This window comes from Seriola aureovittata, chromosome 6 (genome assembly GCF_021018895.1).
Source record: "Seriola aureovittata isolate HTS-2021-v1 ecotype China chromosome 6, ASM2101889v1, whole genome shotgun sequence".
Taxonomy (NCBI): Eukaryota; Metazoa; Chordata; class Actinopteri; order Carangiformes; family Carangidae; genus Seriola; species Seriola aureovittata.
This window is the reverse complement of record NC_079369.1, coordinates 13255731-13494486: the sequence shown is the minus strand read 5'-3', so window position 1 is coordinate 13494486 and position 238756 is coordinate 13255731. Positions and strand designations below refer to the sequence as shown.

General features: G+C 39.5%; 10 protein-coding genes across 23 annotated transcripts; 4 read left to right on the top strand and 6 right to left on the bottom strand.

Moving 5' to 3' along the window:
- Positions 1–295: 295 nt before the first annotated feature.
- Positions 296–4621, bottom strand: aldh7a1 (aldehyde dehydrogenase 7 family, member A1). Of its 6 annotated transcripts, none has more exons than XM_056377987.1 (3): positions 4545–4597; positions 3787–3811; positions 296–2596 (listed from the first exon to the last, which is right to left on the bottom strand). In XM_056377987.1, exons 2-3 carry the CDS (start codon positions 3800–3802, stop codon positions 963–965), a joined length of 1650 nt encoding a protein of 549 aa, XP_056233962.1. In that variant the 5' UTR covers positions 3803–3811; positions 4545–4597; the 3' UTR covers positions 296–962. The 6 variants fall into 6 exon arrangements, with proteins under 6 accessions (XP_056233962.1, XP_056233963.1, XP_056233961.1 ...); XM_056377988.1 differs by having other exon boundaries at positions 296–2593; positions 4545–4583; XM_056377986.1 differs by having other exon boundaries at positions 296–2593; positions 3739–3811; positions 4545–4560.
- Positions 4622–4659: 38 nt separating this feature from the next.
- actl6a (actin-like 6A) lies at positions 4660–14687 on the top strand. The gene is made up of 14 exons (XM_056377991.1): positions 4660–4820; positions 6264–6340; positions 7564–7738; positions 9867–9967; positions 10211–10308; positions 10423–10517; positions 11053–11159; positions 11573–11662; positions 11805–11866; positions 12282–12396; positions 12611–12691; positions 13078–13173; positions 13365–13451; positions 14030–14687. The coding sequence occupies exons 1-14, from the start codon at positions 4796–4798 to the stop codon at positions 14108–14110; spliced, it is 1290 nt and encodes a 429-aa protein (XP_056233966.1). The 5' UTR covers positions 4660–4795; the 3' UTR covers positions 14111–14687.
- A 232-nt stretch (positions 14688–14919) lies between these two features.
- mrpl47 (mitochondrial ribosomal protein L47) lies at positions 14920–17888 on the bottom strand. Its single transcript, XM_056377992.1, has 7 exons — positions 17730–17888; positions 16750–16898; positions 16446–16506; positions 16273–16369; positions 15951–16081; positions 15408–15503; positions 14920–15288 (listed from the first exon to the last, which is right to left on the bottom strand). The coding sequence occupies exons 1-7, from the start codon at positions 17861–17863 to the stop codon at positions 15177–15179; spliced, it is 780 nt and encodes a 259-aa protein (XP_056233967.1). The 5' UTR covers positions 17864–17888; the 3' UTR covers positions 14920–15176.
- Positions 17889–18383: 495 nt separating this feature from the next.
- On the top strand, positions 18384–21811 carry ndufb5 (NADH:ubiquinone oxidoreductase subunit B5). The gene is made up of 6 exons (XM_056377993.1): positions 18384–18542; positions 19336–19418; positions 19671–19737; positions 19850–19911; positions 20460–20566; positions 21595–21811. Exons 1-6 carry the CDS (start codon positions 18425–18427, stop codon positions 21713–21715), a joined length of 558 nt encoding a protein of 185 aa, XP_056233968.1. The 5' UTR covers positions 18384–18424; the 3' UTR covers positions 21716–21811.
- Positions 21812–23811: 2000 nt separating this feature from the next.
- On the top strand, positions 23812–56913 carry usp13 (ubiquitin specific peptidase 13). 5 transcript variants are annotated; one of them, XM_056377978.1, is made up of 21 exons: positions 23814–24243; positions 26464–26589; positions 28938–28998; positions 32278–32399; positions 33168–33310; positions 34336–34520; positions 35001–35098; positions 35240–35430; positions 36160–36231; positions 37627–37699; positions 39267–39392; positions 41082–41235; positions 41882–42056; positions 42178–42266; positions 42801–42923; positions 46071–46094; positions 46560–46703; positions 49424–49593; positions 51616–51805; positions 53506–53590; positions 53966–56913. In XM_056377978.1, exons 1-21 carry the CDS (start codon positions 24133–24135, stop codon positions 54060–54062), a joined length of 2559 nt encoding a protein of 852 aa, XP_056233953.1. In that variant the 5' UTR covers positions 23814–24132; the 3' UTR covers positions 54063–56913. The 5 variants fall into 5 exon arrangements, with proteins under 5 accessions (XP_056233954.1, XP_056233952.1, XP_056233953.1 ...); XM_056377976.1 differs by having other exon boundaries at positions 23815–24243; positions 37627–37720; XM_056377975.1 differs by having other exon boundaries at positions 23815–24243; positions 37627–37732.
- A 78-nt stretch (positions 56914–56991) lies between these two features.
- Positions 56992–150780, bottom strand: pex5la (peroxisomal biogenesis factor 5-like a). 4 transcript variants are annotated; one of them, XM_056377980.1, is made up of 16 exons: positions 150222–150780; positions 108437–108541; positions 105464–105487; positions 96366–96477; positions 91161–91370; positions 89889–90012; positions 89097–89187; positions 88056–88085; positions 85640–85735; positions 75337–75453; positions 73453–73596; positions 71632–71702; positions 69773–69991; positions 67366–67531; positions 64652–64809; positions 56992–62455 (listed from the first exon to the last, which is right to left on the bottom strand). In XM_056377980.1, the coding sequence occupies exons 1-16, from the start codon at positions 150306–150308 to the stop codon at positions 62254–62256; spliced, it is 1956 nt and encodes a 651-aa protein (XP_056233955.1). In that variant the 5' UTR covers positions 150309–150780; the 3' UTR covers positions 56992–62253. The 4 variants fall into 4 exon arrangements, with proteins under 4 accessions (XP_056233955.1, XP_056233957.1, XP_056233956.1 ...); XM_056377982.1 differs by lacking the exon at positions 88056–88085; XM_056377981.1 differs by lacking the exon at positions 105464–105487.
- Positions 150781–192681: 41901 nt separating this feature from the next.
- Positions 192682–197929, bottom strand: lrrc15 (leucine rich repeat containing 15). The gene is made up of 2 exons (XM_056379236.1): positions 197673–197929; positions 192682–194996 (listed from the first exon to the last, which is right to left on the bottom strand). The coding sequence occupies exon 2, from the start codon at positions 194987–194989 to the stop codon at positions 193277–193279; it is 1713 nt and encodes a 570-aa protein (XP_056235211.1). The 5' UTR covers positions 194990–194996; positions 197673–197929; the 3' UTR covers positions 192682–193276.
- Positions 197930–201554: 3625 nt separating this feature from the next.
- Positions 201555–204395, bottom strand: LOC130170908 (platelet glycoprotein V). Its single transcript, XM_056378611.1, has 2 exons — positions 204377–204395; positions 201555–204100 (listed from the first exon to the last, which is right to left on the bottom strand). The coding sequence occupies exons 1-2, from the start codon at positions 204393–204395 to the stop codon at positions 202140–202142; spliced, it is 1980 nt and encodes a 659-aa protein (XP_056234586.1). The 3' UTR covers positions 201555–202139.
- A 1869-nt stretch (positions 204396–206264) lies between these two features.
- On the bottom strand, positions 206265–208021 carry uts2d (urotensin 2 domain containing). Its single transcript, XM_056379279.1, has 5 exons — positions 207685–208021; positions 207331–207435; positions 207202–207239; positions 206824–206914; positions 206265–206727 (listed from the first exon to the last, which is right to left on the bottom strand). The coding sequence occupies exons 1-5, from the start codon at positions 207782–207784 to the stop codon at positions 206702–206704; spliced, it is 360 nt and encodes a 119-aa protein (XP_056235254.1). The 5' UTR covers positions 207785–208021; the 3' UTR covers positions 206265–206701.
- A 1949-nt stretch (positions 208022–209970) lies between these two features.
- ccdc50a (coiled-coil domain containing 50a) lies at positions 209971–229700 on the top strand. 2 transcript variants are annotated; one of them, XM_056378482.1, is made up of 12 exons: positions 209971–210275; positions 213701–213763; positions 216537–216666; positions 218955–219045; positions 219706–219808; positions 222878–223792; positions 224653–224804; positions 225403–225447; positions 225761–225904; positions 226037–226119; positions 226231–226340; positions 227242–229700. In XM_056378482.1, the coding sequence occupies exons 1-12, from the start codon at positions 210221–210223 to the stop codon at positions 227259–227261; spliced, it is 1911 nt and encodes a 636-aa protein (XP_056234457.1). In that variant the 5' UTR covers positions 209971–210220; the 3' UTR covers positions 227262–229700. The 2 variants fall into 2 exon arrangements, with proteins under 2 accessions (XP_056234457.1, XP_056234456.1); XM_056378481.1 differs by having other exon boundaries at positions 224653–224825.
- Positions 229701–238756: the final 9056 nt, after the last annotated feature.

Sequence of the window (238756 nt, the reverse complement as noted above, 5' to 3'; positions counted from 1 at the left end):
AAGTTATGTCGACAACACAATGTTCATGGTTAGGTGTACAGCCCTCATAATAAATAAATATCTCACACATTTAATCAGACATTAATTTTAAGGACCAAGGACTAATAATGATTAATTCTAAGGCATATTTTACCTTTTGTTTTCCTAAATCAGCAGCGTGTGTTATTTGAGTGAGGCTTGAGAAAACAGGATCAGCAGATATGATGTTCATGACTGATGATAGTTTTAGAAACAACTGCTGCTTCTTTTGATTGTAACTATAAAGATGGGAAAGAAAAGGCCGACCAAGTACACGTATCAACAAGAAGCTTTTATTTGTGGTTAGTCTGAAAAGCACATTGTGACCATTTCTTAAAGGGCGCTTTAGATGCAAAGCACAGTATATTAATGCTGTAGTAAAGATGCAAACAACAGTGTTTTAACACTTAACTCCTTTTCAAGCAGTCTGTGATGAAATGCTATTTACCATGTCAGAAATACTGTATCTCGCATTCTCAAGTGTCTTTCTGTTTATATAAAATCAACCATCAAAACAATGCAAATCTGCACCTTTATTGACCGTCATATTCTAATTTGACATGTTGATAATGTCAACATCACTTTTTTAATTTTTTATACCGTATAAAGTATCTGCTACAGTCATCTAGCTCTCAAACCCAGTTTCTAAGTGCTTGTAGAAAAGTGCACCCCAACCTTTGAGGAAACAGTATTTGACCTTAAACATAAAACTATTTGCAAACTTCAAATCCAGGATTAGTATCTAAAGCCACAACCACATACATAGATTTGATGCATGACTAATGAGACCCATCCAAAAGTATTTCAAATTCTGTCCAAATTAAACTGACCTTTCTGAATTCAAAAATGCAAAAACAAATGTCTTGCATTATTAAGCAACACTTGAAAACATGTAGTGTTGTCCTTTTGGGCTCATCGAAGCTTAATTAAACTACTTCAAGGCTTCACTCGAACTTGATTCCCTGGGCAAGAGGAAGATCCTTGCTGTAGTTTATTGTGCACGTTGAACGCCTCATATACTGCTTCCACGAGTCACTGCCAGACTCTCTTCCACCTCCAGTGTGTTTCTCCCCACCAAAGGCTCCTCCGATCTCAGCTCCGCTGGTAGGAATGTTGACATTCACGATGCCGCAGTCGGATCCTTTGGGTCCCAGCCAGCGGAAAACCCGGCCCATATCTTTGGTGAAGATGCTGCTGGACAGACCCTGCTTGACCTCGTTGTTCCACGCAAATGCCTCCTCTTCTGTCTTGAACTTGAGGACATAGAGGATGGGGACGAAGGTTTCTGTATGGACGATGGGAGCGTCGTGAGCCAGCCCTGTGATGATGGTGGGCTCCACGTAGTTTCCAGGACGGTCCATCACCTTTCCTCCACAGACCAGAGTGCCGCCCTGTTTCTTGGCCTGCTCAATAGCTGCCAGGTACTGATCCACCGCTTGTTTGGTGTGCAGAGGCCCATACAGGGTGCTGGGATCCCAGGGGTCTCCGATGCGGACTTGTTTGTAGGCTTTGGTGATCCTCTCGACCACTGTGTCGTGAACGCTCTCATGCAGCATCAGCCTCCTGGTTGTGGTGCAGCGCTGGCCAGCGGTTCCCACGGATGCGAAGACAGCAGAGGGCACCACAAGATTTAGGTCAGCGTCCTCAAACACAATGATAGCATTGTTTCCGCCGAGCTCCAGCAGTTTGCGACCGAACCTTTCCTGCACCATCATGGCCACCATCTTGCCAACATGGGTGCTGCCAGTGAACGACAGCAGATCCACACGCTCATCCTTCGCCATAGCGGTGCCGATATCAGCGCCTCCGCAGGTCATGGCGCAGATTGCGCCGGGCAGGTTGTTCTGCTCCAGCACCTCAGCCACAATCTTGGTAACTGCAACACTCGTGAGAGGTGTGGTTGGAGCTCCTTTCCAGAGGCAGACGTTGCCACAGGTCAGAGCGATGGCATTGTTCCAGCCGTACACAGCCACAGGGAAGTTAAAGGCAGTGATGATGCCGACCAGACCGACTGGGTTCCACTGTTCGATCAGAGCATGGCCTGGTCTTTCTGAAGGCAAGATGGGTCCGCCGATCATTCTCGACAGACCAACAGCATAATCACAGACATCAACGTATTCCTGAACCTCGCCCACTCCCTCAACATAGATCTTGCCCATTTCTAGGGACACCAGGCTCCCGAGGACTTTGATCTTCTTTCTTAGTGCATCACCTATCTGCCTCACAATCTCCCCTCTTTTTGGAGCTGGAATATCTGCCCACATCTTCCAAGCCTCCCTCGTCTTCTGGACAGTTTCTTCATACTCTGCCATAGTTGCCTGGGTAACTCTGGCGATCGGCTCATTGTTGGCGGGGCAGTAAGACGTGATGACCTCCCCGCTGCCTCCCCAGCTCCCGTTGTAAACACCAGGGTTGTCCTCAGACAGGCCAAGCTCTTTCAGCCAGGAGTATTTCGGCTGGTTGATGAGGAGACCTGACATGGCTGCTGACTGCTGGCAGTGGACAGATGCAAATTTATTTCTCAAGACGAGCCTGCTGTGCCGTGCAAGAGTCAGAGTGAGGCAGCGCTGCATGGCTGCTGGAAGTAAACAAAGTTAAAAATTAAAAAAAGTTAAAAATGAATTTAAGTTTAAAAGGTGTAGAGAACATTTATAAATAACTGTTGACAGAACAATCTCTGCACAAGGTTCAGACGAGATTGTTTTGTCTCAGGCTGCATCTGACAATTATTTTCATATTGGAAAACAGCAAATTATCACATTTGAATCAGAAAATGATTAAAATGTAATCAAAATGATATCCTATCAATATATTATATTATATTATGTATTATATATATTATGTCAATCAACTATTACACAACTAATCATTTCCACTCTAGTATCAACAGCTGTTTCCAAGGTCAAAAATGACCTTTCAATTTCAAAATTAATAAATAACTTTAACGTTGCGTCAGCTGTGTAAAACTCCGCTGCGGGAGAGAGAGCACATGCGCTAAAAGGAATGAGAGCAGTCGACAGGTGTTGGCCAGAGACAGCTAGTATAAAAATAGTTAGTGTTTTGTTATAACATCTTCTCTCAGAATGCGTGCACTTGCAACATGCGTTTTAAGACATTCTCTATAAAACTGAAACTATTAGTCAATTAATCAATTAGTTCATTGACCCAAGTTTAATCTGCAACTATTTTGATGATCATTTAATCACAATTTATTAAGACAAAAAAATTAAAAAATAAAAAATAAATCACTCAATGCGTGAGAATATTTGATGTTTTTCTTGGTTTTCCTACATTAAGAAACTGAGTTTTGGATTGGTCAAACAAACAAAAACAAAAAAAGCAGTTTGAAGAGGTCACCTTGGGCATTGAGAAATGTAGTTTCCCCTAAACTCTGACATTTAACAGACCAATTGTGAAAATTCTGATTAACTGATAAAGAAATGGTCTGTACTGGTTATAGTCCAATGCTGGATGTAGTAAACAAGTTACAGGAAATAAAAACATTCAATGTATACCGAAAAGGTAATAAGATAATAAAAAAAAAAGCTTTATGTAATGCCTTCTCAATGAATTAACATACGAATTTGAGAATAAGATTCTCATATTAATGTTATATAAAATCTACAGCCGTTTGCATAGGTTTTAGTTCCAAATTCATTCTTCAGCATAACAATGACACCAAACACACAGCCAGAGCCATAAAGAACTATCTTCAGAGACTAGAAGAACATGGAGTCCTGCAACAGATGGTCTGGCCCCCACAGAGACCTGATCTCAACATCATGGAGTCAGCCTGGGATTACATGAAGAGACAGAAGACACTGAGACAGCTTGAATCCACTGAAGAACTGTGGCAAGTTCTCCAAGATGCTTGAAACAACCCTCCTAATGAATACCTTGAAAAACTGTGTAAGTGTACATGTTTACTGCAATATTTTTGCAAGCATCTTCACTTTTGGTGAATAAAACTTTTGCACAGTACTGTAAACATAGCAGACACCCAATAAAACAGACGCCACTAGTTAAACACTATGTATTACAGATCGTAAACTGGCTCTAACTCAATTTTGGAATTGCTAGCATTTTATTTCAATTTTATTTTCATTTCAAAGGTTATATAACCATGGTCCATTTTTTAACTATTTGGCCTACAGGTTACTCGACCATATGCGCTTGCGCATGAATCAAACTTTGGACCACCACGAGGCTGTAGAACATTACATCTGACAGACAAGTAGTACAATTAACACCAACAATGTCAGTGAATATATACCTTTAGACTAATTCTGAACTTGCATTTGTTAAATCCCACATCTGTATGTCATTGTGTGAATGCAACAACTTTTGCAACATGAAGTGACATGGTCGCCGAGATCAGCTTCTAAACGACCGTGACTCAAGGTCCTGCAGTTTACACCCACTAACATCAGCGTGCAGTTGTGAAACTTGCACTTACACTACTTGCTTGTCTGCTTTTAAATGATCTAAATTGGCTTTCTGTCTCTTGTGAGCAGTTTTTAACTCACGTTGATGTCAATTCCACTGGGCCACGTCCGCTCCTCAGCATGGAAGAACTCGATGTGTACTCACAGCTCAAACGGAAGTACTACCTCTGTGCTGCGCCTTGATTGGACAGCGGCCTCGACGCAGTGTGGCGCCTGCTTTGCTAAACTGATCCATGCTAACTGAGCGCCTTTGTTGTGATTAACCGTTCAGCGGCTGTTTTTCTGCTGTAATCACTCATACAGACAAAGTTGCTGCTGTGATAATTTAGAGGATGAGTGGCGGAGTGTATGGAGGCGGTGAGTGAGATCTTATCATTAAAATAAACCCAAACTCTTGTCCACGTTGTCCCGTTCTGTAGCTTTAGCCAGCTTTGTGGTTAGCTAGCTACGCTAGCTGTACCAACGTTTAGCTCCACAGTAAACTATTTAAAATTGCATTGTGTGCATCACCACTATGCGTTTCGGAATATGTGAATTTATTGTCGCTTTAAGTGCGTTGTCTTGTGGCTTGAGCTTGGTTAGTTTGTGTAAACTTATGTTAATCAACCTCCGTGCCGCTAGCTAGCTAAGTTAGCAAGGAAATGAATGAAAGTGGGCTTGCCGATACAGCTTTCTTAGAAGTTGAGATACAGTAATTTACCTTTTAAAGATGGATCGTCATATTTAACGATACGTTTGCTACATCTTTACCTTCTCTTAACTTTAACTTCCCCAAGAGAGGACTATTAAGTAGATGTGCGGCAATTAAATACATACAATTCACTCTGTTGTAAATGGCCGTGATAACTACTCTAGCATTAAAATTCACATTAATGTCATAAATTTAGCAGTGGCACACCAGGTGAATTATATTGTAACATACAGTACTCAGGTTGTGGTGCTTTAGAGGATACTGAAAGTCTGATCTGACAGAGCGACCCGTGTGGTGAACTGGTCTCTCCAGTAAACATTTAGTTCATACAGCATCTTTCTTGAAATGTTAGGCTATCTGGTTGTTGGTGGCAGCTTTTCACCACATACTTATCTACTGCAGATGCTCAAGGAATATGTTAGTTACATAAAAGGAATTTAAAGTAGTAATCTGTAGCCCCAGAATATTCCCAATGCTTAACAATATGTTTTTTTTACTGTGTCAATATATTCATTATATTTTGATCAACTGATATGTTAATTTAATATATTAATTTCTCTGGAACAGTGTTTTCATGCTCAGTGAATCCACTTTGTATAACCAACTTAGAAAAGTACTCTCAACAACCAGATGCTGCCACAATACTGGCACAATAACAGTATAGTTCTCTATAACTAGTATCTGCTAATAAATTTACATGATGAAGATTTTTAGTGTTGTTTAGATGTAAATGTATCAGGTTTATGGTCTGTGTGTTGGTGTTAATGGTGGGAATGCAAATATTTTTAGGTGGTTGGGGGAAAGTTTGAGAAAAAAAAGGATTGGTTGAGCACCAACTCTTTATGGAACTTATGGAAAGTATACAGCAAGAAATAAATTAGTCGTTTTAGAGACCTAACTTTAACTCTTTAAAAATATGCATTTATTGAGAAAGCAAACTACTGAGCTTTCTCGAGGGGGTATTGGTTGATATGGGACGCATATGAGCCAACACACTAAATGCAGATATAACTGATGTAACTGAAGAACTGTTAACAATAATATGCTGATATACTGTAGATCATTGCACAGTTTAAATCATATTCATTGCACTTCTCTCATTTCTGCAGATGAGGTGGGAGCTTTGGTGTTCGACATCGGCTCTTATTCTGTGAGAGCTGGCTACGCAGGAGAAGACTGTCCCAAGGTAAGTGGATCACTCAAATGGCCTGATTAACTATGTGTCTTTTCTTCCTCTGAGCATCTTCATCTTCTTCTCTGGGGGTACGGCAATGTCAAGAAATGAGGGCTGTCACCCTGGAGACAGACGGCATAAATTGAGTTCAAATCATTCTAGAGTACATGCTTGGTTTTGGTGTATCTGTGCTTTAGGTGGAGATCTTGCATGTGTAAATATCTGTATCGTTTGTAATTGATGAGACAAGTGTCAGAGATGGATGCTCATTGGCCCTCTGTAGACTACTCTCATTGCCTATGTAATGATTATTTTAGGCAAATGCCACAGTATTAAAAATGAATTAATCTGCTGCTTTGTATGACAGTGCCCAGTTTTGTGCACACAGAAGCTATAAGACCATGTCATGGTAATCATGTTATTTCAGGTGTGGCAGTTGAAATCAATATCACAATATTAATAAAAGTATTTTTCAGTATCGATGTGGCAAGTTTGCAACACAATAATTGTCATGTCGATGTTTAATCCCATGCATATTGGTATTAAACATCCCTTGACCTCAGGGCTTGGTGTTTGCTTTGATTTGCATTGTCCGCTGTGAGACCTAATATAGATGGTTGTGTGTCTTTCCAAATCATGTCCAGTCAGCTGAATTGACCATAGGTGGGCTCCAATCAAGGTGTAGATAGATCTCAAAGATGATCAAGAGACACTTTCTGAATGTTCTTTGTTATTTTGTTGCTTTATTTATCGGTTGTAGTCAGACAATGCACCTTGTTTGTAGTATGGTTGTATGTGGGGTACTGTATTAGCTCACCATCTTTCCTCACCTCACCTCCTTCCATCCAGCTGATCTGAACATGTAATCGTCGTGGTATGATTCCTCCAAAAGCTGATACACAATTCAACCACATAATGTTATACTTTTCTCTGATAAAATGTCGGACTGTGATTGTTAATGTTTCCCTCTGTTTTTTTTAAAAATAGAAATCAGGTACTTTTTAGTATTTCCAAACAGTTGCATTCTTTGTCCTCATAAGTCAGAGGAGCATTGCTTCACATTTCTACACCTTTCACAAAAGTGGGAATTTATTTATTCACAGTTTGGGATGTGGGTGAACTTGTAATAGGTTTTGTCCAATTTGTGCTCATACATCAATATCAGGAATCTGATATTGGTAAAACAGGGCATGAGAGAATGTATCTGACTTGCATTGTGTGCTGGCTCGGCTCAGGCGGACTTCCCCACGGTGATAGGTGTGACCCTCGACCGAGAAGATGGCAGCACGCCCATGGAGACGGATGGTGACAAGGGCAAGCAGAGTGGCACCACCTACTACATTGATACCAACCAGCTGAGGGTACCCAGAGAGAACATGGAGGTCATGTCTCCACTCAAGAATGGCATGAGTGAGTGTTCAGTGATGTGCATTTTTATCACTAATTGAAATCCAAAGACAATTTCTTTGCTGCCATGTCCTCGGTTGTGTTAAATAATGAGTGGACAGAAATATCACATACAGACAGAACTTGTTTTTTCTCAAATACAATAGACTGACTGGGATGTTTCTATTTTTTTCTATTTATATGCAGTGCTGAGAAAGGGTTCATATTTTTTGGATTTTATTAATGAATATGAACATACATGGCTTGTTAGTAAGTGTATGACCCTGCTTCTTGTCATGGTCTGTGACGTAAACTCAGCTATGAATATTTATAATCTTTTCTGCTTGATCCATATCCATAATTAGACTGTTTAGGTCTCACAACCGATTTTGTAGATGAACTCATCACAACCCTGACTGACACTTAATTGACTGCTGCTCATCATGAATATTAATGAGATTATTTGAAGACCAAGGCAACTCATTATCATGAGCTCTCCCATCTAGTGGCCTCTTGATAGAAAGCAAGCCCCTTTCCATCTTGGGTTTAGTGCCATGTCTGGCTGCCAGTGTGAGTGTTCATATTCCCCTTTCCTAATTTGTACTTGTCTAAACCGTGGATGTGTTGCCAGATGTGGGTCACATGTTCAGAGCTGTCCTTGGTACTGAAGAGTTGGACTCTCTCTTAGCAGAGCTGTCATCCTAAAAAAAAAAAAAACAGTTACTCTATTCTAGTCTGAAGTTAATTTATTTTGAACAAGCTCATTTATTCATTGCAGTCTGAAATTTCCTGATTTGTTTTTCATTTTCTTGTCTTTTTTCTCAGCTAAATCAGTCTGTGTTTCTCTTTGACAATACTAGGGCTGCGGTTATTTACATTACTGATGACATCTTTTCTTCCCATTAATCAATTATTAATTTTGGGTAAAAAAAAAAAAAAAATGTGAAGAATGTCCGTAACGGTTTGTCCAACAGTCCACAATTCAAATAATTTCCGTGATTTACAAATCCTCACATTAGTGAAACTGGCACTGGTGAATGTTTGGCATTTTTGTTTGATAAATTACATTAATCAGTCTTCGAAGTTGTTGTGTAGAGTTGAAATGATCAATTAATTAATCAAGTAATGGATCAACGGGAAATTATTCTGCACCTATTTTTGATAATAATTCTTTCTTTCAAAAAAAAAAAAAATCTGAATATTCACTAGTTTGTGCTCATCCACAGGGATGATTTGCAACAGCGACAAATGTTACATTTTGCAGGTGTGTTTAATTTCTGTCACCTCAGAACTATCAGCGACAGCAGATGTGCAACAAGCGCTCCGGTGCCCTGACCTAGCTGATGATGCTCATCAGAATCTGGTCCAGTGGAGTTTGGTTGTGAGGCTATTTAGAGATTAATGTGACACCAATCTGAATTGCAGCAGAACAGCACCATGGGACCACAGGCTCCCTTAGAGTCTGACCTGGAACACTGGTGCCTGGTGCACAAATTATTATCTGTAAAAGCTCATCATCGCTCTATTTTCTCCACCATCTGACCCAGTGAAGATGATGATGAAAGATACGCGTTTTTTGTGACGCTGAGTTTTTTGTAGCCCTTTAACTACGAATAAAGTAAATAGATATGTATGTAGCTGCTATGTGCTCAAGGTTCAGTGTGTCTTTTAACTTATTTGTGCACAGGAATTATAGCAACTTTCCACATGTGAAGAAAATAGAACTGCATTGATCATTTAGTCACAGAAAATCAATGGGCAGTTATTTTTGATAATTGATCTTATTTTTCTAGCAAAAATGACAAATATTCACTGATTCCATCTTCTTGCTGCTTTAAAACAAGCCATTTGAATATGTCTCCATGAACTATATGAAATTATAATAAACGTTTTTCACTATTTTCTGACATGTTATAGAAGAAATGATTAATGATCGTCAGAATCATTAATTATTAGCAGATTAATCAATAATAAAGATAATCTGTGGCTGCAGCCCTGGAAGAATATTTTATGTAGGTGTTATCGCCGGTTACCAAAACTACACGTGGAATCTGACGAACTCTGGGTATCTCATGTTTGTTCTCTCCTCTGTTTTGGTCATTAAAAAAACAACTGAGCAGTAATTTCACAGTTGTTTCTGCTCTGTTTATAGTTGAAGACTGGGACAGTTTCCAGGCCATTTTGGATCACACCTACAAGATGCACTTCAAGTCTGAACCCAGTCTGCATCCAGTGCTCATGTCAGAAGCATCAGTGAGTTAGCTATTGTTCATTGTACAAAGGTTTTAATTTGAATATCAGATTGTCTAAAGGTTAGTATTTAAAGTCTGATTCTCTTTTAGTTAAATACTAACAGTAGCTGGTGATCTTTGTGTGGCGAGAGGAGGATTAGAAAGTCCACTCGCCCCATTTCCCCCATTTCGAGAAATGTATTCATTTATGTTGTGCTGACAGTGATATTTTGTGAGTGGCTTAACTTCTGTTCTGTGTCTGCAGTGGAACACAAGAGCGAAACGAGAGAAATTAACAGAGCTGATGTTTGAGCATTACAACATTCCTGCCTTCTTCCTCTGCAAATCAGCTGTGCTGTCTGCGTATCCTTCACTGTCTCACGTCATCCAGAAAACAATGATATGAGTTTGTTGAACTAATACTGGATCTGTTGCATGTTGAACCATATTACATTTCCTTTACTCTGAGTTTCGCAGCTTTGCAAATGGGCGGTCTACAGGCTTGGTCCTGGACAGCGGAGCCACACACACCACAGCCATTCCAGTACATGATGGCTACGTCCTGCAGCAAGGTAAAACATGAAGATAAATCATGCGTTGGTGAATAAGTTCTGGTCTACTTACAGGTTTTAATATAATATACGTAAATAAGGGAGGGAATACAACACTTAAAGAGGATGAATAGTCTTGCATCCTCCATTGATGCAGGTGCCTCTTACCTAGTGTTTATGTTGCCCCCTGCTGGTTTGAGTGAGCATTATCAAGCCAGCTATGACTAGAAATCTTCAGTTTTTACAAGCTCCTATTACCATTATTGGACAAGTGGGCTTTTTGTAAAGCGGCCAGGATGTAGAGCAGCAGTATAATGCTTTCTTATACAAAGCTCTGTGAGTTAGAGCTGCAACGAAACAAAAAGAGGGGAGTGATTTAGGAGTTTGCTAATCTGAAGAACTGCGAGTCATTAAAGGCATTATTATGGTCATTGTGATGCATCAAGCTTAGCAAGTTCAAACAGGGTGTCAAGTTACTGTATTATAAGTAAACATGATAGAGATTTACTGTGTTCCTTTGAGTCTGAGTCATGATGTTATTCATTCTCTCTGACAGGCATCGTCAAGTCGCCCCTGGCCGGAGACTTCATGAGCATGCAGTGTAGGGAGCTGTTCCAAGAGTTAAATGTTGAAATAATCCCTCCTTATATGATTGCATCGAAGGTGAGATCTGCTGAAATCCCCATTTCAGTGTATAGAGGTGGAATTATATATTTTTTTTGGTGGGAAGCTGATAATTAGTAATATTTGCCACATCACACTCAATTTTAAAAGTAATTATGTCAATTATTTGCAGACCTTTGACAAACAATAGCTGCAAATAAATGTTAGTGTTAATTTCAACGTATTTCGTATGCAGGACAGGTGTAGATGGTGTCAGGCAACTTTTCGTTGCATTCCCTGTTTTTATTTTATTGCCAGAAAATTAGATATCTGGCTGATGAAATAAATACAATTAGAGAATCATACAGCAAATAAAATCTGAAATAAAAGTATCTACACAATCTGCATCAGGCTTTAATGTCATTATCCTTCAGAACAGCCGGTGTCAACCACAGTGTGTTTTACCATTACAGGACGGAGTGCGGGAGGGAGCCCAAGCCAGCTGGAAGAAAAAGGAGAAACTACCTCAAGTCACCCGCTCATGGCACAACTACATGTGTAATGTAAGCACTGAACTCTTCTATGACTGCATTCCATATCATCAACTGATTAGTGTTAAGCTTGCGGTAGCAAGTGAGTTCTTTTTGTTGGTACATATTTTATTTTGATGAATGTGTGTCAACTAGTTTGTCGTACCATTTGCAGTGTGTGATCCAGGACTTCCAGGCATCTGTGCTGCAGGTGTCAGACTCTCCATATGATGAACAGTAAGAGAGTTATTTGCAATTTAATAGGAATGTTTCCATTACATAGATGTTTCTACCTTTGTTTGATAGTTGCCCGGTAAGTCTAGCCTTTTTCGGCACAATGAAAGAACTGGTGCAGTTTGCAGTCCCAAAATGTGAAGGTATTGGAGCCATAGTTTCCCACACAACAATACTTGTTCACATGGTTGTCAGCCTGTGCAGAAGATAAGGGAGCATGAAGTTCATTTAAACATAAACGTGTGGGTGTTTTATCAGAGTCATGGTTTGTTTTGCAGGAATGCCCAGCTTCATGTACAATACCACTCTCAACTTCTGTAGCTTTCATGCTAAAAAGCAATAATCTTATGAAACGTTTAAAGGTTAGGTTAACCCTAAAAGAACTGACTCACAGGTAACCTTCCCTCTCTTGTAACAGGGTGGCTGCACAGATGCCCACAGTGCACTATGAGCTGCCCAACGGCTACAACTGTGACTTTGGGGCAGAGAGACTGAAGATCCCTGAGGGGTTATTTGACCCCTCCAATGCCAAGGTATGTACTCGCCCACCCCGCTCCATTAGCCCGAGTTTGTTTAATAGTGGAGCTAACAGAGCAGCCACAACCATAATGTCTAACCATCACTGAATATCGCTCCAAATGAATACGGTGTTATGAAAAGTTGATGAATGTGTGGTTTTCTAATGGTTTATGAATCAGTTGTTTATAGGGTTTACTTTATTTTTTCTGTTTGTTCTCATCACTTCAGGGCCTGTCTGGAAACACCATGTTAGGAGTTGGCCATGTGGTGACGACCAGCGTGGGAATGTGTGACATCGACATTCGGCCGGTGAATATTAAGATGTTTTCATTTTTATGGTGGCTAAAATGTGTTTATTGTTCTTTTAGATTTTCATCTCTTTGTTTTAGCTAGTAGCTGAATGTAACATGCCTTCTTTGGGGAGTGTTGACAACAAATCACTATATAAGGTGTTTGTACACAGGGCTTATAGAGGCAAAGTGGGTAACCCCAAAATGTAAAATGTCAACTTTTGGTAATCTTATGACTCCAGGAGTGCATGCATTTGTCAGTTTGACGATGTTAGGATATCAGAGGGTGTTTCATAGCCTGAAGAGAGCCAGTCAATGTGTCAGTGTGTTGCGCTTCATATTTACTTTTCAATTTGGAAATTTCAGCACTGATTTAAAAACAAACTCTCATTTGCTGTGTTTTAGGGTTTGTATGGCAGTGTGGTGGTGACTGGAGGAAACACGCTCATTCAGGGCTTCACCGACCGACTGAACAGAGAACTCTCCCAGAAAACCCCTCCGGTGAGTTAATACCACTACTTCTCAATATATTCTGATTAATATTATTATCTTAATTTTTAATTAATATAATTCAAAATAATTTAAAATGCTGCTGGAAATTCATTTATGAGTAATTATGTAATCTGACCATCAAAGATGTCAGTGAACATTATGTCCTGCCAGAGTTGAAGGTGTTTGTCTGTGGATTGCAGAGCATGAGGCTGAAGCTGATAGCGAACAACACTACAGTGGAGCGCCGGTTCAGCGCCTGGATAGGAGGCTCCATCCTGGCGTCACTCGTAAGGACACATAGCACTTTAAACCGTATTATAAGAATGTATCAACATTTAAATTTTTTATGACAGTAGCTGTTGAAAGAAAGGAAACTTTTTCTCACACACTGATGGGATTTAACTCCAGAGCTGGTGACTTGGCTCTTAGACCATCAGGCTACCACTGGCTAATATTTCTAACATGGGAAAAGGTGCCTGGACAGGAGCGTCTGGCATTCATACCCCAAGATTTAATGGGAAATTTTCTATTTTATCTTTGTAGAAAATGACTTGATTCCTGTTTTCAGTGAGAAAAAAAATGCTTTTTTGTAGACTTAAAGAAAAGTTGTGATTTTCTTCTGATGTTATATGTTTAGTTACATTTAAAACACTTTGTTTTACACTTGGCCTCAGTTAAATGTAATTCGATAAAAGTGGTGGCAAAATGTGTGAGAGCTGTGTCACTTTTCTTGACAGCTTTGTCTTTAGTTATGTACATGATTTACAAACTAATTATATTCCTGCCTCTGTAATTTTCGTTCTGAAAGCAATTTTATTGTAATGAAGATTTGTTTAAACAAAACCATATTTTGTCGGTCTGCTAGGGAACCTTCCAGCAGATGTGGATCTCCAAACAGGAGTACGAGGAGGGAGGAAAGCAGTGTGTGGACAGGAAGTGCCCTTGATTTGATACCAAACCTTTCTCCCCAGTCACTGTCTTCACCTCAAGCTTCACCTCAAACCTTCACCTCTGACCCCAGACTCAGGAACACTTATGGAAGATCGCTTGTTTTGTATTTGTTTTTAATACCGAGTTTGTCCATATGCCTGTCTGGGATTTATTATAGAAATCAGACATAAACTTCTACAACATAAACTGTGTCCCTATGAAGAAATCGATTTAAGCTTTGTTTATGTCATAACAGTTGGTCTGTTACCTTATGTTTAGATAGTTTTGTGGAAACCTTGCAACTTCAGAAAGTCCGTTTTTTTTAATTAGCATGTACTGTAGGTCCTGAGGTCAAATCACACTGGGGAAAACACAACATAATAAACACAAAATTTTTTGTGCAAGGTTTCTACAGAACACTGACATGGTAAACATTGTGCTTTTAGAGGAACATAATTACAGTTTGAGGTGAATAATGTCTTTTGTTAATAAGCCTTTTTTTTCTGTGTAGTAAACTCATCATAGGCCAGTCAGTTTGTGCCTGTGCTTATCAGTGTGAGTGTCAACTCAAATAAATCTGTATTTAATTTTCACTTTTGCTCATCATTGGCTACATACGGTCTTTTAAAAAAATAAAGTCCTTTTTTGTTAAATGATTTCTTAAGTGAGTTTGTGATAAAATTGTAAAAGCTTACTTTTACAGTACTGTGTGTATATTTGTACAGAAGCAGGGTGTATGGTTGATATTGGTTGTTTTAAAGGTTATTCGGGGTCACATGATTCCCAAACCTTTACTATTGACACAAAATATTGTGAAAAAAAAAATTCAATATTAGAGGTATGTTTTAATAACAAGTATGAATACAGTGACAACAACATCAGGGTAAAGTAGCATAATTTATCTTGTAGGATCAAAAAACAGCTGGACCAATAAATCTTTACTCTGCACAGAGAACAGTTTCAGAGAACCTGCAGTTATTTTAATTGACCTGTATTAACTTGTCAACTAATGTGGAGAGTGGACAGATGTGAGGATCACAGCTGTCAAAAATTCAATATCTGCACAATGGGAGACCGAAATTTCATGATGAGGAAACTTTCATTCGAGGAAACTTGTCCATTAGTTTGGCCTGTGTGTTCTCCTTTAAGTTTGCTTTCCTGGCCTTATCTCGAAGGTGCTTCTCTATACGCAGCCTGCAAGACAAAAAAACAAAAATATTATATATCATGAAATTGTATGTGACATAACTCAGGGATTCTCCATACACTACAACTCGTATTTAAATGTGAATCTGTGCCGTACTGTATCTTACCTTATGTGTGGTTGGACAAACTTGGGTGTGAAGAACCTCTTTCGTTTGTATCTTTTATTCATGTACCAAGGAATTGCATACTCTTTGAATCGATACCTGGGGTAAAAAAAAAGAAAAAGAAGTCTTATGTGAATGATTCCACTAGCCACATTTCATTTTTTGAAGTTTTGCCATTTAAAAAGATACTACATTTAGATTATAAACCACCTGCTGAAGGTCTTAAAATCAGATTGGCCTACGCTGATGTAGTTCTGCCAAAATCCAAACGAGGTTTGAATGATAGTGGTTTTTGTGAATATGAATCAGACCTCGATTCATACATTTGCAAACAGTATTTTTCCAATATAATTCTCAGACTCAAAAAAAAAAAAAAAAAAGTCTGGGCCAAAGTATGTTTTCTTATCTGAATTCACAAGATGTACAAACGTCAAGGTCCACTCAGACCTTGATTGACCGATTGAATTAAAAGGTTAATTAAGAGTCTGACATTTCTCTCCATGTATGTGTGACATGATATGTACAGAGACTCAGAGAGACCCTCACCAGTAGACGTGTCCAAATATGTTCCTCCTCCAGGCTCCTGGTCTGCCTTTTTCCTGTCCTGTCTGCAGCAGACGCAGCGCCGTCTCTCTCTCATTCACCACCGTCTCCAGCCTGAACATGGACCGCTCAATCTGAGAAGAGGAAGACGGAGAGATTTACCTTAGCTGAGGCTCGTACTTCACCACCACTAGAACACACAATACTGCAAGGACAAACTCTGTGTCCCACTTAATTCTGTCAAAGGCTGAACCACAGTTGACGCATCAAATGTAATTCACTATTTCAACAGTGACGGTGGAGATCAGTTGAGGGTCATACCAACCTTCCTAATTCTTTCTGGACTCGGCATCTGAACCCTTTGCCTTTTTGCTTCCTGCTGAAGTGTCAGCAGCATGTTCTTTTCTTTCAACAGCACATACCTGAGATGTAAGGAGTCAGACAGCAGATAAATATTCATACAGTCTGAAGCAGTTGCTTGATTTCCACAGTCCTTACCACAGTTTGTGTAAATCCTCGTTGCTCTTTGTTCTCAGTTGTTTGGCTGTCCACGGTGCTCCTATAAAGGTTAAGACAAAAGGAAACAGTATGAAAAGCCATCATCATGACTATACTGCAACTATAACTGTGCTACAGCAAAAGATTTCTCAAAAAATTGGCACAATTGTTTCTCTCTGTCTATTTTGAAATTGATCCACATCCAGATGCAGATATACATTTTCAAACAGTGTTCAATCATTAAACCCACGACCCACAGTAGAGACATGAGCTCTCTGAATGCTACAATACTTGAATGTTTTACCAGACTTCACGTTGGTCTCTCCCCAGTTCTCAGGGAAGTCAAAGAACTCTTCCAGTCCTCTTCTGCTGATGGTTGTGTGCAGAGCTCGACACTGACCCACAGAGCTGATGGGACTGCACTGAGGCAGGGCAACGAGAGGAGACAATCCCCTGGAGATAAATCAAAAACATTCAAAGTCTTCTTTTATATTCAATCTAATTCAATACAACTTTATTCATCCCTGCAAGGGCAGGTGTATGCACCAGCTCCCCTCCCAAATCAATAGATAAACACACAGAGTAGGTAGGAAAATGGGAAGATCCAGTTGATCACAAAACTAAAAACAATCAAAGGTTATCAGCTTAAAATATATGTGGAATGGGCAATAAATACATTGATAAATCATTATAAATATAATAGCAATAACTGACACTAACAACAATCTGGAGGGATACTACAACTACACTACTACAACTACTACCACTACTACTACTAATAATAATAATTATTATTATTATTATGATAATGATAATAATACAATTAGAATGATTATAATACACTTAAACACAAAAAAACAAACTATCCCGCAAGTATTTAAAAACAATATATTGTTGGGCTTTCAGATTCAAGCTGTTCCTTCCTGTTTAGTCACATTCAGTAAATAATTGTACAGCTATTCTATTGTATATCCACTCTGTGACTGGAAACAGTAAATAAGCTAAGTCTGTGACACGATGTCAGTGGACAAACCCCACACGTCAGGAGATGAAATGGCCTCATTAAACAAACTCAGCTTCCTCTGATTTCTACTTTAAATGAGAGGGACTGCTGTAGGCTGAAGGACTTTAATGTTCACAATACCTGGAACAGATACGTGAGGAGAAGAGGAGTCCTGCGTGTTTCATTAATTTTATAATGAAGCCTGTCAGCGCGTTGACTTTACCGTCACTTCATTAACACACAACAACGTCCTGTTTTAAATCACTGCAACAGCCTCTTACCCGTAAACATGATTCTGGCCTTTGGTCACATTAACCGCACAGTGTTGCACAGTTATCGTTGAGGATATCCTACAGACATTTTGAAACTGTCTGCAAAGAGTCAAAACGCGTCCTGCCGCCGAGGACGCCGCCATCTTTGCCGTGAGCCTTCCCACAATACCCAAGATGCATTTCTCTTAAATATATTTATATATTTATTCCGAACAAATACAGATATTTATGTTTAATTTTACGTGATTAATAATTAGCCCATTTGTATTATTATATATCATATCATTACCGTTATCATACAATTAATCTAGAATAAAAAAAGTAACATCTGACGACACTGAAGTTAGCTTCCGATTCGGAGGTTAAGGAAGTTATGGAAAGGATAATTTGAGAATTTTGAGATCCTCTTATTGTTGTGAAAGGGTCTTAGCAGTTAAATTACCTTTTTTTGTTATCTCAAATGGCAGACACACTGTGGTCTCACATATTTAAACCTGTGTTTATAAAGGCTTCAGTTTTTCTAAGTCCAGATTCATTCGACAGATCTACATAAAGTGGTTTTTGATCGAGACCTTTTACGCCTCGAATCTGAAGCTAACTTCAGCGTCTTCCTCCTCTGCCCTCATTAAAGATGGCTGTTTCGGCTTCACTTCGTCATTGACAGATCACAGTCCGTGTGTTTGCACTGTTCTCCCACAGTAACGATGGTGGGTATGAGTGTACTCAGGTCTGCTGCTGCATTTGCAGCCAGACTGAGTCCTCTTAAATCTGGAAATACTGCGGCAAATTTACTCACTCGAGCAATCCCACGGACAGATAAAGGTAAGAGACACTATGGTTGTTTAAAAAGTGACCAGTTTGACCCCAAACGTGTCCGTCTCTTCTTATGACCTTGCGCCGGGGTTTGTTAGCTTGCTAACATGAGCTAGCTGGTAACATTTGCTCTGCTGTCAACAAAAAGTCAAAAACAATAACTTAATAGTTACAGATAGCTGTTCAGTCTTCATATCATTGGTATTAAACTGACACGTTTGTTGATTTTTTCAGCGTTTGAATGATTAATTGTCATCTCAGTAATATTACTATGTTAAAGTTTTTACTCAAAACACTGTTTTTTCTGTTCAAATGAATATATTTAATATCTACCAACTTCTGTAGCAAGTCGAAAACTAAAATACGTGAGGAAAGATGTATATGTGTTGTAGGATTTTACTTCAGGTAAACGTTAAAAGAAAAATTGACTCAATAGGATGCACATTAAACATCTTACCACATGATTCCCCAAAAATTTGTAAATATTGCAACATACTGATATCAAGATAAAGTTGCAATAATGATTCTAATAATAATTTTGCCCATCCCTGATTCATTAACAAGAAGAATCTGACGGATGATCAACAGTATTGTGAATATGAGGCATTGATACTACAGCCATATAAGTTCAGAACACTGACATTAACCTCTGAAATCAGGGAACATTCAATCTGAATGACATTACATCAACAACCAGAGCCCCATGTTGCCTAGTCTCATGTTATATCAGCATGTCAGTGTATCACCAAAATTTGCATGATAAGTACCTGGTCATCACAGCATCCCCTGTCTTTTTTTTCAGCTGTCGTCCGTTGGGGTCATGGAAAGAAAATGTTTATCATCAAACCCTCTGACTACTATGACAGGAGGTTTCTGCGCTTATTGGTGAGTGGTGGAACACCATCTAATTTATTAGTCATGATCATTGCAAATTAAGGGGTTGCATTGCAGGAGTTGCATTGAGCTCAGCAATAGAACAAGTTTACACATTTTGACTATGTACATTACATGTAGAAAGAAACAATAGCATCAAGCAACAGTTATTCCTGATAAGTTGGTTTGGTTAGACCTTCATACTTAGACATCGCAAAACAATTGCAGAGTTTAACATTTAATATTTTTCTTATTTTTTCTCAGCAATATTACATCCTGCTGACTGGCATTCCTGTGGCTGTCATTGTCACAACTGTGAATGTCTTCATCGGTAAGTAAGCATATTTCTTAAAAGTACATTTTTGTTTTTTAGTACTTTATTTGGATGAGTTGAAATATTATCAATATTTGGCGTTGAACTTGAGTATGATTGTGTTGTGAAGGTGAGGCAGAGCTGGCTGAAATTCCTGAGGGCTACGAACCTGAGCACTGGGAGCACTACAAGGTGTGTGTCTTTTTCTGTCATTCTCTTTCAGAGGGTTTTCTGAGTCACTGCTCTGTACCCTGTTTCAGGGAAGAATAGCTAGCTCACACCATAATTATCCTTACCATCAGAATGCCTTTGCAATACCAGCCTTAAAAACAGCAGTGATATTTTATGTGACTGCTGTCTGCAATTATTAGACCCCATATATTTAAAGTGTTATATTGTGCCTACCCAGTCTGCTGTTATTCATTTTATTTTTATTTTTTAAAATATAGATATAGTCATAGAAAAGGATCTCTTAAAACTTAGCAGTATGGTTGTGAGTATATCATGGTCTCAAAGATGTAACCGTGATTATAAGAATTAAGTAGTTATGACTGATCATTTATGATTAAAAAAAAAAAATACCCTTAAAACTACTAATGGCCTTAGTCAGCCCTGTAATCACAATAATATTGCACTGAAATACTGAAATTGTTGATAATCCTGTACTTTGTTTGCATCAAATACCTTTGCAGTTATTACAAATACTTTTGTCTTTTATGTTGTTTTCCCTGTGATTGCAGCATCCCATCACCAGATGGATTGCACGAAACTTCTACGATTCCCCAGTGAAGGACTATGAAAAGATGATGGCAGCAATCCAAATAGAGAAAGAGAAGGCAGACATGAGGTGAGTGTTATTACCGGGGTGGCATGTTGTCATCCTGCCATGTGTGAAGCCCAGAGGGCAGTTGCGCTGCAGTGACAAAAAGACATTTCTAACTCTTATGAAACTTCAGTAGTGACACACACACACACACACACACACACACACACACACACATACATATGTATCAAATTTATTTTGAGCAACAAGAGAACACATATTTCCTCAGTGAGGAAAAAATAAAATAACACAACAACCAATTATGTAACAGAGTTACATAATGCAGCATTACTGCACCATTGTATTATTATACTGTCCAGACATCTATTCAACAGGTTTTATGTTAACAAATGTTAGCAGATATCTCACAAAGTTTTATCTGGTTGAATGGCTGCAGTAGCCATTTGTCCAGTCATAAGGCTGTGATTCTTTGCTTCTCGTTATAAATCATAAGATATTTGTGTTATGATGCATTACTGTTAACAAATGACATGTTACACATCAAACATATTACATACATATATATTTATGAATAAAAAGAGTAGTTGGTCGGCTCTTTCTGTGGTATTTCACCGCAATGGCAACAGGGGCTACATTGAGTGTAGAGCTGCAGATTGAAAAATGATTCAGCGATCTGTAACTTCCAACATGATAAAATAAAATCACACAATAATCAGCAACTAGATTCTGTTCCTTTTCATTCAACCAGCTCTGGATGGACGTGTTCATCATGTAAGTGTGGCACCATCTTTGATGTTTTCGTTGGTCCAAAGGTGGGACTGTAACTCTGTGAAACATGCACTAAGCATAATGGTTAAAGGAAATGCTCAAATCCTGTCTATAAACACCTGAACACAAAGCGGGATTGACATAAAGGCACTAAGTCAAGTTTAATCACACAAGGATGTTAATGAGATTCAGCTTGCAAACAAAAAGGAAGCTTTGATTTTTCTCCTGGCTTTGTGAAAAGTGAGTGAAGGTGTTGAAGCACTGCTCTGGGATCCACAACACATGGCTTCATGGATTCACTGACTGTTTTTTGTTGTCCACAGAATGACACAGCTGGAGGTGCGTCGACACATGAGAAACAAGGGAGATGGCCCCTGGTTCCAGGTTGAGACGCTCAACAAGGAGCTAATTGACAACAGCCCCAAGTCAACACCTGACAACTAATCCAGATGTGGCTGCCATCAGTACATCATGCCGATGAATCTCACCGTTTGTACATTTTCCCCCCTTGCGTAAATAAAGTATCTGTATGTACTCTGATATTTGGTCTTACAATGTCTTTACTGGGTCCAAGCTGAAAAAATGCGTTCACTCTGTGTCGATACAGTTATTTAAGTTTTATTTAGCTTACGTCACATTGGGGAGCGGCACAGTGGCTCAGCATTCAGCATGTTGCCTTACACCAAGAAGGTCTTGGGCCCCTTCTGTGTGGAGTCTGCATATTTTCCCTGGGTAAGTTCTTGGTTGCTCCTAAAGGAGTTTTTTAAATCGAAAACAACTGGACTAGGTATATTAAAAAACTCCTTTAGGATACTATGACCTGGACAAATGAGAATATACACAGGCTTCTTGGTTGCTCCTGTTTCCACCTGTAGCACAAAGCCATGTAAAGTAAACAGCATAAATGAGTACACCCTCTATGATACCTAATCAATTAAATGATTTCTCTTAACAAAAAAGATATATTTCATATGGTGTAATGTTCCTGCAATTCTTTATTTATCAGTTACTGATGATACATGTGATTACTTACAGGAAAATACAGGAAAATATTATTTTCTCATCAAAATGGTAAAAGGCCATCTTGCAGAAATTAGAATATCCCCCTGAAATTTACAAAATAACACTCAATGGGTTTTTTTGGTGCTGGTTAAGGATAATTGATCACTGGAGGAGTCCCACTCAAACAGGTGTAATTATTTGACAATTAAAGTGGTACTTAGCCCATTGAATCACTCTGAGACTTAATGTGGGCAACAATGGCACCACATGGGGGTGAATTGTCTGGAGAAAAAAAAAAAACATTATTTCATTGCAAAGAAAAGTAAGTAAGACGCACCTGCAGAGAGGTGGATTACACAGTTGTCATCCATGGAGGAAGCCACTGCTGAAAACAAAGCAGAACAAAGTCCATGGACTTTGAAAATCTGTCAACCAACAGTTATTTACATGATCAAAATTGATTATTTTCACAAAATGTAATCATTTACAGTTATATACAACTAAAAAACAAGATTAATTAGATTAAACTAAGTGATTGGCAATTCAAAAGACGGTAGAGGCTCTGGATACTTGCAATATGATATTCACAAATAATTTAGATATAAATAATTTAATTATATAATATAATCAACCTTTGTAAACCTTTAAAATAAAACTTCATGGGAAATTCAAGTTTGTGCATGTGAAACAATTTTTGCATGTGTAGAAGAGATTTTCATTTGTTTAAAAAAAAAAAAAAAAGTTCCCACACTGACACTGAAGTTAGAGGCTGTTTTCACACCTGAATCTCATTGGACAGTGACAGTCCAATCACAGAGCAGAATCCAGCGAGAGGGAAGGTGGTTCTGTTGTTGAGAGTGTGTGTGGGAGTGTTTGTCAGACCGTGGGGGAGCTTAAAGGCTATGGGCACTGTGTCTCTGTGCGTGTGTGTGCGTGTGTGTGTGTGTGTGTGTGTGTGTGTGTGTGTGTGTGTGTGTGTGTGTGTGTGTGTGTGTGTGAGAGAGAGACAGACAGATTCTTGGGAAACACTGGTTGATGGGAATCTCCTCACACTGTCCCTAGCTTTGACAATTACGCACATACAGTCATGAAAGGCTGATGTCTCTTGATCACAGATGATGAATGCAGTTAAGGAGCGCGTCCACCTGGTGGCAGAGCTGTGCAGACAAGATGATTGCTGCCTGATGGACGAAGACCCTTTTGGCAGATGGGAGAGATGGGGGGTTATTAAATGTGGCTACTCGCTGTGTCTTTTTTTCTGCGACTTCCACCAGTTAATATAAACGCAATATCCTACTCAAATGTAAAATTAAATACACAATGACCCCCATCCCTTTTTTTTTTTTTTGACTGTTTACCACATAACACAAGCTGCTGCAGATTAACACAGAATAATGCAATCTTTTGATGTATGTAAGATACTGCATCCAGGAGTTATTAAATATCATAAACACGCTTTCCCTGAATCCTGGGGGGGCTTGTTGTAGTATGTGTGGGTGGCTTTATGAATCATCCTCTGAGGTGGGAGGGGCCCTTCTGGTAAAATATCCCTGTGTTCAGAGCGGCGTCACCACAGAAGCAATGTAATATCTGCGCAGGTCAAAGCTTTTTTTTTTTTTTTACAAGAAAAGAAACAACAACAACAAAAGAACGATGTTAGCCTTCGTGCCCTTAGCTCCACCGCCTGTGTAGCAGCTAGCCTCCACCCCTCTGTCATTTTATTTATATGTTTTTCAGCGTCACATCCCCCTGGCCGGAGGAATGTAGAGACGGGGTGCTTTAAAAATAGCATCCTCTCCTCTGACAGCGCTGCTCCGGTGGCTCCGCGGCACTGTGGTGCGAGAAGCAGGAATGCGAAGATGGCTGCAGACCTAGGAGAGCTGCTGGTCCCGTACATGCCCACCATCAGAGTCCCCAGGACAGGAGACAGGGTTTTCAAGAGCGAGTGTGCCTTTTCCTTCGACTCTCCCGTAAGTGTGCCTGTCCCCACACCACACCTCCTCCCACACAAACACACTAACACACACACACACACAAAAACACACACCGAGACATGAGCGGATTGTTGGGGAGGGAAATGTGCGTCGCAGGCGGACTGACAGCCTTCCTTGGCTTGCCTTAACAACACACGTGAATCTGCTGTAATGTCTGTGTGTGTGTGTGTGTGTGTGTGTGTGTGTGTGTGTGTGTGTGTGTTTGTGTGTGTGTGTCTCCATGGCCACCTTCCCCGTGAATTTGAAAGGAAATAAATAATTAAATGTTGTTTACATCTCCCCGAGAGAGGGTTGGAGGGGTTTCCCTTTGTGCGGGGAGACCAGTTCAGGCCACATTACCGCTTCAACCAAGCCAATTAAACAGGCAAGCTAACACACCTGCTCGAGGTTTGCATTTATTTAAAATGCTTTAGTTTACAACATCTGTGTGTGTGTGTGTGTGTGTGTGTGTGTGTGTGTGTGTGTGTGTCTGTGTCTGTGTGTGTGTGCGTGTGTGTTTCGTGAGTTTCCATCTTCGATATGGTCTCTTAAAAAGACACTTGCTGTGTGAGTGGTACTTGGCTGGATGTGTGTAATATTAGTTAAAACATTTCCATCATTATATGCTCCTAACAGTGAATTTATTGTCATGTTTTCCATATTAATGGTGTCGTTTAGCCTATGACGATCAATGGCGTGATGTACGGTTGGAAGTCAAAAATGTGTTCAGCAGAGTTAATAGTGACCTATCAAAAATGTATGCTCTCTATGTAATGTATTGCAATGGTAATATATTGACTTAAAATACGTTTTTATGCTCAGTATTGACTCTGTATTGAACTTTATAGTATGCTTTTATTTTGTTGTGTCACTCAGGGTTTGGATTATAGATATCATCATCAAGACCCAATCTTTTGACCCTTTTTTCCATTTATTTTGTCATTCTATCTTTTTCTGTGATTGAGACAACTGAGATAGTCGCAAAACATTTAGTGTTTTGATTTATATTGAATCTTAAAAACTTTTAAATGTCAGAATATACAGATTTGGTGCAGAGGTTACCCTTTCCTGCACTTATAAAGACTCGTGACAGTTATTTCATTGATTTATCTTTTGTTCTTTTTGTCTTAATGCTTTCGTACAATGAAAACCTACTTTCTCAACTGAAACCGTTTTTAAAGGTGACTCAGCTGTCTGGAGTTCATCATGTTGGCCCGAGGACTGGTTTATTTTTATCCTTGCTCTCTTGAAGCTCATATGTCACTCTGGGCCACTTAAAGGTTTATCACAGGGGTTTATAAGGCCTACACTGATTGCAGATGTCGGTTATTTTTGCGGGGGTATTCTTGATGTATTTTGTCTCTGAGAATCCACGTGTGAAAGTGCAGGAGGGCATTTCTCCCAGAAAAATTAAAAGTTTTTTAAATGTGATTTTGTAAATGATCAAACCTTGGTATCCTGTGACATGAGTGGGCCTCAGTCCACAGACACTCACCAGCAGTTTTATGAGAAATAAGGTGTGTTTTTTTTTTTTTTTATCTGGAGCAAAACCTACAGGTGCTCAGTGACCCAAAAAGCGAAAGAGAGAACCCACTTTATTGAGCTATGCTCTGGCTTGAATAATGTGTAGAGGGAACTATGATTTACAGTAAAAAATCTGGATCTTCAGTAGCAGGCATGCTCTCAATCACAGTGAGATTTTCTTCTCTGCAACAGTGCTGAAATACATTTTTGGCTCTTTGACAAGGTGCAAAAAAGACAGTTTGTTTGAGCAAGACAGCATTTTGGAATTGTGCTTGCAGAATCACTGGCACATCTCTCTTATAATTTAGTGTTACATTTTTACTCAGATGTTACATGCTTATTGTGATGACAATGCAGTGACTATTTTCACTGTAGCTACTCTCAATATAACTCAAATGTAGTATTTTCTCCATGTGTCAGATTAAAAAAATCATTGTAAAAATGTGTGTGTGTATGTGTGTGTGTGTGTGGATATATACACTGTAGTATAATTCTGCCGCCCAGCTGCTGTTGAATTTGCATAATTAGGCAGAACAGGATAGAAGATGATGATTCTAAAACACTGAACACAGTAAATTGTATCTATAATGTGCAATTTTCAAGGTTTTCAACATATTACATTTGCTGCTGTGTTAGTTTTTCTTCACCTCGTACTGCTGTTCATTGTAACTGTTTGTTTGTTTTGGTTTGCAGGAGTCTGAGGGTGGCCTGTATGTGTGTATGAACACATTCCTTGGCTTTGGACGAGAACATGTGGAGAGACACTACCGCAAAACAGGACAGAGTGTTTACATGCACCTCAAGCGACATGTCAAAGAGGTACGTTTTCCACTGTGGGCTGTATTTGTATTGGGTACTGATTTTTAACAGGACTTAGCAGTAGCAGTGGAATTGGAGGCAGTAGTAATAAGAGTGAGAATGATAATATTTGTTTACATAGTGATTGTCAAATCACATTTATACAGGCATTAGAGAGACATTAATATGATAGATATTAATCAAGAATAAAACAGAAAAGTCAATATAAATCTCACTTGCATCCAAACAGTATGAGAAAATGATCTATTTTAGCATGTAAAAACTGATTTAATTCATACTTTATATAGTTACGCACAAAACATTATCACATTATAAGGCTATCACAACATATAATGTGGAAAAGTAGCAAGCTGGAGTTGAGAACTAGGAAAGACTTTCCTTTAATCCCCTATTAAGCATTTATAAGCACTATATAAATGTGTAATTAATGGTTTATAACATACTATAACATAACTGTAAGCAGACATGAGTGTTTATTAGCTTATTAACACCACCTGTGGACAACCTCCATAAGTGGAGGCTGTTGTATAAACAAGTAATGAAAGATAATATCAGTAAAATACAGCTCTAATAATAAGCACTCAAATATGTCCTAATGTCTGCTTAAAACTATATTACAGGATTTTAGATAAAGAGTTACTAAGAGATCAGAATTGCTGACATCATGATTTTTATTGATTATTTTGAACGTTAGTGATTGAATTACATTGTATGGCCTGCAAATTGATGCACCAAGAATGCTTCGTCATCTCATATTTTATGTGAAATAGAGGTAAATATTTAATTTGTTTCAGCCTTTTCACCAGACCTGACCTTCATCCAGACTGAGGCCTGTCTGAGTGTTTGTGGCTAACACTTGATATGTTTTCAGCTCTGTATCGTAACTCTAACCTTTCACACTGTTCTGCTTGTAGCCATAGTGTAAAGGTAACGTTTAAAGTTTTCTGGAAAGACCCTGGTAATTTGGTACTAATTTTGTGCTAAATATAAACAGCGTTCAGTTGTTACACTTCTAATTCCTTAAGCATTGTGCTTTCCCAGAAACCTTGGAAATTATCACCAAATACTTCGATATTGCATGTCCCTAAAAATAAAATGTTATAATTACTTTTGATACCTTTATAAATAATAACTTTCCAAATCCTTTCAACTCCATTTTAATTATACTGAATAAAATGAACAACATAAGATTTAAAGTAACAGAGTCTGCTTATATTAGTACATGGAGTAGACAAAATGACAGGGACGTCTTATGATATATTGCAATCAACAATACATACACATACATATTCTTTGTGATGTTACATTTTGTTGAGGCTGAGCCAGAGAGCTATTAATTCACTTTTGAAGTTTGTGGTGGTGTTGCATTGGATTGCATTACATGGTGTTTCTGGTGTTTTTATCCGTTCTTGTATGTATGAAATAATGAACTCAACAGGGCATTCTTGCTTTTATGTCAACAAAAAACACATGTACCCGAACAAGCTTCTCTTTAAAAAAAAAAAAAAATTGATTGTGAACAACATAGGCCGTGGCTGCTGCCGCTGTGTTTTCTCACTGGCTCTAATTGCCCCCAGATAAGCTCTGCTTTGTAAAGAGCTGCTATTTCCATGCCTGAATCTGGCCAGAAACAGCTGCTCACATTCTGCAGGCTCCTGTGTCTGCTGTTTTTTCCCATGGGTCCACTTGGTCTCCAGTGTGTCAGCATTCTCTCTCTCTCTCTCTCTCTCTCTGTCTGTCTGCCCGCCCACTGTGTCCTCCTCCCCGCCGAGTTAACAGGAAGCAGTCACCTGAACTTGATCAGACTGGACGGACACTAGTCGGTGGTACTGGGTTGTTTTGCCGCCTGTCAGTTTTTGGAGACATGACTTATGTGAAGTCACTGACAAAGTGTTGAGTCTGTTAAAGATTGATTGTTGGGGTTTTACCACCCTGGAAAGTATGTAGTGAAGATAAAAGAGAAATATATTAAGGGCATAGAAAGACGATGACACGCACTAGAGGCAAAGACAGACCCAAACACGTGATATTAGATGTACTGTAAATGGTATCTGTCCAAGTCTACAAATCAAACTGTGCAACTCAAGCACTTCTAATTTATCATTCTTTAATTTTGACCCTGTCATGGTAGGGGTTTTCCCCTTGACTTGTAACCTGATCAGGCAACTGGAACATTCAGCATCTATTTCTAACAAAATGACAACCACCTGGATCTTCTGTCGAAGCAAAGCTTAAACGGTTTTCTCAGCATTTTACTATAATAGACTCATCAAAGGTGTTGGGGGTTTTTTAATGTGATGAAGGCTCTTTCATCCAATTTGATCCCTCTTCCTTCCTGTTTCCTACAGAAAGCCACAGGAGCCGCAGGAGGCGCCATCCCCAGACGAAGAAACGGAAAAGTGTTTCTAGGTAAGTGAGGCAGTTTGAGGCAGTGCTGAAACAAGTATTCACATGTTTTACTTAAAAGTACCAATAACACCAAGAATACTCCATCACAAGTAAAAGTCCTGCATTAAAGATGTTAGTTATATTGTCCAGAAAAACTACAGAAGAGTTATCAGCTCCAGGTTCTTAAGGTATCAAAAGTAGAAGTACAAATCTTTCAGAAAGATGGGCCCTGTGACTGACATGTTATCATGTACTCCAGTATTAGTTTGTTAATAGTGATGTATCGATGCAGAAGCAGCATTGAATGTTGTGGCTGGTTTTAACTACCAAACTAATATACAGTTAGGTAGATTAGTGTTCAGTGTAGTTAGTCCAGTGGCTCCCAACCAGAGGTCAGGCCTCTCTAGACAGAAATCTGAGGATTTGTGAGATGATTAATGGAGCACAAAAGAAGAAAAAAGTTCTACTATAGAAATATGCATTCATTTTTTTGACTTCTTTCTCTTATTTTTTCCTTTTTGAGGAAAACATTAACCATCAAACAGTAATATCAATGAAACTGATTGAGAAGTTTAGATGAGCAGTGTCTCTTTGATGAAACTGCTAACAACTCAAAGAAATGACACGGGGCCCCAACTAGACACTTATTTTGTAAAGGGAAGAGACTGGGAACCACTGGTTTAATCTTTAACAGTGCAATGTATTTAATATCTTGTGATAAGATTTTTATGTAAAATCTTGGAGAAGTAACTGTAGCTGTGAGATAAATGTATAATGGAAGAGAAAGGACAACATTTCATTCTGAAATGTAGTGGAGTACAAGTATAAAGTATACATCCACGCATTAGCTATACTGCTTATCCTTTGAGGGTTGCGGAGCGGCTGGAGCCAATTGTAGCTGACATTGGGTGAGAGGCAAAGTACGTATACATGTACACATACATAGAGAGACATACAACAATTCATGTGCACATTCACACCTATGGGCAATTTAGAGTTGCCAATTAACCTTCAAGTCTTTGGACTATGGGAGGAAGCTGGAGTACCTGGAGGAAACCCACGCAGGCATGAGGAGAACATGAAAACTCCTCATAGAATGGCCTCAGCCGAACCATGTTTTGAACCTTCTAGCTGTGAGGGTACAGTGCTAACCACGGCACCGCTGTGCCGCCTATAACGTATCTGTATACCTAAAAAAATAGAACTTACTCTCTACCACTGGTTAGACTGGTAGAATTAAATCCCTTGTTGCTAAACTATACCTATTAGCCACTGGTATTCTCATCATAGGCAAAAACAAAATGTAGCCTACTGATGACAGAAAAAAAGGTGCAGCTTACTTTCTTGCACTGAGTTAGTGTTTTAATATTAAACTAAATGTGTTGTGTGTGGTCAGAAACGCCCCTCTCTCCTAAGAGAACGACCTCCATTGCGAGCTAGTGTTATTGTTTGTTACACTGTGGTGACCTGCCAGCTGCCCTGCAGCCAGCCTCTACCCAAAAGCGTCAGATATTTCTCATGTTGAGACCTCTCCTCCTCCTCCCCACTCCTGTGCTCTAAATATAGGCCATTTATTTGTATATGTGGTTGGTAACTGCTCTAAATCAAAGCCTGGCCTACTCCCCTCCTCCTACTCCTCCTTGGTTTACAGTGGGGCCGCCTCCTGTCAGTCGCCGGCCTCTCAGCTGCCACCAACTGTCAACCTCCCGTCTAGGCTGACACACTTCCACTGCAGCTCTGACGCTGCTGGGAGAGGACCAGGTGTCTCTCTCCCTCCCTCTCACCCTCCGTCCCTCACTGCTGGAGGAATTCCTTCCACTCAAGCTCTTTGTAATTGACGTTCCTGTTTTCATTCAGAGTTTGATTGACTTTACTATCCGTTCCCTTTGATTTGACTGCTGTACATTAGGTCAACCCTTTCTAGCCAATGTCTGACTCTCTGACTGTCTGTCTGATATAAGTTTGTGAGAGTCTTTCTTAAGACGTCTTTCTCTGGACTGGATGACGATTCTTGTCGTCCATTTTGGACAGCGGGCATTAATGTATCTGCCGTCATCCCCATACCAGTCGAGTGATCTAATCAAGCTGCTACCTGCTAACGTCAGACCATGGTTACCATGAAACCAGTGGGCACAATCACAATGTCAGGGATAACCTATGATCCTGTTTGTAATGAGTCATTCCACGACTTTAGGCTGGGGTGGAGAACAGACAGCTCTATATAGAGAGATATTTAAGAGAGGAAGCTCTCTGAAGCTGTCCCTCCAGTTTGCAGGGTTAAGTTTGATATGATTTTGGTAAGAGCGGAAATGTAGAGGCAATTAATTAATTAGGTGAATGACAGAAAAATTATCGACATAATTTTCCCAGCAAAAAGTTGTTTGGTTTCCAGCTTCTTTCTTGTATAGATTTAATGCTTCTCTTTGTTTTACTAGACAGTAAAGTTGCTTTGAAACATAATAATTATCAATCCTTATAGATTAATCTGTCAATTATTTTCCAGATTAATCAATCCGTTATTTGGTCTAAAAATCAAAAAGATATAATGAAAAAATAATATGCTTTGTTTTGTACAACAAACAGCGCAAAAGTTTTTTTTTTCAAAGCAGATTAATGCAATTAATGGCTTATCAAAATAGATTTGATCTCTGTTAATCAACCCACTGATTAATTGGCATTGGATTAGTTTCAGCTCTATAGTTTAATGTTTTTGGTTTTGGACTGTTGGTCATACAAAACAAGATGTCACCTTGGGTTTTAGGAAAGTGTGATGGACACGTTCACTGTTTTCTGACATTTTATTGACCAAATGATTAATTGTGAAAATATCCAGCACTTCAGTCAATAAGGAAAATAATTTTTATTTGCTGGCCTAATTTTGATAATTTAGTTTTATTATGTGATCAACAATGAAATGAATGTTCCATAGCTGCACTAACAAACGTCACAGCCATGCTAAAATCCTAAATATAGCTCAAGATGAATTTTGTCTGAGTAAAAGAGACATCAGCCTTGTGTGAAGTCATCCTGTCACTGTTGTAAAAAAAGATGTCATTGATGGTTTTGTCGTTCTGTTTGATCTCTCTGCAACCTTAGACTATTATGGTATTGACTAAAGGAACAAATCAAAAACATAAAAACAGAACAGACCTCACACTCAAGAGCAGAAAAGAACAGAGCATAAAATAAAAATAACCACGAGCAAACTCCATCATGGCTTAATAATGAGCTAACGTCAGTCTGCAGTGACTGAAGCAGCAGTCACATTCTAACTGCAGCTGTTTGCTTCCTCCCTTTAAGATTTAGAGCTAAACCGTGATTTTAACGGAGAGGACTATGAATACGAAGACGAGGCCAAGCTCGTCATTTTTCCAGACCACTTCGAGATCCCCTTACCAAATATTGAGGAGTTGCCCGCTCTGGTTAGTGAGTTGGTGCTGCATGGGCTCTGTGTGTTTCCATGCATGTCGAGGTGGAGGGTGCATTCAGTGGTTCCCTTAACACTGGACCTGAATCTTCAGATTCATTTGAGACTTCCTTAATGTTTTACATTCAAGAATATAATATAATATCCCATTGAAAGAACAATGAGATTCTGTGATGCGTCACCTAACCTCTAGCTGTTACCCCTTCTAAAGGTTTTTCATTTGGATCGGTTTTGATCGGTTTCACAAGCTTTTTCTCTCTGCAAAAAAAGAAAAGGGGAAAAAACATCTGGGGGAACCACTAGGTGCACATGTGCCTTTTTAAGTTTGTGTTTTATTGCTTGCATAGAGAAAAAAAAGGAGAGATTTTACTCCTATCTTCAATGTATTTATTTATTTGCTTGGTTTTTAGAGCTTGGCTTTGACATGGTTGTAGGTTTCCAACCTGTGGATGTAGAAATTGTGGTGCTGCATATATTTTTGATTATTGGTGAACACCTTATTTTTAAGAGCTTTGCATGGTTTATTTTGGGCTGCCACCCTCTCCTCTTATGCTGCTCTAGTCACTTTTTTTGCATAAATCTTGCATGTCCACTTTTTTCCTATTCATGCACAGTTAATGCACGTTTTAAATGCTCCTACAGTTGTTAAAAGAAATTTGTAATCCTTGAATTTGTTTGTTTAGGTGATATAGTTTTGACACTGACCTCACCCACACCCATTTTTGCACTTGACAATGTCTTTGCTGTCTCACCTGATGTGAAGGTGACCATCGCCTGTGACGCAGTGCTCAATGCACCATCAGCTTACAAGAAGCAAGAGCCTGAATCCTGGGAGGAGGAGATCCAGGTATCCCGACATGCCAGGAGCCTCAGACAGCTGGATAATGGGGTCAGAATCCCACCCAGGTAAGACGGATATTATAAGTAGATATTTAAGAGTCTAAATGTTTTGGAAGCATTATATCCTCAGAAATGGTCTAACTAATGGTCAATACTGGGTCTAACTGCAGTAATCTTCTGGTGGCAGCATTACATTATTGTCATGATTGACATAAACAAGCAATATGTGTATCTTATATACATTTGTGCACAACTCCCTCTCCACCGTACCCTCATGATGGTAACAGTAACAGGTGTATTTTTGAGTCACTGGACAACTACTGACACTGTGACTATGTGTAGTCATTAATATGGCTAAATCTTAACCTACAGCCCTTAGATGCTGTCTCTAGTGCCGCAGACTCTCAGTGGGAATCCTTCTTATAGGATGATCCCACTCATCTGAGATGGATCCTGAAGAGGGTTTCTGGTTTTGTTTCAGCCTCATGTCCCAGTCTGCCTCAGCTCAGCAGACCGCCTGCCATACTCATGTGCCCTGCACTATGCAGCAATAGTTCAGAGCCAGTTAGGGCTTACAGATGATCCTGCAGACAGAAAACAAGCTCAGCACACCAAGCATTTCATTGTTTCATTGATCATTGCCGCTGTACATGTGTGGTCCCTAAATCTATCCCAGAGAACAAAGAAAGGGAGGTGGAGTAACATGTCTTCTACTAGCAGCAGCTACTACAGAGCAGCTTTCCAGATGGATAACTGAAGGTCTGGCAGTTCATCTAAATTCTGTTTTACTGATTACTCTACAGAGGATGAGCTGAAAAGTTATTTCAAACTATAGAATTGGCATCAGTGCTTAATTTCACACAGAACAAGTGTTACATTTAAATAAATATTGAAATCCAAAGATGTATTTTGCAAATTTAGTCAGGGTGTCTCAGACACCTGATATTGACCATATTTAAAAAAAAAAAATCTGTTTCTTATGCCTCTACTTTCTCTATATATTATTTAATCAATAAATTGATCATGTATTATTTGAATCCGGCATAAAAACAACACAACATTAACATAAGTCTCTGTGTCTCTGTTGTCAGTGGCTGGAAGTGTCAGAAGTGCGAGATGAGAGAAAACCTGTGGCTGAACCTGACGGATGGAGCAGTGCTCTGTGGGAAGTGGTTCTTTGACGGAAGCGGAGGTAACGGCCATGCTCTGGACCACTACAGAGAGACCAACTACCCACTGGCTGTCAAACTGGACACCATCACCCCAGATGGAGCAGGTCTGAGACACATGAGACTTTAACCTGAACTGTTAAATAGTTTTAAAACTACTCTGTTCCTAATATTGGAGGATGTTTAGTTCATAATAAACAGAACAGTATGTTAATACCCCAATGCAACAGCCTTGCAATTAAATCTTATCCTTGTGATAAAACAATGCTCAGTTTTTGTTGACATTGTGTCAGTGAGGCATTTTCCGGGATGACCAACGTTAGTTGTGTTGTTCCTTTGGATTACATTATATTGAAATGGGTTTCTGATATCCTGCTGCCCTCATGTAAATACAACACCACCACTGGATTGTATTGCATTGTACTGATGTATCTGATAAAATAGTGACTTAGTGTAAATGGAATACTCGAAGGGCTTTAATGGTAATGTGCAAATGGTTAATTTGACTTCAAATTCGATTTTGGAGCATGGTATGGAGAACCATGCCATAATATCTTCAGCTTGACTGACTGGTCTTTTGGTTTCAGATGTCTATTCGTTTGAAGAAGAAGAAGCCGTGTTGGACCCCCACATATCAGAACACTTGTCACACTTTGGAATAGACATGCTTCAGATGCAGAAAAGAGTGAGTTATCTTGACTGTGCAGAACAATGAAGCTTGTTTTACTATTAACACCACCTTCCCCAAAAGATCTGAAACCCTGCAACAAAATATCCACATATACCAAACTAAAATTAAAGCCAGCTCTCCTCTTCTCTCCTTCAGACAGAGAATGGGCACCACACAGACAACAACGCACGGCCGCGGGTCAGTGAATGGGAGGTGATCCAGGAGTCGGGCATGAAGCTGAAGGCGGTCTACGGTTCTGGTTACACAGGCATCAAAAACCTGGGCAACAGCTGCTACCTCGGCACAGTAATGCAGGTCCTCTTCAGCATCCCAGACTTCCAGAGGATGTGAGTACTGTACGCTGTGATGTGGATTTACTAGAAAGAAAACACAACATTGATTTTTTTTGTTTTGTTTGTTTGTTTTTAGTGTATGTTTCTAGGTCTTATCTGAATATAGTGATTGTGACATTGCAGGGAATTTTAAGGAGCCATAGTCTCTACAAGTGTAAAAATAATCAAATTGTTTTATTTCAGCAGTATACTGTGTCTCTGACTCTCAGTATGGTAACAACAATAGACAAAATACTGTAAACACATCATGGAAAAAGACTTAAACTTTAACGATGAAACAATTGTTTACAAAGTTTGATTAATCAATAGCAATCAGCACTGTGATTTATGAGTTTCTACACAACATTAAAAATAACATTTTTACTGTTAAATTGTGACCAACTCATGTGTACAGTATATGATATACATCCTACGCAGTGTTTTTAACAGAGGCTTAATGGTTACTTTATGATGAGACTCAATTTTCATGATGTATTTGGAACTCTGTATCTAGTCGCATGTAATTATTGATCGATTGTTGCTGTGGATTAGGTGTAGAGAAAAATACAGAATAACACAACATTAATACTTAAAGAGAAAACCCATAGTGCATTGAAGCATGATCTCCTGTAGAAGCAGTGTTGGTGTCTTCTCAGTACCAGCCCGTGTATTTCCTTGTGTCTGTGTGTCGCGTCCCATGTGCTCCATCTGAGGTGAGCTTGTGACATGTATTTTGATCTTTAGGTATGTGGGTAATCTTCAGAGGATATATGACTATTCACCCCTTGACCCCACCCAAGACTTTGCCACACAAATGTAAGTGACCTGTTACATAATGCAGTGTTATAATACACAAACAAGGGGTTTTCCAGCTGCTGCTGCTGTAGCTACTTCCAGTTCATATTGTTGTTATTAAAATGCTTGAAATAACAATATAATGAGTTTTGAGTTTTATAGTTTGACCAAGTCTGGTCTATAAATCCTAGTAAAGCCAATAAATGAAACATACAGTAATTTGTTGGGTAAAAGCTTGTTTTCTGACATTTTCTGGTAAATATTTTGTTTTGTAAGACGGTGTGTTGCAAGAGGTCAATCACATGCTGATGAAATGTAAGTGGAGTCATAGCAAGGCAGGTGATGAGTATCAGTTATGTTTGTTATTCATTCAGTTATGTTCATACTCTGAGGCACATTGACAGATAAACATGTTTAGACCTGTCACTATCCGTATTTGATAAATTCACAATGCAGGAATATCCTAAATTATATTATTACCTTGTATCCAATTAGGATGATGCCACAGTTTATAAATAAGGGATAAAGTGTAAAGTGGAAATAAAATCAAGATTTAGACTTACAATACTACAGTTATCTGTAAAGAGTGCTGGGCTGATGTGACTAAATGACAGCAGAGCTGTTTGACAATGGAAATGAATCATAATTGCAATAATTAATGAAATACCCAATGATGAAATTTTAGGTCAAAGATTGCAAACATTCCTTTGTCTTCCGAGAGGATATTTCAGCTTCAGTCAACTGAATTAAATATCAGTTAGTGTGAAATGAGATGAATCATACTTGATGGTTAAAAAAACAAAACAACGAAAGGCTTAAATTAATATAAAATTAATGTAAGGTTTTGAAGACGGTGATACTGATGAAACAGATTTTACTGACACGGGTTGAGTCACTGCCCTCTGCAGTTACTGTGTGGTATAGTATTTTTTTTTATAGACAGGCTGTTTGGAGGCTCCTGGAGTATATTGTATTATATAAAGGATGTAATTCACTAATAAATTCTTTACCACCAAAGATAAGTGATACCCCTTTGTTAGAGTGATCAATAAAAGAATGAGCTAATTATAAGAAAAGTATATTTCTGACTGTTGTGATTATTCTTATTTATTTCATAGTAAGGCTGAAAAAAATACCTGCAGATATTGTCTGTGGTGTTGGTAACCATGGCAACTGAGCTGAGTTTGAACTCGAGCCAGATTTGTGAGACTGAAAATCCAGGGGTTAACAAGTTAGCTGCTTTGTGAAACAGGCCCCAGGTGTCTCGTCTGAAGGTTTTCTTTTTTCTGACGAGTAAAGACACGTGCACTTCACCTTCAGGCTGTGTCATCCAACAAATAACCCCAACAAGACTAGAGCAAAAGTATAAGAGTAACTAAGAGTTGTAATGTTGACACTGTTGTTTTTGTCCAACAGGGCTAAACTGGGACACGGACTGCTCTCAGGCCAGTACTCCAAACCACCCATGAAATCTGAGCTCATTGAACAGGTGATGAAAGAAGAATACAAGGTATTAAACTGGGTATGTCCAGCTCCCAAACTGGGTCCATAACCAACAGAAGCATGTTGATACTGACTGATAGCAAAATTATTTTATTATGGTTGTCAATACAGTATAGTTTCATCCTGTCAGATTGCTATTTTCCCGATATAAACGTAAAGTTTTTACATAATGCAGCTCTTCTGTGTTCTTAATATACTTGAGCTTTTTTTGAGCTTTTCAGAGGAGTTGATAGAAACAAAAGGAAGACGTGATTTTCTGACATATTGTCAAATTTCTTCATGCTCTGACCTTTTTCCTTTGGTCTGAAACTAACTGGTGGCTGCAGTCACAAATTTTGCAACTCAAATAGTTTTTGAACACAGCAGCTCCAGGCATGATATGACATGAAATCATTGCCTTTTTATCCACATACTGTAGTACACAGCTGCCAGGAAATTAGAAGAGGAAAGCCATTAAAGCATGATGGGACCTAGTGCTAGGTCTGTAAGCTCCAGGTTTCTTTTCAGCCTCCCCAGCCGCAGTAATTGATAGGGCAGAGCCGTGATCCTGCACTTCCTACACATGTGATTGTGGAGTCAGGTTTGGACACATATTGACAGCTGGGAAGATATAGGGGGAGGGTTTGTGTTGGCACACTGTGCTCAGTTTGTACCCATTACAATTACATATGCTAATTAAAATGGCTTTTTAAATGTGTTCCTTGGGATACATGGTGTCCTGCTGGAGGTTGGCCTACACATTGTTTGTTTAGTGGTGTGGCAGGATGATGTAGAGACCCTTACACCGGATGACATATATTATAAAATATTTACTGACTTTGGTGAAAATAGTCAATTTAAAAGAATAGTTTGACATTATAGGAAGTAGGGCTATGCTAATTTACTCTCTGGCGAAGTGAAAAGATCAATACAGTACCCCATTACCTTTTATGTTAAACTGGTGTTAACATCTCTCTCCCCTGGTAGCCTGGCAACTGCTCCCAGTCAAGAAATAGTCTGGTGTACAATTCCTGGCAAAATAGCTAATGGATGTGTTGATGAGGATTGTTTGTGAAGAGTAACTTAATTTTATTGTCTCATTAATAGGCTTCTCCCCTCTTGGAAATTTTGAATAACTGGCACAGTAAAAACTGAAGGTTCTGTGTCCTTTTTATTGAGAAATACAGAAACTAGGAAGGATTTTGCAGTTTTTATGGTAGCATCTATATTCACTTAGGAATTCTAAATAGCCATTTTTATTGAGGATGCTGCACATGTTTACATAGTAAAATAGTTACAGCAATGCCATTCAGACTTATTAATGTTGCTTAGCAGCATGGACCAAACAAAAAAATATAATGTTAAACATTCTTTTTATGAAGAAGAATCTCAGTGTGTACAGAGCAGTGTGACGCATCTGTCTATAATAACACTCTGGTACCAGCTAGTCACTCGAAGCTAATGCTACCTTAATATTAACAGCTGTTCTGTTGTCTTACCTTGTAGTTCCCTCTGAGACAGGTGAGTGATCATGCACAGTCAGTGTGTGTGACGCCCAAATGTTTTCATTCCAGCACCAGCAGAAGGGCGTCTCCCCCCGGATGTTGAAGGCCCTGGTCAGCAGGGGACACCCAGAGTTTTCCTCAAACAGACAACAAGATGCCCAGGACCTCCTCCTGCACATCATCAACCTAGTGGAGGTGAGTGAAGCTAAACCTCTGTTAAAGTCAGACAATTTTAAATGGTGTATATATATATGGCCTACATTTCTTACCTTTGACAAGACATTTAAAAAATATTAGTATGTCGCCTTAATGTATAGTTCAGCAAAATATTCTAAATACAATGTCCACTTACTAACCTTTTCCTAGTGGTTTAAACACCATCTTATGGTCCTTATTATTGAATGGAGTTTGCTCAGTTGTCATGGCAATAAATCAATTGAAATCGGTTGTTATTATAATGTATTCACTTGCAGTATTTTTTGTATATTCTAGAAATGTGATTAACCATAACTCTGAAGAGAGCATTCACTATGACTTGTGTTATTAATATCAATTAACATCATTTTCATAAGGTTGATCTGTCAGGTTTAGAAATTGAATAGGTTTTTATACTACTGTATATGAGACACATCACCTTAAATGATGTCCACTGGCAGAAGGTGTCAGTCAACACTACAAACACAACAGAAAGCAACACTGCTTCTCACAAAACTCAAATGGCTGGGTTACGTCTGACCCCTGACACACATTGGGAGGTAGCTGATTGGGATGGGAGGGTCTGTTTTTGACTAAACACAGCACACTGTCTTCTTGGTTGGTACATACACATTGGGTTGCTCTTGATGTGTCTTTCTCAACCAGGATATATAAATAGCTCGGCGCTATCTGTTACACAGTGAGGCCAGATAATGCTTCCTATTCTGCCCCAGCCGCAGGAGACATGCTGTGACTCGGACTTGACTCTTCCTCCACCTCATGTGGAGGAGATCAACAAATCAAACCATCCAGATCCTCCCAGCCTCAGTTTCTCCATGTCTGCCACATTCTGTAGGTTTCCAGACATAGATTGAACCTGACTAAAGCCACCACCATCAGCAACATTTTCCACTGTCTGTGTCAGCCTGCATATTTGGCCTGAGTAAAATTATAACTTGTTTATTTCTGTAGCCTCTTAGAATAGAAGGGATGGGTTGCTAAGAAGTCGTCATCAAACTTGTGTGTTAAGTCGCGATGCCATTCCTCCATCACAGTCTTCAAATAAACACAGAGTAAACTTCACTGACCCCTGCTGTTCATCAGCAGTGAGAGGACACTGAGCCACTCGGTGATAATGATTAGTATGCCCTCAATTCTGAAAAGATGTAACACTCTGTAATGGAGGGTACACTTAATTGAGGCAGTTCCTAAATTAAAAGAGTTGCATTTACATAATGAATGACTGTATTTAGAGATCTGGGTCAAACAGCAGTTGTGTTGAAGTTGTGCCAAGAGACTGTAATGGGCCACAGCAAGAATAGCTTATAGATAGAGTTGCAGTTCAAACCATGGGCTGTTTGTGGTATGTGTGAAGCTTCTGTACAGTTCTTAAGCAGACATACAGTAGCTGTCTTTAAGATAAAATTGCTTGGGGTTTGATTGATTGATTAATACTTAAATTTTTGACTTGGAACTGCCAAAAAAAAACAACAACTGACGAGTATTCAGAAAACGCTAGAACCTCAATTTTATCTGTGTTATATCACATCACTGGTGTATATTCTATTTTTAAAAAGGACATTAGTATCAGGCTGAATATCAGTCTCAAACTGAGATATGTGCCAAATCTCATGGAGTGATTTTGCTGCTTATATTTAAACTCTTCCTCCCTATGTTTGGTGTCTGCAGAGGAACAGTGCAGGCTCAGAGAATCCAAGCGACGTCTTCCGCTTCCTGGTGGAGGAGCGAGTTCAGTGCTGCCAGACACGTCGGGTGCGATACACTCAGCGGGTGGACTACTGCATCCAACTGCCAGCCCCAATCGAGGCTGCCACCAATCGAGGTAGAGAAGCTCCCATACACACACTCACACACGTGTGTGCATCCACACACACACACACACACACACACACACACACACACACACACACACTGGGCAGCTGCAGTAGGAAGCACCAGCTGCCTCTGGTTGGTACAGCCTGTGTGATGCTGGGCTCAGGTGGAGCCAGCCACTGGGAGAATCAGCAGGTCTTGCTCAGGAAGGGCACAGAAGGTCCTCAGCTCTCAGACAGAGAAAATAAGTGACTGCTTATGGCTTTGTTATGTGTACTGTCATTACACACTCTTGGCTTGATGTAATACATTATATAACAAATCAGATGGACTAATTTAAAGAATAATTAAAGGTTGATAACACCAATATAACGTTGTCATATTAATTGTGCCGATGTTGGTATAATTACAATAAACAAATGTGACCTTGGTGAGTATGATAGTCTGTCTAATGCAATGTAGTTGCTAGTAGGGGTCTCCAGTGTTGTCAGCAGCAATCTTGAATGCTACATATACACCTTAAACAATTATCCCTATAGAAATGCATCTTATGCCACCCTTTTTCTTTTTAAAATGCTGAACATTATACATGACAATGGATGTTACCACTTATTCTGCATGGTATCAAGTCTTTGTCTTTGTTTTGATGCTACCAGAGGAGCTGCTGGCATACGAGGCCAAGCGGAAGGATGCTGAGGAGAACATGAGGGCTCCACCTCAACCTGTGAGAGCACGGATCCCCTTCACCGCCTGCCTGCAGGCCTTCACAGAGCCAGAGAACGTCCCAGACTTCTGGAGCTCAGCGCTGCAGGCCAAGTCAGCTGGAGTCAAGTAAGTAAGGCCCACATCCTCCTGGGCCTGGAATGACAACTCGACATCTCAGTTGTATCTATAAACTTTGCTTTCCTTTCTTTTGAATCCCCCTTTTCAAAATTCTAATTTTCCCTTGCAGAACTTCCCGTTTTGCCTCCTTCCCAGAGTATCTGCTCGTGCAGATCAAGAAATTCACATTTGGAGTTGATTGGGTGCCGAAGAAACTAGGTAACTTTCTGTCACACTTCACTGATTAATGGGTTTTAAATGTTTGTTATTGGCCTCCACCAATGTGGTGACTCAGTTTCAAGTATTTGTAGGGTTGCAGACGCCCAGCAGAGGGCAGCATCAAACTATGATTTACAAACCCCATCACAGGTGAAATTTCTGCCCGGGTTAGTTTTTGTTCAACTCATTCAGGCGTCACCTGCACTTTTTGGACACATGGTCACAAACCACCACATCTCTCATCCTGTCCTGTCATGTACTTGGGACACAGAGATTAAATAAATGAAAACAAGTATGTTGCTGCATCTTAAATTCCTATTGAGGTACAGTTACATGATAGGTAAATTGTGTAAATTGATATTTATAAATCACAGTCTTCAGTATGATATTTTGGGGTTTTACATGGCCGACAGTCACACTTATGTTTACACTTCGACAACCAGCTGCCAGGGTCTCAATGTTAAGTGGGAAGGATGTTAAGAATTAAAAGTCAACATATTCCTCTGAGTTTTTTTCATGTGTCTTCCTGTACAGACTTGGCCATAGATGTTCCAGACTTCCTCGATCTGAACCGGCTGCGGGCCACAGGGCTGCAGGCAAGTGAAGAGGAGCTGCCTGATCTCATGCCCCCAATCGTGCTACCTGAAGACACCAGAGGTATGAACAGATGTAGCTTATGCCAAGTTGTGGAAATGGAACCTATACATGTATGTGTGTTGGTGTGTATGCGTAAAGATATCAATATGGTTGGGACAACACGTTATTGTGCTACTTTTCACAACTAGGACAATGTAAGGAGCATTTTTTTTCCCTTTTTAATCTGACATTTTGTGTTTTATTCATTTCCACTAAATATTGGCAAATAAACATTGGTGCCAACATTTGGATCAGCTTCAGTTATATCGTGTAGTTTTCAGATCAGACAATGCTCCACTTTTCTCATCCAAAAGAATCCCCTGTTCATAGGCTTCAATAAATCACCTACTGTGACCCACAGGGACATTTGCACTCGTGTGAATTCTTGGAAAAAAAGCAAAATGGCACTCTTAACTACTGGGGGCATTTTTGGCTCCTTATTTTTAATTTCACAGTTCTGTTATTGCTTTCCCTGAGCCACCTGTGCTTTCTTATTTACCCAGTTAGCCAAAAATATCACTCTATTTATTTATATATTTATAAATAAATAAATATATATGTGAGACAGTATATATCTGATTTTACCTAACAAACAGGTAACTTATTGTTACTCTGACCACATATGTGTTCTAATGCTGCTACTCAACATCCTTTTCAGGAGATGTAGGGTATTTTTTAGACAGTCAAATGATCTATGAAATTGTCTTTAATATGATATTCTGCTCAAAGCCACCCAGTTTTTTTCTGAAGGGGATATTGAATGGAATCCCACAGGAAAGGCATGCTCAATCAATTACTGAAAAGTTGTTGTGTTCACAGTGTGGCTAAGCCTAATAAGTTCTAATGATTTTGTGAGATCCCCTTGTAATGTACTTCCCTTGGCTCTGGGAATAAGCTACTGGAAGCCATCAAGAGCATTTTAGAGCACAAGCAATATTGTTGTTACTTTTTTAGAAACTTCGTGGTGTCATTGTTTACTCAGTGATATTTCAAGTATTACATACATCCTCTCCTCCTAAAGGCCAATGCAAAACTTCTATCCTTTTGCTGCTTTGTCTCCGTCTCCTCTGTGATTGTAATTCCTTTTCCTCTGTTCCTCCTTCCGTTGTTTGCAAAGTTCGGCTACATCAAGTTAACAGTGTCCTCCTTAATATTTTAGCAGGCGTGAAGCACAAAATGTTCTGTACTGTCTCAAGCTCCAAACACAAACACAAAAAGCGGTTCAAAGAGCAGTGCAAAGACACAGTAACATCTGCGAGCAGCCTTTGCTGTGACTCACATGAGCTTCATGTCTTTACAGACCTGGGACCTTGCAAAATTGTTTCACTGGCTGCTTCAGTTTTGAACATGTTCGCCTTAATATTTCACCACTGAGCAGTCTGTGCTTTACCTGCTATCTCAGACCTCCAAACACACGGAACTGGCTTCTTGGAAGAATGCAGTATCCACTTAAAACTCTTCAAAATCTTGTGCATTGGAGCATCCATTGAGATGAAACTACCTTCGCTTAGACAACTCCTGAAGAGGCCATTGTAAAATTGATGCATTGCATGGAAATATGTATGAATGTTTTTTTTATATGTAGTGAGTTTTAGTTGGGAGAGCAATTTGAATCTCCATTTTGCACTCATCCCCTTTTGACCTCCATCAGTGCTTCCGTTTCTATAGACAGAAACATAAAGAAAAGTTCCAGGGTGTGAAACATGTGGTTTAAGCTACGAAATGAAAAGATGTCAGAGCGGTAACATGCTGTTTTCGAAACACTCGCCGATTTATTTATTTCACATTTATATGATGAGCTTTGTTGATTGCAAATTAACCACCGGTCCATTATCCCCCAGCTGGCATCAGCAGTGATTAATCATTGGTCAACCTTCTGTGTCCAAAAGGCTTCAGTGCTTCTCATTGATTACACAGAACTGCGCAAATGTGTTTTCCTGTACGCTGCTTGAACCACATAATTTCTCACTGGTCTGTGTATCACCCATTCACTCAATTATTCCAGGCCATTTAGAAAATGGATCATGGCTTTTCATGATTCCATTTTTCTGTTGTTTTAAACCACAAAACCAACACTGTATAGAAATTGATTTCTGCTTTTGGTTTCTTTGTTAATCAATTCATCCCCTTCAATATTAAAATGGAAAACCTCAGTCACATTTTATTTATCTAATACCGTGATCCAGTTTGTCATTTTATTAATTCAATGAAAATATGGAAGAGAGGGAAGAAGCACATGAGAGATTGGGTAAGTGAGACAGTGAACCTAAACTGTACCACTTCATTGCAAAAATTTAATGTGCCTGATTTGCTGAGCATTTTATCTTAAGCCATTTTTAGCAAAATATCAGTGAGACAAAAAACAGCACACTGCTGTCTTATTGCCTGTCCAAATGGTTTTCCTCAGGTGTTTGTAGTCACAATATTGTCAGGTCCATGTAGAATAAATGACGATTGACGCTTATAAAATGTATTTGTCCAAAATATCACAGCTGGGTAGGCTTTTCAAAATCTGAGCATGTTTCACATGAACAGGAGCCGCTGAAGTTGTGATTGCAGTGTTTGGGAACAGCGGGAGCCGATCAGTCTCCTCACTGTAGGAGGTGAAAAGGCCTCACCAAAGGGGTATTCTGACAATTTGACTTGAGCCTATCTCGCTGCTGACTTGAATCGTCCCTGTCTGGACAGGGATATCCTTTGTATGATTGATTGTGAGTGTCCAAATACGGCGCATATCACATTCCCACAACATGCTTGGTTTGATTCCAGCTGGGGACCTTTGTTTTATGTTATACTGTCTTTCTCATTTTGTTCCTGCTTCTATACTACAGTCTAACAAAAGGCCCGGTTTCACTGTCACTATTGGTTTGTACTAATTTGATTAATCATAGCTTTGTCTGGGAATATGGTAATATACATCACTAAATCTCAACTGATAGTGAACATACAAGAAAAATGGTACGAACAAAATCAGGTGACTATTATTTGTGTAGCACCTTGGTAGTTCACATGCTTAACATGATGAGATCATTTTAAAACAAAGTTTAAAAAACAGTCTAGCTGCATACATGCAGTTAACTGCCTAGTCATAAGCCTTAGAAAACATAGGTTTTTTTTTCTTAATCAAGTACATAAGTCAACTGAAATAGTTTTATTCTCCTCTTTCAGATAACTCAATGAGCTCCATAGACTGTGAGTATTTGAGTATTTTATTTCTCTTCTCAATAACTCTGTGCTACAGTATATGTATGCATATGTAACATTCATATAAGTTATAGCCATGGAAAATATATTTTGGGCACCAAGCAGTAGTGATGAATGCTGCAGAGCTAAACCTCTGACTATGTATACCTGAGCAGGTGCTGCAGCTGCCATCTACTTTACTTTACTCTACTCTACAAACAAACTTTACTTTTCCATGTGTCTCGGCTGATTTTAGCCAGACTCTTTTCTCTCCTTGATAAATCATCTCTCAATAAAGAAACCTCCCCAGGGCTGATTCTCCTCTGTTTTCTTTGTTTAACGAGGCCCAAAGAGAGGGCCCCGGGAAAATCTGTTTGGTTGTTTAAACTGGAGGGCTACCGGTTGTGTTGAATCAGCAACTGTATGTTTTTTTTGTATGTTCAGGTACTGATGTCGATTTTGTCGTGTCCATAGCTCCTGAAATAGACGAGGCAGCAGTAATGCAGCTGGCAGAGATGGGCTTCCCGCTGGAGGCCTGTAGGAAGGCGGTCTACTACACAGGCAACATGGGCCCCGAGATGGCATTCAACTGGATCATAGCCCACATGGAGGAGCCTGGTAAGGAGACATCACCGCGTTCATGAGAACATACTGTATGCATGACGAGATCAACAGACAGTAAATAGACAAGAAAGTAAAATATATGTGTTTGGAAAGAAAAAGAAAAAACATACATATTGTCTAATAACATTAACTATTACAACAACGATAATTATTATTTCTGTTATTATTACCATCATCAGCCCAACTGCTTTGTGAGTTATGAGATATTTTCCTCTTGGAGGAGATGGCCGGTTGCGTCCCTGTAAACAGATTTTGAAGTGTAAATTTGGCTCCTGTGGACATTTCCTGTTCAGTAAAATGAACCTACATGCCAGTAGTGTTAAAAAGGTTGTATATGGCTGTTACTCTCGTTATTTATCTATTCTCTCCTGAGATGTAAAGTATTGCACTCAGAGGATCTGATTGTATCAGCTGTCCAAAACATAGACATAGAAAAACAACACCCTGAAACCTGAAAATATGATGCTGACCTGCCTTCAAAGTACTGTGCAAGTCCAAAGGTGAAATGAGCTCTTGAAAACGTGACAAAATGAAATAGTCATGACAAGAAATAGGGGTTGGGGGTGAGTGTTGAGTGGGTGATCAAGGGTTAAAAAGGTAACTGTAAGCCAGAGAAACCAAAAATACTAGTGACAAATAATCAGAACAACAGCTGCACTTAAGGAGACACAGTTCTGAGTTCAAATGGAGAAGCTGCGCTTCAAAGCAAAAACAACCAGTTAAGTGATATTCGAGGCCTGATGCAGGCGGTTAGAGAATGAAAGGAAATTGACCATTTTTATTGAGCCGGTCAGCTCACATGTGAAGCCTGTGCTACACTTTTTTTTTTTTTTTTCGCAAATCTGCCAGAAAACATTTCTGCAGTAAACACACTACTCCCTTTACTCAAGAATGCTGACAGAATACATTACACAAAGAGGCAAGGCAAAGTTATTTGTATGGGACCTTTTCAACACAAAGGTAATTCAAAGTGAGCGACACATCACATCTCCAGTTCCTCCATTCATTGAAATCAGAGCTGTTTTTGCTAGTGTCGCACTTTGGATCCCTTTGTGTACCAGAGGTGTTTATCTGTGCATGTCTGTGTGCGAGATCATCACCAGAAACTTTGTCAGAGCTGACTTTGTCTCTTGTAGAGCCTCTCAGCAGTAGAGACGTTCCCCTGAGGCGTTAACTTGTGTCACTTTTATTTCCCTGGTCGGCTGTAAAGGGCCTCTACAGTGCAGGGAAATTATAGCAGCCCCCTGCCTGTTAGTTTTTAAATGAGCCTAATGCATCTGCAGAATGGGCTGCATTCAGGCTCAATAACATCAGTAAAACAGATTGTCCCTGCTGCACAAAGGCTACTACTTCTGCCTCCTCCACATTTGTTTGGTTTCATTACTTTCCCATTAGCATCTCTTCAGCTTATTTTTTTAACAACTAAACTTTTCACTTAATCATTTTTAGATGCAGTAGTAGTGCCTCATAACATTTCCTTTTCACTGAAGGGAACCCTGAGTGCTGCATTTACAAAATTAAACTAATGGCATCCCCTTAGAAGAGGTGCACTTCCAAAGCACTGAGCAGGCAAGGCGACTCACTTATATTTATTTATTATATTATTTCTCAGTGAATTTGATGAAAACTGAAATGAGCCATTTGAAACGGACCACAGTTCATATAAACTTCATAAATGTTTTAGTAAAGGCTGTTCTAAGGTCTAACCATAGTCAAAGTTTACATTAGAAGTTAACAGCCAGTTAAACAGTATCTAAAGGACACAAGACAAGCAGGCTGAGATAGAGACGGTAGTGGGGGATAAGTGGTACACATTTTCATTTATGGCAAGGACAGTAATGAAGGCTCTGTTAATGGCCAACAGTAGAGTAATTACCATAGGAGTGTCCTTGTTCCTGGGTTGAGGGTCACTTTGCTTTCATTTGAATCATTGAAAGTGCAGAGAGAACCACTTGAAATTAGAAAGACTTTGTTCTTACTTGTACTTCATGCAGGAGCTATAACATTTTACATGTTTCAGGTTATGGAAAGAATCTTCTACATATGAGTCGCTGTAAACCCACAGAGTCTTCCAGTCAGAAATATTGAGTTACGAACTTTCCAAAAATCAAAATAAAGCCTTTTATTCAAAATTCTTGTTTTTCTTCTTACTCAATGGACAACAAAGCCAAAGACAGAGAAGAAAATAGATGTGTTAATCATTCTGCATATGTGGTGGTGTATCCCACTATACTGATATATCTCATATATATCTGAGATGTGTGGGCTCGTAACACTAATCTTGACTTTGACATGGACATGCCACAGGGAGCTTTAGCATCAGATACTGTTTCCAGCACCAAAGAAGTATTCAGGGTGCCTCCCAGCACACACATGTTTGTATGATGTGTGTGTTTTATGCCTGTGGCTGAATTCTTAACAGAGACAGTTAGTTACAACAGTCGAGCCTCCTTCATTAAAGTGTTTCTATGTCTTTCAGATTTTTGAATACACTTAAAGTGCAACATATGTTGTTACACACTGACAGCTCTCTACCTCTTAAACATTTTGATGTCCAGGAGGCATCTGTCAGCTTTGTTCTGTCGCAATCCACAGCAAAACCGCAAATAAATATCTATGCTCAGCTAACTGTGAAAAATACATTTATTGATTTGGTTGAAAAATAAACGAGAGCCACAGCATCTCATTATTATTCTCTCTCTTTCTCTCCTCAGACTTTGCAGAACCTCTTACTCTGCCCTCCATGATAGATCCTGGTCCCTCCACCAGTGATAGCCCCATGGGTGCCACCCCACTGGCCAACTCGCCCCCTGAGGAAAGCATCGCCATCCTCACATCTATGGGCTTCCCCCGCAATCACAGTATCCAGGCACTTAAAGCCACGGTCAGTCTTCTGCCCACTCTGTTCATGTTTGTACTTTGTGTGCTAATAAATAGCTCTTTTTCTCATTAGCTGGCACCAGTACTTCATTTCCAGGCATCTTTTCTTTTAATCATTTCTGTCTGCCAGCTGATAATTCTTATTCCACAACATTTCTTATTAAGAGTAGCCTGTTTACTGCTTATCAACCTTTATGAGTTTCTACATTTGCTGCTGGGGCCAAATACACCTTTTCCTGTGTCTAAAATCCCCCACTGTACACAGGGTGTATTGTGTTAGTGGCAGTGATAACAGTGATTTGTTTTGAACAAATACAGGGAGAACTGGGCAGCCAGTGAGGACAGCGTTGGTCGCCATGTCTGAACTGATAAAGATAAAGAGTCTTCTGTAGGTGGTGTTCATGCCTTAGTCCATTTCTCATAAAAACACTTGATAGTTATATGGGGGAAAAAAAGTCAGACTTGAGCAAGAGAAAAACTGAAGGCAAAGAACCACCCACACAGGTTGATAATCGTCTATGAGAAGTGTAGCAGCACAGCAATGACTGCCGGGCACCACAAATGTTGTCAGATAAAACAAAAACAAAAAAGAAATTGCAACACAACATTGATTCATTATGGAAATAAATTACACAAGTAACAGAAGAAATACACCTCACGCCCCAAAAACCAGGAAGAAAACTGAACAGTGGAAAACGAAAGTGTCAAGAGTTCATGACAAAGCAGGTGGTGTTTGAAAAGAGGGAAAAGAAAGAGATGATGAAAACCAAGCTCTGTCAGTCATAGATGGGCTTTGGCTGGCCTACTTGTTTGCTTTCCAAACTGCAAATTTAATAGGTCCTGCGTGTCAGAGTGATTAAAGATGTCTGCTCTACATGGTGTTTACAAATAGTCCCAGCAGCATACGGACTCCTCCGCTGATGCAGCCTTTCAGGGTTAGGAACGGGATCTGCCTCAGTGACATGTCGAGCCATTTTATCATCACAGCTCGTAAATGTATGTAAAACGTTCAGCACAAGTAAATTATTGATATTTATTTATTTATTTATTTTTTGTAATGTGGACAAAAGGAATGCAGCTACAGCAAATTTGTGACCTCCCCTGTTTTAAAATGGCCCCTGATTCTCAGGTTTCATATTTCAAACTGCCCCCTCAGCAAAAATAGCTCAGCAGACTGTTAGTAAGACACGGAAATAGACACCAGGCTTCCTTGTTTATCAACCCTCACGCCACCAAACTCGCTGCCATCCACGATGCTGTTGAAGTGAATAAAAATGAACACATATTCCCCATGAGGGTGGATGGAGGTGTGAAGCAGAGAAGTCTCATGGCTGGTTTATTAATAGTCCAAAATTAGGAGGAGGAACTTTTTTTTTTTTAACCTCAGTGACCTGACAGGGAGAGACAGAAAAAGCTGACAGCGAGCCAAACCTCCTCCCTCAGCCAGATGTTCTCCAGCAATCACACCTCTACTTTGGACTAAAAGTAAACATCCTCAGGGGGGGAGTTGGCACAGATGGATGCCTGCCACCTCTTCAATAAGTGATTGCTCATTTTAACATGTTCAGCATAGGACTGTTTTTTATGAGGAGTTTGTTCAAGATACAACAGAGAGGGAGAAAACAAGATAGAAGATGAACATTTTTAATCCTCAACCCTTATTGTGTCCCCATATGCAATCTATTTGCAGACCATTTATCTTCTATGTGATAATATTTCCTGTTACTACAAGTATTTAGAGTATCTTATAGTATATTACATGTATATTTTTTGAACTGCAGCTATTATTATGCCTCAGTTACTGTGCAGCAAAGATGATGTTCTCCACTGAATGTGTTAAACATTTTAAAAATGTATGATTTATGATTCCAACAGTAAAAAAGTTGTGCATTACAATTTAAAATTGCACCACTGACAGATTTAAAAATGTTTGATAGAAAATTGTAACTTGGTGACATATTAAAGGTATTTTTGTGTGGAATGTCAGTGAACTTGTAACATTATGGGTGTTTTCAAAACCTTTCAGAACAATAACCTGGAACGAGCACTTGACTGGATCTTCACCCACCCGGAGGAGGAGGAGAGTGACGCCCTGTCAGACATGGCTGACACAGAGCCCAACGACAACACTTTCTCCAACGCCAACTCGCACAGCGACTCCACGCTGTCTCCAGACAGAGACACGTCAGGCCCACGTGTCAAAGACGGACCGGGACGTAAGTATTTACTTATTGATTACTCCATTTTATTTATAATTACTGTTAATTGCTGCTCCTCATGTGAGTACGTTAAATGTTGTTGCTTCATGCTGCTTGCATGGCTATATGTACCGAAATAGTGTCTGTTGTTGTATTATTGTCCCAATGTTTCCCTGCTTCCAGTTGCTTTGCATGTTTGTAATGATTCTCTTTGTTGTTGTTGTTGTTGTTGTTGTTGCGGTTTTCTGTGTCATCGCTGTAAATTTTATTGTGTTGATGATTCTTGAAACGTTGAAACATCTAAGGACTGCAGTTGAAAATTAGGCAGCTGGCTAACACTGGCACATTTACAGCACTGTAGATTAAAGTGCATTGTCCCTAAATAAGTAAATAAATGAAATGAGTGACTCTGCATGACTGATTTCACTGATTGTATCTGCCCCTCCTGTCTTGACCTCATTTATTACAGAACCTAATCTAAATGACCATGAAGTAATCAGGGGTTGACTTTAATTAGCCATTGTTGGTGACCAGTAGGATATAAACTGTAGTCAAGTCTTCACAGTTCAAGGTTATCTTGGTTACTCAGGACAGAGATCCAGCAGGAGCATCTAGCATATAGTGTATTATTTTCCAAGGCAGAGATCTGTATAACCAACATGGGTCAGAGTCCAAAAAAAGTGTCAGAGGGCGTTTTTTGTCCCCTAATTTGTTGTAATTTTTTACCTACATGTCATGCATGAACTTCCAAAGGCCAATTTAACCTCAGCCCCAATTAATACCTGAGGATGAAACACAGTAAACTCTGGTGCTGCCGGGCACTGACCTGCTCTGCTAGACCAGCTGAAGGCACAGTGGCATAAAGAAATAAGATTCACAAGCTTTTTAACTTAACTCCCCTCATAAAAGTGTAAACAGTGCATCTTCATGCAATAATTCATCTGCATAATGACAGACTAATGGGCTTTAGACAACTGTACTGTCCAGGTGCATTGAAACGCTAATATGAAGCTCTGGCATTTCTAACATTCTCAGTGTCTTCAGTCTCCTGTTTGTTTCCCTGGTCTTTCCATGCTGAGATAAGTTGGAGGGATAGTAACACAAAGAGGGAATTTCACACTAAAAAGACTTTGGAAGATAAACTCTTGAGTTGTCAGGCTGAAGCCTCATATAAGCTTCAGATCATCTTTGGAATATACTTGTTGCTCAGACCAAGGACTATGGATTTTGTTCGCCATAGCTTAGACTGAAATTGATTTGCGAGCTAAGTTCTTAATGGCCAGTATGAACAGGAGGAATAATAATAATAATAATAATAATACAGCAAGCAAAATCATAGAAGCCCGTTGGCAATGTAGACACACTGGCCTTTCAGCATTTTAAATTACTCAGCAAATCTGGCTGATCTTTTCTTCACCTTCAGCAGAAATGTATTCTGAGCTGTCCTTGCCAAAAGAGGGCTCTGATTCTGTTTACTATAAATCACCTGTAATAGTATCCTCTTAAAAAAAACAGTATTTTTGTGTACTTAAGAGCATTATTTGAGATGTTTCCAACAGCAAGTGCCTTTATATCTTGTTATTTTGAGGCTTGAAAGAGTGAATGCTCAAATATCTGTGGTTAAAATTTCTAATTACTGAAATAGTTGATTGTGTTTTCTCACTGTCCCTTATGTGCAGATTTAAACCACCCTCTTTGTTTCTTTGTCCTTTTTCAAGGTTATGAGCTCTTTGCCTTCATCAGCCACATGGGAGCATCCACAATGTCTGGGCATTATGTTTGTCACATCAAAAAGGAGGGAAGGTGAGTTGCACTCAGTTTCACTAAATTGTATTCATTCAATTTATTGTGGTACAAAGCTGATAGCATATTTTCAATTAAAACGAGGGACTTCCCTATTCAACAGAAAAAAATCTGTTATTAATGGACATGTTTTCTTTCATATCACTCATCCTAGGAAATGTATTTCTGCAAAATTTAATTATTATCAATAAGCTTTTACCACAGGAAGTCTGGAAATAAATTATTCAAAATCACAGTCATCTTATTTAGATTAAATGGGAAATAATAAATTGACCTATTTCCTCTTTCCTCATAGCAGTCAGTTTTTAAAAAGTAAAACTTTTCTCACAGCACTACAATAACGTGTACCTTCCTCATATGTCCCTCCTCCTGCAGGTGGGTGATCTACAACGACCACAAAGTGTGTTTGTCAGAAAGGCCTCCAAAAGACTTGGGCTACATCTACTTTTACCACCGACTGTCTAGCAGTTAAAGTTATCCCCCCTCCTCCACCTTGCAACCTTTTATAGAAGCGCAGTCTTTCACTCAGAAGACTAGCAGACAACTGTATTAACAGCCACAGTGGAAATGATGGAAATAACCTATCAGACCAGCTGCTCGCCTTACCGTGATGTCATTCAGGAGCAACCAGGAACACTGGTCAGAAAGGGAAAGCAATGTGCTCTTTGTGCATTTGTGTTACGTTATGCTTTAAATGTATATTTCAGTGTTTATGTTAAAAAACAAAAGACGTTTTCTTGACAGTGTAGGTACAGAGGGATGTGTGCAATTTCCACTTCTGGACTGCTCTGGACACAAAATAATGTGACATATCAAATCTCATTGTTCCTCCTCTATGCCTTCAGCTACTGTGCCAATATTTTTCAAAGGGGTACATTTTATAAATGTATTTTGAAATGGCGGTGCTACACTGCCAGCCCTGAAATGCTCTGAAAAGAAATTACTGTGCTGCTGGTGGCTATGCATTTTACTTTGAAAGAGAAAAGAATGTTTTTCATCCCCGGGAAATTGAAGGGACATCAAAAGTTTTAAACGTTTTGGTTGTGCACTGAGACTGAGGGAAATGACCAGCGTACTGTATGAAGGAGAGCACCAAGAAGGCAGTGAATAGGTGTTAAATGTGACTGTAGTTAAATATACAGTATTACTGGCTGAATAATGGCTCAGACCTGCCCCAGTTTTACTTGGAGATGATGTGCATGATTGTCACTTTTAATAAGAAACTTTCTGCACCATGGTTACACTGGCTGATTTATCGAGATAGAAGTATTATTTCCTTCCCTGAAAGCACTTTTTTGTGACTAAAACAAGTTCATATTTTGCACCTGATGCAGAAGTGGACTTTTTATTCAAGTGATACAAGCAATTGAATGTGATATCTTAAATTTCTACTTCAGTACAGATGAACCTGTTTATCCTTGAAGTGGCCACAAGTCAATGACGAGATTGAACATAATCGATGCCTAATATAAGAACGCTCGGCTGCAGTTGGCCCACTTTGGTTCTTTTATCACTTTGACAGATTCACTTTGACTATGACCCAAAAGTTCAAATGAATGTTTTCTTTGACCCTGTTGCCACTTTTTACAGGTCAGTTAATTCATTTATGCATCTGAACTTTTTCCGCGTCTAAAGCAATATGCACTACAACCAAATCTACTCTTGAACCTACTGAATGCTAAAGGCTGTACAGTGACATGTATCTCCTCTAAAATGTGCATTTTTGTATGGACACGGTGCAGTGCTGAATGTATAACTTCATGGTGCTCACTGCAACCAAAACCTCCTCTTCAGCTTTAACACTCCAAAAAACCACAGTGAAAATACAACTGGCCCTTTGCTGTTAAATCACCATAACCTCATGCTGGAATATCCACCAACTCTGTACTCTCCTCATTTATCTACTCAGTTCATAATCTGCAGAACAACGTATGTGCTTGTTTGTCAGACATTCATGAACCTCTGATCATCAACAACATCTCAATATTTGCAGTCATATCCTTTCTCTATTTTCTTGTATGCTACACAGAACAGTCTTGTTTGCTGCATCTCAAAAACTCAGTGTAATATTACACAAAGTACTAGTGTTTTGTCAGTGGCATGGACACAATTCCAGTTTGAAACTGTCTTTCACTCAGTAATGCACTTCAGGTGCATAATTTAATGGGGAGTTCTGCTGAGTGTTTATTCCGCTGTCTTAAAATTTCCAATTTTAACTGATTTTGGAGTCATTACCTTTTGATATTCAAGGAAAATGACAATAAACTAACATTTCTAAGAGGGTTGAAAGAAAAAAAATGGAGACATACATCTAAAACTCTAGTTAGTGGCTGGAATGTGATCCAATGTGGTCCTTAAAAATGTCTTTCAACAGTCTCAGGCAATGCTTTTCAAAGAAGTCATAGGAGTGTCTCTGCTTGAGGGACGATACAGGCAAAAGAAAATCTTTATGCAGACATTCAGATAAATAGCTACATTAGAGAATGAATCCATACCTCTGCAGTGCTCCCCTTAAACAACACTGTGCCTAGACTTCCCTAAGAGCTTCAGTTTTATTACATCCCGACCTCGTCCTCATCAGATACTACTTGATAGTCTGCTGCAGTGTTCATTGTCTATGCAGCAGCAAATTCTGAAAGGTCTTTCTATGCAAGTCTTGGGTTTCTGCCGTTCCTCCTAGAAAAAAAAAGAAAGATAAATTTTTTTTCAGAAACCAATTGTGTCCTCCTGTCAAACCCTGATCTGATCAGTAGATAGGTGATAAAGTTTCGTGCTTAGTGATGTTTGGTCATAAATGTCCTCAGATATTCTATGAAGTTCAATTTATCTCTCAGCACCTTTTGTTCTCCCGCTCATCCTCCTTATTACATTATTGTCTTTGTATTTTTGTCTTTTTGTTTCAGCTTTCCCTCCAGCTCGGTCTCTTCCATTCTTCTTCTATACGTTGTTAAAACGTAATGGTTCGGTTTGTCACAAAAAGGCTTTTTCACTGTCAGCATGTGCACTAGACGTTGACATTTAGTCATTTGGATTGTACCGTTGTACTTTTGTGAGTTTTGTTCTTTTTCATTTAACTAAGTGTCAAAAAGGTTCTTCACCTGTTTTTACTCTGTTGCCTTTTTGCAAACAAGTTTGTGCCAACGCTGTAGTTTTCATTACATAGTTTTCCTGAAGAGATTATTTTAAGTTGACTTTTGTAATGTATGCGTTTATCCAAATGTGGCTTAGGTATTTGTGAATAGAGTCATTACAGTACGGTATACACAGTGGCGCTGTTTACTTGCGATGTTTGGATAATTTAATAAACTACACCTTTGTTGAGACTTGAATTCTTTAAGGTTGAACAAGAAACTGCAGTTCAAGTGTTGACTTTTGTTTTAGAAAAATAAGACACAAGAGCATAGAATATATAACAACAGTTTATTTTAAAAGTTTACTTTCATATTGTATGTTTCAAAGGTGCTAATGCTTTCCTTGTGATTATACAGGGAGTAATATGCATTATAATAGGTATTTGAATAAATGACTTACTGTATATAAAGTATATAATTTCTAAGTTCATTCATCAAAATATCATTTTATTCATACATCTGATGCGATAAATAAACCAGAAGAAACTGTCTTTGTACACATGTTGAATTAAAGGAGTCAAAAAAGAAATGTACACAACATGTACTGATAACCTTCATGAACCCCAACCAACGAAGCCGTAATTAACATTTTATAAAGGCTTATATGTGTGTAAGAGGACTGAACACATCTGTAAATTGTCAATAGTAAAATGCAGAAAATTATACATATGGAATACCAAAGAGTTTAAATTTGAGTACATAAATACAGAGTATCTGCAGGTCTTGAAAAGTCTTAAAAAGCATTGAACTCAATCTCTGCAAATAAACAAAAAACAACTACTGCTAGTAATAAATAATTCTTGGCCATATTGTTCCTTATGATTTGCTATCATACTTTAACCAGCGTCATTTTAAAAAAGGGATTAAGTACTGTGTATAGTAAAAGTCTTAAATTTAACTTGATGAAATAAATAAGGAATAAATACAGACCAAATACATAAACATAAATAAATCAATATATTTTGAAAACTCAGCATCATTGAAATGAAAAATGTTTTTTCATTCTGCTTCTTTTCACAATAACATAACCTTTCTATTTAATTCCAGTAGTTTTATTTCAAAATATCACTTTTCCAAAAGAATAACCTGCAATAAAGTCTGTTTTTTTAAAGAAGCCAAATGAAATGATATATTATGATGAGATGAATTACAATGATCATAAGTATATAATTTTGAATGCTTTGGGTCTCCATATTTAACCATCATGAACAGGGCTGTGCAAAGTACTGAAAACATGAATTTCTTTGAATAAGTATTTGTGAATGTGAACAACATATCCTACAGTCTTTATATAAAGATGTTAAGCATGATAAAGTTTCGACACTAAAAAAACATTTGGTAAAAACAGCTTTATAGGTTGGGGTTATTGCAGTGGTTACCAGTGCGTTTATAATTTGTAGAAGTCATAATTACAAAATTTCTACAGAATATAACTATGATTAGCCAGTTGTAGCAATGTACCAGTATTTAAGCTCAAGTATGTTTGGAAGAGATTAAGTGCTTTCACCATTTCTCTCATTTCTCTGCTTGAGCCTTGCACACTCACTCGTTCTATGCAAGAAAAAGCATCTTGTGTAGAATATATACTGAATATATACATCGCTTTTTGTCAAGGTTGCAGGTTTTAAAAGTGTATTGTAGAAATATTGTAAGGAAACTTCATAATATATTTCATTTTTATACGTCAGTGGGGGGAGAAAGAAAGCACTTCCATGTATTTCATGCATACAAATGAGAACAGCATTCAAAAAAAAAAACAAAAAAACAAACAAACAAAAACATGTAGAGGATCTAGCATGCGATCAACCTCAGTCTGTTCCTCAGGAGCATGCGTTAAGCTAGGTCAGTTCACCTGAGAAGGTACAGTAGTAGGTTCTACAAAAACAAAACTGTCACCAGGCATCCTATCTCAATGCACTGCAGTATGACGTACACAGTAGAGGTTTAGAATTTAAGCCAGCAATTTAAGGTTTCTTTAAAAAAATACGTTTTTCATTTTCAACACAACTACAGTATCTTGAAATGCAAAAAAGCGAAGGCCTACAACCTCATAAGAAAACTAGGGTTGATTTGGAAATCACAATTTACCAGACATCATGATTTGAGTTTCTACAGTTCATTGTTGACACAGGAGACAGCTGGGAGGACCAGGGACAGAATATCTGTTCATATTTTTTATTTTCTATTTTTTAAATGGAACAATACTGGCCTGAAGAATAACTCCCGAAGTTTCTCAAAAATCTCTCAAGGAACCATTACAAGTAAATTGGGTTTATGATTTATGGAAAGAAAAGTTGACGGAGACTTGCTTTGGATGTGCTAAGACTCTGATCTGGTACAAATGAAGTTCCTGTGGGACAGTGTTCATCATCCGGCAGCATTAAGCACATACACCAGAAGTGACAGTGGTGGACGTCAACAGAAACACTTGGCTAAAGCAGATGTGGCTGTGCAGCTATAACATAGATACAAACAAGACTACAGTCTACTACAGCCATGCTAGTGGCTCTGTGACTCTGTACTTTGACACAGCGGTGCTAATGTAGGCATGCTAACATGCTCACCATGACAACGCTAACATGCTGATATTTAGCAGATATAATGTTTACCATTGTCACCATCTTAGTTCAGTGTGATAGTGTGCTAACAGTTGCTAATTAGCACTAAACACAAAGTACAGCTGAGGCAGGCATTTGGTTTTAACCAAAGACTGGACAGATTAAAATTTTGATGACAGTGCTGGACTAAAAGGTCAGGGACTCACCAACTGGGGGGCATGGCATGGCAATCCATTATGCCAAAATGGTGGACAGTCCACCATTGCTTTCCACGGAGCCATGCAGCTAGCACATCGGAAAATAACTTATTTAGAATTTAATGATAATGAAATATTCAACAGAATACCATTGATTGGCTACTGGATAACACCCATTTCATTTGAGTAAAAAGCTGCACTGTCAATTTCTGCTTTTATCATCATCCAATCTCTCACACAGTGAATAAACTTCCACCTCTGCTTTGGCCTCATTGCCTTTACTATTGTGCCACTGTCAGCCTCCCTCTGATGTAGATTGCCAGTGGCATGCACATATGTGCTGTGTCTCACTGGGCTCCTCCGCCTCCTTGATCTATTAAACATCATGGTTGGCCACAGAGACTCTGTGCCAACATTTTTTTTTAAGTATCTGACTACAGCAGCTACTCGTCTGTTTCAGCTTTAAATGTCATTACTGGTTATGTTTGAGTCTTAGTGGAATAACATTTTAACATAACTGGTTCAAAAACAGTTAAAAGTTTTCTAGTTGTACACATAAAAAGGAGATTTTTCTTCTCAAAGTGCATCTAAGGTGAATTTCAAAGAGAATATATGCAGTGGACAAGTGAAGTAAAACCTGTATCTGATAGCAAAGCTTGATGTATGGCAGTGGTTTCACTGGGTGCAACTGAGGTCAAAGACATATCGCTACACCACAGGGTTATAAAACATGAAGGCTACACTTTAGGTGGATGGTGTGTGTGTGCATCTCTTTTTTTTTTTCTTCCCAGAACCACTGACAATGTGTCTCTCTTGAAAAAGAACACTTGTTTTTGTTCTCCCCCAGTTTCCTAATGAAACACTTCCTCTTATACAGACCGTGACCATCAAAGTTGTACAGTTTAGTTGATGAATGGTTCTCATACTGGTCTCTGGTTCCCCCTGATAGTGTCCTTTCAAAGCACAGAATCACCACTTTCTTTTGGTCTACGGAGGCAGACGAGGACAAACTGACAATTTCCAAACGGCAACATAAAACACGACCTTTTGCATAGGATCTGAGGATAAAAACAGCTTTCTACAGCACACCCAGACTGTGGACACGCCTGTTAAACACCAAGGTGCTGAGCTATACAGTACAGCAGATTATCTATCATTTACTATATTGCACGGCGAAGAATGTGATGTTCACTTCACAGAGTGACTTTCAAACTACCAACAGTGACGAAATAGAAGCTGTCAGCTAAAAAGCATGTTTGAAGAAAAAAGCTCTGCCTCTGAGGCGGTGCAGAAGATTTATCTGGAACAGGAGAATCGCTGCATTTCATACAATCATGTTTTCTGTAGATGCATGATGATCTCATGTTTTGGATGATCAGTTTACAGGTGGTAAAATAAATAGTTTTTCAAATATGTGCGGCAGTCTGCCCAAAGATTACATAAATATTTAAATCATGCATGATGGCTGAGGCGAACTCATTTAATTAAATGTATGAGCTTCACTGCCCGTGGAGGTGCAGCAAAGATACAAAATGACTGCATTAGGAAATACCCTAAGCTGTAGTCGTGGGTCTTGGCTTGCAGCTTCACATCTTTTACCTGTAAAGTTATTATACTGTATTGAAATGAATACAGTTGGGAAAATTACAGTATGATGCTTACATCAAATGCGAGAGCTTCTAGAGTCATCCCACAAGTTAAAAGAGATATTTTCAGACCTCATATCGTTACGTTATAAAGTTTCCACACTAATGAAGGTTTTACAGATCATTGCTGCCCAGCTTTCGAGTGTATTTCTCCAACCACTCAGCATAAAGGGAACAAAGAGAAGCTCAGAGCCAAGACCAAAAAAAATAAACCTAAAAAAAATACAAACTAAAATTAATGGCTCAGAAAGCTTTCAAGTCCAGAAGACGGCAGTTATTTAAAGAAATTGAAACCAGTCTGAAAATGGCTTAGTGTTTTGTTGCCATAAAAATAGTATAAATAAATATTGTTGTTCGCATGCATTTGAGTAAGGCTTTACAACCTGGCTTGCACATTCCACTTGGGTTGAGGAGGTTATGTGTTTGTCTGAAGTGCAAAGGGACAATTTCTAAAAGTTATGTTAATTTTAAACAATAATAATCCATTCATGAAAATGCTTATTCATGCAGTATCATTATCTTCCATTGAAAGAGGATGAAAACAAGCCAGGGACAGAATTTCCAGGTCATATGTTGCAGTCTTTATCATTTGCTCACTAAATCCATCCTTCAGGAGAGTGAGACAGGTTTGAGTCGTTGAGAGTAATTGGATAGCGTCTTTTTTTTTTTTTTTCTTTCTCAAAACCTCTTTTTTTTTTCTCGGCAAACAGCATGTGAGAGTTCCTCTGTGAGATTCTCAAACTGTCTGTCTGCCCGTCTCTCCTGGCTCAGCTCTGTTCCACTGGATGAGTCAGTTTTTAATTGATGTGTTCTCTAAGGCATTGCTTGTACAATCTTTGCCTGTCCTTGTGCTCTTCAGGGAAATCACAAATTGCAGTGCAAATCCATCACAAAGAAGTCACTTCAAGCACTTGGAAGAACCTGTCTTCAGAACTGCTCCAAGGTACTTGGGCGAAAAAATATAACAACTTTGACGACTGCAGTTAATTTGGACGTGCATAAAAACCACACTATTGTCTCTAACATCAGATCCGACCTTTTCTGACGTGTGCACTTTGGGCTTTTGGCTGTTGGGTAGAAACTGAAGAGTAAGTGAAGGGGGGAGATGCTATCACCACTACCTCCCATTCCTCAAATGTCTAGGTTGAAGGCCCGCATGAGAAGATCCAGGTCGCCAATGTTTGCAGCCTGGAAGAGTTCAGGCTGGTCCATCATGGATAGAGCTATCCTCAGAGCAGCCCAGATGTTTCCGGACATCACCTCATGCGACTGTTGGCGGCTCCGGCTTTTCCTCTGAAGGCTTAAGGCGGTCAGGAAGTTACTGGCTGCCTCTCTGGGGAAGCAACAATAAGTGCAGTTTGGTTTAGAGGATGAACAGATCTATAGAGAATTATAAGAGTTTGAATAAGTCCCTTGAATAAACAGTGTAAACATGGTTCTGTGACAGAGTTAACACAACATCACCAAACTTCTAGCACGACCTATTTTGTAGGGATGCACAGATGAACTTTTCTGTACTGTGAGGGCCATTGAAGTAGTTCATGGTGGATCTTGAGGTCTGATCAGGATGATTGTCCTGTTGATGAAGCCAGCCACTTCTTACTTTCTTGACTGACTGCAGGGAATTGGCATATTTGGTGGAATCAATTATTCCTTCTATCAGTGCAATGCCTCCTGTGCCACTTGCTGCCACACAACCGCAAAGAGGAATATTTTCAACCCTCATGCTTCACAATTGGCAAAGAGGTTTAGGGAGGTCAAACGTTTGCTCATGCCACAATTAAATGTTTTAAGTTGACAAAATAAAAGTAGCAGTGAATTAACATTTGAAGAAATTCAAATCTTTTATATCTGTTTGCTGCAGGCCTTGCATTTACTTAAAAAAAATCAACAAAACATGTTAGTAATTCCTTAATAGCTAATTTCCAACACACGGTGCAGGCCATGGACACTTTGGCCTACGTACGGGAGCAGCGGGGGAACCGATCCGCCAACCCCGTGATTACCAGACCACCGGATGTCTTTTGCTAATGTTGTTGCTTCCGTGCAATTAACTCACCTCCTAATGGTCCTGTCGTGTCGATTTAGGGAAGCTTGAGAAGATGTAATCATGTTTTTGTCTCAACAGAGACACCAGTTCGTCGACTGTTAGCTTTAACCGTAACTTCAACTCGGTTTCACGGTATTTTCTTGTCCTTTCCGTCTCTATACTGGAAATAACTCTTCTAGGATGAGCTACTCTCCACTGGCATGCTGAGGTCCACCGCTTCTCGTCGACCAAGCTAAGTATTTGCTGTTTGTTGTGCTAATATGCTGAATAATACCTTCATACTATCTTCTGTTCAGTTTGTGAGCTTGGCTGCGTGATGGTTTTGTTGCTCGGGCCTGACTATGTCCTGGCTACCGGAATTACACACTATGCACTATTTGCATTGGCACCTACCACTAGTTTTACCAAATAATGTATCCACATTATATACTCAGTAAGGACACTTAAATTCAAATCTGGGACAGTCATGAGGAAGAGATACTACTGGGCTCTAAGTGAAATCTCAGTGGTCGGAATGTTGGCACATATGAATTGATTTCTTTTACTGGCCAAGCTTGTTGTTTTCTGGCAGATGCATAATGATTTTGTCATGCTGTTGACTTTGGTAGTTGTGGAATATGAATACTCATCATGAATGCTATTGGTTGAATTGGTTTTGCTTCATATTTCCTTATAGGTTTTTGCTAATAATAATTTCTATATAATATTGGCTTCCCGGGATGCTCAGCAGACTTTTGTTACATACATTAAACAGATTCACATTTTCTCTACACTTTTTTTTTTTTATATACAGTCAAGCAGTGGATTAATATTTCACTCAATATCAGCTCTGACATTACTCATTACTAAGCTTTTCTGTATGTGCTGATAGCCATCAGCTCATCACACTAGTTAACAATTACTAAGAAGAGATTGTTTGCTGCAGGTCACAGATTTTGTGATTTTTAGATTAGAGTGGAAAGAGTAGAGAGTGGAATGACAGAAAAATAATAATCAACAGTTTTATTAGTTTATGGTTTCCAAACAAATACTTGATTTTATTGAGAAAATAATAGGCAGATTTATTAATGAAAATATTTTTCTATCAGCCCTAATTTTGTATGTTTTGCTGCATAGTTGAGTTTAGATCTATGCATGCTCACTTCACTAGATTGTAAATTCTTTGGAAGTGTGTTGTTGGGAAGTAGACACATGGCAGCTGGTGCTGAGCCTGCAAAAAGAGATTCCACATTTAAGCTGATGTCTGGCTTGTACCTAATGTGGTGTTACTTTTTAATCATCTCTCCCCAGCCTGTGTTGTGCTGGGTTTGGTGTAGACTTGTGGGGCATGGCATAATCAGAGTGTATTGATTCCAAGTATCAACTCTGTACATAGTCTCACTTTATTTGTTCTTTTCACTCTCTGGGCTTTTCTTTTCAAGTGATTTTACTCCAGAGTAGAAACTTTGTCGCACTCTCCTACACCCCCAGGTCACTCACCTGTGTGCCCCCAGGTTAATACAGCTGATGCCCAGGTTGTAGCGGGACCTGATAAACCCCGGCTGCAGCTCTAGGGCTCGCGTGTAAGCCTCCACCGCCTCCTCGCTCCGGTCCCCATTTGCCAGCGTGGCTCCCAGGCGATTCCACAACAAGTAGTCCTGGATGGAGTTGGGGTGGTGGGTTGGAGGATTATGGAATGTCAGAGGGCGAGGATAAGAGATTTGTTTTTAGTGAGGTTAACTGTGATGTGTGTTGTCACATACTGTCAGCCCAAATAATGCGGCTTGTCTGTTTATTTCTGGATGTCTTTAATTAGTGAACACACTGGAGAGTTCCTAATTTAGCCTGAATTAAAACTCATCAGCAGCATCTCTTCAGTTATCTATTAGTGTTAAATGCTTCCCATGCTTCAAAGGCCTGCAGAAGTAACTGACAGTGTCTTTAACAGTCAAGTACAAGTGAAATAGAGCTGAATAATCTGAGCTGCTACACAACACTCAGCCTTGTATCTTCAGTGACAGCATGACAAAGCAGCGTTAGAGCAGAAAGCTATAATTCGCTTTGTTTTTTTTTGTTGAGGCACAGACAACAATAAAGTGTTTTAAATGCATGGCGCAGCTCCCTGCTATATAGTCACCTAACAAGGGTAATTTGAGGAGAGCTGAGTTACACCACACAGGGTGTCCTTGCCGTTGTTTCCCACCTGCAGGTAGACAGGCACATACAGAGGTCATGGTCTGCTACAGTATAGGGGTCCTTCATCTCTGGCTAAGCTTAGCAGCGGGATATAATTATCTCCCTTTGGGTTCGGAGCTATTTTTCAAGCAGGGGAGCAGATATTACCAAGTCAAATGTGGGAGGTTGGATTTAACAGTGAGTAATATTCGTGCCGACTTGGGACAGTGCTGGGAGGACAGGGACTGATTTGCATGAAGGAAAGATGAAGGATGGAAGGAAGGTTTGTGGTTGTATTTGTGTGCTTGCTTGTTTTGTTTGTTGCGTATGCGTGCACTCCAGTGTATGAAATATGTGTCTCAGTCTGTTTTTAGTTTTCTGTGTAAATGTGTGTGCATGTGTGTGGACTGGATCTTGCTCTGCTCTTGTGCTGCATCATGAGTGAGCATGTACCAGTTTAGAGTTCATGAGGCCAGATTTGGCAGCTCCTCGCTTCACATATTGGTGTGACAGTTTGATGTGCCTCAGTGCATCTGTTTGCATGAGCTCTCCCTCGGCATTTGTGGCTCCGTCGTCTCTAAGGATGTGTACTTGCTTAAGGGCTTCATGTCTGCCAAATGTGTTTGCATGGGAACATGTGGTGTGTGACAGATCATGGTTTTTATAGTATGTGTGCGCTCTATGTGGTGTTTGTATGTCTGTGTGTGAAGATGCTTTAGCAGATCATTGTATGCGTTTCTCAACATAAACAAAATGCAGCAGCAAACACCAGATAATGTGCTGACCTTCTAAGACACACATGGGATCATGGATCGGTATTCAAGGGAAAGTTACAAATTATTATACAGCTGTAACATTCATTTGAAAATATATTGACAATGCATTGTGTAGTTTCAGTATCTTACTATCATTGTTACAATAATTCACAGTTCGCATGGGCAAAAGGAAAGAAGTGAATAAGTTTGCCTCTAGAGTCACACAAAGATGAAGTTTTATTTCAGCAGTTATTGAGATAACACTATGAAATGTTCATATCTGCACATGCCTCCCTGTAAAATATAGCCGCCTATCAAGGGTCCCCAGCAATATTTAAACAACAAGCATCACTGGCTTCCTACAAGGTGACGATAAACCGGAACAATTTTGTTAAACGTATCTTCTTTGAATATCTGAATGAGCCTCTGATCAGCCACAACTACTGTTTAATGAAAGGCCCAGAGTTTATATTTTTGGCACAATGCAGTGCCAGCTGGAGTCAACCAGCTGTCAGACATGTTGTCTCTGAAAGGAAACCAGTGCATCCCATGTATTCACCAATCACAGCTTACTGCTGAACAATTAATCGAAAATATTATCGAAATGTGTAATTTCCAAAGTGCATTATCCAATTCACAGGAGCTGCTTTCGATAAAGGTAAAATGGGTCACAGCATACCATCATAAATGAAGCCCTATGGTGCTACAGAGATGCCCCGGCCTACATATCATGTTCCCCAGACATAAGGGAACATGCTTGTTTGGTACAGGCCCCAGCAAAAAATCATAGTTATATTTTATTTCAGTAAAAATGAAATGCAAAAATTACCTTTACCACTAAAATTGTGACTCATCACAATTGTAAAATCTCTCAAACTATAACAATATGATTTTTTTGAATATCGTTTGGCCTTAGCTTACAGTCAGCAGGGTAGTTGTCATTTCCATTTTGATTTAAGATGCAAGTAACTTAACTAAGTTTATTGCCTTTCATGTTTCTGGTCTTTCTTGGCTAAACCCACTGAGACTTGAGTTGACCAATAAGATTGTTTCTTCCACCAGAGCATCTATGCTCCTGACAAGCGTTTAACTACAGCTCCACTCTGTCTTATCTGCATGTTTCTGTCAAGGTGTGTGGGTGGGTGGATGGGTGTGTGTGTGTGTGTGTGTGTGGGGGTGTGTGTGTGTGTGTGTGTGTGTGTGTGTGTGTGTGTGTGTGTGTGTGTGTGTGTGTGTGTGTGTCAGTGTGTGTGTGTGTGTGTGTGGGTGGGTGGGTGTTTCTACCTCGGGCCGCACGGACAGGGCCGTATTAAAGGCCTCCACAGCTTTGTTGAACTCTCCGCTGAGGTTGTAAAGCACCCCGAGGCCCGTCTGCAAATCGGGGTCGATGATGTCTGAGTTGTGCTGAACTGCTTCCAGGAAGAGCTCCTTGGCCTCGGGTAACAGGGAGCTGTGGACACACACACACACACACACACACACACACACACACACACACACACACACACACACACACACACAGAGATAAGGATTAGTGTGACTTAAGGCTGCTGAGTGAGCGCTCTTAAGATTGCAGTGCTATGATGTGCACTGTACTGCATGTCAACTTTTACTCACAGTGTAAGAAAATGAGAGAGAGGGAGGGAGAAAGGAAGAGATTGACAAGAGTGTAAAGGAGTGATAAAGTGAGGGAAGAATAAATGGGAGAAATGAGAGTAAGGAAAAATGCAGAGAGAGTTGTGTGAAAGAAGGACCAGTGGTATTGAAGCAGTGGGTTACTGTCCCATTTACATAAATTAAGTCCTCTGAGTTGTTAGAAATAGTAGTTTAGTGTCTTGGATTATTGTAAACCATTGTACATTCAGTACAGACTTTGTATTTTATTCCTCTTTTTCATTAAGTATTTAATGACATGTATTTGTGCTTGAGTCACTTTGTTGTGTTATGGCCGTTATTTTCTTGATTTCCACTAAAGCAGTGTTTCTCAAACCTTTTTCTGTCAGGCCTCCTCAATTAATTTTTTTTCCCCCCAACTAACAACAAATAACTAACAATAAGCTGAAAATAACATTATGAACTAAATGGTTCTTGTTTATCATGAGGTTCTGATTCAGCACATACTGTAGCTGTGTTGACTGTGAGCTTGACAGGGACATACATTAGACTTCATCAGTTTTTGGTTTAGACTTGAGTGTTCGTCCGTCCGTCTTGTGCTTTACATGTTGGTCTGTTCAATCTGAATGAATGTCATTAACCTGAATGTCAGAAGCCTCGCATCAGAGTGCTCTTGCTTGTTCACTGGTCACACAGTGTTTGCATTCATCCAGCTGAAGTCCTACTAAACATTTCTCTTCACTGTCATGCCTGAGCTCCTGCGATCTCTACGTCCCTCTATAAAGGCTGAATTCTCACAGTTTGAGAACCTCTGCACAAAAGTGAAAGATTACAGACAGACTGCTACTTCTGCCTCAGTGGACATTTGGTCCTTAGCTTATGGGTAAAGATATGGATTGCCCTTTGTGTTATGTTCCCATTAGGGCGGCCACAACAGAGGGAGGGAAAGCAAATGATAAATGGAGGAGAGAAAAGTGCAGAGAAGAGTGTATAATGAGGCCAAAGAGAGAGGGATGGAGTGAGCAGTAGAAATTAAAAGATGGCTATCGCACCGATTAAATGGGAGATCACAGGTATTGGGATGTACCTTTATCCCTTCACATTGACCAGACGATTAATGATTTGATAAAGTGCTGCTTTACCTGGGGAGAGGAGTTAGGCCTTCTCAATCTGATATACCTAACAACCTCATTTTTATGGCTTAAGATATAACAGACGGTCTGCCACCTACAGCAGTAAGGGTTGTTACAAGATGGATACATGTATGCTGTCTAGCCTGTAAAATTAGACCAATACCAGCTGTGCTTGAGAGACCTTGAAATAAGTTTTTGGTCTCCCTGACAGTGTAATAGTAATTTAAGTAAAACAAATGAGTCTGCTGGTAGAGATCTTGTTTTTGAATGTGCAAGATGCAGCAAAGGATGTATCATATGCATCTTTGTCACGTAATCAGTAAGTCAGAGTTGTTAGAAAAAGCTGGAATTCAGTTTAAAATCCTCAGATGGCTCCTGCATCTAAATGTAACTGCTACAGATTATTGATCCTCTCTTTGATAGTTTTGACATTTATATCATCACCTTTTCTAGTATTAATACATGGACAACACAGATATTGTTTTAGATTTTACACTGATGACCTTAGAGTATCATTGACTCACTCTGTCAGTGCCTGAGGGTAAAGCCAGCTGTGCTACAGCTTTCAAGTAGAGGAGGTATATGAAATGTTATATCACAAAAATCAATTTCATGATATAATACCTATACACTGATTTAGATACCTGATCATAGTGGCATACTTAGTGTTTCAATAGAAATCTAATATTGCCATAGATCAGTCCCACTTATTGATTTGCAACGTTGCCCACTGGAGTTGAAAAGATTGTTTGATTAATCTTTGGTGGAATAATAATAAAAATCAGCAACTATTTTGATAATCGATTATCGTTTCAGCCATTTTTCAAGCAAAACTTGTGAAAAAAACCCAAACACTGATTTCAGCTTCTTAAATGAGAGGGTGGCTTCTGTGTTTCTATGTCTTGCATCATAGTAAACTGAGTAGTTCAGTCTAAATACCCTACCTTTCATGTCTGCCCATATTGGGAGCATGTGACATCCTGCGTTGGGAGTTTGGTGATCCCATCAGGTTGGTCTTGCCCTTCAGCAGGTGCTTGTACTTTGGATTGTGTCGCAACCAGCGGAGCAGGGCCTCACAGGCGTCATTGCGCATACCAGTGTTGGTCAGGCTCACTGCCAGAGCCATGAGGGCTGCGAGGTTGCTAGGGTGGAGCTCCAAACACCTGGATGGAGACGGGACCCGGGCATGGGAGAGGAGAGACGGTGTAAGGTGTGCACTTCAAAGGGAAATCTAGATTTGACAGGCATTAATTGGGACAGGCCAAAGCATAGGAACATCAGGCGGAGGCTAATGATTTCTGGATTAGGATGGATGAGCTGCTCATCTCCTGCTCTGCTGGACCAGGTTTGCATGTTGCCCTTAGCAGCAGGGTTCCATAATTTGCATTAGTTTCGCCTTTAGGAAAAAAATGCCCTTGGTGATTGAGTTATATCACCAGTTATATCATGTGGACGACTGCCACTAAGATCTACGCTGTCCTTTGTAATTGAAAAGGGCAGAAGAGCAGCACTGTGTTGGATGAACAACTTGGATTAGTTAAGGGAGGAGAGAGGCCAAAACAGGATTTAGCTTTCATCAAGATAATTTTCAAGACAGATTTGCTACAGCTGATGCGCCAACTTCCTTAAAACCCTTGTAATCTCAGACAAACCAAATTATTTCAGCCCCCCGCTGCAGTGTGCTGAAGGTGAAATTACATAAACACTGTTTTAGGCTACACAGATCCACTGTATGCATGCAAGGATGTGTTCTTTGTGCAAAATATTGAGAGTCAAGTAATCCATGTTTTTTTGCAGAGTGACCAGACAACCATGTTTTTCAGGGACTGTCTCAGAGTTGAGACTGTCCCTGGCTGCCAGTTTTAAAAAAACAACATAAAATAAACATAAATAACATTTTTGCTTTATATCTTCAATACTGTATAACGTTTTCTGTCAAATACTATGTGGCAAAAAAAAAAAACAGAATGCAGCAGTATTGTAACATGATGCTTGCCATCTGAAACGGTGCCAGTGAAACAACAACAACAGGACGAATGCCAGGTAAACTTCTAATATCTCACTTTCATATCCAAACACTCCCCTCACAGATGGAGCTATTACATAATAAGCAAGGTAAAATATAAATCATGCAAAGATCTGAATGGTATTTCAGAATATGCATAAATCTGTTGGTTTAAGTAAGATTCTTTCAGGGATTGAAAATAAATTATTTACATTCTTTGTAATCTCATTTATTTAGAACAGCGGTGAAATGTTTTATTTCACAAAATGGGTGGTTCATGTCACACGTAGAAAAGGAAGGATGTTTTCTCTGAATGGCTGTGTCTTGTGTTTGCAGTGTTCACACTCTTAGATAGGTGCAATTCCTGGCCTCAGCAGTGTTATGAATGAAAGTGGGCCACCTCCCATCATACCCTAGCTCTGTGCAATCACCATCCATGTGAAGTGCCTCTATTTTAGGAATAAAAATCGCAGAAGTTTTCCTTCCAATTTCTGGCTTATGAACTTTGGTAACACTGAAGGATGATGGTGGTGATGTTCTTCTCAGGGCTGTAGATATCATAAATCTTTACATCAAAATCAAGCTTTTCCTTTGTTTTTGTTCTTGCTTAATAGACTGCTGTCACAAGGCGTGAGGCAAATTTCATACACTGGGCTTCATGTTTTAACATGACATTTCCATTGAGTCCCACTTGTGCAAACATATGGTGTCCCCAAGCTGTAACAGCTGACAGCTCCTCTATGTCCGACAACGATTTTTGATTGTAAATGGGAATCTGATGCAGTTGTTTCTCCCTACCTCTGGAGGGAGACAATTGCTGCCTGCTCGTTCTCATTTTCAGCCTGGGTGGTCCCCAGCACTTGCCAAGCCTGCAGGGAAGCAAAACACAGGTAGCGGTAAACAGCGAAGTGGAAACCTAGACTCCGTACCGGGTATTCTCAAGGGGCTGAAACACAGTTACAGTGTCTCTATATCGTCTGTCAGGCGCAAAGAGTGGGATCCAACTCGGAGCCAGTGTTTCAGACAGATTGCAGCAGAGGAGCTACAGTGAATATAAACAGAACTCCACAGAATGTAAAACTTTCATTAGGTCAAACAAGAGAAAATGCAATTGTTATTAAAAATTGTGTCCTTTAGATACTCTCATATACTGCATTCAATCACCCAAACAATAGAAAGCCATTTATTTTTTTCAATTTCAGAGATGATTTACTTGCATATCGCTTTATCTCTTTAAAAAAAGCAAAGTGATAATTTTGGTTTGGAGTCCTCATTTATTTAGAGCTGAACGATTATTCCATCAACATAAATCAGGGGCTATTTTTTATAATTGATTTATCGTCTTTTTTTACACTGAAAAAATATTTGGGTTTTAGACTGTTGGTTGGACAAAGAAAGGCAGTGAAGATGACACCTTGGGACATTAGTTTTAGCTCTACACTTATTGAAAGACAATGAGTATGCTAAGCTTATCCGATTATAGTGTTCTCAGTCAGTTGCTTGGTTGTTTTGTCTATAAAATGTCAGAAAATGACAAACAAATGTTTCCTGAAGCTGAAGATGATGTGTTTTGTCAGTGCAGAACCCAAAGAGGTTCAATTTACAATGAGATAAAGGCAGAAAGGAGAATCTGGAAAAGGTAAATGTTTGGCACTTTTGCTTGGAACATGACTCCAATGTTAGCTGATCATCAGAACAGTTGATACCCACATCAGGGAAAAGCAAATTGAAAGTACCCTTGATCAGCACAGGAGGGCAGAAAATTATGTAACTAACCCAAAATCCAAAATGTGAGATTTTGAGATCCCTCCTTTGTATTTTGTGTCTGTAAGGGCATGGTTAATAACCTGTTCTGAAGCTAATCTCTATAGATGCTTCTTTGTTCCACTCTTTGAAATGAGGGGCGAAATTATTTCTGAATGATTCAGAGGTCTTCACAGTGGGGCAATAAGCCACTAAGCGCCCTAGGAGGAATTTTGGAATCGTATTAGTTCCATACACCGTGGGATAATCCTCTCCTCGGAATAACTGGCACATTTCTGTATATTCCAGGGGATTCCGAAAGTACTTTGTATGAAGGCTTTGCTCTTTCAGCCTGCAAAGAGGTCACTTCTTTTGAAATGGGGAGAATACAAAAAGGAGAAGGAACCTGCGGAATGAGCTATTTCTCAGCTCACTGGGCAAATGGAAATTCTCATCAAGAGTATGAGCAAGTGAGTTGAGTATTTTTGCTACAGTAAACAGCTCATCTAACAAGAAAAAAAAATGTCTTTGCCCTTTACAGGCAATCAGCGTCCAGCCTGTGGGTGCTACCTACTAAATCTGCTTCACACAGCCTGTGGTCAGTGAAGCATTCTTCCTCTGTAGCTTATCTCAACATGAGGTGGAGTAAGTGGACTCAGATGTAGCCACAAGTTTGTGCTGAAAGCCCAACTGCTCCAGTCTGGTTGAACGGTGCAGGACTGCAGTTTTATTGGCCGTCTGCGCTATAAAAGTGTGTATGGCTCTTTCCCTTTTGTAAATACACACACAGCTGTAAATGCAAGTGTCTCCACTGCTAACTTTGGTTGAATAAGGAAAAAAACACAATGTGAGTGTGTGCATGTGTGTATAATTCACCTCTGAATCATGAGGGTCCTGCAAGACAGCTGCTTCCAGCAAAAGCACAGCGTTTGGCAATTCTCCCTCTCGGGACTTCTTTAGTCCCTCTTCAAATGCGTTAGGCAAGTCCTTATAAGGATTATCTGTGTGGAAGTAGTAACCCTGTCAGCGAAAAAAATAACAAAAAACAGGGACAGTGGCAATGTCAGTTTCTCTCTTAAATATTCAAACGCAAACCAGGGCAACTGTCCTGTGCAGTTGTATATTTAAGCAACGCTCCAGCAGCAGGAATCGATCTTTTCTGCTTCACATCAAACCTGAGGCTGAGATCCCCGGGGTTTGTCTGTTCTCTTTAAATGTTAAACTTTGCATTTTCAAACTGTGATTACCCTGGTGTGTTGTTGCCTGCTTCTGAGCGTGATGACTTTGAAACAGCCTTTTCTTTAAGAACTAGTTCTGCACTGGGATCAATCCTGAAGCCTGATCTTGTACGGTTTCCTTATATAAGAAGGGCAGCAGACGGGTGAAGTATACAGCTCAGCCATATGCTCTCTGTCCTCTGAAACTCACAAACATTCCTTTTATATATTGTTAATGTTGATGCTACCTCTATGCTATATCACATACACATATTCAGTAATGTAAAACAGCACTTATCACAGAAATGATCATTCAGTACATTCAATGTAAAAAGTGTAAAGATTGTGTTATCCAAGCACTTCACTTTGGTGCATTTTTGTCTGAATGACTGAGAAGTCATGTTTTTCAGCCTGACTGCACTATGATTGCTTCAAATCAAAGGATACCATAAGGAAGACAGGTCTGTGTTTTATCGACATAGCATATTTCTGTTTAGAAGTTGGCTTATATTTCATATTTCTACTTCCAGTGGATGGTCAAGTGTTCATATCCAATAAATTGATTTAAAGTAATATTTGGACATCTTGAGAAGTATGTTCAGTGACTTTTTTGCTGTAAGTTAGATGAGAAGTTGATACCCCTCTCATGTCTGTGGGTTAAGTATGAAGCTACAGTCATGAGACAAATAGCTTAGCTTAGCATAGAGACTGGAAACTGGGGGAAACAGCTAGCTATCTCAGCTAGCTGTTTCCAAAGTTATAAAAATCTACCAACCAACGCCTCTAAAGCTCAGTAATTAACTCGTATCACATTAGTTTGGTCTGTACACAAATAGAAATATATAAATATGACAAGTTATGGTTTTATGCGGCGTTGCACGAGTTAGTTACCCACTCCACTTACTTGTCATTTTTACATTTCTACTTTTTGTCTACAGATCAAAAAAAATTAGATTTAACTCGTTACGTACTGAACTGAGCTGTCGGTGGATTTTTATGTCCTACCACTGTGGTACATTGTATACTGGACATTATGTCATCAGTCTGTGAATCTGTGGCTCTATAGACACATTCTTGTGAACATGATAACTCATGAACAATAAATAGTAGAAACTTCATAGAGGTACTCCATATGGAATTGACGATCTTATTAGATTTTAGCACTGTACTACATAAATTTGCATTGCATTGCATTTGTTATTGCTATAACTTCTGAACACTGTAAGCTTACAAGTTAAAGTTGATGACCAGATATGTAGCATGTTAAGGATGACTTGTTGGTATAAAAAAAGCTAATGAATTAGCTATTTAGCTTTATTAGGAGGAAACTGCACACTTATACCACAGGTAGCCCATATGGAGTAGATGATCTGATTGCAAACATGCTTAATATCACTTATTTTCAAATGTTGGGTAAGTGATTTTACAGTCTAGACAGGCATGCATTGTTTATGTTACATAAGCTGCCAATGCTGTATACCTCTCCATCAGTGTCAAGAGAAATTTCTGGACATGCTGATTGTAACATCTTAGTGATAGTGACCTTCTCATGTGGCGAGACAGTGGACGGAATCTGTGCCTGCTCGTTCTCTGTCAGCCAGTTCCGCCGAGCGAGCTCTTCCCACTCTGCCTGCATCTTATCCCAGAACTCGGTATCTGACTACAGACGTGAGAGGGAGAGAGAGAGAGAGAGAGAGAGAGACACACACACACACAGTGGGAGGAAGGAAGATGGATAGATTGGAGAAGGAGGGGAGGGTGAGAGGAGAGAATGAGTGATTAGTGCACAGTAGAACAACAGCCCTTGTAATTTCCCATCATGCTACAGTTGGAAATGTCACGTATGTCAGGCTCGGTGGCTGGCTGTAATGTATGGGCTCCACACATCTGATGACTCATCACATTTGCAAACCAAGGCAGAGCTTAAAGGAACAATCCGCGCTTCAAATGCAAACTGTGTGGCTCCACCATTAAAGATCAATACACAAGATTTTAACATGCTATCACTTTAAAATTGACTGGCAGATCTTTGCATGCTGAAGTATTAAGTATGAATTTAAGTATTAATGTTTTCTGATGCTGTTAAAGGCGTTTACATCAGTAATGCTCATAAGCGTATCCAGAAAACAACCTTTGACTTTCAAATATGCACAATACTCATATGTTGTCTGTAAGACAAAACAATTTAATCACGTATGTGAATAGACTTCTCATTAATGTGGTCAAGAAATGTTGTATTGTGGCTTTTAAGCATCTGTTAGCTTGACATTTGAACTGTTATTTTCTGGCATTTCAATTAGCTGACTAAATCCTTGAAGGTTATTGTGGATGGATAATGATTTAAATACGCCAATCCACCTCCTGGAATAGCTTCTCATTTTCTATCTGACAGGAAACCAAAGCCTGTACAGTGCATAAATTAGATGTAAGATCATTTGATACAAGCTTATATTGAATGGTAATTAAAAAACATGGAGAAACTGTCAGTGACAGTCAGTAAAAATGTCAAGAGAAGAGAGTGATGGTTGATAAAAAGAAAACAGTGCACATTCCCAACTTCCACACTAAACTGTTGCCAAAAGTTGTTGTGCAGCACAGCAATCAACAGTGCTGACAGTGTCTGACAAAAGCCTCCACTGTGCAGCTAACTCTTCTAATCACAGTAAATGTTGTTTAGATGATGAGTTTGCCTCATTTCATAAATTAATAACACTGAAGAAACTGCGTTGTCTTAAACCCCAGTGTTCAATTAACTCTAAGCGAGAGTTGCGTGTGTCATCTGTAAAACTTAGGTTAGGCAGAGACGAAGGCCTGGAAACACATGAGTAGTTTAAACTATTTATCTTCTGCCATCAGTGTAGGTGCTCTTTTTAGTTCATTCATTCATGCAAATGAAAAGTACTCACTGTTTTGTCAATGACACTCTGCTTAACCTCTTGCAATGAATATATCAATTTTCCTGTTTGCATATTTTTCAAATAGTATAAACCATGTGTGACATTAAGTATTGAATTATTGTACTCAGTATTTTTCCATTCAGATACAACAAAAGTCCTTGTTTTTTTTTTTTGTTTTTTTTTTTTATAGGCAGATTCAGTCTGTTAGTTAGCACAACACATATCCAGTCTGTTTGAGTCTGATGAGACTCAGGCTGTAAAGTCGTTTTGAAAGAGACGCTAAAAGCCTGTTCAGCCATGGTTTTTCCATCTCAGGAGCACTGCTAAAACTAGATCCATCATGAATTTCAGTGATACTGAGAGGATTATATGTGCCGTTCTCTTTTCTCACTTTGACTAGTGCAACACACTGTTTAACTGCCTGCGCAAAAAGGAGTTGAAACAGCTTCAGTGTGTTCAAAGAGCTGCATCAAGGGATTCAACTAAAACTATGAAATAGGACCTCACAGTATCTCTCCTGTTTTTGCATGTCTGCATTGCTTATCTGTTTATTTCAGAGGTGATTTAAAGCTCCATATCGTGGCTCTTTCACAGTAAATGATTAGCTTACTTTTTTATTCATAACTTTGAAATTTTTTAATTAAATCCACTGAAACACTACTAATTTGCATAATCTGATATGTGGTGCAGTGGATAAACACATATGTGATGTATTAGAGGTGCATTTTGGCCAGGCTAATAGTGTGGCACTAGGGATGGCAATGTCAGTCGATTAGTTCACCACTTGTGTCCAGACTAACTATTGGATGGATTTCCATGAAATGTGTCCATATAGGATGAACTGTAATCACTTTGATCTCCTGACTTTTAGTGCCACCATAAGGTCAAACTTTTGTCTTAAGTGGTAATTATGAAATGTTAGCATGCTAACACAATATACTTAGGTGGTGAAGAATGTGAACATTAACAACTTTACACCTTTTTAATGTCAGCAGTGTAATTTTTAGCATGTCAGCAAGCTGATGTCGGCTTGCTAAAAGCATCTCTGTGTCTACACAATCTCATGATGCCTTTAGCATGGCTGTAGGCTTTTAGTCTTGTTTGTTTTATAATGAAGTCAGTCTGTAAAAACAATGCTGTTGATGTTTTGCATGAGTTTCAGTCCACCATGATTTTCAGCCACCAGACAGCAGATGCTTGTTTATTGTCTAATCATGTGAACTGCAACAGACAGCAGTTAGAAATTCTCCAGGGAGATGTTTTTTTTTTTTTTTTTTTTTTTTTTTTTAAACCAAGGTATCATTTAAAGCTTTCTGTCCACACAAAGATTTTACTGAGATACTGATTTATTTCCCTGCTACAAAAGATGATTATTATTACTGCTGTACGGACTTGTACATATGCTGCAGTGCATTTCTGTAATAATTCAGAGTGGAATCTTTCCTGAGTTATCTTGGGCTGGAGATTGAAGTCTTGGATTCACAGCTGCATGACGTGTTGAGAGATACAGCTCCTTTTTCTGTCCTCTTCATTTCTGCCTATGGTGTTAAAAAATTTACACACAGTTCATCCTGAGCAGTGCCTTTGCGCCTAGTGTACAGCATTACTACAGTCGCAGTTAACATCATGCCTGTTTTGCTTGTAAAACTTGTCTCTGTCCAGTTGCCACAGTGGAGTTTTTTTTCCCAGTTGAGTCCATGATTCTTGGCTGTCTTCCTGTTAGAAGCACAGCAAACTGGAAAGTATAATGTCAAGCAGAGCAGAACCTCCTGTGACTTCTTCAGTCCTCTATAGCCAGAAGCTTATGAGTAGCCTACATGACAGCACTGTGTACAGTAAGCATGTTGTGTCCTGTGTGTGTGTGTCTGTTTGTGCGTAGTGACACTGCAGAGGGGAGCAGGGTCAGAAAGATGTTCTGTGTGTGTGTGTGTGTGTGTGTGTGTGTGTGTGTGTGTGTGTGTGTGTGTGTGTGTGTGTGTGTGTGTGTGTGTGTGTGTGTGTCTGTGTTTCAAAGGGATTCTAATTTTCACATAGAAGCTTGTGATTGACATGGAGGCCATAGTGTGGCCCCTGATGGTGAGAGATGGCAGGTAATTGCAGGCTGCTGACTCCCACACAAATTGCCTGAAGGTGAGTCTCCACTGTTGGCTCTGTCAGGAAGTGCACTATCAGATCTCCTGAGGTGGAGAAAATATATGGATAGTGGTGTCGCTGGAAAATCCATAGTTGTCATAAGAATTTGGATTTAGAGTGAGAAGTGTTTACATATAGAAACGGCGCCAGTGCTCTTGATGGGGCCCTATTAGAAGTTCATTTTGTAATTATTTATTTAGATACATATTTGATAATGATGTGTATGTAGGTCATCAGTCACCTAATATAGTTAGATAAAAAATAAATTTAGTAGAGTACAATGTTTCCTTTTTTAAAATGGAGTAGAAGTAAGTAGTAACATTAAATAGAAATCCCTGAGTAAAGTACAACTACACAAACGTGTATTTACTGTCAGTACAACACTTGAGTAAATGTACGCAGTTACTTTCCACCATTGTTCATTTATAATGCGGCAAAAAGTGTCATGAAAAGTGTTGTGACCAGTCTTCAGCTTCCTCTGCATGCGACTGGTTCTCATGCTACAGCCCTTGTTCTCACCATGCTGTACACATGCCTGTATTTGCACTGTGACCTCGTCCATCATCTCTTTATTTGCGTCTTATAGACAAGTCAATTGTTTGCTCTCTGAAATCCCTTTTGGTGTATAACTTGCCTGCCCCTTAGCTGCACCACAGGTGACGAAAAATTGCGGACGAGTTTTTAATTTACAAGAAATCTAGTCATAATTCTTTATAACGCTGTGAAGGGCGTTTTTCAACACTGGCATTGGCAGTTTAATTATGTGGAACAAGACAAAGATACAGCGAGGTAATTTATATCCTGTGTATCAGTGGAGTGAACCCGTAGCTGTGATTCTAATTTCAGCTGCTCTGATGAAGTGTTACGTGAAATGGATTGAATCCAGAGAGCTTCCTGCCACCAAACGTGTCACCGCTTCTTGGAAATAAACTGGGGGTTGGAGGTGAGGTGGGGATTCATTAGTTACTTCATGAATACATTATTTACAATGTTGATAATCATTGCAGCACTTACATAGGTTACACATACCCATGGCTGTTGTTGTCACCCTATTCAGAAAAAGTATATTTATAATTTGCCTCCAGAATCCAATTAGTGTTTCTGAGTCAGCTGAACTGAGGTTATTTATAAACAGTACAGTGAAAATAAATGTATTCTGCAGAAATGTAATTTGTAGAACTTGATAATTCATACTAGGTCAGCTTAAACATAGAAATGGATGCTAGTATAAAAGAAAGAAAAAAGAAAAGCTACCGTATTTTTGCCTTAGTCTTGATTTAACAGTGATAGTAAAATATGTCCTGATTGGGAAAACAAAGCTAACTTCAGTTCTCAAAAACAGTATTACTCTATTCGCTGTCCCTAAAGCTAATATCACAGCCTAAAAATAGACATATAGCCTTAACAAAGAATTAATAATAATCAACAGCACTCAGAAAATCTGTTTGTGCCAGTTCATCCATATGAAGAAACATATTCAGTTGCTCCCAAGCAAACAATATTTAAACTGCAACTCAAGCTTTATCCTGTGTTTTATTTTATGTGTATATAGCACAAATATGTACCACAACCCTGCCTAGATTTATGATGAACAAATGATTTCCTGTTTTGAAAATCTGTAGACCATTTTGCACATGAATAAAGGTATAAAGGGAAATGTAGGTGTATGGGCTTTGATGCGTTTGGCAACCATTAAACAGGCTATTTCAGGCAAGTAAAGTGACTAATTTCTTATGAGCCGCTTACTCAGTGTTTGAACTGCTGGAATGAATATTGTTAATGCCCCATAAATGAATACAGCTCCTCTTTGTTTGAAATGGTAAATTGTTAAGGATTTTTGAATTTGCATCAATTTGTTGCTTAAGCAAGATTTTAAAACCCTGGAATTTGAAAACTGCATCTGTTAAGTTGCCAGAATCAGATATTGTAGGAAGAAATTAAATGTTGACAGTATTAAAATTTGTATGTTACATGTTTGATCATTCATTGAATGATTGACTTTACCTTATAAAGATTTAGTGTGTATGATTTTGGGCTATATGAATGCTAGTGACTTGACTTGGGTTGAGCATCAAACACAATTTCTATATTTGTGTGAGCTCTTCTCAGGTGGACTCTAACCTTATCTGTTTATGTCAGTGTGAGGTGTGTTAACTTGAGATGCAGCCTTTGGAGGAAACCAAGCACATGAATAGGGGTTACTTATCCACTTTGCCCAGGGGGCTTACATTACAAAAAGTCTCATTATTTACCAGTGACACAGAACGGCCTCCAGAAAAAAAGGCTCCCTCATCTCTAGAGCATGGCTGGCTTGGCCTTTTGATGTTAATGAGCCAACCACTGCTCTGCTGTGCGGGCCAAGTCCTTGGTCAGTGAGACAAAAATAGGAAGCTGGAGTCCTGATAATGTCACTCAGAGAAGAATAAAATACATTTCAGTGGACAAGTGCTACGAATGCATTTTGGCAGGCAATGCAATTACCCCCTATATGGATGTCTGAGATAACAACACATTAGAGCTACTGTGGCCAGGACATCACTTGCACTCTTGTGCAGTTGATAACCACAAAATTTGCACTGAAGTGTGCATTAATGACACATGTATAATGTTCTGACATGTGTTTTTACCTGGTAATTGATTGTGTTAAATTAAAAGAGCTTTCACATATTCTTATCAGCATTCACCTGCAGCAAACCTGTCTCCTACATATTACATTTGGATTAAAGTTTTATTATTAAATTGCTCACGCCAAATATCTTTTGAGGGAAATGTAAATGCTGGATTATGTTCATGCAAACGTTTTTCCCAGTCTGTTCTTATATGAGTGGCAGGACTTTGACACCAGAGACTGTCGATGGCGTCTTGTGTCCTGCCCATGGAAAGTTTGTGTTTTCACCTGTATGAATGGTTGGCTAATGTAGCCTTCAACTTTTACTATAAGTATAGCTGATTACAGACTTCAAACACACCGCAGCATGTCCAGTAAGAGACAGAGATGAAGTTGAAGTTCAGAACTTTATGGTCTAACTTCTTCACCACCATACAGTAAGTCCACACACACCCCACTAGTGATTTCTATAATGCATTAGTGGGCGATTGTAAAATGAAATGATAAACATTGAGGAATCTGGATATATTACACACATAATTGCGTACATACTGTATACAAATTGATATGCAAACCATTCTAGATTCTCTCACATCTAAATTAAGGTACTGCTAATACAGGATGAGAATGTACAAAATAGGAAATCTCACTCTTCCTGGTTTCAAATATCAACTGCACATGCATGGATGTATTGCAGTAGATATGTTTAAAAGCTTCCACAGAACTCAGTGGGACTACAACAACCTCACAAGAATGAACTAGACAGTGCTAGCAACATTAACAGCTAACATTACAGGATTCAATAGAGCTAACATCAACAGTAAGCTAGCACAATTTATCATTAACAGAAACCCTGTATTTTACACAACCTGCAGCTGCAATCGTACGACACAGAAAAAGTTCCAATCTCTGCTTCTCCTGTTTCTCTATGACTGAGAGAAGTTACGCCAGTGGGCAGGGACAAACTGCTAGGTGTACATAACGTAATTGGGTAACCATGGTAATTGACTGACAGGTGTGATAACCAACAGAAACCTGATAAATGTAAATGAAAGATAGTCGGAGGAAAGTTCTCGTGCTTCAAGTCACCAATGACATTTTCAATATTTAAAGCAGCTGTAATTTATATACTTAAATAATGTTTTCAATTACAATGAATGTGTAAAAATAATGTGACAATGTGAAAGGGGTTGGTCATAGTGAGGAACCTATGAGGATTATCTTTACTGTTTTGGTTCACTCTCCCTGCTCTCATAGCATAGTTTTCAGCTGCAGCAGGCAGCTATTTTCAGCAAAAGGGTTTTAAAAACCCACTGTACACTACCTGCTAAGCACCAGCAGCAGACAGACACAGTAAATTAGACAAATTTTCTAAACACAATGTTGTGGGAGATTCGGTTGCCTGCATGGTTGTTGGTCGGGGCCTTCTGCACTCTTATAAACATGCTGAAATTTTGCAGCTCCACTGGAAAAGTCTGCTGCCGAGTGGTCTGCTTGAGGGCACACTGATGGAAGTTGTTGAGGGAGGTGAAAGCATTACTCATTGACTTTCCCCATCCGCATTTTCCCAGCAGATCTGTGGATTAAAACCACTGACCTTTCGGTCACAAGCCTCCCTCTCTAACTTCTAGGCAACTGCACTGGCTCTGCAAACTCTCACTAAACCAAGACCGCCTCAGACCAGTATTCTGCAAGATGAAGATGCAAATGAAGCTGTCCTGCTACTGTTTTAATGAAACAAGAGGCCACACCTTCAGCTCATCTTTATCACCACTGTGGAGCTGCGTTCTCATGCCCCACAGTCAAAACACAGTACCCTTAAGTAACAATTTACCCTGCAGCTGTTCCAGTGGTTCTATTAAACTGTCGTCAGCTCAGAGTAATTGATGCTGTCCTCATGTGACATGGATTGTCACTTAACTACTCAGAAAATATCTCTCTATCAGGCTCTTTGTAAATGAATTCAAAGCCGTTCTCCTTCTCTTGGGTCGCTGCCATTTTATTCTCTCCTTTTTAAGGTTTTTTTTATGTGTAAAATCATAAAACCTACAGATTCTCATCAGTGTCAGCTTTGTAAAATGGATTATATTTGGGAGCCTAATTCCTTGTCTGCTCCCTCTGAGGGCCCTAATTTTTTTTACATCAATTGAATGAATTGGCAGAAAGGCGATGTGCAAATTTAATGTTCTCTCTGCCTTCTGAGCTGTCTCTACCTCCATGCCTTTATAAGTATGAAAGAGCATGCATATGCACAGCTACTTAAATGGAAGTTATCTGATTGTGGGCTTTGATATCGGCAGTTGAGGCCGAAATGGCTGACCACTTGCATCAGAGCTCCTCTAGAGTGGAGGCCAGCACTCAGGCTGCTCGATCGAAGCTGCGAGATACTGTTACCAATCGATGCTCCATGCTCTGACGCTTGTCCAGGAGCATCTCAGAATCTCATCACTTACCTGCCCTCCAGTTGACGTGAGTGTACACAAACTGTGCAGTTCTTTGGGAGGATGCAGCTTACGGCTTGACATCATCACAAAGTTTGAGAGGGATCCCCAAGTGGGTTGGTCCACTCCTCTGCAGCTACTCCTCTCACTTTCTCCCCGTCCTGCTGTCCCTGCTCTATTATTTATTGGCCATTACACATAGCTCAGTGTGCAAAAGTCGACTGTAGACCTCAGTAAAGCTGAAGTTAACTCAAAAGTGAAGGGTTCACTCCCATTTCCCAGGAAGGGACATGTCCTTTGAATGGTAGAGTGGTTTTATTGAAAGTAAAAAGCAAGATTTCCTGGCCATGTCTGTTATTTAAACTCCTGTCCAATACAGAAACTCTGTTTTTAGTCACTCAGGTAGTTGCTGTTTGGCCAGTGTGATGTAACTTTTCGAAAATATCTTCAGCTAAGAGAGAGCCTATGAAAGTGTCCAGACCCATTGCAAAAGAGAAAAGCAACTCATCTAAGTTTGGCTGGATCACATAGTAACGCAATGCACAATGAGACTGAAGTGTGAAAGGTGAGGAAAGTGCTTTGAGCTTCAAACACAAGAGTATTGTTCCTCAGAGGTTTAGGACGTTGTCACGTAATTTGTCATTGACTTCTATCATGAGCCTGAAGTCACAAGAACGTGAGGCATACCTGACAACTCAACTAAGCAGTGCCTTGATACACAGTCCTATAATGACTGAAGCCATATCTAATTACTGTGACTTTGCCATCCCCTGTGATATCTGATATGTCTGGCCGTAAAATGACTGACCTATTTACCTTCCTATTGTTAGCCAGCTGAGAGTCGTGCATATTTTTCTGGGTCAAACACCCTGTGAACTTGAGTATGTGAATTTAACATAGACTATTAAACTGTCAGCTAGCACCACAGGCTCGAATACATTGTGAGAAGCACAATAGTGATCATTTGACAGAGAGATAAAAAAGGGCTGAAGGAGTCAAATGGAAATCAGCTTCACAGGGCTTCAGGTAGATATTTCAATTGCAGGAGCGATTTATGAGGCTACATGGGCAATGGTGGGAATGTGATATTGAAGAAAGTTTTCTGGAATAAAGTTCAGAGAAATGTCTCTTTTTTTCATCTCTTTATTTAGATATTTCTACAAGGATTTGATTTTAATATTTTTCTCATAAAGTGGGGGGCAAGTGGCAGAGTTGGAGATACACCACTTTCTATTCAGGAAAATATGCCATTTACTGATTAAGATGAGGCAAAATAAATGCTATATCACTAATCTGTTTCTGTGAATTTTTCATGACCAACATAAAGAAATTCATATCTTGCTTGAACAAAAGTCAGAGTAAGCTATAGAAGACTTTGCTTTGTCAAAACTAATAACACTGGTCACACTGGTTTTTTTTGTACCTCTGAGCCATCAGTTCCTACAATTTCCAACAATCAGTTATTACAAGTTCTCAATACTTTGGTGACTACAATGTTATCACATCCAATAGAACCAATGAGCAAAGCTACAAAAATAAAACCTGGACTGCACTTTTTCTTGGATGAAAAGGCTTGGATCCCAGTCATCTGTTGTAAGCAATCTCTCTAACCTGATACATCCTCTGAAAACCCAGAGGTTCTGCTGTTTGAAACCCAAGTTATGCTGTTTGCTCTCCCCTGTTAAGTCTTATTAAAAGTCAGCGGTGGAGATGGCTCTTTGATGACAGGTGATAGATATAAGGTGTACTAAGCAGCACTCTGCTTACCTCAACAGCAGCCTTGGCTCGCTCAAACTCCTCCTCCAGGGACTGGTGTCTGGACAGGAGGGCGCTGCCCCACCGCTGCTCCTTCGTTAGTCGAGCCTGACACACACACACACACACACACACACACACACACACACACACACACACACACACACACACACACACACATTTCATAATATATACATTTATGCACATCAAAATCCATTAAATATACAGGCACTCGGCGCACATCACAGACACCCACGCGCACACACCCTTGCACAACACATCACACTTCCACAACATACATACGCGATCAGCCAGAGGGAGAGACAGGCAAGGAGAGTGTGCAGGGTCAGCCGTCTCTGCTTTCTCAGGGACGAGTAAATATCCCTGCCTCGACAAAGCCTCTGACATGCTTAGGAAGGCCAGCTGAATCCTTACTGTCAGCATCCCCACACCCAACCCCACCCCCCTCCCTCTCTCTGTTACAAACTTGAATATGAAACCTCGCTCTGCTGCGAAAATGAAAATCGACCAATTACACACACATGGTCTTTGCACTATGCGAGTGCGGTGTGGCTTACACCTACACATTTAACTGCGAGAGGTGAATGATTTTGAGATGCCCTTTCATGCTCACATGTGATATGACACTAGATTTACAGTAAATAACAATGACTGTATGTATCCCAGGGATAGCAAATCTATTACAGAGACCGGGGAATCGACTGCTCCTTGTGTGCTGAGTCAGTGGCTTCCCTCAGGTCAGCCAGGACCTGTAACAATTCCCATCTCTTCAGACTGCTATTATGCAAGATTAATTGAGGTTACTTAATCTCAGTATTAATTGACTCAGAAGAAATTGCCTCATCCATTTATTGCAGATAACCACATTTTTATTTACAAGATCAAAATGCATGCAGTGTTAAAAGACAATCTCTGCTGTGTGAAGAAACTGCAGTATACTGTAGCAGTGTTTTTAAAGGAAAAATCCACCCAAAAACATTAACACCATTTATAAAACACTGTTTTGTTGCACTTTCTGGATTTATTAATTTATTTGAATTCCAGCTGAAACGTGGCAAGAGATTTCCAGTCCAGCTATAGTTCAATACCAGAAAATCTTTCAACTAATTACAGGCAAATATCAACAGTTAATGTTAGGCTCTGATGCCAGACTCACAACTTTTCATTTTCACTAAAATACAGGAAGAAATTTAGCGTGCCTCTCTTTCTCACTCTGCCAGAATCCCATGGCCAAAACAAGACTCAATAGACCAGAATGCAGTGCAGTTGGTGATCCATGTAGGTATAAGACATGGAAATAAAGACACAGTATTGTAGTAAAGTGTAGAGCCAGTTGGTCCTATGATAAGATAAAATGTACAATCAGACTATTATTTTTCTCGGTAGTTGCTTATTTTACCTATTGGTTCATATTTCAGACAGCATGGTTTCACTTTTAACGGTACAAAATGTGCCTGGCAAATGTAACGCTATCTTAGGTAAGCTATGATTGGCTGTTAAGAGGAGGGGTTTAGTGAACAGTCGATTGGATTTGCTAAAAATTATACACGGTTCCGTTTCCACTGGTTCCCTTCACTTCACCATTGAAGACAAATATGTGGACCTTCAGAAGAAGTAGACCTTTAGATGAGATTACCATGTCACAGAATGAGCACAAGATCAAGAAGGAACTTCCCTGCTCATGTAACAATAAACACTTCATCACTCCTGTAGTGTGCTGGGCATTTCAAGCTTTTAATGTCTAACACAAAAATCTGAGGGTGGATTTTTCCTTGAAGCTCAAATTTTTTGAGCCATTTAATTGTGTTTTATAAATGTGTGTATGTAAATCTCATGCAACACACGTTTCCCTTCTTTGCATGCGTTTTTTTGTTTGTGTGGGGTACCGGCCAAGTAGGAAACTAAAACCACTCTTTACAGTATCCCTGTCATTGAGCTACTATGTAACTCCTGAGCGAAACAACTTTAGCGTGTTTGTTTGCCAATAACTTCCCTCCATCTTGGATAGCTATCTTTAATCCTAAATCTATTATTTATCAGAGCGCTGAAAAGGTGATGTATGCTTAGCTGGCTTGGTGAGATCAACACTAATGGGCTCAGAGTAAGGCTGCTGAATAATTCATAGACTATTAATCTAATAATGGCGTCTGGAAACAAGACCCCTTATGCAGGCCTACACAGAGACATCAACTCAGGAGGAAAGCGCTTGACATTTGGACCTCGTAGCACCACAAAGAAACAATCTCAGGGCCAACAGTATATCTAGATTTCCTCAAAGGTGCTGTTTTGGCTGTAATACAATCACCTGTATTTGGTCTTTTTTAAGTCAAATTTTGTGATGCTGTTTTCCCGGTGCAAATGTAAAAGTCTTTCAATATTATATGAAAGGATGCATAGGGAGGCTTACATGTCTTCCACTAATATACTGCCTGTTGAGCTGAAATGGAAGAATTGTAGGTGTTAGGACAAAATGATGGGTAAACAATCACACAACAGGGTCAGGGTTTTCCCTGTCATTGCAAGACTTAGGTGCAGCGCCTAAGCATTTTTGCAAGGGGCCTAAGCCGACTGAAGTTATGTTAGTAAAAGATATTTCTCTTTCACCCTGAGAGGATACCTTATTGGCCCGAATATAATATGATGTTTTTTTTCTGGAAATAAGGTTTGAAAAATTACATCAGACATTCTTTTTGAATGGCGACAGTATGTGTTACAAGAGTGTTGCAGTATGAGTTTTGGCAGGCTTAATATTGCTAGGCTAGTGAGACGTTTCAAGTCCGTCTAGAGTTAGTCAGCCCTAACCTGCAGGAGGTTGATAGAGTCCCACAACATCTTTACCGCAGAAATAACCCAGGGAGAAAATCTGTCCAACAGCCAGAAATTACAGCTGTCACAGATGATGAGTTTATGAAGGCAGTCTGAAAAATGCTAACTGCCAGAGAAAATGATTCTGAGAGAGGAATGAGAGTGAGACGGGAATCAACTTGCTACAGTTACTCAGTCAGCTGGCTAGTGACTACACCCACTCAGAAGGTGACCAGCCTACAGACGTCCGACTGAATACAAATTTTGGTAAATTTCCAAGTGCTGTTAAATAGTCAAATGGCTATGGGAGAATGAGTGCAGTTCAAATCCATGCACTATAAGCCTTGTTTTACCTATCTGCGCCTAAGCCCTTCAGAAACCAAGGGAAAACCCTGAGGGTGTCTTATTAGATACAAACTTTAATATTAGAGCTACATTATCATGCATTAGCATGCAGTTGCTAAATACACAAGTTAAATACTTCGTTTCATGAAATTATTATGAAGGCTTAACCATCATCTGTCAGAACAATATGTTTGTGAAGTTTGAAGCTTTTCCATTTCAAAAGGATGTTGATTTCAAGTGTACACAGTACATACAATAATGATGATTACTGCTTGCTCCTGTCATACTGAGCACTTACTTGAGATGCTAGGGCAGACTCTGGCTCAACTTTGGTATTCGCTTCCAAGTTCTTATTCAATGGCTCTAATTGGGTTTTACAGTCTATGGACCTAAAGGAGAAGACGGAAAGGTGGGATTAGTGATACAGATACATGGCACTTGACTTGATACAAATAGTACGCTACACATGCATTTCACATTGACTGTCAAGCATTAGCATTTATCTTCTTTGAAATCATTGCCACCTTGGCAGATTTGGCACTTTTGTACAACTCAAAGCCATTTTTTCAAGAGCTCTTTACAAACTTTTGAGGCTGTTTCTGGCCAAAGATCCAGGAACTTCCATAAACTACAAAATTGCCAAAAAATTAGATGATTTTGCAAAGTCCATATTGTGTTCAATAGCAGTGTTTTGTTACCATTGACTGCCAATGTTTTTAAAGTTAAACTATATCTCCACATGGCTGCTTCGATTGTGGTTATGGCAAATAAACAATCATTAACGTAAAGTTAGGGTGAGGCGACTCAAACTATTTTAAGTTAGGAAAAGATTATGGTTTTGATTGTATGTTATGTCTTGTGCTTCAAGTCACTTTTTCAATACTTTACTTAAAGCCACAACCTTTCTCTAGCTTTAATCCTTGACTTGAGTGCTAGCCATAACCTTAAAGATAGTTAATCAAGTGGACATTATATTGCAAGAGATGTTGCAGATATGTTTATTCTAATTAGAGACAGGGTTGTTCCTATGGACAGTGGGCTGATGTAAATTACCAATATGTTGCTGATGCCTGGTGAAGATGGTACCTACCACAGAAACTCGTTGGATGAATTTTTAGATGAACGTCGTCTCTCCAACTTCCATTTTCTGTTGCCATTTCTCTCAGGGTTGGGGTTCAACTCTTCCCATTTATCCAACGGTGAACCAATGGTAACTGGTGACAGTAATAAAATAATAATAAATCATAAAATCACAACAAAGACTAAATTGAGAGGAGTCCAGTTATGTTGATTTACTGGACATCAAAAACATCCTCTCCTTTGATCGAATCAATTACATCTAAATCTAAAATTCATCTGTAAAATATAGCTAACCAGAGAACAGTCTGCTGGACAAATACTAATGTTTTTAGCTTTCTGAAAAAAAAGGAAAAAAAAGCTAATTTCAATTTTGCAGTGTCATGAAGCAATGGCACTAATTTAATAGTATGTAGTTATGTTTTCCATTGGTTGATAAACAAACCTTTTATAACTGTGTTTCAGTCACTACTCTAATCTGTCTGACGGACAAACAGTGTGCTAAAAACAGGCAGACAATTAGTTCTGTGGGTGTCTGAAACAAAAAAACATCTGTTCACATTTCTAACAGGACAAAAAGTTTTGCTTGTAAGTGATGCCAGGGTTATAGTCAATCTCACTGGCATGAATTATTCACCACACTGTAGTTTTACTCACTCTGCATAATTAGTTCTCATTGAAGACTTTAACCTTTTCAACTGGCAAATACGAAAGTAATTGGCTGTTTTCTCGTAATGTCTTTTAAGATGATCCCTTTCATTACAGTAAATTGGCTTGATCCGTCTTTGGCCTATCTCGAACATGTGGGAAGTCAGTTTCAAAGGGGGTGATGGGAGTCAGAGTTGTAGGTGGTTGGGGGACTTGCGGCTTTTCAGAAACTGGGTGGGGTGGTTGATAGAAAGATGCAGCAGGACAGAGAATTTGAATGTTCAGATTTTATAGATGCATATGATATTTTAATAACATTACAAAATAGATCACTATCCTTTTTTGTAGGTGAAAACACCATGTAAGATACAAAGAATACTGTATGTTAAGATACGATTTTATAGGTTTTTGTGTGGATTTGCATTGTCTGGTAAACTGTAACTAGGGCCGTAGCTACCCTTAGATAACACTCAGGTAATTTCCTAAAAATGTACTTGGAAAAAATTGGCAGTTATTACATACAGAAAAATAATATTTGTGTATCTATGTGCATAGCAAGTAACAGTGAGTTACGAGTTCCCCAACTTGAAGTTGCTCAATGATTTCTGTGGTTTTGATAGAAGCAGTCCTCATCTACCTGAGTCAAGTGATGCTCTCTCTGGGGTTCTCATGTTTGGTCCTGTCTGTTCAACTTCCACCTGGATCAACTCCGTCTCATCCGTTTTCTTCCTGTGTGGGTTGTTCTTCTGGCTGTCACCCCTGGTTGTTAGGGGACTCCTCTTGTCCTTACTGTTCCTCCTCTCACCAGGTTCACTGAGGTCCAGCAGGTCCAGTGTTGAAGACAGAACTGGGAGGAAATAACGATTGGTTAGCACCCCTCCTTCATAAATGTAGATTTAGTTTATGTCGAATATTTCTGAGCACAGTTGTTTTTCTGAGAGCGAACACTCAACAGACTCGCATCTTCCTCATGCATTCAGGACAATAACTTTCAAATGAAGTGTAGATTGTACCAGCATTATTTCAGTGTTGCTTAACTCTACCTGATATTTTGTATATGCTTTGAGAGGTTTTGGATGCCAATAAAAGCCTGAAGCAGGGAAAGTCAGTAGATACTTTCTTCAATATCCCTGGAGTGTCCTAGAAAACCCCTATTTCACTCTGTACTAGATTGTTCACTCTACTAACTGGTCTCTCAGATTTCTTCAAGCATCTATCATATTTTGAGAAGTTTCCTTTGTCTTTGTAATAAGATAGAATGACAGGTTTCACTTATTGTACTCCATGAAGCTTTGATTTTGATGTACATGTTTTCTGACACGGCGAGTCGAGCTGTCAAAGGTGCTTAAGCTGTCACCGTATTGCCGCCTGGGTGGACATCTAAAAAATTTGCTGCTGCTCTTTTCAGAGAATCCAAATATACTTCAGGCCACTGCACACTCTGATAAGAAAGAGGCAGCCCCTTTAGGAGCTCCCGTTTGCTCAATTAAGTAATTCAGTCTCAGGTTGGTAGACCAGCAAAGAAGGACAGAGCCATCTGTCACAGGGTTCAGCTTTCGTCTGTGCTGTTGTCCGGCTTCATGGCTACAGAGTCCGTTAAATGTAATAGTCAGATTTCATTAAAAGGATGATAAATTGTGTAATTTGAGTAATTTGAAGCTTGCTTTTGCACCTCTCTTCTTGTAAATCATGCTGCTTATTTTTTCTTCTCAGAGATGATTTTCTCCTCTTTGTTAACAGTCATGTTTCTTTCACATCTTGTTTATTATATATTTTCTGTGTTCATGGTTTGATCTGTTGTGGTTTGAGTCCAGTCAGTATCATGTTCTGCCGCTGGCTGTGTATTGCCAAGTGTATCCTGTTATTTTCAGGCTGAATCTATGAATATTTTCTGGAAAAAATATTTACGGTACTGCATTGTCATGTTAAAAACAGACAATGAATAAATACATAAAAAGCATATGGGTGAAATGCACACACAGGGTTTCTGATTTGGTTTTCCCTCTTAAAATCGTTGTAATGAAAAAATTAAGCAATTTTCAGTGAAATGCATTTTGGCACTGGCTGTCGTTAAGGTGAACATTATCATATCCCCTAAATCCATTATATGGGTAGCATCACTTGACATTGTCAGTGTAATGTGCATGCTGTACATGAATGACATCTGGCTGCTGGAATCGAATTACTCTCTGAGTTAACCTGCAGTAATTAGGGAGTTTCTATTGATCTTTGACATATGTTCATACAAGTCAGGTGGCAATGACAGAGGAAAACAGTGTGAAACAAACACATTGGGTGGCAGTTGTTGCCTGAAAGTCAAGTTCAGGTAAGATAAGAGATCCTTGTAAAACAGCTTTTTTATACATTGGTTATTTGGGGACCTGCAAAGCTGTCTGGTTCATTTCCGAGGCCCCCTGACTGTGTCTTTTTTGCAATGCGAGCTCCAAACTACACACATATGACTGCATAATTGGCGTGCTGCTGTTTCATGACAACCAACTGAGATCATTTGTTGACTGAAATCTCTGCATAATTAGAGAGTATGCTGGTCTCCCATGCCTTGTGCTCTTTCAATGACAAGTACAATTACAAATCAAAGGAGACACACTCGTGAGGAAGTTGCCTGAAGAGTTTTCAGCATCAAAAAAGAAACGCAAGCTGCTCATGAAAAGGCAATGATGTCAAAACTGTTTTGGCACCCTTGAGTCTACTTGAAATGATGAGACTGGGAAGACAATTGCACAGAGTTTTCACATCAACTGGATATTATAACTGCATGCTTGTATACTGTGTATTTATAACGGATGATGAGTTGCCATGTGGGGGCCCCTGGACTCAAAAAGGGAGCAAATAAATGTGACACAAGGTTTTCAGGTTTATAACACAATGATAACTGAGAGAGAGAGAGAGAGAGAGAGAGAGAGAGAGAGAGAGAGAGAGAGAGAGAGAGAGAGAGAGAGAGAGAGAGAGAGAGAGAGAGAGAGAGAGAGAGAGAGAGAGAGAGAGAGAGAGAGAGAGAGAGAGAGAGAGAGAGAGAGAGAGAGAGAGAGAGAGAGAGAGAGAGAGAGAGAGAGAGAGAGAGAGAGAGAGAGAGAGAGAGAGAGAGAGAGAGAGAGAGAGAGAGAGAGAGAGAGAGAGAGAGAGAGAGAGAAACCTTTGAGAGCTTGTGTGGTGTAGCTAACGATCACTTGGACATGTTTCCTTGTAAGACAACCTTTTAGATTTGCCATTCCACATTAGGCAAACAATGAGTTTCAAGAGAGGAAAGATTGATCTTAAATCGACCACAAGCAATCAACTGTCAAGAGTTCAAAGGTGAGAACCAAGTTGTCTTTACGGTGTTCCTGTGAATATTGAACCAGCGTGTTAGAGCAAAGTGCTGACAAAAGGAAAAAAGAAAAAGAAAAAAGAAAAGATTTTTGAGTGTGGATCCCTAGGAGAGTGGATTTTATCCATCCAGTGAGGGGGTGGTGATGAGAGCCGCTTCTTGAATAAATGAGTTTTAGCCTACATTGGTAAATGACTAGTGATGGATATCTTAACCAGAGTGGGAGGGATGCTGCACTGTTGAGGAGTGTTGTCTCAGTGATGTTTCTTGTCATCAGGGGCATCGAGCTGATGAGGTTAAGTTTATAACTTGAGACTTGTTTCCATTTTCTTACTTAAATTGAAAATGTAAAAATACATTTATTGCTAGTGTGTTTCTAAACCCCAGATACTCATGAAACCAATTTATAATTTATAATAAAGTTTTTAAAATTCCATTAGTGGGCAAAAATAGTCATCAGCCTCAAAATCACAGTAATACTGCATGCTAGAGAGAGGACAACATGATGTAGGTCTCATGTGGATTAGCATATTTGAGCTTGTAATTATCATTCATTATTGATTTTCTTTCGCTGGCTAAGTCAGTAACTGTAACTTCAGTGTTATTCAGTGCTGGACACCCTGCCAGTCCATCACAGTGTGAAAACAGACTGACAGACATTCAAACCTAAAACTACATACAAACAGCTTTGCTATTATATGGCACATACTATACCTTAAAAACATTGCACATACTAACATACTTGCACAGACTAAATTCTAGACAGGGTTTGACCGTTTTGAGAATTTTGAGACTGACATGATCAATCATATCAGGCCTACGTCACTGACAGCAGGAGCAGCAGGAGGCTTTAGGGAGACAGAAGGTCGAGAGTTTCCCCACAACATTCCTCCATACTTTACCCAGCTAAATCAGCACGTCAGCGGCCAGTTTGGAGACGACACATTTCAGCTGTGCAATCTGTTTGAGCAAATCATAATTCAAAAGATGGTACAGCTCAGTGATCAAGGTGCCATCCATGTGGAAACCAAGATGGCACTTGGCATCTGTTTAAGGCAGAACGTTAATTTTCTCAACATGTACTTTGACCCGGTTGATTTTCATTTATTTGCAGAATTACATGCTGACAATTAATATACACAGTACAGTACACATTTGTACTAAGGTAGACGCATTAAATTTCACATGTGCTCCACTCATGTCAAGTTGTTGCCCTATTTTGTAGGTGAATTTAATCATTAATGATCAGAGAGATGAAGCTATTTTCCAAGTAAAATCTGAACTCTTACCATTCTGGGCTGATGCTTTGAGTAGTACGTGGGGTGTGGTGCTCTGTAAGCTATTATTATCAGTCATGCATTTTGTAATCATTCTCCCAATGGAAAATGTGGTCTCAGACTTTTGGACCCCGCTGTGTGTGTATTTTTCCATTTGCACATTTCAACAAAATAAAAAAGGAGTGCAAATACTGGCAGGTCTGTCTCTCAAATACTGAAAAAGCATTTTTCACTTGACTGAGGTGGGAAAATTGGTCTATTGATAAAAATAAATTGTGACAAACTGCAACGGAAACAGGCTTAGCAAATAAATCATGATGTACACAAAGCATGTGACTTGTTTGTCACTTACGCTTCTGCTCCACTGAAGATACAAAAGATAATAGCAGATGATCAGATATGTGTGGACAGGAGAGGAGACTGTAACCTTCCTCAAATTAATACATGAAACAAAATGGAAATGCCATATTTTTGCCATGGTTTTCCACTGTTTGAGGTTTGACTGGCACAGTTTGTAGCGCCCTCTTCTTCTGCAGTGGTTTAATGGCACCAACTGGAGATTAGATCCACCCACTGTTTGTTTCAATGCGCCCAACTGTTGAATTCACATAACAGTGGATGGGAATGCACCTTAATTAGCATTTTATTTTGTACATTTTCTGTACATTCTGTTAAACTTTGTGCTACATATGGCTAGAAACCTGACAGTTGTTAAGCTGTAATAAGTAGTTGTAATAATAAGCTGCTTGTATTATTGGTTGCAAATCAAACTCATGGTTACTTGAGAGCTTTGTATTGTTGTCTTTTTCTGCATGTAAACCTCTGTTAACAACATCAGATAATATACTCTTTGTTGCTACTAACAGAGATGATGAATATGATGTGGACACATGACATAGCCGAATAAAACCACCCTTTGCAGTATTGTTGCCATGGTTGATAAAAAACATGTTTTTAACAGGAGGCAGCATCTAATGTGTCATTCAAGTCCCTCTCATGTTAACAGCCACAGTATAGTACCAGAGAGCTTTTCCTCCATATACTCCTGTGCGATTGTACTTTTGTGTTCCACATTTTGACAAAGAGCTTTTTCATAAGATATAAAGGGCATCTTAAACAACAAATATGATGAATACAGTAACATACAGATGAAAATAGTACTTGAAGTGCTTGGTGGTCAGTTATGTATTATTTGCATATCATCAGTTTTTTTTTTTTTTCCAAGACTGTACAATACCAGCTGTGTTGGAAGTCACTGGGCGGGAAACCCCATCACACTTGGTCTCGCAGAGGAAATCGTCGATGGAAGGGCTAAGAAGCGGGCGGCTCTCTTGTTGCTCACTCACCAGCTGTAAGGGCAAACAGACAAGACAACTCAGGCTCTCACGCAGCATGTTTCCGTGAAGCTCCCCCATCATAACCTCTGCAAAAGTCCCTGCTATGTTAACATAAAGTGAAGTTCACCCCCTCTGCTCCTGCCTCAGTGTTAGTGTCCCAATACTGACAAATCTCTGCGTTAGACAAGGGTTTTAACATCTGTGTATATTTTTAGGAGGATAACACACACGTGCAGCACATCATTCATTCACAGCATCTTGACATAGATACACTGAAGTGATACCAATGTGTGTTGATCCACTCAGATGTTGCTGCCTTTTTAACAGTTTTAAAAGTTTGTGCTTGGGTTGACGTTTATGTGAGGAACACAGAGAAACCTACAGTATTTGAACCTTATTTTAATCAAATATTTTGCAGGTAATGGATAACCTACACTCTCTTGACCACAATCAATCATTTACTGCTCATTTTGAGTCCTAGTAGAGCCCACTGACTGCTCTTTGCTAACTGATCCCTATTTATTCGTGCCACTGATGTTTGACAACTGGCATGTGGTTGTATTGCTGAATTAGTCGTAGCTAATGTTGGACAAATGTATGGCTGTTCTGTTCTGACACATCTGACGTTTAGGTTGATGGACATCTTCATCACACAATCACATCAATACATTAGCATGCACACACAAAACACTGAAACTGAAAAAAGTCATTGTGAGGCAGGAAATTGGAGAATGTTTTGACATGCACTGTAATGACCTGGCTAGTGTAAAACCAGCCTGCACATGCAGCTGGTCCATAATGAGATTTCTCCCCAAACATCTCCATCTTTTTGAACCAGAACAGACATATATATTTTAAATGTATGAGTGATGACTCTGCAGCCTAAAGAGTTTTTTTTTTTTTTTTTTTTAAATGTTTTATCAGCGCATTAGGCAATTTTGGATTGATGGTGCACTGAGAGGACAGGCTCTGTAGTGAAAGTGAGCGCAGTTTCTCTTGTGTGTGGATGCAAATGTATATGGACTTATTGACACTCAGTGGCCACTTGGAAAAATCAAATGCAATTCAGTACAACAGCTTAGTCATGAATTCTACCTTTGCAAATATAATAATTTTCAGTTATGATTGACACTGTCAGAGTGTTTAATATAACTGTTTATTATTGAGGTGGCACAGTAGTGGTGGTGTTGTACTGAACTGGATTATAGTGAAGTGTGTTTCTAATATTCTATCTTCATTTTTGTAAATATAGTGAGCAAAACAAGAACACATTGATGTATAATGCAGTATATAATATATAATTCAGTAAGTATATAATTCAATTAAATGCAGCCCATTTCAACACCACTGCAAACTACGACCTCAATAATAAACATATAGTTAAATTTATGCCTGTTAAGTGACAAGTAATGCCTTCCCAGCCTGAAGACTTTGTCATGAAGATGTACTCATAAAATCCTCTTTCTTTACTGCGGTGTATATTACCTAAATGAGTGCTAGTCACCATTGAGAAGAGCTGGGCGGAGAGAAACCCAATGGATGTGTCCCAAAAAATAATTGCTTAACAATTATTGCTTATCTCGCCTTCCAAACCATGAAAATGCTAATCACCTTTCCCACGATGCACCAATTTGTTGGCCAGTGCAGGTGCAGAATAGGTTACATCCAATTCATTATTGGTACCCTGAAGCCTCGATACTCCAGGTGCAGCTGGCCACAATCTGCCAACCAATGCTTCATAATTTGGAGGTGAAAACCAGTGTTGTCCCACAGAAAGGGTGGGCCACTGCTGTTGTCAGCCTGTGTAGTGTGTATATAATGCTGGCAGCAAGGAAACATGACATTTGCTATTGTTGCTCACAAGCAGAATTTTAATGAAGGTGGTAAAAGTTTAATTACCAAGCATGGAGTGGACTGCACACAACCTGCCATATGCTTGATATTAAAGATGTCAAATGGGGGTTTCATAGCACATCTATCCTGTATAGTACGTGCCCTTACAATTAGAGATGTATAATATATCCATCCTGAATTATATTGTGGCATTATAGTACCCCTTTACTTTCTCATTGTGAACATGCATTAAACACCCCTGCTATATGTTTAGAGATGATAATTGCAAAAGTCTTTCCAATTTTTTTTTTCTTTTAATTCAATATGTAGAGATGTAGTGGTAACCCTTCCCTTGGATGTACATTTGATAAAGGCGTCAGAAATGAAAGTTATATGGCCTGTGTTGTCAGTTTATTAGGTCCACCTATCTAGAATGAATTAATTCTAACCCAACAGTCCCATAATAAATCCTCTCTTCATGAAGGTTATAATTGTTAAGTTTTTGTTGAAACCGTTTTAGAAAGTTATTAGTTCAACTGTTTGATGATTTTTGTAGATGTATTTTGTGCTTTTGAACTGTACTGCATTATACAGTGAGGTGTTTCTGTAATTTTGCCTGCCTTTATTAATATAAATGAGGTGGACAAAATAATAGAAGCACTTCATAGTCATAGTATCTATTACTTTAGTTCTTTAGTATCTTATCCCACATGGTGACTTACTTATGTTTGAGGTTAATTAGACACAAGTGATCTGACTTCATGTTCGACCTCTTATGAACAAAATACAAAAATAAACCAAATCCAAATGGTGAGCTGTGTCTGAAATCACTCCCTCATTTACTTTCCATTACTCTCTATGTAATAGACACTAAATACTTAACTCAATAGGGATCAGTAAACTGAGACCTACTAATCATTGTCATTCCACATCATCAATGTCAGGTGTAGAAATACATCCATGGCTGCACAACAGATTGTGGGATTGTTTGCAGAAACTAACATGGACACTAGTTTTTTGTTCCATTGTGGAATTTTTGAGGGCGCTATATAGTGGATAAATTTACACACTCAGTAAACAATAAATTTAATACTATATTATAAATAGGGAGTGATTTATGACACAGTGGGATTTAGGAATCATAGTACTAAGTGCATAGTGTAAACTCCACCATCGACACACTAATCACAGATTATACAGTATGTGAAAATCCATAGTATGTAACAATGTTTTAGCTTTCTGAGATTCCCAAAGAGAAGTAAAGGGTCGTTTTCTGTATTGGTCATCTGAAACATGTCATCAGTTCACGCTCAGTGTTTATAAGCAATTTTCATAAAATTAGCAGAGGTTAATGATGTAGTATTTTGAAGATATAACATTGTTAAATAATTTTTAAAGGTGTTAATGGGGTCCCTTTTTCTCCAGGGACCCAAACAGAACATTAGGGTCAATCTAAAAGAAAAAACTATTAATAATTTACGATGAGGTGGATTTTATGAATTTATGAAGTTTCATGCTCAACCCTGCTTTATGCATATTTGAACAACAGAAATATTTCTTTACATTGCAGTTAATAAGAATGCTCAACAAAAGAAATGTAGAAGATGATGACATTTAATTTGGAACCAGATTAAAGAAAGAGACACAAACCTAACTTTTACCGCAGACGGAGAACATTTGAAAAAGTATATAAATAATATCTGGAGAAGGGTCATTACTTTGTTGAGTGGGAGTTTGTGCTGCTCTGCAAGAACGCTGACCCAGCACAGGTAATTAGAGTTTGTGCTGTTCAGGTGTCAAAATAAAGCTTTGGTTCACGGGAAGTCTCCTAGTGTGAAGTAACCTGATTTCACCCTCTGTTGCTGCCTGCCCATGCATTTCCCCCCAATTTTGAGTATAGCGACAAATCATAGGTTGAAGAATACACTGGGTAAGACTTGTTTTTAAAGGTCAAATTTATTGAGTGTTTTACAGTGTGTGCTTGTTTGGGAAAAGTGTTGCTGAGTCTGACTGGAGGCTGCACTACAGTTTACTCAGTCACAGTCAGTGCTGTGAAAGAAATGGGAACTTCATTTCATCTCTGCTTCAAAACTTCCTAAAACCTGAATAATAACCACACAACTGCTAGCCTTTAGTGGAAGAAATTAATAATCTCAAATGGCTTCTGCTGCTTTAATTAGATGATTTTTTACCCATATTAAGCTCAAACACTACCTCATTAAAATCCCACCTAAAACAGAGGTAGAAATGATTAAACTGACAGACCCAGCTCTGGCAGGGAGAGGAGAGAAGCAGCATTCATCCACCCTGCTATTATTATTCACCACATCAAAACACTTTCCCTTTTAGTGCGTGTGTGTGTAAAAATTGGCTTCCTTTTTATAAAATAGGCTTTAAGAATACTTTAGCTGTCATACCTATCAAAATACAGATCTGGTTTACCCAAACATTCAAACATTTTAAATGGCATTAAAAATGATTCATAATGATTCATAACCTATTTTGTTTATTTTCAGCTTTACTACTGACAACAGCTGTCAATTAGCTGAAACAAGTCGATTAATTGATTAGTAGGACTGACAGAGAATTAATCTGCAACAATTTTGAGAATCAGTTAATTGTCGTTTATAATACAAAGATTCAAAACATTATCTGGTACCAGCTTCTCCAATATGACATTTTTTTAAATCATTGTAATGTTTAATATTTTTAGATCTTGGTCTGTTAGTCAAACAAAACAAGTAATTTGAAGATGTCCCCTGTGGCTCTGGTAATTGTCATCTTTCATGATTTTTGACATTTCATAATCATTTTAGATAATTAATGCATTTATTGAAAAAGAAAGATCTCTAAATTAAATGGTTATGAAAATAACCTTTATTGGAGCTCTATAGATGAATAATACTAAACAGTTCTTTGTGTCTTCTACATTGTAGTCTTGGAATAATGATTGAATAACGGCTAACAAGGTATTATTTTATTAGTGCTTTGGCACATATCAGTAATCTATAATTCAGATTTCCCCACAAGCAAGCATTATAAATCTGCATGTAAATAAAAAAGTTATACTTGGCTTAACAATCTTTTTTTTTTTTTTAAAAAGCTTGCACAGAGGATGATTTTCTGTATCCTTAAATCAGCTCTTGTATATGATTTCAGGCACTGCCTCAGGCACAAAATGAAGTGTGTATTACATTAGTTTGTCATGAAAATCCAGTGCAACTAATACGCAATGTCACTGCTCAGAGATAATGTCATGAAAAGCTGCAGAATGATACCTTATAGCTACATAATAGATGATAGGAAAAATATAATATTTCCTTCTGTCTTGTCTCATTTTTCTGTTTCTCATATTCATAAGTCAAATAGCTCCATCCAAACATCTTCCTGGCTGACTGATCCATTCAACATAAATGCCAGCTGAGCTGTATAAATATAGTGTACTCTATAAAAACTCAGCGGAGATTGGGGACCTGAGGACTGGACGGGGAGAATCTCTTAACAATGTAAATGACATTCATAAATGCACATGCTCACAGTGGCTGAGTGGATGATAACAAGAGAGACATCTGTCGGTGAATAACAATTTTTGTGATGCTTGCAAAATGTCTGTTGAGACATTGGATTGTTAGTGTCTGCGTTAAACAGAGGAGGATTGTAAAATTCCCTGTACTCTTTGTGAAAATGCCCCAAACGATAGATGACCTTGGATTCTTCACTCTTTATTTTTGAAAATGAAAATGTTTTCTGGATGCAGGTTGAAGCATCCCCTGCAGAGTCCAGGTTTTTGATGTGACTGATTGACTGAAGGTCAGCACTGTCAAAACAGCTGAATGCTGAACATTTATAGCATACCATATAATCTTCAAGTAATACATTTAACCCATTAAATAATCTTGAGGTTTTAAGTTTTTGGAAAACACTGAGAGATATTGACAGAATCTTGGCTTAGAGCCCTGAGTCATGTCCACTGCTGAAAACTGGCAGCTTTAGCATATTCTCAGTAAATACTACATGATGTTTAGCTGTGAAACAAAAACATTGTGATAACCAGCTTGGTGCTAAAAAAAACAGGATCTCTGGTAAACAGTAAAAATTCACAAAGTTTAAGTCAGTGATATAACTCTTGGATTGTATAGTCTTGGTTCACGTTTTGAGCCTCTAGCAACTCTAGAGGTGGGAATTTCACTCAGTTTGTTGGTCAGTCAATCAGTCCACCATTTTGCATCAACACTATTTAATTATAACGCAGTACCTGCAAGGGTTGTTAAACGATAAACAGTTAATCGCCAATAAGAATTTTGAGCAATTAATACTATCAGTTAAACAGTTAAAATACCATGGGACATCAATACCATCTGAGTGGCAACTCTCTTCCACAGGCCTCACAGTTAACAGACTGCTCACCAAACTAACCCCACAGCATGTTGAAATGTTGCTGCTTCTAAATAAAAACCTATTAGACAAACTGTCCACTATGCTGAGGACTGAGGTAGGCCTCTTTTATATTGAGATGTAATGCCAGTCCAACGCTTTATTGTGCGAGCAGTAGCCTGGCTGTTCACACCAGAAGCGCACTTCTCTGCAGCAGTCAACAAGCGATTCTGCTTCTCTGCTCTTTTTTTTTTAAGGCTCATGTAGAGCTGATCTTTATAATTAACCTCATGAATTTATAACATAAAGCTTTTTATGTGTTCCTGAATAAGCAGGGCATCTTCTGCAACAATGAAGATAAAAGCACAATCGTCTTGTGATATGATGTGACAGCAGCGGCTTCTCTCCTGCCTCTGTCTGTTCTTGTCTGTCTCGCTCTCTGTTTAGACACTCACGATCCTTCCAGTCCACTTTAACCCCTGTGTATTGGTATTTTAAATAGGTTACAGACACTTGTCTATTCTAAAAAGTACGGTGTAATCTAGTCAGTTAATAGTCAGTTAATGAGCACTGGCTATTGGTCTGCCAAAAAATTCAACCTGTACATAGTACCTGCAAAACTAATGACATATCCCAATTCCCTAACGATAGCCTCAGCCTCACTATAAATTTGTGCTAATTAACAGATGTTAGCATGGCAAAATGTAAAATAAGATACTTGTTAAACATTAGCATGTTAGCATTGTCATTGTGATAATGTTAGCATAATGATGTAAGCATTTAGCATCAATTGCTGCTGTGCCAAATTACAGCCTCACAGAGCTGGTATTGTTGCTGTTGAGTCTTTCAGGAAAATTGACTTATAATCTATGTCAGTCACATCCAATAATTTCACTGTCAGTCTGATGTGTTCGTTTCAGCTGCTTTTAAAGCTACTTTAAAGCTCACATTTCACTGTCAGTTTTGAGCACATACGCCAGTCATGACTGTGAGGATCAAGGTTGTGTCTGTGCGTCACTGCTGATAGGGAACACTGTGCTATCTGCAGTGAACACTAAATGATCGTTGTTGATGTTCTTCATTGCACTCCCTGTGATTGCCTTGGGTGCCAATTTTAAATAATGGTTATGAAACGATGATACCTCTGCATTTTCCTCTTCCAATCATCCAGAAAATGGGGACAGTGGATCCACCGCATTCATCTGGGGAGATGCGTCAGGCTCTTTGGTAGCAGGTAGCATGCAAACGCCAATTATAGGTTCACTCAAGAGAGCAGCTTTCTGAGCTATTTGCCCACTCTGCTCTCTACAAGCATGTTACAATTGTCCCTTGCTTCCCTTTTTTTCCTCCTTTGCTCCTCTCTCGTTATACCTTTCTGCTCCTCTCCTATGCAAAGCATTTTGTTTACAAGTGCTTTAAGGAGTAATCTAGAAAATTATGTAATGGAAAACTTCGGCTAATTGTGCCGCTTGGGCATGACTCCAGGAGATCTCTCAGATGTTGCTGTCAAGGGAACTGTGTACCAGTTAAACTTGTCAGAGCCTTGAAGGCGGGGAGGTTGAGGTGAGGACAGGAGGAGGTGGAGAGCATGGAAAACACTACATAAAGGGAAACATGGCAACAAAATATCGCAGCAGAGAATTTACACCAGTGGTTAGATAAAACCTGGAGGGTGTGTGAGGGATGATTACAAAATGATTATAGCCAAGGTCTTACAGAATATGAATTTCACATGAGTGTGTTGTGATCAGGGATTATATCACACCTAACTCTTCAGCAATGGTGTTTTTATTTTTCCTGATTATTGTAAATCTTTGTGAAGCTTCTCTGTAATTTATCAGGTTGTTTACTCATTACAGTTGTGATGAAGATGTTATAGTGGGTGGCAATGAGCTGTTCCATGCACTCCCACGATACTCCATACTGGAGTTCAGTTGTTCAGTTAGTCGGGTATTTTATGAGTCATCATAGTGGCTTTACATTTGTCCTTAGGCTGCAAAGTTGGAAATGAAATTGTGAAAAAGTAGTACTCTTGTGTATTTTACTTTTTAAAGGATATGACTGCTGTTATGATCTTATATTCAACTATCCCCAAAACCAACAAAACAGTTGTCCATCTCTCAGTACTTTCCAATTTGCCTGACCTGTGTGCGTCTCAGCCCAAGCCCCTTTATTCCTTCTGAAGACATAAACTTTAAAAAACGGGTCACAAATATTTACTTTAATTTTTAAAAAAGCCACATTAATTTCCAAAAAGTTGGGTGCTGTAGTTTTGAATAAAACCTACTCAAACAAGAGTTAACTGCATTTGCAGGACACTATTTTCAGCTGCAGAGTAATACACATTTAGTACTTTTATAATGTATGACACCAGAATGATGTTGTATTGACTCAAAATAAACTACAGAACCCATGTTTATTGTAATGAAGGAACATGTCATCAGCTCATTCACGCGTTCTCAATAGTGGTTGGACAACAACTGACATCTATGGCTGAGAGCTACGGGAAATCAGGCTTTGGCTATACAGTTGATACTGTTAGTCAGTTCATTGTTGGTTTTGGTCTCATGGGATTTGTTGGCATTAAGAAAAATATAGAATTTCACCAGCCTCATCCTTTAAGCAGCAAATCAATTTCACATGCAGTGATGCAATATCCTTAAGTTCCCGGTAAAGTGTGGTTTGGTTTTGTACAGTTTTGTTTCACACTTTGCAGCTCCTTTACTCTTTGGAATTTAGGATATCTGTGGTTGCAAATTAAAGGCCACATTCACAAACTATTTGATCTTACCAGTAGGAGTCCTCCTCGATGGCACTAAGGAATGGGGAGAACTATTAAATACTAATTGTGGGTTTTCACCTTGGTGTTGCTATGGAGACATAAATAGATGTTTGTGACATTGTGTTTCATGCTGCTTCCATTTTTCGCTTCCTTGGAAGTTTTCCTTATCGTCTCAGAGAGCCTGGGCTTGGCTGAGACCCCTGACTCTGTGAAGCCCATTGAGACACTGTTTGTGATATTGCACTTTACAAATAGAATTGACTTGACTTGACATGTGGCGTGAGGAGCCACAGCCTGTCACTTAGCCTCTGTCACTTGTTAAGTGACATCAAACTGGGACGTGGTGCCCCTCGGACTGCAGCCTCGGCCACCGGAGAGTATTCCAATCATAAGTTGTGTCTGGCCACGTGGAAACAACATCAAGTGGTCGGTTTGACACTGCAGTTATTTCAAATTTGAGTTTATTTTCCTGAAAATGGTTCTGAGCCAAATAACGTGCAAAACAGTCAAGTGAGTCATGACTTACAGTCGTGAAAATTGAGAGATTAAAATTAAGTTCTTTACATAAGAAAGAAAAACAGCAACCTAATCTGTTTTTTTTCCCTGATGCTTGCTTTACTCAGTTCAGGAATTAAATATTAACCAACTGCTCTTACTAAAACAATGCTGACTTGCAACAGCTGCTTAGTCTTCTGTGTGTGATTGCATATGAGAGATTTGGTGTGGTGCATACAACAAGCAGGTCTGAATAAAGTCTTGGTTTTTGGTGGCATGCTCAGTTTGTTGCTGAGTTGTTCTGCACTGCAGTTCTGAGCAGTTACTTGACAGCGATGTTGCAAGTACTTACTGTAGATGTGACAAGACTGACAGCAGCAGTTTACTGTCACGTTTTCAGGTTGAGTTTTCAGTATTAATGTAATTCTACAGCCTCTTCGGCTAATAAAACCCTTTAGACAGCTATTTAAACAATGTCAAATATACATCATCATCGTCTTCAGTCGTAAAACAGGGCTGAAGGCTGAATTTTAGAGAAACAATGTTTTTAAATGGGCTGTGCTGTTCTCTTGTAATATCTAGTAGTACATAATCTACAAGAAAAAAAACACTGGATCCAAAAATAGTAACTACCACATGGTTAGGGCCGGGGTGTGACCAAGATAAATGAACAGATTTACTCTGATAATGATGAATGTCACAATGATAATTTCATACATTAGTTCATATATTTCCTTTATCATGTTGGCTCAAGTCTGATGTGTTTGTCCTGTTAAATTACAGTATGACTCTACAGTTGGCTTGGGAGTTGGTTCTGCTTACATATAATTGGCTGTTGTAGCTATTGTCCTTTGATAGACAATTATTGAAAATTGCAATATGAATAAATGTAGTTGGGTATGAGACCCATGATGATAGTAATTTGATAAATTTGGTTTATGACAGTAGTCATGGTAGTATGCCTCATAAAACGGTGTAATATGCTTGGTGGTGTTGTTATTGCACAATATCTGTTATTCAGTACATTATGTAGCTAAGACGTGGTAGATAAAATCTTGACTTGGCAGCTATTGGTGTGTGAGCAGGTCCTTGTGTGTTTATTTCGAATGAACTGTAGTTTGATAACGGAAACATGAAACTCATTACTCTAATTCCTCTGAGCCAGAAGGTTCTTCTGACACTCGATGAAAAAAACTAATTGAACTGCAAAACGGTTCAAACCCTGATATGCTGAAAAATCTGACAGAAGAGCAGTAAACTGGACATACGTGTTTGTGCTCTCAGTCGATGCCTTCTCTCTATTGATGCAAGTGGTAAAATGTTATAAAGAGGAAATTATTGACCTTTTGTCTCATTGATATTGATTTCTGTGGCACTGCCGCATCTTGCAGGGATTTTATCTATTATGTTTATTCAATAGATGCACCAGGATTACTTAAGCTGTTGTAGAGGGAAGTTATTCTTCATTGCATTGATACATAGTAATTTAAATGATGACGGATCATGATTTACACATTAGAAGAAGATAAATTAGGCTATGTGTTTTTAAAAAATATAAGTCGTAACTTTGTGCAAAGCATCTTCCTGTGTCAGCAAAGTTGCTGCTGAGCCATTATTAAATCTCTTCCACTTGAGTGGGAGCAATATCTTGTATGACTGTTTATCAATTAGGCATTGTATTATAAAATCAAACATGTAAAGCATGCTACAGGGTATTAAAGCACAGACAGATATAAGAGGACGCACGCACGCGCACACACACACACACACACACACACACACACACACACACACGCAGAAGCAATCAAGAACAGAACAAGAATCTCATAATGGCATCTGGAGCACCAACTCCATCCAGTTATTACACTTAACAAGCAAAAGAGAGGTGAAAAGCGGGCACATTATCATTTGCTGCACTTTTTTGTACACAGAGGGCTCAGTCAATAGCTCAATGCCATGTTGTGTGGCATAGCATTCTGGAAATGCATTCATACACTGTGCTGAGGATTAGCTGCTTATGAGGTGTAAAAAGTTCATGAGAGAGTTTTTTCTGATCTGATTAGAAATGGGTGAGGAAGTTTGTGTCAACCCTCTGGTTAATTACCACCACAAACATAAAAATAAATGTTAAGTGGAAAAACACTACAAATCTTTCAGAGGCTAATTTGGAAAAAAAAAAGTAACATCGATAATTGCAGCAATTTGAGGCTGCTTCTACAGATCACAAGATCATTATGCACTGTTTGTATAAATGTAGTGATGCTAGAGAAGGGTTTATACCCCATAGAGCAGCTGGAAATGAAATAATTGTTGCTTCTTTGTTAGATACAACAGTTATAAGGTTTAAGTAATGAGTTAGTAGACAGTGGAGGTCAGTTATAGGACACTCAAAGCTTTTCTGTTGTTTCAGTATAACCAGCACAGGAGGACGTTCCATTTGGAGGCAGGGAGGGAGGGCGGGGAGGTTTCTGAAATGGTTCTGCCCACCTTGGTAGTCACTGTGAGGAGGGGCTTCCCTTCAGATGACGCCTTACTTGGTATCTCCTTCAGGACCATGGCAACAGTCTTATCTGCAGCCCTAGAGTCTTTCCCCTACAACAGTGAAATCAACAATGACTTGTGTCAGGACAGTTGGACAACTTAGTGCTTTTTGCCCCTGTCCAGGGCATCTTACAGAACAGACTTTACCTTATGATGATGGAAATACTAAAGTGTGTGGGTCTGTCTAACAACAAAACATCGACTGAAGACATTTCCACAAGACTATGGCAATGAAAAGAGGGTCACTGCACAATGTAGAGGGTTGACAATGATGAGCATGGTCGTCCACAGACGTACTTGTCCACAGTGTGATGACAGAATATTGTACAGAGCTCATTACACAGACTCTATAATTTACTATATTACTGTACAGGATTGTATGGATATGGCAGATGAAGGCGCATGTCTACTAGCTTGTAATATATTGTGGTTGGTGGTGATGGTAAAGCTTGCAATAGGCAATACTTGATGTTTGCAACTCTGGAGCTTCAACAGTTAGAGTTAGTGAGTTAGAGTTAGTGCAGGTCCCAGCTTCTCAAAAGTGAATGTTATCTGGTTTTCTTCGTCTCATATGATAGCACTGTGTATATGGTTTGGTTTTATATATCTGTTGGTCAGACAGTTGATCAGGAAAATAATGAATAGATTAATTATTAGTTAATTACTTGCGTTTTCAAACCTTGCTGATCTGTGAGGATTTCTACCTAAGTGATGAGACGGCAGATTTCTCTGAATTGAGCATTCATCTGTTACTATTTAGGAGGTCTTTTTTTTTATAATCATCACTCCCTGTGGGCACAGAACAATTGCTCTTTTTTTTATTTGGTTGGGCATTTGGCCTGAGGTACCATATGATGTTGACCTTTGCATGTTATACTCTTCTCTCTTTATTTGTTCTTACCATTTCCAGTCTGTATCTCTACTGTAACTTGTCTAATGGCAAAATGCCAAAAAAATAAAAATAATAATGTTAAAAAACGATTACAGCTACACGTTGGGCTTTAGTCCAAGTTACTTGCACCAAACAGTTCTCTACAAAAATATGATTAATCTGTAGGTTGAATTCCTTAAATGTAATTTCCTGAAATATTTGATTGTCACATACGATATGTGGGTAATGATATGTTAAAAAAAAACTTCTATTTTTGTCATCACTCCCTTTATAAAGTCATTTTGGATCTATATGGGACATCAGCATTAGTCACTGTGCTTCTCTTCCTGACAGTCACAGAAAGGAAGCTGTTTGTGAACTGCTGCTAGATAAAAAATAAAATGATGAGAAATAAATGACACTTTTCAGTGTACTGCAGTCAGTGAAGCTGCTGTAATACTTGTTGTCATTTTCCTAAACAGTTGATTGTTACAGTGTTTTACTCAACAGTAGTGATATAATCAATGTAAACTTATAGACTAAGATTTTAGTATGACCTTCACTATACCAAGACTTACCCTCTGAGCATAAACTGTCCTGTCCTACATTTACCACCCACAGACCCTTCTTGGAAGAAAAGTGTGTCGAGCTTGTCCGATAATTGCCAAAGCCACGTTACATAACAGTAAAAATTGATTACATAAGAGGTCAGATCAATTTTTCCAGCCTATTGTCATCCTCTTCACCTCGACTTTATGGACTGCAGAAACTACCGGCTTTCTTTGTGACATTCGTTCACTTCGCAATTTACCCATAGCCAGGAGAAAGATTATATAGTACGCTATTAATCATTTTAAGGCACACAGATGTCGCAGAATTCCCTCTGTCACAGGAGACTACACATTTCATCTGTAAAAAAATAAAAAATAAAATAAAATCTTGTCCTTCTGCAATTAAATTTTCTGACCATAGAGAGATGAGAAAGAGAGTGAAAACCTCTGACTAGACTGTGAACCTGCCTGTTGAGACAGAACATGAAGCACACTGGAAGCCCTCTAGCTGGCTCTTATTAGGGCCTTTCACATTTCCACTTGCCAGAAAAATGAGTCAGGCATTTCTTCCACTGATTCCCTCAACCGATCATGTCACAAAATACATGTGCCTGGCTTTGAGAGGGAATTCCCTTGAAAGCCTAATCTTCCTAATAAAGTCCCAAAAGCTGCCTGTGCCCACTCCCTAGTGTAGACTCACTCTGTATAAATGAACAACATCCTTGGCTAAACTGCTGCCAGGAGCAAAGTAGCATTCACAAGGCCAGAGATGATTCAGAAAAGCCCTAAACAAGCCTAAACATTGTTTTTAGTTTTTTTTTTTTTATCTGAATGGCAGATGATGCAGTTTGAAGAGGGCTGAATGTTCCTTCTGTGCCATATGTGCAGGTATTTTGGGAGCCAACAGAGTCGAGGATATCTTCCACCAGGCACGCAGTCAGTGTGTGTGTGTGTGTGTGTGTGTGTGTGTGTGTGTGTGTGTGTGTGTGTTGTGTGTGTGTGTGTGTGTGTGTGTGTGTGTGTGGTGTGTGTGTGTGTGTGTGTGTGTGTGTGTGTGTGTGTGTGTGTGTGTGTGTGTGTGTGTGTGTGTTGGCTTACAGTTTTGGCCAGCCTGCCGTGTTGGTTTGGGTCAACTTTTGCTAAACTGGCTCTAATTTTTCTCGTTATTATTACAGATACTGTATGTTTGGCAGCACATTGCATAGTGAATAGCTGTTGAGAAACTTGACACCCTTTATCTTTTGTACAACTTTGTTTTCCCCACCAGCACAGCTGTTTGAAACATTCACAATAAGATAATTAGGTGTTGAAAGTAGGAAGAATGGAAGCTTTCATTTCATCGTTCAGGCTTCCAAAGGGGGAAATAATCAACATAATTTAAGACAGAAATGTGAATGAATAATTTTTTTGTTGAGGAACATCTGATTTCAGTGTCTTAGCTGAATAAAATAACTTAACATATTTATTAAATTGTTTATTTCCCTGACGAAAGATAAAATCAGAGAAACAAATTATCCACAGCAGATGAGTTTGATTGCAGCATTATACAAACAGTTTAATCAATTTCTTAGGCGCTGTTAGTTGCACGGGACCTAAATGTTGCTCAGAAATTCAATATAAATACAATCTCCCAGCCATGGTCATCTCTCCAAACTGATACTATTACATGAAAGTTGGTTTTATACACAGGTATTCTCAGAGGTAGGACTAAAAATTGATGAATTTCATTTCAATGGAGGATTCAGAGGTAATGACGTGTCTGTTGTTTTTTCCGTGTCTGCGTTTGTTCCAGATGCAGTAAGTTGTATCTATTTTGGGGAAAAGTATTATCACTTGAAAATGGTCTTTCAAGAAAAGAAATTCAAAAATTCTGCAGTTTTGCTTTCATGCTAAAGCAATGTCCTGAGAGAAACTTGAATTAGTTGTTGGGTGAAGGAGGCACCATGACTTGAGCCTGACTCAACACATCATCTGATTGACAGACTATTACTTTCCTCTTCCTGTCTTAGTTGCTTTTTTTAAACTCCCCATCTACACCCAGTTAGAGATAATGATGAATCCTTGAACTCAGATGTTAAAAATGTTCAAATAATATTTTTTAACATGTGCTGTCGAGCGGGGCTCGCTTTATCTATTTGCAAGCAGATTTAAAAGTGTTCTGGCATTTGGCACAGGTATTGGTGAACTTAGCTCAGGCCAACTTGATTCTCTGTAGACCGACTTCAAAACACAGAACTTTTTTTTGTTTTTCAATTTCTGTGGTGGGTTTTTTCCTGCCTTGTCTCTGCAAGATTGTAAAGTGAAGTCTAATGTGATCTGACCCAGGTTACAACTCCGCTCATGACCTGATTTAGCAAAGGTCTGGCATCAAAGACTGTGCTCAACCCCGTGTTTCCAGCATGGGACCAATTGAGAAAGGTTATATAACCTTACTAAACTAAAGATAACTAGAAACTAAAAGCTTAATGGAGATGTAATGTTATGTTTAATTTAGTCATGTTTTTCTTATGGATGTGTCTGTCTCGCCATTTAAATTGAAAGAGATACTGAAACAACATTAATAACCTTAACAGGTAATGCATCTCAGACAACACAGGCACGGTGGCTCAGACTAATGATCAGTAAAATTACATTTTTAATGCAGCGCTGCTCTATTATACCATCCTCTGTGGCATTCACAGGACAATGAAATAATCTATACTGAATTTCACGTATCATTGCTTCTACACAAGGAAATGATGTTTGTTACCAAACTTCTTCAGGTGATGAAATACTGTCAGGACATGGCCGCAGTACTGTAGCTATTAGATATCTAAACTCAAGGGTTCTTGTCAAAACGGGTCGTCGAACATGGGATCATCCTTTTTGGATGTTTACATATCAAGAGAGGGAGGGGGTTGTTCTGCAATGCTGCCCACCTTTGGTATGAAATGGTGAATACAGGTCCCTTTTCCTGTACTGTAGTTTACTATAGTGACAGCTGAAGGCAACATATAAGCATTTCTCCCCAGTAAATATTGTTCCCTTTCCCCTCCTCTCAGACTGTCAGTCATGTTGAATCTCTAGTGACTGTCATGACTGTTTTTAATGAGGTTGGAGTACCCTAGTATCATTTATATACAGTAGGTCCAGAGCTTTTGGCAAACACCCAGGATTTAACAATTGTTTTTATTGTATAAATTAGACAATTAAGCCCTTTATAAGGGAAGTTCTACTAGTGAATTTAGTTTTTTTGTCATTGAAATAGAGTCTAAAGCTCTTATTTAATAAAAGGTACACTACACAGTAGTCCTGTAAAAGATGGATTTCATGAGGGAATACCTACTGCTCAAAATCAGGGCACCTTTCTGCTGATCCGTTTCATCGTGTTAAAAGGGTGACATTTAAGTCCTGAATTATACAGCAGAGAGGAGGCTTCCCGACAAGATCCATTTCTGAGTCAGAAGGGAAAATGGCGACATATATAAAGCATGGCAGAAACATATTTGTTTATGTCATTTCACACACAGTATTCATATTCAGGTATGATGCTGAATAAAGGAACAACATCAATCTCCCCATCTATTGCAAAGAAAGGTCAGAACCAGGAGCACAATCTCCTGCCATGTTTGCCACATGCTACAGCATCAGCTGGCTGTAATAATACCGTGGGGTGGCAGACCTCTAGCCTCTCACCTCTCACATGATTCGCCATTTGCTTCAGAGAGAAGCTGCAAACAATAGCTGGGATGCCTCTCTGCAGATGGTAAATTGATCATAGTCAGGGATGAGCACATACTCTATGGACATGAGAGGAAAATACACTAAATACGCTACAGTGAGACTCTATACAGTGGTGAATAGTGAGTGGATCGGTGCAGCGTCCTGACACTAACTCACTGAGCTTGTCTAAATAAACTCCTCTTAATAAGCCCCTCAATAGAGGCCAAAGTTCAGGCTGCCAAGAAAGGCTTCACTCAGCCTTCTGGTCCTCAGTCAGTGATCAGCTGGCGGTGCTGCATTGAAGTCGCACTCCAGCCTCCAAATGCCTGAAACTGGGTGTGATCACCAGCGCATTTGGGGTGCGATGAATCTTTGCAATTTGGATGGTCAGAGTTGCAAAAATCCGTGGTGGAGAGCAAAGTGGAAAACACACTGGATAAGGATGATGAGGTCCTGTATTAGCAGGGAGGATGAGATAATGTATTCAATAATGTATCTTTTCACAACACGGTCAAATGCCCCGGTTATTATTTCATACATATATTATTTACACCAAGGAGTACAGTGTCCCTCTCTACTTGATAAGGATGACATATGGACTAACGTTCTTTCATTCAATAGATATAAGAATTAAATAATAAAGGAGTGTAATCTGTGTTGTCTTAGACGTGGTTGTGTTTCTATCACCATTTGTTAAAAGCAGAAGTGTGGATGTGACCACCACAAGCGGTTGCAAGTTCAATTTCAGAGCTTGTGAATGTGAGATGATTAACTAGGAGAATAGAAACAGACATTCCTCCTACACTCTCCTCCAATCTTTGTCTTTTCAAATGTGAATTACTGGATAATTTTAGGCATTCCAGGCCTTTTTAAAAATGAATCTGACCAAACAAGGGGAACAAAAGTCTTTGGGTGGACTGGTCACAACTTGTAAACACATAGGTGGCAGGGGGTACTTTAAGCACTTAGTAGCTGAAAATGTCAGAAACCACTGGTTAAGAGCTGCAGTAATGGTCATTCAATGAGCAGGCACAAATGTCAGTGCAATTTCATGCCAAATCAAGTACCAAAATGGCAGTGTACCTCAAGATCTCCTGAACTACAACCTCAGCTTTGCCGCTCTTTTTCACTTTGAGGCAGGCAGGTTTGTTTACAGTCACAAACAGGCACAAAAATGGCATTGCATTAGTACAAAATTAAAGGCCATTGTTATCACACCACCATATTCATGTGGTAACTTTAACAGGAAAAGAGAGTTATGGAGACACACACACACACACGCACACGCACACGCTTTGTGTATTATAAGATCCTTAACACTCCAGATATTAAAGCCAATAACTGTCATCCAATAGTGCTAATACTCCGAATAAGCTAGGCTAATACCTATAAATGTTGCCATGGGTCTTCAATTTTATTGCTGCCATTTCAGCTGAGCCAGCTCATGAGGAGGGTTTCTATCAGTATGACATTTTCTGCCACTGTTTATTGGCTTTCATACGCTTTATGGGGATTGCTTCTTATAATGAATGGGGAATAGTGGCAGCCACACATAATATGTCACTGAAAACTGCTACGTGATATGGTCTTGAAAAGTAATTTGAAGAATTTACTGTGCTTGCAGCTGCTCATACATCACTATCCCAAACTATTGGCCTGTACTGTAAGAGTCTTTGCAGCAGTGTCATGTCAAAGACGACAGATTTTTTTTGTCGATGATGGCTAATACAAATCATGTCCAGAATTAGAGCCTGCAGCTCAGGAAAATTTACATTCCAGCACAAATAACTACCCTCTAGGCCAAGTCTTGTCTCCTGAGGATACATTTATTATCCACTCATCTTCCCAGAGTGGTTTATAAAGACTTAAAAAATGTGACATTAAGTCATTGTTAGCCTAATAAACATGCCTGAGCACAAGACATGATCTAACGCTCAACTGTTTAAAGGCACATTCAGATTCAGGGTACTTTTTGGTTTGTGAGGCAATGTTCTTTTGTGCTTGTGGCAAAATTGAATTGTATAATTGCAATTATTCAGATGGGCACATAATTATAACCCTGAAATGCAGCATGGTGGATTTATTTCTCATCTCTAATCAGTATTTGATTCCTTAGTTACCTTATTTCCTCCGTAACAAAAGTGCAATTCAGGCCACTGAACTAATTAAAGGCATCGGAAGCTGCAGAAAAGTCCTCTGTTTTTAATTGTTTCTTGTGTGCATATAATAACATCTAATGCAGCATTGAAATATATTTATCATGGTTCTAGAGATAAAGTTTCAAAGTTGGGAAATTGTTTTTGTTAGGCTTGTTTTCTGGAAACAACAACTTTACTTCATTTTTGCACTGAGTTAAAGGAATATTTCAACATTTTGGGAAAAACGCTTATTTGCTATTGTGTCGAAAGATTGACACCACTCTCCTGTGTACAGTGAACATGTAGCTGGAGCTAGCGGCTAAGCAGTAAGACTGTTTTAGACAAATTTGTTTATTTTATTATTTAACATTATCTAACCAAATCTGTAAATCGAGAACCATCAAATAATGAATTCTGTGACACCATATTTGATGTTGTGGTAACTCACACTGCATTAAATGGCTGATTCACTCAAAATTTTATATTTTTGCCACTTTAATTCAAAGAAATAAGTCCAGAAATTGTACAGTAACTCCATGATGTGAAAATTTGACCAAAAGCTCTCTAATCACCTCAACTTCCTCTTTGTTTTCCACTCTTTGGCCACTTTAAAGTTAATCTGCTTATTTTATTTTCACAGATTTTCACCCACTGATTGCTTGGACAGCAGTGCTTAGCTGGTGATCTGTGTAAAAGTGTTTGCCTGTCAGGAATGCCTCCCATAGTACTGTGACAGACGAGTCTGAATGGATTTAAGCTTTGGTCACGATTTAAGTCCCTTGGTCAACAAAAGAGGTTTTAGGCGATTTGCTGAAAGCCACCCTCAGGCTGCATTGCTGCACCTGCAGCATTTGGCCCGTCAGGCTTCTGCTGTGAATCAGACCCAATGCAAATACGAATTTGCTTAAGCTTACTCAGGTGTCACAGAAGTGAGGTTGGCCTTGTAGCACCACATGACAGAGCAGAAGACAAGAGAGGCACGGTAACTATTGTTTGCCATATTTATCACCTTTACTTACATTTTGTTGCAGCTGTACCATTAACTCATTTGTTAGCCATGATTAAATGAATTCATTCAGGTAACTTATTAGATTAATGATTGAAGGGTTAAAGTCTTTATACCATAAATCACAACAGTTATTTCAGCATTTTTACAACTGACAGTAAATTCAGTATTGACTTATTAGACTCAGATGAGATGTGACTTCTGGATGTAATTTGAGTCTGGCAAGTTGTATCTTTGGTGTTTTTTGTGATTGATACCTAACACCATCTGAATTGTTCTCAGGGGATAACTTTCTGGTATCCCCTGCAGCATCTTAAACACCAGAGATTATGTTTGAAATACTATTCAACCTTGGTCTGCTGTGAATGTCAGCAGGATGTTTACCATCACTTAATAGAGCCCACAGGACCAGATATAAAACCAAAAGAAGCTGTTGTGTCCTTGCTGAATAGATATAGTAAAATATTATCTATAGCAAAAAACCTTTTCTTTTTATGGTACACCCTACAATGTTTATCTTGAATGCATTCCCTGATTTATTAACCAAGACTTAAAGGTAGAGTAAGTGATTGTAATCTAATACACTTTTCTTTCTTTTTTTTTTTTTTTTTTTTAAATCAAATTCAGTTATTACCTCCTCATGCATTCCTACACAGCCTTGGCTCTGTAAATGGGCAATAAACAAAGTGCCTCTCACCGAGCGACACAGTATTCCACCCAATCAGCAACAGATACCTCACCCCAACTGGTTAGTTACCAAGCAGATGCAGGTGTCACAATTTGTGTTTTCAGTGTTGTTAAATCATTTGCCCACGGTTTACTTTCTAGTCTGCCAAGTTATGCTGTTAGTGTGATGTTAGCTATAGTAGCAGGAGAGTTGTGACCACCGCTGTCTACAGCTGGTGTGTGCTGGCTGTGGGAAACCATCTCCTCCTCTCTGCCTGTTGTCTTTGTAGCAGCAACTGTAGCCACAGTTTGTAACGTGCAAAAGATTGCTAACAGCGGATTTATTTGGTTGGATACATAATTTGAAATGCTCTGCCAGGTAATGTTACCTTCCTTGTTAGCGTGGCTACAAACCAATTCTGTTCTGTCACTGTAGTTTCGTAAAAACAATCTATACAACTACTTTTCTCTGCTGTATCTGTGGTGCTGTTGATTGTGTGCATGTCATTTGTTTGATGCCATTTTATATTATAAGGCTTGTTTTGCTTCAGCTATGACAAAAGAGAATCCACTTCCACAGCATATAAGATGCTCTGGATTGCACCACTGTGTTGGTGCTTTGGCAATATGCGTCCATGAAAGGCAGAGCTTCTGAAGGAGCACTGAAGGGAGGGGTGTATTTGTTTTGTTGTTGAGTTCAGATATCAACAGTCTTTCTCCAGCACTGCTTACTCAAGCTTTAATTAACTGCAGTTTCATCAAACACAGGAGATCTAACTGTGCATTATTAAATTTATGTACAGGAAAATAATTATTCCACTTTGAATCTAATTTCAGCATGGCACAATTGAATATATTTCATTGCGGAGAGGATCTGCCATGACAGAGCTTTCACAAAAATGAAGTGACACTCCTGGGAAGGCAGAGGACCGTAATGCCTTATAATGGGGATAGATGGCGAAAAACTGTCTCTGAGGGTTTACAGGCTGCTGCTCCCCAGGACAGCTGAGCAAATATGGTCTAAATAGAAATCAGTGCAAAGGCATCAGGCCGTCTAGTGTGTGTCAGACTATTATGTCCCAAAATCCCCACAAACCTACCTCTGAGATCACACCAGTAAGAATCACTTTGCTGAGCTACTGGTCGCTGTAGCTGAACACACCACTGGCTGCAGCTGCACTGTTTTCACACTGACAACCTGGGAGAGCTCCATGGCCAGCTTTTGATTAGAGGGGTAGTTATGCATACATCTAGAGCTGCAAGTTACATGAAAAGAAGCATGCAGATATTGTATGTGACAAAAAGCATTAGTATTTCACCTGAAAATTTCAATTGATTTCCTTAATATTCTTCCATTAACATACACAAATATACATGTATGTTATGGCTGAGACTATGGACAGCTGTCATCAATATGCTACACCTGAAAAATCAACAATTAACTTTCCCTCTGAGAGAGTTAATAACTAAAAATCCAAATATCCAACCATGTTTCCAGTTCACCCACATTATTGAACCTGCGTGTCTGAAGAAATTCAAGATTTAAAAAAAACAACAAAAAAACAGATAAATAATTAAAAAAAAAACATATTATATAATTGACTTATCATTTTGGACCAATGAAAGAAAATACACACAGTTTACACAGCATTAGTTTTGTTGTTGTTGTTGTTATATTTATAATCATATAATATACTTTTAAGTTCATTTCCAGCATGATACAGATCTTAAATGCCAACACTTGACTGGTATAAATACTGTTTCTGCCCAACCATCACAATCTGAAATACCTGGAGACACTGCAGATGCAGTTTCGACCCAGAAAGTTGGGGCATTTCAAGAATATAAGGAAGAATAAATGGAAGACAGTGCTGGCCTGCAAATGTTTTCATCTCTTACAAAGAAGTTGTTTAAGGGAACAGCTGTGTTACAGCAGCTGATGTAAGGCTGCAGCATAAAGAGGTGGCCCTGAGCTTGAGCACGCTGATGTTGCCAGTTTGAGTACAATCATGTTCATATACTGCCCCATTGCACACAATGATTAATAATTAGTAACTTCTCAAACTACTTAATTGATATTTCACATGGTTACAAATATTTAAAATATTTAAAAAATAATAATGAAAAAAACCACCAGAAAAAGCAATCTGCTAATCTGCATATTCACTTGTGCAGCAGATAAGTACAGTTCTTACCTTTTTAAAAGCAGTTAAGTGTAAAAAAGTGTGAGTCTTTCCCAGCAGAGCTGATATTAGTGCAGTGTGCTGTGCAGTTCATTATGAGTCTGGTGCACAAAAACATCTGGACAGCTACTGTCACCGCTCTCAAATCTCACCACACACTGTTGTCTGGTGTTGAAAACCTCATAACTATTCATGCTTTTATTAGAACCAAAGTATTAAGTAATCCTCAAAGAGATTATTTCAGAAAAGGAAATGAGGGATTATTAGACCACTGTATAAAAATAAAATGTTCTTGCATATCAAAATACCTTGTTGTCAGTGTTATGTCTTTGCCATGTTACACAGAGTCAATAGGTCAGTATTGTTTTGTCTTGTTTGCTCATGTTTGTGATACCTAACCCCAACTGGTTAGTTAGCAAGCAGGCGCTGGTGTCACATTTGTGTGTTCAGTGATGTTAAATTACTTGCCCATGGTTTACTTTTAGTCTGCCAAGTTATGCTGTTAGTGTGATGTTATCTTTAGTAGCAGGAGAGTTGTGAGCACCGCGGTCTACAACTGGTGTGCTGGCTACAGGAAACCGTCTCCTCCTCTCTGCACGTTATCTTTGTAGCAGCAACTGTAGCCACAGTTTGCTGTCTCATTGTTTGTTGTCAGTGTTAGTTTTGGAGACAGATGGGATCACTTATTAGCAGAACTTGGGATTTTAAAACCACATGTGAGGAACTTTATTGGTTTCGGAACAAGAGCAAAATCAGCATAAAAGAAAATGATAAAATTGTTTATGAATATCAAGTGTCTGTTGTTCTGTAAGTCCTATTTAAGTTAAATCTGTTTTGCATTTTCTCAGAACCACTGAAGATTTGACACTTAAAGATGTAATGGGAACCAATAATACATGGTTCTCTACATGCTGATATTATAATTAATATAATTATGATATTGTCAGAAGGCATATGGCCGACTTGAACGTGACTTTTTCACAATCAAAAATGAATCACAATAATTAACAACTGATCTTTTTTCATAAACAACACAAACCAACAATCACATTTCTAATCACTTTGCCTTTTTTATGTCTTGGTTCAAATAGAATTTAGTTTTAAGTTTGCCAAGAAATTCAGCAGCATGCTCTGTAATAAAAATTCTGACCGTTTGATTGAATGCTGAGCTGCCGCTCAAAAAATGACAAATGAATGTACAGAATCACTCTCTGATTGTGAGACCCTCTTCCATTTGCCCTAAGTACAAAATAAAGACTTCAAATGCCATTGCTGTTTGACTACAATAATGTTTCCATCAATCACTTATCAATATTTATCGCTCTCTATTGATTATTCTCCATCAATTACATGATGTGTAGCATTTAACATTTTAATCCAGTAATGCAGAGTTGTGAGCCTGATATACAGTATGGGTTCTGAATGGAGAGCAACTCAGGCAAATAAGATTCATGTATTCACAATGTAACTGGATCATGTCTTTGCATCTGGTGGAGACATAAAAGCCTGTCAGCTAGTGTCACGAGTGATACACACACACACACACGCACACGCACACACACCTTTGAACTTCTGTTTCAGACATCGGGACTAAACACAGCACATCCATGAATTTTTCTAGGGATAAACAAGCTGACGTAAATGATTGTTACTTGACAACAAAATTCACATTATTTAACTTTTCAGCAGGCCTTCTAAACACTGCAGCTTCTGGCACATGAAAGGCAGAAATTGCAGGATTCAATATGTACACACTAATACAGGACATAATAAATGATATAAAGCTGTTGTAAGCTGTTATAAGGCAATGACGACGCAGTTTTGTGCATTTTAATTACAGTTTTGAAATCATGAATTTGGACAAGAGAGTTTTACAAGACATAATAAAGCTGCAGTCTTAACATAATATATTTCCACTAACATCATTGATTGACAGTGTTGTGCTCATGTCTGAACTGCACCAATCAATATGTTTGTTCATAGAAATGCCCATGTAACACCACCTGACATGCCACCTTTCCAACTGAGAGGACTGATTACTTACAATCTAACTAATACATAATGTGCATTGATATATGGGCCATGTACATTATTACTTGTGGAAACATTGCATAAAAACTTTATTTTTCAGTAATATATGTTGATCTTGACATTTCAATCCTGACCTTCAAAAAAGGAATTGGGAAAATCTCCACTCAACGATCAATTACTTGTTGTTGTGGAGCTTTCAGATGTGTAACACAGTCTTCACCAGGAGATGAAATGTGCTTTTCTCAAGTTTTCTCTTTCCTAAAAAAAAAAGTCCTAAAAGTGCCCAGAAGAGCAATGACAAGTTTCAACACAGACAGCTCTAGGACAACTGAGCAAAATTAATCTGCTCATGAAGCCCATGTGGTGTGGTCAAAAGCTCCAGAACAACAGAGCAAATGGTAAAATATTTGTTATTTATGGGCCAGATCTAGATGCATGATGTGATTTAAAGTCCACTTGTATAAAATGTACTAAGAAATCAAAAGATAACACAGCTTCTGATTGCTCTAAAACCTACAACTAGAGGTTAAATTTTCAAAGGGACAGTCACCTTTGGTCTTTGGCTGAGATATTACTGTAGGTCAAAGGTCAGGAGGACACTGTAAGAGGATCACTTATCCGGTGCAAAGCAAACTCCCACCTAGAGTCATGAACTGAAAAAAATGGGGTGCTTCTCATTAAAAACACAGCCGGCTGACGGACCACAACATGATACTCATACTAAAGCTTCAGCGTGGATGCGAGCGATGTGTATGTAATCCCTGTGGATACTGTAGGCTCATGTTGAAACATGAACATGAAACACAGGCTGCTGCTCATAAAATATTTACACTGGATCACAGAGCATGTAAAAAGCATGTCAACTTCAACTTAGGCTGCACAAGGACCCGACTCTGGGGCTGACAGCTGGCAACCTGCGCCAGAGGATGTATGTTTGACTCATTAACATGTGTGCACACTGGACACTGTATCCACTTGACTGAAATGAGTGTGAACTGGTGAGGGTGTCAGCATTGGTGTAAAAAGCGGCCCGCGGTATTCAGTACTGACAGCTTTGGGCTCCTCCCACTTGGAGTAGTCAAGTGAGATGTGTTTTGGCAGATGAACATTTCATTAAATAGAATCTGATTTGGCAAAGAAAAAGACAAGGATTTTTGCTGTTTCTAGTGTGCTCAGTTGAACACTCTGAGGATTGAATAATGCATTCCCATTTTTCATTATAACTGCATGTATTAACATTTTTTATATTGTGTTACTTGGGTTACTTAAAGTACATAGAGCATATACACAGATTAAGCAGTCTGGCTGGAGGTATAGTGCATGTGGGGCATGTATCAAGAAAATAATAGGATTTAAAAGTAATTAAACTGTCGATAAATGTACATTTTTGGCTCTTTTAAAGGGCAAACACTAGGAACTGAACTGTATTTTATAGTGTTTAATAATTATAACATCTCAGACATAAACCACATTTCAGGCCTCTATATGGCTTTAGCGCTGTGCTGGTGTTTGCTCTTATGTTACTAATTGCACCACTCGCATAACACACATTTACAAGCCCGTGTTCACACTCTCTAGCAGCCTCTCAGAGGACTGTAAGATGCACACTGCTGTGTTTACCGTTGTCTCAACATGCTCTTCTCGCCTCTCTTCCCCTTAAAGCTGTATATATCCTCTGGAGACGACTCCACCTTCAGGTACCACAGAACCAAATAATAGGCTTTGTTTTGACATTCACTCTTCTTAGCAGGAGAAGATTGATTTTTTTTTCTTTTCCTTTTGAATTCTTTAAATTATCCATCATGTCTGCTGACAGAGGAGCAAGATTGAATTGTAAAGCTTTAAAGTGAAGTCCATCCAGAGCTCCACTGATGGTTCTTTATGGTCGTGTCAGCTGCAAGGACAGGGAACCGGATTTCATTTGAGCGGCCATGACCATACAGTCGGCACATAAACAAATCAACCTTGTAAATGCTGCTGTCATCTGTTCAATCATTAAAGCTATAGGAGACTTAAAATCTTGACTTTACAAATATAGTGTGCAGGTGTTACTTGTGTTACTTGTGTCACTCTGTCATCAGCTCCAGAAACTCTCCAGCACCTTCTTGCTGTTCTTTTATTTCCTGCTACCAGGGGTGATTTTGAACATCTGAAAATGACGCATCAGAATCAGTATAGAATACTCCCAATATGGACTGCTGCTCCTTTTTGATTGACAAGTTCATTAATTTAGACCTGAGAGAATGACAGCTTGTCAATGGAGCTGTAATGTTGAGCATGCAATGAGAGGAATATTTTATTCCAGCAGATGCCAGACAAGACATGTGTTGTCCGCCAAACAAATTCCAGCCTCTTACAACATTTCTTATTATCTTGAGGGGAATGCAACCCTTTGATTAACCTCAGATCAGTCCTTGAGGAATCCTTCTTCTTTGTTGACATGACTTAAACAGATGTATAACATGAGACACAACTACTTGTACAGGTTTACTATCTGTGTATTACAAAACAAAGCTTTTTTATCCTCTGCTCTGCTGCCACATGGACCCTTCACTCTTATGTTCTTCAGCCTGACCTTACTCTGCAGCTAAACCACTGTAGCTTCATGTAGTGTGAATTACGCCATCAGCATGTTCATGGTTATGGTCTAGGCCAAAGACGCCTTCTTAGTGTAATTTGTAACACCCACAATAAGTGTCAGAATATAAACGGGGATCAGGAAAACATACCATTTAAAGTTAAAACTAGAATTGAAGGATGTGCAATTCAAAGTGCTCCTTTACTTGAACCCTGTGCAAATTTGATTAGATAAAATTTCAATGCTTAAGATTTCAGTGCTGACTGATTTGGCATCACCTGTTGTTACTGTGCTAATGGAAAGAGTGGTGTAATACTTCAGTGTGTTGTCAGTGCAATAAAAAGATTTCAGAAGTAATTCTAACGGTGATCTGACTTCATGCTGCACACTGTGCCAGTAGTTTTCCACACAACAGCAGGGCGCAGTAAAGCTGGTTACCTTGCTGAGGTGTGCAAACTGTCGCCTGCAACTCAACACCCGACAGCTCAATGTGGCTGCCCCTTCTTGTTCCATTATTCCTTTGCAAAAAAAAAATGCAGAAATTTATTGTTAACTTTTTTGTTCAAAGATAGATTTGCGCTCAGCAGCTCAATTGCAGATACATTGTGTTTCCTGTGACTGCTTCACAGTAAAAGCCACCCTGTATTTCACCAGGTGATGCTCTTAACATGAAGCAGCACCAGTCTAATGTTCCATCTGCATTAGCAGTAACTTAATACAGCGTCGACTCTTATAAAAAGAGAGCGGGTAAACACTGAGGCTGATATTAATGAGATAAGATTTCCTTGGATTACATGCTGTATTGTTTGCCTGTGACTCCCTCACATTCAGGTTGACAATCTGAATCCAGTTCAGGAATGGTGGACTCTGTTGCTACCAATAAAAACGACTGCATCAAGAGGCGATTACCTAATGAAAGTACGTTGAATGGCTATTGCTGGGCAAATGGCAACCACAAATTAAAATAAAAAATGGGGATTCGTTTAATGAAAATTTGAAGGGTTTTCTATGAATTTCAGGGAATTCTGGCAGAAAAAAAGACACCAGCCTAAATGAAATGTTTGAAGCCAACTGACAACAATAGGTTCACCCTACATGGCACACTGCGTCAACGATAACCAAGGTACGGAAAAAAATAATCATCAATGAAGTGGAGAGAGATTGGGAATGATAGAGGACAATCAGCTCTTAATGCTCAGCACTGAGACCTGCTGCCAGTTTAAGCAATGGATGGAGAAAGAATTTACTGCCATGAACTTACTATGAACTATTAAGTATATTTCTTTCCCTGCATGATGGCAATACTAAATGAAAATTGTCTATTGAGTGCATAAGCTTATACAGTACAGTGTTGTTATATTGAGTTTATTGTTCATTCCCCAGAAGCCCTAATGACCTGGCAGCAAGGCCTGGCATAACAGTCAGTGAAGCAGTGTGTCTATTTCAGCTGTGAAAGAAATAACAGTGAGTCAGTTCTCTCCTTAATCATTCTTTGGACTGTAGCTACAGACCAGAAACACATAAGCCATCTGTGAGCTCCTGGAGGAAGTGGCCAACTTGTGAAATACCCGCAATTCAGCAACTCTTCATGTGAATTTGCTCCTCAGTGCACTCTGTCATCTAAGACTAATGATATGCAGTGTTGGCTTGTTTTATTTTGAACAACACAGCAGCTCTGCGCGCCTCACAGAGCAGGTGTATGGTTTTCATGTATTTTATTGTGTGTTGAGCAACTGTTTACATCAGGATTGATGGTTTTTAGGATTCTTTATCAAGGAAAGAATTCTTAAAATATTAATTCTCAGTAATGCCCCACTTAGTTGTATAGTCGGCTAACTTCACAAGTCCACACTTTTCCTAAAGTTAACTTTGTTATACTTTTTAGTGGCATAGTTATGGGATGGAAATGTACTGTAATATCTCAACAACTGGATTGATTGCTGTGAAATTGAGCACTAACATTCATGATTCTTCAAGCATTAAGTCTCCTTACTTCTGACCCTTCCCCCAGTTCCACTATGAACATTCACATTTTTGTTTTTTAGTGACCTAACTTGACAAATTTCAAAGGGACCGCCATTAAATTTGGTGGAAACATCCATGGTGCCCAGAAGATGACTTTTCCTCACTTCTAGTGCCATCATCATGTACAGTACTGTGGTTTATCTAACAGTTTGGTTTTCTTTACAATGAGCATAACTGCATCACAGAAACAGAGACCGTCCTCCCAAGAAGAACAATGGCATCAGTTGTTTGAGCAAATGACAAAATAAAGGAGGGAGTTAGATAATGTTGCTGTAGAGCGATAAAGTACATGTGGGAGGAGGTCAGGGTGCATAGAAAGGACAGACAGAAAAACATCAGACTTTAACACTTGTTTCCAAGTTTGTTCCTGGCGTGAACATGATCGTCCTGTAACTTTAACCATGTTTGTGTTTGCATGTGCAAATGACGTATTTTGTTGTTAAATTTGGAGGACTTGCAGAAATAGTTAAAGACGGTCTAAAAGTGGACCGCTCAGAGTGGGAAAAGTTACTTTTCTGCTTTGTAAAATCAAAGTAATGAGGCTTCACTTTTTGGCCCCTATGTTCCAACATGCTATAAGTGGCACAGGTAGCATGGCTGTAGACTATTAGTCTTGTTCTTGTCTTCCCTTGACTTGGATTCAAAAATGAAAGAAACTCATCGTTCTGATTTATGAGAAGACACTGGCTAACAAAGGAAATGAATTCAGGTTGACATTAAACTACCTTTCACCCAGGTTACTGTCATTTTCTGTAATGTCTCCCTTCTTCTGTGGTTTTGAATGTAGGTCTCAGATTACATCTATCGTGACTCAGAAACCAAACAAAGGAAACTCATCTATCTGAGTCAGTAGTGAAGAGCTGGGTGGACAGACATTTCCTGAGGGGACAAAAGAAACCAATAAATACATTCAGTTCATCCTGACATTGGACCCCTCCCATGCTGGTCTAATCAAAGGGACACATTTTCAATCAGAAAACGTCACACTCTCTAATTGACCTCGTCCATTATAAACATAGCTGCTTGACCCTAAGTCCCATTACTTGACCCAAACCCATCCATTTCCCTCATCAGTGCTCAGTAAGAGCTGCAGGGTTTCTGTCAGTGCTGAACTTAAGGTTGTAATTCCTCCACCAGCAGCAGAGCCACCAGCTGGAGGGGAATAAAAGAAGCTGACATAGTCTTATAAGGGTACCTCATCCTCTCTGCTGCTGAAATGCTGCTTCAAATCTCGCTATAATTAACCTACGAGGGAGAAGAGTGGGGGTGGGGGGGGGGCCATGCTGAAAGATCAGTAACTTACAACAGAGAATCCAAATTTCAGCAGGTTTTCTACACTTTTAATTCTTTTTATTGCTCAATTATTTGCAAACCTGTCACTCAGAAATCACGTTTAAATAGACCTCCCAATAATTTGTCTCACACTGATTCCTGCTTGGATTATGTTCATTGGCAACATTTTTCACAAGAGTTAAGGAGGAGATTGGGATCGATGGTTGATGTAAGCACAAAATTTTGACACTGAAGACTGGGGCTTGCGGTCTGAGTCAGGTTTAGGTGACGAAGGCACTTTGGTTAAGTTTAGAGAAAGACTGTTTCAATTAAATGGTTAACACATCCTGCCTCAAGCTTTGAGTCAGTTTTGACTCTTTAAATATTTAACATGACCACTATTGCTCTCTGACCTCTAAACCCCCAAAAACATAGTTTCAATCTTAAGTAAGTTTCTCTGTAAAGTTAAATATTTATTACTAAATGTGCAACAATGATAGAAAAATGAAAAAAAATTGTATTCACCAAAAGGAAATGCGCTACTCTGCATCATTAAGACTGTGTGGGTAGTTTGATCAGATCAGATCAGATACTGATTCAAATGTAGCTAAATCCTGATTGGTGCCCAGAGACGCCAGATATCACATTTCCCCCCATTTTGAAAACAAGAGCACAGAGAAACAAACAAAGACGATCTCTTTTGCCAAAATAATCAAAAATGTTCAACCTTGTGTTCAAATAGGACCTTACTGTCCTCACTAAGAAGTAGTTGTGAAAATAGGTTTTCAGTCCCTTTATCCAAGAACTTGTTGGTGGATCAAGACGTTACCGACTGTTTAAGTCCAAACCATACTGAAAAACAACCAACACAAAATGGCATGACAAATTTGCTCCATATCTTCCGTTCCTCTAGATATCAGGCATACACATCTGAGAGTGACTTTGAGAGATAATAGGGGTGGTCACAATGGACGGAGAGAGCAGGATTGAAGGATGAAGGACAAAGTTTAATGGCGGCTGGGCGGTAAAGCTCACCCTCAGGCTCTCTCCCTCTGCCTCCACTTTAACTCTCTCTCCCCCTTTGATAACTCCTCATATCCTGGCAGAACAAAAGCCCTCTCTAGGCCCTAGTGGCCAATTTCCTCTTTCCCCATTACCTGCCCATTAAGAAAAACTGTGGAGAATGAGGACAGTGAGCCCCTCTTGCAGAGCCAGCCCAAGTCATTACTTACACTATAGCTGTGTCGCTACTTGCAGCTTGGCCTGCAGCTGCTAATGATGAGGGATGGCAGTAAAAGGAGGAGGATCCCCTCTGTGCATTGAGCAGGAGGGTACAGTAACCTGATTACTAGCGGCTGCCTGGAAAATGGCATTACTTTCTCGCTGCAGACCAGTCTCTCACTTCGAGGCTCTGACTGTCCTAGATCCGGGCGGCTGCACTGCCTTTCTCTCTGTAGATGAATTTAACATTGTGCTTTGTAAGAAGCTGTCATATGCAAGGCTGCCGTCTGTCCCTGAGTGCTTTGATTGCAAAACGTGGCTTTCTGTCTCCCTCATAGATTACTATTCCAGTCCATCAAGATGGGTTTTGATTTAATTATCTGCCCACAATAAGACATGCAGGTCCAGCTGCCTTTCAGATACACGATGAAGATGTTGTTGAGAACAGTATGCCACTGGGAGTTAAAGCTGAGATGTGGACAGCAGGAAAAAAACAGACCATATTGTGCAACTTCAAAGCTGAGAGCTATTCACAGCGCAACCTTTTAATGAGTTGACTTAAACAAGAAAATAAGCTTTTATCATACGGATACCTGCAATTCAATCCAGGACCACTCATTGGTCTGTTCTGTCTCAAGTATCTGTGGTACAGAAATAGACCCAGAGCTATTTATGGACAGAAAGAGAGAGAGAGAGGGAGAGAGAGAGGGAGAGAGAGACAAACAGAAAGAGAGAGAGAGAGATAAAAGAGACAGGGATGTTCGGTAAGAACAAGACTAAGGCTCTACATACACACTAGCCCACACTGACAATGCGAAATTGCTGCTCTTTAGCAGGTATAATGTTTACCATGTTCAACATCTCAGTTTAGCATATTGGCATGCTAACATTTGCTAGTTAGCATGACACACAATACAGCTTGTGACGATCCATCCAATAGTTGTTCAGACATTTCACAAAAACGCTGGTGCTAGAATCAGGGGGTCACTAAAGTCATTCAGATTCATCCTCAGACATTCATCCTGGGCAACATTTCATGGCAACCCATCCAATAGTTGTTGAAGTAATTTAGGGCCAAACTGGTGGACAGGCCAACCGACCAACTGACATTGCTATTCCTGGAGCGATACTGCTAGCATTGCTAAAAAATTGGTATTTGTACAAATATTTTAGCCTGGAACAAAATAGTGCACAAACCAGCTGACATTGCTGCTATGGTTTAAAACATTATCTTTCCACTGTTGGTCATCCAAGGACAACCCCCCCCCAAATAAACACATTGGCTATTCAAACTGTGTATTTTATCTTGTGCATTCTGACTAGGATTTTACCCAAGATCAGTTTTTTCACCAGAATTTTGGCAGTGATACTGGATTTTAATCAAAGCAAAGCGCTGGCATATTTAAGTCAACATGACAAGCAATTATATGTTATCCATCATGCCCTGTGGTGGTACCTTTAACCAACCGGTGTACACACACACACACACAGCAGCACAAGTACACACACACACACACACACACACACACACACACACACACACACAGAAGCACAGACACAGTAATCAGGTTGCCCAGACACAGGCCCATGAGGCCCTTGTTACCTTGAGTGACTTTGGCCAATTAAAGCCTTTGAAAACAGCAGCTGCAGGAATAGAGAAGTGTAGGGAGGAGGAGGAGGAGGAGGAGGAGGAGGGGACGGGCCATTATGTGCAAGCATCAGCACCCATACAACATCTCAGCCTGCTGATCATGACCAATTTTGAACCAAATCCTCATTTTTCAAACATTTTCTTTTATGCCAGTCAGCTCTTATTAAAATCTAAAATGATATCCTCATCACAGAGGAAGTTACTGCTTATTAGTATGTGTGGCTCACTGATTACAGTCCTAAAAGTCCAACAAGTAACCCAAAAAACTATCTCTCGAGCTGTAAAAGTTGTCAATAAAGATGTTTTGCATGTACGTCGCATGTGATTGGATTTGCTCCACATGATGGAGGAGGAAAACAGATGAATCCGAGGCGAGCTTTCGGTGATTATGCATTAACTAACAACCCTCGGTCAAGTGTAGGTCTCCTGAAGTGATGTTGCACATGCTCACCCCCACCCTGATTAGTGCGGTGTCACACTGCTTCCCTAAAGGCCCTGTCAACCCAACCCCACCTCCCTGCTGTCACCCAGGCTGCCTCTCGTTCACCGGTCCTTCACTGGAATGGATTGAGGTCCTGCTGCGCAAACAAGATAGGCTGCCAGTAATGGCTTATTGTTTGAAAATGCTCATCCATGCTGTGATAGGAAATGAATGCTCCTTAGATGCAGCCATTTACATATCATAAAAGGATCTGACGATGTGATAGTAAAGCAATCGTTCATTTGGTTGTACATGGAGGATATCTCCCATCATGATGTGCTTTTATTCAACAGTTAAATACGATAGGATTGTTTCATGATATTTATTGCAGAATTTCTATAATTCCTCAAAATAAGCAAGAAAAAAAATGGCAGGTCGTCCTTAATTTCGAGCAGTGATATTACATTATAAGAAATTGTACTCTCTAAAGTGAACTGACAGTTTGTTCCACTCAGGCATTTTGTCTAAAGAACACAATCTGGACCAGTGCCTATTTGAGTTGATACTGTTATCAGTAAAACTAAGCCAGGAAGCTTTTTGGACTTCCAGTGCACAGACAGATCCAAGTGATTAAGCAAACATTTTAAAAAGCTATTAGGTAAAACCACAGAAACACGAGGCAGAATTACACCCCGGACTGCCAGCATCAGCTTCTCTATCCCTCTCTTTTTTTTCAGCTTTTTTTTTTTTTTTTTTGGTCTTCCTTGCATTTTTCTCGAACACACATTCTCATCATACACAATCACATTGTCCTTTTAGAAATACACACCTAATACCTATGGAACTAATTTCCACCCAAAGAAAAAAAAAAAATCAGCCCTTTTAACTTCAGTAAAGTGATGAATTATAGGGTTATGAAAGCTGCTGTCAGACAAGGTTCTGTTTTAGCAGTGAATTAGTTATGTAGGCTGGAAGTTGATAATAGAAGAAAGGCCATTTAGTTTACACCTCACAGTAATATACTATAGAACTTCTTAGCTGATTTGTACCGAACTGAATATGATTTTTTATACGAGATGTTTACAATAAAACCAATGCGTGTTCAGAAAAGAACAACACTGCCGTCCATCAGCGTAGAAACTTTGACTTTTAGAATTACTAAAGTTGTAAGAAGAAAACGTTAATGTAAACCTTAATGCACAGGCACATCCAGAGGAGCCATTAAGAATCCATCATGCACTTATCCTTTATGGTTTCCGATGGTTTAAAAGCATTTACTGAACAAGTTCAGCAAGTTTGGTCAGTGGGAGTTGTACAGCTGAGTGAAGTGGATGACCTTGCATCCTCTTTAAAGTGGAAAATTCCAGGACTGTGACAATGAAGAGCAGCTTGTCACTTACAGTTTGTTTCTGTGGACACAATGAACTGAATGAAATTGTGCACTTTTCTTACAAAGTCAGTGTACCTGCAAGGCACGCCAAGTCATTTCATTTTAAGAAAGGGTGCAGTCAACCATCTAATGGCCCTATTGTGATCATCACATTGTAATAGTACAAATCTATCAAACCGAAGTATGACCCAAAGAGAGAAGTATGCCTTAAATGGGAACTGCCAGCTGTTATAGATGGTTCTCTATTGTGAGAATACTTCACAATGGGAAAGAATTGTTTCTTTTTCAACATGTCTGTGTGTGGATACTTGAGTGTGTGTGAGGGGTGGGGAGGTGTGCAGATTAGTGTTGGTACACCTGTGTATGTATGTGTGTGTGTGAGTGAGTGTGTGATAAAGAGAAACTGTGACAAAGACAGAAAGAGAGAGAGAGACGCCCACAGGCGGCTCATTACCCATCCACCACAATCACAAGGAACCCGTCAGAAGACAAATGCTCTCCCACAGTACCACTGATCTCAGTGGAGGCAGGGTGCCATCTAACTCAACACAGTAAGACATCATTTACAAACACGCAGAACAATACATGGCCATAAGTCTCCTGTCTTTCAGGTAGCTGAAAAGTAACGGTGATGTGTCATGGTTGAGTCTCTGTATCTTACTTTTCAGATTAAATGTTTTACTTAAACTCAACAGTAATCCCTTTTAAAATGACAGTAAATAAAACTCTGATCAAGGGTCAGTGTGGGTTAAGGCCATTTATTGCGAGTAAAAGAGGCATCAAAGAGCGGTGCCAGTGTTACGTCTTCTATCTTTTTGGCAAAACTCAGACCAGGCTGGATTTTCCTCCTGAGCTCTTTATCGGAAGACTGATGTCCTGATATGACTGCTATCACTAAGCTGAACATCGCAAAAAGAGATTTTTGGGAGGCCGTGACCATTCATGCAGAGCAGTGGTGCAAGGTGAGATACTGACAGCAACTTTATTGCCAGTTATTTCTAATTCTCTGCACGTTGGCTCACTGGGTTTCATTTGCTGTTGTCCTGATGGTTTATAAAGCAGATTTAGACACTGGGGGCCGTTTTATCTTTCCCTCGGGCCTTTCTCTTTGACGCTTACTCCCTTTAAAACTAAGCAGCAGCAAGTCACACCAGCAAGCCAAGACAGTGCTAGTTTCATTCATCATCAAACAATGAATCACCGCAAGGCAGCCCATTAGCATCACATGTAATTAGGCTAATCCATTATAATCTCACCCTTTGGCGAACAGGCATACAGTCCCGCTTCAACAGATGCCCTTCCATGCCAGAATATGCTGGTGCGTGCTTGTACAGTAAAATCCACAGAGTTCTTGACAAAAGCATCACATTGACACACTGTCTCATTGAGCTGCTTCACAGCCTCATGTAAAGGAACGATAACATCAACTTGCTATTCCAAGACCTTCCGCTTCAGTCGCTAGAACAGAGGAGGAGCATGACAGGAGAGGCATTGTTATTTTCAGTCAAAGGATGTCCTTTAACCAAACACATGGGTTCACTTGGTAATCTGTAATTATTAGGTGCTTGAATGGATGATATCAGACCGAGAGGGATGTTTTCTGCATGGAAACAGATATGCGCTGAGGCCGCAGCACAGGGATTCCTCATCACAACATCCACAAGTTTGGAGCAGAGGCTGGCTTTGTGCCCGACCATCGATCGGGAGATCTCAGATTTCACAATAACTTCTAGGTGTGTTGCCAATTTAGGTTCCTGTTTTTAAAGCTGAAGAACAAAGCGGCTCTTTTCAGTTTTTAATTTTCTGTCACTGAGTCATTGGTGCCATTAGTTCATCAGCCACAGTCATGAGACCTGCTCGATCTGGATTTAGAGCCTTAACCATGAAAGATTTTTGACAATAATAAGAGTGGAAACATCATATGACCAGCCAATCAGTGTAAAGAGCTGCCGTCATCAGCGCAGAGATGAAATTTGGTATGATTATTTTCTCATGTTGGGTCACTCAAGTAGATTCAAGCGGTTATTTTTGATGAGGGACGGACTCTGCTGTTGAAGCTTTCCTCATGTAAATGTCAGACTTCCAGCACAAATCAGCACATTGATGAGTTCATCATCAAAGGGCATTTTCTGTGTGTGTGTGTGTGTGTGTGTGCGCGTGTAATTCTTTCACTAAATTTGTGGGGTCCAAAAACTGGGAGCCCTGGGGCCGCCGCATCCGACCCACAGCCCTTAGCTGCATGTCATCCCCTCAGTCTCTCTCCCTGACCTTCCTGTCCATCTCTCACTGTACTATCAGAAGTAAATGCAAAAATGCCTAAAAATATATCTTAAAAAAAAAACTGGGAGCCCACTATACTTGTGGGGTCGGACCACTTTGTGGGGACCAAAATGCTGGACGTCTAGGGGCAGGGGATATGCATTTAGCTGTCATGGTTAAGGTTAGGGTAAAGGGCTACAGAATACATTATGTCAATGACAGGTCCCCACAAATATCATAAGACAAGGGTGTGTGTGTGTGTGTGTGTGTGTGTGTGTGTGTGTGTGTGTGTGTGTGTGTGTGTGTGTGTGTGTGTGTGTGTGTGTGTGTGTGTGTGTGTGTGTGTGTGTGTGTTCCTGGGTGGGGTGGGGAGGGTGCTCTTCACACAAGATTAGATGTGGGCAGCGGTGCTGATTACACAAGGGGCTGTGAGGCACACGTAATCACGTCATACAGCTTAGTTTGTCACCATCTCTTACCCTCTGCCAGACTGGAGAGTTTCCATCTCTCCGCTCTGTCTGGCTGCCTTTTGAAAACTTTGTGCAACAAATGAATGCAGAGAGGAACAAATTGTAATAATGAACATGCTGTGAAGAGGCAACCATTTCGTCTCTGATGGGTCCAATATATGATTTTTCTCTTACAGTCTGTTATTGGAATTAAAGCTGTTGGCCATAAAAGAGGCTGCCAACAGCGCAGTGAAAATACCACGCATTATCTTACTCTTCAAAGCACAAACATTTCCTCTGTTGTGCAAAACAAACTGATTTACATTTGTAGAAATATTATAATGCTCTAACAGGATTGATGGAGCTGGAACCTGCTGGTGTTTATGTTATGCATATCTTTCTGGATACCTCTGAGTTCCTAATTAGAATTCACAATATACATTTGCTGCTGTCTGTCATGGATATGAGGAGCAATATCTTAATATGGATTTTGTTATTAGGAGGATGAATTGGTGTTTATAAATCTGCGGGGGTTCATAGAATTTTTAGAAATGTCTTCAAAAACAAGTTACAAGAAGTGTGCACGAAAAGGAACAATTTTTGACTTAGAGATGTTGAAACAATTGCTTGATTAAGTGATTCGTTGAACAACAATTCTGATACTTCTTTGCATCGTTTTTAGCCCTCACTAATGGCATGGCTTTATGGAAGGCAGAGTCCGTCTGTCTGTTGCTCCACCAGTTTAGTCCAGACTGAAATATCTAAACTTTTGGATGGATTACCACAATAGTTTGTTCGGACTTTCATAATCGATGTAGCGTTGTATCCTAGCGACTTTGGCAATCCATTGACCTTTCCTCATGTGCCACCATAAGTTTGACATGTTTGGCTTTTAGTGTAATTTCTTGACAATTGTTGGATAGATTGTGGTGACAATTTGCTAAAGATGTTCATGTTCCATATGAACATGAATAATTACCCAGGTGATCTCCTTACTTTTTTTTATCAACAACTTGTTGCTACCCTCGGATACAACCCGTAGACACATACCAGTGCCTTTAATGTCATGGTTACGATAATAAACACACAGTTAAGGTTGTGGAACAGTCATGGTAAAAGAAACAATGCTGACTACCAATTCATCGGCCCATCCATCCACCCCAACCTCCTCCTAAAGTGGACTTTTGCTGTATTCTGTGTTTAGCATGCTAATATGCTAAATGTTTTTTTAAGCTAAATGCCAAAGATTTGCAGGTTTTAGCGTCTCAAATGATTATATGCTGTTTTTCATAATCTTTCTCTTTGGTAGCAAATTTGATAACTCTGAATTTTGAACCATTGGTTGGACCAAACAAAACTAGCAAAAAAAAACAAGCTCATGGGAAATTCTGACTTCACTCAGAACTTCACTGAAACCTTAAACAAATTTTCCCGGGTTTAATCAAGTTTAAGTAATCTATATTTAATTTTACTTGAAGTAGTTTGAAAATAATTTGTCCAATTTGTGTGTTGTCCCGTTAAAGGTAGGCAAACCCTAGTGCAAACATTCTTTGTGGTAATTTCTCAAACTTTTTTAAAACTGTAAATAACTTGACCTGCTGTTGTTCCATGTCAGTTCCTCCTGTCATTCCCAACAACAACAACTCTTCTCTTTTTTCTCTTTGTCTTCATCTCTTTGTGCACCATTGTTAAAGCTGTGACTGACCTTTTCTGTGGCAGCCTGTCTAACTACCCTGGGGTATATGATAGCTGGAGGATAGGCTTTAATTGACGTGATAGCATTCTTGAGGTTTGGCGAGGTGAGTGAGAGGAGCAGGTAGAGAAATGCTGAAAGTAGAAAGGTTATGCGCTTGCCAGGTTTTTGCTCAAGGTTGGAAATGTCTCTTGATGAGTGTAGATGACCATGATGTGATAGGAGACAGCTAGATTCCTCCCTTTTTTAAAGCATTTTTCTTTTTTCTTTTTTTCCAGCAGCATCACTACACGATGATGTGGTCATTGTTCTTACTAAGGTTTTTAAATGAGTTTGTGGATGACATTTTTTGAATAATATTCCTCTGTGAGATGCATTGCCTGCGGTTAAATACCACTTTGGAGTAGTTGTACAGTCGATTTTTAGGAGAGTCATTTTGTATTTCTTGAGGAGAACCACGTTTCACTGCCCGAGTGCACCCCATTGAGCCCAAGTCTTTTCTATGAACTTTACATTGGACTGTACAGATTTCTCTCTTGTTGAGCAGAAAACAAAACAACAGTGCCAAACTGGCTGCTGGTATCCTTTAACTACCACAGAGTTGCTCTTATCTCAAGAGCTCGCTTGTCTTTGTAAGCTGGAACAAGATAAATCATTTTTAGTAAGGTCTGAACTCTGAATGAACTTTGCTGAATGATTGTTGCTGTGCTTTGTTAAAAAAAAAAAAAAAAAAAACATTTAAAATGATTTCACAAATAAGCCAGTGATACAGTATTTTAATGTCTATATATTACTTTTCAGATATAATCATCCACAGAGATGAATCACAGTTTGAGTTCTCAGCTGACCAAAAATAGAAGTGACTGAAATTCAAGCAGGCCAGCTCAGCTGCTGTGTTAAAAACTGGATGGCCATGTTGTTCTAGACAATTCATTAAATTAACAACAGCTTGTAAACTCTAAATTCAAGGAATCAACGGAACATAAAATGCCCTTTAAAGTCTGCTTTGTGCAGAGTCTATACAAAAAGTTTTTGACTGATTCTGAAGCAATTGAACTCCTCAAGAATGCACTGGTTAAATAAGTTACAAAGGTTAACTTGTTAACAAAGTTGCAGTGGTTAACTCGTGTCAGTGTACTCATAATAAAATCGGGAAATGCGTTATTACACTTTTGAATTAACTGGAACATCCTCCTGCTTTTAATGCCACAATGAACTGAAGAATGAGGCAACAAATTAATATCTCAGTAAAATAGAAAAGTGTGTGTGTGTGTGTGTGTGTGTGGCACTGTGGTACTGTGGTCTACCAAATGATGCAGGCAATTTTGAATGTGAAAGTTAATAGGATTAAACACTCTGTAAATGCTAGGATCCACATGAGACTGCAAGCCTGTGCACACACACGCACACAAGCACGCACGCACGCACGCACACACACACACACACACACACACACACACACACACACACACATGCGCGCTTTTGGAAACATTAAACTCTTAATGGGGCATCTTGGTACTTAGACATCTGCTTCTCGTTCTGCAGAGTCAAGGACTGTTGACTGATTGTAGCAGTCTGATGATAAGTGTTAGAAGACCAGTTTTTTTTCTAACCTCTGGGCTGGATGAGAAAAAAGGAGAAAATTAACATGTTAGAGCGAAATGAAATTCTCCCCACCTCCAAACCCTGCCAGTAGTGTCCAACAATAGAGGACAGTGGGCGTATTGGGAATCTCTCAGATGGCGTTGTGTGCAGCAGATTTGGGAAATACTCTGGTTATTAAAATTCAGATTGAGCTATACACCTCAGCACATTTTGTCATCAGGACTGGACTGATATTGCCACCACAAGTAAAAATCTCTATCTGATTCGATGTATAAATGCTTCTTTGGTATGCATGCTATGGAAATCAATCCAGTTCATGCCACAAATGAGATGAAACCTCGCTGCAGGATACTTGCTTTTTCTCGCTGGCATACATTTATACCCCACTGTCCTGGTAATTTCTGTAATTGATCTAAAATGATTTTCCTTGCTTGTCTTTATCTGATTATGTGAACCTACATCAGACTGACACTCAGCTGTACTTTAAGTGTAGGTCAGTAATATTCTTTGACATAACACCAGATTCTGGATACTGATATAATGAAATTGTAACCATGAATTGGTTTGGCCATTTTCAGCTGTTGGTCAGAGGAGAGTGTTAGTAATGAAGTAAGAAGGCTCATAACCAAGGTAAAGGTTTCGATCGCAGAAAGCTGCACAGGAAATAAAACCTCATTCGTGTTAAACAGCTGGTGTTATGTGAGGTCAGGGTAAATATGTCTACAAGTGCAAAGTCCTTGCTACTGTGCTATTTCATTGTCACACTGCTTCCTTTTGCTTGTCCTGCCACTTTGCAGCGCAACATTTTAGCAGAGGGAAAGCTTAGTCTTGTCTATTCAACTGAGGTACCCGCATTTCACATTGATTACTGTATCCGGTACGTCTACATACTGTCACAGTGGAAACAGAGGCAAGGGGACTGTTCAACTTAATCAGTTAAATCACTTTCTGTAAGAGTGTGTGCTGATGTGACACAAACATACTGTACACTCAGGCAGCTTAAACAGCCCAGAATAGCAACTATGGTATCTATATGACTTGAAGAGGACATTCCCATAGTCAACAAGCCCCTAACCGACACACAGGCCTGTTTCCTTGGATACAGACACCGTCGCAGACACACAGAAACACTCTCATTGCCTCTGTCAGCGATGGATTACCCTGAGAGAGGAATGAATTGGAAGAAACAATGGAGCAACATTTGTCTTGCCACAAAACACGATGGCTGTAGAAATGAATTGGTACCTTTTTTAAACAGGGACATGAAGTGAGACGATCCTTTGTTTTGCTTTTACGTCTACATTGCTCTCTCAGCTCTCTTAGCATCCTCAACCTACATAGTCTGTCTCGCTCCGAAATAACAAGAACGTCACTTCATATTGAAATATATGTTTATCTTCAGCAAGGTATTAGCTCCCACTGGAAAAACATTGTTGGCTCCTTGTCTCTCCGCATGGGTGTGAAACTCTCACCCTAACAGTCCAGCAGCTAATTGCATGTTTTGGACAGAATTATTCAAATTGTGATAAAAACTACTTTGTCAGTAAAGGTAGATATTTCTGTAATTTTAACAAAGTCATTCTAACTTCCACATCAAATTGGCTCGGGCTCAAGTCAGGTGTATCCTAAGGGTCTTAAGGCTCTGGAACTGAGATATGAAGCTAATTATGTGAGGTCAAACAGCTTCTTCTAGTGGAAAATAAAAATCATATATATATATTTTTTTATATAGATATTGGAAAATATCCGGAGCTGACCCTATTCACACTTATAAGGAGCCTTTAGACTGGAATGAACTGCTGAACAAAGTTCAAACAAAAACCTTTTTACTTGCTGATATTTTTAATAAGACAGTTGAAAAATAAACCCATCACTACTCTCTGGTGGACATAATATAGAAGGGGTTCAAAACATATTTTTGCCATTTCTGTAATTCAGTTACTGTCTCATATATATGTGATAAACTGTATCTGCAATGTAATATTAACAGCCTGGCCCATTTATCACTCAGGGTCTAATGTTGTACTGTATATATGTAACTTGAATAACTTCTTGAATAAATAACTCTTAACTATAGTTAACATAATACATTAGTCCACAAAGATCTCCTTCAGCTCTGGTGATTCGATTTTGATAAATTCTCTTTTTTTTTTTTTTTTTATAATATTTCAAACTAATGCAACATATATGAATACAGAATTAGTTTAGAGCTTTCGCATGTGCAAAACCTATTGGTAAACCTATTAATCAACACCAGTGACTTCAGACAACTATATTGAAAGTGATGCAGGAGACATATTTAATCTTTTTCTGTCCATATGGAGCATGTAGGTGATTTTAGATGGTAAATTATGGCGATACTCCCTACAAGATGTGATGTTTGCATCATCCTATTAACATGTATGTATCATTGTTCAGTTGGCTGCCAAGCAGTGTTGTTCATTCTCTTGCATGTATGGAGAGAAGCCAGGGGAGCAGGACCTTCGACCTCTTCACTGGCACGCAGCTGCAGCCCCTGTCATGTGGAGAAATATGAATCACATGTCCATGCCTTGCCTTATTATCTGCACTTGTGTGAACATGCCTACATGCTCAGGGGCATACAGATGCACACATGCACACAATGGCATGCAGGTACTACAGAAAAACCAAACACATATTGTAAGCTTGTACACGCACACACACACACAAACACACACACACATACACATAAAAGCATGCAGTGAGATGATCACGCAGTCAGAATCAGATTTTGGCCTGTGGGGCTGCTCCAGGTGAGGAATCGGTCCTGCTCTGCTAACGAAAACCTTCCTGCCTTTTAGACCTCTCAGCTGGTGTACCCTTGAACTCTGTATACATCCCATCTGCATACCCAGCTCCCTCTGAGCTCCGCTCTGCAGCCCAGCCCTACACTCCTGCCAGGGAATTCATTAACTGCACATCTCGTAGGTATTTATAGAAATGAAAGGCAAATTCCTGCTCACTTGCTTCCAACAGACAAACTCCTACAGAAAGTTATAGAGCACCAAGACACTGAAAGACACATGGACTGTATTTGAGATTCAAATAGTGAACAACTGAAGGAAAGTGGTATAATTTGACCTTTCCTCTGGCTTCCCCTGCCTCACTTAGATCAGCACTTAGAGGAAGAACTGCTCCAAATTCATCTACCACAAAACACTAAACAAATTTCATATTCACTATTTTTATGCCTCAGCGCCAGTGACAGACGTGAGCAGAGGCATAACGTTTTTGGGTTGTCTGTCCATCTGTCCGTCCCATTCTCGTGAGTGCGATATCTCAGGAATGCTTTGAAGGAACGTCTTCAAATTTGGTACAAATGTTCACTTGGACTCGAGGATGAACTGATTAGAATCTGGTGGTCAAAGGTCAAAGTTCACTTTGGTTTCACAAAGCGTGTTTTTGAGCATAATTTAAGAATTTGAAACAATTTAACACAATTGTCTAACAAGATAAAATGATGAGTTGATGACATTTTATATCTAAATGGTCAAAGGGCAATGTCACTGTGACATCATAATGTTCTGCAAAAAAACAAAAGCCATTAGTCAATGCTGTATCTCTGCAAGGGGAGATTGTGATCATATTTCCTGCAACTTGACTGGTTGGCAGAGGCATACAACTGTGAGGTGGTAATTCTAGTTCTCTGTCGTCTTTGCAAAAAGTATTGGATTGCCACATTTATCAGTTACGCTGCCATTATCCTCCACACTTCATTCTTCGTTCAGCGTGCACAAATAACATCAAAGATTCCTATTTCCACTCCAGCCGTCCTCACGCTAGAGCGCTTTGGAGAGACGAATTATTGGTTCATGTGGCAAAAAGTCCTTGAAATTAATTTAAAGCTAGTTGGGGCAGCTTCCCTTTACGTTATATCATTTTGACTTCCCCACAAACAGCTTTTCTTCCCCTGCTGTAAAGTGCCGGGTCGCGCTCAGTTGTAAGTACAGGGCTGTGATGGAGAGTGTTGAAATTGTCATTAGTGGTGATCATGAGAGGGATGTAATTGGTATTTGTGGGTACAACATGCTAATTGCTGTGATAATATGCAGACCTTGGTTTTTGCAGAGCGTTCTCCTGCAATTATCTGACACCGATCACCGGCTCATAGAGGAAGAGCTGTTGTGCTGGGGTGAGGTGGAAGATAGAGCTGTTGCTGTAGGTTCAAGTCTAGAGGCAGGATGTCAGGAGTCTGCAAATCAAAATGAGTATCTCTTGCTTGAGGCATGAAAACAGATTCTCTCAGCAAAACAGCGATGTGAATGAGCCATGATGAAGATGAGAGCAGTGTTTCATGTGTTCCCCATGTAGCAACAGCCTTTGGATGTACCTCACTTCTAACGTGTGAATGTGTCCTCACTATCTATTCTTATTTGACTGTAGCTACTGTATCCTTTAAAGCACAAAGAGAGAGACAGACACAGCATGCAGGAGTGATTGTTTTCACTGTGTTCACTGTATATAAGCTTTTAAAAATTTAATGCAGAATTGTGTCCCAGAAATGGGGAGTGATCAGGCACCAGAAAACGACATGGATCAGACAGTTTTGTGAATATGATTCAGTTGAAAGGCTTTGTTGATAAATCGATAAGTTGTTAACTAGAAAAATAACTTATAAATAACAATTTTGATAATTTATTAATCATTTGAGTCATTTATTCAGCAAGAAGTCTGGCAGCTCTGTGAGGTTATACACAGGCTAGGCACAGAAGTGCTTTGAGCAAAATGCTAACATCAGCTTGCTAACATGCTGATGTTTGACGAGGTCAAATCTGCAACACTTGCAGAATAGAGAACAACTTTATCATCACACCAACGCTTTCGGGCTTGTTTCCTTCATCAGGGTCATAAAACACATTATAAATACCATTTAAATAACGTGGCTGAAGAAGTTGTTTCAGAAGTCCCTACTCTGCTTTAACATGCAGATACTTCACAGGTGTGTTGTTTAGCATGTTGTTGTTTAAACCAAGGACAGCTGAGGCTGATGGGAATACAGGGATTTGACAAAGTGAAATTTTGACCTGATATTGCCACCAGAGAAAAAGTGAAGAGGACACTAAAGGTATTAATCCAGATTGAAGGAAACTTCAATGTGTGTACAGAATTTTATGGCAGTCCATCCAATAGTTGCCAAGACATTTCACTGAATGCAAAAATGTCAACATCATGGTATCATTGCTATTAAGACTAGTGAAAGTAGCATAAAAATATGTTTCAAGAAGAAACATAATGATTTTTTTTTTTGTAGTATTAGCACCAGTGTCTGTGGAGTTACAGCTGTAGAGAACAATCTGTGTATTAAATTAAATATTAAATTTACAGAAGAGTGGCGGCACTAACTCAACACAGGGCAGCGCCTTTAAATATCCGGGTATAAATCCTGCTCACATCTGCCACAGTGAAGTGCATATTTGTTTATCAACAGCACTTGTCCATGATGGCTCATATCTCCCCAGAGGACTAAACACATGCTCTCTCCACTCCGCCGCTGAGACGCCTGATTTCTGGAGCAAATTAATTCCCAGTTGGAGAATGACTGTTATGAATGGGTTGGGCGAGAGAGATGGATGGGCTACCCATTCTTCTGCGAAGCCCTCTGCTCCCTGTAACAAAGATGCTGAGGCTTGTCCTACTTTTGTGGGAGAAAAAAATGTGGCTTTGTACAGTAGCTCAGGGGACTCTCCATGTGGGACTGCGAGGGCTGCCGTGTTAACAGACTTGGAGCAGAAAAACACTCAGAGGAAATGTACCAACAGAGAGAAAGATGTAGAGCTGTGAAGCTGTGAATTTGGGTGCTTCACATTGATTATATCCCTTCTCAGATACAGGCTTCTTGTTTGAGAAAGCCTGCTACACTGTGTTGACATTTGGTGTGTGCATGTGTGTGTGAGTCGGTGGTTCAGGCCAAGACGGTCCCATGGCATTCAGTCTGAGGCTTATAATATCATACAAAGCTCGTGAATTGCTTCTCTGCTGTGGTGTAGGCAGCGCTTATCCACTCTCACCTTGTCCATCAAAACTGAAAATCGCAGGTTTATTGAGCATAAAAGAGGCGAAACAAGTCTGAGCTATTAGGGAAGGTGAATGTGACATTCTCTCCTTTGTAGAACAGTGATTTATCTTTTTGCAAGTGAAAACAATTTAATTCAAAATGGGACACGTTTTTAAAATGTCGTACATTCTTTAAAAATAACTGGAGGTAAACCGGCTGTTAAAAAATAAGGTTGCATGAAAAAAAAACTAAAAACGTATGATGTGACCTTGTGTGGACATACTATTGGTTAGCCAGTATATCAAAACTGCATTTGCCAGCGTTTGAGATTGTAAAATCCCTTTCTCCACTTCATGCTTCACTTCAGTAGCACTATCAACAGCAGTGTTTGTGCCAGAGGTGTGAACTTGGCTGTTTTCCCCCAGCTGCTGTGGTTGTGGTTTAAGTGGTTTGTTTTTTACTTTTGAAGCCTCAACAATATTCATATATTCAGCCGGCCCAACTCCCTCCTGATATTATGCTCCATCCCAACATCTGATTTCACACAGAAACACATTGAAATGAAAATTACCATTAAAATTCCAAAGCCATTTCATGGGAAATCATTTAGTAGGTTTTTTATTTACAAAGCTTGAAGTTGTAGAGTGTAATAATATAGTATAATATCAGTTATTATCAAAATGATCTGATTTACAGACACTTAAGACACAGATAAAGCTGCTATTTCTTTCTAATTTTATGCAACAGAGACTGGTGTTAGAATATGTATATTCTCTGTTTGTGAGAGCCTCTGTCTGTTTGTTTGTCAGTCGAATTGACGAATGGCTGTCAGAGAAAATTTACAATCTGACCCAAACCATAATAATCAATAATCAATAATAGAACAGAGTTGCTCTGTCAAATATGTAAAAAGATCCTACCTCTTCAGTGAATTGTGGTGACCTTTAGCAGGGCTTAGTGATCAAACAATAGCCAGTGCAAGGTTATGCATAGGCAACTACTTTTATTTATTTGCGGCATGTCTCTTAAATTGTAGATTGATGTAGTGTATGGAATAATTAGGACAACAGCAGAAAACATGCCAATTAATACACAGTGGAGATTGGACATCGTAACATCAAAATCATGGTGAAAAATATTTAGTTTTCACAAATAATGCTTCACTTTGGGTTTATTAATCCTTGTAAAAAAAAAAAAGCTTATTTGAAGATGTAAACAAATCTATGTAATTAATCTAAAAAAACACAGCTTCATTGGTTCCTGACGAGTCAGCGGTTTTGTGAGGAACATAAATATACAGGAAGTGTGATCTCATCAATTCAATCCCGTCACAGCTCTGGATTCCCTGTCAGTACTAAATCAGGATATTAACCATGGATTAGTCGAAGTGAGTGACACTGGGTCACACATACCTGTAAACACCGACTCCAAATGTCAAACTCTGACTTTGATAAACTGTAGGACAATGTATGGCATGGACAGGGGAGACATGATTAAAACATAAGCAGAAAATGGCTTATTGTTGTCAAGCACCAAGACAGTATTACATTTCTTCACCTCACGTCATTCACACCCTCATCTGTCCCTCACGTTCACGGTTTTTCATTTTTGATTATCTTGTATTTATTGTGATGTGTGGGTGTTCAGAGAGCACTGATGACAGTGACTGGCAAAACGACCAAATTCCCATGCTCTGCGCGCAAGAACAAGCACCCCTGTCTCCTCAATCAGCTTATAGGACAACTGCTGCTGATGCATGCTTGAATACCTCTTACTCTCCCTCTAGTCCGCTTTACGAGCTCCACAAGCTGCTCAGGGCCTCTATACGGTCTTAACTACCCAACCAGGACAGTACTGTCTGTGGAGCTTTCGTTCCAGCCGGATACCACCTGATTTCACTCATTATCCCGGCTCCTGAAATAGTCGGGCCTATTAAATCGCTCTTATTCAAGACCATGGTTCATTGAATCAAGGAGACTTTAAAACAGTCTCTGTGGGGACCCCTTTGTCATGCCTGAGGCTGACCACCACGGCTGTGGGAAAAGTCGTGATGAAATCCTCGAAGAGCAATAGTAATAAAAAAAAAAAAAAAAAAAAAAAGGAGGCACTTCAGCAGACTTAAACATCCACAAGTGATTGTGCAGCTTTGATTAATGAATGCTTGTATTGTGTTGTGACGTGCATGCTTGCATAGACACCTGCTGGTGTTGTGATGCCTTGTCACCCCTGTGTGTCAACTGATTGGTTTGATTGATCGCTCTGCCCTGTTTGTACCGTCTCTGTTCGTTGATTATTCGGTAAGATCTCTTCAAGAGTTTTTGCTCCATGAAACGTTAGTTACTTTGCTTTTAGCATTGATTGGAATATTCAAAATCATTAGGGCTTGTAAAATTGTATTTTGCATCTCATAAAACACATCTGATTATGCTCATTAACTGCATTTTATTGTGTCAGTATCGAGCCTCTCTGTGAAGTCGAGTTAGACTGTCGTGCCGCTTGAGATAAAGTGGATTTTGGCTGCAATGAGGAGAAATCAAAAATACAAAAGGATGCTCCAGGTTGCCCACACCATGTAAACAGCAGAGGAAACAAGAAATGCAAATAGAGAAAACTGATTCTGAACAACTCAGCGATTTTTCTATTGTATCAGTGGCCTATTTACTCTGGCAGAGTGCTGGGTGATAACCTCTAAACAAATAATCTTTCATCCAATGAACCAAACTGTTGGAACAAAGCAGGAGCTTAATGAAAAGATGCTATGAACGACTGAGATCTTAAGAGACATGATCTACTTCTGATCAACGATAGCATCCATCCAAGATCTTCCCCAGGGGGACTTGGAATATGGTAATCAAATTATGTAATCGTGTTGTGCTTAACAGAGCAAATATCCAAAGGCCTTGAAGCATCACTTCCATTAAGCCAGGATGTCTTTTATACTCACAGTCCAGGCGCTCCCGCAATTAGGTTCAATGTAAACATGAATACCAAAGTAGGGAAACCACATCAACAATAAACTGCAATCTATAATGTCAAAATATCATGGGAAGGTGTCAACCAAGGAGTATGGATGGAGACAATCTCAAGGCCTTTCTTATATGTAGTACATCAAAGCTTAAATATACTGACTGAAACAATATCTCTTGTAGACTTTTGTTTAATAAAGATGAGCAGTCGTGCTGAATCAGCTCACCTCGCAGCATCTTCAGTTGCACCTTCACAGAAAGAGCAATGAGGCTGACATCCACACCTCCGAATTCCTTTTTCTTGAACCGCATCAATCCTTTCCAACACTTGATACAGTAAAGTGATCCTCTGCTGGCAAAAATGGAACAACGTGCCGTTTGTTTCATGCACAGCTACTACAGGATGCTGCCATCACCTTGATTTAAATTTGTTTACAATACATTTAAGACGAAAAACCATTGCTGGAGAAACTGAAGACATGAGTCTGGCATTGTATTTCTGCCAAGCAGCCATGGTCACGCCAAGCTCTTGCCATTACCCATGCAGAGCCCAATCGACACCGGCCAACCATGAGGACAAGAGTTGGCGTCTCTCATGAAACCCAGCACATGCCAAGATATTTGATCCACCCATTATTGTGTCTTAGTGTGCATATCCACAGCACGATTATGCTAAACATGTTAGTGTGTTTAAGGAGATACCTTACACTTCCACGTAAAGATGCATCAGGTCACGGATAAGCGAGAAAGTCAACAAATAAGAAATACTATGCAAAAAAAACAAAAAAAAAACAGACAGAACATCCTTATCTTGTTCCCACTGCCAACTGCTTCCTGAGCTGCAACACCCTTAAGCTGACAAATCTTGCTGACTGACAATTGTGTAATAAAGAAGGATTTACAAGTGTATCTACATTGAGGAAGGAAATGTGATGGCTCTGATTATGAGTGATTGACTGATGCTGCATCGGTGTTACATCAAGAAGTGTGGACAGTATGAGCTTCATTTAAAATTCCAGGCTATGGAGAGGCATGATTTATGCCCCAAGCCTCCGTTCAGAGGTCACATTGACACTGAAATATGTAAAAAAAAAAAAAAAAAAAGCATAATCAACATTCATGTAATGTTTTGCTGTGATTTAAAGCTACATGTTGTGTATCTTCAATACAATGTATGATAGATATGAAAATGATAGCATTTCTGGACTCTTGAAAATCTTTTCCTCTGCAAAAAAACATGCAGCCTCACCTACAGTAAATTCTTCTTATTAAAATCCCACAGTAAAATCTTTATGAAAAACTCATGAAGAATTACAGTACGGCCATATTTCTGAGCATTTCCTTTACCCTGTTCCATGTCCATCAATCACTGCCAGAAAGTTTTACAAATACTGTATGACTGTCTGTAGTTGTCATGATGCAACAAACCCCACCCATTCCCCACACAAGCAATGCATAAGGTTTCCAATCTCTATCTGACACACACACACACACACACACACACTCACACTCACACACACATACACATACACTCACACGCAGACTTGACTTCAAGGAGAAAGTGTTGTCAACATCGAGATAAACGCATCAGTTCTGCAAGTGAGCATCACAGCCTAAGATCCATTACCGACAGATAGAGCATCTGCTTTGCATTCACTGGACATTTGCTGCTAAATTAGCCTCATATAATGGCTGACAAAGAGCAGTATCATGTTATGATAACGAGGCACAGTGTAATGACTTGCATGCATGTGATGAGAAACATATAAAGTGTCAGGCAATTGAAACACCATGAGATGAAACATGGAAAACTGTGATTAAAAGACGATATACATGTGTTTACTCTTTGGTTATACGTCCTTTTTAAATATCATAAATAAATATCACAATGTTTTTCATTGACCGTTAACAAACACAACTGGGTTAATCCAGACAAGAACCGCAGACTGTTTTTCCATGCATTTTCGATGAAAACTGCTGCTTGAGTAAAACATCATGAAATATTAAATTTTGGTCTTTTAATGCTCCCCAGTTCTGACTCAGGAGTGGTCCGTCATTACATAATCGGCTGTCTGGGAACTGAAGTATATTTGTCAACCAACCAGTATAACTGTCAATCCATAGCCTATCTCTAAAATAGGTTATCATTAACCACTGAGGAGGGATTACTGCTTTGCACTGTATGAGCTTATACTGCTCAAATGAGAATGTGTGATATTCTAAAACATTTTTGCTAACTGTATGTTTTGGAAGCTCTGAGTGCAGTTAAATACAGCAGTCCTCTGATTCCTACAGGAGACAGAATGAAGCTCTTCATTATCCAGCTTTTCTGTCATCTTTTGAACATTTTGTGCCTTTTTATCCCAGTTTTTGGCGTCTGGGTTGAGTTTCAGCCTCGACTGGTGATGTAACACAAAGTGCATCGTTAGTACTGTAGTTTGATGTAATAAAAATTGACGTCAGATTGCATGACGTCACTTGTGCTTAAGCATGCATGTTAAGAAACTGACGAGTTGTTGCAGTGTCAAGGCTGCCCCTTCTTAAACCCTATGGGCTTGCCTCCTGTTTACATTTGCCATGCACCTGCACGTGCAGTAAGGCGCTCTACTGCCGCGTGCTCTCTCTCTCTCTTCTCAATGAATATTGGAAATAATGTAGGCTATAGCCGACTAAATAGATTATATGTTTTTATCGATCTTTCCTCATCCCTTCCCACCAATCGAAGCGGGTTTAACCTAAACCTCCCCCTCAAGTCGTTTCAGCTGTAATTGATCACAGCAGGCTTCCCTCAGTCAGGTGAGAGGTGGAAATGAACACATTAAAAACACCATGCATGTACCTATCAGCTGACAGGTTGTTTGATCGCAGCGGTCTAAAATCTCTACTTGCCTCTGACCGTGATTACCTCATACCCCTGGTGTAAAAAATGCCCTTCACATGAACTGGGCTGCGTGTAAAAGTGCTACTTGTTCACGTCAGTTCATTTGTTCCATCACAGTTCGTTTTCATGGTAAATGAACAGAGGCTGCTTTCTTACCTGTAAATGCCCCTGGTACATATTGAGCACAGAGTCAGTCGCGGATCTCTCCGTCAGTGGATCTTTAGACTTCTTCCAGACTTGCATGGGCAGAGTGTCAGACTGGAAGTGCTGCTCTTAAAAGCTGCAGCAGAGTTTTCTGGTTGGTTAGGGGGTCCGGAGGAGCAGACAGAGCGGAGCTGTCCTCTCCTCAGGTGCTGAAGCTGACACTTTGCGCTCATCCAGGATTTCTGTCAGCGGTGACACAGCGGCGCGCCGAGCGCAAGACGAATGCGACGTCGGACAGCACTTTCAGCAGATTCCTCACAGTGTGCTGACGCTGGGTTTTAACAAGTACGAGTTGGGGTTATTAACAGACAGCCTTGCTGTTCTTGTAGGGAGAAAAAAAAAATCTCCGCCTTTTAAGTCTTCATCCTTAACGCACTGCCGTTTTCCACGGGTCTCTCCCTCTCTGTGTCTCCCTCTCTCTCTTCGCCTCTCTCGGCTGTGGTTGAAATGTTTTGACGCTCCTCCGGCTTCATTCTCTTCTTATAGTGTGCTCCTCTTCCCTGTTTGCCAACTACTCCCTCTAACCCAACCCTCTAGTGCCTCCTCCAGTGCTGACGTACTCCGCAAGGAGGCACACAAGAACATTTCACTCACACTTCAGAGCATGTTCAGAAAAACACAGAAAATGTTCATGTCCATGTCCATTCCTAAACTGTGTATAGCACATGTTATGTCTGAAAGAGCATGGTATCTGCATGTGATGAACGATGAGCTGTTGTTCCTAATCCTCCAGTTAGTGGAAGAAAAAGTTATGTAACCAAAACTACGCAAGTCATATAGTTTTTCTAGGTAATTAACTGGGAGAACTACAACACAAGTTAGCCATTATTTGTACAGCATTGCTTACATAAGTTTTATAACCTAGTTGTTTCATTCTGTGGACTTATTGGTCTAGCCTTTACAACATTCCTGATGTGGATGAAAAATCATCTTAAAAGTTAAACATTTCATGAACAAGGCATGATATCAGAAACAGGACAGATTTGTAATGCTTTGAGAAGAGAGATGAAGGTGCAGTTTTATCATATAAATCCATGATGGCACATTTAAATTAATCCAGTCAGTAAGAATTTAATGAATATTACTGAGGTGGAAAAAGAAGATGACTAATTTTGATATTAATTCTTTGAACATGAATGTTGGTGTCCAAAATCAGGTGATGAAACGTTGATATGACCAGCTGATAATTTTGTGTCTCGCTGTCAGTCAGACTTGAGGCATGTGGGCTCACTGGTTAGCACTGTCACCTCACTGTTTTACCTTTTGGTTTTTTTGGGTGCAGTTTGTATGTCCTCGTTGTGTCTGAGGGTTTTTACTTTTTCTGGGTGCTCCAGTTTTTTCCCCACACTCCAAAGTCATGCAGGCCAGGTCAACTGGCTATTCTGAATTGTGAGTAGGTGTAAGTGTGTGTGTGTGTGTTCGCCCGGTGATTGACCCGTGCTCTGTCCAGGGTGTATCATTTATCAGGGGTGGAAAGTAACTAAGTAAATTTATGCAAGTACGATAGTTGAATACAATGTTGAGATACTTTTACTTTACATGAGTATTTCCACTACAATAATCTGACAGTTACAGTTACTGATTACTTCTATTAGGCCTGAAACGGCCCAACAGTATATACAGAAGTTAAAATTAGCTCCACCTCCATCTTCTACAACATTAAAGCATTGCTTACATATTAATTACTCGATCATATAACATTATAACACAGACAGAAGCCATTCTGCACCTCGATTATATTACTTTTGATACTTGTAGGGAGTTCTTCTTATAACATATTGCTAAGTTTGACTGATTGCTACTTCTTCCACCACCACCTTTGTCACAGCATGTGCTGGGATAAACTTCAGCCCTTCCAAATGGAGGCATGCATTATTACACTTGAGAGGGCTCTTTAATCAATGTATTAATGACACATAACAGCTATATGGTGGTCAAACCCATTTACTGCAAGTTACAGGAAAAGTGTTTTTTCTTTTCTTAGTTCTTTCTTCTTTTATTATTATATTATAAATACCCTCAATGGTGGAGCCTATCATTCTTCCCCTCACTGAATAACAATGTGATCCATTCACACTTCTTTTCCATTGCCTGTTCTAAATAAAGAAAATGCATGATTTCACAAGTTCACCATATGTTTTCTATGCACACCATCTTTTACCTTGCAGCTGCTCATTAAATGCAGCTGAGTAGCAAAAGATCACAGTGTATCAGAAATTAATTGCTACTGACGTGGAGTGCCTCACCATCTGGACATCTATACACTGTACTTAGGTCAGACGTTATAGCTACCACTAAATGAAGTGCGTGAGTTAAAGCTGCACTAGGCAACTTTTCACAATGCTGGCTCCAGATAGCAGGGCGGGGTGACTGTCTGTTCCCTGTCAAGAGGCAAAGGATCTAATATCAGTGAGTCCAGGTTTCTCTTTATAGAGCGCTCGATCACTCCTGTGCAGAGACCTGTCAACTACCAGAAATTTTGGCTCCATTTTTACGAAAAAAAAGAAAAAACCCTCAGTGCAGCTTCTTCTGCACATTTATTCGTATATAGACCTCTGTAAATCTGAGAAAAATACTGTACAGCCATAATGATGTGAATATGTTTCTAAGCAGCAGCAGCAGCAGCCCAAACCTCAAACACTCAGTATTATGTGTCATCCAACAACAGGGACACAGCAGTCCCTCCCATTCGCAGTGTTTTGATATTCTTCATGGCTCACCAGATGAAAACAAATCCAGCTCTCAGGCATGAAAATCAGCACGATTATTAGGCCCTGTGTGTCTGCGTATATTGTTCACCAGAGTACACAGACATTCATTTACCAAGCCATGTATCGATAGATTCGAATTTTTTCATATTTTCTCCCACATATTTTATCAATGAATAATGATTACAAATTCATGCTCAAGTGATGTGAAATGACAGATGTGTATGACTCTATTTTTAGATTTAATCGGACTCTGTTTTTTTCCCCCTTCCTCAGCCATCAATCACCTTGTGTTGACAGACAAGCAGAACATAATTAACATTAAGATGAGGGGAATTACTTTATTTCTCAGTACAAGGGACCACACAGCCTGTGTTCTCTCACAGACAGATTATTTCAGTCAGACTGAAACGTTTTATCTGTCTCTAAAATGTACCAGCTGAAAAAAAAGGTAGAGCCACTGAGCTTTCATGAATACTGAGCAGGAAATTGAGTGGAAAAAAAAAATCATAACTGGAGTCATAAGTTGCATGCTGCATATTATGCCACATGGGCTCTGTGACCTTTACGAAACAGTTCAGAATCTATTTTCGGTTGCTTAAAGTAAAGATTTAAAGACATGTTTACCCCGATGATGGACTAAGTTTGAATGTAGCAGGAATAAAAGTGTCAAACTTTCATTGTCACACAACAATGACTGAGTTCAACACTGAAAGTAATATGAAGGGAAATAAAGACCACAACATTTGGCTTTTGCACAGATGAATTCTGAACTGGTGTGTCAGAAATAAAAAAAAAAAAAAAACTGAACCAGTTAACTTAAACCATCTTGTGTTATTTTGAGCCTTCACACTTCATGTGTTGGGAAATTGCTATTTATCTTTGAATGGGAATTGCTTGGGACTTTCAGCTGCCATGTTATAAGAAATATAACTTAATTACTTGTTCAACTTAATCAAAACCATATAAGCAAATGAATCTGGGGCAAATAGTGTTTCCAGGTTAAAACCTTGTATCATACATTTTTAGACACGCTAGGAGGCACAGCTCTGGGGATAGCAATGTAGACCTGTGGGTTGGTCCACCACTTTGCTCCAGAATGAAATATCTCAGCATCTATTGGATGGATTCCCATGAAAATTTGTAAGACATTCACAATCCTCCGAGGTTGAACCCTACTGAGTTTGGTGATCCCCTGATTTTCCTCAAGCACTATCACAACATTTTTAGTTTTTAGTAAAGCAGTTGTGGAATTATGTACAGATATCCTCACTGTTCAGAGGAGAAATCCCAAGAACTGATGACTTAGGTGATCCCCTGACTTTTCTTCTCTAGTGCCTGGTAAATGTAGTTGTTTGTAATGTAAATGTTTATTAAATGTCTATTTAGTGAAGATTGTCTATGTCGACTAGTTGGATTAGCACAAAATTTGGTACGGAAATGTAGGTTCCCCAGAGCATGAATCTTAATGACTTTGGTGATTCCTCCACCTTTAATCAGCACTGTCATCAGGTCAAAATTTTCATTTGTCCAGGGCTTTGGTCCATGACCAGATACCTGCAAAACCTTAGCCTCACAGGGCTGCGAGCATTGCTGTAGACTCTTAATCTTGTTTTAGACTTGATGACAAATTATCCAAAGGATTTTGAATGTGTGTCATAAGCCTCACAGGTTAAAGAACTCCACTCATATAGATATAAAGAGTGAAAAAGCTTAATGTCATCCGACAATGACTGTGGATGGGGTTAAAGCAGAGAAACGAATGTATTAGTGCATGGTTATCCTGCTTATGTTGGAGCTTTTTCACAACTCATTACAGAGGAGGATGCTATCTGTCACCAAACCTGAGGATGTGAGGTTTTTATCCAACAGCAATGAACGCAGGAATACTACAATATGTGTACTACTGTTCCTGCATAAAGACACTCAGGCTTTGTTTAATTATTTTGATGAGAGAATCAGACTTGAAGAGGCACTTCAAGTGAGTGTTGATGATAATTATGATAAGTGTATGAAATTAAAAAACGTGACACACTTGTTTTGATCATCATCAGCAGCAATGGTATTACAAGTGCAAAAACATATTGCAGTACGACAGGCTTTTTTAATAATGCAACCTTTGTATTAATGACACTTGTAGTCACTCCACAATGTAATTCAAAATTACCTGTCACCATTCAAAACTGCACCACAGGTGGCAATGGCCATTACAGAAAGACCATCTTAGAATTCTAGAAATATAATAAATCTTGTAGTGCCCGAATATTACGAATGATTTTAAAAATTAAGAGGGCAAGAATAGATGCAGTTGGCACATTTGGTTCACCCATAATTATCTAACTTAGACCAAATATTCACCTGACAAATGTGTGTGATTAAAAATTAAAATGTCCATTTTATCCCATGTATCATCTATTGGCTGATGGCATGTGTTGTTACATGTGGTTTAGCTCAAGTTCAGGAAAGACTCCTGCCAAATGTGCTGCAGCTGAAACTGAACATATGGGCAAAGCACATATGGAATTGTCAGGTTTTCTTTTTCAATTTAATCTGAGCTTCATGTTCAATGCAAACTAGTCCCTGAGGCACTTCAAGGAGGGCACTGCACTGTTCATGTAACCACACAATATAACGTATATACATGCCAGTCGAGCCTTCAAAGTAGTGTCTCATATAAATTCAATCACACACCGCTTTCACTGCTCAGCCTGCAACCGCCATTTCTACACAAGTGGTTTCCAGACATGCAGAAGTTGGCCAGTCCACAGCGACAGGTCACAGATTGTGTCAGTCAACACAATTCTGTACCTCATTTCATGACAGAATGGAAATTGCAGTCTTATGTCCTCGGCTATTTGTCAGTCTGGGTATTGTGTGTTTGTTTGTTTTCGGTGCAATAGAGCACAGTGACGTCATCATAAAGCTTGTTTGCCTGAAAGGGGTCCGACCTTGAGTCAGTGTCACCCTGCAGTCTGAAAGTGGGTCTGTTTTCACAAACAAACCCATTAGAGGAGGTAAGGGTTGTTTGTTTGTTCTGTATTCATTGAGTGTAACCGGAGAAACCTCTGTACTGTAGTTATTAAGAGTAATATTCAGGGGAATAATCTATCTTTCCACAGAGCCGATTCTTGTTCTTCTGTTTGGTCACATTGCAGTTTTATGTGACACCTTCCCGTTTTTATCTGTAACAAACCCGACGCCTGAAAACTACATGCTCCATCAGGTCACCTCAGAGAAAATGTGATTTATTTTGCTTTTGCACACAGTGTAACTACCACACTAACACCTAATCTGCTGTTGGAGGACAAGTCATTAGCAGTGAGCCAACAAAACACAGAGCTGAGGAGGAAAATGACAAAAAGTTAGTAGAGCAAACAAATTATGTCAAATGATCTAGAGTGGCAGACGCTTTGTACCACTTTACACTCCAGCAAACATGATTCCCTTTAGACCTCTGCTGTGTCTTGGGTTAAAGAGTACACCAGCTTTTTGGTAAATGCATAGTGTGACAATGTTACGGTTATTACTGAATATATGAATGTTAAAAGAGTGGTCACAGTTTTACATACTTGTAGTTTACTACAATATATTTTTACATGATGTCACTTGGCCCCCGTTTGTACCTCTTATGTATAACCATTACATTTGAGTCGCAGAGGTAAGCATCAGTTTTTCCAAGACATCGATACCCCAACATGCTAACATTTTCTGCTTAGCGCTAAACAGACAGTACAGCTGAGGCTGATGGGTGTGTCATTAGTTTTGCAAGTAGTAGACCATGCACTAAAATAAAATTTTGACCAGATGATAGCACGAGGCGAATGGCCAGCGGATCAAAGTTATTACACTTCAACCTCTGGGGACCATGATTGTGTGCATCAAACCCATCACAGCAATCCACCCAATAGTTGTTGAGTTATTTCAATAAAAAACAAAAATGTTAACCTGACATCTGATATGATATAGCCTCTGAATATCTGTAGCAAATTTCAAAATTTCAAAAAATTCTCTACCAACTTTTTCCTAATCCAAACAAAGAAAGTAACCGTAAACTGTGCTCAGATTTTATGATGTAAAACTAAATTTAAAAATCTTATTATCAGTTATATTTGTCTATATTGATCTTACATAGTATAATTTCACATTTTCATACAACATAACACATTTATATTTTTCTTGTGTCCTAAAAGCATGGCACAGCATAGATCATTCCTGGTTACCTGGGTAGAAACCTCAGTCTCAATTTGGGAAATAGTTTTAAAAGAATCCTTTACAGGGTTCGGATTATTAGATTATTTTGCTCTTTGAGGATTCTGCAAATTCCCTCAGAACAGCATTAAATGTTGTGAAATGACCTTCTTGGTTTTTTCAACCATCACCTGATATTTATTTTTCAGAAAAAAAAGACGCTTAGCTCTGTGACTTGTAACGATTGGTAAAACACAAGAGGCACAAACTACACTAGACGTGTACCAAGTGAACAGTTCAAGCTGATTTTTCATAACCTCAGACATGTACTGAACACAAAGAGGTGAAGCTGCTACCAGTCATCCTGACACCCAGCAGTAAGTGAATCTAAGAGCTCATCCATCCACAGGTTGACATATTCTTTCAGTTCTTTAATGACAGTCAGGACCTTACAGTGGTATACTCTTTCTTTGTCGGTGTCTGTAGTGAACTGACTCCAGCTGGAGTTGGATTCTTGGTTAACCATGATGTACTGGAGGATTAAACAGCACCTTGTTGTCACCTCTGATATATTATAGCCTCATTCACGTCTGTAGCCTGGTATCATAGACAAGATCAGGATCAAGTAAGGCTAATGTTGCAGAGAAACTGGATGGTGTAGGCAGAGATGCGTTTAATTGAAGCAGGAATGTCTAATTACACAGACACTAATTTGGATTTTTTTTTTCTTTTTTACAGCTAAACAGTGGTATGTGTATCTGAAGGGGGGAGGGGTTTATTAACAAGTTTATGTCTCACAGAAACAAGCTTTTAATTATTTGAGATTAATGCTACCTGCGCCAAGGTTTATGTTTCGTTTCAATCCTGTTTGTAGTGTGATTAAAGAGGTTGTTTGTAGACTCTAGTGTGAACTTGGAAGCAATATGTAATCCTTCCACATGCGCGCTTCTGTATATTTTCTGATGCTGAATTCATTCAGCATGTGTATGTATTTAGCATCTTAAATGTGCAACATTAAAAATGTAGGATATTTTCAAGTGTTTGCAGAAGTATTATGGAGACTTCACAGTAAAGCTTACATGTGCCGGCTTGTTACGTCAGTCTTACCCTACCGGCTCTGGTTCCTCCTAAGCATCAGCCCCATAATGCTGACCAGATAATGTGCTCATCTCCGACCCACTCACCTGCAGTCTTCACTCATGTTGGGCTATCACAGCATCTGAATCTTTAATGCCCAGATGACATGTCCACAAAGGAAGTGGCCTCTTTAAATATGTAGCCTATCCAGTTGTTCTGCCGGCTTCATTACCACGGTTATCTGTGCACGGCATGGAATTCATAATTTATGTTTTTCAAATATTCCCTCAGATGAGTAGAGGCGTACACAGAAATCCCATTCATCTCCAGTGCAAACACATACTTGTATGTCAGATCAACTGCTCCAGATTAACCAAACTAGGAATATTCATATGCAGAAGTATTTCTATTTATCAGTAAATGCAGGATTTTCTTGATGAATACAAAAGTAGATCAAGGGGTCTGCAGTGCTTTGATATCACTACCCGCTGATTGTTAGGGTGTTTAGAATGCAAATACAGCTGCCTGCTTTTGCTGCATTTAGTTGCTTGGTGGCCGATAAAAGCAGGTTGCATTCACAAGCCCGCTGAGCTGCGAGCGCCTTCAAACAATGTTGACCCCTCGGTGCCTCTCCTTTTATCTGTGCACTTTACTATTTGTGGCAAGGTCAATTACTGCAGCAGTAGAGATTAGTTGTATTTTATTAGGCATCCTCTTTAGCTAATGGCAAAGGTGAGCTCTATTCATCCCTGCCTGGCAGCAAACACAATCAGAGGACCATGTAGAACAGACAGTTTTGACTGTGAGGCAATATGAATACACAGTACAAAGTGCTTTGTACTGTGATTGAAAAACACTTGTTTTGATGCTGCTTCTTGCTCTTTCAGATAAGCAGTATGTACAGTAAGGTCAGGTTATTCCTGGGTCTCGGTTGGTTACCTAGAGGTGCTTTGGTTTATTCCCAGAATGCAAAGACAGACAAGTTAGGTGCATCCTGGAGCAGGCTCCAGCACCGTGTGACCCTGGACAGAAATAGCTGTTTACAGCAAAGGAACAATATAGTATATAAAAAGGGGTGGAACTGCAATTGGAGTGGGTGATACCACAAAATGTATTACCAAGTAATACCAGAGCCAGAATCACAAACAATGATTCTAATAGCAACAGTTTTTGTTCTTAAAAGCAACTACTATCTTCGACTGAACTGTTGGTGGCTGAGTTGCACTGCGAGCTAGGTTTTGACGAAGAAGAAGAAAGCGTGGAATAAAAAACACGATATTTCAGGTTGTGCTGCATCAATTCTGATACTTATTTATAAACTGGCCACAATGAGTTTTATGGTGTATAGAAGTGCAATGCTAAATCGGTGGAGTACTCTTTTAAGCTTTTCTTTTTCACTATTCTTTGTTAAATACGTAATGACATGCATGTTAAAACCCAGGTGAGTTTTAATGGTAAATGTTTATTGAATTAATTTTCTGAAATAAGCAGAGAGCAGAAGCAGAGAAGCAAAGAGTGATCCTGTGACCAGAATGTAAGTTATTGATAATGGCATCTAGGACATTGATCTATAGGATTGATACAAAACTAGATGAGAACAACAACAAAACGACAAAACAATGATGATGCTAGTAGAGTAAGTCCTCCTCTCTTTAATCGGTTCATTGGTTTAGTGGAATGATCTTGTAGGTCATGGTCAAAATATTGCAGGACTTGGCTGGTGACTGGTGTATCCATTCTGAAAATAAGCCCCTTGTTGACTCTTTCATCAGGACAAAAGTGCAGTTATGAAATAAAGTCATTGACCCTGATTAAAACCAGGACTTTGGATTGTTGGATTTGCCCATCGCCACATGTTCTGCATTAGTTCATAATGTTGTTGTGTGCAGCCTTTATAATGAATATGAATATGAATGTCTGGTTTGATGATGCATCTGGTCTCATTGCATTCATCCTTTTTGACTGTTCAAACGACACTGCACCGTGAATCCTGCACCTCAAAGGGAAGAAGAGCATGTGTACGCTGAACAAGTCGCCACAGTCCCAGTTTGGCGTTACTTTGTCGAACAGGTACAGGGCTCACATGTGAACACGCTCCCTGTCCAAAACAATGAGCAGTTAGTCATCCCTGTATCTGATCTCTCGCTCTCATTCTCTCTCTCCGTGCTGTCTCATGTGCTTGTTCACTCCAGTAAATAGAAACCTGACACCTTCAGAACAAAGTGATGGAGATATGAAGAGATGAGATATGAGACAGACGCAGCGATCCAGAGTGTGTAGCCTCAAGGTGGTTAATTGTCGCAGGAGGTTGATAACTACCTCAGTTTCACACAGAGCCTAATTAGACATCCTGTTAACATTGAGACAGCCACGTGCTGCTGTGTGTCTGAGTTTCTGTTGTTCTGTAAGTGAGTATGCTGTGTGCCATCATTATGTAAGTAAGACGAAAACAACATACAGTAGTTAAAGAAACACAAACACAATTTCAAGACTGCGCAACAGAGAAACGTACAGAAAGTTACAGAACGTATGATTGTGAAAATAATGTAATGATGTAAAAAAAAAAAAAAAATGTGTGAAAGAAATACACACTGACATTTTAGGAACCCAGCTTCTTTACTTTCCCATCAGGAATTAGGATCAATACCAGTTTCATCTCCTTGCTTTCAGTAGATCAGTCCAGGATGTGTTAATATCCTAGCTTAACATAAAACAAGGGGAAACAGTTTGCCTCCACTGAGTGAGGATTTATTTACCTTCAAAAAGCTTAGAAATCATCTTCACGTTTGTTTGTTTTTTGCAGTTATTTCACAGTGGAGACAGGGCTTCAGCTGTTGACGGTAAGTAAATTAATCAAGCAGTTCCTTTGTGTAAGATATTTTCTCATTTAGGTGTGGTGGACAATTTTCCTTTCTACATGGGCGAGTCTCATGATGTAGAATTTAGACCTGCCCGCCATGCCAAAGTGATGGAAAAAACAGTTTATCACAAAATCAGTGCTGAAATAATTTAAAATGGTGGCCATGATATAAACCAATAGGGTTGTTCCATTATCTGTAAAAGTCTCACGCCTTTGTGTTAAGTAACATTAAGGATATATAAACTGAAATGCGAATACAGAATGAGTAAAAATTGCTCACAGAACTAGCACCACTCCAGCTTTGCAACTCTATTCGTGTTGGAATAAATATGGTTTTGAGGAGTAAGTATGTTTATTAGATTAACTACTGTCTTGTGAAGCACCGTGTATCTAATTTGACAGTCTATAGTTTTTTTGAATCCTGTTTCCTTATTGCTGCACTAACTCATTTTTACAACACCTTTGGTTGAATTCTTGCTTGTGGAATCTGATTGTTTTCTGATTTGTAATCACTTTCTTTGATTTATTGTCCAATACTTTTTTCAGTTTCACAATTTTCACAGTCTCTTCCCGTAAAAACCTCAAAAGCAATCTGCCCCTCTTCAACCTATATTCAAAGTGTGTTTAGCTTGCTGCATTGCCATGCACCTACATGCATAGTGAGGGCAAATCCCTATTAGAGATATGAGGATATTACAGGGTTTTAATGTTAAATTACTGTGAGATATATTTATTCACTGTAACTTCTACTTTGCATTTTGGTTGCAGGCAACCCAAATAACAGAAAATGGTGAGTAAGATGAACTTTTGTTTGTAGTCCCACTGCATTATAGCACACATCATGGGGTATTTATGTCATTAGAAAGAATTACCGTACAGCAAATGAGTAAGTAAGAGTGAAGGAAAGTTATTTGTTATGTTATCTTATTTTTGAGCTAGTAGCATCTATTAACTCTTGGATTATTGTTCAGAGATGTGTGCTCAGGTAAATCTATTTTAATCTGACTGAAGGCTGCTTTATTGTGAAATTAAAACTGCCTGATCTGGAAAAAATCTGCATTGGTGATAAACATTGCCATTAAAATTAACTGCATTAAAACTCGAGGCCTGTTGGAGAGGCAAAGATGTAGTGGTAAAGGCAGGACAGGTGAATGACAGGAATTTGTGACCAAGATTAAAGCCACAGTCAATTTATCAAATTATTTCAAAGTGTATTAATATGACAACATTATATAAGCCTACATTTTGTGTTTTGAGTTGGATTTAGATCTGAGCCAAAAGCATTTGTGCCAAGTGTGACACAGATATTTTTATATTTAACCTGAGTGACAAAAAATTACATTTGTCTTGCTAAGGATTAGACAGCAGTGTTTTTTTTCCCCACTTGTGTAAATCCCATCAGAGTTGGCTGCTCGCCCGGTGTGTGTTTTGACCGAGTGCAGTGTATTCAGGCTTTCAGGCTGACACAGAGATGGTGTGATCATCTCTCAGTGCCGCCTGTCAGTGGTGACGGCCAACAACACTTCTGTGACCTCCCAACACACAACAGCACAATGGAATAATTAGCTGGATAGACTTACAGTGCTAAACCACAACACACACAGGCATAATGTTGCTGTGTGAAATCCTCATAATAGCGGCTTTTCATGTTTCCATTTGAGCTGAGATATTTCATGCTACTTTAGAGTCGTGACAACAAGTTTTGAAGGTTGCTGAAATGTAGCTGAAATGCAGCAGAAGTTAACTTCTGAAGTTAATGCTAACTTCAAATCTCTCCTGCTGCACAATCCATTTCTCTGTTGTCCAATTGCATGTCCAGGGTATTCCAAATAGATGCTTTTGCCAGAAAATTGCTGAATCCACTGCTTCTGTTTGTTGCTTGTGTATTGAGCACATTTATCCAAAAATATCAACAACATTTTGGTTGTTGAGTATAACATCAGCCATGTCGCAGGTCTTTGCTGGCACTAAGATTCATATCCTATTTTGACACAAGTAGTTAAACATGTTGTAATATGAAACACAAACATTAGATTGCACTTTAGAAATTATGAAATTATTTTATTTTACTGCTCTTTGTGAATGCCTAATGATAGTTTTTGTAAAAAAGAAAAGTGTTCATTACATGAAACTGTGCACAGAACGATGGTGTCAAAACCTGTTTCCTCAAGAGTTTCAGGGAAAATAGCAGCACTCTTAATAGTTACCTTCAAGGTGCCTTTGAGAAAATGGATTAATTCCTTAATTGAAGCAAAAGCTGCTCAGAGATAGGCAACAAAACACTGTGATTGCACTGGACAGCTCCCTGATGTTAAAGTACTTCTTTTTGTTGAGCTTAGGGCACTGAAGAGATAATCTTGTCTATAAAGCTCACTGTTGTGTAAGTAGTGGTCAAAATATTTGGATAAATAACTTGAAAACTATTACCATCACGCAATTTTGGCTCCAATCTTTTTATTCCAATTGGATTAGGAACCACACCTAACAAGAAACTCGATATTTTTAATTGTGTCTATATCTTGATATATCTAGACGAACATGGCTTCCTCTATATTTACAGTCTCAAATGGAAGGACGAAGAATGTTAAGAAATGGTGAATACTGTCTGTCCCCTTGTCAGAAGACACATACTGGACAGAAGTATGGTGATATCGGAGTGTGAGATAAAAATGTTTTACACACTCACCCCTGGCTCCGCCCATCCCATCCAGTACATGCGCTCCCATGGTAACCCTCATTAATTTCCTCATTCCCAGCACAAACACATTAAAAACCAGAAATAGGGTCACATCTCCCCTCCCTCTCTCGGTTGTTGGATTATTAAAGACTGTTCTTGTCCCTCTCAATCAATTGGAATGACTTTTAGAGACAGAATTGCTTTGGAGAGGTGATTTGTGGGCCGGGCAGTTTGTGTGGGTTTAGGTATGGACAAAAGTTGAATTGATAGATCTTTTGTTCCTGTGTCATGTATCTCTACTGTGTTATTGGCTTTTATTTAACTCTGCACAAATTCATATAATTCTACTCTGTGACTCTGTGAAGTGAACGCATTCGCAGCCTATAGTAAACTTCTCTCCCTCCTGTTAAGCATCAGTGATCAGTTCAGGGTTGTTTATTGACTGGAAGTCTCTGAGATTACCTGGTAGTCAAAAAGAGTGGGCAGCACTATGAGATCTTTATGTGGGATTTTCTTCAGTATGAGTGTGGATGGTGCTTTTTAATTACTGTCTCTTCAGCCTTTAATGCTCATGCTTTACAGCCAGTCAATGGGACCAACCCAGCCTGACCTTTCAGAGTAAAATTCACAGTCATGGACTTCATGATCCTGGCTCAGTTCAGGCCTCAGTAGACTGTCAGCTTTAGAGTGAAGAACAAAGCTCAATAGACCTAAAAGTGCATTACTCATCATTTGTCAATATTAGACTGATAGAACAAGTGTTCAGAGATGAAACTAATGATGTGGAGGCAGTGTCAAGGGCTCTTCTTCAGGACAGCATTGGTTCCAGTCATAATAACGTTGTACACATCTGACATGCATTAATGTCATGCACCTTGAGGCTCAGCTCTCATGAGTCTTTTACACCTGCATGTCAGATTTTCAATCCTTACTCCCATTATAAGATGGTCTTAAACCAAAAATGATAAGTAGAATGTGTAATTCAAATGCAGGATCTGAGTCCAAAATACCATCACCAGAAATATTTGGTAAGATTTAAGGAAACAAACAACTGCTGAATCAGCAGCCAGGCATTGAGAATCTGCAGGAAGAGGAAGTAAAGCAAACAGCAGAGAAACAAAATGTAATTTATTGTATCAGTCCATAGTATAGATGGATGTCGGATGCAGCTGGAGCAGGAAGGATTTGTAAAAAATCTCAACAAGAAAACTAGTGTACTACTACAGAATTATGAATTGTATCTCAATTTCGATACAATATAGCTCGCACTGTCACAGCTGCACAGCGCTCACCCCTGCTATGGCTACTAGATTTTTTAAGGCTCTGTTCATATAGAGTATGTTTGCTCCCTTTCATTAGTGTCCCTTTTAAAAAAATAAATAAATAAAAAAAATAAAAATCACAGCTACAGATATATTCTCAGCTGGGAGCTACATAATAATCTACATCCCATCCACAAATGGTATTGGCCGTTAAGATGGTCTGCTGGGACATTCACTTTTTTTTTCTCAAGGGCATCTTGACATTATAGCCACTGATGGAAACCACATCCCCACTGTGTCATTATGTCGCCCACTCTGGTCCACTTGATGACCGCTCACACCACAACAGCCGGCTGCTGTTTGGACAAATTGACACTGGAGACTTAAACATAAGCGAATGTTATATCACATTACCATATGGTATCTCAACAGTTAAACACTCTGTCAGGAAGGAATTCATGCTTGCTGTATGTTTTTGTAATAACAAGTCAGGCAGTGCAGTGTATTCTGTAGACTTACTAATGTAGTCTTGATATAAGGTTTAAGGATGGCAGTGTCGGCTTGTCAGTCAGTTGATCATCCATCCTTTTGGTCCAGACTGACATATCTCTTGGATTGGATGAATTGCTGTGAAATTTCCACAGACACTCATGGTTCCTAGATGCTGAATCTTAATTCATGAACAGCAGCTTCACATTTGTGGTTTTGAGTGAAATGTTTTGAGTGAAATTTGGTACTCACAATCATGTTTGCCTCAGGATGAATTGTAATGACTTGCAGTGACCCATGAAGTTTTTTCAAGTCATCAAGTCAAAATTGAAATCTAGCCAGTATTTTAGTTTGTGACTAAATCAGCTTTATTAGCCTCAGCAGTACTATGTGTTTTGTGCTAATGAGCAAATGTAAGCATGCAAAGATATTATGCAATGCTGTTTTATAGTCTGTAATGTTTTCATGTGTCACTAGTCCAGATACACTGTAAGATTTGTTTGAGCTTTTTTGACTCACTAGAGTTGCATACTGCACTCATGCATGTGAACATTTTAGCGATACAGTTATGCAAAATCCTTGATTTTAACCTAATAGTTACAAATTGTATCCGTATATCGTCACTGCATTTGAACTCATTTCGAGTAAGAAGTTAGCAGACATTTAATTTACAAATCTGATGTCATGAAGCAGAGCTTATTTTACTGACATGCATCTGCACCTGAACATGCAAATCAGTCCTCACTAGTAAACAAAAATAGTGTATGTAGCTCTATTTCTTTTATTGCAGTGTGCCACTCTTAGCATTGCTCCAACTCTCATGTGGTCCCAAAGACACATCCTAAGAGAATGACTGACAAGGTGAGCATAATCACTGCCAAGGTTGGGTGATTCCGCCAGGCTATATCTGATAAACCAAATGAGATGGAGAAATGATGGAGCGCAAACCTGGCAGTGCAGCGTAGAATCTCTCACTCTTTCTCTATTAGTCTCATTCTCTCTCTTTCTCTCTCTCCCTCGCTCTGCCTGTCTGTGACTTTCTCTCTGAGCCCAGTCTTGTCACCATTGTGACAAGTGAGCAGAAGGAAAACCAGAAGGCATACAGGTATACATAGATATTTGTTGTCCTGGGTGCTTTTAGGAAACATATGCAATGTCAGTCTAGAGGGACAGGGACAGATTTTTGCTTCTTCCAACTCTTTTGTAATCATGTTTACTTCACTTTCTGTTTTTTTTTCTTCACAGACTTTTCTTCACCTGTCACACGCTTTCCCTCCTCTGTGAGCAGTTTTTTTTTCCATGTATGACTTATAATAAACCACTTATTAGCTGGCTCAAATCAAATTCAACACATTAATTTCTCTCACTCGTAATATAATACAAGATGTCGGTGAGCTGTTCCTTTTGGAAAAAATTCTAATGTTTAAAAATAGCTGGACAATATTTAAATGAGTCTTAGTCATTTTACATTGTATTTTCTGCACACCTGGTGACTCAGCAATGCAGGTGCTAATTTACATGGCATCAAAGTCAGGAGCAACATCTTATTCCACCATTGCTCAGTCAGAAAATTAGATTGCTTCATTGAGCAAACACACACGGATTACATGCTGATTAGCTGTGTCTGTGCCCGCCTGAAAACACCTAATTCATCAGTGACCAATTACTGGTGACCTTTAGTGACCTCCGAACTTGACATCAGAGGGATCTGTGGTAGAAAGTGCCCTTTGCCTCATGCAATGAAGTGAGGCTTTAGGAGATTGTCCTCACATTTAAATTGCTCAATCCTCTGTCCTTGGGTAGCTCCAGCGAATACAATGAGTCATTACAAATGAAAATCCACTTTCTGTTTTTTGAATTACATTCACATTCACTGAACTGGCCACTCAGTCATCACTGTGTTGACTCAGTGTGGAGAATCAACTGTATGATGAACAGAAACTGATGAATGAGGCTGTTTTTGTGCTTTTTTTTTTTCTATTTTTATGTTCTCTGTTTTTAGAAGGACAAATTGTTATGAACTTGTTTTGTTTTTTTGACTTAAGATTGCTATGTTGCATAACAGTCTGGTAAAGCTACAGACAAAGTACTGCAGAAAGCAGCTGCAAAATGCAATAAGAAAATAAATCTTTACTGTACATTTACTATACCTCTGGGTCTTAAGGCAGCTTATTAAGTGTATTTCATGTTTTAAGCCTGTAGAGGGCAAGGCATAAATCTGAGGGGTGTGTTGGCTATTTTATCTATTAAACTCATTATCATTTATCACCTGTAATCAGTTCAGTTGGTGACTATAATCATTTGTTTTTGATTTAAAAAAAAAAAAAAAAATTCTAGTTGTTTTGCACCTGAAGGAAAAAGATGAATGTCTTTAAACTAATTGAACTGTTTACACCAGTGCATATGAAGTGTAGCCTATAACCAGCATTATGCCTCAGTATATAACTGCAGGCTGCCACAAGATGAGCACAGACTGTACTGGCTTTTTTCACCTGAATGAATTGTTTAAACAGCAGCACACACTGAGACAAGCAGTACCTCTATCATTCAGTTCCCTCTGCCAGGCTAAGTCAAGTTCACAAATATTTTATTATGCAGGTCACGAGCCAACACTGAGTTTGGTCAACACAGTATGTTTCAGTATGGATGGGAATCCCTGAGGGGAGAAAACAGTAGTAACCATACATCTCAAGGTTAAACAGCTGTTAAATACAAGGACATTTAAGTTTGATGTGATCTCAGAAAAAATATCAAGTAGTGTGATGAGTTATGTTACTATATACTGTACAGTATGTTATTATATAAATTAACTAGTAGTTCAACAAACCCACTGTGAGCCGGTATCACTGTCTTCAGTATTCAGTATGTGCTACCGTGTGGAGGTAAGTTGTAGTATATGAGTTATGCTATTAGTACAGAACAACTCGGTCAGGACAGGTTGTGTTTGGGAAGCCACTAGTGGAAAATATATATGTAAAGACATTGTTTAAGTAGTCAACACACAGGCTTCAAGGGGCTATTTGTAAGTTTTCTCTGCTGCTGAACGTGGCTTCTCGCTGTCAGTAGTCGGTGGTGATGACGGTCGCCTGTCAAGAGCTTCAGCGATCATCACGTTTAGAAGAGGTTAAAATATGTCTTCTTAGCAGCTCTACTTCTTCAGAGCAGCCTAAAGTGACTCGGTATCAGAAAGTGACAAGACGGGCCAACTGGGCTGGGGCTAGCTGGTTAGCATGCTAACTTCAGTAGAAGAAAAGAAGTGATAGAAGCAGAAGCAAAACAAGAGTGTTGCTTTCCACTGCTGGAGATAGGTGAGTAAGGGAATGAATTTGATGCTAAACTCACAACGTTTCTTCTAAGTAAACAGTGGTTAATGCCAATGTTAGCTGTGTACCAAAAATATACTTACAGCTCCTTTAAATTATGGTCAAAGACGGTTGGGGTTTGGTGTAGTTAAAGTTTGGATATGAATCCTGAAAGTTTTTGTTCATAATAATGCAGAAAGAAAAATTAGTTAAATAGTTCACTGTTCTCGCCACATACATATTAGTTTATATAGCAAGAGGCAGGTTCAAGCAGATGGGACAAATAAAGAGAAACATCACTTGTATTTTCTGTTTGTAAGATTACTGATTGATTTTATCATTATTAAACTATATTTTATCTGAAGGTTTTCTTTCAAACCAGTCTGAATTTATTATGGTGAAGGACAGTATTGGCAGGATTTTTCATCTCTTAAATCAAAAACTTTGATAAACTTGTGTCTTTTGGGATTATAAACATTGCTTCCTTTCACAGTAGGGGGGCTAAGCTTTAGAGATTCAAAGCAAATGTCCCTCTTGCTATAAGAACTAAGAAAAATCTGAGATACATTTGGCCCATTCATTCCATTGTTTTATTCAAGTGGGAGCCAAACTACTGACATTTCAGCATGTAATAAATCCAATCTTTGCCAATATAGGAAATATTGGAGCCAGGAGTTGAGAAAAGCACAGATATGCCAGTGTCTTTAAAAGGAGAAATCACTGCCTTACATAACACTGGTAAGTCTGCTTTATTGCCTTCAAGGGAGTTCACAATTCTTCTCTCTTCATTTCGAACAAGTCTGCTGCGTGTGAGCCACAACAAACATTCACAAATACACATCTGCAGCTATTCTATGCAGATAAAAAGTGGTTTATACGGGCACAGTCAGATCTCCTTTCTGTCACTGGATTAATTTCTGTGATCTGTTTTACAGAGGTTTTACAGACAGTAGCAAGCATACTATTTGTGGCTACATGGTGTTTTCAGTTGGATAAAATGTCAGAAACATAGCCAGGATCAGCACAGACATTTGCCTGCTGATGTCTAATAGAAGGACAGTTACAGAAGGAAAACAGTGAAGCACCTTGCGCTGTAGTTGCTGGTACAGTATCTAGTATAGGGTATTCCCATGGCACACACTTAAAACCAGTGAGAAAGCTTCTGACCTCAGACCAGTAATGTGCTCACTTCATGGAAATTCAAGTAACCCACTTACCATCAGCAGGTGTGACCTTGCAGACACTTGCCTGCTGCATTTCATTTGCATTTTTCTCCCTGTGAAGAATGAATACAACCATTACAAACTGCTGAACACTTATGAAACTGTGGGTTGGAGCTGTGATACAAGTATCACCTAATTAGAAACAATTAGGACAAAAAAACCAACTCCTTCCTGTGAAATTCTTTGTTTTTATGAATTTGAAGCAGGGTTTTCATGCTTAACGTGGAGGTGGGCCGTAGTACTTCGGCCCCAGTGTGATGGTCGACACAGAGTTTAATGTTTGAGGAGTTCAAACTAAATTTTTATTCCATCAGGCTGCATCAGTATGCATCAACAGCTCTTCATCAAACCACTTAAAACTCCTCTGTTATATCCCTTTCACTCCCATGCCAACTCTGTGCAACTGCGGACAGCATCGTCCGGGGTTTTTAGCCTCATTGGAAAAATTTGGAGGAAATGAGTGAGATAGATTCCTCTTGTAGATGGTGAAGTGTGAATCAATGGCATGTGGCAACAACCCTAAAAACAGCATCATGAATCATTCTTTTTACTCAGTTTAATTTAAAAAAAGGAAGAAAAGCTTCAGATTCTGATGGACTCAGAACTCAGACTAAATGTGTAATTCTGAAAGAAGAGTCTTCAGAAGAACTTACTTTTATTTTTAAATCAAATTTTTTTGTACTTGTTAAAATGCTCTGCATACCTAAATATGTGACAGGAGCTTCAGGGAAAAATAACAAAAGAAAGACAAAAAGAAAACAATATATATATTTTGTCTACATGTTTGGGGATCAGCTTACAGTCAGACCCCCTCCACAAGTTTTCTTATGGCTTGTGTGTGGCACCGTGCATCATGCATGAGAGTAGTGAGAGCAGGAGTCTGGGGGGAGAGGTTTATTCACAGATGTACATTTGAAAGGAGCATGACGGCACTGAGCTCTGTCACTGTAGTGGAGATGTATGAGCCGCACAAGCACATCAACAACTAAGAGAAATGATTCTGTCAACACAGACACAACACCAGGGAGAGCAGAGCACACTGCTGTTCATAAATTTAAATGCATCTAATGGACCACCCTGTATAATTTATCACAAGTCATTACCACATTTTGAGTTTTATAAGTTGGAGAGGTGACACACATGTAATTAGATATGCACATTCTACACACTGTACATTACATTTTTTACATTTACTGAAACATGCACATGTAGTGCACACTGAAAATTTTATAATCCATACTTTTTATATTCCATCCTTCTCTACTGTGTTAATAGAATTGTTGTGAATGTTCATACAGTGCCCATTTTCTTTACTCTTATATAAATCTCTCTGTCTATCAGAATTTCTGTTTTTTTTATATGTATCTCTTTTTCCTCTTGCTTTGTTCCCAGGTTTCATTGTGACGAATGATTTGCATAATTCCACAAGCGGAATTTGCATGATTCCTTTTGTTGAACTGAAAACATTTGTTGAAAGTATGTATTGTTCAAAGTACATTGTCTTGAAGACTACTGGTATTGTTTTTTGATAGAGGAGGAGGAGGTGTTCGACCCCAGTCTTATAAACAAACATCAAATGAAATATGGCAAGTCCAGTAGAGCTGAGATGTGAGATTGTTATGTGACGTTGGCGAGCCCTGAGAAAACAGACTGTTCCCCTCTAACCTGCCGGTCCCAGTCCCAGCGGTTGATCGCTGAATCATGCTCTCTGTCTCTCGACACAAACAACAGGAAAAATCCATCTATCCATTTTCTACACCCGCTTATCCTGTGCAGGGTCACAGAGGCCTGAGGCGTATCCCAGCGCACACTGGGCGAGAGGCAAACTTGGCAGGTCAATGAGCACACATTCACACCTACAGGCAATTTAAGGTCACTCATCATCATAAATCCGATTATCAAATGTTTTATTTCAGTGAAATTTATTGAAATGTAAAAGCAGAATTAGTATGGCAACTACAGAGTTATTCTTTGGGTCATCTGCAGGTCAGGACGATTTTGTCAGAGTTATCATGGTATTCTCATGTGGTATACAGGTCGAACGATGATAGGATATTTTTCTGCAGCTGCTTAAAAAAGCGGCTGAGGTACAGAGGTCAGCATTTTATGCCATTTCTCAATAAACATCTCGGCTTTCACATAATGCAATGCACATAGTTCCCCAAATCTGAGTAACTACTATGAACAATAAATACAGCACATGGAAAAAAACAAAATAAACGTTATGTTCGAGTGAAATAACAAGTTTGTGCGGCACGTGACAGAGGAATTCAGCAACTAAAAAATAAGCAACAAAGAGTTGATCATGTTAAAACCAAGGCTCTTACATGCTTAGTTAGCAGCAGTGGTGGACATCTGGAAGTCCTTAAAGGGATCTAGTAAGGGTTTCTTGACGTGGGGTTGTGTGAGGCGGTCATATATAGTCGGTACATTACCTGCAGTAATCAGCGCACTCCCAGTTAGGAAAGCCTTCATGTAGGATATTTTTCAGCGATTTATCATCCTGTGAAAACAGCACTTTCCTTTGGCACTACACTTTTTCAACCGCTGAACTACTAACTCCACTGGAGTGCACTGTATTACGGCGCTTTCTGATTCACTCAGCTGACCTGCGGCTGTGGCGTAATATAGTTTCAGCGGTTGAAAAATGTAGTGCCAAAGGAAAGTGCTGTTTTCACGGGAAGATAAACAGCTGAAAATATTCTACATGAAGTGTACATTTAAATGGATATTGGATTGTTTTGGTGGGCGTTTTTAAAAGTGTCTAAAACACATTTTTTCTGGGGGCCCCGTGCACAGCAACACATTGCTCTGCCGCTCTGCCAGTGCCCCCGGTCGGCTTTCCTAATTGGGCGGGGAGCGTGCTGATTAGAATCTACTGCAGATAATGTACCGACTATATATGACTACCTCACACGACCCCACATCAAAAAACCTATTAACTATCCCTTTAAGATATATGCAAAACTACAGATTCTGTTAAACTGTGTTGTGGCATCAAAAAAGAAAAAGACATTCATGCAGTTACCACCCCCTCACCAAGGCATAGTGTCTTTAATATGGTGATTGAGATACTTAAAACTTTCTCCATAGGTTTTCCTCCCTTGTACCAGGTCTCTTGGTGTCTTCACCCTAGCCACGTTATTTCTGTGTGTCTGAAAAGACAGATTCCTGACTGATGGAACCCAATCACTGAACTTTGACATTATAAGTCACTAGACTTTATCCATACTTGCTGCATTTGGCTCACAGTTTGAAGTAGATGTAAGAAGTTTTCAGTGAATAAGCCCAAATCCCTCTCCTCAATGAATAGCAACGGCAGGGTGTTTCTAGGGTTAGAGGAGTGGTGTTGTAGCAAGAATTGTAAGTAGTCTCTCGGCTGTTGACCATTTAGCTATTCTCCAGGTAAATGAGAATTTCCCTGAGCATCGGAAAAAAAACTTTTCCCTTTCCCCACAACTGGCAGATTCTGCAAAGGTTCATTGAGATTGTGACTGGAAAGCAAACAGTTGTGTACTACCAGGGGCCTACTAAGAAAAAATACAGTCTGTGTTTGAATGATTCAGCAGTAACCACAGGGGGAAAATATTTATCAATCAGTACCGTACAAAAGTATGGAGTACATTTTAACAATACACACATAAACGAAGGACACAATTCTGCACAATTCTCAAAAGGGGCCTTCACTCAGAGGATTATGTCCTCACAACAAACAAGTAATCCAGACAGTCATTTCCATGGCATCTTTATCAGTGCTGCTTATCTGGAAACATGTATTGTTTCCTTGCACTCTGTCTTCTCTACGTTGGAGGGCCTAATTTCCATTTATATTGCTACTTAATGCTCACAGTCGCCCATGGTGAGGTTAACTTGGGGAGCACCCTGACACAGCAGACGGGCCCCTCGCTGAGCCAACACTGCTGACATGTGTACTGAGATGACTCCTCGAGGGTCAACTGAATGTCAGTGTGACGGAAGGGTCAAGTACAAGGTGAGTGTGTGTGAGTGTGTGTTTCAGTATAGCAGGAGGGAGAGAATAGATGTAGTTTTAATGTGGCTGTTGTTACAGTGAGTTAGGAATTATTCATGTCATCATCTCCCTCAGCTGGAGGATGAAACAAACAAACTAAAATATTCTTATATGATAGTTGATAGTCTTGTCTTTACTAATGAATGAACGTGTCAGAACTTACATATGTATAACAAATATTTCTCGCTCAGCTGTGATATGGAAGTTACCGATGTTTGTTTTAGATGTGTCTCAAAAGTAAGCAAAGACGATAAATGATCAACAATACATACGTTTGAATCCCACAAAACAGCCCCTCTGCATCTAAATGAAAATGAAGCCACATTACTGGAGCATAAAGGAAGATGAAGATGTTCAGACTGTCAAGTAGGATATGCCTGAATACCTGAATTAGTTTGGAAAAAACTGTGCAAAATCTTAGGTATTATTGAGTGCTGAAGTGAGACAGATAAACGATTAAGATAACAGAAAAGATTAAGATAAGTTGATGATTGGAATTGAATTGAATTGAGATCGAAACAAGCCACTGAAGCTGAACCTACAAAATCATTTACACACTCTTAATTATGACATTGGTTATGGAGATACAGTACGTTAAGGGCCATCCTGCACAATGCTCTTAATCACCCTCTCCAGACCCAATACAACATGTACTCATGTAAATATACTATGATTCTACCCAGACGTTATACTCCCTAAAGTGTGTAAACGTGTTTTATAGTAACAGGTGATAATGACTAACAGCACTTCCACTGTGCTCAATGTGAGAGTCATACCTGATAAAGCTACACTACTCAAAACATTGCACCATCACAGCTTCAGAGGCTTTTTATGTAACAATATCAGCATTCATTGATTAAGTCGATGCATACATTGCATACAGTATCACATCACAGGCTTGTATTTAATAGGTAAAATATGTGGCTCAGGCCTTATTTTTAGCTGTTTTTTTCCTGTAAACACACAGAAGTGGTATATTGGTCAATTTGATGTTCTAAGATAACATCTGTAACAAAACTTCTCCTTTTTTTTTTTTTTTTTTTTGCAAAGCTCAGACAACCTGAGAATCACTCTCAATTTATTGGGAGCTTGACAGTGAATTTTGTGTGCAGAGACAAATCATGTGGTTGCTGTCATTATCCAAAGTGTAAATCTGTCTGATGACGGCTGCGTGCTCGTCCTCAAATCACCAGCTGTGGCATCCTCCCCTGCAGTATCACTTCACAATGACTGAGAGGCTCTGGGAGCTACACAGCACAAACTGGATGTCTTCATCATTACAAGTGCTGCTGCGCACGCAAGAGAGATACACACAACATTACTGTATGAGGTTATATTCTTGTAGTACCATCACTAAAAATATCAGCTTGTAGCTTATTCACTCATGTGATCATTATTTACAGGCATGTAGCTACAGTCTACCATCGCTTCCTGATACAGCAGGGAGTTTTGGAAATGTCAGGTATCATCCTCGCTGCTGCCCGGGCAGAGTGCGACTGCTGGGTGTAGGAACCAGCAGTTCCTAGGAGACCAGAGTGGAGAGAGACTGCAATTGATTTCTGGCTGAGGTGACACTTCACATCTACACAGGTGCATTCACAGTGAGAATGTTGTGGTCCAGGCTGCTGCGTCATCCAGGCCTTATCGTACAACCTTAAAGGCACTGACTCCAGAGCTGCTTGCCATTGTATAACAAAGCTACTTGCACTGGGTGGACGATATAGGTGCCTAAAGCTGATAGATTTGATTAGAACAACAATAGATATCAAACAAGACTATATGAAAACTTAGTATATAGCTTGATCAAGTCATAGGCTATTTGCATCCTGCCTAATGTCAGCCACATTCAGCCATTTTTCTGTTTGCTTCTCTCCTACCTGCTGTGCTCACATATACAGTACTTAACAGTAGAAACACCCTGCTGTTTTTACTCTATGTCAGACAACGGAACAAGTATGAAATAGTGACTGAAATAGCGACTTCCAAGCCATTTCCAAGATGCTGCTTTACACTGCTAAAATCCTGATTTTATAATCACAATAAACATATAAATCAAAGACAAGTGCTGTAATTTTAACTATATTTACTTGTAAAATAATCATTCATGAGTTAGAAGCTCATGGATGTCATCTGCCGGGCAGCCAACATAGAGAGGCGTGCCTGCTAAGGGAAGGCCAAACCTCGCACTTGGGGGGCATTACTTGGAACTCTCTTCTATGGAAAGTAGCTGAGGTTTACTTACTAATGTGGCATCTGGCTTACCAATGGTGCAACTTCATGACTCACTCAACTCTATCACTCAGTCAGTCAGTGACATTCACATTTATAGCACCTTGCTGTTGCGCTCCAACCAAAAACAGGTTAGAGAAAACTAATTTTGCATTTCTGATTTTCCCCTACACCTCCACATCAGTTGTTGATGGTCTGATGAGAAAACTTTTTTTTTCTGATGAGAAAGAATTTCTAATTCTCTCATGATAGTGAAATGAAAACCTTTGGATTTCAGACAGTTGGTTACATAATCTAATAACATCACCTTGAGCTCAGGGTTGTTGTGTTGCCTTTATCACTATTTTCTTACATTTTATACATCAAATGATTTATTGATTAACTGAGAAAATTATTATCAGATTAACTAATAATGAAATTAATTGTAAGTTGCAGTTTCTAGTGTCGCTCGGAGTTGCTTCTTCCTTCTCTGTAACCACCATATTGCCTCTTATGCTGTTGAAGTTTAATATTTGTTATTATGGTGTGATGGATACTAAAATGCTTTCGCTACGGTAGAAGGTGGATAGCTGCGATTGAGAAAGCTGGTTTGTGAGGTTGCAGCAGTTCTTTAAACAACAGTCGTAAAATGATCAATTAATTTCATATTCACATTTACTTTATCCATATGGTTAATTACATTGTTACTGCAAATGAACTCTGCACATCGTTGTTTTGAAAGATGGAGTAGGGGCCTGCTGAACATCAGTCAGCTCCAGGTTTGAATTGATGTGACTCTTTCTTTTAGCCCCAGAGAAAAGGCTTTTGTATTTTGTAGGCAGAGAAAGGTTCCATCATTAGCTCAACTCCACCAGGTAGACACTTTGCTGAGCAGGCTAAATGCAAATCTGAAAGGTTCAGAACATTAGATGTGAAAAATAGGGAGCTCCAAGTGTTTCAGCAGTAAGACGTTGGTGTGGCATTTGATTCTCTCTATGGCTGAGTTTATTCTGCTGCCTTTGTTGATTGTAGCAACATTTTTCTTGTTCCTGCAAATAAATAAGAGCTTTCTTTGGTATAACAAAAAGGTAACTTAGAGTGGATTTGTCAGAGTGGGTTTTCTGGACCTGTATGCCTACAAGAGATGATGAGAGCAGCTCAGATTCAATCGAATACTGCAGCAAATATTAGGGCTGTGAAACTCAAAAAAGGATCTAAACGAGGCTAAAAATCTCTGCAGAGTTGGGTGATAATTCTTCATTAACAACTCATTTCACATTCACAAGTAGTTTTAAGATACCTTAAGTTGATTTATTTTGATTAACCAAAGGTGGCAGGTGTTAAAATAAACATATTTAGATGTAATGAGTTTAATGTTGTAACTCTTCCTACTGTTTCTCACTTTCTTGGTCAATGGTCATACTTAAAGACAATCACTTATGTCTCTGTTGGGACACACACACACACACACACACACACACACACACACATACACATACACACACACACACACAGAATACGGTGTGAAGAGACCGCCTAAACCAAAACACACAAAAAAACTGCATAACACCAGCAGCCCCTCTACTCAGTTGTTGCCTCCAATTCAAAATGCAGTTGACCAGCCCCTGATTGTTATTTTAATCTTTAAGTTGTACATTTTGTAGGTGTACAGTCAAAGTGAGTGACTTTGAGTACAAGTGCAGCACATTATAAAATGATACTGTCAGTCAGTCTTAGCACAGTTTGATATAGAATGGCTGGATGGCTCCATATCTATAGGTCACGTTGAAAACTGCAATATACTAAATTTTCCTCTAATTAAAACCTAAACCTTTCCTCAGTTTTTGACCCATGCAGCAGTCCTATGGGGTAGGAGAACAGAAGAGAAAGAATTACTCTAATTGCAAATGTCCAATTAAGAGCCAAAGGCTTCGCCCATGATTCCTGAAGTTGAATGGCAAAGTGTTCTCTTGTGTCCCGTACACTGAGCTAATGCCTCACCATCTACTGGGGGTATAGCAAAGGTGAAACGTCTCATTAAGTCAATGACACCATTATCTCTGGTGTTTCTTACAATGACATCATAGTTCAAATGATCCCAAAATATCTAAAACTTCTCTCTAATCTCCTGATTCAAATTGACCTCTAAATGAACAAAACGACGTGACGTTGAGAAGTATGCATTTTTGTGTGCGTGAATCCAGGTGTTTAAATTTCGATGAAAGACATTTTTGTCATTCCCAGAGTTGTCTCTGTAATATTTGCAACACCCTTGTGCAGATAGATGAGACCTCTGCCTGGGCAGCCAGTAAGAGTAATTCTTGACTAAAATTAGACAAAGGAGAAGAGGACAGGGTAAAAATAGGCACATTTTCTTTTTTTTTTCAAGCAGAGCTATTTCTGTCTCAGTTCCTCATACAAATTCTGACAAGTCATTATTTGAAGCCATTGTGTCTTCTTGTTTTGGCAGCTGGGTCGTTGGCATCGTTATTCAAAATATCATCCAAGATTCATCTTCTCATCAGTTCAGGCACTTTTTTTTTTCTTTTTTTTTTCACAGTATACATTATCTATGTGCAACTGTGATACTGAAGCGGTCTCAGGGCCACGGCAGCTCAGCTCAGCTCACTTTCTGTTTTCACTTTATTGATGTCACACAAATCTGGTCAAATAACTGATAATTGTTTAATTACAGCATCCCTGACACTGCTTCCCTTTGCTCAGAGGAGGCTGATTGAGCGGACGTGTCCTGTTCGACATTCACACAATTACACACATTTAGACTTTTAAGTAACCCAGAGCCACAACACTCATCTATAACATTCTGCTACTGTTCTGTAGCAGTAAGGCGATAACTGTATTGCTAGGCACATGAAGCCAATGTATTGTTAAAAGAGAAGAATGTTTTTTTATTCACCAGCACCAATCTAGATTTCACCACTTTCTGTTTTCATTTTCAGTCATTTTACCTCTCTAAGATGACTCTACTGCGCCAACTAGTCAGTATGCATTTTCACGTGATTGGTGTCTCTGAAGATTCTTTTCTTTCCTATGCTAATTTGTGAGATATGCAGTGTGGACGTTGGTATTTTTTATCATGTGCAGTCATTACATGGTATTTTTGCACTGAACAACCAATTTGTTGAAAGAAGTATAATGGTTTTCCATAGATTTTCATGCCTCTGCTGAACTGATTAGACTTTGTTGGTCAAAGGTCAAAGGTCAAGGTCACAGTGATCTCATAAAACACAGTCTTGGCCTTGTGAAAGCAATATCTCAGGAACTCCTCAAGGGAATCTCTTCAACTTTGGCACAAATTCAATTCAACTTTATTTGTATAGCACTGAATCACAACATACACTCTCTCAAGGCGCTTTACAGGGTAAAGGTTTCATATTCAACATACAGTCATAATGTTCCTGAAAAACTCTTCATTGCTGGCTGGTTAGCCGCAAGGTGGTAATTATAGTTTGTTTAGGTATAGGGTCCTATTATTTATTTTTTTAATAAACTACTGTATTGAAATGCCAAAGTATTCCATGCAAGATATTTCCTGGAAGAGACCTTGTGTTTGTTCATATCTGTAAATCTGAAAGCTTTCATGAGAAATTGTCACTTCTACTTTATCTACATCTCTAGAGACAATTTAATAGTCTGTTAATCCCCTGAGGAATTACAACATTTGATATTAAAAACATATAGTTTGCTCTGTGGCCACTGTGCCACCATGTAGCAGCACAAGCTTTCAATACCTGTCAGATTCCATTTTTAGCAGCGAGCGAGAAGGTGTCATGGTGACCCTGGCTCCATGTTGCTGCAGCTCGCCTGGGGGGGTGCAGCTGGCAGGCAGAGATTGGACTCAGCTGGCACTGCTGGAGACTCCTTGGGTGGGAGGTTTGTTAGGAGGAGGGGGCGGGGCAATTGCGTGAGTAGCCAGAGCCAGTGTGGCTGGGTTTCCCATGCCACAGGCCAGGGCTGCCCGTCAGCATTGTATGCCTGTGTGAGACTGCTTGTGCATGTGTGCTCTTGCTTCTCTACACTTATGAAGACCATTGTCTCAAAACAATGCAAGAGGGAGGAAGCTGCTCTGCAAGTGCTGTCAATTTGCTGTTCCTCACTAATTTAAAGGACCATTTTTGTACTAACTTCAGTAGAAGAAAAGAAGATGCAAATGTAGCAGCGAAATGTACAGATAGCTCCTGTAAGGTTAGAGCTAAGGATTAAGGAACAAAAACACTCAATGAATGTGTGTTCAGTACTGCAGTGACTTCACATAAGTCTATACATTTTATTTTGTTGTGTTACTTTAATATCGCCAGAGAATTTGCATAGGAACAAAAATACAAACTGGGTTTTTAAAGTTGAAACATTGTTTTTGCACAAATCAATGAAAATATATATATATATTTTTTAATTTTTCTGTTTCTTTTGTTTTTGCTGTGCTTCTGTAAAAGAAAAAAAATTCTGATGATTAATAGTTGTAAGAATAGAGATGACTATAAATATAAAAAATACAATAGATTAAAAGTCAAAGCAAGACACCAAGTAATTTTAAGAAGCTGTAGGTGTACTGTGTATTTATGAAATATGGCAGAGAGGAAACTTTTCGCGCAAATGTTCGTCAACCCCTGGGTCCAATATCAGGGAAGTAGTAATCTGAAATATCTGATGTCGCTCACGACTGGACAGTTTGTTCCAGGCTCTTTTTGTTCTCACTGTGCACAGGAACACAACAACTCCCAGGGGGCTTGTACTTGTCACTTAAGGGAGATGTTAAGAGAAAATTTGTAATTTGTGGCTCAAATAATTGTCCTGAACTTTTACATTAACGCAGCAAAGTGATTTGAACTTTAAAAAAGCAGAATTTATTGTTTTTCTGTATCTCTGTGCACGTTGACATTTGTATGTGTGTGTTCATAACAGCAGGTGGCAGATGGCCCATAAGGTTTCTGGAGGCTGGAGGGCAGCTGTAGGACTGAGTCCACTGAGCCAAGAGAAGACGTCTGCACTGACCGTCTGTCAGTCTCTGTCAGACATGACTCTCTGAGGAGCAACAGAATCACTGCAGGCTTAAAGTAGAAATATTAGCATAATCCATCATCAAAAACATGAAATAACTGACTAGAAAAATTAAACAAATTCAGAAAAAACCTAAATAAGCGTTTTTTTAACGTAATGCAGAACACTAAAAATATACTCACCATGCACTTTATTAGGAACACCATACTAATACTGGGTAGTTCCTCCAATTACTCTCAAAAACCGCTTAAGTACTTTGTGGCATGGATTCCACAAGACTTTGAGATTATGGTCCATGTTGATACGACGGCATCGCATCATTTCTCAGCGGCACATTCATGCCGCCGATCTCCTGTTTTACCACATTCGAAGTGTGTTCTATTGGATTCACATCTGGTGACTGGGGTGACCACTGAAGTTCACTGAACTCATAGTTTTCATGTTCATGAAACCAGTTTGAGACGATTATTGCTTTGGGACATGGTGAATCATCATGCTGGAAGTAGCCATTAGAAGATGGTAAACTCTGGCCATGAGGGGATGCACATGGTCAACAACAATACTTGAGATAGGCTGTAGCATTCAAACCAGAATTGATTGGTATTAAGGGGCACAAAGTGTGCCAAGAAAACACCACCCGCAGCCAGCACTCGTGACACGAGCCGGGTTGGGTCCGCGGATTCATAGTGTTGATACCAAATTCTGACTCTACCATGTGCGTGCCTCAGCAGAAATCCTGTTTCATCCGACCACGCTACGATTTTTCTTCGGCTGTCCAGTTTGGGTGAGCCTGTGCCCTCTGCAGCCTCAGATTTCTGTTCTTGGCTGACAGGAGTGGAACCCATTGTGGTCTTCTGCTGTCGTAGCCCATCCACCTAAATATTCGACGTGAAGTGCTTTCTGATGTGCTTTTCTCCTCACCACAGTTGTAAAGAGTGGTTCTTTGAGTTACAGTAGCTTTTCTGTCTGCTCCAACCAGTCTGGCCAGAGACTGTTCTGTATGAAACTCGCAGAAGATTAGCAGTTTCAGAAATACTCAAACCAGCCCGTCTGGCATTAAACAATCATGCCACGGTCAAAGAGATCACTGAGATCACATTTATTCCACATTCTGATGTTTGATGTGAACATTAACTGAAGCTCCTGATCTGTATCTGCAGGGATTTATTCACTTCTGCCATATGATTGACTGATTGGATAATTGTATTAATAAGCAGGTGTACAGGTGTGTACATGGTGAGTGTATACTCTCTGTATTTGATGGGTTTTGCAGCTTTGAACTCAGTTACATTTTCTATGTTCCTACTAGTGATGGGGTGGTCGAAGCTCCATTTGACCACCATGGGGTTTAAAGTCTCCAAAGAAACCTCACAGCAGCAGAACCTTGGCAAGCTTCCAGGAGTTAGAGAGAAACATGATCTTTCTGCTGGAGTCCTTTTTCTTACAACTTTTCAAATGTAAGTCCAGTATTTTCTCACTTTTTATCTCTGGTATAGTCATCCCAATTCTGATAAAATATCCGGGTCTCTAGTTTGATAGACTTTGCTCTCTCTTCACCAGCCACTTTGTCCCACTGGTTTCCAGTTGATTCATGTTGTCGTTTATCATCAGTGTTTTTTCTGAGTTTGTTTGCTGAGAGTGACATGGTTTATTCGTAGTCAATTTGATGAGAACTATTGGTAGTTAGCCACATGGACAGGTGAATTTGGTGTTGAGTCTCAGTGGGATTTACAGTACAGTACTAGCATCCCTGAGTAATTTGATTCTGTACCAATATCAAAAGTATTTATTTGGGCTATAGAGCCTTAAAGTAACATTCTATGCACACACCGTAATACTGTATATGTCATTCATTTTTTGATGTTCAGTGTGATGGGAGTTATCTTGTCATTAAGTATTTTATTACCTTTTGGTGTTAGTAGTTTTCCTCAACCTGCCTCATCCACTTCCACTAGGTAATTTCCCAGAAATGACTTCTGACAACAAAAGAGGACTTGGACTTGTCGCTCTCTATCAGAAATACATGTTTCCTTGTATAAGTGTTGAACGTTGTAAATGGTTGATCTAGAAAGAAGCATTTTTGCTACACTCCAGATATAAGAACAAACGGACGACCAACAGTGCAAAGAAGGAAGGAACGCACATCGACGTCAACAATCACTGTAAGTCTTTTTTGCCTTAAAGTTTTTATTCTATATATCACAGTTCACCATGAACTTAATCTCCCCCGAGAGCCTTCTCTCAGCTTTTCTATTGACTTCATAAAGCAAGAAAATGGTAAGAAGAATGGGGGGTAGAGTGCCCAAAAATCTATCAGCCACATCTCTTTCATATGTTCCAGATATTCTCTATAATAGGCCTCTCTTGGCCATTAACCCCAGGTAATCAGGTGTACTATCCCAGTTGAAAATCCGCCAGCTTACTGCAAACTGTTTTCCAGTTGAAATGTCTTAGTTTGGCTTTAATGGGTTCCTCCTCATTTTATGGCCTCTTATGTTCTTCAGCACATTGCCCTTTTCACACGCAATTACCTCCTCAGCTCCATTTCAGGCTCATTAGCAGGACTTGCAGGCTTATCCTTCCCTAAAAGCAGAGACTTCAAGGAAAAAAACAAGAAGTTAAAATGATGGTTTTCTCACGTTAGACCTGTGCGGTAATGGAAAGGATCGCAAAGGGAAGATAAATGCTTAAAGTTATTTTCATTTTATTTTTATTATTTTGTCAAATTACTCTGTAATTTCATCTATTTGGCTTTCTGTTTTAGATTCTTGCACATTTATTTTAAATCACCTGGAAAAGGTGAGATTAAACCCAAAGAGGTTCGATGTCTACGACAAACATGTAACCATTCAAGGTGTTTACGAGCAATAATCTGATACGCGGCCCTCCGCCACATTGAATGTTTCTGTGGATAAAAGAGGGTCAGCAACTTATTGTCAAATGTAAGCCTGTGTAGCAGAGTTTCAATTGCATGGCTTTGGACACATTTAAAACTGAGATAACCTTCAGAGCAGCGCTTAAAACCCTGCAGTCAGCAAACAGCTCCAGCTAGTCATTACATTCACATTGCCTCATGGCAAGGTCCCCTGCTACCTTGTTAGATGTAACTAGCCTTTTGATGTCAGTACTTGTTGGCCCATTTACAAGTAAATTTGTATTGTTTTGGACTCTAAGTCTCAGGTGCACTTTGACATCTGCACAATGAGGTGCAAAAAAAAGAGATAATAAGAATAGTACCATTTTTAAAATTTAAAGTCGATGAAACAGTACATTAAACATCAAACACAACATTGCCTAACGTTTTCAAAGTGCAGAAAGTTTGAGGCGGTTTGGCAGATCTCATTTCAAGCTTGGTCCAGGGGGCTTAGATGACTAGGATGTTGCTTGACCTCAGGATATGAAGTTCCTGGAAGAAAAATTGCACATTTCTATGGATGCACCTGGAAATTCAGAGAGATAGTTTTGAATGCACAACTTGAGCTGCCAGGACGCTAAAGCCATCTGAATAAAGAGAGATTAATTCTAAGTGTATAACAATATTTACTGAAGTTTGCCATAGAGGAAGACTGAAGTGGTAGATTGTGCAAAAGTAGGTTGGAAAGACAGAAGGACAGAGTTGAAAATATATGTAAAGACCAACATCTAAAGACCCATTGGCTCAAGAATTGCAGGCAGATGGATCATTGGTCAGATATGGTGACATCAGAATTGCTAATGTACTACAGGGAACTTGTAATGTGGGAAAGCGGAAGTGATGGAGAAGATCAGAACAGGAGGAAATAGCAATTCACTCGTCAAGGAATATAGATACAACGTGAGAGAAAAGATATTTGTCTTCATCACCAGTGCTGTTCAGCATATACTGGAACCTCTGAAGACTTATGCCAAGTAATGAAGCTTTACCCGAGTCGTTCCCAGACTTTTTGGATGGTGACCTTGTAAAATGAGGCAATGTCTGCTTATGTACCCTCATCACAGGTTCTGCTTTAGTCTGGACATGAGTGAGTAGTTCAACTAAAGAGTTAGTTTAGACTGTTTAATTTGAGGTGAAGGTATAAAATATTTCAAAAGTCATTAAAGAAAAACATAATGTTGTCTATATATGCTTTTTTTTTAATTTACCGCCTTAATCATCTTGGAAATTCTTATATACAGTATATCTTGGGAACCCTTTGGGAGTGCTGACTCCTACAGTAGTTTGGAAATTATTGCTTTGCAGTCCATTTGGCATTGTTTCTGCTTAGCAGGAGGAAGCTGTGTAACTCTACTTTCAAGGTGGCACACATTACGATGTAACAAGGCAACATCATTATGTACAGCTGAGTCTGGTCATGATAGTATAATAAGATTATATCTCATTCTTCTTAATAACATGGCCAAATAGAAAATGAAGAGGATTGTGCTGAGAACTGATCCTCAAGGGAGCTCACATCATGACGAAACATTTTCTGAGCCAGAGATATTAAAGACGAGAAACCAGTTTCAGGACATCCAGAGCTGACGAATGGAGATTAACTAATAAGTATTTCTCCTCAGTATCTGATGCAAAATTGCATTGAAAGTGATGTTTCAGGTTAGGTAAATCATAGAAACGTCCATTCTGCAGCTGAACCAATGTAACAGATGACCTGTCTGCCTCTGTCTCTGCATAAATTTTAGGTTTGTAATACAGTTCTCCAAAGCTACAAAAAACACTACAATTGAAAACCCTCCAGATCACAGTGCCAGACAGGACAAGCTTCGGCTGAAAAAACTGAGGTCATCACTGCTGTATTTTATTTATTTTTTATTGTGAATTTTGGAGTTCTAGCAACCTGCAGGAGTTTACAATTAAAAACACATGTATGATTGATATGGTATGTGGATTTATTTTATTATTTTTGTACTCCACTGGTTTAAATTTGACTACTTTTAGGGTGACAAATACTATACAACCCTAGCAGTGGTGATGGTGATTTCTTGTCCCTTTCAGAAAAATCACAAAGTCCTAAAAGCTGCAACTGCTTTAACTGTAATTGCAGCAACACAAGGAAGATAGTGTGGACTAAAATACACCAGTCACTCAAATGTGGATAAATAATAAAGACATCAGTCTACTTACCTCATGTGGAGACGAGAATAGCTCTGTGATGCAACATCACAGGATTTAACAAAAGCTAACCGTGCAATACACTTAACTGCAATTCACAGTGGGATTAAATATTTAGCAATGCAACTCTTAGGGTTTCTCATCGTCTTGCAGTCAAGTTTTGTATGTTGGTCTTCTTCAGCAACAGACATCTGTTTGGCTGTTGGTTTAGGGCAGGATTGATTTTGTACTGATTTTGTACCGAAGACTTGACATTAACAAGTGCGTTTAATTTTGGTTCATTCTGTCCATTCTGATATACCCCCTTATTTATCATTTCCCTCTTACAGCATCAAAACGCCCATTTCTGATGTAATCGAGTCAGCTCTCTCTCTGTCACTGTGTGTATGTGTGTTTCTCCATATAGCCCCCGGGTTAAATCAGATAAAGCAAAGTTATGTTACCCTCATACAGCATCTTCATTCACTGTTCTTGCTGTCTGGCACAACTTCATAACATTTTCTTTTCCTTTTCAGAAGGCTCTTCCACAGGGATTTATGTAAGTTGCCGTGTCTGGAGTAGTCTCAGTCTGGATCCCATCTGATTAAATATGAACACAGATTTTATCTTATTTGAAACAAGATTTCTTTGTCAACGTCACTTGGTTTTAGTGGGGAACCTACTCTCTAATTCAATACAACAGTTTGACTGAGTGGAGAGGCACCGCTGGGAACATTTTAAGAGGCGAAACGGTTAAATAAATCTTTTTCTCTAGTCTTTGTATTTGTAAGGTGCTGTTACATCTGATACAGAAGTGCCCTCTTGTGGAAGAGATTCATATCTCTACGTCTTTGCACAGCAAGAGTCAATAAAGTCTCTTCATGACAAAGGAGTAAACAAAAATGAGTTTGGCTCAGTAAGTAGATAATATCAGTAATACTATGAATTTTGAAAATTCAGTCAAATCCATGGTCCCAGGCATGATGAAAATTAGTTGCGTTTAGTAATTATGTTTCTGACTATAATTTCTGTTGTGCAATAGCTAAACCAGTAGTATGAGTAAAAACAGAAAAATATCACTTCACCTGAAACAAAGCAGGTAATATGAAAATAGTTAGTGCTAAGAATGTACTGAATTCATAATGTAATACAGTATACATCCTGCTTAGATTTATATTTGACAGTGATGGATGATCAGTGATTTTATTCTAACTTATTTTATACAGTGCAGTCCATAAGTGGTAGGATAGTTATATGTTTTTCATCATTTTGGGGCTAATCTGCAACTCTGAGGTTAAAGTTTAACTTTTTTCTATTCTGGATTTTGGACAGTGTAGCCCCTTTTACCTTTAGTGGTTTATATAAAAAGGACAAATGGCTTTCATGGTTTATTGGCTGTACATGAAAGCACCCTCAGATTAAAGTAAGTACTTAACCTCATAATTACTCATAGTTCTATGTCATAGTCATCGTTCTGCTATACCATCAGAAAAACAACACAAAACTATTCAGACAGGCAGCAGGTAGGCAGTTTCTACAAAGATACAATTAGGCTAGTTTTTAATTCATTATTTCTCTCTCTCACACACACACACACACACACACACACACACACATGTACAGATTCACACATGTTCGGCTGGGTTAATGAATCTGGCTGCCTGCTCTGTTCCTGTGCTACTGTCTAATAAAAGTCTTAATTAAGGTATTTAACCTTTAGCTATCAGGCAGGCAAACCTACCAAGCACAAATCCCAGTCCCAGACTCCTGCTCAGTTTTTTCCACTTTGCCACTTCATCAGTTTATGACTTGTGGGATTCATTTGTTCTTCATAGAAACATTATAGGAAACCACTGATTAAGAAAAAAAGTAGTAGTAGTATTTGACTTGTGCAAATGAAACCAGCCATTACATTTTATTTAGACTTCTAAAACATCATTTACTTAGCAGACATTTTTGCCAATTCCAGTTTGTGTTATAGATAAAGTTGCCTTAACTATGATCGAGACAGAGGAGGACATCTTGTAGATCTCTGGCTCCCCCTGCTGTAGTGGTGTGTGTAACTGAATTTCAAGCAAGAAGTGTATTCATTATTGTATGTTTGATTGATTGTAGGCGAATGCATTATGTTAAAAACACACAATTATGCTCAAAAATATAATATAAATTTAGAGAATAGATCATTTAAAATATATACATGTATTTGTAAAAATATTTTACAGCAAAAGAGTAAAAGTTACAGGTGAGACATTTCCACAGGGTAAATACAATGTGATACATGTGATCAGCAACATGACTACGTACAGCAACGTGACTAGCTGATGAACATAGTGGAGCATTTAGCTCCTAAATGGTCAAATATTTCAACTCCAGAAGGTGATAATATGTCAATGTTGTGATCACATCTTATTTCCATTGGCCTCAAGTGGCCTAAAAAAAACAAACAAAACAAAACAAACAAACAAAGTTTTTGCAGGTGTAAAGGTGCTTAGTCAGGTGTTATGACAGCTACTGGCTCATTTACCATCACGGTGATCAAACCTGTGAACTTTCTCTTAAATGCTGATGTTGTTTAAAGTCCTCGAGTCTCTGCCTCTTGTAGAGGCCTCAGGATGACCTCTCTCCTGTAGGAGAAGTGGGTGAGTTTGACCCTGGGGTACATCTTCTCTCTGCGCTGCAGCAGGCGGTAAAGAGCCAGGGTGAACTTAGCCAGCACCAGTGTGCAGGTGATCTCCACCACCAGCAATGCGGTGTAGATCATCATCTGACACTTGCACTGCTGAACTTTGTTTCTGTGCTGATACGTGAAGGAAGATGATTGGTTGTGAGAGACTGGTTCGACTGGATAGGTGAAGATCACTGGAGTGGTTGGTGGAGGTGGCGTCGTTGTTCTGGTGGTGGTTGGTTGGGTAGTCCGGATGGTGGTGGTTGTGGGCATAGCTGTTGTTGGTGTAGTTGTGGTCATAGCGGTTGTGGTAGTAGTTGCGGTTGTGGTGGTGGGTGCAGTAGTTGTCATAGTAGTGGTGGGTGCAGTAGTTGTCATAGTGGTGGTGGGTGCAGTTGTTGTCATAGTGGTGGTCAGTGCAGTTGTTGTCATAGGGGTGGTAGGTGCAGTAGTTGTCATAGTAGTGGTGGGTGCAGTTGTTGTCATAGTGGTGGTGGGTGCAGTTGTTGTCATAGTAGTGGTGGGTGCAGTTGTTGTCATAGTGGTGGTGGGTGCAGTTGTTGGTACTGTTGTGGTAGTTGTGGCTAGTGGTGTGGTGGAGATAGTTGTGGTTGGTATAGTTGTAGTAGTCGGAGTGGTTGTTGGTGTTGTGGTAGTAAGGATGGTAGTGGTTGGGAGTGTAGTGGTGGTTGTGGGAGTTATAGTGGTGGTTGGCAGAGTGGTGGTTGGTGTTGTAGGAAGAGGTGTTGTGGTAGTAAGTATGGTGGTTGTTGGTTGTGTAGTTGGTAGTGTTGTGGTTGGGAGGGTTGTGGCAGTGGTGGTGGTGGTTAAGGGAGTAGTTGTGGAGGGAAGGGTGGGGCAAATAAATTGATCCTCTGTTAACGATTTGATTTCCTGCCCTTTTAGATCTTCTGGATACTCACAGACCACAGGGGACTTGATCTTTTCAGAGTTTGCTTTTATCCAGAGGTGAAAAGAAATCAGATTACAGTCACAGAGCCAGGGATTATCACTGAGATAAAGTTTTTTGAGTTTTGGTAAATGCTCAAAAATATCCCCAGGAAGCATCTGAAGGTCGTTGTGAGATAGCTTTAGTGTGGTCAGTGACTGTAGCTCGTCGAACACGTTTGCATCCAGCAACCTTATCTTGTTGTTCAGTAGATTCAGCTCTGCCAGATTCTCTTGGCCTTGAAAGTATTCAGCTGACAAAGTGACAAACTCATTATTAGACAGATCTAGCTTCTTGACTTTTTTCAAGGCGGTGAATATTCCTTCAGGGAGAGTGCTCAGATGGTTGTTACTGAGGCTTAAAACAGTCAGTTTGGGCATTTTTCCAAAAAGCACTGGTGGTAGACTTGTCAGTTTATTCTTATTAAGGGTCAGAGTATTAAGCAGAGGGAAGCCAACGAAAAAATCTTGAGGTAAACTAGTGAGAAGGTTACTATCTAAAGTGATCTTCATTAGTTTGTCTTTATGTGGAAACAGATTTGGTGATAGTTCTGCTATTTTGTTGCCCTGCAAGGCAATTTCCTTCAAGTTTGGTAAATTCTGAAAAATCTCCTCAGGAATGTTGGTCAGTTGATTCTCATAAAGCCGTAGTTTTTGCAGTTTGTTTAGGTTTGAGAACCAGTCGGCAGATACAGCAGAGAGATTGTTTTTAGCTAAGTGGAGTGACACAAGGCCCTCAAGACCATCAAATGTCCCATCTTCAATCAATTCGATCTCGTTCCCATGTAACTGGACCTCTATTACTTTTTTAAGGCCGTCAAACAAGCCTCTCTCTAGACTACGTAGCTTGTTAAACTTTATTATAATCACCTCCAGGTCGCTGGGGTCTTTAAAGAGTCCCACTGGGAGTGACACTAATGGAGTGTTTGAGATCTCAACATGCTTCAGGGACACCAAACCTTCAAAAGCTCCCTGCTCAATAGATAACGTGCTAGTGTTCATGAACTCCACCTTTTCAAGCTGCGTGTTTGAAGCGAATGCTGCTGTGGGGATTGTTTCAATATGGCTATTCAAAAAGAAAACCTCTGTCACAACTGGTTTCAGCAATGGAGGAATGTTTTTTGTAGATTCACCAAAGACCATCTGGTTCTCTTTGGGGCAGTCTAGCTCCGTGTTGCATTTTTTGTCTTGTGTCAGTGAAGACTCAAACAGTAGAGACAGAAAAAGAATGATGATTTCTCCTCTTGACATGCCTAGTCACTATGAAAAGAAAAACAAATTGAGTAGATAAAATTTTGACCTTGTGCAATGTCTTTTGTGATAACTTATCAGTAGCATTATAACAAGTGAAATCTATGTTCCGTTACAGTCAAATTCAAAATAAACATTAACCTACCTGATTATTTCCTGTCCCAGGATGAAGCAGAATGTTGTTGCATCAGTGACGAGACGTAAACAAACGCAGTCTCATTAGTTATCTTCTGTACTAATGTTGGGCCTCGGGTCTCGAGTGCGGCGCACTTCACGCCACATGAGGCGTGGTTTAACACACTTCTGCAGCTTGAGATAAGAGCAGGGAAGGAATGTTTTCAGCCTATAACCATACCGCTCTGCAGCATGGCTCCAAGATTACAAAACTGATATATTTTTTTTTTTATAGTCACTGACATTCAGCAACTACAAACTCTTTATTTTGAATTATCAAATTAAAGTAGTTTTCAAAGATATTGTGTTTTGCCATTGATTTGAATGTTGATTTTAAATTTGATGGATGATTAAACTTTCACCACTGACTACTGAGTACCTACAACCTCATGTGTTAGGTATGTTAGATTATTAACCCAGAACAGTTGCATAAACAATAGATCTTTTTTTCAAAGCTTGAATATTCATCACACACTTTAAATGCTTACACACTCTGTGGTATGTAAACAGTTTGATGCGTCTGTTCCCACATCAGAATAACAAAGTAAAACTTAACATATCCACAATGTTCCTGTTTATTTAGTTTATTTATCTCCAGTTTTGTTTTAACTTCCTTTCCAGAACATTGTTATTGTCAGTTAACAATGAAACAAAACATATGTTACAACATTTGTGATTCATTGTTTTTGTCTGGTCTCTGTAATTGCAGGAAGAGCAAACAGTGGAATCTTTGGACTGAAGCCAAAATGTTTTCAAACATTATTTGGACGTCCTTCCAATAGATGGCAGTCTTTCACATAGAATCAATTTCATCAAGAGGAAAATGGATATAAGTTAAACGAGTGGCTGAAATTATTACCAGTGCTGAATGTATACCATCACTGTGATCCCTTCACCATGACCACTTTTAAATCCACTCAGTCTGGACTAGCGATATTAAAAAAAATCCTGTGAAGTCTAAGTGATTTCAACAGGATCAGAATCCTACAAAAAGCAGGTCATAACATGCTGTATGAATAACTAAATCTCACTTGTAGGTGTGTTAATGTATGTATTTTTCTTTCCTTTCCTTCATCTAATATATGATAGAGTATGTCAGTATAATGCTGCTTGCTTTTATAACTTAACCTTTCGTTTGAGGGAGTTTTATTCTCCACCACATCCCTAAATAATGTGTAAATAAAGTATAACTTTAAATAAATAAAAGCACTGTTTGCATGTTATACCGTGAATGGCTTTGTTCAGTAAATGATTACCACAAAGATTGCTCCCACTAAAAGCAGTGCATTTATTCAATGTAGAGAAACATTTTGCATTGAATTGTGTTACAGTGGAGTAAAAATTATGTCTTTGATTTTGTGTGGATAGCCCTTTTGCAGAAAAAGTAAAACTGTTCTAAATGTGTTGTTGTTAGCACAAAAAATCATTGTCAAACTGCAACAATTAATCCTGAAAAATGAGAAACCATCGAACAGAATACTGGGTGCAGTCTAAATTTCACTGAAGAAGTACACTGTTTCAGTGCATTTGAGTTTACATTCATCAAAATGTCCCAGTGTCCCACATAATTGCAAGGTGGGTGTTTTTACAGTTACTGTGTAAGAGTGTCTCTTTTTACAGCACACATTCCTGGCTGGTAAATTTGATAAGTAAAAACTGAATGCTAATGAATTCAAAAGAAAATCTGTTTACTTATTTGTTCTAGATGAAGAAGAAGGAGTTGAAGAGGTTCTTTCTATGCCGTTGAGACTCTAAAATCAACTCTATGCTCCAGTTTTTCCGAGTAAACCACACTAATCAGCGAGCAGTTTCCCTTGGCTTTAAAAGTTCTTGGGTTACTGATGTTGGGTGTTTTAGTCTACAGCACAGAGTTCTTATTTCTGCGGCCTATATTTCCCCGGCCTCTCTTGTTCCTCCTCCAGCACACACAGCTGATGATGACAGTGCTGATGATGACAGTGGACACCACTGCGATGATGATAAGGATGATCAAAGTATCATTAGAAACCGTTCCCTTTTCCCCTTGTCCGCTGCTGGTGACCTCTTCATGCTCTGCGGTGGGTGTGGCCTTGACAGCAGGTGAGGAAGTGCTTCGTCTGGTTGGAGGGGTATTGGGTTTCCTCCTCTTCTCCGTTGAGGTCAACACAGGCTCCTTGGTAGAGCTGAGAGGCATCAGGTTCTCATTTGTCATCACTGCAATCATCTCACCATTCATACTGAAAGGTACTTCACACACCACGAGGGTTTGGTTGGCCTTGGATGGATGCCGTATCAGCCAATCCCTAAGGGGCACAATGTCCTTGTCACACCTCCAGGGGTTCTGCTGCAGGAGTACTTCGTCTGCCACGGTGAGCGCATCTAGAATTTCCTGTGGCAGGTTGGGAAGGGAATTGTTTCTAAAGTCTATCTGTCCTAGGTGACTCAGACCCTGCAGAAAATCCAGAGGAAGGGAGCTGATGAAGTTGTGCTCCAAGGAAATGTTGACCAGACTGGGCAGACCTTGGAAAGTCCCAGCTTGCAGGGTTGTGAGCTGATTGGTGTGAAGTGATACCTCTCCCAGCTGCTCCAACCCTCTAAAGGCCCCAGCAGAAACATAGCTGATCTGGTTGCGACTAAGCACCAGGAGATGCAACTGAGTTAGATTTTTGAATGTGTCATCCTCCACACGGCTCAGCTTGTTGTCATACAGCCACAACTCCTGCACGGCCATGGGCCCAAACACCCCTGGACCCAGACTCTCCAGCTGGTTTTCATACAGTGAGATTTGGGAAAGGAGTGGCAGGTTTAAGAAGATCCCTTGTGTAAGAGATGTAAGCCTGTTATGAGAGAGGAACAGCTTCTCAAGCTTCGGAGTCTTAGAGAACAGGTCATGGTGGAGGTGAGTGATTAGATTGTCATTTAGAGATAGTTCCTCCAGGTTTCCAAGGTCATCCAGACTGCCCATAGGGAGTTCCCGCAGTGAGTTTTTACTAAGTCGCAAGGTTTTAAGGTTAGAAAGACCCTTGAATGTCTCTCTAGACAGTTGACTGATGTTGTTTCCGGAAAGAAAAAGGTAATGTAGCTCAGTAAGAGGATGAAAGGTTTCCACAGGTACAGAGGTGAAAAGGTTCTTACTAAGGTCAAGAGCTTTCAGATATGTCAGCGTGGAAAACCACTTAGGGCGTAGTACCAGAAGTCTATTGCTCTTCAGATTCATAGACTCAAGCTTCTGAAGATTTTGAAACAAAGCCTCAGGAAGATCTTGCAGTTCGGTGCCACTAAACCCTAGAGCACCCATATTCAGGGTGGAATCGAGTGTGCCAGGGCGCACTTCTCTCAGAACAGTGTCTTTAATCACAAAGATGCCAAGGGCATTAGAGAAATCACTCAGGTCTTCTGGCTTCAGAGAGTAGATACTGCAGTTGGAGAAGTAGAGGGCAGTGGTAGATGAGGGAACAGCTGTGGGGAAATCAGAGAGGCCACTGCAGAGGATCTTGGTTCCTTGACATTTGCACTGATCCGGACACGCCCAAACAACAGCATTAAGGGCGCAGAGAAGTAGGACCACAGGAAGGGTCAGTGGCAGGTCCATTTTTTCCCTAAAAAGAAAAAAAAAAAAGATATGTTGCATTCAAGGGTGGTTATGAGTCTTGTATCAGATTTACATGCCAAAGGGCTTTGTGGTCATTATGTCATAAATACCCTTAATTCTTTGTCCTCCACCAATTTTACATGTTGGAGTCAATTCACTTGTCACTGGGAGTACTGTCACTCAGCCTGTTTTGTAATGTCATATGTGTCTGTGGAGAGTCTTCTTCAAATCTAATATGGATACCCAAGTGACATTACTTGAGCACTTTTGGTCTTGGAGACTACACTTTTTTAAAAGAAAAGTTAGGTGTTTGAAAGTTGTGTGTCTTTGCAGCCTCTGCCGCTTTAATTGTGTCCATTATATTTAAATCTGTCTTTTGCAAGTCTGCCAACTTTAAGGAACTGCAATACAAAATCACTGTAATACTCCTTTAAAGTCAGCGATAAGCTTTGATGCCAGTACCTTTGTCTAAAAGCTGGCTAACCATACATAGATCTTTGCAGTCCCGTTTAAGTATGAAATTACTGATGGCTTTGCTCATGAAAGAAAATGAACTTCTCCGCCATAAACATGAACTAAGGGCAATGAGGAGCATATTTGCATTTGTTGTGTCTTTGTTGTGTTTCTACACTGCATGACTCTCTGAGATTTGATGTACAATAGTTGGTAGTTTATGTGGTCTGTTTTTTTTCTCCTCTCTCTCCTCTTACTGAGAGCACAGCCACAGCAGGGATTCTCTGCACTTTAAATCACCACCATAATAAGATAGTTATACTGAAGGCAACTCTAATTAGTAACAGTGCTTCCATGTTGCAGCCTCAGCATTCTTGTTTTAACCAAAAAGGAGACATTAGCATAAATTGATCCAGTGTTGTATTTTGCTGCCTGTGGGTTGGAGCATTGCCCATCAGCATTGCCAGAAGACCTGGCTGGTAAAACACCACGCTTAGCAACCTCTTGGCATCAAAACCATTTCTCCATTATTTGTGTTCAACAGCAATTTTGGAGCTCACATATGCTTGAAAAGTTTGCTGCAGAATGTTTTTTAGAAATAACACCTGAGTATATGCTCAGGTGATATGGCCATGATGTTTGAGTTGCTACCAAAAGCAAAACTGATTTCTATTTTATTTCTATCTTTGTTATGTCTTTACCTCAATGTGTCAGATTGCCTCCACATGTTTGAGGCTGAGGCTGTGTTCACTGTTTGTAATGGCACAGGAGGCTCTAAAGATAAAGCTGTGCCAGCATCATGACCTGCTTCTCCATACAAATCCCTTTAAAGTTCCGCAGCCTCAGGTTGGCAAGCGTGAGTCGTTTCTCAGTGGCTGAGGTGTATTAGGCTGCAGGAAGAGTCTCACTGAGGAAGTAACTTTCTAAAGAGGCCAGCATGTCCCTCAAATGAGCCCATCTTTCTTTCTTTCTTTCTTTCTTTCTTTCTTTCTTTCTTTCTTTCTTTCTTTCTTTCTTTCTTTCTTTCTTTCTTTCTTTCTTTCTTTCTTTCTTTCTTCATGAAACACATTCTGGTGCATCACAGTTCTTCCTCATTTTGACACATGTACTCATGTCTGTTTTCTGTCCAGTGGTGAGCTAGTAGGTCCCTGCTGTGAGAGGGAAATAACTGATTTCATTATTAGTAGAACATTATTTTTGTGTTGCTTTGTTATTTATTTATTTCTAACCACACACCTTCTCCTTATTTATATTACTAATATCAATAACACTTATTAGTTATGACCTCTTATTTGTTCATATTAGGTTTGTGGGGCAATACTCACTGGTTTTAACACTCTTCCCACTTCCCTTTTTCTTTAACTGCTGAGAATGTGAAAGGTCAGAGTTCACATTTAAGAGAAGGGTTGTGTATGTGGGATGTAATGCAAGTCAGTTATCTGTTGAGTAATGTGCTATCTGAACACAGTTCCCCTTCAACTGTTTATGTTCCATTAGAAAACTCTCCTACGTTTAAAAATAAATTCAAGCAACTAGCTTTCAGACACATGACACATTGTCTCATCACACCTCCTCATCCTCCTCCTCCTCCTCCTCCTCATCCTCGACACAAAAGCCCTGAGAATTGTGCATTCTGTGTCCCTGTTGAGTATGAGTTTAATAATGTTCCCATTTGAATGAAAGCTGACAGCCAAACCATGTTTCCCCTCTGGTACATATTAAAATGTCTCAGTCCAACCAAAACCACTGTCTGCTCTTGACTGGAACAGTCTGGAATGGTCTGCAGCACAGTGTAATGGCTAAAGCATTTCCAGTTCACCATTAATTGCTTAGATTTTTTTTTTTTTTTTCCCCATGCCGGAGCTGAAGGATCAGCACTTTGTCTGTTATGAAAACACTGAACCAGCAGAGGAGCGCAGAAACTCGGTTGACATGCCACTGAGCATTTATTCATTTTATATATAAAGGGGTTTTGTTTACCACCACCTGACACAATGTTAGGACTCAAGCCGTCAGATATAAACCTAATTTTGTAGCAGACTTCACTCATTCACTTAATCTGCTTCATATTAGTAATCCCAGTAGGCAGTATTCTGTTCTACACACATTCCTTGGCAAAATCACCCTGATCATTATCACTGTCTTACTTTCTTATCTTCTTTATGATAAATGTCATAGCTGAAACATGTTAACCAGGACATCATGCAGAAGGAAGAATGACAGAACTTACCTCCAGTAGTGGCTGCCGAATGAGTGAACAGAGACAGTGAGTTGGTGTGGCTATCCTTTATGTACGTCCCCCACTTCCTCTTCAGCCTTACAAAACCTCTGATGAAAGTTTCCAGCACTCTCTGAACTCTCACAACATCACATTTTCCTGCTCTTCATCATCACTTGATTCCCTTCATCAGTCAGTTTTGTTCTTTTTTTTTCGCTCTGAGCTCATGAAATCTGCAGGTCCTTTTCTCTGAAGCTTCAGTGGCACTGTTCCCCCCCCCACGATCACACCCAAACTCTCTTTCTGTTTTTTTTTAAGAGGGGTCGGGGAAGCCCCACCCTCTAGAACTGGATTTGTGTTAATGTGTGTTTGAATGCATGTAAGAGGATTTGTAATCTGTACTTCCTCTTCTGGGATCCACATGTTTTTTGGTGTTTTCTTCCAGGAATGGGTGGTATATTTGTGTTTGAGGTTAGTGTAACAAGGCGGGTGAGAATTTGGTTTGGTTAAAGTTTGTGTTGTGAAATTGTTTTGTGTGTACAGTGTGTCCCTTCTTCTTTTTTTATTGTGCATCAGCTGCACATATCTTTGGTATGATATCCCTGGTCTACTTGTAAAAGTTTGTCATTTGGCAGATGGTGCACGATGATCCAAGAAAAAAAACAAACAACCAGCATGCTTGTATTCAGTCTCTCTTTTGTTGCAAAAAAAACTTTCAGTGTTGCGTAAGTCTGGATGAAATTATGTGATGAAGCTTTCCAGAGAGCTTCTGTTTGTGTGTGTATATATAGTATGTTGGTGTCTGACACTGACTGAATCATAAATGTCCAGATTTGTATTTGTATCCCAAATCATTAAAGTGATGCCAGTATGGCAGAAAACACAGCACTGAATGTTCTTTTAAGCAGTTGTTTTTTTTTTCTGAACCTGTTCATGTAAAATTCAGTGTGATTCGGCCACGGTGCTACAATGTGGGATGTTATGTTGAGCAGGGAGTGTTCAGCTGCTTTTAACATTCCTTTGTTTCTGTGAGTAAATCCATCTGTTTTATAACACGACAAACTCCCTCTCTACCACAGAAAGCAGATAGTGAGGGTGGAGTTAACGTATAGAAAGTCAGTTGCCGGAGTGTTTCTGCTTTAAAGTTATAGCAAGATACATATTGTAGAGAAAGTAATGACTGCACTGCAGCAGTTCATACCAGTGTTTTATAATTAGAGCCCCAAGGGATGTTCTTCAACTGACTCATGAAGTCCTTTTACTATTAAGCTGGAACACGTGTAATTCACTGTATAGCAACATTCACATACAATACAATGATAATCTAGCCATACTTTTCCAAACCAGGTGACATGTTAAGAGTTACTGTTATGTTAATTTATGTTATGTTATGTTATCTTATCTTATGTTATTTTATCTTATGAATAATGTTTTTCATGCTGGTTTGGGACACGGGAGTTAGCAGATACACAAACATAGTAGATAGGAAAATAAAATAAAAAGAGTGTAAATAAGATTAAATAAGATGTGTGACAGTAGATATATTAATAAAAAAAAACTAAATCTAAACAATAATCTAAAAGGATACAGGATCTGAAAAGATACATACGGTGACAATGCCTTACAAAAGCATAAAAGTATTAAAAAATAAATGACAGTCATCGGGTACTATCTTCACTTCTTTATCCAAGCACATGTGACCTTTGATACTGACCTCTAGGAAATACAGTTTCCTATCTTAGTTCCCATGCTTCCCATACACTTTCAGTATACATCCCTTTACATTTGAGGAGCTTTTTCAGGATCAAAAAAACTGCCACTGAATTTGCTCCAGTAGTGTTGCCAAGATTAGTTGGTGAATGGTTACAGTCCCAAAGACAGTAATGGATCTTTACCGAGTGGCTTGTATAGATAAAAGCCTGAGCTACAGTAACAGCCATCCCCCTGGGCCATACATGATAATATGCTATAAGGGTAGATTTCCTCCAAAAGATTTGGAGAATATTTACATAGCTAAATTACACTTTTCTAAACTTAGAACTTGGATTCATGACAAAACAGCTCAATTTTAAATGGGAACCAGATGGAGACCAAAAAGAAACACATTACAGAAATGTTATTGTAACTGAATTGTTAATGTCAAAACTGCTTGTCTAACAGTTAATTATTGGACTTAAGAGGATTATTGCTACAGCCAAGAGTCTGCTATAAATATGCTGTGGAAAAATTTAAATGATTTTCAAGTTTAATAAGTTCATTTAATTTATTTTGGATTTGGGAATCGACACTTTTCACTGTGGCCGAATATTGTATCTGACCCCTGCAGTGCGATTTCCTCTCTTTCATGCTCATCCTCTCTCACTGTGTGTGTGTGTGTGTGTGTGTGTGTGTGTGTGTGTGTGTGTGTGTGTGTGTGTGTGTGTGTGTGTGTGTGTGTGTGTGTGTGTGTGTGTGTGTGTGTGTGTGTGTGTGTGTGTGTGTGTGTGTGTGTGTGTGTGTGTGGTGGTGGTGATGATGATGGGGGGGCACTGTTGTGTGGGCTCAGCGTACTGGAAAGGACTAATCACCCGTTGTCATAGCAATGAACTTGGTTGCTGTTCACCAATTCATCCTCTTTTGTTCGCCGTTTGTTTTAAAGTCCAATCACTTCTCGTGGAATTCACGGCATCCGTTGTCATTTTGTGAAGGTTTAAAAGCTTTGAAAAGCTTTTTTGGACCAGCGGTCGAACATTCTCTGTTGTTTCGCCTCCAAAGAACAATGTTAAATGGTGTTATCAGTCTAATGCGTAATAATCAACACAGTTGGTTACAAATGTAACTTCGGTTGTATGAGCTGTATGGATAATGTCCACCAAAGTTCTTGTGTAAAAACATTTGTGTGAAAACTTTAGGATAAATTTAGAGAGCAACTATCTTTTCTCACACTTTATCTGGGGTATGTGTTAAGTTATGTCATGAGTGATAACATTCCAGAAAAGGGAATTATATCTTTTATATTACATATATCATTTTTATTCAAAATGTAGAATGTGAAAATGAAAGAGATGACTTCATTCAAGCTTCCTGTTTTTATGTCTGTTACGATAATGAAGGTGTGATTGTCCCGGTATCCATGTGACTCATTTAGGGAAAGCACATTTTATCTGTTGGGAAAGCTATTTCCCATTCAAGGAAGCTATGGAAAAAATAACCCCAGACAAGAGAAGAAGCAAAAAATATGACAGAATTTCTACAAGCAACTAAGCTCTCTTTACCAAATAGCAGGTACAGAATAAGACCAACAGATTTAAATCTTCCTGATCTTCCTTCATTATGATATTGATACTGATACTGGTTCTTATCACTACTGTGTAACATGTAGCCTTGGCCAGATTCAAACAGATAAAAGATACAGAAGGAAATTTACTTGTAATTACTGATGGGAGAGGCAGGAATAACCTCTTACTGCTATAACATGATTGCATTGTTACATGCCTCTGCAGCTGGAAATTCCACGGGTATATCTGCCAACAGTAAAAACAATAGAAAGAAAAAAAGATTTATTAAGAAAGTCGACTGACTGTTCAAAAATAGCAGTAAAAGCAGTTTTGAAGCTGTGAAATCTCTTCATGTAGTTTGAAACTTTCACCACTAGAGGGAAATATTTCACCTTTGATTAAAACATTAACTTGGTTTATGATGCTGAACATTTCCCTATATAAAAGTTTAGCTGTCAAAAGGGCAAAAGCAGAAATAAAATAAAAATTTGCCCATACTGTTAGTTATAGTGTGTCTAAATCTTCTTGAATGCATAGACATAGCAAAAGAAAAATGACAGAAAGAAAGCTTTATTTAATGTGTTTATTTTAAAGCATAAATCTAATGCTTATTTTCATTGGTGATGAATCTGGCAAATATTTTCCAGATAAATAAATTCATTGTTTAGTTTACAAAATGTCATAAACCACTTGTCCAAAATCCAAAGAGATGTACAGTAATTAACTGATATACAAAACAGAGAAAAGTAGAACTTTTGAAAAGCTGCGGCTATGTTCTGCATTTTGGCCAGAAGAGTGACGTAAACTGTTGTACAGCTGAACAAAACAGTTGCTGATTAATTTTCTTTTAGTTGACTATTTGTTTAATCAACCAATCCTTACATTTATATAAAAGTATGAAGAAATAATTTGTATAATATATAAATTGATTAACATTAGCACAGCTTTGTTTTTAAAGCTTACAACCTGTATCATATAATGTCTTCTATTATATTAAATCTTTACATGTTTTATTTGCTATCTTAAAATACCTTCAGCTTCATTTTTTGGTGTGTTTTAATTCCTTATTCCAAGTCTAGCTGTTCAAAAGTAACACTTGAAGATACATCTAAATCATCATCAATACAAGCAACAAACAATAGTAATCTTATATTAGCTGCAGCTTGTGCAAAAGGACAGTTTATCTTGGTCTCTCATGCACCAGGCCTGATAACATGTTTTGTTACCCTTCATTATGTGCGCGCTCAGCCTTCAGCTTATCCATGGTCTTGCCGAGGCGATAGATACTATACATGGCAGCAAGAATGAGGAACAAGCCTGCAGCCACAAGAAGGATATGACAAAACATGTGGAGGCCAGCCAATGTTATATCTGAGGGCAGATACCAGACATACACCCAGCCCCTGTGAAAGTTGTGGTGAACAAACTCTGGCCCCTGTTCAACCACCAGTATGTCATAGAAAGGAGCTGACTTACAATGAATTGAGTCAGTCTCAGAAACGAGAGGAAACTCTTCACTAGGTAGAGTGGTGCTTACAGTGTGGAGGGATGTTGAGTGTGTTTTGACTTCCGAGGTGGTTGAATCTGCAGGTTTAGTGGTTGCTGGGATGGTGGCTTGTTGGGTAGCTCCTTCAGTGGTGGCTGATGTTGCTCCAGGTAGTGAGGTTGTTGAAGCTGTTTTTTGTCCAATTGTTGAAATGGTGTGGAATGGTTGTGCTGTCTCATGCAACTCGTTCAGTGTAGGAAAACTTGGGACTGTTGTCGTATCACAGAAGTTGAACTCCTCATCACGCAGAGAGACAATCGTACGGAGCAGTTGGTACATTGGACTTTGACACATCACATCCTCTTTGTCTATGACCACATGTTGATTATGTCTTATCCATCTTGCAATACCTCGGATACCACAAGTACAATCCCAGGGGTTGTCACTCAGTGTAAGAGACCTCAAAGCTGTATTTGGTAAGAAAATATGTCCTGGAAGATTGTTGAGGTGGTTCTTCTTCAAATCGATGGTCAAAAGCTCTCCAAGGCCCTGAAAAGTTTTTTCCGGTATATTCTGAATCTTATTGTCATTTAGAAACAACAGGCCCAGTTTGGTTAGTCTGGAGAAGAGCTGAGGATGTAGATGATGGAGGTTGTTGGATTTCAGCGAGAGTTTCTGAAGGACGGGAAGACAGCAAAAAAGGTCTGAAGGCAACTCCCTCAGTTTGTAATTTAAATGGAAATTAAGGCGCAGCAGCCCAGACATATTAGCGAATAAGTTTCCAGGAACAGTAGTGAGATTAGTATTATACAGATAAAATTCTCTCATCTCAGGCATGTGACCCATCAGCTCGTCTGGTAGAGATAGCAGTGGGTTGTTGTAAATGGTAAGCTGGCTCAGCATGGGCATGTTATAAAAGCTTTTTTCCGGGATAGTCTGAAATCGGTTGGAGGACAAGGTGAGGGTCTTCAGGTTCCTCAGTGACCAGAAAACCTGAGGTGGGAGGCTGGCTATCTGGTTGTGGTGGAGTTTAAGCTCCTCAAGGTTGACAAGTTCATCAAATATCCCATCTTCTAGCACCTCAAGCTCGTTGTTATAGATCGAGAGGCTAAGGAGTTTGGGTAAGGAGTGAAAGATGGTAGGTGGAAGGTACTTTATGGAGTTCCTGCCAAGGTTCAGTAAGGTGAGGTTGGTCAGTCCATCAAAAACATCTGAAGCAGGACTAGTTAGTTTGTTTTGTCTCAGGTCCAGATGCTGTAACACAACAAGTCCTTCAAATATTTCCGGAGCAATGGTCTCCAACTGGTTTTCATCAATATACAGCTGTTCCAGAGCGGTCAGAGGACTGAACACTCGAGCAGGAAGTGTAGAGAGATCATTGGATGACAGCTTGACGGACTTGAGCTGTGGAGCGACGTGGAAGGCCTGGGGATGGATGGTGTGTAGATGGCTGTGAGTCAAACTGAAGCGCAACACGAGGTCCTGGTTTGCCAGGCTCTGCTCATTTATAACATTCATGTTTGTGTCATTTAGGAACAGCATGTATGTGTTGGAAGGCAGCTGCTTTGGTATATCTGTGAGGGCATTGCCAACACACATGACGGCGCCATTAAAGTTGCACAGGCAGCTGTTTGGGCAGACCATGTTGCAGGTGAGGTGCGGCAGAGTACAGAGGATGAGTATGAACCATAAGAGCCCTGTGCAGTCGAGATAAAGACACATTCAGATGCATATGATCAAATTTGGAATTATATTCTTACATTACATTATTATTGTAAGTTTGTTTCATTAATGTCATCCAAAATAGCAGTATATAGCAGCATTCTTCAGCTATTTATCCAAAATGCCCACATTGATCTTCGATTCAATTTTTATCAAGTCAGTTTTTAATGCAAATCTGGAATTCAATACTTGACCTAAGTCTCTGAGAGTAATAATCAAAGAAATACGTTAAAATGTTCTTCTCTACCAACCTCTGACTGAAGAATCCATCATGGGCCGTTTGATACTATGATGATGATGATGCTCTGTGTTGCTCTTGGAGTTGGAGCTGTCTGGAGGAGCTGGGCACCCTCCGCCTATCAAATCAGCCCCCCCCCCAGCTAAAATGCCCATCCAAACGTCATCACACCTCCCACTTTTCATGCTACTCCAACCTTGACTTTTCCACTCAAATGTCTGTATTTATTAGATTTATTTCATTAACACGTATGTTACTTAACTTCTTTGCATTTAATTTATTTTAACTATGTTACTACTTTTGTAATAGCCAGTTTCCTACATATCCTCTATTTGTATTGCCATTATTCTCCTTTTATAAAAAGATTTTGAGGATTTTGGGTTGGGACTGTAAAGTCTGTTGTAAATTATATTTAGCTGTACATTGTTAAAAAAAAAAAACTCTATTATATGAATGACACAGGGGATGTTTGCTCATTTCCTGTGGACTTATCTTGACAGGGTCGTGTCACCCTACCCTCCCTATCCTCCGGTTTGTGGACTGAACTGAAGCAGATAACACTTTTTGCACCATTTCAGCTTGAGTGTTTTTGTCTGGTGCCTGTAATGTCACAGAGCAGAATGATATAAAATCCAGTTGGAACAAAATTTAGTAAAAGTATTACTTTGTTTCAGATTTTTATAGAATTGACAGGTAATGTACCAGGAAGTGACGATGTACTATTTACCAACAGTCTCTCCCTGATATCAACAGGTTTCAACAGACTCCCATGATATCGTAACCATAGTGGTTATCCAAAAGTTACCGATGCATGCTGCATTTTGAGTCAGATTACACCCAAGTGAATTTAGGGGCTGAATTTGACATGTATACCAATTCATATTTTGAACATTTTTTTCAATGACACTTTATTGGTTGATAAATTGCAATATGTCACACAAGAGCAGATACAGGGCTAAAACAGTAATTACACCAAGTCATGACCGAATTATACAAAATGCAAAATGGTAAATAATAAAAAATAATATAATAGCATTATTTATGTATGCATATATATAAGCACAACAGAAGAGTTTATTTTAATATATAATTGGGTTTTTTTTTCTTTTTTTTTTCTTTCAGTATTTGAAATCAAAAAAGGGAAATGTGGACATTTACTCTGGTAGCACTCACTGGCGGAAACATTCTGCTCTCTTGCACAGCTCAATTTATCTTCATATACTGTATGCAAAGACTACACATTTTGTATTGCATGTGCACACAAACAAACTGCACACACTGTTATAATATGTCCTTGTGTGCGTGTTTCGCATATGTGGACATCTTGTTGTGCAAGTGCATTAATAACCTCTGAAACCGCAACAGCAAAAGTCTCACTATTACAATGCAATCGTCATCGCTCTTCTTTGATGCTGCTGTTTTAGACTGTGAATGCTGCACAAGGTCATGTTCAGTCTGGTTTCCCAGAGGCCTCCTCTGTTCATCATGCTCTGTATGATTCAGGTCTTTACACAGCAGCTCTCCCATTATTTAGACTAAGCCTGTGACTCAGCGTTGTCACCCTCCTCCAAAAGAGCCAATCAAGTGAACTTCACGGTGCAGTAAATCACCCGTCACTGCAGATGAACACCAAATGCCACATTCCTCCACTCAGACGCTTATTTTCACTGTTAAAAATGTTTAATATCTAAAGTGAATTAGGGTAAAAGTAGGTATGGGAGCTAAGAATGTTGATATGTCATTCAATAATATTTTCAGTGGCCCTTTTGATGGGAAATTAATGCAAAAAAAAAAAAAAGTGTCTTTTTCAACTCTTTAAAGAGTCCATTCAGTGACCAAATCATTTCCAATCATTTCTTCTTAGGAATACTTTAAAAACAAAAACAAAATCACTCCAAAAATACAGATTCACATTATGATTTTATTGTTTTGTAAAACGAAGCAGGAACAGATGTTGGCAGTTACAAAAAATGTTATGCACAATTCAGCCACAAGAGAGCAACATAAACACAAGCAGTGGGCAACAAAATCCCTGCTAAAATAATAATGACAATGATGTCTTTGAAGACAAGTATATTTTTGTCATATCTGACCCTCAAGTATTTCCAGGGAGTAGCTGATTATTTACAGATTAAAGATTTACAACCACAGTCCTTAGATCTCTCATGAGAGCACCTCAGTGCAGTGGTAATGAAACGTTTATTGATGACATTGATTATTATACAACTCTATATTGCTGAGATAAATACAGTGTGATTATATTACTGGTGTGAGTCTTAAGGCTATGTGGGGCTTTGCAGCAAGATTTCACAGTGGTCCTCCTCCTCTTGCATCCGTCTCAGACACAGTATTTCCAGAAGCAAGCTGCAGACGAAAAGAGGTGAAGACTTTAGCATGACATCTGACATGCTGCAATGGTTATGATATGATGTAAATCCAGAAGTACTGAACTGAACTCACGTTCGCCCCTCTTCTGAGCTATGGATTTGCTTTCTGCCAAATTGGCTGTGATCTCCCTCTCCAACTCCAGGTCCTCCCTCAGCGCCCGCAGCTACAAGCAGAGATCACAGTGATTAAAGACTAAGATGTAGCCGTCATCACAGTATCAATACACCATCTATGGCTTTGGTGATCAAGAAGTGTAACAGGTTTTCATTCATATCCAGGTTTTCATTCGTATGAATGAATGTACAATTTATTCTTATTTGTTGAAAAATTTAAACAAGATATCTACACTCCATTTATATGCAAACACAATATATTCACACTGTAGTGAATCATGGCAGGTTTCCTGGCAAATGCACAGTTGGTTCATGGTGAATCTGTGAATATCCTTACCTGCTCTAATTCAGCTAATTTATTAGCCAGCTCAAGACCTGTGGATACAAAAGACAGTTAACATCCTGCAAGAATGTGTTTGTGTTATTTACATTTACAGTTTAAGCATTTTTTCCCTTCATCTCTCACCTAGAGGATCATCCTTTTCAATTGGAATTAAGCTTTTGTGTAGTAAGAGTGCTAGAACTTTGCTCTGGGCATCTGTGTCTTCTTTGGGATTAAAAACATGGTTTCCTGCACATACAAAGCACATAAAAATGCAACTTTATAAGCACCACAAATATCACACAACACAGACAGAAAATGAAGTCATATCCATCCCATTTCATAGCCAGGTATCGTCTTTTAATTTGTTGCATTTTGGCAAAACTGAAACCAACAATAGCACTAATTTAAAGGGTGCAGTAGTTAGTGTATGCAGCCTCCTCAAAAATCCATTTTCATTGTATTTAGGCTCAAACAAAACCATTTTTGCATACTCACCAGGGTTAAATATGCTCCTTCCCTCAACATTTAGCGCTCCCTGCAGTAGTAACAAACCCAGGAGTCCTAAGCAGTAATTCAAAACAGGAACCCTGTCCATGGTACTCAATGTATGGCCCCAGACAAACGCTGCACAATGAGTTCTCCCTCAAGCAAGGCAAGCAATCCACTGCCTTGGGTCCATCCAGTCAATATATTTATCCTTTCAGAGGCTGGGAGGAGGGGCCAGTCAGCCACTTGCGTACTAAATCGATAGCTAGTCATTGTAGGTTTCGTCAGTAAACCACCTTTTCACAGGGCTCATGGAGCGCTTGAGTGAAATACGGTGATCTGACGTTGTAGGTGAAGCCTGTAACCCTACATCACTCTGACATGGGCAAATCAAACAGAGAGAGGAAGTTATCAATCATCCTGTTGGTTATGAGAGACCAGATTCAGAGGTTCTTGGCACTTGCAAGTCTTTTTCTTTTACATTAATTGCTTCTTTAAATAGGTACACAGGAGTGTGTTGTCTGGGGAAGGAGGGGTAAATTGATTCAGTCCCTAAGTGCATCGTAGCCGGAGATGAGCTCCTCAATCTTGGCTTCAGGACTGATTTGGAGCTGAACTGAACTGAACATCAATCACTGCGGCCAAGCCAACCACCCAACACCTCCCGAGTCACCATGGTCTATTTTGTGCATCAAGGAAATCACATCTCATACCTCTGCCAGCGAAGCAGACATTGTGCTTGTGTAGTGTTAGGGAAATGAGATGGCTGGCACCTGCTGAATTTGGTTGGTCTGCTGGTCTCATAAAAGCCCCTGGTCGTCATGAACCCCTTAGGCCTTGACTTAAGAGCCTGTTGACGTTTGGCGTCTCGCATCCAAGAACCTTTCACAAATCTATCATCTTAGCCATTCAACTGTTGAAAGCACAGCTCAAGGAGTCGATGAAGAAACTAACAATGTGAAACAACCTGAAAGAGTCAGGAGAGTGTCTGCTGGGGATATCTTAAACTAAAATTTGTTTGTGACAAGGTACCTGGAACTAAGTCAGACAAAACAGGCATAACGAACAAGGGCATCAAATAACGGCATAGTCTGCTGGGTGGCATTTTCTCATTATTTATGTCAAGTGAATAGCAAAGTTTGGGTAAGGCACGCTCAAAGGACTGTCCCTGAAGTGAACAGCAACATATTTCAAATTCTTTGCAAACAATGGATCCAGATCCAAGTTATTTTCTTTTTTTAAGTAACACTAATGAAATAGGTCTGTATATGACTGAAAAATTTACTCTCTTTTAGCATGAAGTATGGACACATACCGCAGATGTCTAATAATGGTGTTAATGATAGGCAAACAAATGGACTACTAATTTGTCATTCAATTTTTCATTAGAACTGATGTACTGCATTGAGCTTTAAAAAAAAAAAAAAGAAAGTAAAAAAAAAGGACTTTGAAACAGGTGTGGCGCAGGTGTGGTACACACCTGCACGTAGAAATGCTGGACACTAGAGGGAGCAGTTACATTAACATAATCAGGTACCAGCTGCTGTCAGATCACATGACACGTGTGTATTTGTTTGTGTAAAAGAGAAAGAGAGAGAGAGAAAGATGTCCGCTTCATTCAAATAAACAGACGTGCTCTCAGTCATCTGTTTTGAAACTGCAACCCGAATAATCATTATTCATTTGGACCATTGATTTTGGCCCGTGGAGGTGTGTTCCCTTTCGCTTCGCGGTGAAGACTTCTTGCAGCTGCAGATGTCTACAGCCACTGACCCTTGCGCAGGGAGCTGAGTCAAGCTAATTACATGTAGCTAGAAAATACCGGAAGTGTGATAATTCGGCCTTCAAAATTAAAGTAGAAAATATGGCCGCGTATACGTTTCTGATTGTTTTGAGTATAAATTTGACTAAAAATGCATGGAAAATGCTAAATCAGAAGGCTACATGTCTGATGACCCCTTGCTTTTTGAGGGCCATACAATGGTATTACTCATATTTTACATCACTTTGTGGTCGTTTTGCGTGTTACTGTGGTTGTTATGTGCCACTTTTAGGTTGTTTTGCTTCTTTTTGTCGTTGTTTCAAACACATTTTTTGGCCCCTATGCCTGTGCCCAGTAAACCTATTTTCTAGTCCATCCATGCTGGTGGTAAGGAAAAGCTTTTGAAGTCAGTAAGTAGTGCCTCGTTACTCAGCTACATGGCATATAAAGTCTTTTATTTTGACGTCTCTGACCGGAAAGCCAGCGTTTATTCTGTCTGTGTTGGCGGGCTGGTTGTAGGAAGGGCCGGGGAAGGGAAGGAGGGGACGCTCGTAGAAAATCTGACGTTAGCTTCAGTAGAGTAGCAGCCAGGCAATTACAGCAGCGACGTATCTAGGGAGAGGGTGGCAACCGAAACTAATCAAAAGGGCCGTCCAGCACCTGAACCATCAATCGGGTTTATGAGTAAAGGCGATCAATCAGCCTGCACTTAACCTTCGCAAGAAACGTGGAAGTGTAATTCACCGTCAACGTTTTTTTTTTTGACTTATTATCGGTGACAACATGGCTGAATGTAACATTAGCATCGACCAGAAAAAACTACCTGGAGTGAAAGAGGGTAATGTCCATAATATGTTTGCCAGCTACATGTGAAGCAAGCTAGTTGTTTAGCATATCTAGTTAGCCTGATGTTGAGTGAGTGAACACAGGTGTTTGTTTTTTTTGGTCTCATATACCATGGTTATGATGATTGTTAGCTTGCTAGTAGATGCTAGCACAGTAACGTTGGTCCTAAGGGCTGATTAGACACCTCAGCCTAGGTACAGGTGTCGTGCAAGATTTTGTACACCTGTCAAGATCTGTGTACTGTCAATATCAGAAGGGGGGTCAGTATTTTATCACGGAGAGCACAATATGTCTCCCTTTATGTTTTTCACACAGTGTTTGCACTAAGCTTAGATGGTGATATACACTAATGGCTATACGCAGTCTGGCACCATACCAGTGTGGGTAAATACAGCGTTACAGGAGTCAGGTGACTTGTCGACCTTAATACTGATCACATTGGAGACGTTTGCCTGTTGTAAGGTACAGTATGTTGTTCAGCCAGAGCTGAAGATAAGATGTCTTTGTTTTTGTGATGCAATGAACTGGAAGTGTCCAGTGTCCTCTGTCTTTCAGTTTAATATCTGACATATCTGATTACACTTTGCTTTTGGCTGTAAAATCTGCAAACTGCTTTGAAACACCTAAAAGACTGGACTGCATCACCAACCCCATCCCATATAACTTTTATACACACCCAAAACTTTGTCTATGATTGTAACTGGTGTAAAAGCAGGAGTAGAGAGAGTCAAAACAGAGTTTGGATGGGATGCTATGCTGGTGGAAAGGACCCATGCTGTTTGTGTGAAGCAGCTGCTCAGCAGGATGCTTGTTATTCTGGTCAGAGAGAGAAGCAACGTGCATTTCCACTGCTTGGCTAGTCTGCAGAGGGAAAGACTGAGAAAGCTGCTGGAGAAGTTTCAATTTCATCCCTCGTGTGCTAAGAAAATAGTAAATATTGTGAGCTGTCTAAGTTTTTACTCTACTGTTACTCACAGATGAACTGAGCTTGTATTTGGGTATTTCCCTCTGCACATGAAGCACAAAGACTCGACTCTTATCGTCTCTGTGCACTGCAGTGTCATGTTAAGCTTTTTTTTTCTGATTCTAGCTCTGAATGATTGAATGTTGGTGTAAGAATTTAAACCACATCTCGCAGGCTTTTGTCACTTGTTGGTTGGTGTTGTTGAGAAAAACTATGCCCAGTTAAATACTACATTTTGAGAAGTGTTGCCTTTTACAAGCTATAAAATGAATGGTCACACTAACGCAAAGTGCTGGATGAGGTAAAGCGACTAATGCATATAGCTATACCAGCCACTATAAACCTCGGTGTTCTTGGCTAAGAAGATTAAGCATATGGTTGAAAAATGGTCTGTGTTAATTTAATCCCATGGTGAGCTAAAGCAGTTGGGGGGGGGGGGGGGGGGTCTTTGCCCTCCTCTTTCCAGCATCAGTTTATTCCAACCACTCACCCAGTCACCCCCCCTCTACTACAACCAGACAATCTGGACCACTCATCGGTGGTTTGTTTGGGTCCCAGGCGTGTTTGTGTTGTCAATACTATGAGAAAGTAGTTCTTTTTTTTTTTTTTCAGAGCTTTCTCTGATGCACGCCAACACATAGTCTTAGTGTATTCCTGTTATTAATTTTTTATGTGGATGAAGTAATCTCTGTGAGCAGATGATGGGTGGTGAGTCTGGCAGTGTGAGGTTATTGAGTGTGGCTAGGTTCTGTAATGAAAGCTGGGAGGAGGAGAGCTTTTAATATGTTTAGTGTCAATGGATCAATAAGACTTGATATATTATAATATGACTGAATGTATATAATGCATGATATGAATAATTCTCATCGCAAAACAAGAGGAGGTAAAACAAATACTTAAGCAAGTTAATTTTTTATTTATTTTGGTCCTCCCTGAATAGAACCACTTCCAACAGCAGAGTGGCGCATGGCCTCTTGCAGGATGAAATCATGGCTTAATTTTATTCTTCTATATTTGATGATGATGTTTGGAAGTTTTTGCAGCTGAAGAAAAGTTTCTTTACTGCAGGATTTCAAGAATGTTATTGCTAAACAGGAGGTAGTTAATCCACGTTGACTAAGCCGAAGAAGCAGATGCTGTACTGTAAGCAAATACTGTACAGCCTATGGTATAAGTTCCACATCCATAATTAGCTGAGGTTGTGAGAAAGGTCGTGATGTGTCCCCTTACATTTGACTGTTTCCTACACAGGAAACTGTGAGCATTTGAAGACTGGTAGATCCCAAATATTCTAAGTGTCAAAATGAAAGAAGCAGTGTGCCTCATTTCAGAGCACTTTAGATGGATGTGGGGAGATGGTGTTGGGTTTTTATTAGGAAAACTCCCCTCCTACAACAGTCTACATTGTTTCCAGAATGAATGTTCACAAAATTTTGGCATGAGTAATATTGAAACCATAAATGGAAACTGCTCAGGTTTAAAGTTGTCGTGAAGATATCTGTGTAAGATTGAAAACACTCAGTAAAATATAAATTTAAGATTTAAAAAAAAAAAAAAGAAGTATTGTTGGCCAATAATTGTGGTCATCCTCTCTAGATGATATCTATATATCTACATTTACAATTACATTTACTCATTGGCAGATGCTTTTATCCAAACTCACAGACTTACAAGGTTTTGGTTGTAATGGTGGTGCTTAGGCCACATAATAATTATGCAACTGTCACACAAGCTCTGCTTCTGCGAATGTGAATCACTGATTAATATGTTCAGATGATTATCAGGCTTTTCAGATCTCATGCTGTCTGCTTGTTTACATCCTAGTGTTATCGTTGCCTATTTTGTAGAGTAGAGGTTTGAGACATCACATGATTGAAAGACACGTAAATACATTTACTTTATCTCTGTCTGTGCCTTGCAGATGCACACACAAAATGTTGGTGGGAGTTTTACTCATGTACTTGTCACATTTTGTCAGCCAGTACTGGCAGCTTGTCAGTAACAAACCTACGGTATTTCTCACTTCTTAAAGATCCTCTCACCTCTAAATGATGTTTAAGGAAACTCAGAGGTTCTCACATTAGTGTTTATTTAAGCTTCTTTATTATGTTTTTTTTTATTTTTTATCTTGTGCAAATAGTTCCTCATTCACAGTTTCACTTCATGTATGTGCTGCCAACAAAGCGTGTGTGTGTGTGTGTGTGTGTGTGTGTGTGTGTGTGTGTGTGTGTGTGTGTGTGTGTGTGTGTGTATGAGACGGATGTTTAACACCTGCCTGGCCACTGACTGTCATATCTAACATCTCAACAGCCTCTACTTTGACTTGTGTCAGCGACAAAGCTTAGACATTGAAGAACTGAAAAAACATCCAGATGTTGAAGCTAATTTTGAACTTTGCTTTTTTTGTACAGGCTTTCTCAGTTTTTTATTTTAGTCTCTTTCTCTTTTTTCAGTGTGCAGAGACTTTGCTGTGCTGGAGGACCACTGCCTGGCCTATAACCTACAGGAGCAAGAAAGTAAGAGACAATAAATTTGCCATTTTTTAAAAATTTGTTCCCCTTAGTCCCCATGTTTACACTTGAGGGCACTAGGGACATGTCATTCCTACTTATTTCAAACATCTGCTTTTCTGCTTTCACTGCTTCTGATCACAGAACTGACCTGTGTTAAACTCCAGTCAGAGGAAACCTCAGCTTACTTTGATGGGTCCTGTTCTTTATTAAGATGAAAAAATCCAGAGAGTTCATACAGAAAGTTCCATTCCCCTTTTCTAGAGTCTGTTTAAACAGTCTAGTCATTTATTGTTGTAATGTCTTTGCATCAGACCTGTTCTCTCACTGTTTTCGTCCCTGCTGCAGTCCTAGGTCACCTAAAGCTTACATTGAAAACTATGAAAGATGCTTTTAGATCTTAACAGTAAAAAAATGAATGCACTCCACAATGCTCAACTTCTCCCTGTTGGAATATTTGTCAAGTCTAACAGGCTAAACTGCGGTGTCAGTGGCTGCAGCCTGATTAAGCCTACATAAACCCTGCTTTAGCCACACAGTTCACCATGTGAATGGTGTAGGATGCCACAACAATACTGTATCAGAGCAGGGCCGTGGCAGAATACAGTGGACTGGTGCATGTGATTTGTCTGGATCACATTAATTGTGTGTGCTGCAGCTGTAGCACAGAGAGATTCTGGATCTGAAGTTAGACAGTGCAATGAGCTTAGCAAGGGTTTTTATATGAGACACAATGTGAGATACTATTGTCTCTCACTGTGTGTGTGCTTGTAAAGGATTGTTTTGTGTGTACATGATGTACAAAAGTACACACTCCCTAACTGTTGTTAGCTACGTGTTTTTCCCTGCGTGCCTCATTAGATTAGCTGATGCTTTCATGTGAGCTCATATGTGTGTAATTAGCCGGCATCTTTTTCACATGATTTAAAAAAAGCACTTTGGAGACTCACTATAGAAGGTTTGTTCCCTTTCTGCTAATCTTTTAGTAAGTGCATTCAGATAAATTGTTGAAATCTCATGATGATGTCTATTACTTATAAACTTTTTTGCTCTTATCAAAAGCTCTATTTTGCTTTAGTGTCTTAATGGAAATGCTCTCAAGAACTGCTTGTCCTTCGTTGTAGGTTAAGATATCTCCGGCTGAGTTGCCAAGGCGGACTTACAAACCCAGACATAATAAGACCCTCCTTTCATCAGACACAAATGAATATCCTCAGAAGGCCAATGGCCACCACACCCCCCCATATCCTTCACCTGCACTCATTCCCAGAGACGTGACAGGAACCAATAGAAAGAGGCTATAGCTTTTGTTCAGATTTTCTTTTTCGGTCAGCTTTTGTTTCGAAGGGATGGATAAATTTAGAGCGCTGGTAAATGCAACAAGCTCCACAAGAGAGATGGCCAGATGTCACCCAACCATACCTTAAGTGCAGATTAGACTCTCTTTTAGCTGTGATTAATTTGGTTTTGGCTGGCCTGTCCTTGTGTTGTCGTTAACCCTTTTTAAAGCCTTAGTGATCTATAACCTAATGTTCATCTCCCTTTGTTGCCACACTAACTGATCTGGTTTGAGCCAGAAAATTGTTTGTTTCACCTTTGACCCTGGAGGTCATCGAGGAGAATGCCAGCTGACATAGTTTGACAGTTCTCTAAATATGCAGTGTCCCTTTTATTTCCTGGATCACATCGACAGATGGCCATCCCAAATGTGCCTTTTTAGCACATTCACTCCACGTTAATGTGGAGTTACAGCTGGCTTTTATTTCCATTCAAAATGTTGAGCATGCAAAATGCTGAGGCATTCAAATGTTGCTTGGAAAACATTTCTTTATGGCTATGTCAGCACTTGGCGCCTTTGTTTCTGGAGTCTGTTTTCTCTGTTTCAGTGTACAGCTCCACACTGACATGTCTGAGGTTCAGATAGTCCAGCTTTCTCACCCAAACTCCCTAGTCTATAATAACGTGAGAGCTCTTCAAGGTTGAGTTTGTTGAATGAATGTCACAATGACTGGTCTTTTTTATTTTTTTCTTTGGAAAAAAGGAATCAATCTTCTAGTTTAAAAGCCTAGCAGTGGATAAATGATAGCCTTATCTTGGGCTGTGACATCAGTTTTGTCGTCAAATCGTCAAATATTTTTTTTTGTGAGGTGTCATAAACTTAAACATTTGATCAGCGTCATACAAAAAAATCAATGTCAGTCCTTTGACTTTTTACCAAGTTGCCACAGCTGTGACTCACAGTTTCCCGTTTCAATCTCACCAGTCGGAAAGCAGAAACTTTATGGAGCCTCTCACGGGTAAATTGCCAAATGTAATTTGGTCCTTTTCACGTGAAAGCTGGCAACAGATCGATAGGCGAGTAAAACAGAGCTGAACAAGTGAGTGATGCTCTCCATGCTTACAAAGCGCACTGAGTGCGTCAGCAAGCAGGATTTATCATCTGTTATGGCCCACAACGTGCCATCACACAACCTTGGAATGATACCTCAGATGTGAACATTCATTTCTCAATGACTAAGAGCGCTCTCTGTTTATTACCAGTCTGAATTGTCTGTGTCGTCAACGTTGATCTTGTTCTCTGCAGACCATCTAAACAATGCTACTCCCCCTCCGAGAGTAGATTATCAAGAAAGTGTGGATATGTAAATAAACTCCCCAGTGCTCTAATTTTCATCATCCATCTAATTCCTCATCAGTAGTGCGGTGCAGCCAGCTGACCTATTCTGGTTTGTGTGTCCACAGTTTTTAAGAGCAGTGCTTACGTGTTTTGTGTCTACAGTTGAGAGCCACTTGGCGTCCAACGTCCATAAGAGCCGTCTGGTGCAGAAGGACCTGCAGGTGGCCAAGAAGCTGCAGGAGGAGGAGGATAAGAGGGCCAAGATCCAGAGCCAGAAACAGCATGTTGACATGTGGGTCTCTCCCTCTCTCTCTCACACTCTCTCTCACTCACTCACTCACTCACTCACTCACTCACTCACTCACTCACTCACTCACTCACTCACTCACTCACTCACTCACTCACTCACTCACTCACTCACTCACTCACTCACTCACACTCACTCACACTCACACACTTTATATACTGTGTCTATATCAAAGCACATCGCACTTGGAAAAATGGACAATAACACAGGCAAACATTGTTGGACCTAGAGGAGATGGTAACCTATAAAGAGGAGACATGGCTGGGTGATCACCTGGTACAAATCTAAATTAGTTCATTGCACTTGCAAAAGGACAGTAAATTACATGAGCTCCAGAGTTTAGTTGAAAGCTGTTATCTGGTTTTAATTGTATATAATCATATGGGTGTAGCTATATCCATCAAGCACAGAATTATTAATTGAACTGTGTTGGTTTAATTTTGTCTTAAATGCCATTTGCCCCTCATAACTTCATGAAGTCATCAGAATACTTTGCAAATTGCTTTGTTGATAGCATCTGTTTCAGATTATTGTAATCTAGTGTAATTGTTCCCAAACACTATACCTAAAACAGATTTATGCTTGTCCAGTGAGGTGATCCAGCAGTCCCACCATACATGCCCCAAAGTAAATTTAGCATTCATTCTAGGGTTAGCACTTTTATTGTTTTAAATTAGTGGGTCATGTCTTGCATTCATTACCAGAAGTAAGCCTGTTTACTTTCTTTCATTCAGTTTGTACTAGAGAGCGATGACAGATCACTAGGTCAGATACAATACATTCCTTCAACTCAACACTAACACAACAAAAAAGGGAAAGATTATTTAGCCTCTTGTCTTTTTGATACGTTGTTTTCACCATCAACAACTGTGAGTGGCGTCCTAAACATGTAGGAGAAAACACAAACAGCCCAAGCAGTTCATTCACATCTCTTGTGGTCTCTGTGGAATCATCCATAGCCCTGATGTATAAATATATTTCTTCAGGGGTTTGGGTCAGCTCCAGCTGCACGTCCAAAACTATGCAGCATCCACATGTACTATCCACAATGGCCTGATGCAGAAGCATAAATCAAGCTTCAGTGACTTAACTAAACATAGCTACGTGTTCTGTTGTTCCGTTGCCTCTGCCTCAGTCCAGACCAGGAGCTGCAACAGAGCATGCAAAAAGGCACTTGGATTTAAAGTCTTTCTATCTGCTCTGCAATTGTTATTAAAATAAAAAGTGCTGACTCACAGCTCAATGAGGTCACTGTTTCAGGCACACACGGACATAGTTACAGCAGTGGTATTGCACCCACAGAGAGAGGCCAGATGCTCCACCACGGATGCAGGTGGGCCAATGCTGCTTGTCATGCTGGGAGCTCACACTGCCATCCACACTGCTCTTGCCAGTGACACTTCACATACACCCACTCTCACATTTGACTAAACACAGACACACAGGGAAATGCAGCGTCCCTTGCTTCTTAGCGTGTACTGATGAATGCATACTCAGGTGCTTCTCCTAAGCTGTCAGCTGCTCAGGTCAAATACAGGTGAAGCGCAGGGTAGCTAAGCTGTTCCTACAGTTCCTTTTTGAGTAAAGCATTACACATGTATGTGTACACACACAGAGACAGAAATGATTTTTGCATACCAGCCCTCCAGACAGATGGTGTTGTTGTCAAGATCACGTTGTTTAAGAGTGAATCAAAGCGAGCTGGTGAGATCAGCTTCACAACAGGCGAAGACGCTCCCGCACTCGCCTGAAGAGCACACACTATCCCTCACAACATGCTGGACAATTTCAAAGCTGGGCTCTTGGTGTGTTTACTGCTCTTATGTAATTGAACTATTTAATCATAGATAGCATATTGTGATATGTCCATAAATAATAATTAGGTTTTTGGCAGTGTTAAAGTGTGTGTTTGGGTTTTTATTACGTTTGAAAATCTCAGTCTGCCATGTTAAGTGAGTCAGAATTAGGGCATGTGAGTTTGAATTGTATTTAGGTGAATTAGTTACCAGCAAAATGGCAACGGAAGCATCAACTGTAAGCACTCAGAAAAATATAAGAAAAGTATAAGACTATGGATAAAACATTAGAAGTAAAGCCTGTTTATTGTGTGTGAAAAATGTGCTTTTATTCACATTTCAGAGGAACATAACATCCTGGTCATTATCATTGTTAATATTCTTACTATTACAAGTTGTATTGTTATATTATATCAGTGTTGTAATGTTGTCCTACCCCTTCCCCATATACACATTGTGATCCATGGGAAACCTCAGTGAGCGCCAAGATAACGAGATCGCTCAGGAGATTCAGGAACAACTGGTCCGACAGGCAGAGCAACAGCGACAGCAAGAAGAAAAGGATGCGGTAAGAACACATTACACACACATTACACACACATTACACACACATTACACACACATTATACACACACACACACACACACACACACACACACACACACACACACACACGCACACACGCACACACGCACACACGCACACACACACACGAGATCAGACCTTTCTGCACATTCAAGTGCAGTGTTGGTTGCATCCAAAGACTTGACTTCTGGTATCGATGTACTGTAACGGGTGGGTCATTCCACTCGAGATGTTGTAATGGAGTAACAGCCAAAGTGACAGAGCCTGTATTTTTACTTCTCAAGGTCCTAATCTCGATGTTCTGAGCTGAGTTTAGGATGTTTTTGTAAATGTTTAACATGATATTGTTGATGTGGTCTCATTGCTCTGTGGTGCTATGAAAAAAAAAATGTACTAACTTGCCTGAGTAACCCACTACAGCACTTGCTCAACTTGTGTGATTTATCCAAAGCATTAGGGAACGATTGAGCTCACCACTATAATCCGATATGTTTAGAAACTACAGTGACTGGCATAAGAAAAAAAACAAAAACAAAACTCCATCTCAAAACCAAGTGATATATTTGTTACAGATCGGGCCAAACGGGGATGTTGTCATATTCATGTGGGACAACATATTTACTGTTGCCTTATTTGTTTGTAGGCCATAGCTCGTAAGCTGCAGGAGAGGGAGATGAAAGACGAAAGGAAGAGACAGAAGCAGCTGGAAGCAAACTTTGACGAGGAGTACTTTGAGGATCATGGAGGTGGGTAGAGCACCACAGGCTCATATTAATGTGTGGCTGTTTCTTTGTCTGTGTATATTTCATATGTATTTGTTGCCCGTCTGAGCTCGTCTGTAGTTAAGGACATGGGAGAAGATATGATTCTCTTTTTGTGGACCCGGATGTTTTTTTTGTTTTTTTTGTTTTTTTCCCCAGCTCTGGATTTGTGAGGGTATGCTTTTGATGCTGCACTTCTCTGGAGATTGTTCCTGACTCGAGGCAAAGATTTTGGAATGCATTCATAAGCACATAATTAACCTTGAACAGAGGCTTACATGTTCTTACAGAGAAATAATTCGTCATCTTGCTCCCATTCAAGAGCAAACACGACTGTAAATGAGTGCTCCAGTTTAAAGATGCAGCTTAAACCTGCTTTGATATCAGATTTAACCTCACATGCAAAATGAATCTCGAGTTAGTGGGCACCAAATGCATTACGAAAAACACTTAAATGGTGTTACATACCCGCCTAAAAGATATTTGTTTTAACTGGGCATGCTTTTATACATCTAGCCTTTTCATTACATATAATAAAATGCATTTCAAGTCTTTTCATGCAAACATCACACCTCTGTATGATTCATCTCACTGGAGGTCTGTTCATTTTCTGCTGAAAGAGAGACAGTGACTCATTTTAATCTTCCTCTTTTCTTTGACTTCCTTGTAAGTTGTTGCCCTCTGTCAAGTAACCTGTGAGAGGTTGATCCTGCGTCCATCTCCACGTTGAGAGATGCAGGTTCAGCACAGGCTTTTATAGCAAAGGGCTATCAGACATTTTAGAGTAGGGCAGCTATGTCTGAATGCAGTTGTACTTCTTGAGCCACAGGTGTGACTTTGAGTGTAGGAGGGAAATCTATTCTTTATAAATTCTTTATAACATCTCCTCCTCGTAAAAGCTCAAAACACTCCTGAATCAAATCTGGCACATTGACTCCCAGTTTTCCTGGCGGAACCCTCAGCCACGTTGTATTTGGATTTTGCCCTCTCCAGAGGATGACATTTAGCACCCACTGCCACCACTCATGTCCTCCCTAGATGGTGAGCAGAGAAGGAAAATGATTTTTAGTCAACTTCATAACACAAATTAATCATCCTCTGCCTTCTCTTTTTTTATTCACACTCCCAGCTGTTTATTTTCAGTGATCCACAAATATTCAGACCTCATTGGTTCTACCTCCACCAGCAGGTTGCAGTTGTATTGGTTCTTTTTTATTTATTTTTTTTATTTGTCTGGTTACAATGTTGATGACAGAATTTTTAAGCTCACTCACTCCTTAAGCTTTGTGGATATGCATGTAAATAAAACATGGGATACAAAAAGGGACAGAAAGAGGTGGTGGCTGTGAACAGAGAGGCAATAAGAGTAGTTTCCCTGGTGGGGTTTGAAGTGTACACAGTGTTGCATTGACACAGACATTGGCCTCTTTGTTGACACAAACAGGACTGGGCAATTGTCTCTAGCTGTCTAGCTGTCTACCTGTCTACATTGTTGTGTCTATATGGATCACTAGCCACCACTGTGCTTTACATGGCAGGCGGTCAGGATGAAGCTACGCTCTTGCCGACTCTGCCACTCTGCCCTGCTCTCCTTTTTATACTTGAATATTTGTTCCACTGCCAGGCTCACTATGTTTGATTTGAAGCCGTGTACGTTACATAACCACACACGTCTAATGCCCCTGCTGAGTGCGTGTGTGCATACAACTGAAGAAGTGTGAATGTGCTTACAGTAGAGCAAAGATTTTGCACCTTTATTTACCCTCCGTCTAATACTCTAATGGAAAGACGTAAAAGTTAGTAACCAGATACATTTCATGCAGGTTAAAAGATTGTCACTGTGCACAAAGGGGTTTAGTTCTGAAAATCAATCTGAGCATTTTTACCGTCTTGCACTTGTATGTGAATTCTTGTTACAGTGTTACATTTCAAATCTGTGTAAAAGTGTTACATTTAAAATCTCCACCCCACTAGTTTTTTATATCCTTCTTATGCACATGTAAACACACATTCACACTTGTGTGATATCATGTAGCTTCTCATCGGGCTGTGTAATTGGCTTCTCCTCAGGAAATGAGAGGCTGCTGGCTGTGTTTGTCTTAATCCAGTGGATTACAGTTGCACATAAACCCATGTGGGGGCAAAACCGACCCCCACTTGACAGGTACAGAACTGGAAAAAGATAAGGAGGCAAATGGAGAGGAAGATGGAGAAGTGTATTTAAAAGTCAAACGAAACAGAATAGAGCAAACACTTTAACCAGCTATGTCATTTTGAGGCAGGTATCAGTCAGGCTGTCATTTGTACCTGCCTCCTTTTTTCTTTCTTTCTTTTGTTTTTTTTTTTAAAGTTTGAATGTCAACAAAGTCGATTAGACGTTAGGCAGCAGGTTAGATGGCTGGAATTCCATTGAGCTGACTCTCAGGGCAGAGAGAACTTGCCTTTACTGCATGCTTTTCCACTCACTTGTTTTCATTCAAACTTTTGTCAGTCACAGGCCAACTCGCAGTAGGATGGTGTTCAAGTTCAGCTTTTCCATTTAAGTTAGTCATGCTCTGGTTATAATACGGTATTTGCTTGGTTGTCAAGTCCGTCACATTGATTTTCAGTTGTGTGCGTCAAATAACCCCTAATATATTCAAAGGTGTTAATAGCACATAATTGGATGTTCGTTATGTCATGTCAAAAGTCTGAAGTTTTAGGAGGTTTTCCATTCTGTACGACTGCCCTGCATTTATAAGTGTATTTTATTTAACTTACAAACACTTGTTGCCACTGACTTCACCTTATTTTAATTTTCCAAGAGCAATAACCACATCTCTGGATATTTTGAGTGCAGCTAATTCCCATACTCTTTACATTTATAGCATATACTATAAATATAAAAGGTGTGACCATCATTCTCCTCACTGGTTCTGTCTAGCTCAATGCTTACTAACCATCTCAGCTTATATCATTCTTATCTGTGTTATTTTTCACCTCATGTTCTCATCAACCATCATCATTCTCTCCACTCTGCCCTCCTCACACCCTCACTCCTTCATCTCTGCTCAGCTGCAAGAAGACCTGTTGATTTGGACAAACACACTCGTCACAAATCAACTTCCCCAGGCCGATATGATCCGTATGCTCCAGTGAGCTCACATCGTGATTACTCCCCAGATTATACCTCAATAGAGGCCAAAAGGAGCAGGTATCCAAGACAGGACCCAGCAGCACCCCATAGCCACCCCAGATACCCTGAGCACCACCTGGTGGCGGAGGGAGGGCGAAGCAGGCATGCAGATCCGTACCCAGAGCATCTGCTCTCCTCCAGAGGCAAGCATGGGGACAGGTACCCAGAGTATGAACCCGCAGAGATTGGCAGAGCCACAGGCCTGGGATGGGAGGACACTGAGAGAGTGGTGAGGAGGAAGGAAAGACCAGCCAGACCACCTCAACCACACATCCCCATAGAGAGAGACAAGGCATGGGACAGAGAAAGGGACAGGCAACGTGACCGAGACAGGGGCAGGGACCTGGAATGGGAGAAGCATATGGGAAAAGACCAGAGGAGAGACAGGGAGCAGGACCTCAGGGGGGCGAGAACAGGAGGAAGAGACAGGGAAAGATCCAGAGATAGAGGACACACTGGGGACAGACACAGAGAGAGGGACGGGCAAAGACAGAAAGACAAAGACAGATCAGGAGCAAGAACCAGGAGCAGGGACACAGAACTTGATCAGGCTTATTTGGAGCAGGGTCATAGCAGGTCGAGGGAGGGCAAGGCTTCCTGGTTGGAGGAAGAGGAGGATGGTGAGAGGGAGAAGAGAGCCAGGGGCCAGCAGCACTTCCACTCTGCCTACGAAGACGTGTTTGACGAGCCCAGGAGCGACGAAGGGAGAGGGGTCGCCAAGGAACTCTGGGACCCTCGGCAGCGCGAGGGTCCTGGCAGGGAACGCATTCATACTCACCCCAACGGAGAGACAGGTATCACCCTGAGCCTCCCTCTGGGCTCTGCGGGGGTGTTTGTGTGGTGTGCTCCAGTTGCTTTTTTCGCAGTGGCAATCTCAGGTGGTGGGTTCATCTACTGTAACATGGCAATCACTAATGAAGATACTAATTTTCTCTCTTCTCATGAAGACAACAAAGATTTCACAATAATTTCTGACGATTGATGTGATTCAGATTTCAATGGTTTGAAGTGATTGGAACTGTTGCTGTTGTGCTGTGGGGTTCGCTCATTCTTGCATTGTCTGTTGTGTTGTTGAACAAGGCAACGATTACACTGTGCTGAAACTGAAACCTGTGTTGTGATTTTCTAATAGCTCCATGGATTTTTGTTGGGCTAAAATTTTGGCATTCACAAAGGGCTTCACAGCTGAGCTGGTTCTATCCCAAAAATGTGAAAGGCATCAAACAAAACATAGTGATAAACACCACTGGAGATGCACCGCAGCCCTTTTTGGGTGCCTTATGGCTTTAATCCAACCACAATTTTATGTATTGTAGTCCAGAAACAAGTAGTCAATTAATCGTTGATTGATAAATTATTTTGATAATCATTTTTAATAATTTCATTGTGTAATTTAACAAAATGCCAAAAACATTCTGGCTCCATCCCCTCAGATTTGAGTTTACCAATTTTCTGTCATACATACCCCCCCCCCACCCACCCCCACCCCGAGAAATTCTCATAATATTTTTTTCTGATGCCTTGAAGACTAAACAATTGATCTTTTATTAAAAAAAAAAAAAAAAAAAAAAAAAGCAACTGATTATACAATTATGAAAATAATTAATGGTTTCAGCTCAAATTTGTTGTTAATATAATGTGGGGACATCCACAGGTCGTATTGTGCACCGAGGGAGTGGAGCAGTAGTAGCAGAAACTGAGTATGGGCTGAGCGAGGCCACCAAGGGGTTGACGAAGCTGGATCTCCGAGAGCAGGAGCTAAAGGACATGGAGGTGGCCAGGAAACTGCAAGAAGAGGAAATCAAGGTGGGGAAGGAAGCTAAAAAGGTATAAGATTTTTTTTTTATTTGTGCATACAAAGGATCGGTGAACAGTTTTATGTTTAAGATGAAAAGAAAATCAAAAAGTGAACTGAAGCATGATAATGTGTAGGTTGATCTGATTTTGTAACAACTCTTCCACCATTAAGCTGCCAAGTTCTGCTGGGAGATCCCAAAATTTCCAACTGTGCATGATAAAAACGCATTAAGACCTGGTAATAAATACTGTAAGCCAAGAGCAACCTCAAGCACTTAAACTTGGTATCAGTGAGGGCTACAAAGAGCAGGAGCTGAATACTAACATCCAGCTCCTGGATAATGAAAATCAGGTCAGATATACAAAGTCAGATTTTGAGCTTATGATAAATCCAATATGTAAAGAGTAGGCATATAATAGGCCCAATGTAACAAGTACAATGTCAATTCTTCACACCAGTGGACTTGGTATGTTGGAGGCTGTTCAGTTTTCTATAGAATTGGGTCTTTGGGCCTCAATCGCACTCATTTCCCTGTGTTATATAATGTCAGAACAATGTGTTCCATTCTGGGGAGAATATGATTTTTTGATTGTTTTCGGGTTTTAGGCAAGCAAGGTGCATATACGTGCAGCCCAAGTGGCACAGGATGAGGTGAGTGGGCATAAAGTCTGGAAACTTTTCATACCCTGTCTGTCCTCTTTTAATAAAAGTTAATTTCCTGAACTCAGCCAATTGAATCGTCTTCGTCATATCATCCTATGTGAATAAAGCCATGTCTAAACTAGGCATTACTTTAGAGGAAATAGCCCAGTAATGTGCAACTGTTATTATTTCATGCTATTTTAAAAAGACACATGACTGTATGGTGTTTTCTGATAACTGTTCGGATCCAAGAGTAGGAATATGTCATATGAAACACAATCAATGTGTCACCCACACATCGAGTCTTATCTCGCTCTGACAGGAAATGGCTCGACTGCTGATGGAACAAGAGAAGAAGGAGTACAGGAAGAATCGAGAACGGGAGAAAGAGAAGGAACGAGAGAGGGAGAGGTTGGCCATGGAGAAGATGGCAATGGAAAGGAGGAGGCCAGAGGGCGACAACAGGGTAAATTTCCATAAACATACTCATTTTAAAACCTGGGGTGGAATGTGTTTGCTGCATATTTTATATAAAAGTGTTTCCACTGTGGTACAAGAACCATAATTTTAGGGAACCATAATTTTTTTTGGGTTCTAGCCAAATTCAGAGGAAGTCGTCCGGCCCAGAACACGAGATGAGTATGAATACCAGAGGCAGAAGAACCAGAACAAGCCTGCCAGGTACAAGACTCATTACTTCTCAAGACCAAATGTTTCCAGCCAGCCAAGAAATAGAAACTCAGTCATTACATTTGTTTTCTGTCTCGGTTTTCCTCACTCTGTCCGTCTCAGGCCTCCTCAGCCTCGTCCACACGACTATGAGAATGTGAACCCTGGCTTCGGCTACTCAGACAACCCTGTCCCCCCTCGTGCTCCCACGAGACCTGAGGCTGCTTACAAAGGTATGATGTCCATGTGAAGGACTGGCTGTATTTACTTCATTCTAACATAAAGTACCATCTCATTAAATAAAGATGTGCCCTGTGTTTAATGACTACATTGGTGATTTTTCAGTAGTGCATATTGACAACAAATTGCATATTATTAGCATTACTGCTTGTTATTTTTCTATACCACATCACATGTTCATTCTTTGGTTCAGTTGGACTTTTTTGTAGCTTGATGTGAATCTTTTCACTTGTTAGTCTGTGTGCCTCCAGAAAGCATGACTGTCTGACTTATATAATGTATCAAAATCTAGAGGTACAACAAATTATTATTTTCATAACTGTTTGTTTTCTCCATAAATCAATTAATCATCTGATCCATAATGTATTAATAAAAGTAAGTGAAAGTAAGTAAGTAAAATTGCTAATTTTGCCTGACCATCAGTCCAAATCCCAAATATATAGTCAGTCGATATTCATGTAATGTAAATTTTTACATTTGGTGGTTTTAGCACCTGGTAGTTGAGTATGCTTCCTCTGAGAAGTGACAACTGGCACACAGGAAGTGATGAACTTTTTCTTTTTTTTTTTTTTTTAGCTTATTATTGAGTTTACAGTTGAGACATAACAGGAAATAAGGGGAAAGAGAGATGGGGAAGATTGTGGTTTGTTTTCTGCGCCGTCAACCCTCAGGCGACCAGGACGTCCGGGGAAGTGGTGCATTTCACTGAAGCGTAAATAATACTTGTTTCACATAGCTATAAGAGTAGTTAGTGCTAACAGCCAGCAGAGTCCAGAAAGCAGGATGTAATTCCAGATCTTGAAGAAGAAAAAGCTGATTGTAGTACAAAAACACTACAGCTACAATACATCTTGGTGTGCTGATGGATCTCGCTGTCTCTTTCGTCTTTTCCAGGTGCCTATTACAAGCGGTGACTCAGGCTCTCTGCCATGTCCAGACATACTGTCAGTTCTCCTTCGTCCTCTTTTTTTTTTTTTTTTTTTTTTTTTTTAAATTCATCTTTGCTTTCAGCCATTCACACTCTGTTGACCAAAAGCCTTGGAACAATCTAATGAGTTGGCAATGGTCTTTTCTTTTTTATAGTACCCTCCAAAGTTGGCCCAGGGTTAAGGAAGTGGGTCTGTGAGTGCTGGAACCACACTCATCTTTTCCTTTTTTTAATTTGTAAATTGTGATAAATATTATTTCTTTTAACTGACTTGACATCAAGACAAGCCAAAAGAGCAGCCTTGTGACATAAACTCCCATGGTTCTTAGCTGTTGAAACAGAGGAACTGGCTCCTCATTTGCTGTGCTCATCGTGTTCGTCCCATCTGTGGACCATGCCATCACAAGGGCTCGAGGCCTCTGCTGGATATAACCATGCAATCTCAAATTTCCTCATGACTCCTCATGGGACGTGCCTGTCTGGTCCAACATGGATGCTACAGTGTCTTAGATACCAACATGGCAGCTGCTTTGTATCACCCGTGCTGCAGTTTTATTTCTTGTCATCCTGTTCAGCGAGGCTACGCAAGTCCTATCCATGTGCCACACAGCGTATGACTCTGGAGGGATACGTTTCTGTTGCTGTATTCAAACAAAACAAAAAAATAAGCCTTTTATCAAGATGCTGGTAGTTTTGGCTTTGACATGTTTACCACCTTGTTCCAGTAAAGAGGAGGTGGAGCTTTGTGATGACCCATGGACATTTAATTGGCTGTAGGCTGTGTCTTCTTCTGCTTGTGAGGGGCACTTTGTTTTTAACCCTGTCACCCTTCAACTGAAAGTGGATGGATGATATTCTGTGTATGACTCACTGTTTCTATGTGCATGCTTACTGAAAGTGTACAACTGTGTACATGCATTTCAGCTCTATATCAAATTAACTGGCTCCCTCTTCTTTTTTGTCAGAAAGGGCTAAAGCCACAAAAAGCCAATAATCTTCTCTTTGTGAATGAACAAAATATGTGCTAGCTCATATACTGCTGTTCAATGTATCACTTTTCTATTTCATATCAGCTTGTCATTTACAAACCAAAACTGGCTCATGAAAGAACCAGAAATGAAATGCATGTACATTGCTGTGTCAAACCTGAATTCATGCTTGTGCTTATGGCACAGACATTGTGCAATTGAATATGTGCTTGCTTTATTTAAATGTAAATATACGTTGTTTTTTTGTTTTTGTTTTTTTAAGCTTGTGTTACCAAATTATGTCTTGTGGAAAATACAAGATTTTCACTTCAGTCCTAATATCTTGTGTCCCACTAGTTATTGTTCAGAAAGGGAGCCTTATATTTTATTTTTTACACAGAATCTTGTTGGTCTTTCCTCAGATTGTTCCCATACTTTCTATACCCCCTAAACTTTCCCACTGTCTGTTCCAATCCTCTTCTCTTTGTTTCAAACTCAAAGGCAGACATCACTTCCTGCCTGCAGAAAAGGCAAACATTCCCACAATAGAAGTGCATCTGGATGGAGAGTAATTCAGTCACAAGATTAGCTGGAAAAACTAACACAAACGTATTATACTGCTCAAAGGGACCTATTTTACTGTTTTTACTGCTGCAGAATCCATTATTTTCTGTTCATATTGAATAAGAATCATATGGAAAATGAAGAGCACATTTAAGCTTTTGAGTTTACTGAAATGTTTATATAATGGCATCAAACTGATTCAGTCTTTGAACATTGAGGTGGACTCGGCTGGCCTCAGTGCTACTTCCATGTGTTCACGTTGTAATAAATGTTGCTGAAATTATAAATCAGCTTCTAAAATGATTCCCTCCCTGTTCAGAGAAAATGTGTAGTTTTCTTTGCCTAAGTGTGAGATGTTTGTATTGCTGAGCACATGCAGCAATACATACTGGTGTTATTGAATTGATAATGTGCTAATGGCTGTTGACAGAAGGGGATTTGTGCCATATGTTTGTCATTTTTTCAGGGACTTGAAAAGGGGAAAAGCTTCAAGTTGTTGTGGTTGTAGCAGAACTACCACACCCACCAAGGTGGGACTCCTAATTTATTCTGTGATGAGAGCACCACCTTGTGGACTTGTTGGCAATTAAAAAAAAAACAAAACTAAATGAATCTAATCAGGATGCGTCTTTGATTGTGTATTCGTGGATGTTGTGAATCAGACTTTAGATTCGAGTGCTGTCTACATCAAACATTGAGTGTTATGTTTATAAATTTTCTTTAATCCAGGGCTTGTATGCAATCTACCAATCACGAATCAACACATATGTGTTGGCACTTGCTGTAACAGAACTTCTTCTTTTTTTTTTTTTTTAAGTAAAATGAATTAACCAGTTGCTTTTAATTATAGCATTTCAAAATGTAATAAACTGTATCAGCATTTCCACCGTTTATGAATACGACTCGTTCATGAAGTCACGGTTAAGCCACTGAAACATGATGCTGCCCAGTGCGTTTGAGTGAGCGCAGAGGAGTGCAGGCCTAAAATAACTTTAAAATATAATTTCAGGTCTTTTATTTTTGTTTTGTTTTTTGTGACTTCCCTACACACACTTTACCCTTTTATTGTTACCTAAGCGTATTGTCTACCTGCAGGACAGGTTTTAAGCTTCCCCTCAGCAGCCACAAAATGATGATTTATGCGTCCTCTTCAGCACCACACTCTCCCTCCGGAATGTTACATAATGTGTCACTCTTAAAAGTGTTGACGCAGGTAATCCCGGTCAGTATTAGCACACTTTAGCTCAACAATACCACGTGAAAGGCAGAAACCTGTTTAAACTTTGTGCAGACCTCCAGCTGTTTACACACACAAATGTTAACTGCACTAATTCAAGCTAAAAGACCATTAGGACAAGACAATGGTTCCATATACAGTGGTAACTGCTGCACAAGCATTTGTTTCTCATGTTTATTTATGTAGGAGCAGATACACAATTCACTGAACACAATCTCATTTACAAAACTTGTCCCTAGATGGGATTTTGTTAAACAAAATACTTTAATCTTAGGTTAATCCTTTTGCTTTTTTGATCTTATACTTCTTTCTTAAAATCAATCATGTGCTTCATCTTTTCCTCTTTGCAATTTCCTTATATGTAGACCTTGACCTGTCAGTGACAGGTAGCCCCTTATCATTAGCGTTTTTTTTTTAAATAAATAAAGAACAGAGTCACACCCATCGTTGGCTAAGTGGAGCTGGTTCACCAACATACCTGTCATACTGATGCTTCATCTGCATGTGGTAACACCACTGCCATGCCCTCAGAGGGCTATGTCACAACCAAATTACTGGAAGCTACTTCTCCAAAACCAGAAATGTAGCTGCTGCTGCTGCTGCTGCTGCTGCTGGGAGATTAAGAGTTTCACAATCAGACATATCTGTTTTACTCCTAGTGGCTTTAGGATGTAGTGAAATTTTATATCATCATTGAAAATGCTCATCAAATATCTTACTGCTTGTATACCTGATGTATTTATAGGACAATTAAACATACAGCCTACCAACATTTGGCTGGTAGCAAGTAAATCCCAGTGTTGCTTTAATAGATATTGCCAGTTTCCACAATTACGATTCAGGTTTTGGCTTTGCTTTCCAGACAACAGAGCTCAGCAGTGTTTCAGGCTGTCATCCATTTGTCTGTCAGTTTTTTCAGAAACAGACAGACATATTTCAAAAACAGACTTCAATTTTGCACGTAAGCCTGAAATCTAACAGTCAATCTCTTGAGAGTCTCCCAGAAAAAACCCATCCGTAACTCCACAGTTTGGTTCTTGGATGCACATTACACACACGACCAGAAACAATGACTGAAATTTGTGAGCACAGAAATTCCCAGGCAAAGTTTCCAGCTGTGCGGGTAACAGAACTGCTGTAAAATCAGCCTGTGAAGAGAAACAATAGTTACTGTTTTGTATGCCAACACATTAGTGTATTGTGTGGGGGGTGGAAATGTTTCATTAGTGCACGTGTGATCCTGCTCTTCCTATAGCCTCCCTGCTGTACCTCAAAATACAAATAATACAGGAAGGAACTCAAGCAAATATTTATTCATGCTCGGGCTCAGACTGGTTTGATATGTTCGCAGATTCGTTTGACTCATGACTGTGTGCCGCACTATCAGCACAGAGTCACAGATCAGCCACAACAGGTGTTTGCACTGAAAACTGAAAAGAACGTGTTGACATGCATCATAACTAGCAGGCCTTCATGTTTGTTAACAGTGTTACATAGCTTCAATAATACAATATATACAACAACAATATATTTACAGGTAATTGTGTGTGTACTCACCTGTCCTGGCCGGTGTCGTCCAGTCATTCAAGTGGCCTGAGAATGATGAACTAGCTGCTGTGGCCTATTCGCAGAGTGGGCTCCTTGTCTCACCTGGCAGGTAAAGAGATGAGCGCAGCTGTCTATGAACTGTAGCTCACCGTGTCGAGACATGAAGACACACCCACTTGTTAGAGAAAGAGAGAGAGAGAGAGAGAGTGAGAGAGAGACTGCCAAGTACCCTTGTACAATATGTTTCGCTATATCTAGGTTCAGCCTTAATCAAAATGTAAATCCTACTGAGAGAGAAAATAAAACTATTCCTTCACTCTCTTTGTAAAAGAAAAGGCAACGGTCATCTTTAATCGGACACGTTGCATGTTTATTAATCTTTCTCTTTCTCTTCCTCGGCCTGATAAAGCCTGGGGCACATCTTCAGGAAAAACCGGTAGAGGTAGTCAGAGAACTATTTTGTCAGACACTTAACTGATCCAACCCTAAACAGAGAAAAAAAAAAAGCCTCTGTCCTCTTTAAGGGAGGGAATCATTACAGCCATTGCAAATTAATATGTGTAACTGAATTTGAAAAAGTAATGAGGATCTGCTACATTACCTCCTTTGGCTTGATGTGTAAAATATGTAAGAATTAACACCACATTTCTGGTTTTGCTTTGTAATCTGAGCACTTTAATGCTCTTTTTCTATGCCAAGTATTAATTCTGCACTGACTGGAGCTGCCACTGTTACCACACCTTCAGCCCAACGCTGTCTTTCCAAAAATCAGTGCTAACTATTTATAACCAGGGATTTTACCTGAGAGCTGAACTCACTAAACTCAAATCTATCCAACTTGCATTTGCAGACCAGAGCTCATAGTCTATGAGTCTGTACAGAGTACAATAAATTCAGGTCACTTTATATCAGGTAGCCCTGTAGTATCAGACCTATGTGAGAGATATGACATTCACATTTTGTTCATATGTGAGGTCATATACAGAGTGGCCTTTTTTTAAAAATTCTTTTTAAAAAAAAAACAAACTTTAAAATCAAATTAAGAATGACACTCCCACAGCTCTTGAGGAGTGTCTGTCATACTTTAAACGTTGAAATGGAGCTGCAGAAGGTGACGGCCCCTGAATCTTGGCACGTGGACAAAGGCAAACATTCTCATCGTGGGGTGTAAAAATTAAACAGGCCGTTTGGCCCCAGGCGCTCCGTGCTGTGCCTGATACAGGAATGACATCAGACTGGTTTGGAGCAGCACCTCGGCCCATCTGTGCAGGGAGTCACCCTTGTACATGTGCCAAGGCCGTCCTCGGGTGCTTTTGTTCCAGCTTGCACAATAGGACAGAGTGCTACTGAATTTTCTTTAGGACTTTAATCAGCTGGTCCAGTTGTACTTAAAGGCCAAGCCACTGAAAGACCTAATGAGAAAAAGAATAAGAAATATGAACAATACAGCTAAATGTAATATGTGAAGCAAGAAGCAAGACACTGTAGATATGTAGAGCAATATGAGTCTCAAATGCTAATATAGGGATGTTACATTGGATTTTTATAAAAGTGTATAATTATAATCAGAAACTAATGTACAATCAGCAGATCAGACATGTTAGGGGCGGTTTTCTACAGCTGGCACACTAGTGCTGGTATAGACATCCAAACAAACAACATTTTGACATGTAATAGTAGGAAAAGTAGAGGTGTAAATAAAAAAGTTATTGATGGCTGAATTCCAGTTAGCTGCTTCAGTTTCGGGGTCCAGTATAGTTCATGCTGTACGGTAACTTGTACTTTTCCTACTACAAGAGTGTCATAGTAAAGTCAAAATGTCTTCTGAATGACCTTACAGTAGGCAGCATGTTCTAGGTTCTTCCTGAGCAGCCTTTATGTAGTTTGTGGATTTAACCTTTGGAAGGAAAAAAGTTGTCCATGTGTAAGAGTGCCATTCAGGAGAGTGTAGCTCAGTGTTACAGAGATCTGAGGAGTACACGCTGTGTAGATGTGCTGTTGTGGTCAAAACCTCCACTGACATCAGAGGACCCTGAGGCGTCCAGCTGTATTGCAGAAATACTCTGAGTACACTACTGTTGCTGAGTAGCACCTAAGAAAACCTGCACCATGTTTAATTTTACACATCGCATTGACTTTACTGGACAAGACCTTTCTCTGTCAGAATCAATCATGATTGTTGGTGCTTTCCATCCACCTGATACCATTTTACTTTCTGCCTTACAAGTCACCAGGAAGACTGACAACCATCTGCTGAGTTTGTACTGTAGCACATTTCATGAGCTGACAAAGTAAATATGTATAAAATGTCAATGACGCATCTGAAAGAAAGAGGCATGGCCAACTTCAGCTAATGACTATAGCTCACTGCATAAACTACTTACAGAAGGTCAAAAACACACACTCCACATGTCACATACAGACTTTTCTCACACTGTGCGATCGTGCAGGAAAAGCACCGATGTACCTAATAATACTGACAATGACTTTTTTCATATTTAGAAGTAAGTAACGCCATGGTGATGAGCCAGTATGTACAATACACTAGGCTACCAGTGTATTAGTGTTGGCACTGAAACACCCACAGAAAATTGTCCATAATTAATGTTACTGTTTACGCCTGTGTTTGTGGGAAAGGCTTACCGGCAGCGCAGTTCTCCCAGTGGCCAATTGTGACCCCTGGGTATTATAAGACTAATGACTAAATCACATGATATGATTGTAAGAATGAGAATTAAAAAATGCAACTACAATATTTAAAAGAACTTTACTTTTCCAAACCTTTCTAACAGTAATAGTTGGAGACACTTTGCTCCGTGCCTGCAGGTCCTCGGCTGTGTATTTGATGGTTAAACCTAGGTTAATTCACTATGTGTCTATAGTGTATTGCAGCATAAGTATTGCAGATAAGTCTGTTAGCATAGATACAACATGCCAGTAGTTTTATATATATTATATACATATAAATCATATAAATTGCCCAGTGATTACAGGTAGATTGTCAGGCTGTGATCTCAGTATAAATACTTTCAAATCTACAAGTTGATAAGATACTTTACTGAGAAGTAAAATGTGAACAGTGTATTCTGTGAACCCTCACGTTGCCACTGAAGTCAGCTTTAGGAACTGTAAGTGTCCCAGTGTGTGTTCAGTGACTCCTGCTCCTGGTGGCTGTCTGGTTTAGAGTGGCCACTAGATGACATCTTCCTCCCATGTTTTGCAGTGTGAGATGCCTCTCCACCTGACCTGAAGTCACTTACCTAGTTTTTGAGAAGCTTGCTAATTTACGTATAATGTTGTAGCACTAGTAGTTGTTGCTTGCAGTCCCTTTTGAGAAATTGTTTGTATTTTTTTTTTTTTTGCAGCATTTGCACAACAGTCCAACTATTTTGTCACATATATTATATACAGGCGCATGACTTTAACCTACTTTCAATTCCCTCCTCTCTGCTTAGCAGCGTGGCTAAATAAATATTTGGGTGTAATTAACTCCAATGGCTCGCTCCTGTTCCCAGAACTGAGATTAGAGTGTAGCTCCTCCACGATGTGTGCTTCCTCCTTTTGTGTGATGATGGAGAGAATTAGGCAGCACTTGCAGGAAGCCGTTTGGCCTGCTGAATTCCTGAGAGGACAGGGAGCGAGAGGGACCTCCATTCTTGTCTCCTGTGGCAGGACACGTCATTGAATTCTGATGATGACTTGTATTTACAGTGTTGTTTTCTGCTGAAATGAAACCCGCCTACAATTGTATTTCAGTTAAACTAGTGTTGACTGCACTGTGTACCCACTGAACTCTTTGAAGGCGGTCTTTCCATATCTTAGCCAGTCACCCTCTTGGCATTTATGTGTTCACTGTGCTTATTACCATCATCCACTTCTACTCAATATAATCAAATCGGTATTTATGTAAACAATCAGACTGGTTCACACAAACACATCAGCCATAACTGAAAGTTGTAAACTGATGAAAGTCATGCTCCAATTCCCTTAATGACAACTGTGCGAGAAGGGTCTAAGATCTGGAGTGTTTACTTCCAGTGTGGGTGAAACTGGTTTGGTCACGTGTGCAATAAAAAAAACCCCCAAAAAATCCAAACATATCATACAGACTGCAAAGACACAAAAGAAGTCAAAACATCTCACAGCTCAGTTCATAAAATGCTCTACTAAAACATTTTATTTAACATGTGCATCTTAATAATCCTGCTTATCCCAACACAGCTCCGTAGCATTAAAAAAACAATCCACTGGCCTCAAAGATTTAATAGAAAACAGTAAAGAGTTTACAACTGATCTCAAAGGACCTCAGCATTTCCACCCATGCTGCTAGCACGGCAAATAAAAATACAGAATAGAATACAGAATAATACAAATTCAAACAGTTCAACCAGTTTTCGGGGCACGTAGGTAAGATTTCGTCAAGATTTCCTCCTTAATTAGATGTGAATCACACCACTGATATGTGACAATACTGCTATGTTTCACAAATCTTACAGTCATATTTGTTATTAGAAGCGGAGTGTGACACCTAGTATCGTTAGGTCCTCGTGAGTGTGTGGGGGTGTAACAGTTTTTCCCAGATGTCTTCATCTCAGACCCTGACCATCTATAGGGAGTGAGTGTATCTGCTGATCAGCCGTCAGAATCGTCGTCACATTGGCCAGTTAGCCCATAATCTGACTTGTCACACACAGTGACTCCTCCCCTGTTTTGAATCACACAATGAAGAGTGTCCTTTTTCAGAGTTATTTGAACATCCACACACATAAAATCTGTGACCGCTTCCCCTTTGGAGAACGCATGATATCTATTCTGAGGATCACAGGAATCTGCTTTTTTGGCCGCTAAAAGGGAAGTGTGAAGGCCTTATTTATTTCTGGCCGCAAATTGTGAAGCATATGATGCCAATGACATAATACGGTCAAGATTAATCAGAGCAATGCCCATTGTGATGATTCAGAGCATCTGTAATTGTTCGGACACTAGTGATCCTCACCAAGCCATGCAAGCAGAATATAAAAAGAGGGAATTCAGTCAGGTGTAGTAGTGCGCTGGTTACCACGAGAAGGCCAGTTGAGATTTTTGTATTTTTGTCCTGTGCCTAAGTGACTTTCCCACTGTCCAGAGACATGCGATTTTGGTGAACACTAGGTTTAAATGGTTGTTTATCTATATTTTTAACCCCTGTGACAGATTGGCAACCAGCTGAGATAGTAGCTACCCCTTGCCCAGTGAGAGCTGGGATAGGTTCTTAGCTTCTAAACCTGCAAAAGATAAGCAGACAGAGGTAATTAATGAAAAGAAATGCAATTAAATCATGAAATAAAAAAAAAAACTAGAATTAGCGTTGTATGCCTCCACCAATCAATGAAGTTGCAGGAAATATGGTCACAATCCGACCCTTCTTGAGTTACAGCATTGAATAATGTCCAGAAGTGTTTTTGAAGAACGTTACAATGTCACAGTGAAGTTGACCTTTGACTATTCAGATATAAAATGTCACTGTCATTTTATCCAGTAGAGTAGACGGTTGTGTTAAATTGAGTTGTAACTAGCATATGAATTTGTGAGTTATGACCTTTGACCTTTGACCACCAAATTATAATCAGTTCATCCTTGAGTCCAAGTGAACATTTGTGCAAAATTTGAAGGGATTCCCTCTAGGCGTTAATGAGATATCACATTAACGACAAGATATAATATAATCTTATATAATAAGAACGACAGACATAATGCATCTGGTCGTGGCTGCCGCCAGCACAGAGGCATAAAAAACATAACTTCAACATGGATAAACAAAAGCTAAAAAAAAAACTCTCTTCCATGACTGTTTTTTGCAAAAGAGAAGATCACGCGAGACTGTCTTCCCTCACTACACATATACGAGAAATCCTAATTCTAACCCCAACCATAAAACCTTAAAGTCTTAACCCTTCATTTTTGTCCCTACTGCAACACACACACACACACACACACACACACACACACACACAGCACTTGTTTCACATGTTGATCAGCACATCTACAGATGCATCACAATTTGATTTACCTTCTTTGTCACAGGATTCTCACCAAATCCTCCCAGGATGGGAATCAGTTATTACATGTATCAGGGAGTGGACTGCTGTCACTGCTGTCACAAACATTATTGTTTCTGTGGGAGAACAGATTGCTGGGATGGGAGATGACATATTTTTCACCTACACATTCTTCTAGTGTGAGCATAGCCTACTTAAGAAGAAGTGTTACTAACCAGACCTAGGTCATGTGATTTAGTAACTTTTTTGTGCATGTGCCAGTTTTGATACTTGGTGGAAGGTTGAGACAATCACAGGGAAATTAGTCTATGTTTTCCTTAGTCGTTAACCATCTGATGCTGCCTGCAGGCTGCAAACATACAACAGGAATTCCTTGGAAATAAAGTTTGTCGTGGGCAGACCTTTAAAGCAATATGAAACAATGGGAGGGAAGAAAATGAAATAAATTAGCTAAATGCATGTAATGGAGGGATACAAAACAACTTGCTTTCGGCAAACTCAGATAGGAGCTGTGACTTTAATCACAGCAAAATATTTTGGTTGAGGCTTAGTTCAGGAAAGGGTGGACACTGATCCAATCTAACAGTCAAATGTGTTTATAAACTGGCATCCCCTTCACCAAATATGGTCAAATAATTTGGTAATTGTCTGGGTAAAATGAAGACTGTTTCTTCACATAAACACAAGCTTGCTGTTGTGAATTGCCAAGGAATGGAATGACAATTGAGCATGTTAATCATCACTTAGTAGGGTCAAAGACCTCCTCTTTTATTGATGCTTTTGTCCCTTTGCTTCTAGTTTTTGTTGTTGTTGTTACTGTATGTGTTTCCGTTTATGCAGGGACCATTTAGGCAAGCATCCAGACTTACCTGTGCAACTGCACAGGTAAATAAAAACCAGATCACAGCAACTCCAGTTCACTGTGCAATGACAATAAACCTGAGGTCTGATTATGTCCACTATCCCTCTCAGCATGTCTCTATAGGTTGATGAGTAAGAGACCGTCTGACAGCCGGGTCCCCTTTATAACAATATGTCCATTAGCTCCGCACGGGAGCCAGGTGTATGTGCCTTTATGGCTTGTGGGTCCAAAATGGAGCTGAGATGTGCTACAAGATGGAGTCAT

What these genes read in the sequence shown, in the direction of transcription:
- aldh7a1 (XM_056377986.1), bottom strand. Translation starts at nt 3,802, where the DNA reads ATGATGTTGAGATCAGGTCTCTGTGGGGGCCAGACCATCTGTTGCAGG. An exon ending in CAGGACTCCATGTTCTTCTA is followed by an intron (nt 2,594 to 3,738) that starts GTCTCTGAAGAT and finishes TACTTCCAGCAG; the next exon opens with CCATGCAGCGCTGCCTCACT.
- actl6a (XM_056377991.1), top strand. Translation starts at nt 4,796, where the DNA reads ATGAGTGGCGGAGTGTATGGAGGCG. An exon ending in GACTCTCCATATGATGAACA is followed by an intron (nt 11,867 to 12,281) that starts GTAAGAGAGTTA and finishes CTCTTGTAACAG; the next exon opens with GGTGGCTGCACAGATGCCCA. An exon ending in GCTCCATCCTGGCGTCACTC is followed by an intron (nt 13,452 to 14,029) that starts GTAAGGACACAT and finishes TCGGTCTGCTAG; the next exon opens with GGAACCTTCCAGCAGATGTG.
- mrpl47 (XM_056377992.1), bottom strand. Translation starts at nt 17,863, where the DNA reads ATGGCGGCGTCCTCGGCGGCAGGACGCGTTTTGACTCTTTGCAGACAG. An exon ending in GAGGATTTACACAAACTGTG is followed by an intron (nt 16,370 to 16,445) that starts GTAAGGACTGTG and finishes CTTACATCTCAG; the next exon opens with GTATGTGCTGTTGAAAGAAA. An exon ending in GTCCAGAAAGAATTAGGAAG is followed by an intron (nt 16,082 to 16,272) that starts GTTGGTATGACC and finishes TCCTCTTCTCAG; the next exon opens with ATTGAGCGGTCCATGTTCAG.
- ndufb5 (XM_056377993.1), top strand. Translation starts at nt 18,425, where the DNA reads ATGGTGGGTATGAGTGTACTCAGGTCTGCTGCTGCATTTGCAGCCAGA. An exon ending in GGAGGTTTCTGCGCTTATTG is followed by an intron (nt 19,419 to 19,670) that starts GTGAGTGGTGGA and finishes ATTTTTTCTCAG; the next exon opens with CAATATTACATCCTGCTGAC. An exon ending in AAAGAGAAGGCAGACATGAG is followed by an intron (nt 20,567 to 21,594) that starts GTGAGTGTTATT and finishes TGTTGTCCACAG; the next exon opens with AATGACACAGCTGGAGGTGC.
- usp13 (XM_056377975.1), top strand. Translation starts at nt 24,133, where the DNA reads ATGGCTGCAGACCTAGGAGAGCTGCTGGTCCCGTACATGCCCACCATC. An exon ending in TTGAGGAGTTGCCCGCTCTG is followed by an intron (nt 32,400 to 33,167) that starts GTTAGTGAGTTG and finishes CCTGATGTGAAG; the next exon opens with GTGACCATCGCCTGTGACGC. An exon ending in CGAGGCTGCCACCAATCGAG is followed by an intron (nt 41,236 to 41,881) that starts GTAGAGAAGCTC and finishes TGATGCTACCAG; the next exon opens with AGGAGCTGCTGGCATACGAG.
- pex5la (XM_056377980.1), bottom strand. Translation starts at nt 150,308, where the DNA reads ATGCAAGTCTGGAAGAAGTCTAAAGATCCACTGACGGAGAGATCCGCG. An exon ending in AGTCTGCCCTAGCATCTCAA is followed by an intron (nt 88,086 to 89,096) that starts GTAAGTGCTCAG and finishes CTTCCATTTCAG; the next exon opens with CTCAACAGGCAGTATATTAG. An exon ending in CTGTCTCGCCACATGAGAAG is followed by an intron (nt 73,597 to 75,336) that starts GTCACTATCACT and finishes TTTCGCTGACAG; the next exon opens with GGTTACTACTTCCACACAGA.
- lrrc15 (XM_056379236.1), bottom strand. Translation starts at nt 194,989, where the DNA reads ATGGACCTGCCACTGACCCTTCCTGTGGTCCTACTTCTCTGCGCCCTT.
- uts2d (XM_056379279.1), bottom strand. Translation starts at nt 207,784, where the DNA reads ATGGACAGGGTTCCTGTTTTGAATTACTGCTTAGGACTCCTGGGTTTG. An exon ending in AATTAGCTGAATTAGAGCAG is followed by an intron (nt 206,915 to 207,201) that starts GTAAGGATATTC and finishes CTCTGCTTGTAG; the next exon opens with CTGCGGGCGCTGAGGGAGGA. An exon ending in AGCTCAGAAGAGGGGCGAAC is followed by an intron (nt 206,728 to 206,823) that starts GTGAGTTCAGTT and finishes TTTCGTCTGCAG; the next exon opens with CTTGCTTCTGGAAATACTGT.
- ccdc50a (XM_056378481.1), top strand. Translation starts at nt 210,221, where the DNA reads ATGGCTGAATGTAACATTAGCATCGACCAGAAAAAACTACCTGGAGTG. An exon ending in CCCAAGTGGCACAGGATGAG is followed by an intron (nt 225,448 to 225,760) that starts GTGAGTGGGCAT and finishes TCGCTCTGACAG; the next exon opens with GAAATGGCTCGACTGCTGAT. An exon ending in ACCTGAGGCTGCTTACAAAG is followed by an intron (nt 226,341 to 227,241) that starts GTATGATGTCCA and finishes CGTCTTTTCCAG; the next exon opens with GTGCCTATTACAAGCGGTGA.